This window comes from Pempheris klunzingeri, chromosome 15 (assembly GCF_042242105.1).
Source record: "Pempheris klunzingeri isolate RE-2024b chromosome 15, fPemKlu1.hap1, whole genome shotgun sequence".
NCBI lineage: Eukaryota > Metazoa > Chordata > Actinopteri > Acropomatiformes > Pempheridae > Pempheris > Pempheris klunzingeri.
Genome location: NC_092026.1, coordinates 7,246,069 through 7,483,737, shown reverse-complemented (window position 1 = coordinate 7,483,737; position 237,669 = coordinate 7,246,069). Strand labels below are relative to the sequence as shown.

At 42.2% G+C, this 237,669-nt stretch overlaps 12 protein-coding genes across 12 annotated transcripts; 8 read left to right on the top strand and 4 right to left on the bottom strand.

The window, feature by feature from the left end:
- The first annotated feature begins 16,435 nt into the window (after window positions 1-16,435).
- On the top strand, window positions 16,436-43,701 carry kcnab1b (potassium voltage-gated channel subfamily A regulatory beta subunit 1b). The gene is made up of 14 exons (XM_070844691.1): window positions 16,436-16,650; window positions 25,401-25,444; window positions 28,668-28,705; window positions 29,382-29,461; window positions 29,904-29,948; window positions 31,019-31,063; window positions 32,674-32,717; window positions 36,586-36,672; window positions 40,664-40,749; window positions 41,147-41,267; window positions 41,386-41,480; window positions 41,646-41,766; window positions 41,922-42,010; window positions 42,115-43,701. The coding sequence occupies exons 1-14, from the start codon at window positions 16,436-16,438 to the stop codon at window positions 42,202-42,204; spliced, it is 1,200 nt and encodes a 399-aa protein (XP_070700792.1). The 3' UTR covers window positions 42,205-43,701.
- Window positions 43,702-44,374: 673 nt separating this feature from the next.
- On the top strand, window positions 44,375-53,999 carry pask (PAS domain containing serine/threonine kinase). Its single transcript, XM_070845619.1, has 20 exons — window positions 44,375-44,576; window positions 44,797-45,026; window positions 45,139-45,309; window positions 45,411-45,545; window positions 45,746-45,880; window positions 46,087-46,324; window positions 47,078-47,259; window positions 47,350-47,479; window positions 48,188-48,365; window positions 48,939-49,126; window positions 49,399-49,531; window positions 50,089-50,642; window positions 50,760-50,902; window positions 50,996-51,163; window positions 51,350-51,475; window positions 51,559-51,693; window positions 51,796-51,995; window positions 52,383-52,516; window positions 52,625-52,774; window positions 53,085-53,999. The coding sequence occupies exons 1-20, from the start codon at window positions 44,375-44,377 to the stop codon at window positions 53,255-53,257; spliced, it is 3,705 nt and encodes a 1,234-aa protein (XP_070701720.1). The 3' UTR covers window positions 53,258-53,999.
- A 452-nt stretch (window positions 54,000-54,451) lies between these two features.
- On the top strand, window positions 54,452-56,937 carry mterf4 (mitochondrial transcription termination factor 4). The gene is made up of 4 exons (XM_070844863.1): window positions 54,452-54,485; window positions 54,804-55,242; window positions 55,370-55,554; window positions 56,385-56,937. Exons 1-4 carry the CDS (start codon window positions 54,459-54,461, stop codon window positions 56,775-56,777), a joined length of 1,044 nt encoding a protein of 347 aa, XP_070700964.1. The 5' UTR covers window positions 54,452-54,458; the 3' UTR covers window positions 56,778-56,937.
- Window positions 56,938-59,933: 2,996 nt separating this feature from the next.
- LOC139214785 (probable G-protein coupled receptor 148) lies at window positions 59,934-61,045 on the top strand. Its single transcript, XM_070845706.1, has one exon. The coding sequence runs from the start codon at window positions 59,934-59,936 to the stop codon at window positions 60,891-60,893; it is 960 nt and encodes a 319-aa protein (XP_070701807.1). The 3' UTR covers window positions 60,894-61,045.
- Window positions 61,046-63,141: 2,096 nt separating this feature from the next.
- klhl24a (kelch-like family member 24a) lies at window positions 63,142-80,460 on the top strand. The gene is made up of 8 exons (XM_070844861.1): window positions 63,142-63,358; window positions 64,854-64,972; window positions 65,067-65,911; window positions 67,687-67,871; window positions 71,512-71,630; window positions 77,109-77,297; window positions 79,423-79,611; window positions 79,708-80,460. The coding sequence occupies exons 2-8, from the start codon at window positions 64,898-64,900 to the stop codon at window positions 79,906-79,908; spliced, it is 1,803 nt and encodes a 600-aa protein (XP_070700962.1). The 5' UTR covers window positions 63,142-63,358; window positions 64,854-64,897; the 3' UTR covers window positions 79,909-80,460.
- Window positions 80,461-85,599: 5,139 nt separating this feature from the next.
- Window positions 85,600-107,539, top strand: yeats2 (YEATS domain containing 2). Its single transcript, XM_070845596.1, has 30 exons — window positions 85,600-85,746; window positions 86,184-86,289; window positions 86,406-86,503; window positions 86,686-86,778; window positions 86,868-87,101; window positions 87,228-87,346; window positions 88,796-88,957; window positions 90,696-90,807; window positions 91,355-91,399; window positions 91,484-91,652; window positions 91,765-92,007; window positions 92,449-92,616; window positions 93,597-93,688; window positions 94,421-94,606; window positions 94,739-94,967; window positions 95,259-95,417; window positions 96,540-96,667; window positions 97,496-97,642; window positions 98,688-98,873; window positions 100,006-100,372; window positions 100,482-100,616; window positions 101,136-101,267; window positions 101,530-101,680; window positions 102,007-102,083; window positions 102,203-102,282; window positions 103,060-103,264; window positions 103,889-104,124; window positions 104,266-104,340; window positions 104,582-104,655; window positions 105,920-107,539. Exons 2-30 carry the CDS (start codon window positions 86,190-86,192, stop codon window positions 106,026-106,028), a joined length of 4,311 nt encoding a protein of 1,436 aa, XP_070701697.1. The 5' UTR covers window positions 85,600-85,746; window positions 86,184-86,189; the 3' UTR covers window positions 106,029-107,539.
- A 1,047-nt stretch (window positions 107,540-108,586) lies between these two features.
- Window positions 108,587-115,051, bottom strand: map6d1 (MAP6 domain containing 1). The gene is made up of 3 exons (XM_070845789.1): window positions 114,528-115,051; window positions 113,287-113,641; window positions 108,587-108,834 (listed from the first exon to the last, which is right to left on the bottom strand). Exons 1-3 carry the CDS (start codon window positions 115,049-115,051, stop codon window positions 108,757-108,759), a joined length of 957 nt encoding a protein of 318 aa, XP_070701890.1. The 3' UTR covers window positions 108,587-108,756.
- A 5,202-nt stretch (window positions 115,052-120,253) lies between these two features.
- Window positions 120,254-189,049, top strand: ece2a (endothelin converting enzyme 2a). Its single transcript, XM_070845723.1, has 4 exons — window positions 120,254-120,341; window positions 121,626-121,790; window positions 153,515-153,798; window positions 188,750-189,049. Exons 2-4 carry the CDS (start codon window positions 121,631-121,633, stop codon window positions 189,038-189,040), a joined length of 735 nt encoding a protein of 244 aa, XP_070701824.1. The 5' UTR covers window positions 120,254-120,341; window positions 121,626-121,630; the 3' UTR covers window positions 189,041-189,049.
- A 7,988-nt stretch (window positions 189,050-197,037) lies between these two features.
- On the bottom strand, window positions 197,038-198,671 carry camk2n1a (calcium/calmodulin-dependent protein kinase II inhibitor 1a). The gene is made up of 2 exons (XM_070845612.1): window positions 198,308-198,671; window positions 197,038-197,623 (listed from the first exon to the last, which is right to left on the bottom strand). Exons 1-2 carry the CDS (start codon window positions 198,474-198,476, stop codon window positions 197,553-197,555), a joined length of 240 nt encoding a protein of 79 aa, XP_070701713.1. The 5' UTR covers window positions 198,477-198,671; the 3' UTR covers window positions 197,038-197,552.
- Window positions 198,672-206,095: 7,424 nt separating this feature from the next.
- On the bottom strand, window positions 206,096-210,136 carry mul2 (mitochondrial E3 ubiquitin protein ligase 2). Its single transcript, XM_070845204.1, has 6 exons — window positions 210,061-210,136; window positions 209,070-209,218; window positions 208,170-208,257; window positions 207,930-208,050; window positions 207,343-207,574; window positions 206,096-207,189 (listed from the first exon to the last, which is right to left on the bottom strand). The coding sequence occupies exons 2-6, from the start codon at window positions 209,184-209,186 to the stop codon at window positions 206,674-206,676; spliced, it is 1,074 nt and encodes a 357-aa protein (XP_070701305.1). The 5' UTR covers window positions 209,187-209,218; window positions 210,061-210,136; the 3' UTR covers window positions 206,096-206,673.
- A 1,538-nt stretch (window positions 210,137-211,674) lies between these two features.
- On the top strand, window positions 211,675-216,105 carry alg3 (ALG3 alpha-1,3- mannosyltransferase). Its single transcript, XM_070844697.1, has 9 exons — window positions 211,675-211,877; window positions 212,797-212,896; window positions 213,003-213,150; window positions 213,356-213,516; window positions 213,661-213,781; window positions 213,874-214,079; window positions 214,691-214,767; window positions 214,977-215,121; window positions 215,236-216,105. The coding sequence occupies exons 1-9, from the start codon at window positions 211,697-211,699 to the stop codon at window positions 215,414-215,416; spliced, it is 1,320 nt and encodes a 439-aa protein (XP_070700798.1). The 5' UTR covers window positions 211,675-211,696; the 3' UTR covers window positions 215,417-216,105.
- A 242-nt stretch (window positions 216,106-216,347) lies between these two features.
- vwa5b2 (von Willebrand factor A domain containing 5B2) lies at window positions 216,348-228,198 on the bottom strand. The gene is made up of 22 exons (XM_070844696.1): window positions 228,100-228,198; window positions 226,548-226,759; window positions 225,978-226,193; window positions 224,944-225,169; window positions 224,648-224,805; window positions 224,201-224,332; window positions 223,986-224,110; window positions 223,719-223,895; window positions 223,498-223,608; window positions 222,661-222,863; window positions 221,549-221,663; window positions 220,918-221,103; window positions 220,618-220,834; window positions 220,172-220,509; window positions 219,806-220,043; window positions 219,374-219,715; window positions 219,141-219,278; window positions 218,730-218,858; window positions 218,602-218,652; window positions 218,103-218,214; window positions 217,643-217,766; window positions 216,348-217,551 (listed from the first exon to the last, which is right to left on the bottom strand). The coding sequence occupies exons 2-22, from the start codon at window positions 226,684-226,686 to the stop codon at window positions 216,790-216,792; spliced, it is 4,239 nt and encodes a 1,412-aa protein (XP_070700797.1). The 5' UTR covers window positions 226,687-226,759; window positions 228,100-228,198; the 3' UTR covers window positions 216,348-216,789.
- Between the last annotated feature and the right edge of the window lie 9,471 nt (window positions 228,199-237,669).

The window sequence follows — 237,669 nt, the reverse complement described above, 5'->3', positions numbered from 1 at the left end:
GAGGCTTGTTTACAAAATGGTTTTATATGTTAGCTGGGGATGAGTAGTCCTCAAGTCCTGGTTAGTATTATTAAGTAAGTGATCGTGGCCATCATGACCTGTGAATACAAAACTGCTCAGTCCAGTTGTTTGGCTAGTGGGTAGGGTTTCCAGTAAGTGTGTTTAGCGGAGTAGAGCTCTTTCCCCTCTTCCCGCCGCATGTTTTCTAGGCTGTGGAGTGGAGGACAGAAAGGGCTTTTTGTGTCTGCAGCCAAGTTCAATCAGCCATACATACTGTAGACTGGCATTTGGTGCCTCGTTCCTCAGACCGGCCAATGAGCTGCTGCCTCAAGTGTCCCTCTATCCACAGAGATTCAAGGTCAGATTACCAAACTCAATCTAAGGACATGCTTGCATTATTCAGGTCCTATGTAAAGAAAGAGTGGCTTCAATGAGTCCAGCAATGGCGACTTTGTTTTCATAATGACTATCTTCAGTAGCTGTAGCTGTCAGCGCGTAGTGAGCTGAGCTACAAGCCCAAAGCACATTATAACTCCGACATAACTAGTTCTTTCATTAGACATTCCTGGAATTTAAAAAGAACTCCAATAGAATTTTTTTTTTTTACTGCAAATAACACCAGTTTTATTCTGGTTGTATTTAGGTCACACACATGCCCTACAACTTTGTTTTTATTATTTGTCTCATAAAAAAATATCATTTTAAATGTAAACAGAGGCACTGACTGGTTTGAAAATAATACATCCCATCTTAATGATTATTGATGAACGAATGGGTGGTCTTCACTTCTTTGTATTGGATTGTATTACCTTTTGAAATGAATGAAACTAAAGTGTGAGGTTGAGTGTAGAGTAACAGAAAGCTCGAACTAACTTTTACTATTAGGGGTCGGACATCCGCTCGTCTGAAAAGAAACGACAATCCTGCAATATTTTCAGGAAGGTTCTGTGGCGCACTTTCACTTTTGAAGATAAAAAGGGGAACAGGCAGCACGAGGAGCTGTGAGGCTGATTATTGATTTAGCCATTTGTTTAGGAACTGACTTTTGATCGTATCAGCTGGTTGAATTTGTTCACTTTGTTGGTGCCTAACTCAGTGGTTAAAATGAGCAACAGCAGGACTACTATCAGTGGAAAGTAACTAAGTAAACTTTCTCAAACTGTGGACGATTCTGAGCTACGTGTACTTTGCTTGAGTATTAATATTTCAAAGGTATTTCATACTTCTACTCCACTACATTTATTTGGCAGCTGGAGTTACAAGTTACTCTTCAGATTAAAAAACTCTGCCAGTTCATAGAATACAGTGCATTGTTAAATATTGAACCAGTGATTCTCAGCCTTTTTGGCTTGTGATGCCTTACAAAAAAGTATTGTCCATAGTTGGAGCCTCTGGTCATGTCTCAGACACCTAGGAGTTATTAGCAGTCAAACTTCTCACATGGTTTTATTCAAAATATTAGTGGTAAGATTCACCAAGACTAAACTACCTAACTCTATATAAAGTAGGTTAAACTAATTCCACCATAACTGGCTACAACAGTAAAATGCAGCTTACACATTTATCAGTTGTACCAATCAAATAAGAGTTTACATAGACACAACAAAGAAGATCCAGACAAAGTGCTGCGCTCTGTTTGCAGGACTGCAAAAGCTGGTCCGTACTGGTGTTACATCATCTAAATGCTCTTTCTCATACTCTGTCATATATAGTATGTACACGGGTTCTTAACGCCTACATAGATCACTGTAGTGTTGTGTTGGTGGTGGAACAGATACTTCACTTAACTGGAAACAGTGGTAAGACTTGGTGGCACCAAGAGCACTCAGCTTATTCTATCAGGATCAGACTGAGTGTGAATTTAATAAAAGGCAAAATGGATTTACACATGCTGCTTAAAAACATTTAAACTAACCATGTTGCTGTTATGACCCGCTGCAAACGTGATGGACAGCCGGGAACCAGGTTCTGCCAGCGTTCCTGAGGAATCTGAGCCCTTCGCTCATGGACAACAGCCTCCAGCTCTCTAATATTCTTAGATATTTTCTATGAGATTCAAGTCAGGCGACTGTGACAGCCACTTCCAGGCCTTGGTGGACTTTGTTATGTTTCGGATCATTGCCCTGTTGGAAGGTCCAGTGACGCTTCACCTTCTTCACAGACGGCCTGATGTTTTCTCCAAGGATTTCCTGATGCTTGATTGAATCCATCCATGCTTCACTGTAGGCAGGGTGTTCTTTTCAGCGTACTCCTCAGTCTTCCTCCTCCGGGCAAACACCTGATCCACAGACCCCAAAAGTTCCAGTTTTGTTTAATTGCTTCACAGAACAGAATCCCAAAACTTCTGTGGCTTATCTATATAGTTTGGAACATATTTTCTTCTGCTTTTAGGTCAGTAGTGGTGTACGTCATGGAGGCCTTCAGCATTTAGTATGCACCTTACTGTAGAAACTGAAATTGCTGGTTTTTGGCCAACTGCCTCTTCAGATATCTGGTGGCAGCTGTTGACAGCTTCCTCTTTCTGCCACGAACAGCTAGTGTAGCCAGTGTTCCTTTAGCTTTGAACTTGTGAACTACACTTCCAGCAACATCTCTAGGAACATTCAGGGCCTTTCCTATCGTTTTGTATCCTTTTCATTGTTTGTACAAGGCAATGATCTCCTCTCTTAACTTTTAGGTCAATTCTCTTGACTTACCCATATTTCTAACATGCAACCAAAAGTCACTGTGAACAAACCTGTAGCCAGTTTGATATTTGATGTGTTCTGTCTCAAGTACACCTGATGCAATTAATCTAATGCCTCATTAGCTGCAACATCTGATTTGCAAATGTGTGAGGGATTCTATTCAGGGGTTGAATAAATAAATCAGAGACTGCAGTCTTCATTAAAAGTGGCATTTTGTGTTGAATTAGGAGAAACCACCTGTAATATTAGTTGTGTCATTGAACACAGCTGAAAGTTTGTACATTTTGCCAGTGCACCTAATTTGCAATGGGGGTTGAATAATTTTGAGTGCAACTGTAGTTAATATGAATATTTTTATGTCTTTAACTGTATACAAATGCAGTTTTACAACTGCGACAACCCTGGTGCTGGAGCTTTGCCTAAAATCTTACCCCATTTTGGTACTCCAGTATTACACAAACCCTGCTGTTCATCCTGAATGTCACAAGCTGCATGGCGTAGTACAACAAGTGTGTGAACACATATGAACTAAAAGCAAATTCCTGCTTAGCTCATCTTCTGCGACATTTAACCCATTGAGTCTATAACCTCTATGGCCAGAGCCAGCGCTACATCAGCATTTCATTTCAGGCAAATTTGTCGGCCACAGCTTAGCGACTCGCTGAGCTTTTTTAGCATACGGAGGAAAGGAAGGGTGGATGACTGGGTGCTTCCTGTGTTGCGGTAACTTTACCTCAGATCTATGAAATGTTGAAACAGATCAACATTTCCTCTTAACCATTTAGAAATAAATGATGTGCATAATCACAACCTGTCCTTCCGTGACACTGGATGTAAGTAAGTAAATAAATAATGATTATTTAGTATAGCACTTTTCACAGAGCAAACCTCACACACAAAACTATCACAGTAAGAATGAAACATCTGATAGAAAATAAAGGAAGGGACAGGGGGAAAAGGGATGTATAGACTTCACTTATGCGGTTGTGGTGACTGCAATGGTTCCATGTGATCTGATTTGAAGACGCCAGCAGGATCATATGACTCTAATTAATAGATAACCACCGCTGGTTATCTATGAGCTGTTTGGTACGACAGTGTGAGGCAGAAATGGTAACATTGGAAGAGAGCGTCTAATTTCCCTCAAAACACCGACACCTTTTATCCACTGCACCGACCTCTTCCTAAAACACCTTCTCACTGCTTAATGCTTCAAATATTATCAAACCACTGAACCACATGAACTCAGGCAGCTGACAACACACACGCTCAGTCTGACCCCAGCAGCACGGATGTGTTTACCATGTGAGAAAATGTGGCAGAAAGAAAGTCTTCTTTCATCTCATGTCCTGTATGTAAAAGTTGATTAGGCTGCCGTAATAACAGTTTTAAGAGTCTGTGACAAAAACCGCATTACTTCACAGAGGGAAAAGTTGAGATGGTATACTGCCGTTTTCATGGTTAGCTTACAATGACACCATTCATTGCCACTTCTCATAGTCTAGTAGTCACAGGCAAGCAGTCACTCTAGATAGATAGAAGTTTTGGACAACACTCTTGTGCATTTACCATTTGAACTCAGATTCAAAGACTGATAGGATCTTGTCTGTACTTTGAAGCAATAGATTGCCATTTGGGGAAATACACTGCAGAAATTGACACCGTTCTCATCTCTGTCCAGTAAATATGACACTGTTATCTTAGCTTAACACAAAGATTGGAAGCAGGAGGACACAGCTCACCAGGTACTGTGAAAAAAGAAAATCACGGTCACACTCACTGGCAATTTAGAGTCATCAATAGAGATCGTGGGAGGAAGCCGGAGTACCTGGAGAAAACCTACGCAAACACTGGGAGAACATGCAAACACAGAGAGATTCAAGGCTCAAACCTGGAACTGATGCCTTGCTGTGAGGCAACAGTGCTAACTATTGCACCGCTGTGCTGCCCTTAATAGTAACTCTACAAGTCTAAAATGGAAAGAAGCAGTATACAAAAAATACTGTAAAAACATTTGCCTAAAGAAAAATTAATTATATAAAAAGAATAATAAATGCGATAGTCAGCTGATGCTGAGTTGACAGACAGGCACATTGTTACAAGACAAAAACAGCAATACAATACTAAGAGGTCGAACTAAACAGGTTTGCAATGCAGCACTGATATGAACTAAAGTGAGTAATGTAAACATTGGTTTTCCTCAGTGGCTATGGGTGCAGATAAGGGGCCAATCGTTGCGATATGTGAATGACATTGTGTTACTGTAGCACGAGTGTGTGGTGAGAGTAAGTGTCAGCCGTTCTGTGGACTGATGGCTGCTACAGACTACAGTAAAAACGGTCTCCGAACCTGCTGGTTGTGGTCTGGATGCTCCTGTACCGCCTGCCTGACGGGAGGAGCGTGAAAAATGTGTGGCTGGGATGACTGAGGTCAAAAACGGATCAGCCTACAGCTGCTCTACGAGGCCGTGATGCTGCCGGTCAGGAGACTCTCCATAGTACAACTATAGCACAGGGGAGCATTCAGGAGTCCATGCTTGAAAGTGAAAATACAAACTGGGGATTTGTATTTGAATTACAACTATTTCATAATTTTAGCTTGTGTCAAATGAAAATGAAAGGGATTCATTAATGTAAGATACATTATAAAGGCAAACATGATATCCATGAATATACATTTTTCATTGTACACAATAATGATAGGGATTCATCTCAACCTGCATTATTTTTCATATTTATATTCATTCGAATTTCAAACTGATATAATCAACACTTAAAGGCAACCATGTTCCAACATTAAAGCTCTGCACCATCTGTCAGCTAATGCAGAAAATTACAGTCAAGCATCAAGCCGCTGAAATGTTTCTCTGGGGTTGTTCCAGACCATTTGAACTGTATATCTGAGGGAATAACAAATGGGCAATGAATTTGCTGTGGGTATTGATATTATGATAAATCCAGGTATTTTCCCAGAGTCTCCTGTACACCTGGTCTCCTACTTCGAGCTGCAGTTTCATGGTGGTTTCCAGCTACATGGTTGTACTCAGTAACCATCTGTACTCCATTCTTCATTCAGTCAATATATAGACAATATTCTATGGCCAGAGAAGCTGAAGTAATAGATTCCTCTGACTGGAGTGGTGAAAATACCGGGAGATGATTAACAGAGTTACATCATAAACCAGTTTAAGTACAGTAGCTGTTTGCTCCCGTTTTGTCGAGAGGCAAAAATAGTAGAGGAGAGTGGGGTGAGCTGAGCCAGTTTTTACCTGAGGGCAGTAATGTTTCCAACTAAAACATGTACATGACATTATGGTAATTTTACCTGTTGCAGGGTTGCAGGGTCCAACGTTACAGAGAGATGCCCCAAATGCCACCTGCTTCCCTTGTGAGGTTAGATGAAAATGGAAGGTTATTATATTTTCAGCTTTGTTTAAAACAATGAAAATAGCACGCACAAAGACAGAATGAAAATTCATTTTTTAATCATGAATTAGTTCATGTATTTTCTTACCTCGGACCTCTGCCCTCACATCCTCCAATTGTTTCTCTGTGTTTTGCAATTTGAAAATTAAAGCAGGATCAGAAGATAAAAGCCTGTTTTACTTGTCAAACAACATAATAATATTAACCAAATAGCATTTCATGATAGCTTCAAGACAAGTTTGAGCAAAAAAAAAAACTACATAACGCAAAACAATAAGCAAAATTAGATCAGTATTAGCAAGATAAGACTGCACATGAGTACAGATAAATGAGTCAACAGTAACCAAGAGTCAACAGTAATAACGCCCATCTTTGAAAGTAAATCAGGGCATTTACATGTGATTGGCCAAAGCGGCCTTCCACATCGAGGGTCTGATTTTTCCAGCAGCATTGCCTTTCTGCCTACAGGAGTCAGATTGTGTTCAAGTGTGGATGAGTCACTCTGGTCTTGCAGGGAACAGTGAAGAAAAGACCTCACATATCCAGGGACTGAAATAGACTAAATGCTCTGCATCTGCCTCTCACATTGCTCACTGAGTGGGAGGACACAGCAGACACACAGAGGTGCTCTCAGCTCCCCCACATTCATCCAGCATCTTATCTCCATTTTGATCCTATATGCTCAGGCCTGTGAATGAATGATGTGTGTTCCTTTTGTTTGATGCATATGTGCTTGTGTATGTATGCATCTGCTTCCGTCTCTAGGATTGTTTCTGCAACACTGTGAGTTCCTTTTCTGGATACCCGATGTTCAAAGACTCTCCAGGCTTGATGCTGTGCGAAAATGTAAAACTTGAATTTTGACTTTAGATCTGGCTGCTGTATCCTCTCTGTTCACAAGAGGGCAGGCAGGTACAACTGAGCAGGAGAGAGGAGATGCTTTTGCCCTCTCTTACCACACTGAGGTAGTAGAGGAGTGGAGGCAGCACAGCCACCGAGGTCTTCATCTGTCTTGAACAGCTCTCCCCCTACTGCTGTGTATCAGATGGAGAAGGAAGTACTCTTAACCAGAAAGCTAAAGGACGATCAGAAGATGAAAACCTGTTTCTCCAGCACTCGCGTTTAGATTATGATCTCTTCCAAAAACAATATAAAAAGGGACTTATTTAACCTTTCACCTTTATCGCCTTTATCTTTCACCTTTACGTCTACAGTAATAATCCAAGAGTCAACAGTAGTAATGCAACTTTACATGAAAAATATACTGTATGTGCATTCCCTTTATTCGATTACCTATTGCAGCCAACCAAACAATAAGTAATGTGGTGTTACTAATGATATGATATGATTATGATATGATGTTTTAGTGTTATAGAACCTGGTCTTAGAAAGCTGTTTGCACAACTATTCAACTATTCTGTTGTTGTATTAATAATGATAAAAATACATGAAGAGCTCAGAGAAAGGCAAACAATCTTCAGATATATACTTTTATGAAAACACCAGCATAGAATAAGAGACAGCAATGTGTGACATAATCTATCAATAAGAGATACGATAAAAAATGTAGTGTAAAATATAGCAACACCCACTATTCTCATTATCCGATAGATTTAAAACTCTGCTGAACCAGTTCAGCCATATGTCTTTGTCCATTTTTAACTCTGCAAGATTTTAATAAAATTTTTTAAATAATTTATAACATGGTGCCAAATTCTTGTATGTAACTAATACGATTTCAGATTTAAAGCAAGACCATGTAACTTTTTTAATCAGTAGCTGCTGAGGACACGAGTGGCAGCTACATTACACAAATAGTCACTATGTGTTGTCACTTGTTTTACTCTTGTGATTAAACCATAGAAATGTAATATACGACATGCTAAAGCTGTAGCACAAATAAAGTTATAAAATCAGTGAACTGATCAAGTATGATTAACTATTAAGTATGTAATATTAACATTTATTAAGTATAAAGTATGATTAATGGCAGTCACATGGCAATAAGTATCTGAGGTTTGCTAACATCAGCTAAAGCTAATGGTCATACCAGACCAGTTCAGCCTGTAGCAGACAAACCTTTGAGGTCTTTTATTGCTTTTGAGTTCAACTTGTCTTTTGTAAGAGGAACATAATGCCATTTCTGCCAAATGCCAAATGCCAAATAGTCATACTTTGAAGATCCCATATTATGCAAAATGCACTTTATTTTAATGTCTTTTCAACATAAATATGTGCTCCTGGTGTGTCTACAGACCACCAACCTCTGAGTAAAGCCCTGTTCTGTTATTCTCCTGCTCCATCGTTCAGTAAATGCGTGTGAAAACACGCTGTTTAGATTTGGCTCCCCTTATGATGTCATAAGGGAATCTGTGACCTGCTCCAGCCTTTTGGCAGGCTGACTGAAAACCTCCTGAATCCTCTTCGCTTTCTGCCATTGTTTTTTCCTCACTAAAGCCACTAACACAAAGATGTAAATTGCAAAACATGTAGATTGTTCTGTTCCTCTAAACCGGAGCGTGCAGACAGAAGCTGAAAACAGCTGCAGCAGCCACGTCTGCTATGATACAGTGTGCTCTTTGACCAATAAACAGTGTAAACCTGCTCCAGTAGAACCCCCAAATACAAGTATGAACTTTAAACTGAGCACAATATGAGATGCATATGCAAAATGACATGAGTGTATTCTTGTTACTGCTTACTTGGTTCATTGTCACATTATCAGCAGTGGCTTTGTGGTGGTAGTGCACATTAACTGTCCTCTAAAAAAAAGATCCTGCTATCTGTCTATTCACGATGAATAAACATGTCTACATAGCTGCATGTCTGTTTATGTCACCATTTGCTTTAAGGAAGTATTACCAGAGCACACTTGTCGGATCAGAGTCTGTTCCCAGCTGCAGCTTGTACTTGGCTCTAGGTACATGTATCAGGAAGATATTTCTGACAAGTAGACGGAAATATCCCTCCGGCTCTGCCTCACAGACAAACAGGATTCTCTCACTGGAGCCATTGGGAGCTCACACAAAAGCTGCCATTGTCTTCTAATTTGTCAATCATCTAAGAATAAAGTTGACATCACAGGTATGGCACACAGCAATGTTTCTGTGTCTGTTTGTCCGGCTGTCTTGGCTTTGTCTATTTGCATGTGGACTAAGTTTGATGTATCTATGGAAATTGTGAGCTCTAAATAACTCTGTTGGCCCTAGGCATGACAACAACTCTTCAGCAAACAAATACGGACATCCTCTGTGATCCCACATGACCGGCATCGCATTGTATCACATGGAGATGTTTTTAGCCGAGATTCCCTCCACAGGATGACTAAATATATTGAAAAGGATTTGTTAACAAAAGAAAGTGTGCCGTCAGCCTGCGGGAGACAAGGTCGATCCAAACATGTATCTCAAGGCAGCCTGTAGTGAGATCCCCGTAACCAGGCAGAGAGGGGGGCCGAGGCTGGAGCGTTGCCCCAGTTCTATCCAGCAGAGGCAGGGGGCAGGAACCAGGGTGAACCCCTCAAGCCCCACCAGCTGCCTTCCATGGAGCTTCGAAGCCTGCAGACCTCGAGAGCAGCAGAGTTTGGAGGAGCTTCTTCATGTACACAGCCATTTTTTTCAGGCAGCACTACCTAGTGCCAGAATGGTCTACAGGTAGGATATTGTTCAGTGAAGAAGACCTTATAATTTAAGAAATAATTTTCAGGTTCTGCTACATTATCTTAAATAGACTAGTGACTGAAGGAGATTTGTGGTACACATTTTATATTACTTACATTTTGCATCATTTTGTTTTATCATGTTGATTCTGTTAAGTGAACTGGAACATTTTTTTATCTGCTCAAGGGTAAATGTGAATTTAGTCTCAGCCAAGTCAGGATAAACAGCCTCCTGTTTGTCAATTCATTTCACTTTGTATAATTCATAAACCACTGGAAGTAAGGATTAAAGTTTAACTCTGCTCAGCGGGGCCCCTGTCCTGTTAAATACCTAATGCTTTCATCATCTCCTGATAAGGAAGAGTCCTTCTTAGCACAGTGAGACCCAGCACTAATTCCCCTCCGCAATTAGACGTGACGTTTGAGGCACATGAGGCCACCTTCAGACACACTGGGTTGTCTTAAGTGGCTTCGGCAGGTTTCCGTACTGTGGAAAGACACAGGATTTGAATTAGTAATGAAGTATAGGACTGACATTTGATTGGCCATAGTGAAGCAGAAAGAGAGGAACCTGTCAGCAGCAACGATTAGATTATCGTTAAATAGGTCGACATTTTCCAGAATTGTTGTGTGTTGTTTCTGAAATGGGATTCTCATACATGAAATATATATATATGAAAATCAGAAAAGATATATGTTTTACATTATTGGCCAGAATCCAGTGATCTTTTTCTCTTTGTGGGTTCACAGTATATTGTACATGATACTAAATCCTCATTCTATCACATAATAGATATGATGTCTGTGTGTGTGAGTGTGTGTGTGTGTGTGTGGGAGTGTGTGTGTACCAAAATTGAATACTTACCCTTGCACATTTTTATGCCAACCTACAGGCAAACATAACATCCATACACTTGCATGCATAATGTGAGAATATGTGTGAATGAGTTTGAGGGTAAATGAGTGTGAGTATGTGTGTGTGTGTGCATAATTATGTACGTATGTGTGTATCTCTTGGGCACCACGCTATACTTTAACCAGAAATTTCTACCACAACATAGCACTGCAGAAATGATGACAACTCATGAAGGTGCAGACAGGTGCACAAACCTGAAGAATATGCATGTAATTCTAATTGTCTTGATTAGCTTCTGAAATGGCTACAGAGACATCAGAATGATACAGATAGCATAAAGAGAAATTTCAGATAGTTTAATAATTATGTGACGGGATGTGAGGGTAGAGAGAGCCTTGTAATTTTACAGTGGATTCACACCAAAAGTGAAACTAATTTCAGCCTTGTGCTTCTTGTGCATGTCTGACCACAGGTTTTGTCGAATGAGCAACGTAAATTCATCACTGATGTTGAATAACGCACAATGCAGAAATTTGCGTTTTTCACGTTGCATCACTTACATCACCCGGCGGAAACCTGCCTCTCACAAGTACCACCAATGTGCTCTAATGGCTTTCCAGATCGCCCACGATATGATCTCACACCTGTGCAAATTCACCACAGCACAAGTCTGCGATTGAACAGGCAAGGCACAACTGATTTTCATGGTATTTGGCTGCATGACTCTCTTCAGAGACAGCCAGTGTCTTGGTGTCTGATCTTGGGAGTATACATCTTTGTCCAATGACCAACTAACAACAGTTAGCAAACACATTTTGATGGAAGATACATTTTTGGTGTGTTAGTGTTTCTACAGAGGTTAACTACCTGCTGCATGGTACTGTGACTCTCTAGTTTTTACATTTTTGTTCATACCTCAATAAATGAGATATGCCATGTTTACACTGAGGTGCTGATTCGGTCTATCTTTTTGTTTACCCTTAGAGACAGCCAGGCTAGCTGTTTCTATTCTTTGAGTTAATCTAATGAGCACATCACTGCTCATCACTCTGAGCAGGAAAGCAAATAAGCATATTTTCCCAAAATGGTGAGGGATTTCTTTGATGGTAACCCCTTTTTTCGCACATGACTATACTAACAACAGGATGATAACAAATGATGTGAGACAGCTTTCTATTTGCATGGCACACTATTGTGAAGCGAATCCTTTCCTCAGAGCATTTTGGATGAGCTGTCAAATTTTGTCTCAATAACACCCAACACATAAAGGCCAAAGCTCCAAAGTGAGCTTGTACGTCATTTATCCTCAGGCCGAAATTCTGCAGATACATAAACATTTCATCAATACAAAATCTATGAACCGCTGAGTGCTTCACCATCAGAAATAAATAACCCTGTCATTCAGTATTCCTGCTATATGCCTGCTGGGCACACATAAGGTCACTAGGCATCTGTAGGGGTAGTCACAATAAAGACGTCGGCATTCATCAGTGTCAACATATGCAGGGTTTCAAACTGAGGTGATGTTGTGACAGAAAGGGGCCTGATAATGATGCTAATGGTGATAATGGGAAATGTGATAATGGTAGTGGTGCAAATGAAGATAATGGGATGATGATGAGGATGATGTAATAATATTAGAAGATGAAAACATTGATGGTATTGGTGCTGTTGATGAAGGATCATTTCAAATCCTTCTCATATTCCCCCCCCCTCTCTGTCAAGACAGTCAAGCTTCTTCATCAGTATTTCATGCATCTTTGCTGGCCCGGAGAGAAATCTGTTGTAATTAATACTGTGACCATCAAATCAACACAGAGCCAGCGCCACCTTATTAAGGCAGATTAAACAACCAGTTCTTCCTCTGTGGTGTTGTACGCACAGTGCATCACAATGACTTGCGCTCCCGGTCTAATCTGCAGCATAGGAGAAAACTACAGACTTAGAGTGAGGGAGAGTGTCGTGCTAAATGATGATTTAGAGAGGACAGGAGAGATGGGAGAGGGGGAGTGAGGGAAAGGAGGATGGAGACTGACAGAACATGTGAGTAAAAAGGGGAATGCAGAGGAAAATCCAGCAAGAGAGTGGGACTGCTGCAGCAGTGACGTCACAGATAGCTCAGAAAGGTTCTCCCCCTTATTATCTCTCAACAGGAGGTTAGTGCTGATAAGGAAACCTATCTATTAGATGCTGAATAGGCTTTTGAACATGACGGCAGAATGTGCAACATAAAGTCAAGCAGGAGACTGTTTGCAGGGCTGTAATTATGTGACATGGTATCTAATGTAGGATAGCAGTGGTATTTGGATAGCAGTGGCTTATATGGGCAAATTGCTGAGTTCTCTGTAAAAATAGTTGCAGGATTTCGGAACAACACAAGCAGTTTTTTATCAAGCTAGGCTGACAGATGTTCCACACTGTGGAAAATCCAGGGTTAGTGGCATTTATCATTCTCCTCATTGCTGCGTCATGCATACTCACTGTACGGAGGTTTGTGTCTCAACAAAGTTTCTGAAACTCTATTTTACTGGAGCAATTAAAGCAGAGTGGTTTGCCTCAAGGTAACAACGTGACTGCCCGTTGGGGATTCCAGCCGAAAATGTAACAGTTCTAGTTGACGCTTTTGACTGACACACTTTAAAATGGGATCGACAGGGAGGAAGTTGTAGCCTTGGAGGTGCTGGTGACATTAGAAGGATGTTTGCAACATTGTCCAACAGCGCAGTCTCCTCTCCAGAGCGTCTCAGTACAGTATGATCGAAGCACAACATGGTTTGCAAGCAAGCACGGAGACTGTAGAAGATGTAGAAAGGGCAGCACAACAGAACTCAAGTTGCTGCTTTTTTTCCAAAAGGTTGTGCGATAGCTTATAGGACTAAAGGGTCTCGCCACTGATTTTATGCACCAAGATCAGGTCTCCTTGTCAGAGGCAGCACTTCTAGGCCCATGAAAACAGTTGCATAGTTGTATGATGTCTTTTGTGGCTCTGGAGGGAGCGTTCCAAAGCCTGCAGTCTTTTATTTCAGCTTTGGCTTAGAGACATCAAATCCTCAGGGCAGGACTTCAAAAGACAGAGGCATTTACCAAGCAAGTAGAGTCTAACAAATGGCTCTATCAAGTTGCATTATGGGAAATGTAGAAATTTAGGATTCATTGTATTTAGATGTTAACCCATACGTCAGGATATCTTGGCCTAATTATTATTATAACCATTTTCCCCCTGGAAGTAGTGTTTGTCTTCTTCCAAGAATTATAAAAGCTTGAAAGGACAAAATACAAGTTATGATTTTATGTCATGTTTCTCAGAAGGTTTACGTCCCAAAAAGCAGCATTGCACTGCACTGAAGTCTTCAGAGTTCCTTTGCATAACAAGCACTCAAAAAGACATTAAAAAGGTAAAACCTCAACTCGGATACATTTCACCACACGACACACAATTGCTCCTACTGACCCAGAAGCCAACCATGGCATCAAAAATGGCAGGCCCTTGCTGAACAGATTTTGTCTTCTGTTATCAGATACAATCACAAGGATATAAATAAAACTGTGTTGGCCTCGAGGTTCGAGGATCTTCAATGAACCATGAAATCCTGCATTGTCACATTGCTGCTCAGTGGGGGAGGAAATAACACGCTGCTCTGCCTGAATGCTGGTTTGTGCTTTATTCCACTGTGCCACTTAGAGTAACATCTGCTCCGAGATGTCAGCACCAGTGTTGGTCTCCTACGGTTCTTCTTTGAGACTAAACAAAGTTGCTGGTGTGTTTGCACAGGGGTCATAGATTGGAGGTTAGAGTGTATTGCATGATAGTATTGCAGTGTAAAGAGGGCTCGCACTGTGATGGCAGAAAGAGGGGGTAGCAAGTGAAACGCCTCGTAAGTCGTCATCAGTGAAGTGAAGTGTGCCTGTGATGTTCACATGTAGGCTACTGTTATCAACCACCATATGCCGTCTTCACATCCTGCCTGAGGTGGATTTCTTTAAGTAAATGAACACACACACACACACACATCAACTCACATCAACTCAACTCTCTTCCATTCAGAATATACTCCCTCCCTCTCTCTCTCTCTCTCTCTCTCTCTCTCTCTCTCTCTCTCCCTCTCTCTCTCTCTAAGTGTGTGGCGCCATAGTGAAAAACACTGCGGTTGTTTCAGCCAGTCAGTCAGAGCCAGTAGCCTATACACACTGTCTCTCTCTCCCTCATTCAGCGCCTAGCTCACACTCTCTTCACTCAACACGCACTGCTCTTCGCCTCCTCACTGCATCTGTCCGTTTCTCCCTGAAGTGAGGTACCATGCATCCTCCTTTCTCCTCCTCTTCCTCTCCGCTTGTCCGTTACCATTCCAGGGTCCCTTTATCAAACAGAGCATTCTTGCTGCAAAGCCGGGGACCATAAAAGCTGTGTTACTTGCTCGAGGACTTTGGAGACGGGACAAGGCTGTCTGTAGGAGGACAGCTGCTGGAAACGCCGCTCCGTCTGTTGGGATGCAGATCTTTGCAGGACCTCTGCTTGCTGTGTAACACCACTTGATTCCTCTCAAAGTTGCAGGAGGGCACACATCAGTCAAGGATCTCATCCTGCTTCTTCTTTATTTCTCAGAGAACGCTGAAAACTCACTGTGTGTAAGAACGTTTGTTAAGATTTGGTTGTGTGTGTGTGCTGTAAGTAGAAGCAAATGCAGCTGTTTGCCAGAGGAGATTTGCATGTGTACATTATTTATTGGCACGCGTTTGCCTTTCTGTGAAAGCATGACCTTATTTTTAAGATGTGTGACAGGAATGAGAGGGTGCCTGTTACTATGTGTGTGTGTGCGTGTGCGTACACTGTCGGATGCAGTGTGGTGGTGCAGTGTTACTCTCCTCAATCCAGGTGTTTGACTGAAAGGCTTAACCGCTGATGGAGAGTGAAAAAAAACCAAAACTCCCCAGAAACCCACAACTTCTGGCTGCCTGACAAAACCTCTGAGACATTCTTAAGAGAAATGCATTAAAAGAGCCATTAGAGATACTCTTTGTAAGCAGATATAAGACAGCAAAAAATAAGTAGGAGACTAAATTTGAGTAGGAAAAGGACAAATGCACAATACTTTATGTAGGATGTGATGAGGAAGATAAAACAGGACAGTTAAAGAGAAAGAAATGATATAGAAAGGCAAGACAGACAGGGGACAGAACTGCTTTCATTCTTGATATTGCAATGTCAAAGTAGCTTAGAGATGTGTGCAAAAGATGTTAAACTGGAAAAAACAGCACAGAAAAAGAAAGTGTAAAGAGGTTTCACATATTTCTGTCTTTCTGGCTTAGCAGGATATTTTCCTCCTCTCCTCACACCTTTAACCCTCACTCTTCTAACCCTCTGCAACAACACATGCTCTCATGTGCTCTTCTAATCTGGGCGACTCTTTCAGCGACTCATTCAGTACCTCTTCTCCTTCATCCTTCTCCCTCCATCACCATCCTCTCTCATATATTCAGGTGGAGTCAGACCGGCAGCGGATCCCCGTCTCAACTCCTCACACACTTCCCGGGACTGCACTGCTGCAATGTCTGATCTTGACGTACCATCAGCTTGAGATTCTTCTCCCAAAAGAAACTGAACAATCTCATGCTCCCGTCTTTCCTGCCTGTGATTTCCATGTGAGATTCTGCAGCACCAGGCAGAACTGGCCTGGACCACTGACTTTCAACTTCACATAAGAACCACAAGGACAATATTTAAGCTCCATAATAGACTGTTAAGTACTTTTTTTACACAAACAAAGCCTTGTTTTTCTCGGAGCAGCTCTAGTGGCCTTTGCCAACAGCCATGCAGGTGTCTTTTGCATGTACGGACCACGGGCTGAAGGCCCCACGTAATGGTGAGCACAGCAAGCAGAACGCCACCAGCCCCAACACAGCCAGCCAGGCCCGTGCCCGCTTCCGCACTGTGGCCCTGATAGCTCGCAGCCTGGGCTCCTTCACCCACCGCTACCACCACAACCTCAAGGAGTCCACCGCCAAGCTCACCGGCATGAAGTACCGGTATGTAGACTGATGGTGGAGACTGTGTGAGAGAGTAGCGTGAGAAAGAAGGAGGAGGTGTGTTTAGTTTAATTGGTTTAGTTGTGTCTCCTTTGGTCAGCATGTGCTGTGAAAACCTGCCGTAACTCTGAATGGAAGAGAAAGAAAATGAATATAGGAATACGAATGACAACAATATATAATATGGGAGAAAATGATAGAAAAACACGATATCTGGAATGAGAGGAGAGACTACATAATGAAAGGAGTCCTGACAGAGACAATGAAGACATATGAGCAGTGACAGGTGATGAGTGGGATGGTGTGTGTGTGTGTGTGTGTGTGTGTGTGTGTGTGTGTGTGTGTTTCCACAATCAATGTGAGGATCTCAGACAGTTTAGGTTGTTTGCAGTGTTAAGAATTTCAGATATGAACATGTGAATTAATTCTCCTTGAAGAGAGAGAGACACGATATGTTGGTGTGGTAATGACTGATAAAAATACAAAAAAGTAAAAATAATGTTCTTCAGTCACACAGAAAAATTATATTACAAGCTTTTTTTGTTGGGCGAATTGGCTGGAAATGTAGAGTGATGTCGACTTCTCAGCATATTCATCAAAGCCAAAATAAAAACTTAATTACACCTGGTACTTAATATAGACAATAATCATTATTCCGTCACACGATGAAATGACCATGAAGTACAAAGAAAACGTCATGGTCTTCATGAACTTCATGAAAAATGCTCCATAATAATCATACAATCACACCACACAATTTTATGCAGTCCCATCAACACGTGCAAATAAGATAGAACAATTTGAGATTCAGACAATGAAGCTGACCTAAATATTGGTGCTGAACATCTGTGCCAGCCGTTTGTACTGATAAAATGATAAAGAGAAGGTTTTAGGAGTTTGATAGCAAATGTAGGAACCCTGGTGATGCTGCAGTACAGAACATATACCATAAGGTACCGTGTGGGAATTATGATTTTATCAATCAGGATAACCTTGAAAAGCAACATTTTGTTTTCCTTTTATCATAGGTAGGAGTAGTAGCTGTAAAACTATTTGAATGACAAATAGAAAAAACCATATGACCAATAAAATAGATTTAAAAAAAAAGAAAAATGAAATATTTAAGTGACATTATGATGAAGTGCATCCATATATTTAGATAAATCACACATCTTACATTCTGTGTATCTACAGCACCTCACCTCACAAGCTGAGTTTGATCTTTAACGTTTCTCGTGAGCTTGTTCAATACCAGACTGAGCCGCGTACAGTTTTCAATAACCGGCCTCGACAGTACGTTCTGGAAAGTGTGACAGCGAAGCCGAGCAGAGCTGTGCAGCAGAGCTCACCATGTGTGTCTGTGTGGGAGTTGTAACAAGGCTGGGCCAAGTAAACAATGCTCTCTTATCTCGGTGAGTGGGCTCTTAACCCAGACCGCAGGAGCAAAATAGTAGCTTTCACCTCACACTGTTAACTCACTGTAGAGGGTGACATCATCGCTTACAGTGTCAGGATCACGAGAGACACAGGGAGGGACTGAGAGAAAGAGGGGATGATGGGAAGTGATGAAGTTAGAAAGAAGAAACCAAAGAACAAAAATGACTCAATTAGAGATTGAATGAGAGAGAAAATTTGGGGCACGCAGGTCAGTTCACAGAAGAGAGGCAATTAGCAGAATATCGACAGATTGGATGTGGAGCAGCTGAATGTGATAAGTGTCTGCTTGTCACACAATCTCATCTCGTTTCCATAACAACATTGAAATGGCCAACTTCAATCTGTTCTCAGCACCAAACAAGGCTGGTGACTCCATTGTGCTAACTGGTTCGGCGTTTTTACAAAAGATGTTTTTTCCATTAACCAAGAAGATTAATGTGGAAATTCTGTTGCGTTATTTCAATTCCATCATGTCTACTTTAAATTCTAGAAAAGATGCTGCATTTTTCCTCATGCTTGTTTCACTGTTGCTTCTGTTTTCCTTGGAGAGGGGAATTGATAGAGAAATGTTGCAGCACTGATGCGGGAGTAGTGCAAAGTGCATGGCTTCTTAAATGTGTTGTTTATTCTGGTTTGCAACATGAGGATTTGCACATCCTTGTAGCGCCGTCTAAAAACAGGTGGAGGATATTAGCGCTAAAGCTTCCTTCAAGCCCTTTGCAAATCCCCCTTTTCACCACAGAGAAGCAAATATTGGATGAAAAATCTCATCTGCCACATCCCCTCTCTGCTCTTTGTTTGTCTGACACTTTCCGTTTCTCTCTCGCTCAGCACTGTGTCTCTCTCTTCCTTGTTTTCCAGACAGCTGGATTAAATTAGATACTCGTATTGCTTTGGACGCCATCTGAGGGGGAATCTCTTTCTCTAGAGGTGAAGCCAAGTTCACAACTAAATCAGTGTTACACAAACTCCATGATCAAATGAGACAAGAGTATGTGTGTGTTGTGTTTGTGTTTATGGGTGTGAGCAGCGGCACATTGCATTACATACATGAGTGTATGTATGTGCATTAGATGCGTATGACGTTGAGGCTGAGGCTCCACACTGGGAACATCTGAGGGCGTAGCAAGTTGAAGCAGAACATGCAGAGCGCACAGCAAGCGAGCATAAGCTAATAATACCACTATCCGCAGCATTTTGGTTGTCAAGGAGATCCAAATATAGTGTAGTTCTAATTGTGGTGTCCCCTAGTTGCAACCTTTCAAGGCTGTTTGACCTTAAAAAAAAAACACACCGATCCACAGACAAGCCAATATATATGATGTAACTACACATGCTGCTGTTGGTGGCTTCACAAAAAACATGCAGATTATTTCTGGTCTCTGGTAGGGACCCTCTGGTCGACTGGATTGAGGTTTATGACGGTCATTAGGCAGCAGAAGGCCTTTTGACAGTCCAGGAGGTTCAGGGAAGATTGCGCTTGGGTGGTTCAGAGCTGCGCTGCAGATGGGCATGCAAAAATCCCTTCTGTCGGTTCCTTCGGATGCAGGCTTATCAGTGGCCAGCAGAGAGAGAGGCTGTGTATACATCTGCGAGTCGACAGTGTGAGTAATGTATAAAGCAGCCATATAATGTGTTTTTCTGTGCATACAGAATAGCCAGAAAATGTTGTTCATTTCAAGGTGTTCCACGCTTACACACAGCTGAGCTGAATGAAAGTTTTGGAGGAAACTGTAGGAGTTTCCATGCCATTGTTTTTTCATATGTGAAGCTTCCTCAGAGCAAATGTCATTCTTGCATTCATGGATGACTCTGCTGTGCCTCTAGCTTGATCCTTTTAATTAAAAATCTTTTCGTCTTTTGAGCCCCTATATCTAATAAACCGATGGACTATCAGACCTCAAAGCAACTTACTGGTGTGAGTTTTGTTTAACAGTATCCTTTCTCCCAAGTCACCTAAGTAATGTATAGCCAAAGAAACTTGGATCTCAGGAGTTTGAAAATGAAAAAGTAGTGATGGCTGCCCTGTGATGCAGTATATGTTTATCAACTAGAAGGTATTTTGCTGTTATTGTAAATGAAGGTGTTCACTCAGCTGGATCAAGGACACCATCACTACTATACTCTGGCAGGGAATACACTACGGGTTAGTTTTGCATTTTTAGCATGAAGTCAGCAAGAAATCTACGTTTTTCTTTGTAATACAAAGACAAGGTGTATGGAGGCTCAGGTGATTGAAGATAACACAGAAGGCTACAGTTTTTAACAGCCATAGTGAGGAAAGATGCAGCCTCTGTGTGCCTGTCCACAGAAAGATAAGGATGCTGTGGCACTTAGGGTTGCATCATAAATCATCATTTGCTTTGTTATTTCTCTGTGTGTTTATATTTGGGTTTTTTTTTGGAGTGTGTGTGTGTGTGTGTGTGTGTGCAGGTGCCTGTGTGTGCATACATGCGTGTGGGTTCGCATCACTTCATGCATGTCTGCACTCGTAGAATCCATCATGCTGCTTTTGCCCAGAAAAACAGTGTTTGGCAGTGTGTATCCAGCTCTATGAGTGGGCTTTTTTGCCCACGTTTTCATCATACATCAATAGTCTCCATTACCCTTCAATAAAACAGAAGTATTTTATGTTCCAACATCATTTACTTAATTTCTTATCTTGGCCGTTCTGCTGTGATGTGTAGTTCTAATAATATGAGCCAGGGTGTTTCACAACAGGAGCTCTGTACCGTGGAGCTTCACTCTGCCTAAAGACCAAACAAGCCCCCAAGGATAAGAACCGCCCAATCTCTGAGTTAAACGGGCAGGATGTTTGCATGGACTTTGCATTTTAATTAAAGGCCACAACTTAAATGGTTTTCTGTAAGCGTAATGGTTTTTCTAATAGTGTTGCCTTGCAAATTCAGTTTTGGCTTCTTTTCCTTAGGTGGCCTCTGTAAACAGACTGTAATAACAAAGATAATTGGAAGAGATAAAACTAAAAGAAAACACTGCTGTGTATGCATAACAGTAATACTAATAGAATAAAATGACTGTAAATTGTAAAACCATGCTCCTTGGCTGGGCTGAATGAAGCAAAACAGGTATGAAATCTATCTGAGATCTATTTTATTATTATACGTTTGTCAGATATCATCAAAATCACAAAATGACCTTAAAGAAATGCTATGAGGTCAACAGAAAGCCTGTTTGCATCAGACAATAGGGGTTGGCAGGATACTGCATCAATATTAAAGGATTTACTATTGTAATCAAACCATAGGATTTTCTAATATCATAATTGCGTGGTGGTGTTACATTAACACTAAAAAGCAATCATTTTGTCTGATTTCTTCCAGAATCTTCTTTAAAATCTTTGACAAGGCAATTGAAAATTCCCAAGTTTGACTTCTTCGTTCTGAAGCATACCAGTGAACAGAAACTGCGCCTAAAAATATACTGTGACATACTTTCCATCAGTACTGTATGAAGATTTTCCAGTTATCACGATATGATTTTTTTCCCACGCTGCTAAGCTCTCCGAAATCGTTCTGAATCAACCACTTCAGATCTGCCCACATGTTTTTCAATACAGGATCAACCCACAGGCCACTAGCTTCAATCATGTGTCCCTGCCTAAAATACAGTTATTCAGTGTGAGATTCTCTACCCATCGGTGACTTGGGTTTTATCATCTGATGTTCAGAGTTTTGAAAAATAAATGAAAATAAAATAAAAATACACGTGTGCGCATGCAAAAGGGGCTTTTGTCCGAATCTGTGTGTACACATAAAAATGGAGAAAAAAAAAAAGCTGAAACAATGTGGACTTCAGCTGTGTGGAAAAACAAAGCACAAAGTCATGTCCACACTCTAAAGCACAACCAAACAAGCATGCACATTGTGCAGGGCCCTGTAGGGAGCTGGCTGTCATTTCCTATTTCCCATTCTGTGTCATATAGAATGCTTTATCTGTAGAGGGCATTTGATCTGCTTAGACTTGGGGCTTGGACTTGCAACTCTGTGAGTCTCAGTCTGTTGCTAGAGCATCTTGGTTTCTGTCTCTCTCTTGTCTCTCTCTCTGTCATTGGTGAAGATTTGACCATAAGACCTGTAGGCTTCATCTTTTTAGTTTGTTTTTCTCCCAGCATCTCTGCTGCAGCTTGTCTTTCATACTTTATGCATAAATTTTGCTCCCTCAAAGTTTTTGATTGAAATTCCCTTCTTTCTTACCACCCACAGAGGCTCTGGCTTTGATATATTTAGAATATGACCCACCTTTCTCCCCTGCACAACGTTGTGGTTGCTATCAGGAGAGTGGTGGGAACCGAGGAGGTGGGTGTTGTCTAATCCCTCCACCTTTCAAGGTTGGTTTGTGTGGGTTTGCTTGGTCTACAATAATCCCCAGCGAGTGAGGAGTTTTATTTGTTCACTCACAACCTTGACAACAGTGTTAGCTGACAAATATTGATTTGAACAATCCAATATCTGGAAATAAATAAGAAGAAATGCGGTGGTGTGACTTGAGATTTAAGCACAATAAATCGGCCAGATGTTCATTTGATATTTTTATTTCAACTGGGGATCCACTAAGAATAGAACGGGCTACAGCAGCTCACAGGATGTTCATAAGTGGTGACAGGTTTGTGTGAGGGGGCGTCTTCAAATGACTCATTTGTCATTTTACTTCAAGGCCTCTTTTGGTCACCATCCAAGCATGAGGGGCAGAGCCACACTCACTGCCTAGCAAAGTTGTTGATGTGCAACTTTGCGTAGTCAAGTTGTCCTTTCCTCAGCATGTTTATTTTACCATTTACAATAAAACCCACAAAGAACGTGTGCTTCTTTATCATGGTGGCCCTATTTTTTCTCTCTCCCCCATCACATACACACAAACACCCATTTTCTCTTAAACACATAGCTGTTTCCTCTCCTTTGTTGCAAATGACATGCTGTAATCCCCTGAATCATTAACTCCTTTAGTAATGTTCCTCTGCTGGCACCCACTTCCCAGACCTGGACAGATCTATTAATGTGTATATAGAGGCTGTGTGGTTAATTATCAGGTATGGCCGCTGCTGCTGCCTCCTGACTGTCCAGGAAACACTGGGGACCAAAATACAGCAGCGAGGCGGCTTTCTCCGCCTGCTGAATGTCAGCTTTTGTTTTTCTCTTATCATTAAGACGGCCTGTATGCATTTATAGCACAAACTTATGGAGCTTATGGAGGAGCTCCAAAAACAAAGTTAGAAATTGTCTAGGACACCCAGTTTTATTTGGCAGTGGAATGTGCATTTGTGAGCCACTGTACACATGAAAACACTGTCAATGAGCACCAGAGACAAATGTATATACAATATACATCATTTCCAAGCATTGAGCAGATGCCATACCCAGAGTGACTTTCAATAAATGCAACGGTGAGCATTCATCATCATTGTCCTCAATAACCCCCGACCGAACACACAGATTCAGTCAGTAACACAATTCTAACCTACAGTACAGCCCTTCCCCCACAGTTTTCATGGATCAGAGCTCCCACTCTATAATACATCAGAGAGACGGAGGATACAATATCCAAACTCCTCCACCATATCAGAGACAAGAACGCATCCCACGATTTGTGACGGCAAAGACATCTGTCTCCTGGCTTTCTCCTGTCATGTTATTGTCAGTGCCTTAATCACACAATTCATCTAAAAATCCATGGATGAAATCACTCAAAGCATTTGTATGTAAACAATTTCATTTATATTTTTTCTACATTCATCAGCAGCGCGGCAGAACCACTGACTCGATGACTGATGCTTCCTCATGTTGAACACCTAATTGAATTGGCTGAGGCCACAGTTAGATAGCACGGGCTCGTATTAGTCCGCCTTCATCGTGATGGGTGCAGACGATTAGTTGTCAGGCACGAGAAGACGGCTGCTGGCATTTTTTGCGGCCTCATTTGTTGTAATGAGTAAATGCCTGCAAAACCGAGCAGAAGGCACAATCCCCAGACCATAATTGGAGGTTGTTTCTGTGTCAAGAAATAAGTATTTGGACATATTCTCCCCTCAAGATGAAGTGTGTCGCCTGTGATAGCGGCTTCGCGTGTGCATGTGGCCTTGACGATCCTGCCAAGCGAATATGTCTCAATTTCACAGAGTTTGATCTGAATCATTTCCTCCATCAGATGACCATGGCTGCTTTTGCAGGGTTGTCGACCCCCTTGTCACAGTTTTCTTTCACCTACAGTGCACATACATCACGTCAGGGGAAGACACCTGTAGCGGGTGAAGGGAGAACAATCTGCCTTCGCCGCTGTTAAGTCATTAAACACTTGTACCGCACGAGTTCCCTCCCTGCAGTTGGACTTGATGTGGCACAGATTGTAAAACTAGATGTGAAATGGAGGGCTGAGAGTCTGAGTCGAGGATGGCAAGAAGTCTGACGTTTATCTTCCATGGTGTTAATGAGAGTCAGAAGTGTATTAAATTGCCAAAGATCAGTTGGATGTGAATCAACTGTTATGGAGGAGACATATATCAGGAGGTGTGCTGTTGCTCGGTTAATAGGTAGAGGAATGCATGAAGGGAGCAGAGAGAGAAAGTGTGCATGTGTGAGGGGCTGTCTTGAGAAATTCTGATATGTTACAACCTCAGTGCTTGAGAGCGAGCTTGGTTGTCTGCATTTTGTGGGGAAGACAATAACAGTAAAAAGCCTGAGGACTAAAGTGCTCCCTCCTGTAAGAGGATGTCGAATGCTTGGAGTATAAGGAGAGGTAATTGAGTGAGGACTGAGGGGGGACAAAGGGTAGCACTTGTCAAAGGGTAGCACTTGTCAACTGTTTGCACTGCTGCAAACAGTGGTTGAATTTTTTTAGTAATGAGTGGAATATTTTTCAGGGTCTTTCCTTTTCTTCCCTAGAAGGTGGGTTCCATATTAATGGAATACTTAAGATGTCCTCCCCCCTGTAATCTGTCAATTCTGATTCATGACTGTAGGTGTGAAAAAGGTGACCCTCACATTCAGTGTTTCTCCTCTTGATCAAACGTGAAAAGTTACCAGCCGCTGTTATTGTTAAACCCTGCATACTGCAATTACAATTGATTTTTTTGCCTCTATTGTAAGCTCCACAATAGCCAAATTGCTGCGTGTTATTTCATTTCAGTCTGTCAGGCTATGATGTGGAAACAAAATACATTTTTCCTTTATTTTGGCTGAAAATCTTTCTGCTCCCAGAGCAGAATACATGAGCATACTAAATGCAGTCAAATTTGGCTGATGACATCTTGAGCCTAAACAACACTGGTTTTGTTAATCATGGTCTGTTTTTCTTCATAGGAACCTGGGGAAATCTGGGTTGCGTGTCTCCTGTCTGGGGCTCGGTGAGTACATTTAATTAGCATCAAAGGCAAATGTCTGATGATTTCATAAGCATCCGAGTGCAAACTCAACTCATCTGTGTGTCTGTGTGTGTGTAGGGAGAATGTGGAGCCAGCAAAAGAGCCAAGCAGAAGGGGATAGCAGCATTATATCATTTCAGCCTATTCTAAACCTCATGCATCTTTCATGTATATGGAGAGTCATGAGAGACAACAAAAAGCTGTTTGCAGAGTGTTAATATTTTGTCTGTTAATTTTTAATCAATTGCGCCGGTTGCAGCGAATAAGTTGCCCAATTATCACACATAGCCAATGCACATCAGAGAGTAAGCACTCTCATTCGTCTTGATAGGACTGATTAAATATGTGTGTGTGGGTGTGTGTGCCACGTCGCTTGAAGAGGGGCTGTGTCTGAAGTCAAAATAACTTGACAAAGAGATGGAAAGTCCAGATACCTCGAACGATCCACTTCTACACATCTAATGATATCAAATCTGTGAAAGAGTTAGTTATTGATGTCTGTTGTGATTCTTTATTTTTTTATATATTACATATTTTGTCGCTGGGCATTCAGCAGTGGAATAATTATTTTCAGTAACCATCAACACGCTACAGGATACCAGTGCTCTGTGAAATAGTCAGTAATTATTCAATGCTAATATTAAAACATTTTTTTCTTACACAAAAACATAAACAGCATATTGCACAAGCTTTACTGAGAATTTTAAACACACACAATACTCAAAATAAGTCATTATTATATATATTTCACAAAATGCCAAACAACCTTTCAACTTGTGTAACACATAATAATGAAGATAAAGCAGATGATTCAAAATACAATATATTTTAATTGACCATTGCCAGCTTAGAAAAATCAGCCTGAGCCTACACCGATCTGCTCCCACTTCTGGTGCAGTTGGCTACAGCTTCTCCATTATTTCTTATTAGTGGAGGATGATATCAAGCAGCATGTGACATGATCAGACAATAGGAGATTGAGAGGAAAACCTGCTAGTGTACAGTCTATGCTGTTTGAAAGAGGAACACAGTTTGCAACTGGCTCTTTATATATAAAGTTTAATAATACAGAACATTATAGCACTCTGTGTATGGGCATGTATGCACACTCGTGTGTATTCACTTGTGTGTGGAGACTGTAAAAGGACCTCACATGACCCGAGACTAAATCTGACCCCTGATATAGGGTGTTTATTGATAGCTTCAGTACTCTTGTGACTTATCAAGCCTCTTTTAGCTTTTGACAGATGACAGGTGTGGTCTGTCTGTCTGCACCAACCAGTTTCAGGCTAGACGGACAGAATAAAAAGAAAGTTTAAGCCAAAGGATGGTCTTCTCTGAAGGGTATTTCTGAAATTGATCTTAAATAAAATAAAATGTCCAGAGGCAAATGAGGAAGTAAAAAATAAACATAAACCTAAATACTTGTCTTCAGAGAGCTGCAGAGACGACAATCTCTCATTTGAATCCTTCCAACACCTGTCCTTCATAGAGTGGAGCAAGGACACAAAATCAGTCTGAGCCTTTACCAATCTGCTGCAACACTACTGCAGTTGGCTACAGATTTAAAACCAGCTTCTGCATTATTTCTTATTAGTGAGAGATGGAGAAAAGCAGCGTGTGACAGGATCAGGCAACAGAAGATTGGGAGGAGAATATAAAAAAAAACAAAAACATGTTAATGTTCAGCCGATGCAGTTTGAAGGAAGAACACAGGCTGGAACTGTTTCTATCTACATGCAAGAACATCATTCCAGTCTGTGCGTGTTTATTCATTTTATTGTATGGGTGTATTGGACAAAGACAATACTCAATGTCAACAGAAACAAAACTGTATATGAGCCAGAGTGAAAGACAAATATAGATAAAATATAAATTCCTGAGCTAAGAAAACTTGATTGGATATCATTATGTAAAGCTTTCCAGGTCCAAAACTTGAGGCTCATATTATGATTTTATTATATGATTGATTATAGCATTTGTATATATGCTGTATATGTATGCAAGATCTAAAGAACAAATTACTGTTAATCCAAACCCCAACACACATTTTAAGATACATCTGGTACATGGCTGTTTTGAGAAGATTATATAATTACCTCTAACCTTAAGTTAGAGGTAATTAGTGAGATGCACTTTAGCTTTGCTTTAATACAGCTCACTGGATTGTTTTGAAGCAGCTTGATACAGTTACAGATATAGCTAGTTACATCTATCTGTAACTGTATCATCAGCATATAGCCGGATTTCTGCACGGCAACAAACTAAATAAACATGTTCCCACTATAGATCACAAGACTGGTAATAACAGAAGTAGATTAATGATCATGAATCTTTACATTTTATGCGCTGCCATTTGAATGTGAACCTAAACATTTAAGTATCAGACAAAAACTAGGGGAAACTGTTATTAATAATCCTGTGATATATGGATGCTTGTGCACAGTCAGCATTTTTTTTTTATCAAAGTGTGTTTTTGCTTGCTTGTGGCAACTGTATGACTTCAAATACCCTGAGAAATACAGCTGCTGCTAGTAGCGCTTCTTTTAATGACAGGCGCTGTGTTTCTATTTGCACCTACTCGTTTATAGAGGGAAAGAATGCAGGAGAGAAAGATTAAACCAAATAATGAAAGCAGCTTCTAAACAAAACAATATGTTTCTGTGATAAGTTCCACTGTGGAAAAACTAAGTAAAGAAGAACAATAATAATATATTATACATTATCCAGAGTTCCTTTCACCTGAGAGTACAATTCTTTACAACACACTTACATTGTTTGCTATAGATGCTAGGTCAGTAATGGATTGTTGTGATTAAGGACCCTGGGAGCATGATGGCTCTGCAAATACAAATTCACACAAACTTAATGTTAGTACATGCAAGAATTCCTTAAAGTTACTAGGTGTAGAATTTTTAAATTTCCAACATTGTAACCTGTGGTATCTAAATGGACGCTGTGGCAGACAGCAATGGTCGTCACTACTGGATCAGTCCTCTCCAATACTGTCTATTATTTCTACATGTCAACATATCAACGCTGATATTTGGCTGTGATGTCATTAGGTGGGGGCATTTTGACACGTGTCCACGCCAAAATGTCAAAGTAGTAATTAATGCACGACCAAAATGGCTTTCAAGTGTGGCTCTACATACAAAAGGCCTTGTATGTTTGTTTGCACTGACTTTGACGTTTTCTTCAACAGGCACATGGGTAACATTTGGAGGTCAGATCTCTGATGAGGTAAGACATTATGTCAAATCCATCATGCAGCCGTCACAGCTCATGAGCAGATGCTGGCTTTCATTATCTTAGATCCCGCAAATAAAACTTGTGAGCAGTTGTGACAGTTTACAACACCCAATTTCCAGTGGGAGCAATTTAGTGTAACTGGATGTAAAATGGTGTGGGGGAGAGGAATCATCCCAGTATCAATTTCCCCATATCACAGCAGGCTGTTAACTCCCTATTGGCTCCACCAAGGCCAAGTGGTCAGGTCTTATTACTCTTTGTCACAGGTTATTAAGCGGAAGACCTCCTCCACTGACTTGATCTGGCCTTGAACAGGGGAAAACACTGAACTGGGGACAGCTCATCACTGTCTGATGACCACTGGGAGTAACTGACACAAACAAACTCACCAGAACAAAACAGAGAAAATTGGCCTTCCCATGTACGGCTCTGAAAAAACGGCAGGCACAAGAACTAGGTCAAAATAGTCTGGAAAATATATTGAGCAGTAAACAAGCAGCCTGGACAGCTTTTCCTGGTGATGTGTATCTCAGCAGCAAACAGATTTACACTCCTTGAGCTCCTTTAGGGAATTTCCCTGCCCAATCTTTTTGAAGTGTAATTTTGGTAATATTTATAGCTGTGCATTATACTAAACTGAAGGGGAACCTTGTCTTGTCTGTGTCAGGTGGCAGAGCAGCTGATGACTATCGCCTATGAGAGTGGGGTCAACCTGTTTGACACGGCTGAAGTCTACTCTGGGGGGAAGTGAGTGACGTCTCTGATGAGTCATCTATCTTTTCTTTAAGGTTTATCAAGGTTTAGCCCCAGACCAGGAATTATTCACCTGAGAAGGCCACAAAGGAAAAGTAGTCGTGACTCTAAAGTGACTCACATAATCTTATTCATCACTAGAGGCTCACCATTATGTTCATAGCTTAATCTAACTTTACAGGCCTGGACATTGTCTTGATGAATAATGCGGGACACGCTGTAAGTGAATGGGGATGAATATTAATTTCAAGGTTGCTGGTTGAATTCAGGCGTACAATCCAAGAGGCGTTTATCCTTTATCTTGTTCTCTTTTTGATTTTTATCCAGGTATTCATGCTGTAGATGTGTGGCTGATAACAGTCACGCTTACATGCTCTTGAGAAAATAGTAGCCTGAGATAATCGCATCATCTACTTATGTATGTGTTTCTTTACAGAGCAGAGATAATCCTCGGAAACATCATCAAGAAAAAGTGCTGGAGGTAAAGTAGAGTCTTTTAAGATTAAAACATTTCCCAGAAACAGATTTTAGGTTGTGTGTGTGTATGTGTGTGTGTATATATGCGAGGGTACGTGGCCAAATGTGTACAGGCAAACAAAATATGAATCCATATGTTAGCATCTTAATCCAAACTGATGCCTCAGGTCTTATGGAAAGGCTGCTGCTAGGATTTGGTCCTATTCAGCTACCAGAGCTTGGAGTGGTCAAGCACTGATGTTAGGTGATAAAGCCGGGCTCACAGCTGGTGACTATTTATCCCAAAGGTGTTGAGGTCTAGGGCTCTCTGCAAGCCTGTCGAATTCTTCCACCCAGAGAAGCATTTTTATGGACCTTTGTTTGATATGTTAATGCATGTCTGCCTGCAAACATTGTACATGGTGAGCTGAGCCAGTGGAAGACGCAGAATGTGCATCCATCTCACCTCTCTTAGCTGAGTTTGTGAACAAGCACAAATTCACTGAAATCTCCTCATCTTTCCAATTATCTCATTAACTAGAAATGTAGCCATTTAAAAACATTTAAAAATCTGTGAGTGCTGGTGAGTGTAGGCTTGTACCACCAAATATATCAGTTTCTTACATCTTAAGTGCATGTATTGCTACCCTGCAGTGATGCAACTCAGTTGTGTTTCACCCTTCTCAACAGCTCATGCCAGCTCTCTGCCCGCCTTAACCTCAACTCTGGATCCGTTTAAATTATTGATCATTCAGGCAGGAGATTTTATAGTGAGGGGGCTATCTTCTTAGAGTTCAGAGAAAAGAGTCCCTCCGTGATTCTTCATACTAGATAAGTTACATGTTTGATGAAGGAGCACAGCCCATCTGCAACATTGCACTGCAGGATAGAAGGTCACTAGAGGAAATTTCGATTGATATAAACAAAGTAATTATGATTGATACACTTGCATGTACACACACACACACACACACACACACACACCATGCAGGCATGGACATGCACACACACACACACACACACACACATCTTTTTGAGAATAACTTTAAAGCCCTTTTTTATGGCCTTTTGATGTGTCTGTCTGCCACCCCTCAGGAGATCCAGCCTGGTGATCACCACAAAGCTCTACTGGGGAGGAAAGTAAGTGTGTGTGCATGCAACTCTGTGTGCGTGTGTGCGTGCGAGTGTGCGTGTGTCTGTGTGTTATGTGTCCAGCATGATATGATCAGTTTTGTCCTCAGATGTTTGGGCAATCTCACCAACAACCGTGTACACACTAACACATTCGCCTCCAGCTGCAGAGCGTGACATGGGATCAAACATTTTGGAGAACCCACCGGCACACAGACACGGAGGACACACTCAAAAAAATGACAACATGGCCATGTTTTTCTCACCCTCTCTTCCTTACCATTATAGCCTTCCTAAACTGTATTGCCAAACTGCCAAGAGTCGTATCTGCGTCTCCTGTCATGCTGAAGTACTCTGCTCTCAATCTGCATTAGTCACATTGCTTCTCTTCATAAAGGTCTTCAGGCTCGTACTGATGGAAGTACAAGCTCCTCCAGTACATCCGCCTTCATCTTCTGGTTCTCTTCTTCAGATGTAAATCAGTATAGTAGGGCCCAGGTGCGACTGTGTAAATTTTATTTAATCTCATCCTCTAAGACTATCGTTACGGTACTAAATCATGTCTCCATGTCGGATGGATTTAGAGAACAACTTCTTAACCCCCCACTGAGTGAGCTGTGAGAGTGCTTGTCAAGCATCTCATCACCCAAATATACTCTAGATATTTGCACTCTTCGCACACTATTATACTATACGCTTTTGCACCAAAGGTAAGAAGGCACGACGATATGGAGGGAGGACAGCATGTTTTTTTGTGTTTGTTATAAATAATTATAAACCAAAGCAGGCTGAAACACCGCAGGCAGGAGGGAGGCATAAAGATAAAGTGCAAAATGAAGCAAAGAAAAGACAAATAGCAGGCAAGAGAGAAACACTGGAGCAGAAGGAAAAGAAAGGACTAAAGCTGAAAAGGAAAACGGAGGCATGGGGTAAATCAGAAAGTACCTTAGTAAACACAGGTGTGGATTCTGACAAATTACTGAAGCTCCCACCTTTAAAACCACAGCATACTGCATGCTTAGCACCATGTGAAGCAACTAGCTAATAAACATAGTGGGGCATCTGGCAGCTAAAGAGTCAGATATTTACCTCAGGAGTTGGTAGAGACGAGATCTAAAAGAACAATGAATATTGGCTGTGCACTTGTTTATGGCGGTGCTACATCAAACTACTATATAAGGAAGATCTACTACATTGCTGTGCTACAATGCTATATGTTTTGGGAAGTGATGTGGGTAGCTAAGTACCTGTACATAAACACAGTACTTGAGTTAATACACTTTGTTGATATATATGTCAAAAATACTTTGATGTAATTTCACCTGCAAATCACCAAAGCCCTGCTAAATGGGAGGCCATTGACAAATAAGCAAGCAAGCCAGGCAGTGACAATAAGCTTTGTGTTTGCCCACTGCACAGACACACTGCACAGTTTGTTCTATAGCTGTGGGCACACTGCATGCGTTGAGTGGGTGTATTTCTTTTCACTGATTCGTAGGTAGTTTGTTATGCAGGCTCTTGTTTGGCGTCATGAGAGATGCGTGCATGTGCAAGAAAGCGTGTTGCATGTGCATGTGTGTGGACACCTTTGACATGCACCTCTTTCCCTCCTGTTGCAGAGCAGAGACAGAGCGAGGCCTCAACAGAAAGCACATCATTGAAGGTAACACGTCGATTCCCTCTCCCCTCCTTTGTCCTTCACATCACCCCATCACTCGGAGCCCCGCTGCACTCCTGTAATCTCCCTCTTTTATGTCTTTTCCTCCCCCTCTGTCTTCCTGTCTGCGACTTCTCTTTACTCTTTGATTTTTCTCAGCATCTCAGCACCCAGCTGAATTTGAAAGTTATAAGTATAAGCCAATGGTACATCAAACCTCGACAAATGTTTTGTCTTTTCGGTTGTGATACTTTTACAGGTGTCGTTTTAAGAAGCTGTTGCATCATAGTGTACTACAGGCTTTAAAGCATCCTCAAACGCTCCTCTCCTCGCCTCTTTTGGCCCTCTGTTAAAAGAGTCATGGCATCGCTCAGGCTTATAATAGCATACCTCTATCACACTATTGTCCTGATCCACCCCACTTCCCAAACAGCCCGCCATCCGGTCCACAGCGCAATGCACCTCCTGCAGTGACTCAGCTGTCTCTCACGTTATTAACATTCACTGCAGCCTCTGCAACTTTCCCCCCCAAACAAGAGAAGGGGAACACACTTTAGAGAGGGCTGGAGGAGAAGGGCAGAGAATGGAAAAGTAGGAGACAGTGGGAGGAAAGGTGGCACCGCCAATTAGCCACAGCCAGTTTGCCTGTGTTCAGGTGAAGTAGCATCCCTGTCTCCTCTGGTGTGGGACATGTCAGGACAGGCTAATGAACTGGCGGAATGAAACATCTGCTGACACAATCATCCTTAGTAGTGGCCCACCACAGGCCATTTAATGAATCATTTGATTGGTGACATTCAGTGGGTATGATGGGGTGTCAAACATTCCTGACCAATAGCAGGGATCAGCACTGATGGACTCTGAAGTGACAGTGCAAGAAAATATCAGCCTCTAAAGCGACGAGCACGTGTTTACCTCCCAGGACAAAGAAATTCCTTGAGGAAGTCATCCTTTCAAAGAGACTTTCGTAGAAGACATAATTAAATGCATTATTCATCATAGTCGACATTAGAATGGCTTTGTTGCTCAACATCTTTTCTCAGTTCCAAAAATAGACTCTCTTCACAGCCAGCAAACTCCAGCTAATCCACGAGACAGCGGAGACTGCTCGTGATGACGGTGCAGGCTCCGATTAGGATCCATGTAATGGGTGTTTCTGGGGTTGTGGGAGTGCAGATGACAGATGAAGGAATAAGTGGTTGGGACGGTGGTGGGGAGAGCACAACTCTCAGCTGGGATTAGCTGGCGATGATGAAGCCTCTGGCACTAATCTGCCATGCACACTCACACATACTCAAGAGTGCAAGAGTGTCTTTTGCCTTGTCTCTCTGTTACTCTGCTGTCCTCTTTTGTGACAGCCTCCTTAGTTCGCTTTTCATCTTTCATCTGGTCCTCTCTGTGTGTTAACGCGGACTGATTTGCTCACAATACTTTGTTGCCATCTCTTATACTCTCCTCAGTATAAGGTGTTTCTCTTCTAACATACTGAAAGCTGAGTGAGAGAGACAGAGATGAGAACAATCCTTTTTTCTGATCCCTCGTCTTTCTTATCATCGTTTCAGCTTTGGGTTGTTTGGTTCCTCCAACTATTCATTTATGTAACAGGGATAAAAGTGTGCACAGGTGCAAAGCTTTTTCCACATAGATCTTCTTACGAGGAGACAGTGGTGTGAACTCAGCTCGACACTGATTAATCCTGAAACTGATGGTAAATTCTCATTGTGAATCAAATATAAGTTTCCAAGTCTGCACTGAAAAAGGATGGTTTCATAGATGTGTAAAAGGGACAACTAACTGTTTTTGACAGTAGCCTGAAAAACATTAGTCAGAATTGTTCTTTTATTTTCAATGAGCAACGTGTACACAGTTTATATTGAATTTTGTATTTGAGCAGCAGATAGCTCAAAATGTCAATTTGCATTTCATATTTTGAGTCATGCCTTGTATTTATTTATCACAATGGAGTCAAATTGTTTCTTCTGCTTTTTTCAAAATAGCTTAAAGTGAGACTGTAAATTTAGATGAGCAGTGGCCACAGTAGCTATAAATGACATGATTTAGTGCTAAAAGCTAAGCTCCTACTACTATCACTACTACTACTATCACTAAACTGTTGTGCAGCTATACAGCAGTAACAGTGTAACAGTGGCGTAAGACAAGCCCCCAGAAGTGCGCCAGGTAGTTAAGTGTATAATTACAACAATAGCATCATTGGCACCGTTGGGTTCAAAAATACTTTTTACTATAGACTTACATTGTGAAAGAGATGTCTGTAAATCAGTGGATTATTTTTTTTGAGCATCACAACCTCTGCAACATGTTTCATTTAACCATAAGACTTTGATCCATTTGGTCTGATAACATTTTGAAAGTCTAGAGGAGCTGCACAATTAAATAATTTTATTCAAGTTAGCGTAATGCTAACCAGAAGTTCACCATCTCAGCCAACCCAAGACAGTAATATGCATGCTCTATGGGCAAGATAAAACTTTGTACAGACATCTCCATACTTTAAGCTGTTTGGAAATGATAGGACTGAAATGGAATCTCCTCTCAGTTAATAATTTCTTGTTCAATTAAACTGTCGAACAGAGCTTGTGACTTTCCTGTTGATCATGGGGCATTAGAGTCATATATGTGGGGACAAAGACTGAATTTCCCTTGAAATTGTAGAGCATTTTGTTGTTTGGCTTGTAGTCCCATAATCATGACCCCTTCTAAACCAGACTAGACATGACAGCCCAGATTCATGTGCAAGCTGGATCAAAATATGTTGCAGAAGGCCAGATACAGCTGGCAGGCCTTGAGTCACATGTGGTCAACTGTCACTTTGTCATGTTCATAAACACGCTGACTTTAAATCCCCCTGGATCAAGTTCACCCTGTTTTTCCTGTGAAGGAGAAAAAGAGAAAACTGTAACTCTTTGATACCTCTTGTCTTGTGTGTACATTGTTGAGCTGGGCAAAATCTCAATTTTTTGCCATCACTAAAACTTCTACAATGAATGGATTTATATTAACAATGGATCACATGACCAATTGTGTAACATGGTGAATTAACATCTGACTCAGCAGTTTTCAGTGAAAGACCTCTAAAAACATGTACACAGCAGTACCTACCCATGGCATTGTTAGAGACAGTTAAGCTGGTCCACAATTAGCTGCAAAAGAGCCAGATATATTTTTTCACAGGAGTTGGTAGAAACCAAAACAGAGGAAAGTGAAAACTGGACTTAAATTCACCTGGTGAACAGAAACACACTCCCAATACTTGTGTCATCAGTGTAACTGTAAAAGGTGTGAAAGCAATGAATATAAAAAGCATTAAAAAAAAAAAAGGTTAATATACAATCAGATAATCAGATATTGCACAGATGGTTAAATGACACTTGTGTACGTGTGTGTGTATAATTTATTAAGAAGTCAAGTCAAAAATCTGTTATTTCAGGTTTAAGCATGCTGCAAGCAATCCGATTTTAGTGTACAGTCATTTCTACAGCTTACCTACATGACAGCGTTGAATAAATAGCAAGGAGAACTGGAGGGAGTTACATGAACACGGTGATTATCACTCTTCCTCCAGATCCAGGCCAGCTTCCAAAGGCGTCAAGGGACAAAATTTTTCTACTTGCTAGCATGTCTCAATGATACTGTAATAAGTCTCCTTGGACCACTGCTATTAGCAGCAGTATTTATGAGCAGAGGGATGAGACTCAGGACTTGTGTGGACTATGCTGAGTTCTTTCCTATTGGAATTTAGAAATATTTATTGACGCTATGGTTGGTAATTACAACAAATATGCTCTTTGTTAATGTTTCCTACTGCCTCTCTTTAGCTACATCTTTCTCCACTTCTTCCCTCCTCTCTCTCCAGGTTTAAAGGGCTCCCTCCAGAGGATGCAACTTGAGTATGTGGATGTGGTTTTTGCCAACCGGCCAGACAGCAACACTCCCATGGAGGGTGAGTAATCACTGGCCAGACCCTGAGGGGCTTGGGGGGTTGAGGCAGGGACAATGCATGTTGTTCTGTAACATGAGAAGGTGAGAAATCCTGACAAGACTGCTGCCCTCGCCGAACTGGCGACCTTTGCCTTGGACCAAAGGGGTTTGTCGTTGTGGTTGAGTGTCTTCCTCTGACACACACACATACACACAAGTAATCTGACAATCTTGGCTCATCTCGCTTTCTCTATTTTAGTCTCCCACTCTCCCTCTCTTTCCCTTTCTGTCTCTGTGGGATCGCTGGTTTCCACAGGGTCTCTGAGCTGCACCCGCTCCCAGCCCTCCCTGTTCTTCAGAAGCAGGATTATCTGGCCCCCCCGGGGGAAGCTGGTGTATTTTTGGGCTGGTCTCACTAGATACAAGCCCTACTGTGCGCTCTATTCCTTCAACACTCTAGCTCTGCCTTTCCCACACAGCTACCTTATGTCACCATTTATTTCTTTTGCATACTTCCAGTTTCTTCCTCAATCACTTCCTCCGTATGATGTGGCCATTACAGATACTTGAGCCCCTCTTCTATCCCATCACTCCTCATCCACAGGTAGTATTTGGCTGAAAGCATGGAGTCTCACAGGGCTCACTAAAATATTTTCCAGTCTTTCCTCTTTGCCCCCACAATGCTTCCTGCCCTGTGAGCCAGCAGACTGTGGGAGGCCAATCTGTCATACTTATCGTTCCCGGGGCCTTGCTGTCATTGGTGGTACAGGTGACTGGCAGGCAGACCCTGCAGCCTGCTCCATCAAACCTTCTAGTAACCCATCTCTGCAGATAAAGTCACATCGCTATTGACAACTGATGTAGAGAAGTCTAATCTGATTGGTAGGCTGATTGATCAAGGGGACAAAGAGGCAAGCCAGATAAAAAAACAAAACAAATATAAAGATAGATCGGCTGAGTGTGTTTGGCTTTCAGCAGCTGTGCAACACAGTCGATCCATTAATCACTGTAAAACATTGTGCACATTTTCTTCATCCTTCATTACAGTGGAGCAAGGCTACCATCATAAATCACTGTGTAGAAGGTCAGTCAAGTTTAACAACTTGAGAGACTGCATGTACAAAACTGTATCCTCGTGCATTTTTCTTAATAGATTCTCTTTAGGACAAAGTAAGCAGTGCTAACACTAAAAAGGGAGACTTCTACACCTCTGTGTGCATTTGCAGGTCATATCACTTGTTATGCTTGTGTACACCATCAATGCAGTGCACAAAAAAACCATACGAATGGCAAATGTGTCATTAAGATAAAAATGCTGAACTAACAGGTGTTCGTGCATGCATCGATGTGGGATTTGTGTTTGTATTTTGTTTTTGTGACTTTAACTGCTTCTGACTTTGTGTGAGACAACGCGTGTCCCCTTGGGGACAAAAAAAGTGATGTCATAGCTGCAGAGTCTGCCTTTATTACCATCACCGCTTTCCCTCTCCCGTTCACTCATCCTTCTATTTTAGTTTGTTTGTTTTCCCCCCACTTGTTCATGACTTTGTCTTTTGTCTTATATCCAGTCTAACAGCAGAGACAGACCCAAGAGTCCAGATTCCTCCTTCTTTGCCAGGTGGATTTTGCTTTCTTGCTGTTGCAGCTTTTACTTATAGTGATGAGACTATGTAGAAGTTTTCCTCTGAAGGGTCACAGCCCTAGCTGGAATATCATCTTACATGTTGCCAAATAGTGCAGTTCATGAACTACTCACACTATAGCAAATATGTTGTGAAGGTGCCTCAAGGAGAAGCATCTGTGCCATTTTCAATTCATTATTTTAATAGGCATACCATAGCCTGCAGAGTAAACGGTCTAAGTCTCAACACAATGTCGTATCCAGTCACTCAGCATCATTTTTTTATTTGACAGAGCAATATGCAGCAAATTGAATCCATTCAATCAAATGAATATAAAACTCTCCCGGACGGAGTGAATAAAGAATAGGATATGCAGGCAGAGGAAAAGAGCAGACATGGCATCAATAAATAGACTTTACAACAATCCACCCTCAAGCCAAGAGTTTTTCACTGGAGACCAAATGAAATGTCGCTACCACAGCATACTGAACACAAACCCAAAGCCATCCAGTCAGGACATTTCTTCAAGTGCCAGGATATCACCTCAGTCTGCAAATGTTCAGCAATAAAGAGCAGCATGCAGGATGATCTCGCCCACTCAGTACCTCTGTACTTATCTTCCTTTTGGCTGCACATTCAGAGACCTTCTTTCCCACAATCATAGAGCTAAGAGAGGCCTTCATCAGCCATTGAAAATCGCCTGATGGTGTGACATATTGATCACTGCCCTGTGTATGCATGAGGAGGATAAACATTAGCTTCAAAATGAGCATCACCTCCCTGTAAAGACTCTCTTATGAAGGTTTCTAAACATCCACACAGACACCTGCCCAGACAAATATAGATATCATGTCAGTGTGCCTTATAAGCTTTCTTCCACACTCTGCAGAGGGGCACTGTGATACCTGCTGGCTGAAGTTGACCAAATGTCCCCGACTCAGTGGTGTGTTGCTGCTCTGAGAGGTCTCAAGGACAGGCTGATTGAGTTTGTAAATCTGCAATAGAAAACTCATGCATGTAACATACAAACAGGATTTTACCCACATTTCATGCATGTTCTCACACGTCTTGTTTCCCGTTTCCAGCCTTTAAGCTAAGCTAAGCTAACAGGCTGCTAGCTGTAGATACATGATCACTATACAAATATTAGAGTGGTAGGGACTCTCACAGAATTGAGGGCATAATAATACAGTACATGTTGTTCCTACATGCATACATCAACATGCACATCTGCCCACAGCTTCACCCACATCATCGTCCTTGAAAAATTGCAGTGGGTTTATGTGAGTGGGGTGTTGATTGTGTACGCTGGCTATCTCACCTGAGCACTACGTTCTCTGTGGCATCTGTTGTTGGAGTCGATGAGTCACTGTGGCCTTGTGGACAGAAACTTTATGTTAAAACTTGCCAGAAGGTAAACACGGATGTCCCTGTGAATAAAGTTGGCAGCCTCCCCTCCTGCCTTGGAGGTGCATTATTCATATATTCCCAAGCTCTAATGAACGGTGTGTTCCTCCAACGTTCCTACTTGGTTCACAATTTTTCCTTCTGTCCTTACATCCCTCTAAATCCCTCCCTCCCATGCGTTTGGAGCAGATGCACTGTTATTCCTCTACCCTCGCACCTGCTTCACCCACACGCACACTTGCTCTCTGTCTCTCACTGAGCTACATTTTGGTCTAGAGAGAGAACCACTGATGAAAAGGAATCGCTCTTTTTTAATCACTCTCTGCTGTGGTCTCATCTCTTCACCCTCATTTTCCGTCTCCCTACTTCACATTTTGCCTTCCAAATTTGCATTGCTCTTATGTAGCAGATGTTTCATGAACGCATTTTATGTGCAATCACAAGTAAAACAAGCAAACACAGACTAAAGACGTCACATAAATTATTTCACCACTTTGCTGTTGATGTTTTCTGCAGTAATTAGAAAGTTTGTGCACATCCCCTTCCTATTCAAGATGTTCTTGATGAAAAACACTTTCAGAAGAGGCTTCACAATAGTTTTTAGAGACAAGTATGAATGGCCTCTCTCACAAAGAGGCTGATGACATTGCAAACTTTGTTTTTACTGTCACGAAGGTGCCAGTGTTCTAAAAGGCATTTAAAAGATTCCTGTAGTCTTCTTTAAACTGCATTTAATTCTTTAATGAGAAATGTATTATTCTCTGATGAACAAAGTCAACCAAATCTAATTCTCCTGCTCAGTAGTTTTGTGTACATGATGTATTATGAAAATTACGTAAGATCAGATGTTGCAAATAACATTAATATAAGTGGAGTTTTAAAATGCTCTTCCTGCAGGTTATACAAAAGTTGCAATTGTGGCGCCATCCACTGTTTAATTATTGTCAATGTGCATATCACCTCTTTAATATTTTGTTTTTACAGAGATAGTGAGAGCAATGACACATGTGATCAACCAGGGGATGTCTATGTACTGGGGGACATCCCGGTGGTCCGCCATGGAGATCATGGTGAGTGATGGGAAAAGTCTTTGGAAAATGCAGTTTATGTCGACAGTTCCAGTTTAGATCATATCAGTGATCTGCTGAACATCACCAAGACAGCTTGACAAGGGATTTCCAATAGCTAAACAGATATTAAAATGCATGTATAATAGATTATCTGTTTATCTAGATATCCATATTGCCCTCACTACTGAAGCTGCCAGCACTGTCAATGCTTCCAGGCTTCTTCATACTGTAGAAGGCAGAAAATGAATTCCAAACTAAGCTAATTCATCGACACATAACAGTATATGTCACAAGAAAAAGAAAAAGAAAAAACTCTTTAAACATAAAGGTCAGTGTTGGAACGCATCCCAGAAACAATTCTCTCTTTTCTTTTTATTCGCTCTTTGCATTCAATTAGGAAGCATACTCTGTGGCCAGGCAGTTTAATCTGATTCCACCAGTGTGCGAGCAGGCGGAGTATCACTTCTTCCAGAGGGACAAAGTGGAAACTCAGCTGCCAGAGCTCTACCATAAGATAGGTATGTCTATAGCAAGTTTCTCCTGAAGTCGAGCTTTTTTTTAACAGATTCTGAGCTGTGACAGATAGATGTGATAGATCGTGTATCCTGTTGACGAGTGATTATTGTTCTGTCTCAGGGGTGGGTGTGGTCTCTTGGTCACCTTTGGCCTGTGGAATCATCACTGGGAAGTACGAGAACGGCGTCCCAGAAACCTCCAGGGCCTCAATGAAGGTATAGGTTAAATGTATTTTGACCACCTGTGTAGCCTCTATATGTTCCTTCTGTCACTCTAAACCAACAAGTACAAAACAAACAGTATAACATGAACTGGTTCAATTTATTTATGTTTGATTTTGAGTAATAATCCTAATGCTTATTATTTTCCTGCTCCTCCAGCCATACCAGTGGTTGAGGGAGAAAATAATGAGTGAGGATGGGAGAAAACAGCAAGCCAAGCTAAAGGAACTGGCTCATATTGCGGAGAAGCTGGGATGCACTTTGCCGCAGCTAGCCATAGGTAAGGAACAAGACGAACACCCCAAGACCATCGAGTTTCCACTCCTGTGAGAGCACATAAATAAAATGTTGCTCACAAGAAAATCTCTACATACTGTCAGACACCTTATTGTCACAATAGCAACTGTAAAGACTCCTCCTATCCCTGATCTTTAGCCTGGTGCCTGAGGAACGAAGGAGTGAGCTCAGTGCTGCTGGGATCCTCCAACCCAACCCAGCTAACAGAGAACCTGGGAGCCATTCAGGTATAAACACTCATTTTCTAAGCATGAAAAGGAGAATTATTTCAGTATGCAGCCTGGTCAAACAGCAGTGATTGTGAGCTCTTTCCTTGTTTTGTGCACCTCAGGTAATTCCAAAGATGACAGCAGGCATTGCCTCAGAAGTGGATCATATACTGGGGAATCGTCCTCATAGTAAAAAGGACTATCACCATTAGGATGGACCCTGTTTTAGTGAACTATGCTCCAAAAGCTTATCAAAGCTCACTTCTCACAGCCATGGCACCATAAGTGCGTGCCCAACTTTGCTTGTGTGCGCGTATGACCGTATGTGTGACTATGTAAAGTGCTCTGCTTGGCTCCTTGTTTGTATGAAGATCAGCCAGTACTCATTACTGTAAAGTGAGCTACTTGACAAAACATGCATGCTAAAGCTATAGCAGCCGGCCTCCGGACCGAACAACAGTTAGGAGATCCAGTGAGACGATTTCTGGAGTGAAACCGTCTTCCACTCCAATAAAACTGCATAAAACGCTGAGCCACAAATTTAAAGAAGCAAAATATTACAGAAATAGAGAAAAACATTACTGCACGATCAAACTGTAGTTAATTGACTCCAGCATGGGCCAGTTACAGAGAGCTATTGTGATTTTCTTTAAAGCTGTCATTGTATCAAGAAAAGAACACTTAAGAGGCACTAAGCGTCCACAGAGTATCACATAAGCTCAAGACTCAAACACATGAGAAAAGATGTGATGTATCAAAATGTACCCAGTGCTTCAGAAATCTACCTTACTAGATGTTTGTGATGTGAAAAAAAATCAAGGATGAGGTGTGCAATTGGGCCTGGTCTCAGCAGACTGGATGATAAATTCACACTTCCCCTTGCAGCTGGAGCTGACCTGTGATCAATTGTCTCAGAACTGGATGAACAGAAATTGTGCTCACAATATTGTTGCTAATACCAAGAGAGCTAAGTTCAACTAAAATATGTCTACAAACATCTGTACTGACTGTTATATATTTTCCTTATTAAGCAGCTATGTCAAAATGGACTTTTCATCTCCTAGTGTTGTATTTCCTTTTATTTTTCACTTATGCAAAAGTAAAGCATAGTGTACTTTCTTGTTGTGCCCCTTCAGCCCCTTTTAATTGGGACTATGCCAGACTTTCTGTCAGTAATGATAATGTCTGATTCATTTAATTTCATTCTGTGTTGTGGCTGAAGCATTTGTCTAGTCGAAGTTGGGAAGATGATCCTCCCAAAGGGGAGCTTGTGGATTTTAAAGAAAGCCATGTAGCTAATGAAGAAACTCAGTGGAAAAAAAAGAATAAAACCATATGGACCCCTGCAGTCCTTGCACAAAGAACACACTGACTTCTGATTACCCAACTTCTCCCAGATGCCAGTTTTACATAATGGGATGATCTTTGTTATGTTCTGTCTGTTCAAACATGAATTTCAGTGTTGCTCATCAGATTTGTACATAAAGATAAAGAGCTTATAATTCTCATGTGATATGTTTTAAAGAGCTACAGTAATTTTCTATCAATGTTATGGATGCCTTCTAATTTTTCGCCCCTTAGAAATTGAAATAACAAAGCTAGAGTAGACTTATTGTTTGCTGAGTTACATTGTCAACAGCAGTAAAAACCTGTGACTTGAAACACTCTAAAGTAGTTAGGCCTACTGCTGTTTGCTGTTGGGGTTCGTCTGTGTCTTCCTGTTTTATAATAAAATAAAAATAAAACTATTTCATTTCATTGTATTGTTTTTATGACGTGGTTTCCATGGAAACGAAGGCGGGCGTTTCCTGTAAATTACCCAATGAGCTGTCATTTTTCAGAGGCCTGATATGTGATTGGCTGCTGGGGACTTCCTCGAATCCACTCGGCTGGCGCTCGAAGCCCGCGACTTACAAAAGCTAACACTGCTTGACGGAGTGAAACAGTAGCAATAAAATAGTTTTTTTGTAACTAACTAACCGGCTGGAATCGTGTTTAACTTGTGCCAAGGCTACGGTAACGTCAACCCGGAATAAAGTTCAAAACTGTAGCGGCTACCCGGCTGTTTCAGGACCAAACAGAGCCCGGCAGCGTTTTGTTTGTAGTGGCAGAGACGTTAGCAGATGGCTAGTTAGCCTGATAGCACAGGGGAGGTAACGTTACCTTGTCAACTAGCTAGCGTCAGCTCCAAACTGCTGTGCCGATCAACAACTAGGAAACACAAGCTGCTCAGCTGCTGTTTTCGACTTGGGGTGAGTGTTCAAGCTGCTGTAATCTGCAAACCTGTCAGCGCACACTATTGTGACAATGCTGCGACCCATTACTTCTCTATAATGTTGTCTGGGTCAATTTTTGTCCCTTCCAGCTGGATAACCAATAACAATGTCGCTGACGACTGAGGCTCACTTCGGGCTGAGACAAGGCAGCAGAGGCAAAGGAGACACTATCTGTGTGGTGCCCGACCTCTCTGACCTCCAGGAAGATGACTTTGACCTGAACAAGTCCTACCCATGTACTCGGAGTCCGTTGTATAAGAAGAGCCTTTTGGCATTGCAACGTCGTTACCATCCTGATTCTTTGAGAGGTGGGTCTGACTGATGTGGCTGTATTTGAGAGCAGAGCTGAAGTGATTAATCAGTCGACACACAATTAATCCACAACAGTTTTGATGGTGCTTTAAACAATGTATTAAGGGAAATCTTTGAAGTAAATTGAATCTAGTTTTAGACTTTGTTTCCCTTTTTTGAGACAAAAATTGTGAGATCCCAATTTTTAAAATGTCTGTCCACAATTTTTGCTCACAGGTGAACGTTTGGATACATGCACTTCTGTCGCAGAAAGAAATTGCCAGATCTCTAGCTTACATCCTGACTCCCAAGTTTCTGCTGCTTCCCTGCGGCACCCACCCACTGTGTCGGAGACAGAAAAAAGCTTATTTAGTCAGCTAATGTCTGGAGATTTTGGCCTGTCAGGATCTCCATCTGCTCTCAACCCGAACAAAGTCATTTTAACTGTCAACCATAAAACCAGAGAGGTACTGTGTGTGTCTATGTTCAATTAATATGAGCAGTAACGGCTAAACACAATTGGTCAAACAGTACTACAACTTGAGTGTACCCTGGACATGTGTTATGTTAATTTTTCAGATTTTGTCAGCAAATGAGCAGGCCTGCAAACTGTTTGAGTGCACCAGCAATGAACTCATTGGAAAAAAACTGTCCTGTATCTTGAAGAAGACCAGTCAGGTCCTGGAAGAGGCTTTAGAAGAAGATTTTCTGCTAGTTGATGGAACTGTTGAGACTGTATCTGGAAAAGTGGTATGGAATATGCTGACTACAGTCAAATGTCTACACCACCATTGCAAGATTGTGTGTGGGTGGGTGTGTTTTGTGTGTTTAACATGCTACTTTTTCTGTAGGTGGATGCTGTGGCATTGTCAGCAGAGGTGCCAGTGTCTGTGTGTACCCAGAAATGGTCCCAAAATGAGGAGCACTGGCTTGTCATGATGGAACATGTAGAAAGGCTATCAGCCTTTCTGTCCTTTTCACAAGATGTAAGTACATCATCCATTAGCAGATAGATATGTTTCTTCTTTGCAATATTTTTAATAAAATTTCTGGCTTTCCTATCTTTTTAAAACTGTTTTCACAACTTAATTTTGTTGCTTCTTCGATTGAATGCTACAGGGTAATATATTACCATTTTTTAACCCAATGATATAAATCTTTGTTACACTATTGATGTAATCCCTAGGGCAGCATCCTAACCTGCGACTCTGCGTTTGCCCAACTCCATGGATACCACCATCCAGACGAGTTAAAAGGGGTGTCTGTTAAGGAGCTAATCCCTTCTTTACAAATCCCCCTCCACAATAATGCATTGCCCAAAGTAAGCACACTTTACAACTCAAACTGCCCCACTCAGCTAAGGAAAGAATCCATTTCTTAAGCCTTGCTTTTAAGTTTCTGTTCAACAATGTGCTTCTTGGACAGTTCAGGAACATAAAGAAAATAAATTATATCCCACAACATTTTTAGCTCAGGTATTTCTGTAAGTCTGTCATCTTTGACTTTGCTTTTCTTTCCTTCTTTCAGATGCTGAGGGTTCAGAGAGTGTGTGGTAAACGCAGAGACGGAGCATCAGTCCCACTGTGTATCAAACTTCAGGGAGCAGTGGTATGTGGGAGGCCCCAACAACAAAATAGTGGGACTGGATGCACCTTCCCAACAGAGAGCCTGGAAGGATTAGATGCACAGGACAAGCAGCTATCCAAGTCAGAAGGCCCAAAGCCTGAACACTGTGAGCAACCTCATGGAAAAGAGCCATCCTCTGGTAAGATGTTTTTCTTTTTTCAAACTAGGCAAGGACCTAGTACTAGGTCAGAGAGGGATTTAAAAAACATCCAATATTATTCTGGAGAAACTAGTGCATAATCCAGTCTTAGACAGTCTGTATATATTATGCTTCCCAAGCACTTTAAAACACCCTGCAGTGTATATGCTCTCCAGCCTTTTTAATGAGAAACATACAGAAGCGAGGTGAGATCATGTAAACCCCTGATCAAAAAGTAATGAAAAATTGTAGAAACTGTCAAGCACTGATTTTAAAAAAAGTAGTAGAAGTCGAGATGAAACCAACAGGTGAAACATGTGAAAGACATATCCATCATTATTACAGTCCAATTAAAACCATGTATCTCCAAATTTTAGTGATTTAGAATATGTGCTCCTTTGTGGGTTTAGAAAATTCTCCAATTTCTTCAGCCAAATGAATCATTTAAAAACACACTAGGTCTGACAACTGCATTGTCAGAAACCTAAAATCACCTCATAAAATGCTGACAGTTGGAGATGCATGATTTTTACCGTATGGTGACAGAGGAGTGTCATGTCTACCCGATGTAGTGTGTGTAATAGTTGAAGAGAACCCTCAAAAGAATTTGATATTCCTTGTTTAACCAATCCAGTATGCAAAATAATCACTGTAGGGTAAATCTACCAAATATACTGTATATACCCTAAATATTAATACATTTTAATCCAGTAACCAAGTGTGCATCTTCAACGTGTGTTGGGACTCTTACAGAAGTCAAAGTGGACAGCATTGTCATCTCTCCCAGCCCTGCACTGGAGTACTCGGGAACAGTTTGGGTGTTTGCTCCTCTGAGCGGTCTCCTCCTGCTCCACCCTGATGGCTCAATCTACAGCATCCACAACCACCTGGCTCTCAGTCTGTTCGGCTACAACAAGGATGAGCTGCTGAGAAAGGTCAGCCAACATGATCCACTGAACAAAGCTGTTTTTATTGACAACCATGACAACCCCTCACTTCTGTCACGGCCACTTTGTCATCTACAGAGTGTCACGTTTCTGATGCCTGGTTTCTATGGATGGATGTCTGACTTGCACAGCAAGTCCAGCCCCCTCTCCAATTCTCAAGCAAAGGCTAATAAAAGCACAACGTCATCCAAAACATCAGGGAAATCTGGTAAGACTGGTCATGCATTTGTGATGTGTCCAATGAGTGCTGTGATTTTCAAACTGTGCGTCCTGCCTCCCAGGCCATACATGAGAGAGTTTAAGGAGAGGCATGGAGGGAGAGGCAAAGAAAATGCAGGGATAGGTGCATGCCAGTGTTCTTAAAAACAACAGGAAATCTCAGTCTCAGTCAAATCTGAACACACAGATATGATCCACATCATTATCTCTGCTGTCCATCTCGAATAAATGTCAAGAAATCTACTTAGAAAGAACAGAAAATGACACTCCTTATAGCTCCTGAGAATCATCACTCTTTTAGGTTTTCTTCAGAATGAAATGAATCCAGCGATAGGTGTCTGTACATCCATTGCTGCATTGCAAACAGGAACTGCTAATAGTTCTTTCGATATACTCTGAATTATACCAATTTAACAAAATGTAAATGAATGCATGCTGAAGAATACAGGGCTTGAGTTGTAACCCTGCTACAAGCTAAGCCACTGGCAACTCCACAGCAATGCTAGGTTTCGTGTTTACAACCAACAAATCATTGAAACTGTAAACCTCTGGTCTAACCTGCTGCCTAGACATACATAGATTGCATATATTCTTAACATGCAAATGCTGCAAATGTTTCTTTTACTCTGAATTTATCCTGTTGTTTGTTTGTTTGTTTACACTGTGTGTGATTCATACATTTCCTTCTCTCTCTCAGTCCTCGACCCTTCCTCACTGGTAGCTGGTGATATGGCCATGGTGCGTCAGGCTGTTCTGGGAAGGACCTCCACAGGGAGAGGCAGGATCTTCACTGGAACCAGCACCAGGCTGGAGAAACAGGGCAGCGCTTTGTCTACCCTCTCTCCTCCTGCCATCACCTCCACACGTGTGGTTATGTAAGTAGTAATAACTAATAACTTGAGCCTCCTGAATGTTTTGTACTCAATTACCTCATATTTTCAACACATAATAATTTTTGTAAATGTGACTTTGAAAAAAGTTAAACCTGCACAGACAATTGCATGCCAGCAGACATTGGAAATAAAAGATTGACTGAATCTGTGCTCTGTATTTTCACAAATAATGGACAGACAAAAGCTGCTGTAGCAATATCCAGGCACTTAAAAGCAGCAGCAGACTGCATCTATATTTGATGTGTCTGGCAGTAAATCTGAAAACACAACATCTCAATGGTCAAGCCTCATACCCTCTCTTACCCACTCAGCCAATAGATACACTTTAACACAACTTACCACTTTTTATCTTTGTCCTTTTTTTCTGCATCAAGTTTTACAACCAAAGTCACAGTTATTTAGATGCTGCAACCTGAGACCATCATAATTTCACAAATATTGTGAAACACCTGTGAATTGCTATTAACCTTTATATTACCCTTTTATATTATGATTACGACTTTCTCATTCAATCCTGATTGGCATTTAAATTACTTCCAACCATTCCTTCCTCAGGGCTGATGACACTACAGAGCTAATGGAGGCAGCAGCCCAGATTGCTCCCTGCAGTACCGAGCTAGACAGTGCAGACACCACTCAGGCACTCCTCAAGACATTTGCTTGGGTGGAACCTCCAGAAGAAGAGACCTTCTGCCTGGTTCCCTCCGAACCATCACACCATTATCAAGAACAGCAGCTCGGCAGTAGAGTTCATACACATAATCATCTTGCCATCAAAACTGTCCAAGGTATGATGCAGCTAAACTGTTTTTCTGGTTTGGTTACAATAATTTATTTGTAGGTCTTCCTTGTAACTCAAAGACTAAACTGCAACACATATTGGAATGGGTACTGAAACTCTTACCTTGGACGAGATATTCCGCACTATATGCTATGGTTAAAGAATTCATGTTGTTTAGTGATTTCATGCTCCGACCATTTAATCAGTGTTATTTTCTTTTTTCCCCCTCTTTAGACACTCCCTCTCAAAGTGAACATGCTGTTGGCAGGGTGGGTGGCAGCACCTCTCCCAATGAAGGCAAAGACCGCCGCTCATCTGCCTCTGTCCTCCAAGACTCCAGCTTTGAGGTCATCTCACTGGAGAGCAGGTAAGGGCAGAAGCTGCAAGTCTTTGTTTTGAGAGACCATGTTATTTATCACCAAAATATACAACTACCTTTAACCTCATTTGCATGTAATCACCCTATCTGACGTCTAATTGTTAAGACAGCCCTTCTAATATATCAGTAACCAAAGCTAAAAGTCAAATGGGTCACTGCTCATAATAATAATTCACTAAAGAATGCAAAATGGTGAAAATGTTTTTCACCATCCATAGTACTTTAGTGCCAGCAAATTGTTTGGAAGAAAATATCTCTCTCCTGGCACGACAACCAAAGTAATGCCATAACATCCATTTGGACTAAACAACATTTCACTTCATTCATTTAGAGGCAAATAACCACTGAAATTAGCCTTCATTTCCAATAATGTGGTTGTGATGCAGTCCTTATTGTTAATGACATGCCATGTTGAGTTTGGACATAAAACTGCTTCAGGTGCTCCTCACCTCATTTTGATGAAATAATGGCATCTGGGTCTGTTTAATCTGAAAAGAATGGTGCCCGGTGTTTGCTCTTCAGTTCATCAAAATTCCATTTCCCAGGTCTTCCTCCGGATTCTGTGAAAAGTTTGCAGGTTATGCTGGTTCAGATCCAGGCCAGGCAGAGGACTCCTGCTCAGCACACATAGTGGACTCAGCCAGCTGTTTCCTGGACCTTAACAGTAACGGTGATCTGGTGACCCGGGCCCTGGCTGACCTACATCTGAGTGGTAGCACAGAGCTGCTCAGCGGTGGAGGGTACAATGACGATAACCAACACTCCATGACATCCTGCGATACAGCTGAACTTCTGCGTACACCTTCCCCGTGCGTGGTAGAGTCTGACCAGGAAGCAGAGCCTGTTGAGACTGGGAATGCTGGTCAAGAGGTCAGAGACGGTTCAAGAGAAGAGCAAGGAGAAAAAAAGCAGGACGAGGATCAGCCCACAGGTTTCTGCATGCAAATGAATGATGGGATTCAGTCACTGTCAGACATTCCTGCCACATCTACTCCTAAGAAACTGAAGGTGAATGGATACACCCCATCTTTAGATGGTACACAGATACTGGAGGGGCGATATGAAGTAAGCGCCTACCACAGAGATGGCACGAGAGTAGGTTTGTACTACTACAATTGTTCATCTGTTTCCCTTACAAAAAGAACATCTGTTAGTGTGTGCTTCATGTGTTACATAAAGCAATAAGGCTTCAACCAGTGCCTTATTTTCTCTCCAGATGTGCAGTGTGATGTGTGCAGGACTAACCTCCCTGACAGAGGCTCCATGTTCTGTGTGTGGATAAGTCGGTCTTGCCAGCAGGGGACACTGTTGCAAACAGATCCGTCGCTGCATAACCAGTCAGGAGCCAGTCTAGGAGAGGTCAGGGGCCCTGAACACATCAACCCATCAACACATAAAAGCTGTCGTGCTGCTTTCAACTCATCAGTCTTTACTCTTTGTTCTCCTTTTTAGCGAATAGGTGAAGGCGGTCATGGGGAGGCTTTACGCTCCACCATGGATCTAGAGCAGTCTCGAGCCTGTGACGGGCAGTTTGAAGAAGAGTACCAGCCTCTTAAAGCCGTGGGTAAAGGGGCCTTCGGTTTTGTCTGGAAGGCAATAAGACGCTGTGATGGACAAGAAGTAAGACAGAATTTGCATAAAGCAAAAACATATCCCATTCCTACATATACGGTAGACATCACTTTCTATTTAGAAGTATTTGACATCAATTGTTATCACATGAAAACTAAGATAAACCATTAGATTTTTGAGGGTAATGTGACCGTGATGATGTGGCCTCTTTTACTGTATTTTCTAAATTTGCAGGTGGTAGTGAAGTTCATTAGCAAGGCCAGGATAGTGAATGACTGCTGGGTAGATGATCCCATGCTGGGACGAGTCAGCCAGGAGATTGCCATCCTGACACGAGTACAGCACCACAATATAGTCAAGGTAACTGGGTTGTTACATCAGAATCTTTAACACACAAGGTTGAAAAATTGTTCATTTCATATGCTAAATATTTTGCTCAATAGGTGCTGGAGGTGTTTGAGAATGGGAGTTACTTCCAGATGGTGATGGAGAAACATGGAGATGGCTTGGACCTTTTTGAATTCATAGACATGCAGCCGAGGCTGGATGAGCCGCTGGCCAGCTACATCTTTAGACAGGTGCGTACAAGGCAAAGAAACTGCACGCGACAGGAGAATGGGCTCTGAAATGAGAAGGGATCATCTGTTCCTTGTTAAACTGAAGGTCTTCTCTCTTCCCAGCTTGTGGCCGCCGTCTTCTATCTGAGGACTAAGAACATCCTTCACAGGGACATTAAAGATGAGAACATCATCATCGACAAATTTTTCCACATTCGACTGATTGACTTTGGCTCTGCTACCATGATGGCTCCCAGGAAGCTCTTTTACAATTTCTGTGGCACACTTGAGTACTGCTCTCCAGAGGTGCTTCAGGGGAACCCGTACGTACACAGTATCTGAGACTGACCCGTGGAATTTGTTCTTTTTCATTCAGCATCAAATAGGACATTTTATAATGGGCTCCTTTTTATAGATGGTTTAGGTCAAGGCAGGATTAACTATCTTTGTGATTGCACAGCTCGCTCAAAACATTTAACCTGACAGCAGAATCTAGGTCACATCACTGCTTTCCAGTCCTATATGGCTCATTAACCATTACGATGTACATTTAAACTATAGGTACCTTCAAGGATGCTGATCGTAAAGTTAGAAAAGCCATACACAGACACTAATTTAGCTGATTAAAGAAATGCTGCCATGTTTTCCTTATTGCCAAGTATAAGCTCATTTTAATTGTTGTATGCTTCCTTGTCGGGGTTCTGTTGCAGCTATGAGGGTCCAGAGCTGGAGATGTGGTCTCTCGGTGTGTTGCTCTACACTCTGCTATTCAGTGAGAATCCTTTCTGTGGTGTGGGGGAGATCCTGGGCGCCAAATTAAAGCCCCCGTTCCCCCTCTCTCCAGGTATGCTGCTGGCTGCAAATAGTTTTCATTGACTGTCACACAGATAAAATCACCCTTTCAGTTTCCAAAAACATCTCTGTGCTGAAATTTGTCTATGTGGACTCTCAGACCTGCATGGTTTGTTATGTGGGCTGCTGCACCCCGATCCGACTCGGAGAATGACTCTGGACCAGCTGCTGCTGAAGCCCTGGATCAGCCAGCCCATCTCCCTGGCAGAGTACAACTGGGCAGAGGTGGTCCCTGCTACTCAGAGCTACTGTAAGTTCTTTAACACAAGGGTTAGACTGACTATGGTCAGCCATCTTTTCCTCTTCACACATGATGAGGTTCCACCTGTAATTTAGCATCACTTTCTGAGTACATTTGTTTTTTGCAATATCTGGCTGGGCTTGTGTAGTTATGTGTATTTTAGTACTTCTAAAATGAAACAAAACTCATCGGTGGAAATTTGTGATGACACCCTTTTCTTTATGTAGAAGTTACCATAGTGAATTTATCACTATTTTTAGACACTACAGATTAATCAGAGTAGAGCTCATGCACTCAGGACCCTCTCCTCTTTTAACAGGCTCACCACAGCACCAGGAGTTCAGTCCCAAAGTGTACGTAGATCAAGGCTTGTTCCCAGATCAGTGTGATGAGACACTTCCTGATGATGAAGAGGATGAGGAAGATGAGGAAAACAGGTTGTCAATGGTGGCCCTGGAAACGGAGCTCCAGAAGTACCTCCATGAGGATTAGAGACTGAATTAAAAGGGAGTGGAGCCCAACCATCCGTCCAGCATTTAGCCTGCAGCAGTGCAAAGAGGACACGAAGTGCAAAATGAGAAAAGGGAAGCTTGTTTTAATCCAAGGCTACAAGCAAACACTACTTTTAGAGACAAACCTTTGCCTTTTTTGAAGTATACACAGTGTTTTACCAAGTGTAATGAATATCCTTGTCAAGCTGCTGTGGGTCAACATGTGCTTGTTGACATGTTTGTGATTATTGAGTGCAAAACAGGAAAGCAAACACATCATGATGTACCTGCAGTTTTGTTTCCTCTTATTTAATCTACATTTTATTTATTATTTGCATTTAAGGGAAATTTAAAGCATTAGATTTTTGTCATGTTTTACAGGGATCCAGCTTTGCCACCAAAACCAACAAGTGACCAGAACAACCTGAGTTGTTTACCTCAGAGACACCATGCTGAGAACTTTGACTAAAGTTAAAGGGAATAGTTTTATTGGTCCAACTTCTGTTCAGTAATGACCAGTGTTTGATTTTAATCTTGAATGTTTTAATTAAAAATTGTAAGTATATTTACAATATTTTATCTATTTATTTTTAATAAATATTTTATCACAAACTTTAACATTTTCAGAATAAGGACCGAGGAGTTGCGTGTCAAACAAAACTGTTGGAAGTTTTTGTTTGTCATTCATTTTATTTGAATTTGATTTTTTCACATTGCAGTTTCTACTATTGTCAGAAATCTGGAAAAACCCCAGTTTTGGAAGTACTACATATCGACTTCTGTTATAGTTATTAATAGTTATGTTCTACCATATAAATTGTAGGTATAGTCCCACATAAGTGAGAGTGATTTTATAAATGTAGAATAAATATTTGGTTGTTTCCCAGCTCATGACAATAAAGGTTTAAGTTTAAAGGAAAGAAACAAGTGAAGTTATTTTCTGTTGTCGTCTGCGTCTGCAATCAGTTTGTTCAAATCACAAATCTGGATCAACAGCCATCTGTTTTATGTACTCTCAGCTCATCTCCTCTTTGATTAAACCCATCAGTAATGGTTTGTATCTGTCTATAATAGAAAACACTGAAGATGTCTAATTTCCACTTCTGCTGTTCATGCGCTCTTCGTCATATAAGCAGAGCGTAGCGGAACCTTCGTCCTCTGCTCGCTGTTCTCAGTCGGAAGTACAAGTCCGACGGACAGGCATGAGTCTCCGAGCTGCTGCGCGTCAGGTGATTCTAAGTGCTATGAAACGCGATGGTTTTTAATCATGTAACTTAATATAAAATCAATGTGTTGTTAGAGGTTAATTTTAATGAGCAACTAACACACTTGAGAATATTGGAGGAGCCAAAGACACAAACCTCTGCTCTGTAACCTTCATGTTTGCTAACTTAAGCTAATGATGTTTCTTCTAACTTCTCTTTCATTTGTGTACAGCCATAACAGTGACCACTGTCCTGTTCTGACTCTTCACCGTAGTTGAACCACAGGAATTAAACCTGAAACATAACTGCTGTGTCTTTTATGTCATCATTTGTCTTCCTCAGGTTCTCCTCTGGACTGTGAGAAATGCCACCTCTTCTGTATTCAGTCCACCTCGGTTTGGGAGATGCCACCTCCAGCCTGCATGCACGAGGTGCTCATTGTTGTGTTCCTCCAGCAGCCAGAGCCCTCTGCAGCCAGCACAACACAGCCATGAGCTCGGTCCTCTATCCAGGAAGCCAGTCCCAGAGCTGTCCCTACGCTCTTTGCTCGATATGGGATTCACAGACATGCAGGCAGAGCAGGTCTATGATGCCGTGTCCAAAGTCAGAGGAGGAAGTGCTGCCAAACATGCTCTGTCAACTCTGACAGCTCTGCTCATGTTGGGCCTCAATCCGTCCAGTGTGCTGAAGCTGCTGGAGAAATGTCCTGAACTTTACACGGCCAAGGAATCGCTGCTTCAGCAGCGCATAGGCAACCTGCGGAAACTAGGGTTAGTGGAAGGTGAGATCAGGATCAGCAGCACAGTTTATCGTAATATTGTTAAGTTTCTCATGCTCAGATTACTTGATATTAATGGGATGCTGTGTTTTATTGTCCATCTGTTATTTTTCCCCTTGTCCCCCTTTAGGCAGTCTTCAGAGAGTAGTGGCCCACTACCCCCAGATCCTGACGGTGCCTGTTAAGACAGTAAAAAGTGTGGTGGTGTTCCTCAGAGAAAAGTGCCTGTTTACCGTCCATCAGGTCACAGACATCCTCAGAGATAGTCCGTCCATAGTGCTGGAAAACATGGGTCAGCTGGATTACAAGTTTCAGGTCAGCATGTAAACAAAACAAGACAGGAATGAGAGATGGTTGGCACTAAAGGGTGTTTTATAAACTAACTTATGAGACATACAGTAGTAGTAAATTTAAATATGAAAGTCATTGGTTCCACCCTCTCGAATGTCAATTTTGGAAAATTAGAGTTAGGGGTTAGGACAAAACAAGCACATTTTAGACATAACCTTCCTATGAAATAGATAATTAACCAATGAATCGAATTTGAATTATGAAACGTCAGGTCAATAGAGTCGGCCAACAGTTCGCAGGGTAAAGTGCTCTTTGCACTGTAGACTGTAGATTTATTGACTTCCTCAAAACTTGGCCAAACATATCAAAGGCCACTATAGCTGTAAAAGACAACACACTGTTCACATAAGCTGTGTCCCAATTCAAATTGGACAGTAATTACATGCAGTATACACTATCTACTAATTTTCATAGTGTATTGACTTTTTTTTTCCCTGCTGTGAGCTGCAGCTGCAGCCTTGCAGACTTTTCAGGTACATAGTTAAAAACGACTTACTTATGTACAGTTGGGACAAAGCTGTAGCACTCCCTCTGGTGGTCATAATTTAACTCAACAGTCGACTGTCTCTACAGAATGGAACATTATTTGCCGTTAAATATCTCATATATGCTATGAATATGCCATAACAGTAAATATAGTATTTGGTGAGTTATTGTCTTGCTGTAAGTGCTTTGTATTTGCATAACATCTCGTATTGTAAGTCAATATTTGAGGTCTCCTTCTAGTATTTTTCTGGCATTCCAGACTGATAATTATTGTTTGTAACCGCATGTTTTAACCCATCTGTCCACAGTACGTCTACTTCCGAATGGGTGTCAAACAGGCGGAGATGGTGAAGTCCAGGTTGTTCCGTTTCACTTTGGACGAGGTGCGCCATCGACACTGCTTCCTGGAGCGCAGGGGTCTGTATCAAACCCCAGACAAGAAAGGACAGACGACCATCGTCAACCCCAAACTGGAGAGCATCCTTAACGCTGACCAGAAAACCTTCCTCACCCAAGTTGCCATGGCGTCAGCAGAGGAGTATGATGTATTTAAGAGACTGGTGGCAAGGGAATGGCAGAAAGAGGAGCGGCAGCAGGGCGGCTTTGAAGCCAACAGCGATGATGATGATGATGAGGAGGAGGATGAAGAAGATGCAGAGGCTGAAGGAAAAAGTGCATACAGGAAGAGGAGGAAGAAATGACAGTGGAGGGGGGGACTGAGAAAACTTAGAACAATTAAAAGAGGAACTTACATGATTAGAAAGAATTACGTGTGTGATGGTGACCAATGAAATGTTTGTTGAACTCTGACTCGTCATCATGTTCCAGAAATTCTTATCTAAAATACACATGGAAACATAATGTGGTTATTTTACCTCGCTTGTTCTCTTTTGAATGCACCCATGATGGCAACAGATTGGAGTGACGCTCCCGGTTTGAAGTTGATTTCTGTGTTTATCTAAGTGGACGCATCAGGACGTGAGATGTGATGACGTCAGTGTGACATTAGGCTGACGGATGACTTTCTGTCAGGTGTGAACATTTTCTCCCGTACATGCCACTGTCAAAAAAAGGTTTATGCCTTTCCTTTAGTGACCCCAGAGCAATTTCTGAGGCTTAATTGCCTTGACGCTCGGTGCAGTGAAATTAAGAGGGAAATATAAATCTAATCAATCAGTCAGTAAGCTAGATGGTTTTCAAATGAGCTCTTACAACCACATTGGATTTAAAACATTTTGGGTAGAAAGCACTGAAAAAGCAACAGGATGAGGAGCAGCTTAGAGGATGAAAGCTCCACCCCGTTACTATGTGTGCGGCCAAGTGGCCGTAGCTCTCTCCATGCTTATATTATCTGTAAGAGTCAACAAAGAGCATCAGATAAGTCCAGCAGGTGAGACGAGTCGTACAAAACGCCCATTGATTTATAGAAGCGTCGGGCCCTATGGATGTGCAACGCATAGAGGGTCCTCCGTTCAGGACATCAGGTAAGAAAACGTACCTTTGATCAATCAATAATTTGTTAATAGGTGTGTCAGCACAAGGTTTGAACAGAAGCAAGCGATTTTCTGCTCAAGTGTGGGCGTATTTGTAAGCATTTAGGGGAGTGGCAGCAGCATTATCATGTTTGTATTTTTCTCCTGGAAGCTTAATTTTATCCATTAAATACTGATACCCCACCAAAAAGTGTAGGTAAATTTATGTACATTAAAAATTTACAAAAACATTAAACTGCAACTTGCATCAGTTGTTTTTTTTACATTGAGTTAATTATATCTTGATTTACATAATACAAAATTATACTTAAAGGGCAGAGTTCATTTTTATATTGTGATTTTATGTTTGAATTTGGCAAAGTGCTGGCTTCTCATTTGAATAATGAGCTGAGCTGTTTGATCTGGACTGTAAAACTACTGTAAGAGGAGCATTGCAATAGTTAGATTAATGTCAATTTGAGTCAACCAAAGCAGTGCATGGAAAATGTGCATATTATAGGTTTTCCCAGCCAGATGACGGATATACACTCCCCTCCAAAAGTATTGGAACAGTGAGGCCAATTCCTTTATTTTTGCTGTAGACTGAAAACATTTGGGTTTGACATCAAAAGATGAATATGAGACAAGAGATCAACATTTCAGCTTTTATTTCCAGGTATTTACATCTGGATCTGATACACAACTTAGAAGTTAGCACCTTTTGTTTGAACCCACCCATTTTTCATGTGAGCAAAAGTATTGGAACATGTGACTGACAGGTGTGTTTTGTTGCCCTGGTGTGTCCTGTTACATTGATTATTCAAACAATAAATAGCGCTGAATGTCTACGTTCAGTTTCAGATTTGGGTTTTGCCTGTGCAGACTGCATTTATAGTTAGAGGTGTAACCAACAAGAAAACCAGAGAGCTGTCCATGGGTGAAAAACAAGCAATTGTGAAGCTGAGAGAAGATGGAAAATCAATCAGAGCCATTGCACAAACATTGGCCATAGCCAGTACAACCATTTGGAATGTCCTGGAGAAGAAAGAAACCACTGGTGTACTAAGTAACAGACGTCGAACAGGTAGACCAAGGAAAATAGCAGCAGTTGATGACAGAAACATTGTGAGAGCTGTAAAGAAAGACCCTAAAACAACTGTTGACATCAGCATCAACCTCCAGAGAGCAGGAGAGAAGGTGTCACAGTCTACTGTTCGCAGAAGACTTCATGAACAAAAGTACAGAGGCCACACCAGAAGATGCAAACCAGTCATTAGCAAGAAGAATAGGGATTTGCCAAAAAGTCCGGAGACAAGCCTAAAAATTCTGGGACAAAGTTTTATGGACTGATGAGCCAAAGATGAACCTTTACCAAAGTGATGGAAAGGCTAAAGTTTGGAGAAAGAGAGGATCTGCTCATGATCCCAAACATACAAGCTCCTCTGTGAAACACAGTGGAGGTCATGTCATGGCTTCTTCTGGGATGGGCTCATTCATCTTCATTGATGATGTAACACATGATGGCAGCAGCAAAATGAACTCAGAAGTCTACAGAGACATTTTGTCTGCCAATTTAAAGAAAGATGCAACCAAACTGATTGGGAGATCCTTCATGGTGCAGCAAGATAATGATTCAAAACACACTGCCAAAACAACAAAGGAGTTCATCAGGGGCAAGAAGTGGGAGGTCAAGTCAATCTCCAGACTTCAACCCTATAGAGCATGCATTTTACCTGCTAAAGAGCAGACTGAAGGGAGAAACCCCCCAAAACAAACCACAACTGAAAGAGGCTGCGGTGAAAGCCTGGAAAAGCATCACAAAAGCAGAATGCAAAAGTTTGGTGATGTCAGTGGGTCACAGGCTTGATACAGTTATTGCAAGCAAAGGATTTGCAACTAAATATTAAGTCTTTTCACGTTAATCTATTTTAAGTCTATCTGTTCCAATAATGCTATCTTCTAAGTTGTGTATCAGATCCAGATGTAAATACCTGGAAATAAAAGCTGAAATGTTGATCTCTTGTCTCATATTCATCTTTTGATGTCAAACCCAAATGTTTTCAGTCTACAGCAAAAATAAAGGAACTGGCCTCACTGTTCCAATACTTTTGGAGGGGAGTGTATGACCACATAGAGAGAGAAAGGACAATAAAGACTTCAAAAGTCACTGGTTTTTTTTTTGTCATTCCCTCAAGAGGATGTTTGATCTTAGATGGTATTAGGATCACAGTGTGCTTTACCAATTACAAGAAAAAAACAACAAAATGTGTGATTGTTGATATTGATGGTGTTTTCAATCACAGGAAATTGCCAGAGGAACTAATCAGCGCACCCTAAAACACACCTCAGTCAGAGCATCAGCGTCCCCATAACACAAAAGACAGAATGGCATCATCAGTGCCCATTTCAAACCTCACACAGGAGTGGGTGGAGAGCCTGCAGAGGTGGCACCTAGAACTGTTTTTCATCCCCACCATAGTCAGCACTCTGGCCACCCTGCTCGCCAACCCTGTTCTCCTGACGTGCATCTTTCTGTCCCGTGCCTTGCGCCAGGAGACGCGTTACCTGCTGGTGGCCAACACCCTGATGGCAGACATGCTCTTCCTCATCCTCAACCTGACCACGGGGATCTGTACCATCGCGGGAGCTCAGATGCAGTGGCTGGTTTGTGAGCTGGTCACAGCAGTCACTGTCACCGCCTACTGCTGTGCCATCCTCACTGTCACCCTCATGGTGGCCGACACCTACGCAGCGGTTCGCTGGCCTCTCCGTTACCATGACATTCTTCCACCCGCCCGCATCCACCGCATACTGGTGGGGGTGTGGGTGCTGGCGGCCATATATCCTTTCACCCTGGTGATCATGATGCAGGTGGAGAGGGGAAATCCCCAAGAAAAGGTGTCTGTGTGCCTGGTCATCATCTCCCTCGGCTTCCTTCAGCTCACGGACAGGGTGGGGATCCACATCTACTTCTTTGTCGCTGCACTCATCTGTTCTTTACTCATTTTTTACTGCTACATTAGGCTCTACATGATAACAAGGACCCATGGCATCTGGCAGAGCCGCTTCTCCAGGGCCCGGATCACGCTGCTGGCTCATGGGATGCTGCTCCTGCTGTACTTTGCCCCTGGCTTTGTTTTCACCCTGGAACTCTCCCTGTTCCACAGGGAAGACATAAGTTATGATGTCCGTGTGTGGGTCAGCACAGTCAATATGTGTGTTTTCATGTTGCTGCCCAGGTTGTTTGCTCCATACCTGTATGGGCTGAGGTACAGGGAGCTCTCCGATACCCTAATGCACCTGCTTCACCAGAAAAGGAGACTCAGCCAGGTCACAGTTTCATAAAGACGCCCAAAAAACAAAGTCGGGATTTTAGAAATACTGAGGTCATGAGTCCAAATTCCCCCACCAAAAGAAATCTTTATTTCTTTTACATTTTCTATCACTATTTTCTATTCACATTTCAAATAAATGGTTTGTTTGTGTGTATTGTCTAAATACTAGTTCAAAATATTCTCTGCAACACCAGGAATGTGAGTCTGGTAGAGAACCAATAAAATCCCTTTGTTTTATCTTATTTCTTTGTCCTACAGCAGTCAAATGTAAGAGTGGTGACTCTAAAACACCATGTGTAATTTGTGTGTAAATATAGGACAAAAAACTCCTCCTCAGCTTGTTAAAACCCCTAAATTCTCAGAAACAACACAGAGGACGCGTCCTTTGTGTTCTCAGTGGTAGCTTCAGCTTCAGGTTGCTGGCCCGTCCATGATTAACACCATATGGTATTTGCTACATTCAGTAATTCAGCATCCCTGCCAAGTCCAGTCTTTGCTTTTGTGTGTGTTTAAAGCATTTAAACTGTCAGAGTTTGTGCTAAGCAGGGTTTCTGGATGCTTGCGGATCTGAACTTTTTTTCCCCCCATTCATAAGAGCTCTTTGCTGCACTGCTGTGTGGATCCATGTGAGAATTGGCCCAACTCCTTTGCTTTCCAAGTTTATGCGTCAGTGTTGAGGCGTCTTTACTCCCATTTTTAAAATAAACTGTACAACAGAGATATGTATTTTATCATCATTATGTTACGTAAAAGCCACATATAACCTGACATTCAGTTTTATGACCATAGTAACAAAGCACTTAACTCTATTTGCCCTCAAAACTGTGTTTGTCTAAAAGTGGATGTCCAAGAAGATCGTTAACAAATGGCTGACTTGGCAATTGAAGGCGCAAGGTGTGGTGGATGACGATGAGACAAACATCCTGACTGCAGGGACTTATGTCAGTCACACTTCACACTGTGCCTGTATCTGTAACTGGTACAGCAACCTGACACCAGAGGGACACATCCATCTGTCCACAGGGCTGCGTCTCTGCTCTTTCCTGCAGCAAATCCAGGTATGTTTACTTTGTGCCAAGCCACTGGAGCTTCACACATGCTCTGAACGTCTGCTCCTGGTGCTCACTGCCAGCCTGTCTTCATCTGCGGGTGAATCGGATGGTACTGTAATTACACAGCTATAATGATATCTTATTAATTTCCATGGAACTGTTTGCTCTTGGTGATGCTGAGTCTATAATAATAATCCTTCAGTAATAATTTTCCTTTAAAGTGTTCTCTGATTACACGGTTTTGTTTTGATAAACTCACACAACAGCCTTCCCTGTGCTGTAATCCCGACCTGTTCCTGACCTGTGCCCATGTGGTCTTCTGTGTACTGTGGTGCTGACAAAAGCCATTTGACTGTAGCCTGCCTGTATGAGACCTGACCAGTCCTTCACCGCAGCTGAGGTCTGAAAATGCCTGTACAAGAGTGGTGTGTGTGTGTGATTATTATCTTTCCTCTTGTTTCCTCCTGAATACATTATACCCTGCACGGCCTATGGAGTAAGTACGGATGTGTGTAACTGGCACAGGCTCTAACTTAATAACACTGTGGACCCTTCCACAGAAACCTGATGGGAGCTCTGAGAAATATTTTGCAACCCTGGGAGGGAGTTATGACATCCTTTGTTCAAACTAAACTCCTCCTTCCTCCTCACCTGAAAAAAGAAGTGTAGCATGCTGCTTTTCAACCAGTTTTCACGTGTCTGTAGGATCAGGTTACAGCTACATAGTTTCGAAAGACACATATTCCTTGTATGTTTTTGTTTGTGCGTATGGCAAGTACGTGAACCCACCTTTGAAAGTCGGTATTGTATACAAATCAACAAGTGTGTTTAGTGGTGTTTTCCTTCATCGTTCACGGTTAATATTGACGAGCTAACCTCCCTCTACACGTCCGTACATGTAACGTCATATAACTGCTATTGTTTTGTTCGTATTGCTCAACAGCTGTCACTTTTTGTCCTGAACTTTTTCTCCACTAAAAAGTTGCGTTTGTTTGCAAACAAAGGACAGCCACGTGGAGAACTAGATGCGCTAGGGCATTGTAGTTTCTTCACGAGCAGAAACCAAGGTACAACGTGCCCATTTGAACTCAATTACCCATGCTGCACCGGGAGCACCAGCTGAGCGGTGCGCAGTGGGCTGGATGTTTTTTTTTTTTTCCGCCCTGACAAATATATAAATAGGTCCAGTGTTGACTGTTAGCTAGTTAGAGGTCTTTGTTTTTGTCATCACCATAAAATCAAAATGTCCCGGCTGTGTAACAGCCTGCGTTGTTCACCGTAACTTTTCGAGGGCAGATATTTTTAAAGACACCAAAAAAAGTTTGTTTTTTTTGGGATACAGATTTATTTTTGTCCAAACTTCCTATCTTTTTCTGCACTTGTAACCTGAAGAGGAAGCTTCATCTGGACACTTCTGTCCAAGGTAACGTTACTAATCTATAACTAAGGATGTTGTTTATGTCGATTGGGGCTTATTTCAGACTTCTGTATTGATTTCCGTTTAAATTTGGACCAACGGCTCAGCTGCTGTTGTCAGCGGCTAACGGTCGGCACGAGGCCAGTCTCTTTGTCTAATGGACCGACACACGTGCTGTTTACTTCACCTTCAGAAACACAGACGGACGGACAGACAGACAGACAGTGACATTTTACTGGATTGTCTATAATTAAGACTTTAGTAATGAGATGTAATTCCACATTTCGCCACTTGGTTGTTTTTTTTAAAAATGGGGGAAAAACAACAAATAATGGCTGTATTATTTTGTTACTAGCTTTTTTTTCTTTATTTAATCTGGATGATAACAAAACAGATAAAATAATTTTGAATTATTATTATTAGTTATTCGTTTTGTTTTCTGTTTATTTATTATGAATTATTATTGATATTATTATTTGTTATTGTTTATTTATATTATTATATGTGTTCCATCTCAGGTGGTATTAGTCACAAAGCAAACTTTTCATGCGTCAGACACCTGTGGCTGAACCTGTCCTCTAGTCTGCATGACTGCAGGGAGGAGCTGCTGCTGCTGCTGTTGCTGGCAAATAACTCACGTGAATTGGTTGAGTCTGCTGAGGCTCAAGTTAAAAATAACCCCAGTTAAATGACCTAGCAAGAGCAAAGGCTACATCTGCTGCTACCTTTAACAGGGTCAGAGATAAGAGAGTTTCATGTATTGATGCAATGTCTTTAAGAACTTGACTGTCTTAGATAAAGAAATGTCTGATGTGGATTTGAACAAGCATAGGCATCCTTAATGTGGCACGTTTTTCTGAAAGAGACACATGTTTGAAGTCTTCATGTTTAACTAAAACAAAAAATATGACTCAAGGTTATCAGTAGCAGTGACTTGGCACCTGTTCACCACAGAATGATTATGTTGTGTATGATAGCGTCCCTGCCCCCACTCTCTTTCAAAACAAACCTGACTAACATGTAGGTTGGCCTTTCAACCGTTGCTCAAACTCTTACCCGCCTGTGTCTCTTTGTCATCTTCCGCCTCATGCAATCCATTGTGCTGCAGGGCACAACTGTTTTGCAGCAGTGATGCACTAGAAAAAAAGCAGCACAATTTGAGTGTATCTCAAATTTAATATCTTGAAACCAGTCTTCTCAAACCGTAAAACATTGTAGCACTACCCCATGGGCTATAGAAAAAAAAAATGCTTGTGGCAGTCACGTGTTTTCTCCCACTTGTGTGCACATGCTTGTGGCTTTGCTCTGTGAGTGCTTAGTGCCTGTGGTAAATGTTCTCAATTTGTACTACGGTCATCCAGTCAGGTTGCCGTGTATGATTTCATGACCTCTCCCTGTCTGCCTCTTCCTACCACATCTGATAGGATGCGTTGATAATAGTATCTTGTTATATTTAGCGTTTTTTTGAACTAGTACTGAACTGCCTGCTCTCCATCCTCAGGGCATCTTAAAGTCAAGAGAAGGTCTACGCTGAAGGTGGCAGCCATGGTGTTGATTCTGGGCAGAAGGTTGAACAGAGAGGACTCTGGGATCAGAGACTCACCAGCTGTCAAACGCAAGGTGCTGTCAATCAAATGTTCTGTTTTCTATCTTACAGCTTTTGTCTCAACTGATTAAAGTTTACAATTTTTGATGTATGTTGTTGTCTCCTAAGGTGTTTGAGGTTGACTCCAAAACTTTAGTCAGCCAGGATGTGTTGGACTTCTGCTCTGGCGCGTCCCACTCAGAGGGCATCCTGCAAGTGTTCAATGAGTTTCGCGACTGCCGCCTGTTCACTGATGTTGTCATCAGCGTGCAGGGTCGTGAGTTCCCCTGCCATCGCGCTGTGCTTTCCGCCTGCTCTTCCTACTTCAGAGCCATGTTCTGCAACGACCACCGCGAGAGCCGCGAGATGCTGGTCGAGATCAACGGCATCCTGGCTGAGGCAATGGACTCCTTCCTCACCTACGTTTACACCGGCCGCGCCAAGATCACTACCGAGAATGTCCAGTTCCTCTTTGAGACCTCCAGCCTCTTCCAGATCACCACGCTGCGTGATGCCTGTGCCAAGTTCCTGGAGGACCAGCTGGATCCGTGCAACTGCTTGGGCATCCAGCGCTTCGCAGACGCCCATTCCCTGAAGCAGCTGGCCAGCCGCTGCCGCAGTTATGCCCTGGCCAACTTCTCAGATGTGGCTCAGCATGAGGAGTTCCTCGACCTGCACAAGGAAGAGCTGGAAGAGTACACTTGCAGTGATGAGCTGTCCATCGGTAAGGAGGAGGTGGTGTTCGAGGCGGTGATGCGATGGGTGTACCACGACATAGAGATCAGAAAGCCCATGCTGAAGGCCCTGCTGCACCATGTGCGTCTCCCCCTTTTGCACCCCAACTACTTTGTCCAGACAGTGGAGGGGGACCAGCTGATCCAGAATGCCCCCGAGTGCTACCAGCTTCTCCACGAGGCCAGACGCTACCACGTGCTCGGAAATGAAATGATGTCACCCAGAACTCGACCACGCAGGTGACTAAAAATGTTTACTTGCTAGTCTAGATTTTGTCGATAACAGGAAACAGGCACTTGTGTTCATTAATCAGTTTAACCTGTCACAACATTTCTGACTTGCGGAAGGAGTCTGATTGGCTAAATGCTCACAGTATGTGCCATGCTGGAATCGCATGAATGATGAATGGCTGCTAGCTCCTTGTGCGCCAGTTCTTTTCTATTGAAAAAGACAATAGACTTTATTTGATCTTTTCTGGCAGCTTCTTTGTCTAGTTGGGTTTAAACATCTATTCCACTGCTATGCCAGAGGTCAGAGTGAGATAAGAAAACATGTATTTTTAGATGTTAAACAACCTTTTATCCCAGATTGTGTAGCTAGAGGTCACAACTTGCACATGAACCTGGTGCTCCTGGCAGTGTTGTTGTTGCACTGTGAGAGAGAGAGAGGCAGTGTTATTGTGCTGAGCAGACAAGTGTGTCATTGACTACAGTGTTTTGAAACCCTATTTTGAAATGGAAATGATAATGAGGAAGGCAGGGCATGTTCGTACACAGACTGGTTGGCTTGAAAGAAACAAAATGGTGTGATGCAAGAAACGGCAGTCATGAAATGTTGAGTTTCATGTTCACCTTGCTGATGTGCCCCCACCTGTTCACTTTTTACCTATTCAACGGTCTCTTATTTCCAGTCTCTTTTTGTTGGAAGAGGGTCCAGATGGATGTAGAGTTTGGTTAACGACAAAGGTCGACGGTGACTGAAACCTTGCAAATGAGATACAAAACGGGCCATATTTCAACAACAGCAAACAACAGCACAGCTGCCTTGTGCTGCCTGCTGCACGGTTTAAAGTGGGAGCAGTGCCAGTGAGCAGCTGTCCGTTATTAAGGCTGTGTATTTCAGGTGTATTGTGTCAGTATCCAGGCAGATCTGTTCAGATCAGCAAGCCAATCAGGCAGTTGCAGTCCCTGCACCGTCAGCTTCATTTGCCCTGAGGGCCAAATCTGCTGCTGCTCAAAACATATGCCAGGTTCTCCCCTGTCTACACCGGGGGCTATTTTTTCTCTTTAGAAACCTCCTAAAATCTAATGAATCACATGCACACACACATAAAGCTAAAGCACTCCTATGCTAAACTATTGCCCTGATTTCCTACCTGTCTGACTTGCACTCTATCACATGCTGAGTAAACAGGCGGAGAAATGTAGGGGAAAGTGCAAAGAAACATGCTTTTGCGCCAACAACATTGCATGCATTGCATTGAATTTTTTTCTTTGACAGAAAAAACCCCACTAGTAGCCTGTATCAGACATCAGTGTTTTTCAAAAGACGAGAAGCTGTTGTTGATTAGCTCCCCTGTAGGAAATGCGGTCATATCCACCACATGTGTTGAACAGCTAAATAGGAAAGCTTTGTGATCATGGAAATTCAAAGTAAGTCTAGTCACAAGTGTGTTTTCATTGTACCCCAGATTGACACCTACATTGTAAATTAAACCTTGCCTTGAGGATAAATGGCGCTGACCCTGCGAAAACCTCCAGTCTTTTCCTGCCCGGCACACATTAATGCCTTCTGTAATTAGAAATTGCCTGAAGCGATGACAAGCATATGTTTATATGTCTTCATACCCTTTGTGTGTGCCTACAGTTATATAATTTGGTTTTAATTAGATACCATATCCGTAATCTGTACATTCTTGCAAGTAGGCTTTTAATTTGAAATTCTCTTCTTCTGTTTGTGTTTTTATAACCGCTTCATCTGTGTTGTTGTTCCTCCTCCATCTCTGCCTGCACAGGTCAACTGGCTTCTCTGAGGTGATTGTGGTGGTGGGGGGCTGTGAGAGAGTGGGAGGCTTTAACCTGCCCTACACCGAGTGCTATGATCCAGTCACAGGAGAGTGGAAATCCCTTGCCAAACTCCCTGAGTTCACCAAGTCAGAGTATGCTGTCTGTGCCCTCCGCAATGACATTCTGGTGTCAGGTAAGAACCTGCTACATTTGTTAGAAACGGGTCAATAGCATGGCCCCATCAAGGCTTCAAATTAACACCAGCCGAACTGCGATTTACAGGTGTCTATTAACTGGAGCAGACAGTGTTGTCAAGTTATCGAACACTTGGCAGGTGCTGCATTAAATTCTGAATAATGAAACATCTGCCCATCGTGTGCTTAAGCTGCGGTTTTCCCAGCATGTTGATGTTTGTTTTTACTAGTTAGAAAGTTATCAACAACAATAGGATTGTCTTTTTCAAGAAAACCATTTTGGCTGGTAAACAATACTATCACCAGCTTGTGCTGTGGTTAGACTCAGTATGGACTTGGTTGTTACAAATATAATATTTTGTCACAGCCTAAAAGAAGAATTCACTAGTGCGCTCTGTAGTCAGTGTGTGTATGTGCTCAGCTTGCCATCTAATCCCCCAGTGGAGTGGCAGGAAGGGCCGCAGTGGCTGTTTGCCCTGTGTTATTTTTACAGCCACAGCCTGCTGGAGCTGAAGGAAAATATGAGAGCAACATCTGGATGCACTCTCCAGGCTCAGCGCTGAGAGAGGCCTTCGTTGGCTACCTCAGGCCTTCTCTCTTCCTATTGCCCAATCATGGGGATCACCACCTTTCACACTGGTTGTGCAGCTTCATAGCTCTCACTGCCTCCTGCCAAGGCCGCTGCATTTTTGGAGTGTAACACAGGCCAAGTGTGGCGTAAGCCTCCTTTGGTGAAAAAGAGATCAAGATTAAACAAGACATTAGTATTACATCATTTTTTAACTGATGAAGTCAGAATGAAGGTTGTTGCTGAAGCCAGACATTGATATAAATACGTGTTGTGTACAGCAAGCTGGATTTTAGTTTTAGGGCATTGAGTTTATGCAGTGACAGAAGTTCAAATGTGCCTCGTACGACTGCTCATGCTCAAACCTGCTTTGTATGAGCTGCGAAACACCACAGGACTTAAACAGCCGTTGAAAGATACAGAGAAGCAAAAAAAAAAAAATGAAGGAGTTAAAGAGGGAAAAAAACAAACGTTCTCCCCTTCAGCAACGAGTCTTCAGTGTTTATGCTTTTTTATGCTCTCACTGTGCCAAGTCCTCACGTGTTCGCTATCAATCTACCCTCAAGTGCTGCCTGGAAAAGTCAACATACCCCTCCCCCCGTCTCTCTGTCTCACACAGACATATGCAACAGTACTTTATAGCATATCTCTGTGTTTGTCGCCATACATCTGATCCCCCTTTCTCAACTTTATTTTTGTCTTGAACTGTCTTGGTTACAAGCCCACACATACCTCCACTCTGCCTGCCTGCCCCTCTCCTCACACTGGGAACTAGTGCAAATACCTTGGAGAAGCTCCAGTCTGGAGCACAGCTGCAGTTAGCTGTGGTCTTAAATAGGATGTGGCTCATTGAGTGCACAAAACCTCTTATGTTCTGTACAGGGACAGGGCCACCGCTGGCTTTCTCACATCCATAACATTGTAATCAGCCTCTTTGTCACATCCAGAGTGAGCATGTCTGATTAACACCAAAATGCTTTGAGTTTAGGAGTGCTTAAGATTACAGTCGGAATGAGCTCAATTATGATCTGATCTCACAAGATAAATTGTTTGGTTCAGGAAATGCATGTATTTTTGCTATCTGACTCCAGTGTAGAAAATTGAATGCATTTGTAAAATGTCTTATCAGTTAATGAGCAGCAGACAGCACGCGTTTGCCTCACACATTACAGAGAGATGCATAGTCACATTAGGATCAGCGACATGCAACTCCAGCAATGCGTGACTCTCAGAAAGCTGTCACACAAATCATGTTGGTACCTCCCAATCTCGCTGCCTCTTGTTCTCTAAGAACAGTTATTATCAGCAGTGGTCCTCCCCATCTGAGCTGGAGGGAGCAGCCAAAGTTTTTGGTGAGAAAAGACCTTCTTCCGAAGGTGGTAGTTCTTTTAACTGTCTCTCTAGGCTCACAAGGCTCTCTTTGAAGTGGTGGGTCATCTGACAACATGTTTCCTTCATGCAAATCTTTCAAGACCTGAAGCCTTAAGGGCAGCAGACTGTCTGGCTCTTTCACTATCCAGCAGATTATTGAGCAGACATGTGCTGCTACTAACTTCCCTCCCTTGTCTGCTTTTGTCTGCGTGCTACAGTATAATTAAATTATTAACCTCCCCAACAAAAATGAGAAGAGTTAGACATGCGCAGCCACTTATTTATTTAACCAGATGACATTTCAAGGAGGTGATTTTTTTTTTTTTTATTAAGATGAAGCTCACATTTATTATCTATACCCACCTGTCTAGTCTGTCTGTCAGCTTGCTAACAATACAGAAAAGCTCCTCTTTGTTAACATGTGAATACAGAAGAGTCCTAGACACCTTTGTTAACATTGGCAGGTTTTATTTATGCCTTTACCGTTGCTCCATATAACCACCCACATGTGTTCTGTTCAAAGAAAACACCCAGCAGCAAATCACAGACAATACCGCAACAAAATATGGATTGAAAAATTTTATAGTTTAGTTTCAATATCATGTTTTAATACCTGCTTTTAAGTAGGAAACTGTTCTTCTGTGAAGGGCAGAAGCTTTAAAGGGAGAGGTCTGATTTGAAGGCGGGAATGCTTTTATTAATTAATCATAATCTGTGTTTTATTAGCTGATATCACCACCGTGTGATCAATTTAAGTCCCGGTGTGAAATAACACAGATTGTCACTGACCTTTCTGTTTATGTGCTTGAGTCTTGTTGGTATCCATGCTACACTCATGGTCCAAGGCATACTGCCTCTGAACTTATTGTTGGATAAAAGCCAGCAGATAACTGCTACTGGATCTAACAGCGGTACTGTGGTCGCAAAGTTCAGATAATATTTAGATTATATTTCATTTTTCTTTCACTCTAGTTCTGAGTTTTGATCGGTTCATCTACATCTTATCATGTCTTTGCCCTTCCTCCTCAAAAGATAGTATGTGCTACCCAAGATCAGTTTGCTTCCTTCTTCAGTGAGTGGAGAATCAATGGACGTGTGTTTGTGTGTGTGATTACTGAGAGGGTGAGCACACATGTCAGGGCTTGTTAAAAATGTGTCTGGGTCGCACTGTAGCCTGGCCAGGTGACTGTTATTATTCACTGCAGCCTCTCACATGGCATATTTGCCCAGAGACAACAGATGAGACTCTCAGCCACACTGTACTATCTCTGTTTCCTGAAAAAGATCCTAATTCTGTTCTGTTTGCTTTAGAAATCATTTAAAACCTGATGGTTACACAACACCTGTGTACGTGATGAACAGTATGTGGATCTTTAAATAGCCAACATGCTGTATGTTTGACTGTGCATGTATGAGGAAACCTTTTATTTGCTACGTGAACTCTCCAGATCAAGCTCAGGTCAAAGTTAGATAAGGCATTTACAACTTTACCTCAGTTAGGAGATAAAACATTACTTTGACATAAACACACCATCCAAAGCAGAGCTGATTAGTTTATTTCTAAACTTCTCATTTATATCACATCAACTGAATTAATGATCCGAGTGGTCTAGTGCTAAATTTGCTCTTCTACTGAAACTGAACCCAAAGTCCTGAATATGAACTGTTGTGTCGCATGTTTGTCTCTGTGGTGTTTTCAGGTGGTCGTATCAACAGCAGGGACGTGTGGATGTATAATTCCCAGCTCAACCTGTGGATCAGAGTGGCTTCTCTTAACAAAGGCCGCTGGAGACACAAGATGGGCGTCCTACTGGGAAAGGTAAGGAGGGAACCTCAAACTAAAATGTTTGCAGTAAGAGTGGATTTACTGGATTACAAAATACATCTAGCGTTTTCTGAAAAGGAGAAAATATTGAGCCATTCTTCAGTTTGCGTGACAATTTCAACCATTCTTTACCAAATTGGAGAAATCACAAGCAGCCCAAACTGGTCAGTTTCAATTCAGATGTTCTCCACGAGGTGTCCAGTAGCCACCATAACCCAGACACACGGTTTTTGAAGAGGTGCGAGGTGCAGCTACACTAGTACACACAATTATAAAGCCAGCACATACACTGTCAATAAAGCAACAGTTTGGTTTCTCAGGAAAATTCATGAAATGTGTGCTTGTAGAAATTAGAGTCAGGGGAGCTTCAGAGGAATAGGAAAGCAATGCAATTCATCAACATTGTCATTATTGCCTGACGTTAACATAACCTGAGGTAAAACACACTGAGGAAATACCTGTGAAATCACCTGCTGGACAGGTAGGAGCTCATTGATTGATTGCTTTCAAATCCTACTTTTCACAATCACACCTCTCATCCCACTGTTCCACATGCTGTCTGACCTGCAGGCTTGACGGAATTTGTTTTTAAGCACACCAAATGCTTTGAATACTTAAACCTGAGTCACTCATCAGAGGCAGGAAAGAGGCCACACTTAGGAATTCCAGTCACATTTAGCTATAGCCTGCTTTCTGCTTCTCAATGATCTTCCGTGTTGATCCATGAGGGCCCCTTGTGACAAGGTGCATTTACCATATTACTGTATTACTGTGCGTGACGCATCCGTTTGTTGCCCCAGGGTTTGTTAACAACGGTTGCCAGCTCATCTCACACATCCTGGATACATCAGAGCTGATTCAACAGAGAGAAGGAAGTTTGCCTTTGTTTAAAACTGGCATATAAAAGAGCGCTACTCGAACAGTGCTGCTGATTTATTCATTACATACCCCACACATGGAAAATAATTTCACTAATAATTATATTTTATATCTATTGTAGAAATGTAGAATTGTTTTTAATCCTTTTTCTATCATATTTCAGATGCATATGACCTTACCCCCTATATACACTATATGTCCACTGAAATTTGAGTAAACTTCATGTCTACACGTCTGATCATTAATCCTCGATCACTGCTTAGACTCTTCAGCTGTCACTATTTACAGTCTCTTGTACAAGTCTAGGTGGATATTCTTGTATGAGGGCATTGGGAGTTTAATGGATGTATGCCAGCAACTCACACTTCCAAGTTAAGGGCTAGCTTAGTCCACTTGCCCATATTATGTTTCATGGGACTCTGCTTTATCATATAAGCCTGGAGTGGCCATACATGGCTGTGCGAACACCTGATAAGCCTGTAAACACATATGCATACTTAGGCATAATATAGCATGCACACAAGCTCTGTAAGTATATACAGTACAAGGCTGCTCATGGCACTTGGCACATAGGGCTTGTTACATTCCATTTACAAAAGAGGAAACTCTGTCATTAGATTAAAAAACTACATCCGTAACCTGTAAAATGCTTGTAATTACATGTTGTGGTTTATATTGTTCTCAAACTAGATAGTCAAACCTGTCTTTACATTTTTAGCATTTCTGGTTGTAAAGACCATCTTAATGTAAAACACGTTCACTTAAGACAATGGCTTGTGTACACCGTGAAAAGTTACTGACCTGTAATTATCCGTCATTAGTGTTGCGTAAAGGAGAGCAGCCATTGATTGTCTCAGTTGAGGAGGCAGAGCATAAACACAGATGACTCAGGCGGACACATCACTCAGTCGTGTGTGTGTGCATTAGCCATCATGTACACAAGTGCACACGCTTGTGTACACACATAAAGAACATGGACACGAGCACAGGTATTCTTTGAAAGCTTTGGGCTAAAAGCACTTTATTTACTTTGTCAGGAGGAGCATGACTCAGGATGGGTTCTCGTCATCTGTAGAAATCATGCAAACATACTTTTTAACTTTTTTTTTTTTAAGAGTTCTCCTTGTGACCAGTCTGTATTGATTTTTCTGTGATGCCTAAACTACACCTAAAATGCTTAGTTGCCTTTCCGCAGAAACAACAAACACACATTCAAGCTACAAACTGCTGTTCCACAACAGTGAGGTAATGAGCTGGACGGTTACACTGTAGCTATAAAAGTCTGCACTTCGCTCCAAAGTGAGTCATGTATCAAGATATGGTGAAAACAAGATGGGCTGACATGGCTGCCAATTAATACACAGTTATGGAACATTAAAGGAAACCAAAACGCACCGATCTGAGACTGTCGTGCAAAATGTATTTGATGCTAAAATGAGACAACACAGTAGGAGTCAGACTTTTATTTTTTAAAACTTGCGTCTAAGGACTGTAACTTGAGTGAATCTTGCCAGGCATCACTCACAATATATAAGATGCAGTGTTTTTTTTTTTTTTTTTACCCTTTCTTGAAAAACACATTCCTTAGAGACGTTAAATCCCAGCTCTTGCAGCTCTTGTCTCACCACTTCCTGTATCTGTTACACACATGTGCTTTTGTCCTCAGCTTTTGACATTTTCTTCCTTCTGTCCTTCTGTTTATTTTACAGACTTTTGAGAGTTGAGGGTCAAGTGCTTTATTCTTTTTGATGCCTTTTAGTAAGTTGCCACCAATTGACTGACAGAAGACAAATTACACGTGCAATCTGACTTTTTGTAAATTACCTATTTTGTGCTATCTATTTATCCCATTTTGTTTCCTCACATCTTTTTTTTTTTCAGATTGCTCAGTAAGGACCTTTCCAAGGAAGGCTCTTTATGTTTCATTCCAGAGGAACATACAGATATCTCAAAAACAGTATCTGTGTGTATCTCTGTGTTGTCATTTTTCCGCAGTATTTTGTTCCCCCTCCTCGTGAGTTTGTACTCAGTCATTTCCTCATTCAGTCTGTAATTTCCCCCTTTTGATGTGCAGACTGATGCTTCAGTTGCAAGTACAGAGAAACAGTTGTAAACAAGCCTGTATAATGAGCATGTGTGCATGTTGATGCTTTTTTTCCAATATTTCTTCATTTGCACACATATTCACGCCTTCATCTGACTTACTATACTTGTGTAGACCTTCCATTTACGACGACCATTCAAGTCTAAACTTCTAAAGCTTACAGGGATAAAAGTACAAGAACACACACACACACACTCACTGCCCTGCGTTCTGTGATGTCCTGTTGAACTGGTCTTGTTTCCACAGAGTAGAAGCAAAATTAGGTCACCGCTTGTTTTCCCCTCCCTGTTATGGCTGCGCTAGGTGACGGCTGTTCTCATCCATCATAATGTTTCACTCTTTCGCTCTCTTTGTCTATCTGTCTCTGTCTCCCTCTCTCTCTCTCTCTCTTTTCTACTTTGTCGAATTCCCCCTGAAGCCGCTCAGTGTCCGTGTTTCTCTGTTGGTCACTAGCTCTCACTTCTTTCATGTTAAGGAAGCAGTTAATCTTTCAGCTATTGTCAGTGTTTGAACGTGGTCATAAAGTAAGCCGTGAATGTGCTCGTTCAGTGGGTAGTATGTGTGCTCACAGAGAGTCATGAATCATGTTTTGCTCCCGTGTTTATGTGATAGCTACATAACTCAATTCGATATAGGGTAAGTGCTACCATCATCGAGCTAATGTGGAATGTGCCAATATTGATATACAGTACTTACACTGCTTATCGAGTGAGTGCAGAGTGGTGAGGACAAGAAGAAAAGAGTGATCTAATGCGTCCCAGCCCCCCACTACTGTCTTCAAACAAGCTAGTGTCTGCATATCCTCAATGGACCATTAAAGGGTCCATTCGGCCAAATTATGAAATATTTTCTCATCTACCTTTTATTTTTGCTAGTACTCTGAGTAGTCCACAACCTGCTCAGTCAACAGTTATTATAGGGACTATTTCTTTTGGTAACAGGCAGTCCCACTGAACTGTTCACAACGAGGTCCAGGACATTGTTTTTGGAAGGAGACTTTACTGTTAAAATGTTTGATTTTCCAGTGCTTTTAGCACAACAAACAAAACTATATTTACTCCCACTGTATTATGGAGGAGGAAGAAATCTTTAAACCTGGGCAAATAAAACCTGAGTGGCTTAAAGTGATGATCAAAGTCAAAGTAGTGGGTCAACTAACCCCCTAAAGGCCAGTGGAAAAAGAAATCCTTTTAGAACCTCTTCAAATATGTTCACTCTGCGCTTGATTAACTTTATCTCTCAGTGCCACACACCACTCTTATCTCACTTTTGTTTCTCTTACACTTCTTTAATTTCAACACACAACCTGTATTTAACTTTATCAGCTGTACCAACACAGAGTATTAAAATAAACACATTTCAGTTGGTCTACATGCCCATAGTCTTATTGTGTTAATTACAGTCTGGCAGCTGTGGTCAGGGGATTGGCGTGTGGTTGTCTTTGAAAACAGATGAATGTAGACACGCAGAGACAACGGTTCTTTGAAAAAAGTTCTCAAAGGGTTTTGTTTTGTTGTTCTCTGTATCAGATTTTCAGTTAAAAAAGGCGGTAGTGCTATCAACACTCCAAAGAGTTGAATGCAAATATCCATGTGCCCAACCACTTCTGTCTCATTGTTCCCTGTTTAATTCCATCTCCCTCTCTGTCTCCCTCTCGCTCCCCTTTGTACTTGTTTATGCTTCTGACTATGTGGAGAGACAGGAACAGCCCGAAGGTTTTCTGTTGCATAAGACCTGCCTGTTGATGAGCAGTGTTGTGCTCATAACCAGTCGTGCTGCTCAGTGTGTGAGCTCCTTCCAGAATATGTTATTGAGGAAATAGAAATTTACCATAAATCGCTACCGTTCACTATTCTTTTTAAATACTCTTTTTCCCTTAATGACATATTTTTCCATTCTTCATGCCTCATGTTCCCAATTTTATTTTCTCATTTTGCCATTCTTTCCGCTCCAGGAAGGTAGTATATGTAGCCACAAAACCATTTAATTTTCCAGAAAATGGCGTGTGGCCACTGACTACTATTATGTATTTTGAATGTAAATTATATTTTAAATTAACAGATGATGACACCACAAGGCAAACATATTCACAAACGGCTGTTGTGACTGAAGGTATTGTTATGTTGTTCCTGATTGTGCCTGGAACAACTGGATCTTTGGCAGGTATAAGGACAACAAGGGCAGGGGCAATGATGCTTGTTCAGAGGCAGTACGTCATCTTTCTGCTGCACCTGATAAACTTGTTCCCAAAGTGCTGATGTAGAGCTATTGTTCGTACTCATGAACTAGTGAGCTTTAATACAAACATCTCACTTACAATGAATGTGTGTGTTTTTGTGTAAATAATGTATGTGAAAAAAAAGAATATATCACACAAGCACAACTCTTGCATTCCCTAATTCAGAATTTTGTAATCTTGCTCTGTGTAAAAAGGTTATGGAAATCTCAACCCCTCCTCAATCCAAATGTGCTTCTGTGTCTGCCCTCAGGTCTATGCTGTAGGTGGCTATGACGGGCAGAGCCGCCTGAGCAGTGTGGAGTGTTACGACTCCTTCTCCAACCGCTGGACGGAGGTGGCTCCCATGAAAGAGGCCGTCAGCTCTCCGGCGGTGGCCAGCTGTGCCGGCAAGCTCTTTGTCATAGGAGGGGGGCCCGACGACGACACTTGTTCAGACAAGGTGGGAAACAGATGTGTGCTCCCACAACCACACACTTAAGCGCATAGTGACTACAGCTGAGGCACTTATGTCTCAGATAACATGTTTTCAGTGATTACACCTTAAAGATACAAGAGATGTGCAAGACTTGTCAGTTGTCTAAACATGAATTCAACTTGTTGGTGTCAAGCTATGGGTTTAAATTAGGCTGTGCTATAAAGGCAGAGTTCTAAACAGGTTCTTCATAAAAAAGAAAGTGCAACAAAATTTAAAATACATTTCAGGAAATATGAAGTAAATATCAACAGTATTTATTTAGTTCACAGATTCTGCATAATTATATTCAGGATGAATGATGAAATATTCATAGCAACCGAAGAAACAAAGTACAAAAAGAAAATAACAATGTCTGTTGTGGCCAATCCCTCAAAGATAAGACTTTTCGGGAAAGAAATAAAGCTAACAAGAGTTAACAAGAAATGATTAATAATCATGTTTAGTTTTAGGCTGGTGAGATATGAGGTACATTACAAAAACAGAAACTGCATCTTTTCCTGGTAAACATCCCTGATCAGCGGTGCAGCTGACAACACAGCTGTGGTGGGCCTGATCACAGACAACAAAAGAAAGGCATACCTGAGGGAAGAAGAAGACCTGACCTGCTGTTGTCAGTACAACAGCCTAATCCCGAATGCCACTAAGACTAAGGAACTGGTAGTGGGCTTTGGGAAGAAGCAGGGAAGGAAATACACCCTCCTTGATATTAATGGATTCTAGTTGGAGAGGGTGGACTGCTTCAAATACTTTGGTGTCCACATCCTGACATGGACACGGCGCTACTGATTCAGTGGTGATAAATGCAAGGCAGCAGCTGCTTTACCTCACATGCTTGAGGAAATTCCAGGTATTCACTCAAATACTGTGGAATTTCTATTGCTGTACCATCAAGAGCGTCCAGTGTGTAACGTTGCTGCCTAGTAAGCAAACCAAACAGGCCTGGCAGGCCCTGCAAAGAGTGGCACCTTTTGGCTCAACATGAAAGAGGTGGTGCTCTCCCCCGCCTAAAAGAAATTTACACCAGGCGCTGCAAGGATAAGGCCAGAAGAATCATTAAGCATCCCAAACGGATAATGGCCTTTTCTCTGTGCTGCAGTTAGGAAGAGGGTACTGGTTGCTCCAGACCACCACGAAGAGGCTCAGGAAGAGCCTTTAGCCTCAAAACTCTTACATTTTGCTTTCAATGTACTTTACATGATTACATGTGCCAAATGAAACTTGTTTGTTTGTCATAACAACCATATCCTGCTCAGTCTGGTTGATCCTGATATAGCTGGTTACCACATTATCTCCATGCCCTTCTTTGAGTGAATCATTGATTACTTGATGACAGTGACGGGGTGTGACATGTTGTTAATTGAAATAGGAAAAAGAAGAAGGAAAAGATTGAAGGATAAGGTGTACAAATCAATTTTCTATGTTAATCACAGTGAAATATGAGGATGTAGTGTCAAATAAAGATTCTGGAGTGAATGCCAGATAACAATAATTATTTTAGGATTTGTCATCTGCCAGGATGTGCCAGCTTTAAAATACTGGGGTTATACTATATAACCTCAGCAATGAGGGCTTAACAATGCACTCTGAAATAGATTCATTATGTTTTGACCAACAGCCTATTGTGGTAGTAAACAGGAAGACGATGGCATTTGCAAGAACTCAAACTTCAGAAGATGCACTTTTTTTATCCTCCATGGCCTGACGGGACTAGATTTCAATCTGACTCCAATTCCTTTGGATTTCTTATCTCTGGAGTCTCCTAGCAGAGTCAAATTCATTGATGTCAGTGGCCCTTGTCTGTTGGAGTCTGATCCTGTGTTCACATTGGCTGTAGTCTGAGACGTCACTGTGATGAAGGAGACTGTTTTAAAGAAGCGTGGGTGAAAGAATGCTTAGATTGTATGCAAAACCACATGGAGTCAGACTGAAGTCAGCCCACAGACAAGTCCGTGCAACCACAGAATGCAAATGTTTTTTAGTTTAATAATCACCAAATGGTATATTTTAAAGAGATGTAGAGAGTCTGTCCTTCTTTTTCTTGCTTTCATCACAATAGAACGCAGCTAATACATGTAACTGTGTGTTACAGGTTCAGTGCTATGATCCAGAGACAAACTCTTGGTTACTAAGGGCCAACATCCCCATCGCCAAGCGCTGTATCACCGCAGTGTCCCTCAACAACCTGATCTATGTGTGCGGTGGTCTCACCAAGTCCATATTCTGCTACGACCCGGCAGAGGACTACTGGATACATGTGGTGCACACCTTTAACAAACAGGTAATAGAAGAAATGTACATTTAGAGCACTTCAACTGTTTGAATCCTGGATACTCTGAACCTGCAACCTCTGGTTTCCGTCCCTCTCTCCCTGCAGGAGAGCTGTGGCATGTCAGTGTGCAACGGTAAGATCTTCATCCTCGGTGGCAGAGGTGAGAGTGGTGAAGCAACAGACACCATCCTGTGTTACGACCCGTCAACGGGCATCATCACAGGAGTGGCAGCCATGCCACGGCCGATCTCCTACCATGGCTGCGTAACCATCCACCGCTACAATGACAAGTACCACAGGCCCTGACCATAAACAGACACACAGACCACACACAGGAGAGCACACACTAAAGAACTTAAACTCTTTGAAACACGAGCTCTTCAAGTTCACCCCATGCACAACACAAACACAATCGCACACTTCTGTAGAAGAGGCACACTGAGTAGTTCAGTCTACAGTACCGTTGAGCTAATTTATTTTCTCACAGCAACATGTAGCAGTACTCATTGTAGTGCTCTGAATCTTTTGCTGTTCTGTACCATAGTTATAGTCCTTCCGTGGAAATGATCAGAGGCTGACAATGCTGAGAGTCAGATCAACATGCGCCTTGCATTAGCAGTAACTGCACAAGCTTGAGAAGTACTAGATCATATATGACAGAATTAAAGGAAACCGATCGTTCATGGCCATCGACCTGATTGCAGATATTTGGGGGAAAACATGCGCAAGCATTTAATCAGAGCATGGAGATTAACTCTTAACCTTAGGATCACGCATCCATGGTTACATGTTCTAAACACAAAGTTCACTTACTTAGCTTTTCACAGAGCTTTCAACCATGTCCCATCAGGTGATTTCAGTGCAGTACTTATCATGTACTTATTATGGCTGAAAACTCGCGAATTAAATATTAGTTCAGAGTATTTTACCACATAAACTGCAATATTTTTACATATTTTCAAGTTCTTTTTCAAGTTTTCTACAAGACAATGAGTAAATTGTTAACTTACTTAACTATATTTTATGGATTTAATACCTAAATTAATTTGATACTAAAAAGGGCTAAAAGCCCTAATAACATGATTGTGCTTTTATGATTGATTATAAAATGATACTGATTATAAGCAGGTAATCAGTCCGAACGTGAACTTCCCAGCACTGTGCTTTTACTGCTGTGCAAAGTCACCTCACCCTGAGATGTAGGTCGCTGATGAGCTGAAATGATCACAGATTGTGCTGATGAACAAAAACAATTGAAAAATGCCCATACAAGAATGAGCTAACAATTATCTGCCAGCAGTAGAGAAACTTTTGACTGACAGATCAGCAGCCAGGTCAGATTTCTAACTGCACTCCATGCAGGTATGCACACACAGTACAATACAGCTAAATGCTGGTAAAGATCACAAAAACGTACTGTCCTCCGTTTTTTTAACTCTTTCCTTTGATACTAAAAATGACCTGATAAAGATGTGGCAAGCAGTCAGCCAGCTGCTCCCCCACAGAATCAGTGGTCATAAATACAAGTTGCCCTCGCCTGTCGACCCACAGTGGAGTTAAGAGAAGAGATAAAGAGCGGAGGCTGTATCAAAATATTGGAAGATAGCCACCATTAGCTCTGCCCTTTTGTTTCCCTTTTTCCTCACATCCTTCCACCTAGTTCTACTTCCCATGTACATTTCCCATTTCCCTGCTCCAGCTGTGTCATCACCTCACATTTTCCAATCTACTATTTCACTTTTAAGCTTTATTTTGCTTCATTAAAATTATTATTAATACACACATTACTGATATTTTATGTTTTATTTTTCTAAGTTATACCTGTTTGTCTTTTTTTATAATTGGATGTTTATTGTATTATACATAACTTTAGTGTGCTTATTTCTCATCGACGTTAGTTTATTGGCGTACTGGGCTTCTGGGTTGTTTTGACGCCTTTGTAGATCAAACTCGAAGACTGCTCTGAATAAGTGGTGTGGATGTTTGATATGTATGTATGTATGTATTCGACTTTTACGACTCGGTCTGGATGTGTTGGAGCCAAGGAGGTTTGTCAAAGAGTTCAGGTGCAAACATTGCCCGACTGCTTACTTCTGTCAGCAGAACTTTTCACACTGATGGTGGCACCTCTCACCTGTGCACTTGCGTGTAAAGATGTAACTCGGGGTAACCATAGATACCTCCAGGTGTGTACAGTATGTGTGTTTCCTGGTCAGCCAAGGTGGTGTGTGTATCAGTGCCATACCTCACACAGGGGGGTTACAAGTTCTGAATGATGAGGATTTTGGATCAGGTGGCTCATGGTCAGTGAAAGTCCCCTTTTACTACAACAGGTGTTGATAGACTAGAGCTATTGCTGTGAATATAACTTTAATATGTTTTTGTTATCTTTGTTAAACTTGTATTTAAATGTGTCTTTTTCTTGGCTGTTTTTTCTGTAACTGAGAGCCCCAATTGTGCACTTTGACAGAATCCTGTTAAATGTAGAATTATATGACAATTTTTCTTTTTTTTTTTTTTTTTTTTTTACTGTATCAGTAAATGTTCTTTGCTTTCATGTGACGTATGGAAGAGGCAGTAAAAGGGCCTGTCAGCTCCTCCTGTTGGCCGCTACCTGCTATGGCTCTTATTCTAAGAAAAACAACAAAAACTGCTACAAGAGAGCAGTCAAAAGTAAGCGAGTGAGTTTTGACTTTTCATTTTAGGATAGAGAATTGAGAATCAGTGAGACTGAATGTTTGTGACTATTAAAAAACGTGTAACCTGATAATACAAAGCATAAGAACAGCAGAGATTGTGTTTCAGGCTGTCAGTCACAATGACAAAAACAGGTGGGGGTTTTTCAGCTTAAACCATCCTCCAGGCGTTTTCTTAGAAAGATGAGTTCAGTGTCAACTGTACTAAGAGCTGAAAAGAAAACATCCTCAGGCCAACCCACTTTCCTTAAGCGCAGCATACTGAGGGTAACTCAGGAGGCCAACAAGAGGAGGCTTAGGGGCAAGAAAATGGAAACGCAAAAGAGCGGGAGTAAGATAAACAGTGCGAGAGAGAGAGAGAGAGAGAATTTGAGTGTGTGTGCGTCTGTGATTTCACTGAGTATTTACTTAAAATATTTTCTTTTTATGTTGATTAATTGATTTTTATAATAAGCTATATAGAGGCTTCATACATTGTTTACTTTGATAAGATTATTCATTGTTTTTGTTAGTTGATTTTTTCCGTGTGTGTGTGTGTGTGTGTGTGCTTGTTGTAGTGAGTTCCTAGACTGTACCAATGACATACTGGCAGCCTTAAATTACACTCCGAAGAGCTGAACGTTAAAAGGTGATTGATGGGTTTTAATATGAAAACAGATAAGCCAAAGTGGATTTGATTCAATCCCAAAAGTGACTTTGATGAAAAAATATCAGTGGGTAAATTGTGCTTGCATGCAAAATGGGGGCTTTAACCTGTTAATTGTGGAAATGCTGCCCTATGTGCCTTAATGGGAGAATAACAAGTGGGGCGTTAAATCGTAATATTTTGATATAAACTTTTATTACTGTATGTATGATGTGATATTTTAACACCACTTTCTCCTCAGATGCTCTTCGTCTAAGTGCAAGAAAGCTTTGGATTTTTGTAAACTGTAGTATGTTGACATGTAACGGTTGACTTGTGTAAGAGAAACATCAATAAAGTTTTTCTTTGTGTACCAACACTTGTGTCCCATCTCATCAGTAAAATGGGTTGAAAATAGATAATCCAAAAGATGTTTATAGGTATTTACAGAGTTTAGAGGAAAGTTGTCAAAATTTGTAGTGAATCTCACTTTTAATTATTATGACACAAGTATAGCATGGTCAATTAAAGATGTAAAGACGTCGGCGTGGATCATCTTCATTACAGCTTTGGTTATTAAACATTATTAAATTTCTTGATTTATGTTTTTTTTTTTTTTTTAACCCAAGCTTTCAATTTTGATTGGATATGAAAGACATCACAGTATCGAGATGAAAAGCAGCTGTTGTGCTGTGATAGATGGAGCTGACCCTGCCATTACTGCATATTCTCATTTACACTAGTAGTGACACATTGGTCCTCACACAAAAATCTCCACATAAAAGCAGAAGTGATTATACTGCTGTTGTCACCACAGATTTTAATACAGACACCGCAGATTTTTAGCTATTAGCTATTAACACTAAGTATTAACTAGCAACAAGAAATATAATATGAGGTCTTATTATACTTTATGCAATCTGCTCCATTTGGCTGTCAATTCTTTTATTTTATTAAGGGATCAATCAGTCATGATGGTTATGTTTTATTGAGCTATTGTGTTGAACAAGTAAACAGGATATAAAACCAGCCACACTACTTCAAGTCTGGATTGAGCAACTTGTGCAGCAGTAAACATTCATAAGGCTGTTTTCTGTTGTCGTCTTATGTTGTGATTTATTTGCTCCATATTATGGCTTGGTTTCATCAAAACCGCAGACATTCCTCTCATTCTTCAGATTCTTATGGGTACAACATCTCTGCACTGACACTAAACAATGTAGAAAGAATTTAGAGTTCATCAAGTACGCTCTCATGGACAGAAAATCAATGTTTATCAAACTTTACATCAGTGCATGAGTTAATCTTGCTTATAAGACATTTGGCACAGGCACCTTACTGTCACCTCACACCCACAAGCAGACATAAACTAATAAGGATGCCAACACTATGGTACTGCGGTACACTTTGTTGGTCTGTCCTTAATAAAAAGGATAGATTTAACAAGACTTATCAAGCTGGCCTACTTTGGAATAGTATAGAGGTGTGAAGCTTTGTATAAGGAAGCTAGACGATGGTATGACATGTGGAACTGATCCCTTTCCTGACCATCTGACAGTGACAGTGCTGTCAAGCTTAAACATGTGAGATGAATTATAGTAATACTTTTACATCTAGTGCCATAGCTGTCACAGTTCCATAGAATCAGTCATTAAGAAAAATACTACTTGTGAAATGATAACAGAGGAATAAAATACCTGAAGAATTCTTATGCATTGTAGTATCAGCTCACTGTGTCAACTTCCAGATAACAATCATCCTGACAGACAGGAGGCAGCAGGTGAGGCTTGGGAAAATCACACCCAGGACCTGGAAAATCAGCACTGGTGTCCCCCAGGGATGTGTGTTCTCCCCACTGTTCGTTTCCGTCTACGTCAACAACTGCACCGAAGCAGATCTGTCTGTTAGACCCCTGAAGTTTGCAGACAACACAACGGTCATCGCCCTCATCCAGCACAGTGAGTAGTGCACAGCTGGCCCTCTGGTGTGGTCACAACAACCCAGAGCTGAAAAATCTAAAAAAATCTAAAAAAAACTGTGGAGATGATAGTGGACTTCAGGAGGACATCTGTGTCTGCTGTGCAGACCTTCAGGTTTCTGGCATCCACAATCTCCCAGGACCTAAGGTGGATCATCATATACTGTCATATTCACCTATAGTTCCACCTTTGTTTACATTTTTCATGGTTGTTTTTTTATATACTTAATTTTTATATATACAGTATTTATGTTGGTACGAAGTAGTTGAATGTCTATGTTTACCTTTGTTCAGCTTTGTTGTCCCTATTTTTCTTTTACCATATGTCTACGTACATTTAGAGCAACAGTGAAGAGTCAAATTCCTGTACACATACACATAGACATATAAGACAAACACACACACACACACACACACACGTTATGTGTGTACACATCATTGTCAGTGGCCAACAAAGCTGACTCTGATTGATTTGCATCATCAGACCATGCAGGTTGAATGAATTGACGTATCTAATTATCATTGTCTGGGCAGTAAACACCACATGCTGTGTTAGGACATGTTTTTTGATAATCTGACCACACATAATTTTTCCAGTGAACAAAACTGGAAAAGAGCTCCTGAGTAACATCACCTATTCTGTAGAATAGTGGCCCCTGGTGGCTGTTTTGCTGATGTGAAGGGCTAACTATCCACTATTTAGCTTACTTGTCCACCTCGAGATTTAGCCATTTACTAAACACGAGTGTGTAAAATTAATATAGCGTAACGCAAAGGATATGCTCTCTCTGAATTAAAACCCACGTCTCACACAGAAACGTTGCTTCGCAGCTCAGGGCACCCCAGTAAGTTTGCATTTCAAACAGATTGACTCGGTGTCTACATGTGTGCTAACGTTAGCCAAATTAGCAAACAAGGATAGCGGTTGCTAACGTTACAGTGCTGCCGGCTGCGCGAACGACAAGCACGGATTTCTTTCCCACAGAGGGTGTGAGAGCCAGCCCGGTAGCGTAACCTTTCATGTTTTTGTTTTAATGAGCTCAATTGAAAGCGGTGGGTTTCTCAAATAGTGGGCCAACACTTTGAGACACTAGTAGGTGGAGACGGAGTGCTAAATTAGCACTAGCTAGTCAATGCTAAAGTTAGCCGTGTCTGGCTGCTTGTATGCTAGCCGGCTAATGCGATGCTAAACACCATCCCAACTGGCCACGGGGGCATGGATGAGACCAGCTAACTTTAGCTGTTTTGATTTGCATTTCTCCTAATTTATTACTCTTAACAGGTAACCATGTCAGGAATTAAAAGGAAGATAGAAGGCAACGATCCCGATTATGAAGACATTTCGCTGGTCCAAAACAGTAAGAGAAATAAAGCGGCTGAACACAGCGGTGAGTTCATGGTCTCAGCCCTGAGACATTACACCTGCTTTACATGTTGTGACAGCCAACAAGTAATTGTACTGAGGTGAGCCCATGTCTTTAATATGTTCATCTTGCTTTATCAGCCCGAGAAGCAGCTGTGCAGAAGATTGAAACCATCATCAGAGAGCAGTTTTCTTTGGAGATGAAGAACAAAGAGCATGAAATAGATGTGATAAGCCAGGTATCAGGAGGATACTGGAAAAGTGTCTTTTCTTCTTTTCATTGTTCTGTATTTCACTTGTTTTGTACCGCTAATGCAGAAAAAGACTGAACTGATACAGAAAGTGACTTGGAGATTTTTTTGTGTGAGTTTTCACCATAAATCGGAGAATTTTGATTTATTGTTTTTCCATTGTTTTGCAGCGACTCAATGAAGCCAGGAGGATGATGGACAAGCTAAGGGCGTGCATAGTGGCTAATTATTATGCCAGTGCTGGAATGACAAAGCACCCAGAGGTAAAATACCATATATTCATACCCAGACAGCTGCTCTAAGGCAGAGGTATTGGACATTAGCAGCAACCACCATTTCCTCTATGTCCCAGCATGCTGCTAAGAGTGACCCTGCCGTGCTGAACCATCCCGCCATCCGGCGGTTCTTGGAGTCCCCATCCCGTTCCTCTTCACCTCTCAACCAGGGATCTGAGACTCCTTCTCTGGCCCACTCAGAGTCCGAGTCCCTCTCACAGCAAGGAGAGGGAGCTGAGAGGGATGGAGAGGGAGCATGGAGAGAGGACAGCAGCAGGCAGGAGCACAGACCTGGACGCAATACAGGGAAGGTGAGTTCAACAGACAAAGATGACAGGGTCATTGATTATTTAGTGAATGCAAAGCGGATATGGGCATAAATCCTGCTTCTTTTCATCTTTCATCAAATCTGCTATGTTCTCTATTATTTGTCACAGGACACATTTGGTGTGTCATTGTCTACTGGAGCAGAGCAGAGGGTCACCTACCACACCACCGGAATCGAGGCCTCTAGACTCTATGCAAAGAAGACAATCGTAGTGGGGAATGTGTCCAAGTACGTTTAACTCATTCAGTCATCTTTCTGATTTACGATGTTGTAGAGCAGGTATTTAAGATTTAGAGGTTAGGAACTTCTTAGAAGTCATTAGGCTGATTGTATGACGGAAGAAAAACATCACATTTATCTACTCTTTGCCCTTTTTCTTAACCTTTTATTTTTCTTTTATATAAACTCTTGAGAAGGTTTCAGATCACAAACTAACATTCCTTAATTTGAATGGGCCACTAACCAAACTGTTTGAAAATGACCACCATGCAATCACAACATATAAAGAAAAAATATGTTGAAATATTAATTTCAACAATCTATCTGAAAACATTAGACATTGTGTTTAGTGAATCTGTTCATCCTCCAAATTTACCTTAAGATGCTGAAAACAATGAGGTGTTGTTAGTCATAGATACTAGTATCACTTGAAGTACGGAGTAGCCAGATATAGTTGAAATCTATGAATGAGTTATAATACATAAATTGGCTTCAGCTTTGGGGACATAATTACCGTAGATTTTTTTTTTTTTGGGTGAAGTTGACCAAACACAAGGGAAAACTGACTGATAAATGTGTTAAATAAATGAGAAAGTTTTCATGCAAAACATTAAATGAACTGTGCATGAGAGGGGTTGTTGTTTGGATTTAAGTTGCTGCCCCTCCAAAACAAGTATGTCACTCAACAGTTTGCCACATGTGTGTCTCGGTGTTTTTAAACCAGCCTCTAAGTTGAGTTTGCCTGGTTTTTGCATGTGCACTGAAGAGTGGAGCCATAATACGTTTTTGCTACAAGCCCAGTCTTGATGTGGTTTCAAAATGTCTTATTTTCCCCCAGGTCTTAGTTGATCCGGATAGCTGACAGTTCCCAAGACCACTTGGTTCCTTGTAATACGAAGCTCATGTTAATTCTAGGAAGCCTGATTGACAAGGCCCATGTATCTCGTGCACACTACACTACAGAGGGCTGAACGGGATAGTCATTTCCCATGGGCTATAGTGTGTAGTTGTACATAATAACAAGATATAAACCAGACACAACAGTCATAGACGGTGAATAAAAGATAAATGGTATTAAACTGACCTTGACTGTCAACTAATGTATCATTTAGTCTATTTCATTCTCTGACAGGATTTTGTAATATGTAATGTAATATGTTTGCATTACTGTTGCATGAATTATTTCTAATGATCTATCCAGTTTAAATTTAATTTTTAATTGACAGTCATGCAGCCTGTCTTCCCTTAATCATTCCCTTTCCCTTCAAGTATGTTTAAGTGAAATACAAAGAAAAGTACCAGCTCCTTTACACTCTTACCTTCCCTGCTGCTATGGCACATGTCTTTGTTTTGCTACTTTTGTAGTATTCAGATTCTCTTTGTCTTTATCCCTCAAGTCTTATGGCCCTGATTCTTATTTCCTTCTGTTTGTTTTCCCTCTGCGTCTCTCACCCTCAGGTACATTCCCCCAGATAAACGGGAAGAAAATGACCAGTCTACTCATAAGTGGATGGTGTACGTCAGAGGCTCCAGGAGGGAACCGAGCATCGACCACTTTGTGAAAAAAGTCTGGTTCTTCTTGCATCCCAGCTACAAACCCAATGACCTAGTGGAAGTCAGGTTTGTTCTAGGCTCATTTTCAACACTACTCAGACAGATAAAGTATGTGTGAACGCTAGGTGAGGCCCACCTCTTGTTATAAAAATTAGCACATGGGTGGTGTATTATGTGGTTACCTCAGGTCATAGAGACTGGGACAAACCTGTTACCAAAACAACAACTCACACAGTGTTGTGTGGCCCATAGACACAATGTTTACTTCTAACCTTATGATGTTATTCCAGTGGTTTGCCCCACCTCTTTCCACACACCACTTACCAAACTGAAAGGAGTCAGGAAACAATTTTGGATAATAACACCTGGATGCACAAGAGATTGTCTTCATCATCAGCTGACGTTTCATTTGGGACAACTTTCAGATCAGCCTCCAAGTACAAAGCAGTCTGCCTATAATCACATTCACGCAGACTCAGCAGTAACAGATGGTTATGAAAATCTTTGAATAAACAGTGCCCCCCTATGGACATTTGATGATGCAGATCATCCAGCCAAGGCCCCATCAATCATCGCTGAAAGTATAAAACAATTTTTGTCTCTCTGAGGTGATATTCCAGGTAAATCTTACCTGTGCCTAGTATTTATCAAACTAAGAAAGTACATTATATAACTGCACACACACATCAGTCAGTGTAGTCTCTGACGCCATTTAGCACAATGAGTCAGACAAGAAGTCAACATCAACATGACTAATAGTGGGCACACCTAAATCACACACATGATGTAGTCACTCAGAAAACCATGCAAGTGTTTGCTTCAGCCCAAAGAACTGAAGTGTGTTGATTGGTGTCACCCGGATGATTTAGGAATCATTTTGAAGGAGCAGAAGTTTTAAGTTCTGTGTTTTAAGTTGTGTCATTTTTAGTTTTTATCCTCCAAAAGTGATGAAGGATTTAAGTTTGCCCGTGGCCTCTGAATAAATGATTTCTTTCACCAGTCAGCAATCCTTATCTTGAGCTGTAGCCTCCTGGCTGTTTCAGCTGACAAGGCGGTCACGTTGTTGTAGCAGCAGCTCCTAAGCACCCTCCGACTGACTCAAGTCTTCATTTCCAGTGAACCCACGCAGGCCCAGCGCTCTCTGCTGACTCTTGACACAGCTTTAATGTAGATGAAGGGATGAATGAAAGTCAGATGAACTAAAATTGCATCAGTCATACTTGAATAGGCTTATAATATGCATGCACATACGCACAGTCTTGTAAATGCAGGCAGGAAGATCAGTTTTTTGTTGTGTGGGGATGAAAACCTCAAGCTTCAAAGGAGGAGATGGGAGGCCTTCAAGTCATTGATTTTAAGAGATTATTAACTCATTCTGAGTCAGAAAACAGGGAGGGAGTGTCTTTTTTTTTTTTAACAAACTCATCGTCATTCATCCTCCAAATTGTCAGCTGGTCAAAATAGCGTTTTGGGCGGGGGCCAGCTCCAAATACTCAACCCTCTTGGTTTTTGTATATATCAATACTAGAAATGCAACTCTAGCAAGTTACTCACTATCACTGTCCTCATTTATATTTTAGGAAGCTACAAATAATTTCTAGCTACAAAAGACGCCCGAAAACCCAACAGTTAGATCTGCAGTATAGAGAATTGTTGCCATGGAGACAATACACGATCTCCTCTATTCACATTAGTTTAAATTGGCAGATTTCAAGATGTTCCAGACCGGCACATTGCAAGTAGTGATAAGTTTCAACTTGTTAAACTCTGCTCAAGGCTTTTTTTTTAATGTGTCTGTTCTCAGTGAGCCTCCCTTTCATTTAACACGTCGTGGTTGGGGTGAGTTTCCTGTGAGGATCCAGATCCACTTCAAAGACCCTCGCAACAAACGTATTGACATCATCCACCAGCTAAAGGTCAGGCCACATTACGTAGACCACGTCATCACTCAGCTCACCTCTTCAGATTAAGACACACCATTTTTCCACATGCAGTTTTAACTGAGCCTCATATATCCTGTACTACCACTGGTAAATGGCAAATTGATAAAATGATAATAATCATTTATTGCCTACTTTGATCTACTTATTTGGTGTGAACACATTCCCTTACATTTAAACAATAAACATTTCAGAAAAAAATAGAACTTAGGCAGACACATGATATATAATGTCTTATAAAAGAAAGAAAATAAAATTGCAAAATTAAAGCAAAAGTAAATATCCATGGTAGAGACAGTTAGTGTCAACATTGCTGTAGGCATACTGTTAATTACAACCAGATCATAAAACCTCTTGAGAAAAGTAATTTGATTGGTCATTATGGTGAGCAAACATCTATAATTTATTGGACTTAACACCTATACATAGTAATTACAACTAAATTATCCAGTTCAGCACCTCTACTTTATTAGCTAGACTCCATAGAAGTCTTTATTTTGACCTCTCTTTTCTTTTCCTACAGCTGGACAGAACATACACTGGGCTGCAGACACTTGGGGCAGAAACTGTAAGTTATAAATGTTCGCTCTGTTTCCTGCAGTGGCTTTTTTTGTCAGAGCTTTCCTCTGACAATGAGCTATATTTGTTCCAGGTGGTTGATGTGGAGCTCCATAGGAACTCTCTTGGGGAGGACTACATCCCTCAGCCCTCCTCCTCCAAGGTGACTCACAGAGCAGCCAGCCCCATGTTAGCCACCTCTGTGGCCCAAAGTTATGGACGCCCCAGTTCTCCCATCTCACACGAGCCCAGTGCAGACAAAGGTATACACACAAAAACATTTATTTTAAACATGCATGAAAGCAGGAGATGTATTGTAACTCCAGATGAGGTTGAAAGGGAGCATGAGTAAACTTCTCTCCCATTTCCCTCTAGCTTTCATCAAAGCCGAGTCGGGGAGGTCTGGAGGTGGCCATAGCTCTGGCCTCACCGCTGGTGAACGCACACCCACCCGACCCAAAGTCAGTGACAGGGTAACTCTGGGTTCTCATGGCAACTCGGCCTTCCAGCCCATCACCGCAAGCTGCAAGATTGTCCCACAAGGACAGCCACCCAGCCCTGCTGAGTCTCCTGGGAAGTCATTCCAACCAATCACCATGAGCTGTAAAATTGTTTCAGGTAAATGTCTCCACCTGGTGGCCTTTTCACAGTTTAGTCTTTGCATGCAGCAACCTTCATACATTTTGTGTAATTGAATCCTGTCACTAAAATATCAGATTTTAGCGGTTATTAGTATACCATTCAATACACACTATTATATTTAAAATGCAGTCATTGTTAGGGTATGCTGTACTGCTCAGACAGTAGCAAGACCACTCATGACATGAAAGTATGATAGCTTGTGTGATATAGTGATACAGAAATAATACAGAATAGCAGAATCCCTAAAAATGCATGCCTTTAATTAAGTTTAAAGACACATGTTGTAGAGCTGAGAACTGAGGAGTGTCCCTCCCAAACCAACCACAAAGCATTTATGTACTTTTCCAAGTTAATTTGTTATTAACATCCCCAAGGACAATTATTCATCTAATAGCCTGTGCACTTTCTCCTCCACAGGGTCTCCCATCTCCACCCCGAGCCACTCCCCACTCCCTCGCACACCCACGTCCTCTACCCCTGTCCATAGCAAACAGAGCTCTTCATCGGTGCTCAACAACCCTTATATCATTGTCGACAAACCAGGCCAGGTGATCGGCATGACCTCCTCATCTGCCGCCTCCACAGGTACATATTTCCCACCCAGTGTCAAAGTACCACTTGAAATCGGAAGTGTACCTGCAGCGAAATCGCGAAGCAGTGTCTGAGCCGCCCACATAGAATATAAAAATGGATGTGAGGAATGTGTTCACAGAAGAACAGATGATGAACAATACCCTGTAGACTCTCTCTCTATGTTGGTACTTTTTGCTTGCTTGTCCTCCTTCTTCTTTCCACCACTTCTTTCTTATCTAACTCTTTTTACTCCCTCCTTTCTGTTGTTTTCTATGTCTCATTTGTCCCTGTTTTGCACTCATAATGTGTGACGTGTGGTGAGCCAGCAGGATGGTTGCTGGATGAAAGGTTACTATGGTGACTGAGCTGAGTTTAATAGCCAGAGTAGGAGGATGAGACCCCATGCTCACATCAAGTTTCGTATGCATTTGTGCTTGTGTTTCTCCACAAACAAGGTGTGCAATTATCTGGAAAGATCCCATCATGGCGCAGAGTCATCCTTTGTCATCAAGGCTGTTGTATTTACTTCCTCACACCAGCAGCGTCAGTTCATATTCACATTCATATTCACTTAGGAGCTCTTTCCCTTTGGTTTCTCACTCTCTCTGAGCCACCCCTACACTTCCTCCACAAATGCACATCTCAACCAGATCTGGCAGCAGGGCTGGAGTGCTATTAAGTGACGTTTTATCAAGCTGGATGAGGTTGACGTGGATGTTGTGGCTGATTCACCAATTCTAGTATAAAGCAAACTTTTAAGTGCAGTAGGTAAGGAACAAAACTTAAGCAATGCTCGGCTATGGCAGTAAATGCAACAGGCAAAGCTCGGCTTCAACGCCCACACTGAGTAACACTGGCATGAAACTGTCGCCTTCCACCACAGCGGCCTTGATGTGCGTGGAAAGGATGGCAGGAAGTGCTGTGAGCCATCACCGGCACAGTCATCTCCTTTATGACTTATTGTATGTGTGTTTGTGTAAATCACTCCACAGGAAGCCCCTCGGCCAAACAGTCTGCTGCTCAAGGCACTCGCTCTCCAGCCCCCAAAGTTCACACTGGCACCTTCCTCTCCTCGGGGGTGAAGGTGAGTTGATAGAGTCTTAATGGTGTCACCCTTTAACTAAATAATTTCTTTTCACTGATCTGTGCCCACCATTGCGAAAATAGTCTTTCCTTGTAGTATCTGTATCTTTAACAAAGCAGTGCGGTATTAATAGTAGGCCCGGGTGCTATCTTCAGCAGATGTGAGTGCCTTGGCAAGCTATTTAAATGGGACATCACTCTGAAGATGGGGGGGGGGGGGTGCTTTGAAGAGAGAATTGCATGGATCTGTTTCACTCAGTGTCAATACCCTGCTGTAAAATCCACCCACTCCCACATGCTCATCATCCACACAGAATAAAATACGATTTTCACTTAAAATTTCTGTTTTATCACAGTGGTACCCTGATTGGCTCGGAGTATTGGCTCTACAGTTGCCTCTGTTGTAGGCTGCATCTGCTGTACTATTGAAGGCCAGGGCAGACGGGGACATATGGAGAATATAAAAACATCTCCTTGATGAATAAATGATGATGCTGATTTTTCAAAAAATCTGCTTTAAGCAACAGATCTCCTCACTGCTCTGCTATCTGTAGCCTGTCGAAAAAACAAGAGAAACTTAATGTTACAGCCAAAATGTATTGTGTCAATCACTGAATTTTGTGTTCTTAATTACAATCAAATTTATGCCAATTACAACCGTTGCATTGAATACAACCTGTCATGGAGTCGGGCAGTGTGGCCTCCCTGTTACAATCCTTCTCTCCATGTACAGGTTATCATCAAGCAGGAGCCAGGGGAAGTTTCAACACAGCAACAGCAGATGGTTTCCACAGTAACCAGCCAGCAGCAACCTGCTGCTACAGCAGCACACCAGTTTGTCGCAGTAAAAGGAGGTCACATGATCTCCATGTCAGCCCAGAAACAGGCAGGAGGTGCCACAGGGGCCACAACTAGCAAGGTCAGTCTGTCACACACATGCCCACACAACCTTTACATAGAAGCTCATCAATCATGTACATCTTATTAGAAACACGAATATGTGTTGTCAAAGGATACGGTCATTCACAAATGGCATGTCTCTCATTTCTAGATGTTAGGCATTCCTGTCAGCTCAACGCTTCAGTCTGCAGTCAAACAAGTGGCTATCAGCAGTGGACAGATTCTGGTTGCTAAGGGCAACCCATCTGTCTCCAAGGTGATGGGTGGGAAGCAGGTTTTGGCTCAGGGAGTTGCTAAAGCCATCGTCAGTGGAGCCAGTGGCATCTCTGGTCAGCAGGCTGTTGCCAAAGCGGCTGGAGGTTCAGGTGGCAAGAGTGGAGGTCAGAGTTCACACACAAGACAGTGCTGCAAGAACAATTATCATAATAACAATTTTAAATTCCACAACAAATATAACAGGACATGCATATTTTAGCATATCCATTTTTTAAAGATTTTAGTATACATGAGCCTGTCTTATACATAAGCCTATACCGGGACCAGAGTGTAACTTTATACATAATCAGGTTTTGCTAAAGAAAATGTATTAATGTTATATATTGAGATTTTCCAAAATTTTCAGTACAATTTCAGGGGTGGGTCGATCATTTTTTGTATGTGTATGTCCTTAGTGATGGCTACTCTTCAGCTGCCAGCCAACAACCTGGCAAATCTGGCCAATTTGCCGCCAGGCACCAAGCTCTACCTGACAACCAACAGTAAGAACCCCTCAGGGAAGGGCAAGCTGCTTCTCATCCCACAGGGAGCCATCCTCAGAGCCTCCAGTGCAAGTGAGACATGCTACACCTTATATTAATATTTTTAAATACAGACATAGCCATTTATCCATGCCACTCACATACTCAACACACTCCTGTTAAACTTTTGGAATTTCTGGATTTTAGGTTCATGGAAAATCTCTTCCATTGTAGTCTGCAGTTCTAAGAGTCTCTTATTGGATTTGCCACCTGACACTCTGAGACATTGCATTTTTGTGGCAGCAAAAAGCACAACATGAGCCAGCTGATCGCTTCTTTGGGTTAAGTTGTGTTTCCTGGTCACTTTAAGGGCAGCATGTACTCTAGCAGACACACTGTAGACAGATGGACAAAAACTCACAAGCATAACACCATTAGGGCCGCAAACAACCTGGTAATCCTCAAATAACATACAACCTCTACTTCAAAAGTGCTTCCAGGAAATAACAAAGGAATTGTCTACAATTTGGGCTTGGATAAAGTTAACACATTACTCTTCATTGTTCATTATTCTTAGCAGACATGTAATAGCATGGATTACATGATTTCATGAATATAATTTTGTTTTTCTTGTATGTCTCTTATGTGGACATTTTACATTTCTAGCTTTGGGAATGGTTTGGGACTAACTGAAACTAATATGTGACTCAATCTGGGGTTAGTGCCTCAGGTAATGACTTTCGCCCTTATATTTTCCCCCCTGCCTCAAGCTGTAGACAGCTGCATTAAACATATTGTTGCTCCCAGCTCAATATGTTTTGAAAAGTAAGATACCCACTTCTGAAGTGACTTACACATTTTGGCTGCTAGACTACCTTCTGGACAGTGAGTCAGTCATAGTCATCTATTTCTTTTTGCAGTTTATTTAATGTGTACAGTGAGGTATTATCCCTCGCACAGCACGTCCTCTCAAATTGCAATGAGATTAAACAGATTTAGCAGCATCTCATAATTTATATGAAACACAAATTTCACACCAGTAAACAAATATTATTCTGTATATCTCTGCTTCAGGATCATTCATGTAAGAGAAATATGCCTTTTTTGAAATTACTCACATTAATTATTAGGAGCTGATTTGTAATTTTGGATAAATAATAACAGAGTTGTATATGAGATTTTAGACTGATGTGTACATGACTGTCTGTAATTTAGGTCAGCAGTCCCAGAGCAGCACGTCGGCAGGCGCCGGGGGCTCTCAGACCTCCTCCTCCTCTTCCTCTTCCAGCAGTCTGCCTTCCAACCTCTCCTACACATCTTATATCCTTAAACAGACCCCACAGGTAGGTAGAAACACAGTTACGCTATTGTATGCACCTTAGAGACATGGCTAGTGTACAATTTCTCTTTGATCTTCTCTTTAATCTTAATTGTGTCATCTTGGATTCTCATTTTTGTGTATGAGAGCATTAGTATTTATTTGCTGGTATATTTCCAGCAGTGTTTCAAGTGTTCCATCAAAGACATTATCTATTTAATTCTCATCACCGCAGTTACAAAAAAAAGTGATTTTAGGTTTTTTTTCCCCTGTACCATGACAGGACTTGCATGCACAGTCAGCAAATGGGGTTACTTTGCCTTAGTGACTCTCAGATTTTTGTATTTTAGTAGAGAGGATGAGCCTGGTGTGTTCTTAATTAGACACATTCATTATAGCAGCATTGATCCTGCAGTCAGCTTTAGAACGCTGCTGTCTGTGCATTTAGCTAACAGCATACAATGAAGATGTCTGCAGAGGTTTCCACCTACATTTAAAGTAAGGATCTGGGCTGTATTTCTCAATAATTATCAATCCTCAAGGTTAACAGTGTTCTCTGAGTGTGACAGAGTTAAGAACTATAAGGATGATGAACTGATTTCAAAGCAGGCTAACTGACTTTTAGGATATATAAACGATGAAACACATGTTACATGCTTAGAATCATCATGCCTTGCCCAGCGTGTTACTGTTACCTTTTCAAGATTGGGTTTAAAAAGGGTCTGCTCCCTTTTTTTCCACGTGTTATTGGTGTGGGGTTTACCTAGCGTGACCATGACAATTTAATTTTGTCAAAATAACGTGTGGTCAGATCTCTACCCCGTCCCTAACCCTGCTTGTTTGTTTTACCCAGGGTACGTTCCTGGTTGGCCAGCCAGCACAGGGTTCAGGGAAGCAGGGAGGTTCCAGTTCGGCAGGTCATGCAGCATCATCTCCAGCAACCATAACCCAGCAGGCCATTCGGGTGACAGCTGGACAGAAGGCGGCCATCCTGGCTCAGGTCAGTATGGGTAGCAAGACTGAGAGCAGAACTTTACTGTATCCTCTACAATGTCTGATACGAATGGAAGCTGCTCTAGTTACTACTGTCCTCTGAACTTTGAGCATATGTGTCCTCACTATACTTCCAGTTAGGGAATGAGATGTTAATAGAAAACAATTTATTTGTGGCTACAATAGTACTTTGCAATGATCGTAGGGAGCCTTATAACATAGCATTTCTTGATAACAATATTTCATTACTAAACCATTTGTATTTAAAACATGAGTCTTATTGTTATTAATAATAATTATGGCATTTTGATCTCCTCACTTAATTGCTCTTGTTGTTGCTGTGGATACATTTAATGCTGTGATTATCAAATCTCAATTCTTTCTGGAGAACAAAGCCAATTTCAGATGCTTATTCATAGCAAGCAGCATTGTGAATTGAGTGAAACTAAATGATCTTACAAGATCAGTGTCCACATTTACATGTCTAACAACATTTGTTCTAACATTATTGCTGATCCATAGACTTATGGAGTTCAGTAGTTTAGGATATAGCAGACGGTGGTTTTCCCTGGTTTGCTGCGTCAGAGTGAAATGGTCAATATTTTGTTTAAGTGCTACATGTGAGTGTAGTTGGCTTTCTTCTGGTTTCACCTAATGTACGTGAGTGGCTGTTACAGTGAAGGTGTCAGCTGGTGTTCATTCATATACTGCTGGACTGGAGGTGGACAGTTTCTCTCATGCTGTTTAAACTGCCATACTTCACATAGCAATGTCACCATTTGACATTCCTGAAAATATTCTGTGGCTGGTTAGACAATTGGTATTTCAATTACCATCGGAAAAGATTGAACTATGTGAGTTTGTTAAAGTCTAGGAAGAAAATTCAGTTTGCATTTAGTATTGATTTACCACACTAATTAATTTCCTGTCACCTCACTTGCTTCCTTCCCAGTTCGAGTCTGTTCATATAGACTGTTGTTGTGGATTGAAAGTGAATGGTTGCTCTCAGTTTCAGATCTTAAATTCAGCTTTTTGTTTTTTATGATTGACAGGTGGTGGGCAGCTCCCAGAGTGCACAGGTGAAGTTGTCTGACGGCTCTGTTAAGACAGTAACAGCGGCGGCAGCAGGACACTTGTCCAAACCGGGCACGACCACATTGAGGATGACAGGCGGAGTCATCACTGCCGCGAGCTCCACCCCCAGCTCCGTCAGCACCACAGCAGCCGCACAGCAACAGGCCAGTTTCACAATCCTCATCATTTTCTGTTTTATTGTGCCTGACAGCTGTTCCTTTTTAAAAGTAATTTCAAACCAAACAGTTATATTAAGGGATTTGAAGTATTTGTTTTATTTCTTCGGTTTGCAAGTCCTCCAGACAGCCTAACTAGTTAAGTTTATTATAGAATATTTGATTTAAAATTTCCCAGTGATAAAATTAATTGGTTTGGTTTTTGAGATTTGAGCATTATTTTCATGGTGAGGTTAGATGTTAGACAAGGAATATTCACAGTAGATGAATTTTCCCTGTTTTTACACAACTTGTATAAATGCCGCAGTAGAGATACATGGAAAGCAGACGCACTCCCATGTGAATGCAGTTGCAAGGTCAGTGTTGCATTTTTCAGAGAGAGTTTAGATGGTGTGTGAAGAGCCTTAAGCAGTCCATCAGCAGTGGTCTGGGTTTGGGTGATTACAACTTCATACTCAGTGGCTACTGGCTGGGCCTCATTAACCTGAGAAATGGAAACGCACAGAAAGACTTCCTAGAGGCTCCAACATGCAAAAATAAACATGTATACAGAATGTAACAGAAAGACACTCACTGCTCTGGAGATGATGATGCACTGCTTTTCCTGTTTTTGAAAAGCTGCCCTTTCAGGACTGTTAATTGAATTATGGGGTCTCTACATGAGAGGAATTGACTCTTTTGTCTTTGAGAATTCCATAAAACCAGTGACCTGATCTTATTGCACAGCACTGGAAAACAAATGTGACCAAAGCATCAAAAAGGAGAAGTGATCAGATGTGTTGGACCATAAAATGATGTTTCCGTACCTTTTCTTATGATGCATTTTAAAAATAAGTGAAGTAAATAGTAAAGTTATTTGTTATATTGGGACGCTTTAAATACATTTGTAAGTTGATATTCGTGATTTGCCTGTATTGTTCTATGAAAACGTGTTCTATAGCAGCCCAGTTTGTCATTAGCACAATATCAGTAAGTTAGAACACTGTCATACTCCATGAGCCTCTTTTCAGTCTTTGCTGTAGTTTGGCTTAGGTGACATACACATTACAAGAGTAAAAAAAGAGTGTTTCTGTTTATTTGCTGGTTGACAGCTGTGCATCACATCTGTGCTTCTATGCAGGCTGCAGATGTTGGGAAGTCTGCCTCTCAGCACCACTCGCTCCTGGTGGCAGCCAACCAAGCAGCAGTAATCAGTGCAGCCAAGAGCGCCAGTGCTGCTGCTGGAGGCAGCCTGTCGAAGACGGCTGTGGCCACCTTGGTCAAGGGTGCTGGCAGCTCTGCCACAACGACAAAGAGTGCAGCAACTGGAGCTGTAGTAACAGTTGCCAAAGGCATTACCAACATGCCCGTCATCAGCATGTCCAAGGGTGCAGGGGGAGGGACTGTGGTGGGTGTGCCCAAAAGCAGTGGCACGTCATTGGTGACAGCAGCCTCATTAGTCAGCGGCGTGGCAGCAGGAGGAGGGAAGACGGGCGCTACACTCTCAGGTATGCAGAGAAAAAGCATCAGGCTGCATTATCACCTGGTATGACTGTGGTTGCGAGTTAGAATATTTGAGCAGAGCTCTTCATCTGGCATGTGTTATGTTTTGTCCAGGTATGCTGAAGATCCACTCTGGAGGTTCCAGCTCTCAGCAGACAGTCTTAACCATCCCTGCCAACCAGCTCAAGCAGCTGGGGGTTGGCACTGGGTCTGGAGGGCTGCAGACCATAATCATGCCTGTTGGGAAAGGTACATATGCCTGAGACACTTCAAGCACAACAATCAGCTGCAAAATAAGCCCATATGAAGTATCTTTTATAATTAAACAAAGCAAGTCTTCCTGATAGGAAAACAGTGTATTCTTTAAAGTATTAATTATTCATATTGAAGATTGATTTTTTTATGATTTTATAGGACAGAGACAGTGAAGATAGACAGGAAACGGAGGAGAGATGCATATGACATGCAAAAAAAAGTTGTTGCCAGCACACAGGCTCTAATTACTTACATTACTTTACGTTATAGTGGCTAACAGCAGCTTTATTCTGTTTGTCTTTCTGAAGTGATTTATTCTGCCAGTACACACTGTATGACTACATAGTGTTCATTTGAAACACACACTCAAACATGCTATAGATTCTCCTCTCTCTGTAGTAAACCATCTTCCTCCCCCTCATTTTTCATCTTAGTGTTAAGCCTGTTTACCTAATGGGCCATTGATCCATCCTGTGTGTGTGTGTGTGTTTTAATGTTTCCCTCTGTGTATAGTAGTGTCTAAAGGCCCAGTCTCCAGTACTCCTTCCTCCTCCTCTTCCACCACCCCTGGAGCAGCTGGAGCTGGAGCCTCCCCTTGTCCTGCCAGCCAGGCGTCCCCCTCCCTTGCCCTGCCTCTGGCACAAGGTGAGAGGGGTCCATCCCCACTCCACCCTCCCCTCTCATTCTTTCCCCCTTTTGATCTCAACGTCCCTTTTCATCCGTTCTGTTTTATAGCATGTTTTACAGCTTTTTTTTTGGTACAGATACCTGTTGGAAACATTTTGGTGCCTTGTTTTACTGAACAATTATTCTATTTTCAGTTTTACTGGAATAAAATATATTGTTCTTCTCAAATGCATCCGTTGCATCATCCTTGATTTTCTGTCCTCGCCCTCTTCTGCCACAGTGAAGACAGAGCCCGGTGCTGGCACAGCTGTCACAGCTGGTCCATCACCCCCGGTGACCGCTCCTGTCCCCACTGCTGTCCACGTTGCCTCTGCAGCCACCACAGTCAAGCAGGAGCAAGGGGCGGATAACTCAACACACGACCTCATCAAGTAAGTGTGAGAACAAGTCAGGATGCTACTTTAGCTCACAGTACATTCATTGGTTCCTCAGATGGATTGATATTTTATTGTCCATTAAGGGGAAAGGTGCAAGTGCACAAATAGATTGTTTTCTCTATTGATTGTAAGTCATCAGAGTTTATATACATATATTTATTTATTCTACCACTTAAAGGGTAATCATCTCTGTTTTTAATTTGCTAAACTCTGTGAAGAATAGTGTAGCTGCCATTATATTAATGAAGGTCCTCTTCCTTGCAGCCATTTCAGTGAATATTTCCTGGTAGTACACCTTACACTTCTGATTCCCTTCCCAGCACTGAGCACATAGAGACCATGATGCAGCTGCTGACAGCCGTGGTGAAGAAGTTCCCTCTGATTGTGCCAGATAAGAGTGAGTAAGCCTGCCTTCCATTTGTTATGCTTAAAAACAACTCCATATATTAAAACAGAGTGAAAGATAATACAATGGGTTTTGCCAAACTGTTTAATTGTTTTGTTTTGTTTGTTTAGCCGAAGACTCCCATCCATTCTGTGCCTCTTCAACAGAACAGTATTATTCCTGGAATATTGGCAAGCGCAGAGCATCAGAGGTGACGTTGTGGGAGTTTGACTTCAAATTCATTCATTCTTAAATGCTATATTAGTACTCTGAAGGACATATAAAGAATCTATGACCTTTGCTGCATCTTTGCTGTGCTTCAAAAAGAGAACAGGTGTTATAATAGTATGATAATACTGAACACATTTCATTGCTCTACACACGGAGCAATTTCTGTCAATGAAAGTTTAATTTAACCCCATTAATATCTCAGAGTGACAGCATCCATTTGTTAGCAGTTACTCTCCAGGTCCCAGGATGAGGACTTCTGTAATGTCAGGGAGAATTTGCATTGTTTGCAGTTTTGTTGCCTGTGCAAACTGTCTTGTTGCTCAGCGCTGGGCCCCTGACTCAGCAAGCTTTCTGCTTACTTCACGTCTCTCAGTCTATCTGGTCAGATGTGCATCTCTGCCCGGTTGTCTCCTCTCATCTCTCCTTAATGGGTTCATCAATAGCTCATACAGACCAGCCCATGTCTTTGCTGTCTGTTCTCTTTCTTTACTACTATAAAAGGCTCTCAGATGAGCCCAGATGTGGATATTTATATCTACAGGTCACTAATTTACTTAAGGGACAGGAGACTCAAAGCACATCCTTCCACAGTAAGAGGACAGGCTGCAAGATAGCAGGTGCTGGACTGGAGTGATTGAATTTGCTCATATTTATGCACATCAAGTTTTTGCAGTCAGAAGATGGTAATTGATGTCAAGCTGTAGATTTTAGGGCTTTTAGGCAGTTTTGCATAATAGATTCTGGATTGTCTCTGTAGCTTCAGCGAGCGGTGGCAGTAAAGCGGGTTGTCCAGGATGTGTTGGACCGCTCCCCCCGCCTGCAGGCCCTCACACCCCCAAAGACCAGAGAGGTGGTGCAGTGGTGCCGGCAGAGGGGTTACACGCCACCTGACCTCGAACCCCATCGTAAGAATGATGACGAGTCCATCGAGGACATCCTCACGCAGATCGACAACGAGCCTGGTGAGTTTGTGTGTGTTTTTGGCGCAAGGTTTCTACACAGGTACCATTTACTTTGGCTTGTTTTTGCAGTTTCACAGTCTACTTTTTCCTGCTTTCAGCAGCCCAAACTGGATCAATAGTTTTTTCCCTTCAGCCTTGCACATGTGGGTGTAGTGCTCCTGCGGTTACCAGTTGGTCCACTGATGTGTTTGCCATCCTGTAGTGTGTGAGGGCGGCCAGTGTGCAGCCTGTTTTTGTTTAGCTGTGTTGTTTTATTCACATGGAGCTCTCATTAATTCCATCTTTTGTCTCTAAAGGGTGAGAGACGAGGCTGCTCAGCTCTGTGAGTCACACACTTGCCTGAGCCAGACAATATGATAATCTGTGTGTGCTCTCCTCCTCTCTCCTCCTTCCACAAATGTCTTGATTTATAATTGTCAGATTGTTGAACGAACAGAAATGAGCCAACATTTTACAAAAGCAAATCTCTCATTGTAAAATCTTGGCATGTCGACATGTTCTTTTAACACACAGCCACACATCAAGCCACTGAGCGAAGTACAGATGCAGTTGCTGTTTCTGCTTCACTGGGATGCTACTGCTTATGAAACGATGTGTTAAATGCACACGTGAATCTGTCTGCAGAGTGCCCGACGACCCTGAGTAGCTGTGAGGAGCTGATGCTGCGGCTGGAGCAGATGCAAGCTCTGCTGAAGACGGAACCTGAGGAGGCAGACGATGAAATAGTCGACATCATCACTGTGACTCCTCCCTGCCAGAAACTGAAGGTCAAAGAGGAAGAGCCAGAGGCGGACGCGGAGCCCAAGTTCTTCCTGGGCCCCTGTGTGTCCGCCCAGTTTGTCAGTGAAACGGCTCAGCAGGTCGGCAACCTCTCAAAAAATGTTGATACATTTAATGAATAACATCCTACCTTTGAGCTGCTTTTAGCAACTGAATTTTTAACTGGAAGAAGCTGCACTACTTTCTCCATTTTTATATTATGACTCCTCTGACTCTCACAGATCGGGGTAACCTTCCAGCCAGTCGAGGTGGAGAAGAATGTTTTCGCTCCAGTAGTCGAAGCCATGATTCTGAAGGTCGGTCACTATACAGGCCAGAACAGAAAGAAAAAAGTCGGCCGTTCACAGTAGCTCATCATTTCCTCAACATACCCTTGAGTAAAATGATGAATATACAGTATAGATGAGATGCACACCCACACCGTATTACGTGTTTCACCTTGTGCTGTACGAGAGAGTGGGTTTCTTTGTGACTAATGGTGTGTGTGTGTGTATGTGTGTGTGTGTGTGTGTGTGTGTGTGTGTTCATACACTGCAGGCTACTGAACAGTTTGCCAGTGACATCCTGAGAGAAGCTCTGGCTGGGGCCTACGCCAAATCCCCTCAGAACAGGTCAGCCTCTGTTTTTTTGTTTTTTCTCTCTAACGTGCAACCTGCTTAGTGCTCCATTTTTAACTCCATTCATTATTTCCAGGGCTTGTCCAAGCCACCACTTTGCTACTCAGATTACTCTTACCTTGTCCACAAAAAAATCAATAGTTGTTTCAGTGCTGTCAGGCTGTCTGTATGTATGTTAGTCTGTATAAGGAAAAGCCTGGCGAGATTTGATATTTTTCTTTTGTCAGCAGGTACCATGAAAACACCAAAAACAGCTGTGTGTTGCTACTAACTAGAATTTTCTGTGTATCCAAAGTTTGGTATATTTTATTCTTCTGTGCCATAGAGCTCAATTGTTGTACCCTAACCATTAAAACACACGAGCGAGTTATAACATACTCATCATCATGGTGAACATGGGTGCTGTAGTTTTATTTTGAGGCAATCCCACATTCTCTGCCCTGCTGCTGTCAGTACTTGTGTATTAATCTGCAACTGAAAATGGTCTCAATGAAATCTGCAGTTTACTCCTATTTGAGTAGCTAAAAAACAGTGCCAGCAAGCTCTAATTCTGTAGTAGACATAAATGGGTTTTGGACTGAGGTTAGGGTTCAGGCAGTCAAAGTATTGAGACAGACTCGTTATTGGTTTTAGCTTTTTTGTGTGATTTGTTGACAATAGGAAAAAATATAGAATAATACTAGCCTTATGCTTTAAAAGTTTTGTCGAGAGAAAGAGATTCAATGGCTGCATATGCTCCAATGTGATCACTTATCAAAGACAACTGTGATAACTAATTGTGATAATTCAGCTTTTATTTCTGCTGTTAGCAATAAACCAAGGGACTACTCAAAGTTAAACTAATTTACAAGCGTTTTCCTAACACAGCAGAGTGTTTTGTGCTCTGTAATAAATCTCCAACATCTGCCGTCTGTAGGACCTGCTTGCCTAAGCATTAGCATGCAGAAAAGAAGGACTTGCATGCTTTTTTCTTATTTATCCTGTTTTTTTAGAACCTGTCATTGTATGCTTGGATAAACATCAATGAATTCTACTCTGCTTTGCCACAGAGTATTTTGTTCCATTTGCATGATGTAAGACAGCAGCGCGCTGAACTGATGTAACTGACCTCAGAATATGTTGATTCAGAGTTGAATTTTCAATAAAGCAGTTAATGGCAAACAGTTATAAATAGAAGCAGCGATGTCCCAGACAGACTGAAATATACTTCCTGTGTGTTGAGCCAGGCTCAAACTCTTTGTCACATTGGGGTTTGCAGGCCTCCAAGAGAGATCACAGCCATGAACATCCACCAGGCGGTCAGCAGCATCCCCACCAGTGACTTCCTCACCAACTCACACATGGGCTACCTGTCCAAGGACAAGTGAGGCACAACAAGAATGACACTGACTGGTAACTGACACATGCAGAGATACGAGGGCTGTCTGGACCGCTGGCTGTGGCAGAGAAACTGTCCTCTGAGAATTGACAGCTCTGCTGTGTGAAGATCCACACCTGGATGTAGTCCTGTTGCCTCAGGTTGCGCAGTAATGGCTGTCGTACTGTATTCATTAACTTGATCATAGAAGGGCTCAGCTTGCTTCTCACAGCAGCGGAATAACAAACGTTTCTAATACTCCGGGCATATTGTTACATTTTAGTCCTCATTTATCAAGAGAAGCGGCACTGTGGGACTGGTGGGATTTGATTTTGAGAGGCTGTTGTGCTCTCACTTACCTCATAACTAGATTATTTTAATGATGACGTGTTTCCTGCCAGACAAGCAGCTAGTCATCAGAGAGCCTGGGTGACTTACAGGGCTAAATAATACCATCAGACAGCTGTCCCCTCCGTCATTCTTTATCCTGCTGACACGTCTCCCAAACCAGGAACAAGACTCCGTTTAAGTTGGAAACACTAATGAACATCTGAGTATTACAATTCTCTATTGGTCACACTCATTGCAGTGTCTGGTGGCAGCTCTCGGCAAAGCAAACCGAGAGATTCTTCCTAAAGTCTCATTGCCATGGCAACCAATGATCCGTCATTACGAACCTACTCTGATGTATTTTAGCGCTACCTGACAGAGGTAATTATGGCTTTTGCAATACTGCTGTTTTCCGAGGTTCTTTAGAAGAGTTAACTGATTCATGTTTCTTATTTTTAAGTTGGAGAGATTATGTCAGAGATTTTCACCGTATCTGTTGAGAAATCCCATGTCTGGGCAGCAGTCTAAGGAACAAATCATACTGTCATTATGAATTCAAGACATCACTCACAATATTTATCTTCTGTCCCTCACAAAGAACCCGTTCTGATAGCCAGTTGAAAGTGCTTTTAAGTGTTCTGTTTAACAACCATAATGTATCAATCATGTAATGTACACAGTGTATATGACCAATATGAAATAGATGGTGTTTTCAAATGCTGTTTTATTTTTTTATCTAATAACTGTAACTGCAAACAGTAAATCCCTAACAGGTGTGTGTGTGTGTGTGTGTGTGTGTGTGTGTGTGTGTGTGTGTGTGTGTGTGTGTGTGTGTGTGTGTGTGTGTGTGTGTGTGTGTGTGTGTGTGTGTGTGTGTGTGTGTGTGTGTGTGTGTGTGTGTGTGTGTGTGTGTGAGAATAGTGGACACTGTCATCAGAAAAGTTAATGAATTTGATGGGAAGTGAGTGCTCGTGTGTGTTTTTGTCGGCTGATGTGGTGTTTGGTAATTCAGTTTCACATGGAGCTTTGCGTAGTGTTAATGTGTGGACGATCGGACGAGTGCACGTGTTTGGCCTGGTGAGTGGTTGTGACGTCTCTTTAACTAAATTAGTGTAGACAATACCCAAACATTGTATTTTCATGTTTCAGTGCAAACCAAAAATATAATCAATATTCTTGTAATAAACAAAGAAAAAATCTGTAAATATGACTCGTGTTGAACATATTTGTTCAATTAGGACGGTATTGCAACATAGCTAAAGGGCCAATTCACACAAATGTACTATATCTTGAGTGGTATCTTGTTACGCAGTTGGTTTTTTGGTTTTATGTGGCCATAAGAAGTATCTGTCTCGGAGATTTCTGCTGCCACCCATAATACGTTCCCATCTTTCTTGAAACACTTTGTAATAAATCAGACCTTGACTTGAATGGTCTTCACAAGAGCTACTCTCTACCTAAGAGCCATTGACAAGGACGGTATTGATTTTCTTATCTTAACTTTGAGACAGAAAGCAAAGAAGTATATTTAAATGACCTGTTTAAACTCCTCCTTTTAAACAAAATTCCATTTACTCCCATTGTATTAGAAGCAGAAATTTCAGATTTAGCCAAATAAAACCAGAACAGTCTGCGCAGCTAACCACCACCACCAAAAATAAGAATGGACAATACAGCCACCTTCACATTAACTTCCCTTTGGCATGACAGCGAATTGATTGCAATAAGTGATCTTTTCATACAATCCTCTAAAATGACTAATGACACTCTGATACAAACATGCAGCTGAGAAAAGAGCCAGAGGACATCTGATAGAAAGTGCTAAGAACCTAATATTCTTTTATTGGAATTTCACTCACATGATATATTTGCTCTTTTTCTTTAACAATGGATTTACAAAATAATAGACTGAGCAGAGCTTTCTCAAAATAGCAAACTAATAGAATGCAGAGGAAATAAATAACGTATTTTCAAGCAGATTTCTAGCAACACCAAAGGGCAACATAGTACTCTGAGCATACACACTTAGCGACTGATCATCTCATTCATGTTTGGAGCAGACTCAACATTATTTACAATAGAAAGGACAAATCGACACACAAACTCACACACACAAACACAGGGAGCAGCCAGTTCCTTGTGCATCTACAACTGCAAAAACAAACCAAAAAAAAGCTTTTTTTAAAACTATTTAAACATGCATATTCATTTCCATAGCAACAGGGGCAGGAAGGAGTTTTAACAGGGGGGGTCATCTATCTATCGGCCTCCACTTGGGATACTGACGCTGCAGCTCCACAGGCTTCACAACATTTCATTCCCTTGCATAGATTCTTGTGTTGTGGAATGGACTGAAATCATTCCCTTGTTGATTCCTTAAGTGGAACGGGTGGAAACTGGAGAAGCTGTCAGATGTTGAAGACCCTCGATCCACTTTGAAAGACAGCGGAAGGGTTCGGGGGGAGCTTGGTCCTCACCAGATGTTCCTGAGACAAGGAAAAGAGAGAGAGGCAGGTATAACGGCAGCTTAAGGTGATCTCAGAGATGAAACCCGAGGGGGGCAGCAGCTGTGGGGCTCACGCTGGACCCATGAAATGAGAGGAGACTGGTTGGGCTGTGCTGTCAGGAAGCATCAGGTCTGCTGTCAGAGCGCTAGCAGGCCTGGACTGGATCGCTGTTTGCTGCTTAGTGCTGCTCAGTTCTGCTGATGGCAGCTGTTCTGAAGGCCGGAGCTGAAGCTGTGGGCTGTGGCGAGTAAATGATAGTCCCGTAACCCTGTGAAGTCGCCCATATACTATTCTGTCCAGCAATTATTGGATCTGTCAGTGAAAGTGGGACAGGCTATTTCAGTTTACCTGCATAGCTGTGGAGTGTGGCAGCTTTCATCAGATAATCGGAGCATAAGTCTATGGAGAGATTGACTGCTTGCTGTCCCAGCTGCGCTTTGAGTGCTGCGCTGTGGGTGGCAGGGAAGGCAGTACATGTTGTTCAGCAAGTCAGATTGGTGTGCGAGCATATTCACCCCCCCCCTCCCACACACACATACTCTGTCTCTCTCTGGCTTTTGTGCTCTGTGCTTGCATCCAGGTCTGCCTCTCTCCTAAATTAGATTGGTGCCAAAGAAGACTGCAACCCGGTGCAACATCGCACTTTAACAGATAATCCATCAAATGGTGCTCACTAACCCCTCCCCCACTTCTCGCTCACTCTGTCACACGCCTCATCTCATTCCTCTTTTTCTCCTCATCCACCCCCCCCCCATCTTTGTTTCTTTTCCATCCTTCTGCCTTTCCTCTGCTCTTAAAAACAATCCTCTTCTCCATGCCAGAGTCCTGCCAACTTGGCACAGGACTGGCCCTCTGTAGTCCCGGGCAGCGTGGGAAAAGGGAAGAGAAAAACAGGGTGAAAGCCTGGCTTGGGGGATGTAGAAAAAAGGGGGACAAAGAGAGAAACATTGGATCAAGGAATGAAGCGGGTAACTGCAGGGGCGGGTTTAGAAACTATTGAACAGAGCAGCTTAGACCTATTATAACTCATTAAATGGATTATATATATATGTATATGAATTTTTATAAATGACTCCCAAATAGAGCCATGTTTGACAGCTTATAAAACAATGGGCCCCCGGATACTCACATGCACCCCTGTGACATACAGGTATAATTAGGAGCAGGACCCCCCCCAGACTGAAAGAGACACAAGACGATTACAAATGTGTGTGTGTCGTCTTTTTCACTTTCACTATCATTCACTTCATAGAGAGGCTCTGGTTCAGGGGCCCTGGGCCTGCAAGCATTCACCTACCTATCATCTTCTGACTCTGATACGGGGGGGCACCCTCTGGTCCCGCCCCTGAGTGAACGGACAGAGAGGCGAGACAAAGACGGCGACAGGAAAGTGAATTTTTGGCTGCACTGTCAATGCAGGCTCCCTGTCCTCTTCATGCAGATTTAATCCATTGTGAGCAGCATCTCCATCCCTCTACTGTGCAGATGTCACCATACAAAAACACAGCGCTGCTACACACTGTTTTTAGCAGTTAAGCAGGGGTGCCTGTGAGCTCTGAAAGCACAATCACAAATCCTGGGGGGGGGGGGGGGGGGATGCAGCCTCTAAGCTGACTATAAAACAACCAAGAATTTGTCATAACAAGAGTTTCCTGCTGAGGCTTCCACTCTGAATGCTAAATGTGTTCCCCATTCAGCGGTTTTGTCTTGCTCATCCCTGACACACACACTCCGGATTATACGGCCCATCCTCGCAAATCTGTTCGCCTTGTGTTGTGGTTGCCAGGCCTGATTCCTAACACACATTTAGTGCTGAGGGTTCAGGGCTGCTCTCAATTAAGCCGGACAAAGCGAGTTTTAGGTTTAACAGAGGTCTACTCGCTCATCTGACAGCCTGCAACAGCCTCCCGCTGTTGGATGTTTGAAATTAGGTTCAGTGAGTTCAAGAAAACATGGGCCTCTAATCATGAAAAGCATCTGCATGTTCTAATCGGCCAGTTGTCTGATGGGCATCATGAAATTAGAGCCATCTTTTATCTGTGGAGATTGATTGGATCTGTTATAGGTGGGGGAGCACACAATTTGACAGATTGATTTGAGCAATAATGAGAATTTCATGGCTGCCCAGCTCCTTTATCGTCAAGCGCAGATTGATTGTGATTTCAGCAGCTTATTTGGGACTTAACCATTAAATCTTTTTATGAATAGACACAGTCAGTCTGTTCGGCCCCAATCTGAGGAAGATTTGTCTGCTGATGATTTAGTTTGTGTGCTTTGCAGAATGGCACCACAAACTGGGTATGCCCTGAAAGACAAAATACCAGCAGAGTGCCACGACCCAGTGTAATGCATACTGGAGTGGGATGTGTAATTCTTGGTCAGACACCTCTGCAGGGGGCTGGTGAGTCAGTAATGAGTTGGCAGTGAGTGGGCCGTCAGTGACCGGGGTGGATTATCTAAGATCAACTTGATTTGCTGCCAGGCTGGTTTTGTGTCACACGGGCAGACTCTGAACTGACAAAACCGCTTGAAAAACTGAACTGTGAACATTTGTGTGTGAGCGCAGGTATGATACTGACCGCAGCCGAACATACTTCCAGCAGCACGTCCCTTCTTAATGTGCCGTGAACTCTCGCTCCAACTGGGCCAGTGTTATTAATAGAGTCCGTGTCCTGCCGTTGACATCTCTCATTTCGACCTCCATCACCGTCACACGGGATACTTAGAGACATAAAGGCTTAATAGAGCAGTCATTACTGAGAAAATTATGCAAATAACCACAAGGTTGTTTGTCTTCCATGAATTAATCATTTTATCCCAAAGCTGTGAAGTTGCAGGACTGAGAGAAAACACGCAGGGCCGAGTTAAAGTTAAAGTTTTAAAATTGTATTTATTCAGATTTTTGTTATTAAGTTGTATTGTCTGTATTCTTTTATTACCCAACATGAATGTTTCAGCGATGTTTTAAGCTTTGGGATACTGCATTTTTCCCATAATGCACCAGGCCTTTGAATGGGTTCATTTATAGAAGAGTTTACTCAGCCCACAGAGGAACACCAAGTGAGGAATGATTAATTGTTTTCACTGGCTATTAATTCTGCACGTGCAAATGCTTGTGGAGAAATAATGACTCCTTTATTTAATAGCCTGAAAAGTCAAAATAATATATAGAGTTCAAACGATTGCTGGAATTCACCTATAAATTGTCCACTTAAGTTGAATGTGAACTTCGCCAGGTTCCTATGAACCCCAGATACAGAGGAGCTCGGTTGTAGCTGCAAGCACAGCTTTTCCAACAAAAACACATTTTCTAACCTTCGCAGATAGATTTCAGTGTGACATGTATGAGGGCAAGTGCAGCTACACAGTGAGCAAATGGACAAACCATCCTGACCAGAACACACCAGCGCCTGCTCTCCACGGGCAGATGGCACCCAGGGGATGTGGGAGGGGAAGAGGGATGGCACTAAACCTCTGGAGATTCCCAAAAACTCTCACTTACTGTCACGCAGCAGCTGACCTGAGCCACAGCACCCAGGGAGGGTGACAGAGAAAAGTGGGATGCGTCCCTTCACCCAGTTTATCCTACAATAACCTGGAACAACCTGACTGAACCGATACGTTTGCAGCTATCTGAGCAAATCCTCTCGCCTTGTTGCAGTTCGTTCTGCTTCAGTCAGACTGTACGTCTGGTTCTTTGTGTGCACGTCTTTCGGTCTCATTATGTCTCAGAGCGCAAATCTGGGACAAAAAATGCAGTTTTATGAGTGTTTGTAAGCTTTTTTCCTCGGAGATGTTCTTACATCAGTGGAGCACATGACTAAAAACATGAGAGTTTGACTGAGACAAAGACAAAAGATAGAAAAAAATATCAGGGTGAAGAAGCCTCAGTCACCATTTTATCAGCTGTAATTGCCAAGCATATATTTTTCTAAACACAATACTAACCCTAAAATAAGTGAAATATTAGATATATGTACTGTATACATGCATACATGGAGAAATCTATGTATAATCTGTGTTTTTGTTTTCCGGCCAAAATGGCCCACAGTTGGAAGAACCACTCATTTTCTTTTTTGTTCTCATCAAGCTGTCTCTATTCAGGTCAAAGTAATGAGTGTAGCACCAGCACAGTGTTACCTAACACAGTACATGGCCTGTTTTAAACAGCTGGGTCACTTTGAGCTGCTTAGGGACACGATGCTGTATCACTTTTCTGAGGCGCCCCAACAGCAAGAGGCCACCGGGGAGATGAGCGAAGATGACTTTGAGGAGTAGGGATGCTGCAATTTAAACCTGTAGCTCTTCGGCTGAACTCTCTGAACCCACAGCTGATTGATGTTCATTACATGCATTACTCCTCCAGCTGAGTGCTTGATGCTTTTGGCTTTTGGTTTAACATACACTGCTGACAGCGCCGCCTGTGCTTACCCCTCCCTTGGTCGTTCCACTGAGCTCGGCCCTCTCGGGCAGGACGCCCTGCTGGAGGCTGGAGAGGCTCGGTGAGCTGGCGGCCTGCAGGGCGATGGGGGCGGGCTGGGGGACAGCAGCGGGTTGTATGTTGGTGCTAGCAGATGGGATGATGTGCTCCCCCTGGTGCAGCCCTACGGACCTGTGGGCGTCCCCGCTGTAGGCAGCCTGGTAGCTGGTCTCACGCGGGACATGGGTGGCCTCTGTCCCTGGGCTGGAGTATTGAGCTGGAGGGTTTTTCCTCGCACTTTTGGCCGGTCTCACTCCTATCCACGGCTTGTATTCTTGCCTGGAGGAGGACAGACACATCAGTAGGCTGACAGTGGATTACTTTCACTACAGGCTAAAAGTTTGTATCAGACGATTTCAGTGGCCAGCGTGGTTATGTTAATGTGGTTATAAGAGTGGTGCTGACCTGTTGTTGACTACATCTGTGTAGACAGCATCAGCAAAAACTGACTGAGAGGGGCACTCGGCCTGTGAAAACACCTTCTGTGGTCTTGGGAGAGAGCGTCCTACCCTGATGAACTACCCTGATGATGTCATCAGGGTTATTTGGGGATTTAAGAGGTTGAATTAAATGATGCTATTATTTGAAGTGTATGATCCAGTGTTTTTTGACCCAGGACCTACAGTTTAGATTCTTCTCCTTCCGCATCACCTTTTTCCTGCTACTTTATGAATATGCAACACTAAATCACCAGAATGCTCCTTTAATTACTAGAGCTTATTATAATAACTGTATCTGAAGATCTGGAACATCCAGAGGGTCAAAAAAAAAAAAAAAAAAACTTCTCATGCACAAAAGCTCAAATTGCTTCTTTTTTTATTGTAAAACACTGGACGGTTTAACTTCTAAAATCTGTTCAAATTCATCAATCTGAGAAAAGAGCATCACTCTGTTTGCTGTGTTTGTAATTTTAAGAGTCACAAGCTACACAGGATGAGAACCACACACTTCCTGTGCCTACATGCCTGATGTAAAATGCGCAAATGAAAATCAGATTCAGTCTTACTCTGACTCCTTCATATGAATAGGAGATATGTTAGAGAATAATTGACGACCCCCCATCTCCATGCAGGCTCTGTGGGTCGACCCTGGAAGTCACTGAACTATTCATAAAAGGCCTCAGCAGCACCGGGCCAGATGGAGTGGACAGCGACAGGTGCTGAAACAAGTCAAAGAAGAAGACATGTCTTACCTGTAGGAGCTGGTTTTCCTCTCCTCCATCACCTGCTGCTCCCCCCACCTCTGCCCCCTGCCCCGCTCCTCTCTCTCCCCCGCCGGTGCCTGGTAAGTGTTCCCCGGGCTGTCCGAAACACTGTCCGCCCTGCTGCCCCCGTTACTAATCCAAGGGAAATTCTCCTTCCTGGGAATGGGCCAGGGTTTGAAATCCTGCTTGTACTGAGTAACGCTGGGGAAAGGCACTCCGGGCGGGTGGTAGTCCTCCCGGGGCTTGTAGCTGGGCTCCTTCCGCGCCCTGAAAGATCCTCGGGTGCCATCGGTGGGCGCCTGAGGGGAGCCGGCGGCACGGGGGTCCGGGGTTGAGTAGTTATTCCCGGGTGCGCGCTCCGAGGCGGAGACCTGTTTGGTGACGGACCGAACCTCCTGCTCGGCGATGTCCGAGTAGTTCTGGATGGTGAGGGGGACGGAGAGGTCCGATTTGTCGAACTGGTTCCAGAAGCGAGCCAGGCAGCACACTCTGCTGATGCACGGCCAAGCCATAACCCCCCCGACACCTCAACTGTTTGACTTGTGGAGGAGAGAAGAGGAAGAGGGAGATAGGGGGAGGAAAAAAAAAAAATCAAACAAAAAGAACAGAAAAAAAGAAGAGGAAAAGGATCAGAGGTTACATTTAGACAGAGTGCCGTGCGTCAGGGGGAAGCTGAGAAAATCCAGTGTCCAAGAGTCCATGTCAGCAGCGGAGGAGTGCCAGCAGAGATGAACCGGTCTGTCGGGGACCGTCATTGAATATTCCTCTCACGTGGTCTGTGGTAGTGCCTCCACTATGCAGAGGAATCTGTGGCAAATTATTCTCCGCATCTCCAGCCGGATCCCCAGAGTCCGCATCATCGGATCCACAATCAGAGAACAACAGCGTCTTCTTTCCCTCCTCTGCAGCTTCACGTGCGATCCACAGCTCCACTCCGGGAGGCTTTTGTTGGCTTCCACACTCGCAGCCACTGATATTATTGTTCCCAAACTGTTGCCTGTGCGCTGAGGGTTACATAATTATGATGCAGCGTCAAAGGTTCAGCACACGGTGTGGGTTTGGGGTGGTTTGGTTCAACTTCAACACCATCATCATCATCATCATCATCATCATCATCATCATCATCGTCATCATCATCACACCCCGAGCTGGAGCGTGTGTGGAGAACATTGTTGATTATGGCTCATTAAAATGTGTCACTCTTTGCCATGTGTTGCATCAACCTGCTTCATTTCCACAGAGGATCAAATAGAAAAACATGTGCTCCATGGGCTTAATGTCACTGAAGGCCCCAAAAACATGTTTGTTTTTTTCATGCACTGGTCAGTTTTGAGTTTTGGGGCTTCACTAACATGTCCTCATTCAAACTAGTGGAAAGAAAACTTCCAAAATACACATTTATTTGCTTCACTTTGTCCGGTTGCATCGGTCATTTCATATCTTTTTAGGCCATTTTCTCAAAACAGGTTTTTTCTCCTCCTCAGTTGCACCAAACCCTCCAGTTTTATTCCTGTGGACGTTGTGAAGGCCAAGGTCATACATCTTTCATAGCCTAATTAATGCAACATTTTAATCCTAAAAACAGGGCAAAAGTCGACACTATATTCTGACTTGTGGAGTGATTAAAAACAGATTTCTGCTCTGGAAATGTATAGAAATTAGTGCACCTTAGATATATATATAATTTTCATATTTAAACGTAACATTTCAGAAAGCTTGTAATGCAAACAATAATTGTCTTAATCTAAATAATCAACAGGACTCGAGATCCATGGTGATATTTTATGTAATTGCTTCTTTAAAATTAGTATGTCATGAGATGAATGATGGCTGAGTACCATGTAGCTGGTACTGTGCACGCTGGCCCTCCGTATGTCTGACCATAGACATTTAAGGACCAACAGAGTTTACTTTGTAAGTCTGTCCTGTCTAGAAAAAAGACTCTATTGTTCCTTTGTTGGAACAGATTGAAACAATGTCCATTTTTAGCAACGTTCACTTCCAGTGTAACTTTCCTCTGACACTTCTGGCTGCCTGTAAGTAAATAAACCTTAACCACAGGGGTGGCACTGGCAGGCCACAGTCGCTCGTATAGATTGCTTTTAAAGGCAGGGACAAGTGACCTACTTGGGTATGAGGACTTACTTGCTTTACCGTATAGCTAAGGAAGTAAATTATCTGTCGATAGCCCACACCACTCGGGCTTATCGCAGTGACTCCTTCTGGGTGCACTGTGTGTCAGCTCTTTCCACGATTTATGAAGAGCCACAAAAATAAAGAGTGGACTCCAAAGCTTGACCATATGAGCACATTGTAAATAATCCTCAACATTATGCTTTTAGAAACAAGTATGTTCCTCCTTTCAAGTGCTATTAGAAATGGATGAAGAGACTCTGAAGTGCTCTGGTTCTTCTGAGATAACTGATTATTCCTCATAAAAGAGAGAAGTCTTAAAAAGACTGCTGACAAGAAAGCTTTTACAAAGTTACAGTTGATTAGTGAGTGCGAAGTGGAGGGGTACGCATTAAGTCGACAGAATGGCACTTGGTGCACCGAAGGCATAAGAAGTTGTCTGAGAACTGCTCACAGAAAAGGAGGCAAGATTAGCGTCGCACAGGGAGGTAGCACAACAGTTTAACAACCACTTCGCTTCGCTTTGACACAGAAAAAGAAACTCCCGTCGATGAAGATGAGAAGGCGCCTGCAGCTCATAAATCATCTCAACTGTAAATTCAGCTCAAAGTTCAGGGTCTCTCTGCTCCGGTTCAAATCAGTGTACTTTCAGTGATGGATGGTACAGGTTTGTAGTGGGATTGCGAATGTGAGTCAAAACCCTGCTGCTGTGGACGACTTTTCAACATCAGATAATGATTTGTTAGGTCATCAGAGAATTTCTGTTAGCAGTTAATGAGCCTTACCCAGGAAGTGAAATCCTCTGAAAACAGCAGTGTGATACCACCATCTGCAGGGGAATATGTGACATTACTCTCCTGCACAGTGACACACTTTGTATGTTAAATGTAAATAAACTGTAGGTACATGAATTTTTGTTGCTTGCATCTTATGTCTAAAAGTCCAGATATGGAAGAACTGTTCAGATCTTTCAAGTACAAGTACCAATACAACACTAAACGTACTACATTACTGGTAAAAGTCCTACATCAAAAACCTGGAACATGTTGAAGTACACTAGTATTAACACCTAAATATAGCAAAAGTTTTAAGTAAAAGTACCAATCATGCAGAAAAATGCATCCTTTGACTATGTATTGTTACGGTATATATTAAATTAATATGTTGTTAATAGTGGTGCAGCAATATAAAAGAAACATTTACTGTTGTAGCTGGTCAGTTTGGTAGAAAACAAAGTTCTGCAACATATACGCATTCATTTTTCAGACTTTTCAGTGAAAAACAGTGAAAAGAAACAATTAGAAAAAGTTTAGAGCAGAAATCTACTCTGCTAACATCTCATAGTTTTTTTTTTAACTGAGGAAAGATCTGAGCCAACCTGGTACTATATTTGGAGATATTATCCTGGGAAGGGTCTTGCAATGTGAAAATACCAAATAATAAGATTTCACCCCCTCCCTCCCTCCCTATATTCATTCTGGTAGACACGTAGGAAATGGTATGAATGAGTTTGGGGAAATGGGAGTGTGCCTTGAGGGAGGGATGAGAGGCAGAATGTGACTCTGGGCTGCTGCAGGAGGGGGAGGAGAGCAGGGCCAGCCGTCCCACCTGAGAGGTCCGTTCAGCTCTAAAGAGTATCTGATGACTCCACCTGTGTTTAATCCTGTTCGATATGGAAGAATTGGGACTAAAATATGTCAGTAGAGATGGAATGAACGGTCACAGTGGAACAGATCATGTGCCTACTGTTGCGTCTGAAATGCATGAAGGACTGGTTCCCAGTGGACTACAAAAATAAAATGAAAAACTAGCAGGTCCTGTGGTAAGTATTCGATTAGATGCAACATCTGACAAACTGCATTTTGTTGTGCTATGGAGTTGTTGTTTTACTCCTCTGAAAAGTAGAAATTTTGGCTTTTCCATTTTCTGTGTCAGTTTGGTTTAACTCCCACACTGGCAAAACATTTGTTGAACATTTAATTTCCCATTTTCTCATATTGTATTAAGCATGTGCTCTTTTCCTTGATCTAAGTGGACTCAATAAGCCTTGGAGGTATCCTGGACTGTCCGTCAGCCTACTGTGTAGGATACGTCTCATTTGTAGATGATGCTTAGTGTGCAATCAGTGCGGACATGTCTGATCTTTCTGTTGTCCTAAATAGCTGCGGTGATAACTGAAATCATAATTACACCCAGGTTTAGAACAGGTTTAAAACTATTTTGAAATAAAATAGTGTAATATAATTCCATGTCCCTGCAGGTGAACAATATGTATGTGCTTTTGACATGTATTACAAACCGCTGACATGGTTGTGTATGAGCAGGCAATGGTGAGAGCTGGACTCCAGCTCACAGGAAGGAAAGAAGGCCTGCCAATGGGACAAAATGGTAAATAAATGCTCGCTCCACATTTCCTTTCCTTTGCATTCACTCCAGGAATGTATCTGTGCTAAGTATGAACGACTAACCGCTCTCCCCCCTCTGATTAGAACATGACCTTACAGCTCAGGGAGAGGCCAGCACCATTTCGTCCAGCGTCCTCGGCTGTGAGGAGTGGACCTCAGACCTGCAGGTGCTCTCCACGCGCTGTGATGAGACAGCCCATGCTGCAGTGCCACGGCCTCTGCTGGTCAGGCAGCTGGTGCTGCACCGTGGCCTGGCTGTGCTGGTCATGGTCCTTGTCCTTGCTGCTGGGATATTCATCAGCCAAATGCTCCTCAAACTGCTCAAATGACCGACGCTGTACTGAGATTCCACAAAGTCATATGTTATTTCTCTCCGTGAGCTATAAAACACCACATCTCATTGTGGAGCTGCACCTCATGTTACTGCTGGTATTTGTGTGTCTGAAAACAAAAGGTTGATTTATCAGTTCCAAAGGCTTTTTTTTATGTTTTCAAACTAATAGAACATCTTAAAAGCCCCCTGAATATATATATATATATATTTTTTAAAGGCTGATTATTATATATTTTATTTCATTAACAATATATTTTTCTTGAATACACAAATAAATAAAACATGAAATGAAATCAAAACAAAATGTGAAAATGCCCAATTGAAGCTTTTTGAACTGATTTGCCCATCAGTCCAAAACAAAAAAAGAGAAAAGCAGTAAACCCCCACATTCATACAGAAGCTGCTGCATTTTTGCTTGATAAAAGATTTAAATGCTCAACTGACTTCAGTCAGTTTCTGTAAGATATCACGCTTAATGCACATTTTCACCTCTTCATGTGGTGGCACATGTGAAAAGCAGTATAATTAGATAACAAAGCGCATCATGCAAAGTAACATTTAAAAATAAAGTCGTGTCCCCCTTTGAAATTGATTTTTTAAGGAGCTGACTTAGTCACCTGAATGCACCAAAGAGATGTGGGGTTTTTACAAGTAGTGTGTGAAAGCAGCACAAGTGTGTAGGATGCACATGCAGCGTTAGATCACGCTGCTCCGCCTTCTCTTACAAGCATCCAAGAACTAGAAGGAAAACAACAAATTTAGACTCTTCAGACTAATGAATCCTCAAAAGACTCCGATCCTTCACACCACTGTATTCTCACTGCACGGAGCAGCAGTGTGGATTTAACGCTGGAGAACTACAACACGTGGATCTGCCCACAGTGACGGTGTTTGACTGTTTACAGAGCCACTGCCCTCAACCAGGAACACGTGAGTAAATATAAGCGCGTGTAATTCAAAACCCATGTCGCGTGTGTTGTGTTGTGGTGTCAGATTAAGTTCACGAGCTGAACTGGAGGCTAATTTAGTTTAATCAAACTAGTTAAAACAGCTGCACAGCAGGCTAGCCGGCTACAGTTGTGCTCACCGCGCATGCGCAGCGCCCTCCGTGTCTGCGTGAATATTTATTTAACCAAACGCCAAAAACTCACCTCACTGTGTCCATGAGGTGTTGAATTCACAACACGAGCGATGAAATGGCCGAGGAGTGTGTCAGTCTGCTCTATCACCACCGTAGGACCACCATCACGCTCCTGCTAGCTTTAGCATTTTGTTCAAAACTCACAACTTTATTGTCACTGAAGACTCTCACAGAGAACAAAAAGTAGGTTTGCAGTCGAATCAGACGTGGAGCATTAAACATAACATGCACAAGACTAATAAAATATGCCAAACTTGCAGTAAATTAAAGTTGAACAGAGGCTGGTATAAATCAGTAAACATTAAGTGGCAGCTGTTGTTACTGTTGTCTTTAAAATGTTAGAAAATGGTGGAAAAAAAAGTAGCAGCTCATCACATTTGCTTTTTTAGTTTTGAAAATACCTTTAAAAGGATTAATCGATCACCTACATAGGCGCTGATTAATTTAAACCATATACAACCATATGCATAAAGCACCCTGTCAGCATTGGCCAGATGTCCAATAGCTGCTGGAGGTATTGTCACTATTGGCACAAATTCTTTTAATATTTTCTTTAATGTTTTAAGTAAACATGTATTTGCATATTTAATTGTTATTTGCTTCACCTATGTGTGTAGCTATAGAGCATCACAGTGGTTCTTAATATGATGGATTCATTGATTTTAATGTGATTAAAACAAGCATTGTTCCTGAGGTGAGGCTGTACACTTTGACATAGTGACTTTTGATAGGATGTAATAAGTAGCATCCTTCACAAACACTGATTTCGGACCATTACAAGGTTGTGTTAAAGTGTGTGTTGTATGCTGCAGGCAGAGCAGAGTTTTTCTCTAAACTTCTCCACTGAGAAAAGAAGTCTCAAATACTGGCAGCGCCTAAACGCCACAGTGACACCGAGCATTAAAATGGGGTTTACATGGGTTACAGTGGAAATGGGCTGCACTCCACTGGAATATGTTGTGTTTTTTGTTCTTAATACCTGCCTTACATTGAGTACATCACTAGGAGTTTACTTTTCCTCTGATTCCGCTGATAACGTCTTGGTGGCTTTTGTCCCTTTTTATATGTCACAGAGAATATGGACTATCTGCCAGATGACAACTCCAGGTACAAAGACGTTGACTACTGGGATGACAGATACAGGACAGAGCAGTGTTATGACTGGCTGGGATGTTTCTCCAAATTCAAGCACCTCCTGGAAAAACACGTCAAGACAGAAGACTCTATCCTGGTACTTGGTCAGTAGTTTAACGTCTTTGTGATCGCATCTCCATTTCAGCTGAAAGCCTCCTCTCCTCATCCTCTCACCACACAGTGCTGTATAAACAAAAACATGAGAGATAAAGTCTGTTATTCAGCGTCACTGTTTACATATTCTCACCATTTTGGGGACGTCCTGGTAAATGAGGGGCTCCCCAGTTCGAGCCCGGCCAAGGACTGCTGTCTCAATTCAGCTCCCCCCTCTCTCCCCCCTCGTCCTGTCATCTCTCTACCTTCTGGTGTCAAAGGCAAAAGGCCTGTCACCATTTGTCATTATGAGTGTCAGATACCATCATCATAGCTGTCAGCGCTGTCACGAGCATCACTTACACTGCTGCTGAACCCTGTGAGGCAGCTATTTGTATAGAATTGTCCATATTAGTGTGGTAGAGGTGGCTGAAGCACTTTTTATATTAAAAAAGTATTCATGAATAGAGATTAACTAATTGATTTGACACCTAGACGTACAGGCATTTGCTGAATAACATGCTGTTACTCTTAAGTAGAGCTGCGTATTGCCTGAAAATGTTGAATGAGTTTTGGTACCATTTTTAGAGCAGTTCTCTTCTTGCATACCTTGAGATGAAAACGTGTTTTTGTACAAAACATGTTTCATTTAACAAAAGAGTCAAAACCTCTTAAATGTTAAATGTCGTACGGCACAGGCAGTCGTGCAAAAGCTTAAAGAAGATTAAATAAAATAGTCTAAAATTGGCAAAGTGATGACATAGATTTGGAAGAAGGAATAAGTGACAAAGAATAAGCAAAGAACAATCTGACACCTGACTGATAGCTGTCAGGTTTTTTGTTAGTCTGTGCCAAGGACACATTACAGTCAGTGGTGAGATTTGATCATCCCTACTCATCTCTTTTTGCAATGTTTTGGACTGGACTCTGGAAGCTTCCCTGTGGTACAACGTGCCTTGAGGAATCCACATCATGTTACAAAGTCATACAAAACACACTGTGCTCTCTCTGTCTCTCTCTGACTCAGAAGTGTTGAGTTAGCCATTATTTTTGATAGAAGCTAGTAGAAGAGAGTTGAGTCCTTGGAGTTAAAGTTCTGCAAATGTCCACAAGATGTCCCTGTTCCATCAAAAATACAGGTTCTCTTCCTCTTCCTCTGAGCTCTACCTGCAGTACCTGTTTTTAAATGGCCCTGCAGCTCTGCAAAACATGCTGCAAAAACGTTTGAGGCATGAATGTGGTGTTTTGGCGGCCGAACATTCGACAGGTCTGTATGTGAAGAAAACATAAAGCCTGAGAGCCAATAGCTTGTGGAGGCTTTGCCACTGTTGGCACAATTCTTTTAGTGGGACCCTATTAGTTTAATATTTTGAGTAAAGATTTATTTCATCATAATTGTTGTTTGTCTACTTATGTTGATAGAGTGTGTGCAGCTATGGACCAGAGCATCACAGTGGTTCTCAATTTGATTGATTTATCTATTTCAGCGTGATTAAAACAAGCATCTTTTTCCCCTGAGGTGAGGCTGTACACTTTGATGTAGTCACTTTTGATAGGATGCAATAAGTAGCATCCTTGACAAAGACTGATTCTGGATGAGTAAAAGGATGGAAAGAAGTTTTCTACTTTACACGCTTTTTTTATTTTCTTCTTCATCATTAGGATGACTTATAGGCAGATGTCTGTATGCTGAAATACCACCTTTGTAGTTTGACTGTTATACCTCCATAGAAGCACAGAGGGCTATGGTGGTCCACTTTTTCCTGATGCGAGCCCTGTTTATGACTGCTGTGTGTGTGTGTGTGTGTGTGTGTGTGTGTGTGTGTGTGTGTGTGTGTGTGTGTGTGTGTGTGTGTGTGTGTGTGTGTGTGTGTGTGTGTGTGTGTGTGTGTGTGTGTGTGCGTGTGCGTGCGTGCGCGTGCGTGCGTGTGTGTGCGTGTGTGTGTGTGTGTGCGTGTGCACGCCAGGGGGTTTGTTAAATTTCTGTCAGAGAGTGACGGGGGCTTCTGCTGTGTGTGTGTGTGTGTGTGTGTGTGTGTACAGGGGACTGATGAGGTCGTCAGATGTTGGGTATTCTGTGCTCGACAAAAACCTGCTGCCGTCTAACTCCTGCAGGAATACAGTGCCAGTACACAGACAACTTTATTATACCTTAGTTTTTTTTTATTTGGATGACGATGGTCTTGTGCCCCGCTGGTTAAAAACACATATTTTGAAACACATTTCTAAAGTCATGACAGACAGACAGACAGACAAAGGTAGTATGCATCCTCACTTTTTCAGTGTGCGTCACAGGCACACCTACAGCAGAGGTGTGAGTGGGCTCTGGGAGTCTGATATATAGAATATTTTCTCATGCTTCTCTCCTGCGTTACACTGCAGCAGGCAACATCAGGGCAGACCACTTTCTGCGTGCTGATTTAAACCCGAACAGCCATTACACTGCTTGAGAGCTCTCATCTGGCAGAGCATCTCTCTCTCTGTCTCTCTTCTCTCACCATATCATGGAATCACACGTTTCTGTCAACAGCACGTGTGGATGTTTTCTTCTTCAGCAACACGCATGCACAGACATGGACCTATATAGAGAAGCATAAAGATGATTTACCTCACGTGTTACATAGGCATGAAGAGAAGCTCTTAAAAGCACTTAAGTATCACTACGCTTGGACGAACGCCTGCCACGTTTGCACACATTTCCCAGCTACCCTCACTTGTCAAGTCTGTAAAACCAGAGAGAGACTATTGGCTCGCATAAAATGACACAATAAATTACCGTCACTATTGCAGGGCCTGGGCATAACTTAGCTAAGGGAAGGGAAAGGAGGGAAGACGCAAAGAAAGACTTGAGGCGCCACAGTGCTCTTGGTGGGTCAGTGTAAAGGAAAGAGAGATGGAAGGGAGGTAAATAACTAATCAGGTTTGGGCCACTCAGCTGCCTCTGATGGAGGTCATTTCCATTAAGATAAGCTGTACAGCACAGAGAGAAAGATACAAGGGAGGGAGGCATGCATAGAAAAGGAGAACTAGAAAACTTAACTGCATGCTGACGATAGTTTTAATGTCTTTTTCCTTCATCAGTTTGTTCGTGTATTCTTCACTTTGTTTCAGTTTTGCCCTCTGTTAGGCTGTACAGTCTCATACATGCGTTTTGCTGACACTCTCTCAGGCCCCGTTTACTTGTTTTCTCCCCACCTGACTTCCTTCCGCCTGCTTTTCTAATATCTGGAGAGATATCACACCGTTTTTTGCTCCCCGCCTTCTTAGTAAACCACCTCTGCTTTTCTTTATTATTCTTTTTTTTTTTGTCATGAACTCCTACTCAGCAGTGTCAGTCCTCACACCTATGCTATAACCAAACACAATCCTGTGCGTATGTGATAATCTGAAATGAAACTAGATAATGTATGCATGCATGATTTAACATCTGATTGATCTCTTCTATTTTAGGATTTCACCAATAGAGATGGGTGATGCTGCTGAATTCTCTTTGATCACTGAACAAATTTATAGCGGCAGTAAGATCTTCTATTGTATTATGTGTCCAGGAAATTGGAGTCTTTCTTCTTTGTGATATTCTATATTTTTTGTCATTGGCGACAAATTCCACGCAAAGACCAAAACCAACAATGAACTGATCAAAGTGACAAGTGTCAGTGAACCACAGTGAACAGTTGTTTTAAGACCAACTTTTACTTTTCATGGGATTTGTTGTAAATAACAGAATATCTCCAGCATTTCCTTTCAAAAAATACTGTAATAAGTGGTGTTGAATCATTAAAAAAAAAAGTGCAATCATCTTCTTTGTCTTAGAAAGGCAGAGCTGTAGCCATGTTCCAACATTACTTTTTTTCATACTTGCTTAACTTAACCACTTAACTTAAGTGGTAACTGATTTTCCGTAGGATGGATTCTGAAAAGTAGATTTTCAGTATTGATCCTCTGGTCCCTGGTGGTTAACAAGGTGGTAAAATCAGTCATAATAGCATATCCTGTTTAGAGGCTGCACCGCCTGCTCAGACACCCACTTCAACCGCAGTGACATTAGGTCAGTGTTGTTTCTGCTTTAAATGATGCAGAAAGTTGCTCATTTGGAGTGCAGTAACGTGTCTTGAAGCAAAGATATGGAGAACCAGAAGTAAAAATGCGCTTGTAATAAAAATTGGCATAAATGTTCAAGTGTGATGCCTTTATGAATAAGCCTACAGTAATGAAACAGGACTGTATAAACCAAAAATACCACTGGTACATTCCAGTTTGTAAGTGGAGTGTAAAATCCAGCTTCAATAATGGAATGTTACTTTTAAAGCGCAGAGTGTGTCTGATACGGCCTCATAATGTGACATAACTATGCTCATTACTGGCAGGGCCGGCTGCGCGGTAAGCTGAAGGCCTGGGGTGGTGTGTGTCACAGCATTGCGTCAAGCAGTCCCTGACCCTCCACCTGACCTGTGTGTGTGTGTGTGTGTGTTTGTGCGCATGTGTTTGTGTGTTAGCAACATTACCGGGCATTAGCAATGATGAGCTCGCACACGGTCCACTTCCCGCCTGCCACACAGTCACAACTCCCACTTTTATGGCTTGCTCACGGCTGCTGCAGTGTAATGGGCCCTCGTCTCCCAGTAGTCAGCACTCATGCCTTTTTCACCAAGACGAGGGCTGATGATGTAATGGCTCTCTTCTCCAGCAGTGAGTGGACCTGAGATGAATGTGTATGCGAGGGGTATCCTGGGGGTATCTATCTTCCTACCATGTTCAGTGTACATGTTAACAAGGGTCACCTGGCACAGAGGGCATGACGCAGAATCTCAACAGGCAGACCAAGAACACTTAGCTCTCACGGACCACAGGGCTACTAAAACACACGTGTAGGTTTTTTTTGCATCAGTGCTGACATTTCAGCATTAGAAAAATGTTCATCTGAAGTGCATAATGACACATAATGCATTGGTATATTGAGGAGGGGAATACATAGAATCATTGACACATGCACTCACACACACACACAAAATGCTCTGAACAGTCTGCATTTTCAGATTTTCACTTTATGAGTAACTACTGATGTCAACTGATGCCTAATCTGTAGGCTTGGTGAAGTTATGGGTTTTGGCAGAAAGTTATTTTGAAAACTGAGCAAAAGTGCCCTACAAGATGGTGTTTTTTTTTTGTCCTTTTATGATAAGAAGCTGAATATTGCTCTGTGTGCTATAGTGTGAAAGTTAATTCCTTTCTGGAGCTATTGGCTAAATCTGCTGGTCTGCTGTTCTTTTTCAGCAGATGACATGTGAGCCAACTTCTGTCTGATGGTGGGTGGTTACAACGGCTACCTTTATGTAGCACTTGTGCACTCACACGCTAATAGCAGGACCTCCTGAGCCACAGTTGCCCTGTGGACTGATCTCAGATTATTTTGTCAGAACTAATATCTGTGAGTTTTTGACTTTTTGTTTTGGCAAAACAAGCAATCTAAAGATGTCATTTTGGTCATCTTGTAATGAGCATTTCCCACTGTTATCGGACATTTCATACAAACAATCTAAACCATAAGCGGCAGATTAATTGATTAATTGTTTATGAAAATCATTTCAGTTTAGCCCCATTGTGCATGTAAAGGACTAATATATTTCACTCTCCTTAAATGTCCTGCATTGCTCCCACTTTAGCCCACTGACATCATTGTCCTGCCACTTTCAGGGTTCCTTTAGCTCCCGAAGGTGATGTAAGCAGCGTTTATTGGCAAAGGAATAGTGAAAGATCACGAGCATGACTGTTCAAGTCAGCTGTTGTGTCACTATGTGTGGCCCAGTGCCTTGACTACAGTGACATTATACCTTTTCATAAAGAACATTACCACACGCTTGCAACAATGTAAAGTCTTCCCTCCATCCCTGCCTCCTGCCCGCCTGTTCCTCACACCCGTCCCCTTCTCTCCTCTCTACCACGTCCTTCTATCACCTCTTGACGCTCCCTCATTGCATTTCCTCCTCACTGTCTCACCTCTCCTTTTTCCTTCTCAACCACTGCGCTTCCCCTGCCCTGCCCCCCCCCCCAGTATTCAGTATCAAAGTCGTCCACCTGTGTGGCGGGTCCAGCTATATATAGCGGGAGCAGAGGTGTTTACAACATTGTTGAGAGCTGTGGGAGCTGCACTTTTCTCAGGAGAGTCCAGCTAACTGTTGATGGGCTATCATGTTGAGCTACAGCTCATTCAGAAATTGGCCTCCCACTAGAGATGTGCACATTTCCTGGGAATTCTGTAGTATTTCATTCAGCGTGTTTAATATGTAGCACAGAGAATTATTATTGCAGATTTAGAGAGCCGTGCTTCTGGTTCCAATCTTCCTATCCCATGCACATAAGAGTGCACGAGTTGTTGGTAAACCTATGCAGTACCTGTAGAACTGGTGGAACATATGGGCTGAGCAGGAGGATTTCATTTCAGCGTTAACAGGGAGATCTAAGGTGACAGTCCTCTCACATCCCCTTTTTCCGCAGTGTTAGAAATGCACACACATGCACAAACACACACACACTGACACAAAATGCTGATGTGATGGAAAGTCACTGGCAACACAGTGTGCATTGGGGGGGGTGAAGTTAGGAGTTATGTCTTAGCAGCTGTCAGAGGATCCAGCTGATATCAGATCTGTTGTTGCTCATGGGAACTTGAGTTTCTAAATTTTTCCATGCAACCTTTTCCTCCCCTTTTCCTCGTTGGTATTTCTCCTTTTCTTTCCATCACCCCTCTCCTCCCTCATATCTGTACTCCATTTGATCTTTTTCACATCTCACCACTTCCTTCTCTGAAATCTCTCACTCAGAGACAGAGACAAACACATGCATGCACACACCTCCTTCCCCACACGTGGAATAACAACAGCAGCGAGGCTGGGAGTGAAAAGGCAGCTTTCACAGGAATAATAGAACCAAGAGACAGGCCTCGGCCATTTCACGCTTGCCCTTCCTTTTATTGATTGCAGCCTTTCCTTCCTGTGGCGGCTGGAGGCGGAGCACGTCTGATCAGATAGGCTCGTATCAGCTCTGTCCTCCCCTGTCGCTGCCCTAGTTTGCGCTGGCAGTTGCCATCCAGCTTATTCACGGTAGCGTTCAAGGAATATATTGGTTTTATGTATTTAACAGGGGCCTGATTCTGAAGTGATTGCGTAGACTGAGAGGCTCTGACAGTCTCTATGTTTACGTGTTAATCAGAGTTGTTACATTAATGGTACAGTATGATTTGGATGTTGTGTCATAATGAGGTAATAATGGGCAGGTAGTGATATTGTGTGCATTGTTTTTGGATTGAACGAAGGTTTGTCAGGATCAAGGTAATGCAGAGATAAATGGAGCTGCTCCACAAACAAAAGCAGCAGAGGTTGTTCAGACTGCAGCGTCCTCCAGCCTCAACCAGAGGGAAATCAGCCACACATACACATGGAGGAATGAATGAATGAATCACTGTAGGGATGAATGAATGAATGAAAGAAAGACAGAGGAACAGAGGAGCTGGGGGAGAGTGTAGTTTGAAGCGGACGGATTCTTACCCCCCATCCTCTCTCTCTCTCTCTCTCTCTCTCCTCCCTATCCTCCCCCTCTTCCCAGCATCCGGATTGGCTGCTTTCAGTTTTCAGGGAGCCCTCACCATGCAGCAGTCAGTAAGTCAGTAGGGGCAACCCTCCTTCCACCCCGCCCCCCTTCCCCTTTCCTTCCTCCCTACTTTTTGCCGCTGTAAGGAGTGGTGCTGTTTATGAATGAGCCTCAGAGCCGCAGAATGTGAATGAAAAATAAGAGAGGCAGCGAGCAGATAGGGGTGCAGGCTGAATGAAATGCAGCAAAGCAAGGAAGGAAAAATGGAGGAAGGATGCTGAATGGAAATCACAAGGGTGGGATGAAGCGGAGGAGGGGAGCTGGGGGAGGGGGGGGTGGTGGATTGATGTGAGGAGAGAATGTGAAATTCTAGGTGTGCTGCCTTAAAAGCTATCATCCTGTGTGTGTGTGTGTGTGTGTGTGTGTGTGTGTGTGTGTGTGTGTGTGTGTGTGTGTGTGTGTGTGTGTGTGTGTGTGTGTGTGTGTGTGTGTGTGTGTGTGTGTGTGTGTGTGTGTGTGTGTGTGTGTGTGTGTGTGTGTGTGGTAACTCTCATAGCTATGCAGATCAGCGAGGATGCCTGAACCCGGTGGCTGTTTTGCCTATGAGCCAATGGGAATCTCCACTACCTAACAAACACACACATGCATACACGCACATATACACAGCTTTCTCTGCAAGCTGGTGCTCCGTGCTTTGAATAATAACAGGGTTACCCGGGCAACCAGGCTAGGATGATCGATGGGCCTGGCCCTGATAAACAGAGCACGGAGGGAGTGTGCTTGTGTGTGTCTGTGTGTCACAGGGTTTCTGATGTCGCAGTGGGAGTTTCTTTGTTCTGGGACAATTAGAAGATATCTTATTATCAAATCTCTACTGACCTGTGATTATTTATATATATATATATATATTTGTGTGTGTGGATTTGTAGACCACACACAGCGACAGGCTCACAGGATGCACGTGTGTGTATGTATACTAGCAGCAGTGGAGGTGTATTTGCTGTTTGTGTGTAGATGTGGGGGATTTTTTTTTTTCTAGTGAATGACTGCATTCTCAATGACACTGAACGCCCTTGGTGAAAGGGCTTATGCAGGCAGACTGTGGGGGTGACCACACACACCACGCACTCTCTCCTGACTCATTCACTTAAGGTAATAATATGGCCATTGAAAGGGGAGAGGTGTGCGGCTGTTACTCACCCTCACACAGAGTACAAATTATACATCTAGCCAATGAGTCCAACTGGCTACTTTATTTGATTAAGTGCATGCTGCATACAAGTACTTACAAGTGCTGCTGTGTGGGTAAGCTAGCATGCTGGCTAACATAAAATGGGCTTAGCGAGGGTAGAGAACAAGATGTAAAAGATGCGAGGATTTAGAGAAGTAAGTGACACCCTCAGAGCGTTACTTTGATATATAGCTTTGGTGTCACATGGAAGATAATGGTGAAATAAGAGGAGACACTTATGCAGACAGGCATAGCAAGGACAATTTAATTAAACCATAACTGCTATCCAACAAGCTGGATTATCCACCAAACACACTATCAGGAGTTTTCATAGGGACTATTTAGTTGGTGGAAAGTAATTCCAATAAATCTGGTCTGTGGATGATGTAATGGAGATGCTAATAATGGAAAGACAGTTATTGAAAATGACATTTTCAACACTGAGTAAACAAGACTCAATTTACTGCCATTGAATTGGGGTGGTGGCAGTTTCAGAGATGGATGGTGTCTCCATGGCTACACACTGTACCACTAGAGGTAAGTGAGATAATGGTTTTTGGAAGTTGAATGAATTGTAATCTTGACAGGACCTTTTTAGGTGGTTTCACTTTGACTGTTTTAAGGCCCCAGTACAAAGTGGAGTGCACAGCATCCTCCGGTCGCATTTCATTTGCAGCCCAGCTTGAGTGCCTGCAGATGTGTTTGTTGAAGTGTCGGAGAGTGTTGCTGTGGATTGTTGGTGTGTGTGTGTGTGTGTGTGTGTGTGTGTGTGTGTGTGTGTGTGAGAGAACTGAAACATGAAGCCCACCCTCTCACGTCAGCATCCCAGTATAATACACTTGGCACATTAAAACTGACACATTAAATTGCATCTGCAGTGAATCACAGTTTGTGAATGAATTATCTTAATGTCGGCTTTCATGAAACTGTGGGGAAACAGGCTCTTTGAAATTCATTGGTTTTATGTTACAAGCACAATGTTCTAACAAAACTGTGCGTGTGTCTGTTGAGGCTGGGGAATTTATTGGTGATTGGCATTCACACAGCCTCCTCTGTCTGCACTGCACACTTCTGCATCACATTACCCTCCCGCCCTCTCCTCTCTCTCACCTCTTCTCTTCCCCTCTCCCCTGTCCCCTCTCTGCTCCCCCTCCCCTGGCAGAAATGAGGAGGAGTAGGAAGGAAGAGTAGCTACTGAGAGGTGCATCTGCAGCCAAAGTCGCCTCTCAAGAGCTGAAGTGTCATCCTGGAGCTTGCTGTGCATTTCTCACAAAGACATTATGTCGACCTCAAAGGAGGGTCATGTAAGTGTGTTCAGAGTCGCTCTGCTCTTTTGTGATGAATAACAAGAGACACGCTCGCCTTGCTGTGACAATCGCTGTATGTCGCAGCACAAAAAGTCATGTCTCTGTGACCTTGTACACATAAATCTGTGATTCCAGTGAGAGGCTCTGCCCTACAAAATGAACGAGCAAGACATTAAAATAATGACTTGGACTAGGTCTAAAGACAGATGAAGCTGTGAGAGAATGACCAGATTTCATTATGCTCCTAAAGGGCTTAACAAATGACAAACTGAACAGTACAGATGTGCACGACACAGAAAAACCTGAGCATTTATGGCTCTGCTATAAAGCCAAGAGTGACGCTGCATTAAATGCCTGTTATGTTTGAGCAGGAACACAATGGTCGTCTTCAAACTTCGATCCCTCGAGTACAAAACAAGCACAACAAAGCTCACAGTCACAGTTGAATCTCCTGTGTCCAAGAACTCAGACAAGGTTTTAAAGTGTGGTCTCCAGGCGAGGGAGCAAACAGCCACTGCACTGTCAGCATCTCTTACTGTATTGCAGTTAGAAAGCTGGGCATCATAAAGGCACAAAAAGTGTGTGTACACAGGGCCAATAAGACATGCTCACATGCATACATTTAATTAAACTGTTTGCTAAAGAGTTGCAAAATTGTACAGATACAATACTATCATCTTTGTGAAAAAACAATTTTGCAACATTTGATAGAGTCGCTTGACCGAGAGAGACAGAGAAAGAGAGCTAGGCAGTGTGTTTGGAGTCACAATGGCGTCATTAACCTGTCATCGCATAGCTCTGAGCAGGGAAAGCCCTGTCACTAAGTAATGGCACTGTGTGTGCGTCATCGATGTCCCAATGCATTTAGCTCTCTGCAGTGACGCACTGTGACTGCAAGCCTGCTTTGGTAACGTAGAGTTGTACACGTCTGTCACCTGTGAATGGGTGCAGTGCCGTGCATGTTTTGGGGTCTGTGGGTGAATCTTCAGTGAGGATCCACAGCAGCAGGCTCAGCGTTGCTGCTGTCTCTGAATAAACACAGTTCACTGAGATGTTAATAGTACAGTAGTACAAACTAACACTGTCCATTACTTTCTTATTTACTAACAGGAAATGACAGAACTTACACCAAAGGTGGTCAGTCTGCTTGTGACTAAGGACTGCTACTACCGTGAAACTCTGCAACAAAAAAGAAAGTAATGTACTTAATCACAATGTTTATATTACCGTTGGATCACATGGCTTTGTGTATATGAAGGTTGTTTTCCTTGTAGTAACAAACCCTCAGGGAACTGTTACTCAGCTCTGTAGTTTCCCTCAGCTATAGGCAGCTTTTTAGCCTCTCTCAGCCCTTGTTTTTTAGTTTTACGGCCCAAAACTTTACTTCTTGATTCACTGTCATCACTCATCAACATCAAAACTCTAGAAACTCACCATATACACCACATGGTGGACACACAAAGTTGCCAACTAGCTGGTGAACATAGCAGCTAAAAAGCCAAACATTTCCGTCAGGAGTCGGTGGAGACCAAAAACTGAGCTAAGAGAAGAGAAAGAGAGTATTTTTCACCCGAACCTTTCAGTGCCATATCTTCCATATATGTCTCTAAATTCCCTCGTTCTCATCCTAGCAGCTAAGTGGTTAAATACACAGTTTTTTTGTTATTGTTTTTCGTGTGTGTGTGTGTGTGTGTGGTAAGATTTTAGGAGAGCGTTGTGTTTGTGCGAGGCGGTCCTCAGCACCCTTACATAATAGTGCTTGTAATCCTGCAGGCACAGACCAACGGACCTGCACCTCCACCTCTGCATCTTCATGTCAGCCTACATGTCCGTCTGTCTCTCCCAGCATGTGTCCGTGGATCTGTCTGTCCCTTTGCCACTCTACCCCCTTGTCTATGCTACGTGTTTAAACATCCTGAGTCTCTGTTTGTCTGTTGCTAACTCTCTGTCTGTCTCTCTCTGTCTCATCACTCAGTTTGTGGACCCGACTCAGTGGCAGTCTTCAATCTTTGCTTATTTTCTGGCTGTCTGTGCGTCTCATCTCTCTATCTCTCACTTCTGATATAGCATGCATAACAGAGTTAGTTCGGCTCGGTCGTGATGTTCTTATGTAACTCTCCATTTGCCTTTGCACTCTCCCTTGTCTGAAACACACACACACATATATACAAGAGATGTCCCATTCTGGATAAAAACAAAATCCCAGTTTTATCCACTTAGAATTAAGATTACAGTTTCTTCTCATAATTTTTAGGGAAGCCAGTTTTTAATAAACTTGCTGCTTCTGTAATCTTTGTGTGTCTCAGAGAGCTTGTCAGATATTGGGCTGCACTGTTTAAGGTTCAGGTTTCTCTGATGTTTGTGCTGATTGACTGCAGACTCTCTGGCTAATATTTTATATTTATGTCATATTTTGTGGTGATTCCTCAGGTGTAATTGTGGTGTTGCTGTAATGCAGAATTGTCATTTGTTGATAACTGCACTTAAACAGATAGTGCAGGCCAAAATTGCCCCTAAAGTAGGAATCAAAATTGTCATTTTGATGAGTTGTCTCACCGCTCCAATGTATAAATACAGTATAGACTTACTTACTATACCATCACCATAGTGATGTGGAGAGTCGGTGTCTCTCCGACATGTATGTAAAGGCTATGTTGGCTAAGTATGAGACTCAGGTATCACCTCAATGAGTCTAATGAGTCGAGATAATCTAATTAACATGTATTGAGTTTCACCAGGAATTCTCGTCAGACATGACAAAGGTCACATGGTAAGGTCACAGGTCACAGAGCAGACTCGGTTGTGATCACATACGTTTTTTTTAGATGTAACTAAAATAAGTGGCAATCAGAAGTAGTGTTTAGTGTAAATATTTGACTTGATTTTAGCCAACATAAATGAATGGATTTCCCTCAGAATGAGCCAGTCAATAATTTTACATGAGTCATTATGTACTGATTGAGCTCATATTATCAGCAGAATAAAATGCTCAGAGTAAATGCTGCCGTGCACTGGCCCGTGACTCATGCCACGCTGTATAAGAATTCCCGAACAAGTAGAAATTAAACTAATATGGATCCCTCTGAAGCTTTTCTCTCGAGGACATTTGCTCTCAGTTCTTCCCCTCTGTATTGTCTGTATACATTACTGCGGCTGTTGGTGCTTGGATGAACTGACCAGAAAGCAAATGACGGCGTTCAGTGAGACAAGTTAAAGAGTGCAGGGAGGCCGAAATGAGGTTTGTGTGTGAGAGAGATTGAATTGATTAATGGTGGAAACCACTCAGCACAGAGTCCGGCTCGCTGAAAGCCACCTGTCCCCTCAGTTCCATCACTGCACATCACTGACTTCGACGAGCCTGAACCGCCTCTGCACTCTGCGCTGCTCTGCCTACACTGTGCCATTACCATACCATTATTTTTGAACAGAAAACATGCAGTGTTTTTATCCAGATATTGAGGTATTTGTTTAAAAGTGTCACAATACTTGAATTTGACAATATCACCCAGTGATAATTAAAGTTTATCTGTGGAGTTTTTTAATTGTTTTTGTGGTATATTAGTATACCACAGTATATGATATGCTGATTGTGATATTGAAGCTGAAATTAATAGCCCATTAATAGATTAACTAATTGACAGAAATTAATCTGCAAAATTATTATAATAATTTTTCAATTCTGTCTTTTTTTTTTGTACAATGCTAAAACCACACTCATTCCAGCTTCTCAATTTTCATATTTTCTTGTCTTATAATACCTTTTGGTTTAGGACTGTTGGACAAAACAAACTCTTTAAATCTGTTAATTTAGGCGTTAGGAAATCAGGTCGGGCATTTTTTTCAATATTTTGTGACTTTGACTGTGATTTTGTAGACAAAAGGGTTCATTGATTAATCAAGGGGAAAAAACGTCCAATTTATTGAGCATTCGGATAAAATAACACAGGCTGAACATTACACAGAAGATATTTTATGGCTCACCTCTATAATTAGGTGTCGGAGAGAGACAGTCAACACATAAACAAAAGTTAACTGGAGCTAGATGTATTGACATTTCCCTGTTAGAGTGGGATATAGTACGAGAAGCAGTCAGGGAATGATGCCCACAATGATTGCTTGTCATTATCAGATTGCTCTGATTGATCTGATTTTATGTGCCATTTAGTGTGCGTCTCTCATGCATTTCAGCTGTCTCCAAAAAGTATTAACTTTGGAGCAAGAAGAAAAATTTCAGCACCATCATCATGTTTGGCTGTTGTGCTCCCTACTGACGAGCTGATGATCTAAGATTCGTGGTTTACTGTGGCTGGGTTTAAACTGGACAACCCTGGCCAGTCTTTAGTCGTGTTTTTACATTTTCCTGCTTTCCTCTTTTACTTTGTCACCAACTCTCCTGTAGCTGCAGATCCGGCTGCTCTCTCCTCCCCTTCTATCACCCGATTCCCGCCATTCGCCGCACCTGACTGACCTGCTGACCTGCCGGTAGTGGCCTCTGCTTACTTTTGTTTCTGAAGTAAACTGAACTTTTCCCTGAGCTTCTGGGTTCTGGTCTGCCTTCAATCATTCCAGGATGCTGTTTAAGGATCGTGATGCAGTGATGAGTGAAAAGATATTTTGAGGAGGAGTCTCACGTTTGGATGGAGGCTTATGTTGTCCAGTGGTGCTAGGATTAACTAGCGCCATTAGAGCATAACAAACAACTGTGTGTATGCATGGCCTATATTAGCCCGTACAGGGAATCAGAGAGCAGATGGTCTGCCACGGTTTGTAATGCTCTGTTCACTTAGGCTGAGAACAGGGGGCTCGCCTACCCACCGCTATGCTTATTCACACACACACAAATGAAAGAAAGGGAGAGAAAGGAAGGTGGTAGGACAGTTTTGGTTAGTCAACTGAGACGGGGAGCAACAACCCCATGAGGTTTGAGTCCACTGTTCTGTTTAATGCAACACACTTAATCAAGACAATCCCTCCCATCCCCACAGTATTAAATCATGTCAGAGTCTGGGTTTGTCTCTCGGTACTCTCACAAACCATTGCTCTCCCTGTTGCCATGGCTACCTACTCCCTAAGACAATATTTATTTAAAAACACATTGTAATGCATTAATTTTACTGTTGGGCCGTAATAAGGAGATGGTGATCTTGTTTCTGTGTGTGATGTTGAAGAGTGGAAGAGCCGCCATTGACCACGTCTGTGTCATACGCCGTATGCTGTGTGAGCGTTATATTCACACCACTGGGAGATGAAGGACTTTATAAAGCATTGGCATTCAGTTGACCGTTCGCTAAGCCCTGCCCGCCCTAGTTACCGTTGCTATGACTGTCAAGCTTTCCCTTCTGGCATGGCAAATAAGCAGTTTACAATAATAACATCAATTTATCAATTGAAATTCATGGTAATCTTTGAAACAACAATGGGTTCTTAATTTCACACAGGCATGCAAAAGCAGGCTCGTACTTGGCGACCTTCAATTTTGCCGGCTGAAATGACAACTGTCGCTGGCAGACTTTATTTCCTATATCTAGTCGGCTAATTAAGCAAGAGGTGGCGTCATGAGATAATTGAAAGCGCTGTTTCCATCTTTTCATTTTCATGTTTTCTGCTGAACGTGAATCTTGTGATGGGGGGGGGTCTTAAAAATGTTGACGGCTGCATACATGTGATGGTGCTAAACGACTGAGGCTGCAGCTGCACGTCTCAGGCGTTAAGTCTGCGTCCTCACCAGTGAATGATCCTTGTAGGAGACAGATCACTAAATACAGACACTGCTTTATTCCTGTATTGCAACATCGAGCTCATTATCAGTATGAGGAAAAGTGAAAAGGGAGACCATTATTTAACTCTAACATAACCTGATTTTGCTGCTGAGCTTCTATACAAATATTTTTAAACAGCAAGTTTCACGTTACAAGAGGCAAGACTTTTAATATGAGGACTAAGTCACGCTTTCTTAGGTATCGCTGTCTGGAGTTACTGGACTGTAAACCTCTGCAAATTCAATAAAGAGCAGGACAGAGATACTAATGTTACCCTAAACTCTGGTAGCACCCACGACTGGCCTCCACATAGTGGGCAAATGCCACAAGTTGAATAATGTTTCCTGAACAGGGCTTTTTAAACATGGTGCCCTGTTGCCTTTGTATGACATGCTGCTGCAACTGACACTGCTAGTAGATAAACACTGTTTAATCCATTCCTTACACTTGCTCTCTTGTTTTTTCTTTTCAGAAAGGCTAAAAAAAATTGACTTGTAAACAGTGTATTATTCTTACAGTCCCGTCGCAGCACTTCAACATGTGGAGAAATCCAAATCTTGACTGCCATGGATGTTAAACTGTGATTGGACAATCACTAATTGGGGAGACAGGTTTAGAGAATGTTCCTGTTATTGGTTAATGACAAAGAGGGAAAGAAAGACGGGAGTGAAGGAAAAACACGAGGAGAAAAGAGAGAGTTGAGCTGCAGATTTTCACAAATCCCACTGTTGGGAGTCTTTCCAGACCTCGTGTTCCCATGCAGATTAAATCCCACACACACACACACACTCACTCACACGCACACAGACACAGACAGAACGCACATATTTAAACTATGTCACTCATCACACATAAACCCAAACCGGGTTCACAGTGCTGTGCGTTGCGATGCATGCTGTCACACTCCCTTTCAGCTGGCTGTGTGTCCACACTTGTGTCCCATCTGATGAGATTTCCTCAGTCCCCGTAACAAGACATTGCTCTTAGTTTAAAGAGCCCAAGTCCCATTTGCCTGCTGTGCTGTGCATTATGCTTGGATGATAAATGCTGTTCCTGTCACAGTATGCCTCTCGTGAAGCTGCGTGACAGCTGATGAGTGCTCGGTTCATGACTCTTTGATGACAAGAGAATCTGAGAGTCTCTCTGGATTGTTTTTTCACTGTACAGCTACATTTTAAAACACTGACGTGTCATGTCTTTTTTTAAATTGATCTCATTTTCCTTTTCATTCCTTGCCCTCCTCTCGTCTCTTCTCCGATCCAGATACTCATCTGTAGGATTCTGCTCTCTTTTTTTTCTCTAAAGTGTTAGTAAAATAACCTCTGTCTCTTATTCCTGCTAACTCCCAAGTCTTTTCCTTAAACTGCTCTGTGGCTCTTTCCTTCAACTCTGTCTCTTTCTCCTTTTCACTCTCTGCTGCTGCCTCTTATTTTTTTCTTTTAAGAGGCTCCTCACGACTCATGGCAACTGCTCTCATAGCTCACATCTCTGTCTCTTTTCCTCCTCCTGTGCATGGCTCTGTGTTCTGGCCTGTTTCTATGCCTGTCTGCATGTATCTGTCTTTCTGTCTTTACCTTTGGCACACAGTCTTTTTGCTTTTTATCCCTGGCAGTCTCCTCTCCTTTGGGGTCTGTAGGACAGGTTACATAATATACATTAGAGAGAGGTGTAGGGGGGGAATGGTGGAAGTAAGGAAGTGGGGATGGGGGAGGGGAAGAAGATGCCCTGCTGCTTTGCTGAGAAACCTGATGTTCTCATCTGTCTGAGCAAATGATGCTTGACACAAAACAGTCTGGGTCTTATTTTTTATTTATTTTTTTGGCATAAGCTGATCTGTTTTTTTTGTAGGTATGTACATTGCATTTACTTACTTTTGTTTTGTTTACTTACAAATGTCCTTACAGGTTCAAATGATCCCCCCACCCTCCATAAAGCTTGTTTTTGTAAGCATGTAGCTTTGCTGCCGGTTGAGCTCATTTTCATCTTCAGGAGCTGACATCTGGTCTGCCCGTCCTCTCCTCCCTCTTTTTCCTCCTCCCTCTCTCATCCCCTCATCATCTCATCTCTATCATGATTACACTTCGCCTGACTGACCTGCGATGATGTAACTACTTTTTGGCAGCAGACTTCACCCTCACCAAGCATTATATTCTCCCATCTTCCTGAGAACTGCCCCCTCTAGGTCCCTGCCTCCCACTCTTCCCATTTGGGCAATTTTTTTAAGGTCTTAATCTTGTCCGTAATGCTTTTCCCAGCAATGGCTCAGTGGGGGTGAGGGGAGGAGTAAATGAGATTGATGGAGAGGGAGAACTTGGGAATGCTCCCAGATGATTTGGTGTATGACTATAAGGACTTTAAAAAAGAGGAAAGGAGCTCTGTACAACATGGATGTTGCTCCTGTTAAGTAATGTGTAAAAGGATGATGAATATTGGCACTTAGCAGCCTCCATCATCGGCCACTTTGGGCGTCAAACATGGTCTTTTCTCCAGGCATCATCTTCTAAGTGATTTAGGATCATTTATGAGTCTGGTTGCTTAATGTTCCTAGCCCACATTGCTGCCCACATGTTATTCTGATGTGTGCAGCTTCAAGATGTATCCCTATTATAATGTTTTTTTTGCAATAACAAGCTAAATTATTGTGGTATATTGTTTAAAAAACTATAACTTGAATTTGTTTTTGAAAGGTTGGTAGTGATAAAGTTGTCTACATTTATTTGACTGGTCTATCTGAGTGATATTAACATATTAACATAGATTACTTACAGTTTACTTGACTTGACTTCAGGAGTAATGATTCAGGAGTATTATTGAGCTATATACTGTGGTCTGGAAAACTGTGTTGGTTCACATGAATGTTGGATCTCATCATAGATGCTATATAATCCACTGAGTTTATTATTCTCTTAACTTTTCCTGGACGCTGGATAAAGAAGCTAACATTCCTTTGAGGGCACACTACCTGTTGTCTTTGTAATTCTACCCCCCAGCAGTCTAAACCTAAACCTGAAACAGTCCCTGGGCAGGTGTGTCATAGATCAGCCTCCCGGGCCAGGAAATGAGGTCCCGTGTTATCAGAGGACTCCAGGCTTGTTAACCTCCTCGCGAGGGCACAGCGGCATGACATCATCATCTGACGGCTGGCTCAGTTTACTGTTTAGCTTTGAATCTGGTTGTCATTGACTGCCAGACACCCCCTTGGTTTTTTCACACATATTCTGACTGCAGAGAGAAAGTTTCATGTCAGGGCCGTTCACTAACAGTGATTTTAGTCTGCGTCCAGTATTTCTTCTGTTGGCACATGGTGTGTGTGTGTATGTGTGTGTGTGTCTAATGTTTGTATTGCTGCTTGTTGAGGGCAGGGTAGGGCACGAGGGGAGGGGCTGCTACGCTCTGCTCTGAGGAGGATTAGTTATTATAAAGTGAAGCTGTTAAATCTACAGACTCACACTCCTCTCTGTGTGTGACAACCGTCAGAGACTTATTCTTTCCTCTGATATGGACATCTTGCTGGTCTGAGCACTCAGATTTGTAAATTCATTGAAAAGCATTTCATACACACTGATGTGCAAAATGATCAACAATGGCAGACTAAGCATGAAAAATGTACAGCTATTATTGTATTCTTTTTTTTTTGTTTGTTTGATTGTAGCCACACCAGCACTGTGGCTCTAAGGAGGAGTGTCAATCACTTTATTTGTCCACCATTTCACTCCAGACTGAAGTATCAACTGTTTGATTGATGGCCACAACAAAGGAGAATAAAGCCTACTGGCTTTGGGGACCCTGACTTTTTATGCAGAATTTGTTTGATACTTTGGTTTATGACCAAATGCCTGTAAAACTACTTACGTCTTTATCAGCCTCAGTCGTCTTTACTGCTAACTGGCAAATGTTTGCATGCAAACACGCTAAACTTACAGAGTGCAGGATGACAAATTAATTAGCAAAGGAGTTAGGAGTTATTGGCAGTACGATAAGACGTCACCGTTAGATGTTAACATGGTAAACATTTTACCTGCTAAGCTACGTTTAGCTCAAAGCACCGGTGCTAGCCTAATTGTTGGCCTCTGTGGCTTCTAGGCTCCATCAGTAACGATAGCCAAAAGTACTGGCCGCAAAAAGCTGCGTGTTATCTAGCCATCCATCTGCGTTGCCTAACAAAGGCGTTCCTGCGACATAACCCCTTGAATGCCAAGCACGTCGAATACGTGATTCCCACGTCTTAATCACAAGCTCTTGACTTTCATTTAAAGGCAGCTTTAGATGGCACTTACATGAAAGCTGTAGATGTGTATCTATATCTAATACACGTATGTATCTGTGTGTTCATATGTCTGTTGATGCATCACTTCAGTTTACTTTAGCACAATATAGACACAATATAGTTTCGTATTTTAGTGGATATGGTGTGTTTTTGTTTTTGCAATACATCTTCAATAAACAAACATTTCATAGCCTGAAAACAGGGGAACCCCTCCTGTAACCTGCTGTCTCTGGTGTGTGTGTGTGTGTGTGTGTGTGTGTGTGTGTGTGTTCAGGATTGGTGCCAGACTCGGCGCTTAGCCTGGCACTGCCTTATCAAACAGAGTGTGTGTGTATGTGTTGAGACTTGGGACCTGTGCTGGCTCTCTCATCAAGTATGCAGTTGGAGTCGGCGCTGCAGCAGAGATGCCTAATAGAGAAAGCAGGAGAGAAAAGAGAGAGTTTGAGAAAGACTCTGAATACGTCATACCACCCGCTCACTTTCAGCTTCCACTTCTCCCCTCTTTATCGTCGCACTTGCCAATTACTGCTTTTCACACTCGTCCATCTCAGCCTGCTCTTCTTCCGCATCTCTTTCCTTTCACTCTCTACCCCACCCACTAAATTCCCCCACTTGTATCCTCATTCATAGCCGCAGCCATTCACATCCCTTGCTCTCCCGTTTTCACCAAATTGAATGTCATTCATACCTCGCTCTCAATCCCATGCAGCCTGGGAAGAAGCTGTTGAGAGTTTAAGCAGCCCTCCTCACACTGCAGGTAGCCTCATAGCAACACAGATATTACTACAGTGACATTCACAGCTCCTCTTGCAGTTCCTGTTCTCATGACCATATAAGTACTTCCTCTTGGCTGAGTTGGTGACATCACACTGATGGTCTGACCTGAGCAGTTGCAGGGAGCACCAGCAAAAGGTCACAGACATTTTATACAAAAGGTGGAGATTGGATGGTGTTTAAAGGGAGCCTGTTGGGAAATACTTACCACACAACTGTGTCACACACACACACACACACACAAACATATACACACACACAGTCTTCTTCACAGACTTCTCCTCATGTCCTCCTTCTCACCTCCTCCACTTCTTGTTTCTTGCTTTTCTCATGGACGAAGAACATCCAGTTCCTGCCAAACAGGAAGTGGTCATGATTCAGCGAGAACAGACTATCTTGTGTGTTTCTGTGTGTGTGTGTGTGTGTGTGTATCTCATGTTGTGCAGTCCGGTCCGGTCCACTTCTCAGTCACGGGGGCAGCAGGTGCTTGCAGCATGACCTTCCTTTACCCACCCTCTGCCATGCGTTTGGCTTTGCAGATGGCCGAAAAAATTAAGAACTGAAAGATGAATAACAGTTTCCTCATGATGTGTCAGACAAGCAGCTGGAAGACTGGATGAAGTAAAATGTGTGTGTCTGTGATGGAGAGTAGCAATGAAGCATCGGCATATTGCATATAACATCAGACCAAAGGAGGGGATGAAGCATGCAGCATTAATCACCATCTTCATCCACCAGCCTGTCTCAGAGGCTGACTCACTCTTCATTAGCAACTTCACTGCTGTCAGCTGCTCACCGGCGGCCCAAAAGCAGACTGCAAACCTCAATATTATGTCAGTACGGACTGCAGTAACTATTTTAGGGCACCTGTTGGAAAGTCTTCAATTTTGAAAGGACTGATGCAACTCTACGCCTTTTTTTTTTATTTAATATAGGGCAATGTGGGATCTGCACAAGGCTACAATTGTGTTCTGAAGTGCTAGTTCCACCTGGTGCACAGACATCATTATGATACACATTACAAGTGTTGCTGTGTTGTATCATAAATTGTCAACACCTGCACCGTTTCAATACAGCAGCAGACAGCAGGTTTGGCAATTTAGCTAGCTGGCACACACATTAATTGTCTATCAATAAAAGGTCGTTTAACAACTTAGTTTATGCACTTGCTCACTATATAACTGAGAAAGGTGCCGTTTAATGGAGTTGGCTGTTAAAATTTCAATATCAAATGTTTTTCACAGCTCAAGTTAATATGCTCATTATAGGGAAATGGCTGGCATTGCTACCAAAGTTTTGTATTCGCCTGGTTGACCAAGAGCCCAGCACCTTCATACCTCCAGATTGTGGGAATGCATGAACACAGTGTGTGGCTCATGTCTGAAAGGACATTTTAAAGTTTGAAATTGGGATTACTTCTTTTTTTGGCACTTATTTGAGCCACAAAATCCCAACATTAGGCAAAGAGGGGTGGGCCTTGATGGAGCTGATGATGGACTTCCTTTTATCATTCGACAACCATTAATGTCACCTGGAAAAAAATTTATTTTCAAGTGTGGCTCCTTAAAATGAAAATTGCAGGAGTCTTAGTTTTGTACGGTTATTATGCTCTCTGCGTGCTTGTGTCTGTACTCTTGCCAATAAGCCAAAGAGGATTAGTTGAGAAGGAAACATTACTCTTCATATCATTTTGAGGTTTAATATGATAGAGGGTTGATTGCGTGTTTTGCTGTTCAAATAGAGCAACAGAGATATGAGGCTATGGGATCATGACAAAATAATAATTGCATTATTATAGAATAAAGTATTAAAAAATAAGTGGTCAGAGTCATCTCCTTTTTGGTACATATGTGCAGGACATACATCTAGAGGTGCTATAAGTCAGTCCAGTGCAAACTATGAATGATACTGAAGTCTCTAAGGAGCTCAGAGAGAGCTGCCGTCATGGTGCCCTGACTTTCTAGCAGCTCGCCTGATTCAGACCTCTGACTCAGATTAGACTATGACACAATGACACTGCAGAGAGACATGTTATTTCCTCCTGCAGGGATCAATATGCTTGGTCAGCCATAAAGTTCCCACAGTGGGACAGCGCTTGTCTGTAAAACCTGATCCATACTGCATAATCACACCAAGGTCAGGCAACAGAGTCATTTACATATAGACACAGGCACCTTGAACTGACAAACTCGCCTGCCAACCAGGCAGAAAATTAACCAGTCAAGTTTGAGCCTCAATGTGCATGTGTGTGTAAAGTGATTTTGTGTGTGTGTATGTGTGTGTGTACGTGTTTGCAGTGTAAGGGTGGGGAGAGGAGGGCTCGTAGTGAGTGTGTGTGTGAGTGTGTGTGTGTTTAAAACTTGAATACCTGTGCTGTTTCGGCCATTTCATTTTGTCACAGACGTGGTCTTGGTAGGTGGTTAATTGAAAATGCCTATACTGCTGTTACCTTCTCTTCCCCCTCTACACAATAAGGCGTGTGTGTGTGTCTATGTGTGTGTATTCATTTGTGTATTTGTGTTCTTGTTCACAGCATGTGTCAGACAATCCGCCGACATTACACTCAATGGGACACTGCGATTTTTCTAAGTTTTGGCCTCATTTAAATCTTACCTCAAACACAAATTTAGAAGGAACGGCTGAAGCCGACAGTTTTTTTTTTCAGGCAGTAAAAAATGCCATGGTTACATCTTTCTTGTGCTAACTGTCATGAAATCTCTGAAGAATCTTTGTCAGCTTGTCTCTGTATCTTCTGAGTCTGTTTCGCACACTTTATCTCCCTGACTTTGCCTAATCTGTACTGTTATGCTGTGCTGTGTCTGCACTGAATCCTCATTGCACACAGTAACAAGGAAGTACCTGACAGTGATGTCTCTGCATGTCTTATATCTTCATACAGCTTCATACAGTATGCTAGCGGGGGATGCTGGGGGAGTAGAACGAACTAGAGCTGCTTTTTTCTAACTTTATCTACATACAGTAGATAAATGTAGCTCTGTGTCTCTCTGCTGCATGTGTCAGTACAGGTCACAGTACAGATGAGGTGGATAAATCGCAGATTAAAGGAAGCAGAGAAATGATTCCTGTGAACTTGATTGCACGCACGCACACACACACACACACACACACACACATTTCCACACTCACGGTTTCTTGCTGAATCATGACCTTCTTCTGTGCTGCTACACCACTGACTGACTGACAGATTAAAATGCTGCCAGTCAAAGAGAACAAACAGTACAGTTTGTGGTTTCACAAAGACAGACAGACACACACACACACACATGCACGCACACATAAGCACATACTTTCTTGCAAGAATAGCCTGATGGATGGATAAATAAATATTGGTACCTCTGCATCTGACTCAGCGTGGCTATAATGAATATCAAGGGGAGTGAGGGGAAAGCTGTTGACAGACGCAGCTGTTAACACAAATGTGCAGGCAAACAGCCGTGGACAAGCTTCTCCAGTTCACTGTGAGTCCTGTAGGTTGTATGACCTGACAAAAGCTGTGACAGTATGGATATTCTTCTACTGCAGTGATGAGACTGCACACTCCGGTTATTGAAACTAATTGAGAGCTGGTGTTGCATTTACTCTTGGGGTTAAACACCAGTTTATTTTCATAACGAGAACCCTTCATGTGCCAGATTTATCATACATTTGGGGTACTTGTGCTGTAGCATGTTGTGCACAGTGCTGGTGATTTTCCATGGTGAAAGGTATTTAGTCAAACTGCGGTAAGAGACTACGGACATGCAGATGGGAGACAGATTACAGTACAGAAAAAGCTGAAAAAACAATGCAGATGCTTCCATACAGTTTTGCATAGAGTTGCAAAATATCCAATTCATTTTCCAAACAGACCATGTTAAGTTACTGTTCGTGGAGCACTTTCCAGGCTTGGAGAGCATGAGACTCTCCAGATTGAATTATTTGCATAAACAATGATCAGTTTAAATGAATTCACTTGGTAGGTTTTTGATTTATTTGGCAACTATGGCCCCTTTGTAGTATTTTGGAATGGCTACATCTGGGTACCATTTACCATGTCAAAGAATTTCTCAAAAGCAAAGTCAACGTTATTCAAACTAATGACCATAACATGAACCTAACATTACACATGTTAGCAGCTCTGCCAGGCTGTGACAGTGGTGCTTTGAGCTAAATGCTAACATTAGCATGCTAACATGTGCTAATTAGCACTAAACACACAGTACAGCTGATGGGGATATCAGTTTTAATGTCCCTGCGGGGACCATGGATGTCTGCTCAAAATGCCACAGCAATGGAACCAATAGTTGATGGTTGATTTTCGGACCAACTTTAGCCACATCGCTTTCTCACAGCAAACTGAAGTAAATACTAATAATTGGCGTCTCCTTCCACTTTGCAACTCCATGAGACATGACAGAAATGTTTCATGGGTTTTTTTTGTAACACGTGAGTCTAATGCTATTGTATTCGCCATTTACAGGTCACAGATTTTGGAACGACTATCATCACAACACCAAATGAGGGATTATCTTTTGGAAGAATGGTGTTCATCCCTGCAGTAGAGAGGCAGAGATTTTAATTTGTCACCCACTTGTATTTGTGACAAAGCATGTCACGCTGTGATCGCGATTGGTCTTTGATAAGCTGTGTGGGGTGTTGATGAATCTAATGAGAGTTTTGTGGAGCCACTTCAGGGGGATGGAAACTGGGAGGGAGAGAGAGACAGAGATGGACACAATAGAGACTAGACGTTACCGAGCTGTCATTGTAGTTACTGATCTACTTGCTTCATTATACCATTATTTAATCTTCAAATGGATCATTTGCTGTTGTTGTTTGTGGAAGCATACGGAGCCACAACATCTTTTACAAGGACCTGACCTGCAGTGACACACCTGGCTCATGGTGTGTGTGTGTGTGTGTGTGTGTGCCCCCACTGGTTCTTCAGTTACACAGCAAGGACAGATCAAATTGCATCATTTGGGCTTTCCACCACACACTGTCTCTGTCTGTGTGTCTTTCTGTCTGTCCGTCACTCTCTCACCCACTCATCGTCACCCCTGTTGCTCTCATCTCGCCCACTTTGTCTGACAGCTGCCCACCCTTCATGTTAGTGCTCTGTCCATTGTTCCTGATCTCCAGACTCTCACCGCAGCACACTTGCTGTTTTTTTTTCGGCTGTTGTTTGACAGAGAGGGCTTTAAATGCACTAGTGCTGCAGCTTCCACGGTTGAGTGTTTTTCTTTGAGCAGAGACTGAAGTGTAAAGCACTGAGGCAAAAATGTTACGTGCAACAAATACTTGACTCGTATGAATTCTGGCTGGGAAGGTAACAAAGCGTAAATAGTAATATAGAGGGAGTTTCAATAAGTGTTAGTTCTGGCTAAAAAGAGAGAAACGATGGCTCTCGCTCCTCACGTTGCCATTTACTAAGCCCCCGTTCCTGGTGTCTGTTGGTGTTTTGGATCTGAGAGAGGCTTTAGGCTCCATGCCACAGCAGAGAGGCAGATTCATACAATGGAGTCCTTCCAAAAGTCCTCCATCACTCACACACACACACACACACACACACACATCAACACACACTCACACTCCATCAAACAGCCACACTGTCACGGGCACACGCTTAATTATTCAGTCACTAATTATCTCGTATACCCGGTTACGTAACTGAGGTTGCTTTTGTGAGTGGAGGGAAGAAGAGACTTGTGAGGAGAAGTTGCCGGAAGAGCTGAGCTTTTTGAAAGAATTTCATCTGGCCCCGCTGCTGATGCAACTTCTCTGAAGCATCTGAAACTGCTTGAAAAACATGGAAATAAAGAATATCTATATCTGGTGTACATGCAAAGATGAGGATGCGTTCAGATCAGCTTGTGCATACCAAAACACACACACTGAAGCAGGCAGTCATTTGTGTATGTGTATATGTGTGTATTTGTATTTCATCTCCATAAGTAGATGCTAATTTCTGATGTATGTGCAAGTACACAATGCGCTTTAAAGACACTAAGATAGGAGAAAGAGTTTTGTGGATATGGAGTGAGAGATTCTCCATGGAGATGGGGCTGGGTAGGTAGATAGGCTCTTTTCCCTCCTCTCCTTCGCTGATCCTCTCCCTCTTTTTTTGCCATCATCTCCCCGTGTTTTGCTCTTGTCCTGCGGTAGTAGTTTGTCAACCCTGCATCCTTTCTGTCATGCTTATTTAGTAAGAGATTCCTCTTTTCTTTATTCTATTTTATTTTGACATCTTTTCTCTTCTTCCTTCCATGACCTCACTTTCTTCCCTACTGTTTCGTAATTTTCATTACTCCCTCTGTCTCCTCTCTCCTATGGGGTCTTATCTTCCTCCATTTCACCTCCACCTCCCCTCCCTCCTTCCTGAATCTTCTCCGGTCTCGCTCCTCTGCCTCAGTGTGAGGCCGAGCAAGCTGTGAGGCTGTTTCAGTCAGCACAACTCAACAACTCCTGCATTTTTAATCAGAATCTCAGCTGAAAATTTTAAGACAGATCAATAAAGGCTTCAGTGCACCTCAAACAAACAAGCAGACCCACTTATTAAGCCCTTTGTTCATTCTTCTGGCACTGTTTACAAAGGAGTGCAGCAGCATCAGTTCATCACATGTCGCCACCTTCTGTAAAACCTTACAGCCGTTCCAAACAGCTGTATATTTGTATGTTTTTATACCTTTGTCTGGTGATCGGATGTTGCTAAAATACTTCATTTCAGGACAGCCAAAAGAGTCCATATAGGTCACATAAGTAAAAGACCTGTCTGTAAATTCCTACAAAATGCTTGTCATATGAATGGTAATGCTTAATTGATAAGATGACAGTGGACTGTAACTTAGAGGAAAGATACCAAGAGACAATTGGTTAAAACAAACCCCAGTGTGACACTGCCTGCTATCATCATTGTCATGGTGCACACACACAAACAAAGACACGTGCAGGCTTCTTATGACCTCACATGATCAGTCGCAGTCAAACATCATCACTCATTATGCTTCACATCTACCTACACAATGGAAAATTCTTCTCCATTTCCATTTTTATTAAAAACAGTTTGAATAACTAAAAGTCAGATTTTCTTTTTGGCAGATAACAAGCCCAGCTACTAAGCATAGGTTTGAATGCAGCCACGTGATTTAATGTGCACACAGTCGCACACAAAAACAAACACTCCACTTGGGCACTTTTCATATGTTGACATTTACAGTTGTTGCAGCTGAACTTTGTGAAGTGTCACCATGGCATCAGTTTACCACGGGCTAGCCCAGAGCCTTCAGGGTGTGCAGGGGGGCGTTGGGGCTCAGTGTTGTTGCTAGAGCACATGTGAACTTCACCTTTCATCAGCATTGGCCACAGTCCCCATCCGTAATGTGTCTAAGCCAATCTGGGATGTGAATGAATACCCTGCATGCCTCTGATATCATGGAGTTTCCACTGCTGTGCTCGTCTCACCTCGGAGATAGCAGCTTTGATATTTCACACCGCTGGCTCACTCACAGGGGTTCCCCACCCACCTCCCCTCCTGACCATAGATGGGCTCTGGACAGTCGCTGATTATGTGGAGGGAGGTCATCTGATAGCCCAAAGGTCAAATCTCCAACAGTTCATGCTGACTTAGAGTCAAGGAGCTTGACTATAAACTAATACAATTACTATAAAGGAACCCTAAATCTTTGGCATTTTTGGTGCAGGGATGAGCTGGTTTTACTTACAAAATTGAGATTTGATTGCATAATTCTGATCATTTTTTTGAACTAAGTATTGACGTCGATGTAAAGCAGCACTTTCTAGATGGAAAGCAAGCTTTTGCAAACATTTTATGTTGTTATTTAAATACAGTTCTTTGTATTTACCATTGCACAGTCTCCTGTTACACTGTTCTGTACACTTGTGCTATAAATGAGGTGCGCGCCCATGTAGGCAGCCAGCTTGATGATTTACTGGAGCAAAGTGTTGAATGGGGTTATCCCCTGTGGAAAATCACAGAAATATCAACAGGTGTCAATTACACTTTTTAGAAACTCAGGTTTTTCTCATAGCAGTTCTGCTATTTGCAGTATCCCCACATCTATTTTGATCTTTACATGACATGGACTTTCTGGACTGATGAGCTTAACCCTTGAGTTTGGTGGAGTTATCACATTTAAATCACTGTAATTTAGGAAAATACTGCATCCTGTTTGCGTGGCCCTTTTCCTGGAGTTCAGGAGCCAACTGTGAACAAGCAGCAGAGGAATGCTGCGTGGATTACCCCCGAGGTTTCCTTTCCTGTGGTGTGTCTCCACAGCTGTGAGAGTCACATGTCAGGCCTTTTCTTGAAAATCAAAGGGTTTGTCAGGTCAGTCATGCAACCTGACACCATTGTTGGGCCGAGCATCTGTAAGTCTGCAGGAAGGAAGCCACCTCCATGTTTGGCCAGCATTCCTCTCTGTTCGAGCAGCTGGTTTACTTCTACTTTTTCTTCTAAAAAAAAACAAAAAACTTGTTACTGCAGAATTTCCTGTATAAATGGACACAGAGACTATAAAATGCTTGAGCTAACAAACAGTTTACATATGTCACAAGCTGATGACAGATGTTCACCACAGTTTGTTTTTGCCGATTTGTAATGACTGGTATGAAATGTTTTAAGACCAGGACTCAGATTTTCCATCACACACACACACACACACTCACACAGCCAGCAGAACAAGGAGATATGACACGTCTAACTTTAGTCTCCCTGTCTGCCACTCTAGATAATCCAGTTACGATGCACTCTCTGGTTATCAGGAGGTTTTAGCTTCCAGTTGGGGGGAAAAACAGAATCCAGACGCCTGGACTGGCCTGCTATCCTGATTAAACCTTTGTCACATAAACACACAGGATACATGCACTCTAGGATCCCCCCACACATGCTCTTAGTCTCTAAATGCAGTACACGCTGTCCAGTCTCTTCTCTGGCTCTGTGTGTGTGTGTGTGTGTGTGTGTGTGTGTGTGTGTGTGTGTGTGTGTGTGTGTTTGTGTTTGTGTGTGGGTCACTAGCTGATGTCACAGACCCAAAATGAGAGTAGTGTCCTTGATGACAGCCTGGCAACTATAATTGTCGTGACAACCCCTAGGAATGAGCTGTCATGTGACACCCCTTCCTCAGAGCCGAGTGCATGGAAAAAGAAAACACACACGTACACACATAGCTGTGTCAGCGGGGGGAACCCTTTGGAAACAATGTCTGGCATGCTTGGGGATTTGAGAGGGGAGCGCAGGGGTGATTTAACCCACCCTGGAGAGCACCAAATCTGGGCATGAAACAAGGCCACAGAACCACATTTTCACCATTAACACAAGAGTGGATGTGAAACGATTGTTTCCATAAAGGACGATGCCACTGTTTTTCACGGCATGTGTGACCTTTTTTGAGATGCAAAGACTCTTCAGTGTTCCTGTATCTTGTTTGTCAGATTGCTTCTCCTCCATGCAGAGTGTGTTTTCCAAAGCCGCTGCTTGTCTTTGGCACATGTAAAGTAAGATTAAAGTTAGCTAAAATAACCTGTTGAGCCTGTGTAATTCAAGCCCGACACATTCTCTCATATTCCAGCCATCCATACAGAAAGCGTTCAACTATTTGAGTGTGACAAGCAGCGCTGACATATTTCCTCCCTTGTTTTGAAGCCAACGTCACGGGGAGAGCCATCAGGGGACGGCACGGCTCCAGCCCTCTGATGTCTGGGACACACATAAACATTTGCGTGCATAAGCAGCAAACACACTCTATCACTGGTGAAGCGTCTTTGGCACTGGAGCCTCTTGCTGTAGAACATTTTAATCTGTGGCTGATGCCTCTCTATTTGTCATTTTAACACTTTTATTATAGTTCCTTTCTCACATCTGCTGCCTTTCAGTTGTCCATGTACCTCTATACATGTGAATTGAATGCCTACCATGAGTGAACAACCTAAGGTCTCTACATGCCCTGCACAAACACACCTAAATAGGTTGAAAATGTTTTTCAGCGTGTGAGGCTGCTAACAGTATCGGTCTTACACGTTCAAGCACGCACTCATACACACATTGAGCTTTGAGAGGCTGGTAATTAGTAGAAGCAGTAAGGTGATAACAAGTGCCAGCCACACGTTTGCAACGGAGGTGCCAATGCCAACGTGCTGCCGGAAGCCACAGCTCCACCTATCACACCCCCCCCCTTCCTCTTCCTCTTCCCAGGCAGATGCTCTTAAACACAGATGTACGCACGCACACAGACTTTAATAAGCATGAGATAATATGACCGTTTCCAATGATAACACACATGAACTTCACCTTTACTGAAACAGAAGATGTGCATCAAGATAGTATACATGTCTCCCCATGTCCTCCTCCTACTGCTTCTTTCCCCTTCTTTTTCTTTTGCTTGTCTTCTCCACCCACTCCTCCTCCTCCTCCTCCATCTACACGATCTATGAGTCATCTGATCCAAAAGGTGAAATGCTGCGTTCAATAGATTATTTTCATCTCGTTTCGTTACATGAGAGGCTATCTTAACTTTTCTTTTGTCCTATAATTTTCCTTTTCGTGGCTTTCAGCCATCTGTGATGTGGTGACAAGCTACAAGTCGAAATTCTGGTGCTTGTGTCTGATTTCGTGTGTCATGATAGGAATTTGCACGTTGATCGCATGTTGTTGCTATATTGATCACACTACTGTTTACTTGTACTCAAAAGCATATTGGGGATTTGAGTCCTCAGTGAGGTATTGGTTTCAGTCACCCTCTTTTCTGTTCCGTCCATGTCTCAGGGTCGCTCTCTCTCCCTTCTTTTCCTTCAGGTTGTGGAAACAGCAGTATGAGTGGTGACATGTACAGCGCCGGCTACCGCTCCATCACCAACATAGACTACTCGTCAGTGTGCATCAGCACAATGAGCGCCAGGTACAGCGACTGCCTGGGCATGACCTGGCATGAGATGGACGTGCGCCAGCTCTCCTTCCCTGATGCGTCCTTTGATGTCATTCTAGAGAAGGCCACGCTGGACGCCATCATGGTGGATGAGAAGACACCTTGGGAGGTGTCCCCACAGACCGCCAGTTTCATTCACAAGGCACTCACAGAGGTATTGTTGAAGTTCTGTGAATCCTCACTGGGATTGAATATTTCTTTAATTGAGATGAGGAGTTTTATTGAAAATTCTTCCCAAATTTCATTCCATTTTCTATGAAACATACATGGCAGGTTTTTCAGTATAAGCACGCTTTTTTGTTCTGTGTCTCCGTGTTTGTGTACTGAAACAAAGATGCTTCCGTAGACTTAGCTGAGGTCCAACCTTTAAATACAATTATTACACTAATGTACTGTAGGTGGTGAAAGCTTTATAACAAAACCTTTCCATCATTTTTTTAAAAAATAAATCTACTCCAGATATCAGTGTAAATACATGGTTAATGTAAATCCCTCATAACATCTAATCTGCACTTGGATAAAAATCCTACAGCAAAGTTTAATACATTTGTGTTATTCTTAAATCCCCTTACGAACAGTACAGAAAATAAGTGGCCCGTGGTTGGACATTATTGCCGACCCCTGAGAATTTAGCTTGAACTGACCTAAGAACGACCTGTGAATATCTTAATGAATGTCCCATCAGCTTTTAGGTCCATTCAGATTCTGATCTGTGGCTCAGTTTAGATGGTCTAAGCCAATTTGGGCCCTAACGAAACAAAGAACCTGAGGTTTTTTGCCTACAAAGCCTACTTGGAATATATCATGTAGATTGGTTCATTTTTACTGTTCTATCTGTCCTCCATCTGTCAGTATTGTACGAGCCTCAAGAGCCTTTACACACCTACTGAATGATGATGTGAATGCTCCGCCACAATACGAGTTTATCTGTAAGTGACTTCTCTCTGACAGTGTAATCGGCAATAGTGGCACTTTACATTTCCACTCCATCTCCACAGCCCATCAGTTGACTTACATGGCGTCGAGTGCCCTTCAGCTGCTCGCTGCAGCGCTAACCACCGCTGTGTCACTGTGACAATGACAATGTTTTGGCCATTAGCCATGCTTGACCTTGACACACTAAGACAAGAGAACTCTACTATCATCGGACGTAGGTGACTCCCGAACTCTGAATGGGGAAGAATTACTCATGATGCACTCACTGCTGCAATTGGAGCGTTTCTAAATGAGCTTTAATGCCAAGTATAGTTTGTAATTACAGGTGTAGTTTAGGCTCAATACACAGACTGACCTTTCCCACTGTTGCATTTACTGTAATTATATATTCACATTGTGTGAATCATTTTAATGGAGGCAGGTACAGAGGACTAAGTGCATGACTAATGTTAATGGAAATTTGAGCCGAAAAAGTGCCGGCCTTTTACCAGGTATTTTAAACTTCTACATAAATGAATATATTATGGTGCTTTCCAGTTGAATATTTCTACTAAAAACGTTGCAGTCATTGGGCTCCCAGCATGCTGTTTGTGCTGACTTGGATTTGACATTGAGTAATGTAGTGAATTACTACGGGAAAAAAAGTCATTTGATGTTGATGAGGAAACATTTGAATGCGGGGGAAAATTAAATGTTCGATCTGTGAGCATTTGTTTCATATCATGTGTCTAATAACAAGAGACCGTGTCTTGTACTCCAACGGCATTGTCTTGTTTGCTATTTATATTATTTCACCATGAGGTTATACAAACTGTCAGTGCTATAGATACATGATAAACTATTAGTATTTACTGAATGAGAGGTATGTTGTTACACCCATTAAAATGGCTTGCAATTTTATGCTTTGCAGCCATTTGCAGCCCGAAGTACGCGTTAGTTCGAATTCTTTTGAACTCGTGACCTCGAACTTTGACCTTTGAAGACATGACGGCCCTAAATGATCCAGCTCTGAGCAGTCAGTGGGTAAAATAAACGTGCTTTTGAAATAAATGCATGTGCATAATGCACAGAACACATTTATTGTTTGGTTCCTTCAGGCGGTCATCCCCGAGAGAAGATGATGCCTGAAAAATGTTATCAGACTGAAGTATTTAAAGGATTTTATGATCTCCTCAAATCAACTCTGGTTTTAATGCTACAAGCTTAACCAGGGACAAGCTTGACTCAAGAAGTAAACAAAGGCATATATTGTGCTGTATATGGGCCAAGTTTTTAAGGACAGTGTCTGACAATAGCCACACACACACACACAGGCAGAAAAAAAGTAGACAGTGTCCTGGGTGTTTTCCTCCAGCAGAAGGAAGTATTAAGGAAGGATCAGTGAGTGTGTTTGAGGGACAGATGGGAGGATTTGACTTCCCTTCAAAAGAAGTGAAGATGAACTCACGAAGCGGCCCCGTTTGAGAGCCATTACAGTCGATACAGAGAGCTGAGTTCTTCTCACTCGTCGTCACCTGCTTCCCTTCACACCATCCCTTCCTCTCACTTTTGCCTCTCACTCTGTTTTCCCCTCATTTCCACTTTTCTTTTCCTCACCTGCTCTATGCTCAGGGCTGTGTGGGGTGATGGAAATGTGTGATTGTGTTCATGTTGCCTTTCTGCTGCACTCTGAAAATACTGGTGTGTGTTTGTAATCACAGAGAAGCTGATAGTCCTCTGCATTGGTGTATTTTTGCTCTTTCACTGTGGCTTGCATGGGTACAGCAGTCACGATTCCAGCTCATGTGCATGTGTGTGTGTATTGCAGGAATGTGGGAGGTGGGTTCATAGCCTGCTTTAGTTTCTTACAAACAAAATCATTCTTACAAGACGGGAAAATAGGGGACAGACGGAGATAAGATAAGACAGGAAGGAGGTCTGAGTGATCTAAAGGGAGGAGATCCCCGAAGAATCTTCTGCTGAATTCACACACAACGAAAGAGGGATTGAAGGCGAAGGGAGAAAGAGGAGAGCGAGGAAAGGGGGAAGCTCCATGACCGCACAGGAGACAGAGAAAAAGAGGGGGAAAAGGAGAAGGAGTGGGAGACAGAAACCAAGACTGACAGAGAGCTAATGAGCAGTGCGCCAGAGTGAGACCGATGGAAAGAAGGTAGCAAAGGAGAGGGAGGGAAAATAGTGGAGGACACGCTAAACTGAAATCTGCTCTGACAGTGTTTCCTAACAAAAGAAATAACATTGAGCTAAAACACAAAGAAATATACAATTGGCAATGAACAATCAATACAACAATCAATACAACTTCTCATCAAAAGATTTAATTTCACGTCAGCATGATAACAAATACAGTTTTATTATGTTACACACACACACACACACAAACAAAATCTCACAGTAGAGGCCGTGGTGCACTGAGGTGTGAAATTTATTTCACGGCCTGACATGCTCTGTGAATCACTCTTACTGTTGCCATGGAGACTGTTTTGTTGGATATCATCTCAGACTAACACTTTTAATTGCTAACCTTTAGTCCTGTTTAAAGAGGTAAAGACTAGTCCTTGGGCTTGTTCAGAGAGGTAAGAGCTAGTTTTTAGTCATCTCAAAATGTTGACGCCCATTTTTCAGTCCTGTGTTAAAGAAGTAAATATAAATCTGTGGTTTAACGTGATACTTTATTGATGCACATGGCGATTTGATCCCTCAGTGGGCGGCCAAAGAAAGTGCACAGCCAGGTGATCAACGGTGTCCATGTAGCTGTTTTTGTTTTTCTCGGCTTTGCTCAAGGGGACTCAAGTGGAAATTGTTTAGAATATTAATTTACAAGTTCGGTCATCTGAAATAAAGCTATAAAGTTATTTTTTGTCTGCAACAGGTGAAGGAAAAACTTTAAAAGTTAGAATTTAAAACTTTGTGAAGAATAGTGAGTGAGAGTTAATGTAATGTAATGTAGTGTTAATGTAAACTAAACTGAGTCTAAGTGAATGTTTAAAAGGTTTCATTAACCCAAATGGTCACAAATCCTCCACACCACAAGACAACTACTTCAACACTATCAATTTGCACTCTTCATGGTCTAGAAAATCACTTGTCATGACCTGTTCTGGGTTAAAGTCAGGCTTTAAATAATGTAGTTTGTCCTTGGCTTAAAGGATACAACTTGCAGCTGTTAAGGCTCCACCAAAATACACAGTTTGGTGGAAATGAAAGTTATTTCTAGCAGGAAAAGACCGGATGTTATTACCTAAATGAATGATGGCTCCGTTTGTAGTTACTGTCTTTGACATGTCATACTTCCAGTAAGGGAGTTCTTTTGCATATTTTCAGAATATGGCGTCATTTTTATGTAACCTTAGCTACAGTACGACTAGGTACTTTTCAAATTTAATGTTTTTGGACAGTTTTTGCATCACACAAAACTCCCCTAAAAGGTCATTTCATTTGGGATAAAAGTACAGTGACAAAAGCCAGTAGCATTTTAGGGTTACTTCAGATTAACATGTTTACATACCAACCAATCAGAAGATGACATAAATTAACACAGAATAACTGGCAAGCTAGTGGTACTGCTGGAAAGTATATTTAACTAAAGCTCATTTTGCCAAATTGGCATTTCATATTGTCCTCTTTTCCCTGGCCACCACCCTCTTTACAACCTTTTTTGCTCCTTTTTTGAGGTTTTTGATTCAAAGAAGTGCAAAAGCTTTATGGCCCAAGCTTGTTTATTGTTCGAAATGAAAACATGAGAGCGGCGTGGATGGATGAGGGGAGTTACTGTGAAATTCCATGCAGATTGTGACTTTAGTAGGAACATCTCACGCAGTGTGACATGCGCCAGATTGTTGTTACCTCACAGTCTGCAGGCGCCTTGGTCAATCTGAAGAGTTTCGAGGCTCTAATGGTGGTCTCGCAACAACGTCACCAGAGCATCACATCAGCACGTCATGTCACACAAAAGACTGACCATAGTGTGAGTGTGTGAGTTGGAGATCCCCACCTCCTCTGGGCTAATGCACTGGAAAACATACGAGTGTGTACCCACCCACCCATCATAGTGGAGACACTCACGTCATGACATCATCCTGAAACATTCATTGGCATTGATTGGTTGTCCCTGGCTCCTGCTATGGAGCGTTCTCCCCCACCATTACCGGAAAGCTTGGACACCTGCCAGGAAGACAGCCTCATGGGAACATTCATCTTAACACACACACACAAAGCAAACACACATAGATGGCGTAAAAGTCACACACACACACACACACACACACACACACACACAAGCTCTTTTCGTATTTCTCAGAGTTAAAATATATTCTTATAGAGCTCGAATGAACACTGGTGTGAATGAGTGTGTGTGTCTGTCTTTCTGTCTGTGTCTGTGTGTTTTTATGTCAGCATGTTTTCATTGCTGTTTGAACCTTTTGTGCCAGGATAAAGTGGATTACACCAATCCACTTTATTGTCTCTCTCCTTCTCTGGCTTTTCACACTCTCGCTTTTCTATCTCACCCCGTTCCATGTTGTTAAAAAAAAAGCAAAGCATAAGAAGAGACTGGAAAATAAAGTGCAATTTGTAGACTTCCGCATCATTTCTGACATATTTAACATGGTCAGTCCAGTCTGGAGTCTGTCAAATGTATATTTTAGTAATTCTTTTGTAAATATTGGGATCCAAGTCCTATTCATATGTGACTTTTATGCTTGTATATATTTACTTTGCTACATACAGCATGGACATGAAGTTCTGAGCTTTCTTTGCATTAATGATTTAATCTTTGGTGAATTTGAAAAGGTTCCCTGATCCTCATATTTGTAGTCAAAGCATTGCCGCTACAATTGTCCACAGTAACATAAAGATTGCTGTATGGGACAGAAATTAAAAAAGCAAATGTGGCCACCAAAGTACAGGATTGTAGCACAGGTGGATTTGGCTCTTTTTATTTTTCAGCTTTGAAGGTCTTAGCAGCACGAGCACAACGCCAAAATGAGCTGGTTTAATATCAGAAACACTCCTGTACCACCTCAGCCACCGTGGTGAAAGCAGGTAATGTTTGAGCCACAAATGAGCAAATAGGCACATTACAATAAAGAATATTCTAAAGATTTGTCCCGTAATTTATCAGCCAAAAAAACTAAGGTGATACTGGTATGTCTATAATAAGCTAAAAACTGATGTGTTGGCGAGGTTGTACTTACAGTACTCTCAGTGCAGTTCAGACAACATGGAAAGACAACTGCACTCCAGTTTTTAAACTTCTGTTTTAGTGGATAAAAATGACTTTGGATTCTGTTGGTCAGTGAGGGAATAAACTTCAAATCCTGATTAGTGTTGATTGCAGCTGAAGTGTATTTTTTACAACATTGTCTGCGTGTTTATGTTCATCAATAAGCCTTGTGAGCTCTTTCCTCCACATATTTCTATGCATACGTGAATATACTTGCTGTTGTGCAAACATATGTGTGTGCATCCCAAACTGCAAATATCGAGTGTGTATGTGTGCATGTGCCATGATTTTGTATATATTTCTGCATTCTGTATGTATGGCCTGTGTCTGTGTGTGTGTGTGTGAGTGAGTGAGAGAGGGGGCTGGCCCGATGAACCCTCTCCTCTCCTCTGCAGCTCCAGCAGAGGGAAAGTAGAGCAGTGGAGCACACGTGAGGGAGAGGGAGCATGGGTGATTGCTATTCTGGTTGCGCATGTGTAGAGATGTGAGGATGGGATCAAAGACTGGGTGTGTGAGTGATTTTATGTATGCTTACAGAGCATCTTTGTACTTGTTATTTTTACTCTTTTTCTTTTCTTTTTTCTTTTTTTGTGTGTTTGTATGTTTGTCTCATGTGGTACTTGTATGTCCACACACCACGCATGCCATATTTGCATTTACAAAATTCAACATCTGCTTGTGTTCTTACGTGTGTGTGTGTGTGTGTGTGTGTGTGTGTGTGTGTGTGTGTGTGTGTGTGTGTGTGTGTGTGTGTGAGGTGGTCGACTGCTGCCGGCTCTCCAGCGATTTCACATGAGTCAGACATGATTCTCTGCACGTGCTCAGTCATACTGTACATACACACAACCCTCACATTAGCAGATGGCTTGCTCCATACACATAAACACACCAACACCACCAAAACTACACATACATGTACTGTATGATATGTTTTTTTTCTCTGCAATATATTTGTCTATACAGATATCTGCTATCCCAGGATGTTAGTGTTCTTCCAGTGGTATCTGAAAATTCAAGCCATTTGCTTCAGCCAGTCTGTCCCCCTTTTTTTTGAGTGTGTTGATTTTTAAAGGAATTTGTAAGAAATGTTCTTTTTCTGTTTGTGGAAAACGGATTTAAAAGAAAAACACAGATGCACTCTAATCATCACAATTATAGATATATTTGTTGCAAGTCATCACAGCCAATGAAGTAATTTTCTCATTTACTTCCTTCCCTTTGTACATGTTTTTTGTACATAGTCCCTCTTGTCTTCTGTCCCAGTTTCATCCCGCGTCCTTTCTGCACTGTTCACCTCGTGCTCTCCATCTGTGGATTCTTTTGTTAATCCAGCGTTAAGGTTTGTCCCAGCTGTGAATAGGGAAGCCCCCGGAGCCAGACGCAATCCCTCTGTTCCCTTTCGCACACATACTCTCCCTCCCCTTCACTCACTCAAACCCACCCCCTCAACACACACACACGCACAGAAAGGCCCTTTCAACTTTACAAGACTGTACACATGGATGTAGCGTGTAATGTGCTGACATGGGTTGGCAGATGCTACTGTGTTAAACGTGAGTCATTGCTAAATCTCATAAATGTGACTGCAAGCTTTAATGCATACATCTCATGCATTAGCACACACTTGATGCATTCACACACACACACTCACACACACACACTCACTCACACACACACACACACACACACACACACACACACACACACACACACACACACACACAGTGTCTTAATCCAGTGGTTCTTTGTCATGTCATCTGTGCAACTGATTGCAGTATTACTGAGGGAGAACTCTTTTCACAACATGTGCCATAAAATCTGTACACAGGACAGAGATTATACAGTAATGTACGAGGTATCTAGAGGTGTGTGTGTGCAGAGAGAGGGAGAATTAGAGTGTGGTGGTACATACATTATGTGCCCAGTACTGAGGGATAAAGTTTAAAGAGGAACGAGAGGGAGGAGAATTAGACACCAACAGCATGATACACACTGTAGCAGAATTGAATGGCTCTGCAGGCTTGTCCAAGTCTTTCCCTGCAACACGAAATAAAAAATTATGTTTAGTAAGGAAAACTCTGAATTTGCCCTACAGAAAGTCATAAACACACTGAACATACCTGCGCCACTCCAAGGGGTAAGCCCAAATCAAGTAAACATGTGACATGGGCACACGCTCACACACACACACTCACACAGAAAGTCCTGCCCAGCTCACCGTTGCCTAGACGACTGGTATCGACTACAGAGCACTGTTCCTATGGAAACAACGGATGCCTAAAGGAGGAAGATCATTAATTGGAATAAGAATATAGGAGAGAGGGATGAGGAAGACTAGAGATAAGGGACAGGATAATGAGGGAGCGAAAGTGTAGCTCGGCAGAGGTGTGGTCAGAAAACCTGAAAAGAAAAACCCATACAGTTGGAAAGAAATGATTACCAAAGGTGCGTTACAGTGTTTTTACTGTCAGTTCATCTTTTTAGTTTGTCTTTCTGTTGATTGTCACTGTTAACAGGACTGTGCGTGTGTTTGTTTATCCTGGTGACATGAGCACAACCTGGCAGGGAGTAAAAAGGGGGGAAATATATATTTAGAGAGGATGTGTGGAAAATCAATGCAGCCCACTGTGAAGTGGAGTGGAGTACACCCCTTGAAGGAGGTTAATAGACTACACACATCTCCCAGGAGTGTGCGTGTGATTGTGTGTGTGGAGATGATTTTATATTCCTGAGTTAGCCCGTGTGCTGCGGTGGCTCCCAGCCCCGGACATACCCCAACGGCCCCGTCAGATGAGTTCAAGACCCTCCTCATCAACACTACAGACCATCTTCTAAATGTGTCTGATTTTAAAAACTGGCTGGTTATTTGACTCTATTGATTATATGATATAACGAGACATGGTCACCCTGGAATTGTGGATTTTTCTTTCTTTTTTTCGTTGTTTTTCATCAGCTTTGGTTAAGTTTGTATTCTTACCACCAGTACCAGTCAGCTATCTTTTCAAATTTCTCTGATCAAAATACAGTGACTACTAACTGTAGTCTGCCTGGCAGACCTTTAGTTTTACACTTTGGGGACATGTCAAGCCAAAGGAAACAAAAGCCAAGTACCAGCTCACATGCTCGTGAGCTTTTGTTCCCTTTGGCTTATTATTGTGGTGCTTGTAAGGTGATTCTTAAAGTTTCACCTGTCCATTGTTGCTGCTGTCAAGCAGCCCAGTAGATTGTTCATGCTTAGTTCTGCCTTTAGTGTCGTAGACTGCAGAATCAGAAAGAAATAGGATGAATGAGTAAAGACAGTAAGATTGTTGTGAAATTATAAGATGATACAAAGAAGTGCATCTCTGTTGTTTGTTTGGCCCCTCTACAGTATTCCTTCTTCATGATTCCTGAGTACTAAAAGCAGTGGCACACATACTGTAAACATTCACACATTAGTCACAGACAGCTGTGCACGTTTTTATTTAGGCACTTGAACAAAACATGCCCACACTGTAATCCTTTAAACTAATTTTGTATTTGCACAGGGTGCACTCTGTCTCAGTTGGCTGCAGTGTCTGCAAACGTCTTCGATAAGATGCACTCTCTCGCTCTCCCATTCTGCCGTTGTCCCAATCTTTCCTCTCTTTTGTTCTTCGATCACACAGCGTTAGAATGCAGGAGAATCGATACAGACACTTTTCTCTCATTAAGGCCTTTCAAAGTCAGAGGGGAGGAGGGAGGAGGGAGAAGGAAGGGGGGGGGGGGCACGACACGAGTGAAATGCTTTGTGTTTATCTGTTACAGTTTCGTTCTCTTGCCGAGAGTTATCATGCCAGTTGGGGAGAGTTTATGAGGTCAGGACAGATTTGTCTTCATTCCAGTCGACATCCATGTCATCATCGTGTTTGTCTCTAATTGCATGTTATGCAGAATGTATTCTGTCATGCAGTACACGTTTAAAACTAAAGAACTCAAGCAAACATGCAGGCTCATGTTCATGACAGTGCTATTACTCAACAGTGGATGGGAGGTCAGGGAGAACTCCGTCATCCAATGTGAAGAAAATCATTGCTCTGACATAACAGGGTCGACCGCAGACCTTTCTTTCCCTCAACATTTGATGTGTGTTTGGATTTCTGGGGAATCCAACACGGAGAGGCATCACTGTGCATGTAGGAGAAAGCATCTATTTGTTTTCATCTATTTGTGTGTCTTTGCACTGGCATGTGTTCATGCATGTGTTTGCAGGGGCAAACATCCGTGTGTGTGTGTGTGTGTGTGTGTGTGTGTGTGTGTGAGGTGTTCCTGGATAGATGGGACCCAGCCAACTGTGAAAACAGCTTTCCTCCACACAGCAAATCAATCAAGCCTGCAGTAGGGTCATTTTCTCTCCTCTGCTTCGTTCTTCACTCTATTTTTCTCTCTCTCCTCTGCCCAAACCTTTCACTGTCCACCAAAAGCAGGCCCGGGTCGATTACTGAGCCTTGTGATCCTCTATCTTCCCGCACTCCAGTCCCACAGCGGACACACAGAAGACTCATAAGAAACAGATTTTCTCTGCTGGCAGAGGTCCACACAACATAATGGTGGTTCCATCTCAAGTGACCAAAATGACCTCCTCTCTTTTTGAGCTAATGGACCAGAGCAGGCTGCTAAGCTAACAGCTATTTGCTGCATAAAGGGGTGGTCAAAGCAGGGACAGGGCGCTGATTTGGACTTTTGAGGCTTGACCCTCTTGCCAGAAATAGACCTGTTTCCTGCAGGTACAAACAGATCATGTAACTCATCTATTGTAAGCTGTGGGGTCGTTTTGGCTCTGCTTTTGCTGAAGTAGCTTAGAGAAAGCTCCCTACAGATTATGACCATCAAGTTGTTAGATGTCCCACTGGGTTTATCTGACCTTGTAAATATTATAATTTAGTCAGTAGTTTTGCCTGGTATTGTATTATGTCATTTATACAAGGAGTTGATTTTGATAAGGATATTGCTCAAAGCTTTCAGGATCATTTTCATTTGGTTTTCCAGAATATTTTTTGGATATTTAAAAGGGTAGTCAAAAAATCTAGGATATCATGCACCCATATTCCCATAAGTCTTTTCTTTCCCGTGAGCCATGTTTTAAGAGAAGAATACTCAGCTTGCGGTAATGATTTGTGTCAGCAAGTTTCAATTACCGTAATACAATGTTTTGAGTTACACCTAATCTTTCTTCTTCATTACAAAATCCAGAATCTATGAAAATACAAATTTAACAAATTTAACATGTTCGACATAAGCATTTTCCTGCTTTCTACATCACATACTGTAGGTCTAACTTGCATATTGAACAATAAGCAAATCAATTGTTCAAATCAAATGTTTTGTGTAGAGGAGGCCTTTAAAGGACTGTACGCATACATATACATAGCCTGTAGCTGTAGCCCATCTGCTTCAAGGTTTGATGTGTTGTGCGATCAGAGATGCAGTTCTGCAGACCTCGGCTGCATAGAGAGATCACCGACAGACCTACTTGGCCCAGTCCCAGGGGTTGAAGGGGTCAGGGTGCCCCCTAGACGGAGTCTCCGTGTGAAGCGCTTCGTCATTCACGTGAATAACAGAGCCCCAACAGGCCTACTGGAAAAACTGAGGGAATAGCCAGAACATTTGTATGGAAGATGTCGCAACAGAGAAACCATCATTATCTATAGGGACTGGGGGTTAACAAGCAGATGAACAGGTGTACCAAATGAAGTGGCATATGAGTGTATGTAGCTTATAGCCCCTGTTACTTTGTTATAATAACAATATATCAAATGGCAGTGTGAAAGGCCCCTGCAGCTCCCCTCTGCTTTACAGAGCTTTATAGTGAGTTTAAGCTCATTTTCAGTTCATTTTCAGCCACAACAGGCAGCTGTTTTCGGCAAAAAAGCTCTAAATGGCACGACCTGCTCAGCACCAAATGACCGTCAATGTAAGCTAACGACTAGCTGGTGGACATAGTGGACCATTTAGCAGCTAAAGAGCCAGATAATTCAGATATTATACCAGATATTATATAGCAGAGCTAAAAGAGGGTGAATACTGGACTTTTATCAGGTGGCCAGAAACACAACGATCTTTTATCTGCTGGATGTGTAAATAACCAACTATTTGCTAGTAAGTTCATCATATCAGGTGATAATATGTCACGGTTCCTAACTTCTTTCTGCCTTCCCGTGTGGCCAGAATCTAATCCTGTATTGCAAGCTTAAGCTTTGTTATGGCTCTGATTTTATTTCATTTAAATGTGGCTGGATTTGATTTTAATGAAAATGGGGCAGCACGGCGGTGCAGTTTTTAGCACTGTTGCAAAGAAAGGTTCAAGGTTCAAACCGCAAACCACCTTTTGTCAGCTTGTCCGTTTGAACCTGGAACCTTTCTGTGTGGAGTTTGCATGTTCTCTCTGTGTTTGCCTGGGTTTTTTTTTCGGGTACTCCGGCTTCCTTCCTCAGTCCAAAGACATGTAGGTTAATAGGTGACTCTAAATTGCCCAAGACAGGTCATTGGCCCTGTGATTGACTGGCAACCAGTCCAGGGTGTACCCTGCCTCTCGCCCAAAGTCAGCTGGGAATGAGGCCAGCCCCCCCGCGACCCATAAGGATAAGTAGTATAGACAATGGATGAATGGATTTTATTGAAATGTTCAGACATGGTTGGATAGACTACATGTCTGATGCATAATCTCATAGGATCATAAATGATGACCTATTGTATACTTCCTACTGATGAATCTACAGATCAAAGACCATACAATCTGCTTCAAAACATGGGGAACACATCTGTTTGTCTGCTTTAGTATTACCTTTCCCCTCTAATAGAAGAGTAAATGGAGAGACAAATGTCATAGAGGATCATGCATTTTCACCTTTGCTGTATCTAGGCCAGATGGAAAGCTGTTTTATGTATTTTAGTGTTTTGTGTGTAGAAAGAATTCCTTGAGAGGGCGTGTTACTGATTTCTGATCTTCTGGCCCCAATCATTTGATTAATAAAGTGATAAGAGCTTTACGATGATGGTGTGTCAAAAAAAAATCACGTTAAAATATCAGCAGAATGTGAAGACATAACAGTAATGATGCTGTGTTGGAGACACAAACAGTACCTAAAAACACTCCAGATGCAGCAGCTGTGTGTCCTTCAGACGCAGCTACAATTTTGTTTTAATCTCTTATTTGTTTGGTTTCCCAGACAGTGACTCCAGGCAGGCAGACTAAAAGTTGATGGACAGTGTTTTCCAAATGAGACCTTTTAATGTGAAGATGAAGACCATTTAATCATTGCTATCCTGTTGTCTACATTTTCTCAGAAAAAGCGCACTAGAGAATAATTTCTCGGATGTATACCTGTATATATGTATGTATATAAGTAAATATACATATTGTCTTTATTTTATTGTATATTTGATCCTGTTCTACTCTAAATTTGAATATATACACTTCGTGTTCTTCGTGTGCGTAGCATGAAGGGGCTAATTTCATTGAGCAACACTGTGTGGTAAAATGACAAATGAATGAACCTTGAACCTTGAGTCACCGTTCATTTATTCATTAGGGGAGAGCGACGATGGGAGGAGGAGGTGAAATGCTGCCCCCTATTTATTTGGACCAGGTGGCCAATTCTTACAAATTGCACCTTTACAGGCACCACGTGGTTTACCTCACCACATGTTTAATGAATGATAATGAAAGATTATTTTCATATTTTTCTTTTTGGATTAAAGGAAAATAACAAGCCTACAGGAAGCCAGTGACTTGATTTTAAAGGAGCAGAGGAGCACAAGTGTATTCAACTTCTTTCCTCGTCTCATTCCCAGGTGTCTCATTCAATATCTGTTTTTTTTTCATCTCATTTAATGAAGCTAAATCCATCATCTTTTCATCTTCTTAAGCCTTCTGCCACCTCCCTTTTGTCTTCAATCTTATCTCCTCCTCTTCCCTTCCTCTTTTGTCCCATCCCCCTCATCACTGCAATATGGTAGATAACCCTCTCAACTCCAGGCCAAAGTGTTCACCAGATGTGAAGGGATCCCGCTGCTGAACAGCTGGACACTACTGCTAAAGACACACATATACACACACAAAGATATAGGCTAGTTGCAGAGACACACATAAAAGCATAATTCACCATGATACGCACACACATACACGCAGACAGACATAAATAAGCGTGTTTCAGCACACACACAGCGCAGCTCCAGATGTGCAGACAGAAGTCTTTGCTGTATGTCTTCGGATTTCTCTCCATTCTCTTTCAGTCAGCCAGCGCAGCTTCACACTAAACTGCTTCTTGACAACCTCCAGATAATTATACATTTATTTAACTGACACCTCCCTTGCTGGAAGAAGCGTGACGCTGTGACAGTGACTTATGCATCCTCAACACAGTAGCTGCCAGCGGCTGTCAGCAGGCTTTTGGCAGACACTGCTCTTCTCACAAACACACTATATTGTATGTGTGAGAAAATGCTATTATGGTAACTGTGTGCCAACATAGTGAAATGATGAAGCAATGCGTAAATCAAGTCCAAGAAATGTCCTAATGTCTGCCATTACTCAAAATAGCCTTAATTTGAACAAGTCTTAGCAAATAAATTGTGACACATCTATAATTGCCATTACATGTACCTGGGTATGAAGCCTTAAATTGCATATTTTGAATTACTTCATTTTAATGGCTCATTAACTCTAAAAGTTACTCCATGTTCTGATTGTTTCTCCCTTACAGATGGCTGACTTACATTTGTACCTCATAGCATTTCTTCGCAGTTATTGAAGACGACCTTTTTCCTCAAAATGACCACTGGCTGTAGATATAGATTAAAAAACATCACAGTCATCATATCACAAACATAGACAATCAATGAAACCTTACATATGACAAGATGGCTCAAGCTTTTGGATGCGGTCTCAGGGGGTAGTTGTGGGTTGTATGTTTTATTGGACAGAAGTGGAGTTATGTAATACTCCCAATCAGTTAATTAAATCCCCTCCTTCACTATCGTCGGACTGAAGTCATTGCAAACCTTTTATCCAGTCTTTCACAGAAAATGGTGCTGCCTGAGGCAACTGTGGCAGTTCATAGAGAACAGTTTGCCTTCGTCTTGGTTTGGCCATCAGATGTTTACCCCATCCATGTCGTGTGGCCTCATGTCTCAGTGGTTGTTGTCGGATGATGTGATATATATATATCTGTATATTTCCAGTTTGGTAAAAATGTGCAGGCAACACCTCTATTTTATAGGAAACGTTTGCCATGTTGGGAAATTCACTTTTTTATTGAAAGTTGAGAAATCTGATACCACTCTTGTGTCCCTACAGAGAACATTAAGCTACAGCCAGCAGGTAGTTAGCTTAGCATAAAGGCAGGAAACGGGGAAACCGCGAGCCTGGCTCTAACCAAAGGTAGCAGAGGTACCACTATCAACTGTAAAGCTCATTGTGATCATGTTGTATATTGTTTTGTTTGATCTAAGTAAAAACATGATTAAAATAATAGAAATGAAATTTAAAAACAACAAATCACGTTTCTCTGCGATTTATGTGCCCTGACTATTTCATAGTTGGTACCTGTTGCTAGGCAACCAGAGGAACCTCCATGAAGTTACTGGTCCCGAACTAGAGATAGTTCAGCACATAACCCCCCGAAAATTTTCCTTAAAAGTCAGATTTTTAGGTTGTATCTATTGTAGGCTACCACTAAAAAGTGTATTTTCTGCTTTCTCTTCTCAGTTTCAGTGGAAGGTTGCATGTTTTATATGAATAGAGTTAATAACGTCTTTGCAATCAGTTTTGTTTATATTCCACTCACTTGTGTTTGTGTAATAACCATAATGTAGAAAGTCCGACTGAACTCTCTGGTGCAGTTTGTCTGGGCGATTCAGTGAATAAGCCTCAGACTGTGAATAAGTGTGCATCTGAGTGTGTGTGTGTGAATGTGTGTGAATGTATGTGTGTGTGTGTGTGTGTGTGTGTGTGTGCCTTCATCCATCTGTGCTTTAGTGCTCCATGCCAGTTGCTGCCCATATTGTCTGTCACTGACTGTAGTACACAACATGCTCCAAGGCTCTCTATGTGACAGCAGTTGAATAGACTAACCCAGCAGGCTGCAGTCCAGCTTCAGCCAGGGACAGATTAGAGAGCTAGATGGAGATGAGGAGGGGGTGGTGTGTGCGCAAAAAGACGTTTTGGGAAATCAAATGCTGTCCAAAGGCTGGTCGGTCGGTAATTTCTGGGAAACAGCCTTTTATGCGGACTTCTGCAAATGGGCACGTTGGGTTTGGATTTACCTGCCGGCAGGCAGTTGTTGTTTTCTCAGTAACATACAAATTAAGCTGTTTGCCACTTTCCTCTGTTACTCATTTAAGGTGTGATTGAGTGTGTTTGTGTGTTTGTTACATGACCGTTGGCTGTTTTCTTGAGAAGGTGATTTATATAACCTCCTACAGAGAATTTATACTTGATTCACACATCCAAACAAGCATGCAGGAACATGTGCACAGACACAAACTCTTGTCCTTTTCTTATGAGGACTCTCATTTTCTGTTGGCCTTAAATCGTCAGCATGATGCGCGTAACACAAACGCTTAAGCTAAACTCATTTAAAGTCTCACCTGGACCCTCAACACTCGTATGTCCTCATTAACAAATGAGGAGAGTTCAGAATGTTCCTCCTTCTAAATGTCTAAAAGGCAAATTAGTCCTCACAAAGCTGGGAAGCGCAGAAGACGCAGAGAGAGTGTGTGTAACTCTGTGTTTGGCGTTAGTGCGAGCCATCAGCCATCACAGCGGTTATGTAATGTTTGCTGTACACGGCCAACAGACGTGTGAGATGAATGTCAATGAGGCTACTTCCTCCTGTTCTCTAATGTGGGATCATGTTCATTATCAAACACCTGAATCCTTAAAAAGTCCCGCATTTAATCCGGTGATAACCCTGCCAGCCCCGGTCACAAGACGTTGTTTAGAGTGAACTGTGGTTATGGTGACAAGCGAGATGCGTAAATGTACTTGAGGCGTGTGTGAAATTTGAACCCCTCCACTTTACTTTCTATCCTCTACTTGATGTTTTCTCCCCCTTTTTTTTTTTTGCCTCTCTCCCTTCTATCCTCACCTCCCTCTGCCTCTCCGGCAGCAAAATCTCCATCATCCGACTCCCGAGTCTGTTCCAGGGCCTGTTTCCATAGCAACAGGTTACCATGGAAACTAGGTGACAGTGCAGTGCATCCCGTCCTGCTATCGCCAGGCGAGAGGTGTTTCGGGAAAGGGAAAGTTTGTTTTGTCTGCCTTCTGTTTACTGAAATGGAGATGTGGGTTTGATTTTAACCTTTAAATATGCATTTTAAACCTACGGAGAAATTCTGAACTGCAAAGTAAAGGTTGTGTAATATGTTGGCATTTTAAACATCAAAATCCTCCATATATTAAAAAGGATGGATGAATAAATCTTAACATGTTGAAGTTTTAGCTTCAAATCAGGCTCTAACAAATCCAGTTACCTTTAAGATTCCAAAATATCAATGAATACATCTTTCTAAAGAATAAAAGCCATGTCCATTTCATTTGACTGACCTTTGAATATCAAATCTCTGAGTTTGTACTTGCAGATTATAGATGTGTCCATGTATTGTCTGTGATAGTTTCTTTTTCCCCTTCTCTCTCTTTCTCCCATCCCATGAAAATCTTCAATTTTATGCCTCTCTGAGCCTCTGCATTGTACACAGAGAGATATCCAAAGGCTTGAAATAACTGTACCACTTCCCAAATGATGCAATTATACAGAAACTGCAAAAAATGGACTCTGCTTTTATGTCGGTTCAAATTTAGAAATAGACGAGAAGAAAGAGATAACAGCAGAGCGCTCAGAAGACAAAGCTACTCACGTGTAAAGGGAGGGAGGCTATGGGGGGGTTTGTTTTGCTGTGTTACAGTTTCAGACCAGTTAGCTCTACATTGCCTCCACTTGTGTAAAAACCCTTTGGGACAACCGTATGTGGTCATTTTGCTCTGACCTGAACAATATGCGTGTGAAAATGAGGACTGTTTTGGAACAGCCCGGCAGTGTGAGCCCTCCTGTCTGTTGTGGGCTTTGTTTGTAACCAGATTGTTGCTCCAGTACTTGATTATCAAAAACAACAGCCTGGGGGCACGTTGAATTTTCACAAAACAATCACAGCTTTTTGAATCCAAGTACTCATCCGGTCCTCGATCAGATGGAGAGAGAGACAGAGGGACTGAAAAAAGACTGACAGATAAGCAGAGCACAAACAAACAGAAGGTGCGACAGAGTGATGGAGCGACCGTGTTACGCCTGCTGCTGAGGTGGTATCAGTTCCTGCTACTACCAAAATGTGATTTTTTTATGTAACCTTATTTAAATTTACTATCATGCAAAATTATGCACAGGAGCGTCATCAGCTGATAAATCAGCGCATAAACAAAGCGACTTATGACACAGCAGTAAAGCTTGTATAGCATGGAAAGTTTCATCGTCTTTTACCCAGTTAAAACAGAACTTCTTATTAGAGGATGGAGGCTTTGAGGGGACCTAAGTGGGCGAGCTTCAGCCCACTCTCTAACGCTCTAGTCGACCCTGTCTGGGGTACGTGATTAGATGCTGCTGTAGCGGTCTACAAGCTTCATATTCTGCCTGCAGGATCGACTTTTGCCACTAAAATAGCTCCCAAATAATAGCAACAGTTCACCAGCGCGAGTCAGGACACTATTGAGTGTCTGCTGAATTGGATGTGACATTTTAAGGTTGGACAAAGCAGCTCACAGCAGTGAGCATTTTATTGTTTGCTGCAGTTCCTCGTGGCTGGGCCAGAAACAGTAAAAAAGAATGACGACGTGAATGTGGATTTTAGTTTTTGAGGCATTTTTAGACGCTCAGCTCGTCAACTGTTGATTTTTTTTTTTTTTTTCTTTTTAGGCTTTGATGTGCAGTGTTACTCTCTCCAGCTTTGATGCTGGTGGCAAGATGCAAAGGGATTTGTTCAGTCCCCTTTGGGATTAGCTCTGGGAGAAGCACTCTTGATGTTGTTTGTCATTACTGTCCATAGAAATCAGGCTAACATGCAACTGTGAAAATATGTAGTCAACTCTACTAAAGGCATATTTGACAACATGCGACTTACATCAGCTGATTTTAGATGAAATTTGACATAATCCTAAAAAACTGACTGTTGTTTGTGCATGTTATTATTAACTATTAACTATGATTGATACGTTACATCACTAGTAATTACTACCCAAACTAAACCATGACTCATTTTTTGTTTTTCCTACCTTCCAGGGAGCCAATGGTTTCCATTCACTTGAGTGAAACTTAGAGTGCAGACTTTAAACTTGCTTGAGATAGATAATACATCACAGTGAACATTTAGTCTGTGATAACATCATACTGAGCGGCAAAGATTTATGTACTATTCGTAATATTTACTAGATTTTAGCATTAAGCCACACAGGGATGACAACATTAGCATCGTCATGATCATAAAGATCTCCCAACACTGTTGGATCCAGAAATCCTTATTCAGCCCCGTGACTCTGTTCTCTTTGGTTTGAGTGGTGATAATAACCAGTCACTTGTTTTACTGTTAAATTCTCAAATGAGATGTGGCAATGAAAGCTGAATATAAATGTCAATCACATCTCAGCAGTTTCTTCTTTTTAATCTCCAAACTACACACATGCACTTTCCAGCTGAGAAGTTAGGTGTCAGTGTGTTATTGTATGAACAGAAGATAATGATCGCCTCAGGTTTCTGTTTTTGTGTAGTCTTACTCAAGGATTTGCGAGACTGAACACCAAAAGCTTTTCATGATTGAGTGTTTTGACACAAGTATTACATACACTGTGGGTTGCCCTTTAAAGTGGAATTTCTGTCTTTTTTTCAACCTGGGTGTTATTCTCATAAATTTGTCCATTTTAACAAATGAGTCATGATAACTTTGTATTCACAACCTCTGTTAAAGAGACACAAGCCTTGACAAAACAACATGTTTTGGGGAACACAGCATTAGTTTCCTTGACCTTCCCAAATGGATTCAGTGTTATGGAAATCGCTTCAAATTCTTGTCTCTGGGCCCTTACCACAGTAAACATAGAAATTAGCCACATTGATTAGCTATTGTAGCTAACTGCATAGGGATCTGTCATATTAATCTGCACACTCCGGTTTGTTTAAATGTGGGTCGCTACTGATTAAGCATGTGGGGATGCTGCGTGTGTGTGTGTGTTCACTCTGTAAGCTTTGTGTTCATTCATTCATTATTTGTTCTTTCTCATCATGCAAAGCCAGTACTGCTGCTGCAGTACAACATCCAGGGAATTCCTCTGGCTGTTAAATGTGGATTAAAGCCTCATCGCCGGTGACTCAGTCCCACTTCAGTCACTTCAACATCAACTCCTACAGTGACTGCTGCTCTCCTCGCTGAGGGAGTCCAGTCCAACCAGGTGGAAGTAGGAAAACACGTCAGAGCTGCAACAGCCAGCCAGTAGTCAGACAATCTGTGCGGGGCATCCCGCCTCACTCTGCTCAATGCTTCATTCATCCATCTACTCTCGTTGGCATATATCAATAATAATCCCAGGCGTCTTTAATGACATCAACAAGGTGTCCAGACTTCTGTACTGTTGGTTTGGCATTTCCAGTAAATGTTGTTTGCCTCGGGCCGACTGTGTTCACAGACTCCCTCACTGGCCACATGCCAGGTGCAGTACATCTCAGTGCAACAGCTTTGTTGACGGAGAGTACCTTTTAATTCATTTACTATATGGGTTTGTTGGCTGCTGCAGTGCGAGTGCTCTGTGCTGTTACTTTTGTAGCTTGTAAGTCTGTGTGAAATCAAGTGTCTGTCTGTCTGTCTGTCTGTGCTGTAGGAGGAGAATCAGTGTTTTGGTCTGATATGGGGCAGATATCCACATACAGGAAACAGCCTAAAAAAAGTTTGACAAACTGCAAGAACATAATTACTATGAGGAAAATAAATATTAAAAGCCCCACATGTGTTTGTTAATTACTGGTTGGGACAAGCTGAACTGACAATTTGGGGATGTGAAAAAAGAGGAAAACACCTATGTGGGTGTAGTGTGTGATGGGCCTAAATCCCCAACTCAACACTTAACAATATCCTGTTGAGTTTTAGAAGCACCGTGGAGCAGGAATAGGATAGTATTATTAGTATTTCATCCTCAGATGACAACATAAGCCTTCCATACCTGTGCACCTGAGAAAAGTCAGCCTGCCTCTTATGAGCTGCTGCACTGCTCAACCAATATGCCAGCTAGGAGCAGATTTTCAAAAGCATAGACCCATTTCTTGATTTCTTCTTATTCCAAATTATGCAATTAAGTAGACGACATAGGCGTAATGAATCCTTGGAGTGTGGGTGTAGCTTGCCTGCTAAAGGCTCCCTTGTTAAGAAATTATTGTCACAGCCATAATGAGCAAATGGCAAAAGCAAATGTTTTTATTGCACTTCATCCATTAATGTACTTTATTTTAGTACATACTATGAAATAGGTTATTGCATGATCAGTTAACAGGTACCACAGGATGTCATTGTTGTCGACCGTTGAGCCTGTTTACCAGCACTGTAGCTTTGCGGGGTACACTGCTGGTAAACAGAGCTCTACTCCGTCGTTCCCCATGGTCTGGTTTTCTTCTGCTGTGTTTGCATTTAAGTACCAGTAGCAACCTGTATTGTATATGCACTGATTCATACAATACAATTACAATTACAATTTATAAATTGTGGGCTATGTTATAAAGTGCAATGTCTCAGCAAAGGCAGAGCAGAAGAAGCAATTTAGCAAACACGGATATTAATAATGTAGATTTCAGCTACATTTTTAACAGACAGATATGAGAGTGCTATATCAGTCCTTTCTCGAGAAAGAAGAAAGCTATTCCTAAGCATTTTTTGGAATTAAGCTAAAGGGAATGAAATGCATTAAACACATTTTTAGGCCTCAAGGATGCACACACTGTGTTTTGGTGAGAAACACTGAATTTTAACATAACATAAAACTCCACAGTCTACCCTTAAGAGGAGACAGTATACCCAACACGGCATGTCAGGCTGTGTGCAAAGACAAAAAGGAGGATTGGCTCCTACACCTGCTCTGTTAAATCTCTCCTCTTCACCCTGCAGTCCACACTTCCAACCACCATTTTCTGCCCCTCTGTCTCTCTGTAGTCATCACTGCTTTAATTTGGATCCAGTTCCTCCTCTCCCTCCCTCACATATAGTACAGTCACACAACACTGGGCTCGAACTCATCACTTGTTCCCCTGAGTGTGCAGCTCTGACTGCCTGACTGTGAAGGCTCTAACACTTGCCTGGTGTTCTTACTGTATAATGAGACAGTAGAAGCACAGTGAAAGAACAGTTTTATGATTTAGTATTTAATGAGTCCCTGGCTTTGTGTTAAGAGCAAGACTGCTTTATAATTTTGGCTTTATATAATTTTGCTATCTCATTGCACATCTGGACAGAGTTGAAAGATAACTGCAGTGTTGGCCAGATAGGGCACAACTTATCCTAGACTCCTGCACAGGGCAGGAGGTCGGGAACAAATTCTCTCATGTCTCTAAATTTCAAGAGAGTTTGCTTGACTGAGAGGTTAACCCTTTAAAGGATCCAACTTGTGACTGGTTGTTTTAGCAAATTTTGATACAAACCATGCATACTTTCAATCACTACTACTAGAGTGCTTCATAGTTTTGAGTCGACTTCCTCCCCTTGCCTGGAAACCGTTGCTCTCCATTCATTTACATGCAGCATTGATGGCAAATTTACATTATCCATTGCTGGCGGCTACTGCTGTTGTGTCTATTTTAAAGTGCTTGCTTTCACATTCGACCCAAATTACCTGCTTCTTTTACTCTGAGGCCGGCACTGCCCACATTGTATTTGAATCCTGTAAACTTAGCAATGTAGCCCTTGCAAGGGTAATAGACACCCGTCATGTAGTGGAAGATATACAGTGTGTCATCAAGCACTGCTGTACAATAACTCCAGAGGGGACCCCATGCTGACCAATGAAAAGCCTGCAGTCTTCAGCCTTTGACACTAATTGCTCCCCCTGTCTTGTTACGCCAACATACACAGCTGCTGGCCCTGACAAATACACTTCCTGATATTTGGGGCTTTCCTCAAGGCTCAATCCCCAAGAAATTACCCTGAATACTGGCCTCAGAAAAATCTGACATGGGCTGATGTGTATTGGGTAAACCACTGGGCAATAGACCATCATTCACTGGCACGCTGCCACCCAAACAGCTGGTGTTACTTCTGAATGGAGGGACTGTCAACGGGCTCATTCCTCAACTAGGACTGATGTGGCAGCAACAAATTCAAGTAGAGAAGATGTGAGGACACTGAGGAGGTATAATGGAAAGAACTAGCATCAGGTTTTGCTTTAGGAGCAACCAACTTCGGCTGCAGTTATATGTTATGTATATCAATCGCACGAATAGATGAGCAGACTTGCCTCCTTGCACCCAAACTTTAAGAATAAATTAGCTGAAGTTGTTTGGGTTTTTTATAACTTTTTTTCCCGGTTGTTATGGAAACTGGCCTGCCTATGTGTGCAGCAGTCCTGTGGTGTGCAGAAGTGTTTTCTACCTCTAATTCTCTCTGCAGTCACTCAGTAAATTAGTGTTCAGCACAACATGCATACAAACAAACTGACACAACAGAACTACCTTACTATTGTATTTAACATCCTCAATCTTAAGGATTCATTTTGTGTTCCGCAGAGCTTAAAGAGAAATCAGTGTTGTAGGACAGCATAACTGTACCAGGGTCCTCTAGCCAAACATGATAGACTGACCTGTTAGTGTTATTTCTCTGACAAGCATCATCTCAAATGTCTGTTGTTCATGGTTGAACCTTTGCTTTCCCTCCTCCTCAGAGTGAAACTGAGAAAGGTAAAAATAATTTACTTGCTGCACTCATGACTAAATGTGACTCTCCGTAATGCCAGGCTAGATTAAAAGCCTCTTGATGTTTTTTTTTTTTCGATTAGCCTAGCCAGCAAGGGAAAGCAAAGGAGATCCACCTCTGCGTTGTTGTGGGATGGGTCACTGGAAGGTCTCCAGTGGGTTGAGAACTGTGGGGGAAGAGACTTTCTGGGCTCCTGGGCCACAAGTGATGGCTGATACATTTTTTCTCTTAGTGACGCATAAGTGACTGAACTGGAACCCATAATTATTTTTTTTTTTTGCTACTCCCTTGGATTCTCTGTCATCATGTTGCCAATTTTCACCGCAGGGTCTTTTTCTCGAGGCCCAGAAACAAGTTCCTCTGCCTAGTCCCTGGTGCCAGAAAGTCCCTGCTCAGTGGGTAGTGCTTTCTAATGGCGCTGAAGAGTTTGTGGTCATGAACGTCTCTGATTGGTCAAACGCACACAACAGTGAAGGGTAATGACAGTAAAGGGTTTGAGCAAGTAAAGTAAAACAGTTGTAAGACACTATCCATGCAAGCTCCCAGTTTGTGCTTCCAGCCCTGCTGCACTATATCCCTGCCCTGCCAGCTTTCTCCTTCAGCTGAGCACTACATTTTGCCAGGCAAAATGCCATTGTGATCAATACTACAATGAAGGTCAGACATTACTTGTAATGTTTATTGACAAGTTATGTAGTTTAAAGAGAGAGAGAGAGTTACATTCACAAATAACTTCCTTCCAAGCTGCCTTGGAAGGAGCAAGTTGGTTCAGGTGCCAATTTTGTCTCAGTTTTAGAGGCTTCCCTGTGCTACTGGCCTAGTGAATCGACTGGACTGTGTTACTGTGCTGCTGGAACCTCCACCAGGCTGTCCTGTCCCCCATACCCATCCCACGGGAGACCCCTTCAGCAGCCAGACACACTGGCCCATTTTCCTTCCCTTTCTGCCTTCTCTGCCCCCTCTCTGTGTCTCTCTCCTTCTCCAGCTGCTGCCAAACTCTTTATCTCTCACTAGCCATTAAAAAAGGAGTGAGAGACTTTGAATGTGAAGACTTTATTGAAGTAGTTGTCAATGTATTGGCTCTTGATCTATCCACAATATCTGTCTCTGTTGATTTTTCATTTCTGTCCAAGCTGTTAAATATGCAGTAGCAGTTTATGGCTAAACACTAATCACATAAAGCAGTTATGTGCTATGCTGTGGAAGCTGTACACTGTAAGTGTTCCTAAAAAGAGAATGGCAACGATAAACTAATTACCCAGCCGCTGTTGACGCAAGTCTACCCACAAGAACTTAATGGATAATTACATATGAGTGCAAGCGAGGGCTTGATAAGTGTAATAAGTGTCCTGGGCTTTAAAAGGTAGCATCAGATTTACAGAGTAAGAAAACAGAGGCACAGAGAGAGTGAGCCAAAAAGAGGGGCACACACTTATTCTTTCTGTTTCTGAGCCAAACGTGTCACTGTACCAGCCGCTCACGTTTTGCTCTAGTTTCTCGGCAGCTCATATTCCTCTGAGTTTTACGAGTTTTTGAACTGTTCTGAAAGGCAGATGAGTTTATTAATTACACATTCGCTGACTCTGTGCCTTCCCATCCAGTACAAAGTTTTTCAAGTCTGCATCATTTTTTCATCACCCTACACCCAGAATAGCAAACATTGCTTGATTAATTCAACTTATTTGACTGCAGTGAAACGCTGCTTTGTATCTGTGACTGCTACAAAGTAGTGACCATGGATGAGGCAAGTATTTATAAAATTAAAAGGAAGGAAATGCTCTCACAAACACACATGCGACTGCTTGGGAATGCAGGCATGAAAGGCAATGCAAGGATGCTGGGAGCATGACAGTGGGCGGGTGTGGGTGTCTGAAGTGTGTCTCTGTCTCTCTCCGCCGGTGTGAAAAGTAGTTCAGTAATTAAAGCAAACCTCTCTCTGGTCCCCAATGGAAAGGGAAGGCAGAAAGGGTGAGGAGGCAGTACGACGGAGTGGGTGAGATAAAAAAGAAAGGGGAGATAAAAGCCAGAGACAGTTATTTTTGATGAAAAGGGAAGAAAGGGAGGTTTTAATTTTAGCTCGCCGTGCCGGATTGCCACGAGGGGAGAATGTGGCAGCTGAATCCGAAGATGCTGATCGGTTGGACAGGGTCCACGCACTCGCACGGACACACAACACACACACCAACAGTAACATTACATCCCACAGCACGGGCACGCTGTTAAAAATTTCCCTGAAGACAAGAGTTTCCCTCATTTTATGGGAAATGACCAAAGAAGAGCTTTCAGTTTTCTTCATGTCAAAGAAGCGCTTTGTAAACGCATCAGCAGTGACCCAGATCAGAGCTACATTTATTGTCCAAAAATAGTCATCCCTTGTCTTTATTGAAATCCTGCATTCACCTAAAGTCAGCTCACTAATTAGGCTGTTGTGAAAGACTTTTTTGACATACAATTGCGCTTCTCGGCAGACTGAAAAAGCCTCAAATCCCGGCGAAATGTTGGATGTTTATTTCCACTGTAAACATTCAGTGTAGTTTTGTGTTGTTTGAGCTGTTTTCTCATATCAGTGCTGCTCGTTATCCGAACTTTCTGGCATTCTCCTCGCCTAACGAAGGCGCAAGTTTCGCTGTTCTGCTGCCTGGTGTTTTTGTTTTGAGAGGTGTCCCGTTCTGACCTACATACACTGCCGTGACCAGCGCTAAACTTTCGTCTCCATGACAACGGGAGGTGTGAGGGAGGGATGCGCCTACTTGAAAGGCAGGATGTTGTTGTCTTCCTACGATAGCCCGAGCCTCCAGAAGCCCACACAAACCTGTACTCAGATTAATATCACAGCAGATATTCAAGAAGGTGTCGAGCCTAAAAACCTCCATTTTGAATCAGCGTCCTGTTTTTATTTATGTTCACCCGAGCATGTCCTGGCCATGCAAGGGTGGATAGATGTTGAGGGTGAGAAGAGAAAAGGAGAGAATGTCTCTGATGTTTAATTTATCTATGCTGTGGGTGGGCGAAGGACATGGGATATGAGCTTGGTGAGGAGAGAACAGGAAAGGGGAGGACAGGAGGGTAGGAGAGAGGAAATTCGGGGGAGGAAAGGTGGGTGGGCAGAATGGAGGAGGCAGGGAGTTGGAGGGTGGGGAGAGGGAATCCAACACTCTCACGTTTTCCCTGTTATCCATCACTGTGCCAAGCACTGTACGTCTTCCAGTGGGAATATAGGTCTGCATAAATGAATATGTGTAATCAGAATTATGTGTGTTATTTGTGTTGTTTTGGAGCACATAGGCTTAGAAAAAAAACTATTGTATAATGCGTTTTGGAAGGTCAGTTTCAATTTTTTCTTTGAAAACATGCTACATGAAGGCGCGTTGTTTGTGCAGCCCACTCGCTTAAGCAAATTTATACTTGCACATGCACAAAATGAAGCTTCTTCAGGGCAGATGGTGCCTTATAGCATTCACACATTTGGCTCTTGAAGGCAGAAGCTTGGTGAAAGAAGAGGAGACAGGGAGGGAAAAAACAGGGATGGAGGGATGGAGAAAACCAAGCAGGCTGTTGCACCCCTGGAGGGAAGAGAAGAAGAGCAGATCTGCTTTGTTAGGAGACCGCCGTCGAGACCTCGTTCTCTCATCCCACGCCCCCACTCCCCCCCACCCCCCCACCCACCCATCTTCATATTCTCACCACCCTGCCTTTTTTCAATGTTCCTCTCACCCACTCCTTCTCTGTTTCTTTTTTTTTTCCTCAAGACGTTTACACGTTTTTGCCATCCACATGCCTGGCTGCAGGCTACGGGTGAGGTGAAATGGAAAGGAAGAAAGAGACGGTTGATTTCAAATGCACATTCCTTCAGGGAGTGGGGGAGAGCTGCAGGGAGGGGGTCTGCAGAGCTACATGAGACCAGTAAACAACCACAGAGAAGATGGGAGGGAATTTATAAAGTATGATCTAAAATATGACCTAAATAAAAAGCACACCTCCTCCCCGCTTTTCTCTCTGCCCTAGTTCAAGTATGTGTTTGTTGTGCATGTCTAATGTGTGTGAGCGTGCATGCATGTGTGCTTTGTGTTTTGTATGTGTGTGTCTCTAAAGGAGACAGTAGGCTGTGGTCAGTACAAGTCTGCTGACCACAGATAGCACTCTGTTGTTGTCTCTACCCACTGATCAGCTCTGCCTCACCCACAGTGAGGTGGGCGCACGCACAAACACACACACAAATGGACACATGAATGATCCACCTCTGCTTGTCTCTCACTGATCATCCCCCACACTAAAGCCTCTGTCAATTGTTCAGAATAGACAATAACTGACTTTTTAGCAGGTAAGCCACAGTGTTCTTTTCTCCTATAGGTCAACGTCACACAACATGTGGTAGAAGTTGTCACTCTAGGTAAAAGAAGAAAAGCTCTTACATGGCAGCCTTTTGTGAGGCGTCCGAGATGCTGCACTGGTTATTTTTCATAGTGACTCCTCACAGAGGATAAAATCAAAAGCAATTGTCACAGCCAGAAGGCAGAAGGTTTTATTTGGTGTGTCCGGTTATGTTTTTTTGCGTATTTGTCAAAGTCAGTTTATCTATCCATCTAAAAATTCCAAATAGACAAATTACCAACCTAAAACATTTTTTACTCATTTTTCTCACTTGCATTACCATGCCTATCTTGTTCCATACTTAAAACAGTAATTCAAATACTTGCTGACACTGTTTTGAAATCTTTGTATCCTCTTTGGCCAGAAAAATCTTCAGTTTCACCTTCTAGCTGATTTTGTAGGTTTTAGCTTCATGTCTTCAAGAGCAGATAGAGATGATGGAAAGTTAATGTTTTTTTTGAAGGCTGTCAGATGTCAAGAGATGTCCCTCACAACCCTTGTTTACAAATTTCATCCTTTCACAGCTCATTTGTTTGTATTTTTTGTTCCTACTACAGATTTTGTTTTCTTGTGCATGGTTCTAGCTGTCACAAATGTCAACCCTGAACTGATGTAGTGAAGATGTGGACAGCTATCACAAACCATCAAATGCATCAGCGTTGATGCAGGAGAATTGGAAAGGATGACAGCGTGTGCTCTCAGTGCCTCAGGAGCCCCAAACATACCTGTTCGATCTCAGATGAACCCAGATTATGCAACGTGCAGGTCCTGTAGTGTGAAACCACAGAGTAAGATGTGACCACCTGCCACCCTGTCCTCATCTGACCACCGCAGATAATCAGTTATCTCGTGTACAGTATCTTTGCGTAAACCTGAGCTCAGAGAGCAGAGAATGGAGATAAGAGAGGATGAGTATTATTGCAGTCCAGTGAGGACAGGAGGACAAAGAAGTGAGCAGGAGAAATTGAGGATGCACACCTGGAGAAAGAGAGGCTGCAGAGTAGATGAAATGTCATTCTCTTTGGATCGACAGCTTATCTCCTCTCTGACTAATGCAGAAAGGTCAGGCAGGGACTTGGACTGACATATACAAAGTTAATATTTCAAAGGTTTATAAAAGTTCGTTTGTTTCACCCAACACAAAGACTGTCCCCAAGGCCACGTCTACCAAACTATTTCTCGATGGGGCGATTACAAAAAGGCAAGAACATTTTTCTGATTATACACCAAAAATGTTGCTGTATCTTGTTATAAAGTTGCATCATCAGTTTGGTTTGTCAGGAAGTTAAAGTAAGAATAACAGACTAAAGTCATGCTAGCCATAAGATGTATTATTCACAATGATGCTTTGAGCTAAATGCAAACAGCGGCATGCTAACATGCTGACATTGGTGCCAATTCATGTCGCACATCTTGAGATATTTCACTTGATAAATGAAAACTAAATGTAAACCCAGAGGTAGTGCTAAAAAAAAAAGTCTCACTAGAATCATTAAGTTATTCTTTGGGGATTATTGATATGTCTGCCAATAATCCAAGTGTCAAGACTAATAACCAAAAATGTCAACCTGCTGGTGGCACTAGAGGTAAGGTCACCAAAGTCATTAGGAGCCACCTTTCAGGAAACACAAATGTCTGTACGAATTTTCATGGCAATCAGTTGCATAGCCCCAAAAGGGTAGGAAGAAATTAAGAAAAGAGACATTTGTCAGCTAGGATCAATAGTATAATTCTGATTCATATACAACAAAAGGATTAATATGACAATATTGTAGAACATCCTAAATGGTAGTGGGGTTACCTGGAATTCCTCCTGGGGATTTCAACTCCAGATCTCATATTACCTCTTTGTTGAAGTACACTCAAGACAGGTCAGGTCACTGAGGCACAAGCTTCCGCCACCACCCTGAATAATTCAGGGGAGGCCATGATGATGGTGTGTGTGTGTGTGTGTGTGCGCGTGTGCGTGTGTGTCCAACCTGTGCGTGCTGAGTGTGTACGTTGAGGAATCGAATCAGTAGAGTGTGAGTGTGTGAAGATGGGCGCTAACAGAGTGGTTTCCTCTGTCTTCTCGGAGAAGCCCTGTGGCCCACTTAGGATCGGCTTACAGATGTCTGACTGAGAGTGGATGGTTGAAAACTGACTCAGTGTTTTGGGGATGCTGTTTCTTTACTCCAGTGTTTGGGTGCACGAGCCAGTGAGCCCTCATCCACCTGTTGATTCAGGTGAGAGACTCTACATTAGACACATTGTGCATGTGTCATTTTTACACACGTTAAAGCTTATCAGCACGTCCTGAATAATGAATAATGACCTCTTATCTTTTCTGTAAGTGAAACACTTGTTTATCTGTAGCATTCAGAGCACATCACAACCGAACAGACCTGCCACGGTTGATCCTTTATCATAATAATACCACCACTGTGATGTGTGGGTGGATGAGTTACATAGTGCCAGAGCTGATGTCCTGGTCTGCGTGCGGATATACATACAGAATGTGTTTAAATATGACTCACCACACTCATACACACATGCATCATTATCCTCCTCATAAGGATTTCCTGTGAACACATGCTCATGCTGAGTGTGACAATCTCGGTCAGTAACGTATCCCACAAACACATAAAGTGGAATTAGGTGATGTGATGTGTAACCTGTGTGTTTTTGTTAAAAATGGTCTAAAACATGACAGAAGTTGCTGTTGTCACACAGCCACACTGGCTGTCGAGCGGTCATGGTTATAGCTGAGCTGCTTGCTATAGTTCAGTGTCGTCTTGGGTTGCAATGACGTCGGTCGTCCGATCACCAGTGACATAAGGCTCTGGAGTTACACCGCACAGGTACAGAGGGCGCACCCATACATCTTAATGTCATGAATAATGACTGAAGGGGTGAAGTCAGGATGGTGCACTTTGTTAGCTCCCACGCAGGTTTAGTCACTGACCAAATTGTCTGAATGGCTCCACCTCTAAACTTGGAAACTGTCATAATCTAGTGAAAAATTTAATTTATACTCACCTTTTTCATTGCAAGTTATAAGCACACTAAGAAATACTTTATAATGTGTAAGGGTCACAAAGAATTGTCATGTCGAGCAGACAGTTTTTGGGTTGTTGGAAGAAATATTTTTTCACTTTGGATGGATACTAGCAGTTTACTTCTTCTACCAGCATTTGAGCTAAGCTAAAACTAAAGACATTCAGTACCCACAGCTGTACCAGACACAAAGTCTTCAACATTTTGGGAAATATGCTTGTTTGCTGTGTTTGATATGTGATATTCCTTTATAACAAACAAACCCATTTCTGCTCTCATCATTAAATAATGCTCAAGCAACGATCTGCAGAAATGTAATTAACAATACTGTTTCTCTTCAGGGCGAAATAAGGATTCAGTTTGTTAATTCTGTATTAGTTGCTTGAGAAATAGTTAAGGTGTCATTACTACATTTTAGTGAAAGCAACATTTTGAAAAAGCTCACCCATTTTTTATGGCTGTCATGGCTTCAACTCTGCCATGTTTTTGTCAGGTCCTCCCTAATGTAGATCACCCAACCCTTTCCTCTCCCATTTCTGTACATTATATTACTCATTTTATCCCATATCCAACGACCCCTCCACCCTTCCTCTCGCTTCTCCTCCATGTCACATTGGAGAGTGAATAATTCATGTCTGGGTTGCTTGCTGGTGGAGATGAATCATGTGAGAGGAGCAGGATACACGTGCTCGTCTCACAGCGACACTTCTCTCCAAAGACCCTAGAACAGCGCAGGGGGGAGTCACTGTGCTCCTCCACAGCTTACAGTACCCTACCGACCACTACTACTCCATCCTGGCTGCACGACATTACCATCCCAGCGTTCATGACAATCGCATGTGAGCTCAACAGTGGTTTCTCAAAGCTTTCCCCACAAAGCTCAGGCATGGATTCATCCACAGAGACCGTGCAGCAGCTTCTCACTGTACATCTATGTACTTTATCTCCTGCACAATGTATGGCTTCGAGCCTTATGTCTCTAGAACAGTTTTTATATGCTCATATTTAGTTAACTGATCCCTTGGAACAGTAGATGTTGCTCATGTTAACATTTCAGATTAAACAAAAAAAAAACAAAACTCAAGGTCCAAATACAAGCTATTTCCAAAGCTCAGTTGTCATGGCGACAGCTCAATTGTCATAACTTACTGTAACTCAAGTTTTTAACAAGATGTTGTTATAACTTAGCTTCCCGTTCAACATTTTAAATAGTTTTAAGTGTTCCATAATTTTACTAAGATTAGTAAAAGTAAAACTAAGTCATCATTTTGCAAGTTTGAACTGTCACAGGACTGTAAGACACCCGTCCAGTCAGAGAGAGGCTGTCAGCCAGTAGTTGTGTACAGAAGGAACGAGGCACCCAGCGATGACGGACAGTTTTCTCATCACTGTCGTGGACTAGTCCTCCAATAGGAACATTAGTCAGGCAGCAGTTTATGTGTTGTGGGGGAGGGGTGGGATATTTGCAGTGGGATACTAGCTATTTTTGCTATTTTCTTCAAAGTTGCGGACTCTGCCTTTAATACTGGTGTAAGACAAAGCTGGTCCAAGAACTGCCTTTGTGAAGCCATAAATGCTAAAAGCCATTGCATCTCCATCTGTGGTTTTTAAGCCACATGTTGGAATCCTCCCACATGTTTTTTATAGTCTTTATATCCGTCTGTGATAATCTGAGGTGTCACCTTTTGTCAAATGCCAAGCGCATCATGATTGGCTGCTGAGGTACATCCTGTGTCGGTTCATTTGCTGCACACTTACGTAAGATAATTTCTCATAGTTGGGCTTTGGGAGGGTATAAAGACATTCAAAGGCTAAAGTGAAGCCACCAGTCAGTTTCAGTCAGCCAGTTTTGTCTAGTCTGAAGTCACCAGATTCATAGCTCGAGTCCATAACTCTGAGAATGAGGTGTTACCTATTAGCAGGTTTATGCTAACTTGTTGTAATCTGCTTTATGCCCGTAACCATTCTCTAACAATGTATTGGGACAATATGTTGTTCCAGTTTGCATGTTTGCGGTATGAAATAGAAAAAGTTTCACAGCTCCATGCTCTGCATATTCTGTCCCTTCACTCCCACACACACTTCTGTCTCTTGAGAAACTCCTGGCCTAAGTCTAGTTAAATGTGTCTCTGCATGCTTGTGTTGGTATAATTATTCACAGTATGTGTGTGAAAGTGTGCCTGTTCTTGTGTGTGTATTTTTGTGTGTGTGTGTGTGTGTGTGTGTGTGTGTGTATTCGTCTATGTGTGTGTACTCTTGTTTGCCTGAGCTCTGCAGTCCTCATACGTGTGTGTCCTGATACACACATGTACCTCACACCCAGGATCAACACACTATAGTGTTGATGGGCCCAGAACAGCTATTATTCATATGGAGGGACCTTCACAGTTTTTATGCTGTCACACTGTGTTATGATACTGCATGGCTTAGCAGCCTGAACTGAAAAGTTTGCTGTTTAACATTTGCTCTGGCTTACAACGATGCAGTGCATGTGCCTGATTGGAGGGATGCCACTTTTAGGGAATTTAGTTTATGGCATAGGCAGTATTTAATCTGAAAGAATCTAAGAAACAACAAGTAGTCACAGTTTCCAGTGTCTCAGATTTGGATTTGCCTTTCCTTAAACGAAACATGCTCATTTTCCGGTTCATACTTTTATTGTGGGTCAATTAGAATATTTTTATATGATGTAATGTTAAAAAACCACATTTTTCTCATATCGTGGATAATGCATACTGCTCTCGTCAGCCTCCTCCTGTCTCTTTAAGGTCCAATCCGCTCTGATTGGTCAGATCCCACAATCCTGAGCAGGCACCGCCCACCAACTCCCGCATCAGCTCCATCGTATCCGAAGGGAAAACACATTAGACACATTAGAGTGACATGTTTAATAAAATAACATGAAACACAGCAAAACTTACAGCATCCAGGCCTGAAGTCGGGTCACCCACAGCCAGTGTCATCCATCCTTGAGCTTGTGACAATAAAGACCCACGTTAAGAACGCAGTCCTGAGTAAAACTACCTGACAGACAACAACAGTCATGTTTTGCGGTCATTAAGGGGACTTTTCCGTCACAAGTCCATCCAAAATAAATGTGTTGGGTCTTCACTTCCTCAGATGGTGGGAGGACAACAACAGAACAATTTGCTTGCTTTTTTCGTACCTCCAGCATTTAGGTTTACCAGACAGCGAAATGGACTCAGGAAGGAGTTCACATGTTCAACAAACCCTGCATGTGACATCAAAACATGGTCCAAATATGAACACAGTGTTTTCCCACACATTTCTTGAAAGTTGGAACAGGATTTGTTTACAGCCTGTATGATCATCTGACTTCTCGTGCTTGTTGCCCCGTTGGACCCTGTTTAGCCATGTCGCCATAATCCAAGATCTGAGCCATTAACTCAAAAATAAAAGCCATGTTGTAGTGGAACGTACTTTCCTTTTAAATTGCAAGTTAGTCAGTATAAAACTCCTAAAACCTTTGCTGCTGATGCATTGTCAGCTCTTCGTATTCAGTTATCAAGTGTATAAATGATCTCAGTGGTAATGTCTCCTAATGCTCTGCCTCTCCTCTTTGTTCTCCCAGATTAGTCGCTGCTTGAGGCCTGGAGGACGGTTTGTCTCTGTCACCTTTGCCGATCCCTTCTTCAGGAAATGCCTCTATGCTCACACTGAGTACAACTGGTCGATTAAAAAGTACAGTTATGGGGAAGGCTTTGAATATTTTGTGTATGTGATGACCAAAGGAGAGGAGCTTAGTCCAGAAGATGCCGCTCTGGAGAAAAAGCTGCAGGAGGACACCAAATCCCCACCTACTAGTGTCACCACAACACAAAATGAGGATGAGGAAGACTTCCTGTCTAATATTGACTTGTGAAATAACTGGGATCACCTGAAGGAATCTGACAAATACATCATCCCTGAGATTTACAATAAGGTGTATACTGTGATAGGGACCTCAAAAACCTTCCTATGTTAACTTATTGTTATTAAGTAATTTTGAAAGAATTTGTTACCATGTATTTCTAATTACGGTCAGGGTATAGATGTCCTTGTAGACATCTGTGAGGAATGATTATAGTCTACTTGTTTTATACTGAATTTAGACAACACAACGCCAGGAACACTTAATACAAATATAATCACGCTGGCATGACAGCGATATCTATCGGGCTAAATATTCTGCAAATTTTTTAAGACAAGACAACAAGAATGTTGGTTTTTGACTTTTAACAGATGGTTTTTATATATTTAAAAAATCAGGGTACTTCAGAAAAGAAAAACTCAATTGAAAGACCTAACTAACTTATTTATTTTCTTAAAAAACTTAAAAACCACTGCTATGGTGGCAGAACTAGCCACAACCTTGTGTTGTTTTTTTTTTCTTTTTACCAAAAAGAGATCTTCATGTCTGAAAATGTATAGAAAAACATATCCCCACTATTTACCTCGTAATGTAACAAATGCAGAAAAGGTCACTTGCAAAATACAGATCACCGTAATGCACATACAGCGTCAGTACTGAATACATTTTTTTTAAATATATTTTTATATGATTGTATTATTTATACAGTCATTTTCATTGTAAATGCTGCAGAGTGATTTGTAGTCATACTTAACAGTGATTCATCATTTTCCTGTGTCTTTCATAATTTTCTGCAGCAGCTACCATCAGTTGCTGTTCTAGTGCAACTCATAATAAAATTTTCCATCTTTTATGAAGCAATTTTACACCCCAGTGTCCTTCACTGTTCTGTCTGCATCTGTGTCAGAAAGATTGACCAGTCTCTGATTCTGTGTTGCGCAATTTACAAGACAAACTGGCCTGTCCAGACACAGAACATAACGGCAGCTCCAGCCCACATGTCAGTGTTAAAGTCTATTAATCAGTCAGAGTCTTCCCTTCTGTTGTTGTTGTCTGTATCTGCCCCATGCCTGCTTTAAGTCCCAGACAAAAGCTGCTAATGGAGATACTTGTACGTACAAGTAAAAGCTCAGCCTGCGTGTTATTTGTTGAGGAAACATGAGATGAGTCTCGGGTCCTGTGCTCTCTGCTGCTTAAATATAGACCAGAAAGAGAGAGAGAGCCAGGCGTGCAGACAGACAGGAAGGCTGCTGACTGGAGGGGGGACCACATTGATAAAGTAGAAATCATTTATTTTTAATTCTCCTCTGAGATCTAATTACCGCCTATTTTTAAGACTTGGGGGAAAAAAAGGTGTGTGATTTGTCAGATGGTTCTTCTTTCGTTTTATGATTTTGTACTGGGGTAACCTGGTAGTTTGTTTAACTTTAACTTTGGTGTTGACAAAACAAGGTCTATTTAGTGACTTTTCTTGAGCTTTTGGTCATATCACACGATCATCCAGCGGAGATGGAGTTTGTGCCTCTTAGTTACTGTTTTGTGTTCTCTCCATCTCTGTATTATAAGATCCTGAAGAAGGCACCTATTCAGACTTTTCTGGCCTTTTGAAAAGTTTCACAAAGATGAAACCCCCATTGCTTAGAAATGTGCAATACAAAGAGTGATAGTTGACCATGTTTATAGCCAGAGGTGTCCTGTTTTACAGACATCTCTTTTACAACGGTGGTCTATGGAGAAAATGCTCTTGGGGCAGCAGGAGACGTTTTCATTGCAATACCGTAAGTGGCCACTGGGGAAAATTGGTGTCAAGGCTCCAGAAAAGGCCCCAAAGTTCAATCTCCTCCTCTATTAGGAGAGTAAACTCACATGCTGATGTTATATTGTAGCTGATGTCATGCAGTTAACGGGCCGAGTGCTTCAAGTGATGGGTGCTCATATTCACATCACTCGTGATTGGTTTGTTTGGTAATATTTTGCACACTTCAGATTTTCATTTTTGAGTGTCTTTTATAGTGAAGGATGATGTCACATTATGCTACTGCCCTATTTCCTTTGACTGTTATTGTGGCTTTGATGTGGTGGACTGTTGTATACTTTCCTGTTATGTACACACAATGTTGGGCATATTGAAATGTATCACTAGCAGACAGGGATGTCTCAGCCTCACTTACTCTGTATATCCCCCCGGGCCCTTGCATTGTCTCTGGTTTCCATGGTGACAATTGGGTGCAATGCCTGACTACCTTAACATGGGTCTAAAAAAAAAAAGAAAAGAAAAAGAAAAAACAGCCCTGTACCTATTTGGCCTCACAGGATGGATGACAGGAGGGTGCTTATGTAAGTGCCAGTGGGTTTGATATTGACAATAGAGGCTTAGGGGTGTAGCCCGGCCCCACTGCAGCGCTGGGACATGAAAGCACCCAATGGATTCAACAATGGAGGGTGGGTATGCCCCTGCTCATGGAGAGTTAGATTTTTCTGCTTTTGTGCTCCATTTTTCCCCCAAAACATTGTCATTTCCCCTACTTTCTCCTTTTGGACTAAGTTTAGTCTCACTTCCATTTCTGCCCTGTCAATATATGGGTATATTGAAATTCAGCAGTCCTTTTCAGCTCCCTTTGTCAGACTGACTGATGTGCAATGGCAGAGACCCCGACAGTGAGATTTAACTTGACTGGACTTAAGTTATATAACCACAGAACAGGGTACAGGCCTCATGCAGGAGAGGTTTAGTCATCATTTTCTCTGAAACGCAAACCTTTTCGTCTTACGTGCAGTATTTTTGTTTCTCCTGCTGATCACCTGAGTCATCCAGGTGTCTGAGGCCATGATTTGATAGTGAGTGCTATGTATTTATGTGTGTGAGATAGTGGAGCCAGAATTTTCTCTCCTGCTGCTAATTGTCCTCCATGCTCTGTTGCCCAAGGGCAGCAACAACACTAATCTACTGCATGCTCAATGCCTTTCTCTCTGTCTCTGTCTCTCTCCCTCTGTATTTCTGTCCCTCTTTTACTCTCACAGTCACTCTTCTCACCATCAGCACCACCCTGCCCTCTCTGTCTGCATCGATTGGCCTTGAGTGCTTTGGCGTGTGGGTGTTACGTGAGGGCTCATGTTAAAAGTTAAAAGTTAAAAGGTCGACTGCATGCTTTAACCAAAAATCCCTGGGTTTTATCTGCCACATTGTATGTGTTTGTGTTCAAGCTGAATCGCGACATAGCTAGGCTGCCTGTTTGTACCCCAATGACGACTTGCTGCAGCTGCACTCAAAGTTTCCCAGTGATTCTTAAAGAGACATTCTGATTTCTTTGCAATGTAACAGTGTCCCCAGATCTCGGCAAATACTTTGATGAGTATATCTTTATTACAGATAGTAATTATGGCCAAAGCTATGAAAATAGCTGTAATGAATTAGAATCTTCCTTGAACCTACACCCCATGTCTTTAGCCATTTGCTATAGACCAGCAAAGACAGAATGGGAATCACCTCCAGTTATTCTCATCAGTGGAAACCAATTTGCATTAGATGTAGCGAGGACTAAGAGAAGGCACTGCCGCTGCTTTCAGCAGTACTGTATATCTGCCCATCTCCCTTGGGGCAGCATAATGGCATAATATACTGTATGGCAGGCTTATGTAACTGGAGGAGGAATATTAATGGACGTCCACTCAGGATGGGGCAAAAGTGGAATCAGATCAAAGCTCTCTGTCCTCAATGCACACGCTCAATCTGAACCAAGAACTGAGCGTTGCTCTTAGCTGTATGTGTGTTTGTGTTTTTGAGAGATAACGGCAGAGGGAACAGTACAATGGCACTTAACATTTACATTGGTCTATCTGTGCTGTTGCTTTAGCATTTTGTTTGTTTTGCACACAAACGGCTGCATGTCGTTCACGCCCGTATTTCCATCCAGTCTTTGCGTGTGGTTACACAGTGACCATTAGGGAGGCATCTACAGCATGTCTGTGTTGACCCCTGTGTGGCCTGCGCACACAGCCCATCTGCCAGGTCAGGAAACAGGAGCCACAAAGACCCCGGGTTACATCTACAGCTCCAGCTAACAGTCAACTGACCTCTGATCCCGAAAGCTGCAAAATGATGACTGAATTTGTGTCTCATCAGGGGGCAGTAGCTCATTAGTAGTTGCCTGAGATGTTCCTAAATCCTGCACAAGAACATCAAGGATAAATGTGGCATTATTCTATCTTTGTATTACTGTCAACAAGATAGCTCAAAAGACTAACAATGATTTTCTCAAACTAAAATGTACTGACTGGAGCTAAACCCTCATATACAGTAGCCAGGCTAGTGGATCTTTGAGTGCAATGTTGATATTTTGTTTTAAGTTTTAAAAATCTCTTTACAATATGGAAGTTTGTCACTTTTCTACATCAACACAAATGAAATATTCATTGAAGCAATAGCAACAATAGTGCTACTTTGGGAAGATGCTTACTGGCGTTCTGAGGCCAGCAGCTGCTTATCTTAGTTTATCTTTAGCTTAGCTTTTTTGAGTTCAGCTTATTTTAGCTCAGTTTAGCTCAGCATAAAAACTGACAACAGAAACCTCTAGCCTAGACCACAAGTTTGCTGTTTTTACACTTTGGCTTTTTATGAATCAGACAAACATGGTTTTGTTCATTGGTGCAATAATGATGCAATAGTCTTTATGTGATTCATTAATAGTTTGTGAACAACAAGAGTTTAATGGCACAAAGGCACTTGGCAAAGGCACAGGCTACACTTGTTTTTATGACTAATGATGAAGTCATTGCTGATTTTGATCTTTCTAGGGGATTTATTGATATTAATGAAATATTCATTTACTTAAGCTTACTGTCTCTAGACATAACATTCAGTAATCTACAGGATTCTTGAAACTGAAAAGAATGCAATACTGCAGCACTGTTGGTAGTAAGGCTTACTAATTACTGTAAAAGTACATGTCCACAGTCACACTCATGACAGGCAGAGAGGCATGGAGCAGAGCTGACACAACTCAATATTTACCCAAATATGTCAGTCCGGTCCCGGCCTTCCAGGACTGCCCATTACTGTGAAAAGTGTAATTGGCCTTAGACAGACAGACACACACACACACACACACACACACACACACACACACACGACATCTACAACAACATGATCGATAGCACTATGTGTTCATTCAGTGCAGTGCTGATGTTATCAGGACTGTCAATAATCTCACTGATGGGAATGTGGTCGCTTCACTGATTACACTTTGTTGATGTTCTGTTATCAGAGTGAAGCGCAATCCAAAGTGATATGAGCGCCGTTGTTCATGTTTTGTTGACATGTAGCTTTTTATAGACGCGTGCTGTTCCTGTGGATGTTTTTCCAAACGATAAACAAATAAGATCTGTCGTATCTGCAGTATGATTTCCAGGAAAATTCTATGGTGTGATTACAAGGAAATGAATTTTTATTGAGTTGTTATCAATGCTGTGCGGGTTTGTGTACCACATTTGGAGGAGGGGGTGATATCAGCTGACACAATTTCCTGACTGACACCGCTGGCAAACAGCATAGTACAGTATTCTTCACCTTTTCTTCCACCTGACAGTTTCACCTGATTTCACTGATCTGTTGATGTAATAAAGCAGTGATTCCCAGCCAGGGTGTTTGTACCTCACAGGCATCTTCTACAGTTACCTCAGGGTACTTGGAAAGATTATGGAGTGGTTCAGCTAATGTGAAAAAAACCCCAGATGATTTGATGAAGAAAGATGTTTCCACATATTTGTGTTTAAGAGAAAAATAAGCAAATTACAAATGGCTGTGATGCTGATCTTTAGTCTGTTTCTTGTCACAGAGATCCACTCACTTCATTTGACTGCATAGTTAGCCCGAATCAGTTTTAGCTTCTTTTTACAGTTGTTACGATTGAGAGTATGCAGAAACTAGCGAGCAGAAAGCCAACAACAAGCTAAAAGTGATGGATAAATGTCTGATTTCTGACATCAAGCTTCAACACAGAGATTTATATATATATGCCACATATCCACCAAGTAGTTTTCTCTCTTCTGTCACATGCTCTTTAAAAATTTTATGAAGACCATCCCACCTATCAAAAGGGTACAACGAAGCGGAATTTGAGCCCCTCTGATAGAGCTGTGTGGGCACCTTGGACAAACAAAGATGGGAAGCACAGTCGGAAACCACAGCATGTGCTGTTTTTTTTTTTATTGTCCAGGTGACATATGGTTTTCTTGCATCAAGGTGGGTGAGTGTTGACTTTGTGTGAGAGCTACTGTGCGAGGACACTGTACATGTAGACATTGATAGATGATTGTGTGGATGGTCATGGCTCCCCCGGGGTCTGTGGTTTAATGGATTCACTAGCGTAGGCCAGCACAGAGCTGTTAAACAGCTTAACAGATGGATCACTGTTCCTTCCCTGCTCTTTAATTAAGGATCGGTTATTTACTGTCACTGAGGTAATGGCTGCTGACTCCAAAGGCTGCAAAGAAACGAGAAGACTTTTGCTTTCTGCAACTATGTGCATGTTCTGCTTCCTACAAAGATCTCAAGTTCTACGTTTTAACTTTCACTATGCTCAAATGAGCTGTCGTCTGATCTGTGTTCACTCTTTCTTATTGACTTTCATTCAGAGAACGAGGCCTCTGTTTGCCATCTTCCATTGAGTCCTTGGTGAAAATGTCTCAGGACAAAAGCCATACCAGAGAATCACATTTACATTTTCTTTCACCATTTATTAATTCACCAAATACAGTGAAAATGGCATCATAATATACAATGACTCATTCTTAGAATGTCATGACATTTTTGTTGCTTTTTTGCTTCATAAAACGATGTTTCATTATTGAAAATATTAAGGTTTCATGCACAACAAACCATATCCAGTTTCTTTAAAATAATGGTACAAAATAAACAAAATTAAAAAACAAAAACTGTAATGTCCAAAATCGGTCAAATAACAACGTGTTATTTGAGGATACTCGTAAACAGTGCAATATACTCTAAAACTGCCATTTTCTAACAAATTCATCAACGAAGCTCAAGTCACAGTATACGATTTCTTAATAATAGTTTAACATTGATGTGTGCAAAAACCCCAGACACATTCAGTTAGTCTTTAAAAAACACCCGACCTCTGATATAGAACGAGACCAGTCCACCGAAATCTTAGATCCGCCTTTGCGAAACCTAGTCTCATTCTGTATATCCTCTCTGAAGTAGAAATATTTTTGTTGATGAATTGTAAGACGATAGACTAGCATATCATTTAAATAACAAATATTTAGATATAAAAATACAAATATGACTTTTGTTAAAAAGAAGCGTGCCAGGGTAAGAGTAGTGGCACCTGTGTTGGCACCGGAGTGAAAGTTCATGCAAATAGATGGAGAAAAACTTATAGAGGACGAAACACGAAGAACTGCTAAATTAAATTAACCAAATAAATTTTTTTCCCATCAATTTCATGACTATTTTTTTTCTCAAATATTTACTATAATCTCCCCATCTCTGCTGGCCTCTGTAGATATCTGAGCATTTGAAAATGCAGAACAAAAAAGGAAGGAGGAAAAAAAAAAAAAGATATGTGCCGGTGTAGATCAGCTACATGGAGGTGCACAGCCTGCACCTTTAACCACTGATGCAAAAAGAAGAAGAAAAAGAGGAAGAAGAGGAAGAATGTAGCATGTGGTTCAGTTTTAACTTGTGGCCTAATGCTCTTTAAGGGCCAGAAACAAACGGGGTTCTACTACAGAAAATATTAACATTGCACCATCCTCGGATATATGTTTTTACATACAATGGGTCTCCTCTATTTAGTAGACTTGAGAGTTTGGTTGGTCTGTTTTTAAAAAGCGGCAGCAGCAACAGGAATGCATTGGACCAGTGCTGAAAAGGACAGCTCCCTTGAATGCACCGTCGCTGACTGAATCAACAAAGCAAAGCCTAAAGGAGGGGGGGAGGAGGAGGAGGAGGGGGAGGAGGGGGGCGTCTGAGAGCTTAGCCTACCTACTGTACAACTTATTGAAATAGGGCTGGGATTTAGCTTCAGCCTCCGGTTGCAGTGTTTTGTTGCTTACAGCGCTTTTGGAAAGGAAAAAGAGATGGTCGTGAAGTAATGACAAGTTCATCCATCATTAAAGTCAGCAGAGGTTGAGATACAGAGCAGGGTCCGCCATCTCAACACCTTGCTGCCCAGCAGTAGTTAAAATCGGGATTCGTTTGGAGAATTGCCAGCAATCCCATGATAAATCTTGGTCTCTTCCAGAGTCTCTCTCTCTCTCTTTCTCTCTCTCTTTCTCTCTTTCTCCTGCTTTCTTCACCATCTCTTCCTTCCTCATTTCTCTTCCTTTCAAGCCTTCTCCATTTTCCCTCCTGTTGCCTTATTATTAATTTTTTCTGCCGTTTCCTTCCCGTCATCCCATCCTCGCTTCGTGCCGTCGTTTTCTCCTCGAACATGCACAGCCGACAAGTGCTTCAAATCGGTGATCAAAAATTAAAAAGTCTGCAAGGCATCGTTCATGTTTACACGCCGGGTGAAGACTTGTCTGTCATCCCCTTCAGGACCTCGTCTATTCGGTCGTCCTCGATGACCACTGTGGGGAGAGAAAAAGGGGGAGAGGATGTTCAGTGAGACACAGGATGAGCTGCCCATAAGATCCCAGGCTGCAGCTCTACCAGAGGTCACCATTTCTCTCCTTAATGCTCCTTAATGGATTCTTTATTATGGCCTGTAGTAGAGGGGGGAGGGGGGGTATGGCGCACTAACATAACCAAAGCAAGCGAGAGAGAATGTGACTGGAGTGCGGCTGCAGGTGAATAAATAAATAAATTAAAGCACTATTGCAAATCCACGACCTCGAGTACGCGCACTTGGTGAGAACAACTCATCCCCGGTAATGGCGACGAGCCAGCTTTTTTTTTTTATTTTTATTTTTTTATCCTTTCACCTTAACCCCATTGTTTGATGGCTACAGCGGGGTGTGTCCTTGCATGAACATAATTTCTCGTGCATGCATGTAAACAGTTTTGAAAGTCGTCGACATTGTGTGGTGCATTTCTCAGACATGAAGACTGTGCAGATTATTGTTACAAAGCGCACCAAGAATGGCAAGAGATCATGTGAAAGACAAAAATCTCACTATCAATCAAATGCGTTGCAATACTCGTATATTTGTGCACGTTTTCTGTCTCAATACATTTCCACGCATCACTCGCAGTGACAGCGTGCGTAAAGTGTGGATTTTATTACATCAAACTCCATCATAACCATCATTTACCTCGCTTGGCCCTGCCGATCTGACCGAGCTTTGGGGGTCTTTTCCCCTGTGACGAGGCGAAGAAGGCGCTTGTGTCCTGCAGTCCGCAGCTAAAGGACATCTGACTGACCTCGCTGTCCGCCCCGTAGCCGCTCATTTTCCCCTCGTTGTACGGCAGCACCTCGGACATTGTGGCACGACGGAGAAGGATCACCAGCGCGGATTAAAAAGTAGATAAAAGTCTTCCTCGGTGGCTATACGTTCAGTACAGCCTTAGATCCCCGGTTTGCTGTGCGCAGGCTGCGGAGGTCGGCGTCTCTCCCGCTGGGATCCTTGGTGAGCGTGTGTGGATCAGGGGTGCCAGCGGTGTGAGGTCCGGGTGCTGTTGTGGTCTCTCTGTGCTCTCCGGTCTGGACGCGCTGCAGCTGCAGGTGGAGACGCGTGTGTGAGAGGGAGAGAGAGAGAGCTGTGTTCGCCTGTGTCGCTGGCTGATGTCTGGTGAGGAAAGTGGGAGATCCCGGGATCATAAAGGAAACCCAGGCAGAGCGGTGAAGTCATCCATCCGGGTTTGAAGCGCGTGTGCGTGCCTGTGTGTGTGCGTGCCTGTGTGTGTGTGTGTGTGTGTGTGTGTGTGTGTGTGTGCCTGTGTGCGTGCCTGTGTGCGTGCCTGTGTGTGTGCCTGTGTGTGTGTGTGTGCCTGTGTGTGTGTTAGGGGACTCCGGGAGGTAGAGGAGCAAGAGTGACCTCACCAGGTGAGAGATGAAATTGCACAAGTGATGGATTGATACTAAAGCGGTTTTTCAGGGTTTTCTTTGGAAGGTGAGAGGAAAACTCAGTGTTCTGCAGAAGCTTACTGTGTGTTTGGTGAACTGAATGGAAACTTTAGCATTTTATCTCCTATTTTAACCCGTCAGAATCTGATTCCAGGGTATCATTTCCTTCCATGAAATACTAAAGGATCACTAAGATTTAAAGGTAACTTCATGAGGAATGGTTACTGGTTCTGTGCATCAAATTATGAACTCTTTGTGTTTCTTTGCATAGTAATCACTACTGGAAAGAACATACACTCAATTTCCAGGTACCTGTGCTTCGATTTCTGTTTTATGTTACTTCATACATATAATTTACTACATTTCTAAGAGAAATATTATACTCTTCACTGTATATAGTACTGTATATTGTATATGCAATAATAATAATAACAACACTTTGAAATCTATTTTTGATACAATTTTTGTACTTTTACTGTAAAAACAAGCTGGGCCATGGAGCTTGAAAGATGCAGTTGTTTACCAGACAGGAAGAATACGACAAAAAAATGCAGTTGGTTGCATTATGTGAAATGTAGGATCTAGGGATTCTGTAGCACAACCCATGTGTACTAAAACTCAGGATATCCAGAACTTCAGCTTCTTTTTTGATTTTGACCATTGTGAGTCCTCTAACTTCATGACAGTGAAACACTAAATCACTGGATTGCCCCTTTAAAGTGTCACAGCAGCAGCAAAACAGATGCATAGTTGGTTGTATGAATAAGAGAAATAACCCCCCAAAACTGGAAACATTAAATTATGATAAGGCTTATATACATTATGAGCATGACAAGCATGCCAAACAACCATTACACTCTTTACATGATGACATCATATACATTATTGACTTTCTGCAAGTAAGAAACAATAGAAACAATAAACTAGAAATACAGAAATATACAGCATGTGTTGATTTCAGCACCACGGACAGAGCCAGCATTATTTATACATTAGCTGCATTTGAAATTACGTCATTCTTCCCTGCCTTCTTTTTGTTGCAGCCTGTGTTACAACATGCTGTCCTCTCAGCATATGGTGTCTCATAAAAAGCTAAAATAATGAACTGACAGAAAGCCTATTATTGGACCGAACTTGTCTTAACAACTCGGGCCAGCTGACTTGTCTATAAACATGTAATAACCTTTCCATTGAAGCTTTGTTCCTCTGTTTTAGCAGCCAGCCTGCATAGCTGACCGGTGAAAGTGACCAGCTGACAGTCTTGACATCAGTGCTGTTGGAAAAGCTCTTGGGTTTCCTGCGGGGATGAGACGCGGGGGCGGCTGCGGAGCCAAAACGAAGCGAGCTGCTGCCTGCTTGGCTGGCTTCCCACAGAACCATGGCCCATATAACCCACTGTAAAACAAATGACTGAATCCACAGTTCTGTTAACCATCAGTTTACAAGTCTGTCATCCCAAAAATATTATTGCAATATTATTTCCATGCATGAAGAAGCCGTCTGAGCGGCTGAAGTGAGGATGTTACTTGTTGATGGATTACAGTTCAACGTAGCCAACTGCAACAAGTTATCTCCATCCAAACTTCACTTGTCTCTAAAATGGATCCACATTCAGTGTCTAAGGCTGTATAATGCGTCAGAGATCACTCTGTCTGAGTGTAACTCCCCAGGGATAACTAACAAAGCTCCTCCTGCCCAATAAACTGCAGCCTCCAGCTGTCACCAAGCGGAGCAGTTGATTCATACAGGGATTTCACATGATGTCATCAGTCAGCGACACAGTTGGAGGCTGTGGGGAAAAATCTGACCTGCTGCCCCACATGGTGCCAGGTGCTGCACCATGTCCACTATATAGGGGAGAAACATGCATGTGTTACACCAACTGGACACCCCTCTTTCTTACCTCCTCCCCTAACAATTCACCGCCTCGTACATAATGTTGAACCCTTCATGCTTAAGTGCAACGACTCCTCATTTAGACCGTCTCTGTTTAGTTCGATTGATCTTTCTCAGTCCACATGCTGGGATTTCACATCCTCTGCCCCCTTCTTACTCTTTCTCCATCTCCACCTCTTTAGCGGGCAGCACTTCTTAATGATCAGGCTCACTCAATCAGTCATTCATCTCTGACAAGGGCACTCACCCTTAAGAAATATGTGTGTGTGTGTGTGCTCTTGAAGCACTGCCTCCAATTACAAATGAATCACCTTGCTGAGTCACTCACCCCCCTCCTCATCTCTACCCTGGAGCAGGCCAAGCACTGCCGAACTTACACACACAAACAAACACACATTGTATACACACACCATGTTCCTCCTTGGGGAACACTAACTGAAGAAAAAACCCAATAACAAGCTCAGAGCTAGGAGCCAGGATCAATTCCCTGAGTATCAGCTCTTCGGATTTGTCTGTGTGTGTGTGTGTGTGTGTGCGCAGGTATATATTTCAGGGAAACTAAAAATGTAAGTGAAAGGACAAAGAGGAGAGACACACACCATCTGCAGTCATGGACCAAATGAAAGTACCGTGTATATCTGCTCTCCTCGTCATGAAGATTAATGCTGTTTGTTCTCCTGCATAAACATCCTCCAATAGATTGTGGGAACATTGGCAGAGCTCCCGTCCTTGGATCAGTGAGCACACAGCTGAGACAGAAAAGCTCACAGCTGTAGTCTGAAGCTACACCGAGGCAGCTGTACGCTCCGCCTCCCGCGCCTCATTCACCGGGGAGGCCAGAGCCGTGATCAAAGGTGAATGTTTCATGTTGTTTAGCACCATGTTGGTGAAGTGTGTGGGTGATTTTAAAAGCAATACTTGTCTCTGAATCACCTGTCACTTTTCAGACAAAACATATGATCGGTTTATAATATATGATGCATATATGCATATATACCCAAATGTATTTGAAGCAGTTAGAACTATAGCCACACTTTAATCAGCCATAATATTAAAATCAGCTTACATAATTATATAATGTTGACAGGGTCCAATGAGTACATTTTGTTTCCAAAATGTCTGGACCTTTATTACTTTTATATGTATTTTTCTGTGCAGATCACAGCTCACAGATCTTATAACAAGCAGTAACTCCCAACTTCTTTAGCATGTGACCCCTTTGAACAAAACATGGCTACCCCACCCCCATCCCACCTTTGTAGTACAACCAAAGCAGTGTTTGTTTTGTTTTAGTTGAAGGTGAAGCAATCAATAATTTTGTATTAATGAATCAAATTACCAGTGGTGTGGTGGTTAGCACTGTTACCTCACAGCAAAAAGGCTCCAGATTTAAACTAAACAGCTCCTAAAAAACAGTTTGCAGTTTGAACCTGGGGTCTTTCTGTGTGGAGTTTGCATGTTGCTTGTGTTGGTTTTCGGTACTCCAGCCCCCCTCCCCTCGTACCAAATGGATAATGAATGAACGAATGTGAAAGGTGTCACTGAGACTGACAAGCCCACAGAGAATTATGACCCGCCTCTGCAATTCCCCTCATCTCTGTGGATCATTTTAAGCATCTTTCAGCTCATTGTCTTGATTTTACAACCAACATTACAGCTTTACTGTTTTGGCTCACTCTCACTGCTCTCATCAGCAATGTTTCCAGCAGCAGCAGGCAGCTGTTTTCAGTGAAATAGATCTGATAAGCCCACTGTACACTACCTGCTCAGCACTAAAGAGCACACTGACAAAGTTAGAGGCCAGCTGGTGAACATAGTGGAGACCTAACAAGCAAAAAGCACAAAGAATATTGGACTCTAAATAGACACCTATGGCCCTTGTGTCTGTTTAAATTAGCAGCTGTTGGGTAACAGTTTCACATAATAACCTGAAGTGATAATAGTGGCCAAAACATCCGTTAGTACATCCGTTTGAATACTTTTTAGAGGGCTTAAAGGTAAAACTATCAAGTAATTATCACAAAAGAAAGAGCAGGACAAAGTCTGAAAAACTAAATGTCATCTATCCTGTTAATCGTATGGCGATCCCTCAGATTCACCTTGTGACCTCATAGGGATCTGGACCACTGCTCCAGTGGAACCTATAGCCATACAGACGGTTTTGTTTTATCAGCTCAGGGTTTGAGGTGCTGCTTCTGAGATTTCTGCTCCCGTCCAAATACAATGTAAGTGAATAAAATCTTAATTGAGGTGGTCACAGCTGTGAAAAATTGCATTTAAAAAAATCTGCAGCAATATCTCATTGCAGATTCGATGTCTTGATTGCTCTTGATAATCCACAAACCTCACCGTCAGCTGCTGCTTTTAACTGGGGGAATAGTCCAAATGAAACTGACTGTTGTTTTATAGATTATCCAGAGTAACCTGTGCACCAACTCTAGTAACATGTTTTGCTGCTGAATTTTAAAAATGTTTTTCAATGCTGTGGGCACCATTCACCAGACGGATATCTCAAAACCTGAGCAGATAAAACCAAGATTACTTGCATGACTAAATACATAAGCAAGGACATGTTTTTTGTTGTTATTTGTTTCTGAAATTTGGAGATCTGTGTCCATTTGTCTTTTGGTTTCTGATGAAAATACAGACAAGTGAAAAAAATGGAATATAGTTCAGAAATACATCCTCTCCCTGACAGGATTTGAATGTTTTTCCTTTGCTCCATTAGATTTACAGTATTTTTGCATTCAGAACTGTGGGTCAGGTGAATAAAAACAGTGCACTCTGCTCAAAGTGAAGGGCCAAATAGAAAAATGGACCAGTGTGTATTTCCCTATGATACCATCCCTGTCTGTCCCTCCTCAGGGAGGGAGCGCTTGGTTTGCTGATGAGAAGAGAGGCACTGCAGTCACACTACTGTTACAAAGTAGGTCACTTATCCCACGTTTCACTGCATGCCCAAGCAGATGGGTGACAGCGGTAATTGGCATCAGGGACTGTAGCACGCTGTGATGGCTCTCTCTCCTGAGATACCGCATCTCTACCTTTTCGTCCTGCTGTCTGTTTGAGTGTCTGCTAATGCCAAAGTTAAAAAAGCCCCCTCCACCCCACCGCTCCCTGCCAGCACAGAAGGTCATGGTGTGTCCAGATTTCAAATATTTATCCAAACTTTTTCTGCAGATCTGGAGCGATGCCAATTTCATTTTACTCTCTAACGTGTGTTAAATACTGCATTTGGCTCCATCTGCTGTGGTTTAGCAGAACTATGACACTTTTTGAATGCAGTAAAACACACAAATGTAAATCCCTGGCAATGTATTAAACAAATAAACACTCACAAAACAGGATAATACAGTAACACATTTGTACATTTTGTACCACTCAAATTACTCTCAGGAAAATGATACTATAGCTCCATCGTACTACAGAGTAAAAGCTACATTTCGTTGGTCAGATATTTAAACTAAAATATTGGCCAGTAAAATGTTTGACATGATGATGGCGCTAGATGAAAAGTCAGGGGATCATCCACTTTATAACAATTCAACCTGGGGAGGACATTTCACTCAAAACCACAAATGTGAACCTCACGGTGGCGCTAGAGGAACAGTCAAGGGGTCACCAAAATCAGTAAGATCCATCCCCTGGGGGAACACTTCATGATAATCCATCGAACAGTTGAGACATTTCAGTCTGGACCACAATGGTGGTGTGGACCCACAAATTCCCAGTATTCCCATTAGTATGACAATATTAAAAGTCATGATAATTACTAGCCAAACTAATGCTGCCATTAAATCCCTGTTTTTCAAACCGGTACTCCTAATATAACTTAACCACCACTGTCTGCACCCTCATCATCACAAACCAGGGGCTACACCCATGAAGCACAGCCAATTAGGGAATCATCATATCATCTAAATTGTTTGTCAGCTATCAGAAGGGATTAAACAGGCTATCACAGCATACATTAATTGCATGTGACTTGGAAACCATCCACTGGAGTCAGTGTCCTCCCTCACTGTCAGCAAGTGCAGCGTCTGGCTGACCCCCTCAAGTGAAGAAAGATGGACACCTAGTGGTGGAGTTTTATATCATAGTTCAGATGTAGTGAAATAGGCCTAAATTAAGTAATTGTGACTGAACACAGGGTAAACAGCTTTAATCTCTCTATATTAAACAGTACATACATTACAGCAAACGATCTTTATAGATTTTAGATACATTTTCATGGTATTCACTCTCTGATATGAGGTTATTCCACCTCTCTTTTGCTGTAATGTCTCTTTATTCTCTCAAATATTCAATTAGACTGGAGTGAACAAATCAAATGCCGCTGTTTTTTCCCATGGCCTCAGAGGTCTACGAGGGATACAGTAATAGTCTGTCCCCCCACAGCCACAGCTGTTGTTCTGCTGAGAGAGCTCATGAAGAATTTGTCAAAGTGAACCCTTACGACCGCTGAGGAAGATTTATGAGATCCTGTGTCTCCCACCTGCTCCTTATTCACCCCCACTCAGGCCATATGCCCCGCTCTTCACCTTGTGTCGCCCCCCCCCCCCCCCCCCCCCTCCTCCTCCACCTCCCCAGCCTCCCTCTCACACACGCCTATTAGTTTTTCCATTCTGTGCTACTGCTGAAAAAAAAAAATCTGGAGGTGGCTTTTCATCTATCTGCCCTTCTCCACATCTTCTCACTGCTTGTTAGAGATGACAGAAATAGTAAGCTTGGTGACTCACCACGCCAAAGTCTTTTCAGACACCAGGTGTTCTCAACAAGCTTTTGTTCCCATGGAAAAATAAAATAAATAAATAAAAAACATCATGAATTGATATCATCTTGAGAGTCCTGTGAAACACGTGTATCTATTCAGACATGAACTACTTTCCTAATGTTTAAGAGAAGCTATTTGATGCAGCAGCTGCTCACATGTCTGTGGCTCATTCAGACACCGAATCATATACGATCTGTACATACAGACATAATCAGCATAATGCAGCATTACATGTTAGCCTCACACCGCTCTGTATACCCAGACTTTTTTATTACCGCTCCATTTCTAAAACAAATTTGAAAAGTGGATGAGCCATTAAGCACCGTGTATCCATGGTGATACTGACAGCAAGCAAAGTACACGTGATTCAAAGAGTGATGCTTTATTCCGTCTCTGTCAACAAAGCAACATTTTAGACACTCTCACCAGCCTGCAGTGCGCTGAGTACACCTTAACACTATAGCTTGGCACTAAACGTACTTTGTTTCAGTAACTTCCAGTAACTCAAATGTGCATGAAAGTGGTTGAAACAAAAGCTTAGTTGCTGATGATCAGACTTCAATTAATCAGATACACATAATCACTCTAAGACAGCAGCAGCTACATAAATTATCAGTATAAGGCACAGACCAAACATGTAGGAAAATAAACATCTCAGTTGCATAAATGTACACCCCTTTTTCCAATTACTTAATTTTCCATGTACAATTACAAATAAAAGTCACTGATATTCTGTCATGGACAAAGCGTTTGCACAATATCCTTCTGATTCACATTTTATTGGTACACAAAGTATGTCCTTTATGTCTTTCTTTACAGTAATAAATTATTACCTTTTGCCCTTTTTAGGTGTGAGTGCAGCACTTTAGACCTTTGAGTTGTAAAGCTGGAGCAGTTTGTATGGTAGTGAAGTTCCACTGAGGTCATATGGTCGCACAGGTGCCTCAGACGTGGTAGAGCGGCACCACTCTGCTGATGTCCTGTCTGCATATGGGACATCTGCGGTGTGGAAGAGCCTGGTAGCATCTGTGGCAGCAGCACACATGTCCACAGTCCAACAGAATACAGTCACGTGGCTGACTGAGGCAAATCACACAGGCGTTCTCTATGTGTTCCTCCACCCCGTGTTGAGGGGCCTCGGGGCCCATCACTGCAGCACGGCTTCTCGGGGCTTCCGCCTGCAGTCTTTCAAATTCCCTTCTCTCCTGCTCCCGCTCCCACCGGACTTTTAGCTGGAGGTAGTAACGCCGCCCGACCCAGAGGAGGACCGCTGCTCCTGCCATAGCAGACACAATGGCCAGCACCTTCCACCAAACAGCCATGCTTTCTTGCTCTCCTCGCAGTGTGTCAAAGCCCGTTATGCTCAGAAAGTACCCAGAACCATTAGAAGGGGGTCGAAGATTCAGGGTGCCATCTGTGTCCAGTATTAACTCACCTACACCTGTAAGAGTTGTGCCCACCTGCAAAAAAGACAAGAATATTTGTGAAATGTATCACTGAGATTGTTTTATTTGCCCTCATGGTGACCAAAAAAAAAAGCTTTGTCAAATAAATACAAATTCATTATTGAGTTACAGAAGTTAGCAATATTTGTATGTGATCTAACAACTGACTTTGAGCATTTCCTCGGTCTCCAGTTGCCCTTTAAGCTTCTCCCCACTGAGGTACTGTCCCACGATGTCACCCAAGCCGTAATTGACCTGGTGGAACTTCTCGTGGGTGATCTCCATGTGCTCTCCAGAGGCCTGCAGAGGGCACAGGACTTTGACTGCAGTCTCATCTGATCCCACTAACACAAAGGGCACAGCATTCACTCTTTGGTGCAGGAGTCGTTCACTGTCCGTCCTGCAGCAGGCAGAGGAAGGACAAATAGACAGATATTCATCTGGTAGACAGAAGTTCCACTATCTTCCTAATGATGCCTCATCTATCATGAATACCTGAAGTTAGACAGGCAGGAATCAGATTTGTTTTCAATATATATCATATAGGGTGTCCTGATATCCAGATGGCTAAAGAGTAATATCACCTAGTCTAAAAATCTGGCTTATCAGTGACAACATGCTTTTTCCACAGCGAGTGCAGTGATGCTTTTCCTCCCTCTATTCTCTTTCTTTCCTTGTTTCCTGTCTGCCTCTAAACTGCCCACTAAATGAAAAAGATGCCAAAAAAGATTATAAACTATTATCAGCGGTCTCACCAAGTGCGTGAAAGGCCGTTCCACACCAGCCTGTGTTCTCTCAACATGAATTTCTGCATCACTCCAACAATTTCTTTTTGGAAATGACTCCTCAGAGGCTCGCCCACAGGTTGCACAGCACCTACAGTACATATATACACATAATAGGGAATAAGACGCAAGGATTATGTACCTATTTTTCAGTGGAAAGAATATACAATCAGCTGTTGTCTGTCTTAGAAACAGTGAGACCCGAATTACCTTCGATTACAGCGTACTGTAGACATGCTCCTGGAGTAACTTTCAAAATGTCTTTAAGTTTTCCATCTGTGGTGAAGTGTGGAGCATCCTGACAACACAAGACACAGACATAGCGTTGGTGAATACTCGATTCTGATCACAGAATCAATCCAATGCCAATCACAGCATTCTATGGTCTGTTATTTCTGTATAACAGACTGTTACTATGGATGCCGTTCTGATAGCGGAAGCCATAAAATCTTTTTTAAATCAATAAAATTGTTTTTAAGTCAGTATTTTGTCTCAAACTATTCATTTCTTTAGTATGAAACTATTTAATAAGCGACAAATGTGCAGTGGGCATTATTGCAAACCCCAACAGGGCGATGCAGGATGCGAAGCCGAGGGGTCTTGAATCATCCTGAAGGCGTTTGTTTTGCAATAATGACCAACTCGCTGTAAATCATACCCTACACAGTAGATAGATTTCAGATTTTACAAAATTGAACAGTGAATGGCAAAAATCTCTCGTGTTGCACTGGTTCCAAATCTTGAGGATGTGAAAGAAAAATTCTGCACAGTATTTTTGGCTGTTTCCAATTCTTGTTTCTTTTCTTCTCAGTCATTGCATAGTCTACTTCTTTAGTTCTCTAAAAAAAAATAAAACAAAACGTACTCTATGCAACTTGTGAGGAGGGGTAGCAAGTAGACACTGCTTCACTCACAAGCCTAATAGGTTGGAAACAACTGGCCAAGAAGTTTGGCCTCAAGTCAGAGGCATTATCAGAGCGTCGATCTACCTAAAAAGGATTTAACGCAGTATGTGAAAGGTGAAGATTGTTTATGTGGTTTCACAACTTATCTTTCTTCTTACTAAGGAGTGGCCAACAAAAAAAACGTAAAACATGATCAGCAACTGACATCAAGTTTATCTAGTGTTGTCCGACTCTTCTTGTAGAGATAGTAGCAGATGCCTGTGAGAGCAAGGCTGGACCCAAGACACACTGCCTCCGAAATCTTCAAAGGAAATCCATCCATCTGGGTCTCCTGTCACTGCCCCAGGAGCAGAACTGCACAAACATATGATATGCAGGAAGGTAAATATATTAAACGGTCTTGTTTCACTATAAATCCACAGGTGCAAGACAAATCGTGACTTTACTGTGACATACTTTGTTGTATTTACAGAGTGTGGAGCATTAAGTGTTGATTGATCTGAGGTTGAAGTAGAATGAATAATACAGTAACATATGATACAGCTGCCTGCTAATACATTGATTCCCCTGCCATACAATTTGCATTACATTATTTTGCAATAGCCAGACAATGCAAGATGTACACAATATGAATAATGTTTCGAATAAAGCTAGAAATGAACAGCCTAAGGAAAGTGATCGTTTATCAATCGAAAAATCGGGTGTTACGCTCTGTGGCTCAAATACAGATAAAACTCCAAAAACAAACCCCAAATGTGACGGTAAAAGTAAGACACAAGGGCCAGAGAGACAAAGGTTGCTCTTCATGACAGAAACACCAGAAACACTCAAACTTTAGCTAGCTTGTTTTTAGCGTTGTTAGTATTTGAATCCCTTGCAAAGCAGCAGTCTTATCTTAAAGTCAGCGAAACAGTCTTTCTTAATAGTGCCATTGCGAGATGTAATAACATGATGAAAGCCCATTTTCTGCACTCTGAGCGTGTTAATTGAAATTATTTTCTTTAAAATATTGGTTAGCTTGCGTTAGCTGCTAGCCAGCTACAGTTGCTAGGGTAGCAGGGGAACCTAGAGTGACCTCTAAATGTTGTTTTTTACTACCTGTCGTTCGCTAAACATGATTGCAATCACAGGTCATTAAGAAGAGTACATATGTCTTAACTATCAAGTACCATTAACAATAAATCTGTTTTCTTTACCTGCCGGAGAAAAGAAATCTCTCAGGTTGACATATCCGGATAAGGTATCGTTTGTGTCACGTGACGAAGAGCAACCTCAAACCGGAAATGCGTCATCTAGAGTAGTAGCTTCTTAAAAGGTAAAACAGTCCCTTGTCCCACACAGAAGGCAACAGCATCCTCGCTTAAACAAGCTAATTCAGATTCAAAACGCTATGATAAAGAGATGCTGTGAAGTTGGCTGCACCAAGATTTAATCCCACACCGATGATCTCTGGTTTGTTCCCCTGTCCTGTCCTGAAAACAGCAGGTTGGCTCCTTTGATACACCGAGATCGGTTAAAAATACACGTATGAAGCCTAACGTGATTTAACGCTACACGTATCAAGTGAAAGTACCAGTGAAACCGTATCAGAAGATGAACTGGTTAAAACAGTTGAACGTGGAGGGGAGACGCCGCTCGGCTCCTGCCTGCTAAGCAGACTGTGATTACTCTGGGCAGTAAGCATGTAAGACAATATAATATCTCTCAATAACGTCATATTTATCGCCTTTTCCCAGAGGATCGGGCTCTGAATAAGTCACTATGTGTATCCATCCTAGCAAACGGTTATTTTTGGCTTACCATAAGCCCACAGCATTTGAAGTTAATTTCCATGTATGTTTTGTAAATAAAGACGGTGAAACTTTCAATTGTCTCAAGAGTTTTAATTAAAAGAAAGAAAGAGGCTCCTGATTGGCCGAAAGAAAGAAACATTCTGATTAGCCGAAAGAAAGAAGCTCTCTGATTGGCCAAAAGAAAGATCCTCTCTGATTGCCAAAAGAAAGAACCATTCTGATTGGCTGAAAGAAAGAATCATTCTGATTAGCCGAAAGATAGAAGCTATCTGATTGGCCGAAAGAAGGACACTCTCTGATTGGCCGAAAGAAGGACACTCTCTGATTGGCCGAAAGAAGGACACTCTCTGATTGGTCGAAAGAAATAAGCTCTCTGATTGGCTGAGAGAAAGAACCAGTCTGATTGGTCAGAAGAAAGAAGCATTCCCATTGGCTGGAAAAAAGAAGCTTTCCAAAAGGGGCTTTCTGATTGGCCAAAGGAAAGAAGTTACACAAAGTGCTTCTTTCTTTTGGTAAATCAGAGAGCAGCATTGAGTACAAAGTTTAGCTGAAAACTAGTCTTTTGTATTCCTTCAAGCCAGCGCCTTTGAAAGAGAGTATCGACACTCCCACTGACTTCTGTTGTTGTCTAATGAATAGTCGCGAGCTAAAAGCTTGTTTGCTAAGTTTCATGCAGCAACTTATTCAGAGCCAGTCCTCAATACACCAGCCCGATGCTGGAGACTGAGGAAATGTGAAAGTGGATCAAATTAATCTTTTTCATGTATGTCGTGCTTTCTATGTCAAGTAGTGGATGTATATTTGCTGTTTTTTACGCATTTATAAAGTAAGTTTATTCAGGTGGTTTTCTATTAACCTTGTTTTGTACCACTGTTTTACTTCACTGTCGTTTGTTTTCTCCCGGAAAGTGCCGGGACGTGTCGTAAACCGAAGTTCCCGGATGTGCCGGTCTGATCTGTCAAATGAATGTTGTGTCACGTGACGACAGATCAGAGCGCATGTCCGCTGTGGCCTCCCTCCACGTCGGTACACCACGGAGATGGCAGGAGGTGTGCGGAGAAAGTCCCCCGGTCCCCCTTCCCCGCTGTGGGGGAAACTTCAAACACTGTGGCAGGACAAGCATTTGGTCCTGTTCAAGACGGAATACACGCTGCTTGTCGTTTCAGTTTTGTGGTTTCTGGAGATCGGAATCAATGTGTGGGTCATACAAAAAGTAGCATGTAAGTAGCTGCGCGGCTAGTTAGCATGCTATGGTGTTTTGTCATATCTGTGAACGTGTCTGGATGCTAAGTAGCTAGCCTTAGCACGACTAGTAACTCACACCGCCACCTGTCAGAGGGAATTTGCTGCCCTTGCATGGCCACGTACAGTCGTGTGTCTTGTTCTAGTGTTAAATGACATTCATTATTTTCAACAGTTGTTAGCCTCGAAACTCCACGCAGCTAAAAATATAATTTCTGATACCAATACTGTAAAGTTAGTACGATAGTAACTACTAACTGATAACGTAACCTATATATTATCAGGCATTAATGTTCTCTGGGTAGTTGTCTACGTACGGCTGCAATAATTAGCGTCAGAGTCCCATCAACAGCCAAAACCTAATTTGCAATGTTATAAATCATACAAAAACAGCAAATATTCACAGCAGTGAAGCTGGAGCCAGTGAATGTTTGATAACTGACTAAATATTTATGTTTGTCTAAATAGTTGTCGACTCTGTAAACGGACTAACGGAATAAAATACTCACCCTTGCAACACTAATTCGTTTTCTTGTGTCTTGTCGTGCTGCAACAGTTACCGGAATAACAGAAGATTGAGAGACAAAAGCAAATGATAGTTGAGTTTAGTTTTAATCAATTATGTACCGCACAAATGCAAATAGCGTTTTTTTTTTAAAAATTTCATACTTAAAGCTGAAAATTTTGGGTTTTGCTTGCGTTATCTTTATTTTCAGAACACTATTTGGATCCAGATTGTTGCGATGTACATTTGTCGCAATTTAAAAAATGTATAGACAAAGGAGTTCTAATTGTAATTGGTAGGAAAGAAATGATAATGTTGGTAACAGAAATAACAACAGTACTGACTGAGGTCCCTTACTGGTCATGATCACTGCTTTATGCTCTTTACTGCAGACACTGAGATTGACTGGAAGGCCTACATGGATGAAGTGGAGGGAGTCATCAATGGCACCTACGACTACACCCAGCTTCAAGGAGACACCGGCCCCCTGGTGTGAGTTTTTTTTAAAGGTTTTTAGTGATGTAGGTCTCTCCGTCCTGTAGGTGGATCTTGTGTTCAGTGCAGGAACGCAGGATAAATTAGCACCTTGTCGCTGCAGGTACCCGGCTGGCTTTGTCTACATCTTCACAGCTCTCTACTACATCACCAGCCACGGGGTGAACATCCACCTGGGCCAGTACATTTTTGCTGTTTTCTACCTCATCACACTGCTGCTTGTCTTCAGGATATACCACCGCACTAAGAAGGTCAGAAGATGAGCTGTAATACGTCACCAGTGGGGTGTTTAGTTACTAATACTCATCTCATGAAGCCATTGGAACACTAGTCTTCTGTACATTTTAGGACATGTTTGCACTTGAATGTTCTGTACAATGTACTGTACTACATATATAGTCTCATTTCTCTTTGTTGACATCATTGTTTTTATTTTTAATTTTTAAATTCTTCCAGGTTCCTCCTTATGTGTTCTTCTTTGTGTGCTGCGCTTCATATCGGATCCACTCCATCTTTGTGCTGCGTCTCTTTAATGATCCGGTGGCCATGATGCTGCTGTTTGCAGCTGTTAACCTCTTCATGGATGGACACTGGTTTCTGGGCTGTGGCCTTTACAGGCAAGTGTGGACTCTTTAACAGCACGGTAGCTTCCTGTGTCATATGTTTCTGTTTATTTATACCATGTTATTTTTTTATTTTATTTTTTTTTGCCATGTGTGACATGATGAAATTACAACTCAATCTTCCTCTCTTTCTGACAGTTTAGCAGTGTCTGTGAAAATGAATGTGCTGCTTTTTGCTCCCGGACTACTTTTCCTCCTCCTGTCTGAGTTTGGTCTAATCAGGACAATCCCAAAACTTTCTCTATGTGCGGGCATACAGGTAAAATATTCCCTATAACATAAAACGCAGGTATTAATGTTGTTTAGTGTTGCCACATATCATCTCTAAATGATTCGGTCTTGATGTTGCAGATCCTGTTGGGTCTGCCTTTCCTCCTTGAGAATCCCATCGGTTATGTGAGCCGGGCCTTTGATCTTGGCCGTCAGTTTATGTTTAAGTGGACAGTCAACTGGCGCTTCCTGCCAGAATGGCTCTTTTTGAATCGGTACTTCCACTTACTCCTGCTGGCTTCCCACCTGCTCACCCTGCTGCTCTTTGCTCTCCGCCGTTGGAAGAGGTGAGTCTGACTTGGGCTGTGCCAAGGCATCCTGGTTGGAGATGAGCTGGAGTATATAAGGGCTTAAAATTGTGTTCGTGTTTTGTTCCATAACACCACAGGCGTTTGGCTCAGTCAGTGGTTGATCTCATGGACCCTGACGCAGGGCTTTCGGCTATTTAGATGAAGTGTGAGGACTGTATGAATAAAACAAGACTGCCCGCCACTATCTTGACTCCTATGGTTGTCATTATGGCTGCAGACAATGTACAAGCTGTCATAAAGAAACACTAAGAGATCTCAACAGCAGAGAAGTCCTTGGAGGATGTGACTTTTATTTTAACATGTAATATATCGACATGTCTCTGTATTCTGCTGAAACCCCTAAGGTATATAGATATGTCGCTGTATTTTGGAATTTCATGTAAGTAGACTTAATCTCAGAGTCAGATTTAGTCATTGGTTGTCAAGCAGTAATGCCATTTTTATAAATTGCTGTCACTATCTCAGGGCACTCTCTCAGTGGATGAAGCCAGTAAAGTGTTATGTGTGTACTATATTGCTTACATTTTAGTCGTAGTGAAATTACAAACTTTCTATCTGAAAAAGAACTATTTTCTCTGTCTCATCAGGCCAGGAGAAAGCATCTTTGAACTCCTCAAAGAGCCAAGCAAGAGGAAGAACCCTCCTCAGAAAAACACTGTCGATCATATCCTTCTGTTCCATTTGAATTTACCCCTATTCAGAGATCGTACGGTTCCTTAAAGGACACCTTGGTGTTGTCAGCAACACTGTTACTTCCACTGCTAAGTGCCAGATAGAATTGGCTGAATATGCCTGCATGATATTGGTCAGTGTGTAAATGAGTGGCGTTCCACGTGTCCACTGGATTTTTGTTAAACCTTAACAGATGATCACAGATTGTGCTGATTCTGTTCACCTCGAACTTCATTGGCATGTGCTTTAGTCGGTCGTTGCACTACCAGTTCTACGTGTGGTACTTCCACACGCTGCCTTACCTGCTCTGGAGTGGAGGAGTCAAAAAGCTGGCGCACCTTCTCAGGTGAGAGTCTACATAACTAAACCACAAGCTCCGTTTTAGATTCATTTCAAACCTACAGCATGGCACATTTCCTAACACTCAATCACATTAATGCTGTGTTATTTTTTTGTCCAGGGTCCTGATCCTGGGTCTGATCGAGCTTTCCTGGAACACCTATCCCTCTACTAACAGCAGCTCAGCCGCCCTCCACGTCTGTCACTTCATCATCCTCCTCTGTCTGTGGCTGGCGCCGCCTCTGCCTTCAGCACCAGCAGAAACACAAGAAAATTCAACCATCAAGGAGAAACGCCAGTGAGCCCACAGCCTGATCGGACTGGACATCGTATTTAGTCTAATCAGCTGTCGAACAGCCTCCATCGTCCTCCTCTCTTTTGATCCTCATGACACCGGTGCGGAGGGGGGTTACTGGGGTAGACTGTTTATAAGTGGATACAAGGAGCCATTTGATGCTTCTCATCTCAGCTCACTGCTAAAAACGAAGGAAGCTAACACGTGGGTGCAGTCTGCAGACAGACACCTACATAATAAAATGGCTTCCCGTTGAAGAGATGAAGAGGTAGGAAATATGGATTCTCAGGTTTCATTTTCAGCTAAATAATAGGAAGTGTGGAGCACAGGCCTAGGAAGAAATTATGAATGTTATGCTGTTTGGAAAGAATTTGTTACATATGCTACATTTCTACTTATGTTAAAAGTACACTCTGCTACTCTTATGTCAGGCAGCCTAATCATTTTTCATTGTTTGATATTATGAAAAGCTTATTTACTGGTGCATAAATCTTTTACACCCTGTTAATAAGCCAGTATATTGAAGAATATCACTATGATACAGACTTTGAACTTAGCACACAAAGCTTTAAATAAATTGTGTCAGCAGCATTTCCATGTGCCACAGTAGTTGCAGTATTCTCCGGTACAAGTCCAAAAAAGTGTTCCAGTAGTCATGTAACTGTATACAAATGTGTAAAACTAAGCTGGAGACAATCGAGTCTGATTTGTTGTATAAGGGATTCATCTTGTGTTGAGAGGCTCACTACATTTATAAGCACATAAGTAGCTTTAATGTGAAAACATTTGCAGTAGACTGAGGCAGCAAAAGTGACATTTCATAGTAAACACAGATGCCACTTTAACTTCAAAGCTGTGTTTTTTTTTCTCTTCTTGCATGTAGGTTTTTGTCACATCACAACAAATGGCTAAATTCAATTTTCTTTATTTTCCCCAACAATGAGTTCATTATTTAAAGTGATAATTCAGTAGTTTATCAAATAATCACCCTGATAATCAAATTCATTCTCATTCAACACTGACTGACTGATTATACATTTGGTAAAATAATACACTATACTGACTACATTAAACTACAAAAAGCCCATTCAGATGGTCAAGGCATTCTTGTGATTTCATAAAGCATATTTGTAATAAAAGGCCACTTGGTCTATGTCAAGTAAAGGGTATTCTTGTCACATAAATATAAAGTCTTAAATCACTAAAATGTTTAATATTAATATAAGAATGAACTTGGCACTGGGTTCTGGAATTAGTATATCCTGCAGATAAATACAGGATTCACTTTTCCATGTAAAGGAGTTGCTTCTTAGGAGTCATCATTGGTAACAAGTGTGTGTGGTAATCAGAGCTGGGTCAGTTTCCTCAGAGATCATTGTCTCACATATTATTGGGGTTATAGCACAGCATGTTCAGCTTGATGTTCTCGTCCCAGTGGCGCAGAAGCAGGAACAGCTGTCTGGCAGCTCCTTTCAGCCCTGCCAGGTCCACTCCCTCAGGCAGCTCCTGGCAGCGCAGCCAGAAGTCTGCTTTTGCTGCCACCAGCTCCCACTCCATGAAGTAGCCGGCACAGCGGTGCTCAAGCCATGCAAGAGCTACAGCTGTGGCCCAGCTCGAGCCCTCCAGGTCCTCTACAGCCAACTGGCTGCCCCCCTGGAGGTCAGCTGGCTCTCCCGAAGAGCCTTCACACACATCCGTCTCTGATCCACGACCACTATCTGCCTGGCCGTGGTTCTGGCTCTGAGAGGGACCAACGGACAGCTCCAAGGAGCCCTCCTCAGAGCTGGGGAGGTCAGGGGGTGAGGTGACAGGGTCTCGGTCAGACAGGTGTCTTCGGCGAAGCCTTGGTTCCAGCATCAGGGGAGTGTCGTCTGGAGTGTGGTGGAAAGGAGGAGCAGTTGGTTTGGCGAGGGAGCAGGAAGAAGGAGAAAAGGTGACATGGTGACTAGTGGGAGGACCCGCAGGTTTGGTAGAGGTGGATAAAGATGGAGCACTGGGAGACGTGCAGCGGAAGGGTGGGCTGAGACTGCGACGGTGGAGGCTGTAGGGGGAGGCCCTCTTTAGGCGGTCCAAGGGGATCTGGACACAGTCAGAGTAGATCTCTGTCAGAAGAAAAGCTCCTGATGCCAGCTGCAGACGCACCTGATACGACACCATATAGACACAAATGAATAAATGTGTTTGCACACTTGTGTGTAGGAAACTATATATTACAAGTGCCTGTGGAGCTCACCAGGGGCAGGTAGTCTGGGGCATCAGTTTCAGGTTGCTTCTCAGTCTCTGCAGACAGACAGTGAGACTTAAGAGGAACCTGCTTTCCTGATGAAATAGAGGATCTGAGTCTGCCCAGAGGAAATCTGTAATATATAAAAAGGATTTTTGACAATTGAATATCCACGAATTTGAAGGTAGACATAATATACCCCTCACAGAAAGAGGCTTACTCTCCGAAGTAACTTGAGCATTGACAGAGAAAAATGCAAACATAGCATGCCAAACAGAGTGCTTTAACAAAGAGGATCAGCATCATATATTATAACTAATAATAATAACTAATTGATGGACATGTACAAATGCTGCTATTTGGCACTGCAATCAAATACTCTTTAAAGTTTCTCTCCTTTCGTTGCTGATCCCCTTTCTAGTGTTTAGGCCACATTAACAGCAGTTAGAATTAAATGTGAAAGTCTTACCTGGTGCTAAAAAAGCTCTCCATTGACTTGCTCTCTATGGATCGCTGTGACCGAGTGCATGAGGCGCCTGCTATCGCTGGGGCTGTAGCAGAGTGTGCACTGCCCCCTATGCCTGAGACAGCAGCGTGGGACAAAACATTAAACAGTATTGTTTCATCAGCACAGTGATTAAGCGATGGTCCTCGGCTGTGTTAAAACGCTCAGTTCACCATTTACAGTTTTTATCTTGCTGTGGACCATTTTCGGTGGAACTGCTTTCTGCCAAAGAAAGTGGGGAGGAGGAAATTTTTCCTTGTACATTGGGTGAAATGATCCTTTAAGAGCTACCTCAGGGGTTGCTGATGTGTATACTCAAGTCAGGGGAGAGCAGCTCTGCCTTTTCTCCCTCCATACAGACTTACCTCGAGTACTGAACTGAATTTCTGGTCAGACGCCTCTAACCTTGAGACTACACTGACATTACAATGTTTTCACTGATCGAGACGACAGCGATACTTACTAGAGTCCCAGGATGTAAGGCTACAGGGTGAGGCAGGAGTGTCATCTCTGTCTGAGGGATACAAAGATTGTTGATGGCCTACAGTCTTAACAACACAAATGGCTTATGATATAACTCGTTCTGTCTACCTGTAGAGTTCCAGGTGTCCTCGATTTCTTCACTGTCTCTACTGGTGCGCCGTCTGCCCAAACCCACAGAATAAGTCCTCTGTCTGCGACTGCCGGACTGGGAACTCCGCCTGTTCCCCAAATGCATCCCTACACACACACACACACACACACACACACACACACACACACACATCCACAACTATGAGCCATATAACAAAACACTACATTTTATATTTTCAATTATGCAACTTCATGATAGAATCTTTGAATCGACCGTCGCTTCATATTGAATGCAAACATCTTTCAAACTCCGCCTCCCCACGTTTATAACAATGACTTTGTCTGAAATTATACAGTTACATTCACAGGCTGGATAGAACTCTTGACAAGTACACTAAACTTCATGTGTGAGCTGGCAGTGAGCCACACCTGTGTTTTGGCCGTCCATGCTGTCTGGCAAGCCTTTGTTGGGGTTGTTATCAGTGGTTGTGAAGGCTGTGTACATGCAGACGATGTTACAATGCTTACTGGTCTGGATAGCCTTCGTTCGGTATCGCTTGGCTGAACCTAAGAAACAGTAAGGGGGAGACAGTTTCACTGTTTCACTTAAGATAGCTGTCAGTTGATCAGCGACATAAACATTTCAAGTACTTAAGCCTCACCCTGTCCAATATCACTCTCCTTCTCGGCCAGTTTCTCAAAATCTCTTATAACTGAGCGAGCTGTCAGTTGGTGAATCATCTCCTCCCAGGGTTCCTCTCCTCTTCCTTCTTCTTCTCCTCCTCCACATCCCTCAACCCCTGCTGTCTCCTTGCTCTCAGGGGTCCAGAGGTGCCCCAGGTCCACAGTGGCCTCCCAGGACACAGGTCGGCCGCTCAGCAGGCCGTGAATGAGCGAGCGGCACTGGCCTGGTGGGGGATCCTCAGGTGGGACAGCGGTAAAGAGGTACTCTGGATCTGTGAAGCTGTCCCAGTCAAGAGGAGAGGCGGGGAACAGGAGTCCATCTGAGGGTCCGAGGGAGAGAGAGACAGACAAAAATGTTTTAGAAGCTGAATAGGAAGGATAACCCTGTTTTTTTTAGTACTATATCTTACTGGAGTCAGTGAGGCTTCTGCGGGAGAGTGTCCCTCTTGATGGGGGCTTCGTCTCCCCATCGCTTTCATCCAACCTCCCTCCCAGAGTTTGGTCGAAGGAGACCCTCTCCAGAGCTCTCCTAAGGCGATGCATCTCCAGCTCACCCTGGGGGGACGAGAAACTCCGTGCTGCCATGGTTGAACGGGCCAGTGCTTTATATCTCCTACGAGACTCTTCGCCTCCATCCAGACGGCCATACTGCACGCAAAAGAGGGGAAATGAAGCGGGTTCAACAAGCTGGTTAGACTGATATTTCATTTCATTGCCAGTAACCTGGAGGAATACAGACAACTGTTTTAGGGTGAATCTATTACAATTAATCTGACCTTGTCTGCCCTGTTCTCTGGGGTTTCCACTGATAGGTTTTGTTGCCATGCAGAGTCAGCCCAGCGAGACAAGGATGATCTCTGTTCTGGAGGGGGCATTTTTTCAAGGCCTTGGGGTAGAGAACCTGTATCCAGCACTGAGCCAGAGGAGTGAGGATCAGGCAGAAAGACTCCGCCTGCAGAGTCGGAGTTGGATGAGGCGTGTATGTGCGAGTGGGACTGTGTTTGTAGACTCCGCTCACTACTAAGGGAGCAGCGAGTAAGGACATACTGCTCCTGGATATAAGAGCTCTCCTGGATCCTCAGCCTCACGTCACTGGACCAGTCCAGCTCCACACCTGGAGCGGATAAAAGGTAAAAGTTAGTCACTATGGCATGAGGTGACCAGTCTTTTGCATTTACATCTACTGGGTATTCACAGCAAGATCCACTGGTGAGTGACAAACCTGGGCTGGTGCCAGGGTCAGTATCTCTGGCACAGGAGAACTCAGAGGAGATTTCTCTGGAAATCTCCCTCAGTGCCTCCTCCAAGTCGGTGCCATCTGCACATGGCACCACTGGCATTAACTCGGAGGCAGGAGGAGGTGAGAGCTCATCATTTGACTGGCCAAAAACTGAACCTGTGGAGCCACGATGTACACCTTTATAGCCCCGTCCTTGAGACTATAAAATAAGACAGATTAGATATCCGTGTTGCTATGCAGACATGATGCAAAGGCACAGTTTCAAAGAAAGAAGCAATGTACCTCTGTTTTTTTTGCTTTGAAATTTGTCATATCGTAGAGAGTGCAATATCCAATCACACGGTTCCCAGGGTAGAGCGGAGGGATTTCACTGGGTGAAAGAAAAGCCTCCATGTTTTCTGGCAGGTACCAGTCAATCCTCACGTCAGTCAGCACTGGTTCAAAGGCCTTTTTCAGGGACTTTATCAACTGAGGAGAGGGACAGGTCACAATATTTCTAAATTAAAGGTTTTACTATTTATTGATTTATTATTACTCCATTTAAGTCATGCATTCAGAATCTTACTTAAGTGACAGTAAAGAAGTATTATTATAGTTAATATTGATTCATCAATGTGTTCTATAGTAGTGGTGTAGTATTTTACTGCTGAAACTTGTCAAGGTAGAACTAGTTTTAACTAGTCCTTCAGCCCAGTGGATCCCCTCTAAAAGATTGACAGGATAAATCTGTGGCTCCTGAAATGATTGATGGGGTAGAAAAAGAGACAAAAATGCTAATGGCTTGTAATATGCTGAAAGGTAAATGTGAAGTGCAAAAGCTGTGTTTATTTTTCTCACAGGGTAAGATTATACTTATCATTGTCCTGCAATCTATATTTTGTCCAATAGGTGGCAGTGCTGCAGTGCTGCTGACCTTCGGCTGGATTCTCTCCTCATCATCCAGGAACTCTGTAGTCCCTCCTGTCAGTTTGGCAACGCCCTGCAGGAGTCTCCTGCAGGCTCTGTGACCAAGGCCCAGGCCAAAGCATCTGCAGAGGTGATGCAGTATGCACAACACTTGTTATCACACCCCCTGACAAAATTAAAGTACGATACCACAATTATTAGGTGAGCCTCTGAACTGCCTGCACCACACAAACAATGTGTCACTTGGTTTGACTGTCTGAATGAATCAAGAGCCAACCTTTTGTAACAACTCAGACTTATGCAAGTATCTATTTTTGAAACCATAATGGCATACAGAGGCACCCATGTGTCTCCAGAAAGAGGAAAATTTGGAGGGATCACAAGCCATTTGGCTAATAGAGAGTTTGGAAAGAGCAGGGAACAGAATAATTGCCACCAAGAAGTCTGTCTGGTTGTCAAGATACTGTTAACACAACCTGAATAAGGAAACTGAAAACCAAATGATATAAAAAATAAGACAATAAACCATTTATTTTAGGACTATGGATACAGATTGTAGTTAGACTGAGTCAATTGAGATGTACTGAGAATAATGAAACAACAGCCAAAATACAGTGGAGAAAGTCACTCCAACAGGAGAATACTAATGAGAGATAAATGGAGTTATTGTGCATTGCTGAAGGGTCTGGGGAAAACCAGAGGGGCGTGTCTCTTACTGCAGAGGAAAGCACTTAACGGGATTACTGGGCGGGGCTGAAAAATACCTCAGCCTTTTCTTTCTTTCACCGTGCTTTGGTCTCACTTGTTCAAGATCACCCTTTGCTTGCGTCCCTTCCTTTTCTGTACTCCCCCACTGCATGTCATATTTATCACCTCAATCTGCCTGCACTCACTTCACCCCATTCGTCTCTGATTCCTTGTCACCCACAGTGATTTAATGTCCTATCACATGGCAGCCATAGCATAAATGTTTGTTAACTAGCTGTTTGACTTAACATACAGGTAACTCCTGCATTTTTGCCCCATATTGGAGATTCACCTGATACCTCTCTGTACCATTCCTCACACATGATGTCATGGGTCAAATAACTAATCAGTAGTTTAGTTTTAGCCGAGTACCTGCCAGCGCATGCGTTTCTGCGAACCAGCTCCAGCACTTTAGCCACATTGCTGATGCATCCATCTGTGATGATGAAGACTTGGCGGGGATATGAGCGCTGCATAGGCTGTTGGTACACCCAGGACAGCGCCCCCAGCAGGTTGGTGCCTCTCATGTCAGCTCTCATCCTCTGGACATACTCATAGGCCTGCAGTAGAGTGATCTGTACGCAGATGCAACGAAAAGTAACACGAGCAATGCTATCATGTCTACAGTGAAGGTGGGAGAAACAAGCATCAAACAACACCTGTTCAGCTGCGTGACGTCGCATATGCAAACATCACCTATGTTGTCAAGATAAATTCACTGTTTGATATCAGATTCCTTAATTACCCTGTGCGGGTAGCGAAGAATTGAATCAGTGCGTCTCTAATAAAGAGAGAGCAAACATACACACATTAGCACCTGCTTTAAAACTACCTCAGATCACACCGTGGACAAACATATCTGACAGGAGAGGAGATGGAAGGATTCTCCTGCCTTAGTGAAAATGCATGAAAGGTCACCATATGGTGAGGAATATGTGCAGAGACTGTTTGTCCTTGTGGCCCCTAGTCTGGATAAAACCCGATACTCTGCTACTAAGGCAACTGATCTATTGCTGGATTAGAGAGAAGACGAAATAGAACAGATAGTCCTACATGGTTGAAAAACATCTGCTTCCAGGAAATATGATCCAAATGATCCGAGTGATTTCTTTCAATGAAAAGAATTCACATGTAACTACTGAAAACCCAACGAACGAGACAGATTGAGATAATTATCTCTTGTGAGCGAGGTCAGTGTGTAAAGCTAACATCTGTGCAGAGCTTGCTGGAGGTGAACAGAGGCTTGATGGTGGTGCCGAAGCCCACAATGTTGAGCATGGTGCCAGAGGGGAGACTCTTCAAAGCCACCACCATGGCTTCCTGCAGAAACAAGGACAGAAACAGGAGAACAGGGCAGATCAATGTACACACCTAAATCTAAAAATTAGGCTCTGGTTCATTTGTATGTTTATAGCCTGCCAGTGACTTACTTTTACACGGTGGGTGTTGGTGCCACTCATGCTGCCGCTGCGATCGATAAGGAACAGCAGTTCTCTGGTGGCTTTGTGCAGCTCCAGAGGTTCACACAACAAGTCAGGACAGAAGTTGAGCATCAAGACGGGGCTGCTCAAAATGTCCTTGTGGTATCGCTTCCTCACAAACTCCAGCTATAGAGGCAGGGAGCATGGGTTGGGACACGTGTGAGATATCACAGGTAGATAAAGTGAGGTAGTGAAGCAGTGTGAGTAACTACCAACCTTCCGCTCAGGCTCTGAATCTTTGCGAGTGCAGCGAATGAAGTCACGGCGGGAACAGATCTGCTGTTCGTACTGGCTGAATGAGAGCCTGCCTCTCTCTAATATGACCAATGGACTATGGGGTTCTGAGGAACAGGTTTGTCACTTGAAATCACATTTAAAAAACACAGAGAACCTGACAACAAAAGTAAAAGGGACAGTTTTCAGTTGCTCACCACTGAGGTGCAGAATAATCTCTATGTGCCTGTCATATGGATGCTCCTGTGCCAGGGTGATGTAGGTTGCAGAGGCACTTTGGGCGCTGGGATCTGCGTCTGCCCTCAGAGCGTGAGTGGGGCTCTCCAGGCCTACAAATAAAATAAAACAAATAAAGGAAGTAAATAAAAGTTTCATAGGTTTTAATCTGGTTTTTGATAACTAACGATGCCTTATTTCATATTTAAGATGTATATGAGTACCAGTCATGCATATTACGTAGTAAAAAAAAGTGTGCTTTTTCTATTTCTACAGCAACACAAGTGGAGTGCAGATGAAGTCGTCCAGTTCCCTTCAAATTGGATTCAGGTGCCCTCTGTAAACCCATTAGTTTCATTTTCTAATGAGATTGCCCACTATTCCACAAGAACCACGCAATCAAAGATATTTGATTGGGAACACAATACCGGCCAGGAGGCAAGCCCCTCTGACCAGCAGCTGGAAGTTGAGTTCATAGGGTGCCAGGTTGGCAGCTGGACTGGTGAAGATGGCATGGGCACACTGCTGCTCAGAATCTAGGGCCCGGTCCTGTTTTCCTGAGGTGGCACCAAAACAGCTGGTTGGTCTGAGGAGGAGATGAATGTAGGAGTATTTTTGGGGAACAATATAGAGTTATGTCAATGTCTTTTTTAATTCTGATTTATCTTAAAATGTATAATGTTAAGTCAAATAGTGTTGCCACAGTTAGTTGAGACATAAATACCCAGTTTCTTCAGATTTCCCCCCATTTTCACTCTTGCTTGGCGTCATCTGGCCAGTGACGATAGGGGTAAGCAATGTGGGGTAGACGATGCGGATAGCTCCATTTTCTAATGTGGGCAGTTCTAGTGTGGTGCTTATGACAACAGAAACTATATCCATGGGACCAATGACGCCTGTGCCCACGATGAAGGTGGTTCTTTCAAGGTCTTCGTCCAGGATGAGATGTCCTAAAGCAGAAATACAGCAGTAACACATCATAAAACAATTAATCAAAAACATAAGGGACTGTATGGAAAATTAAACAACCTGAATCTTTTCTCATCTAAAACTAAAAAAACATAGCCTCCATCTAGCAAAAAAAAACCCTGATATTTTTTATAGTAAGAATTTATTCCATGTACAAGATACCTCAGTTCCCAATAAAATACTATGCTCCTCAAGTTGATATACGCATGTACTAAGTGAATGCTATTTCACCATTAGGCAGGCAGCCAAATCCTTTGCCTCCCATGTCTGTCCTTTCCATCCTGAGAGAGGCTAAAACAGGACAGAGAAGGGACTTGCTGTAGCTATATTTGTACTCATGCAGAAACCAGACCATTACAGCAGTAGACAAGAGTCTGCAAAAATTCAGCCAGTGGTTTACATCATTGGCTGTTGTACTACGTTATAGTACAAATGATAATTTCCATCTCATCATGAAGTCCTACCAGCTTTTATTTTCTGAGTGAACAGCTAATTGTGTCCTCTAATATGGGCATTTCAAATAAGCTAAAGTGTTTGTAGAACAATGACTAGTGTCTGCTGGTGATATCCATAAATAAATTAGATGGATTTCTGCCCAATGGCATTTTTAATTGTAGATTATTTAAGGAAAAACTGTAGCCCTGAAAGCAAGGGTAATGTGAATGCTCAACATCTAACCAGTCTAATATTTTATTTGTTGAAGCTTATGAAGTCACATTAGATCACTACATAGACTCCACAACATCATATTTTCCCCCTTCGCAGCATTCCTCCGTCCTCCCTCCTCACCATTGGTGCATTGCATGTCCAGGCTGGAGCTCCCACAGCAGCCCCACTCCCGGCCGTTCCCACAGTGGCCTTCAAGATCAGATCCGGGACAGCAATCCAAACAGCAGTCCTTCAGCTTCCCTCGGCTCTGGATCTGGACCCCTACCAACCGGCCCGCAATCACAGCCTCAAAGCCCACCACAACCTCCTTTTCACCGAGGGGGTACACGAACACGCCTGGATAATCGAAAATGTTCGACACGCAATACAATAATTTCAGGCTTTTGCTTCAATTAAGAAGATATTGAGTTGTCCCCAATATACTTAGAGTTTATTGTAAATAAAAAGCCATATTCAGATTTTCAGGATAACTGTGACAGCTGTGACTGCTCTCCAAACTTTGTAGCATGAACTCACAAATGTATCTTCATTAGTCTTAGTTCAGTCTGTATTTCATATATCAGACTGCTAGAAATACTGAAATTTGGTTATTTGATGCAGACACTGTTGACATATGGAGTGAAAATACAGTTCAGACTACGGTTGGCAGAATTATGACTTGTTCTAAATGTGTATCATCCCACCACTCACCTTCTACAGACTCTAAGTCAGCATTAGCATACGTAAGGTGTGCAGTGACGCCCAGGGAGCAGCCGTTGGCACAGGACTTGATGCAGGAGGCTTTGAGTAGCAATGGTTCCCATGTCGAGCAGTTTCTCAGTCCCACCATCTTTTCAGGGCAGCAACAAGCCTCTATTGTGCTGGTTGCATGAGAATGCACGTACACAAGCCAGAGTAATGGTCTAAACAGACAGGAAGAGGAATATGTGAGTGTGCATTTTAGTTCTCTCATTTTCCATTCACAGCACAATCATAGAAATCTTAGCAAATCAGGCTGGATTTTTTCTGCATTGATTAAAAGCATCTATTAAAAGCAATGAAATGCAACATTTTTATGTATACGTGCACATCAGCTTTTGGACATGTAACTAAGCTATCTGCTCTCCTCAGACTCTTAGCAACCAACTGTGATCGTTTGAGTGTACGGCTTGGTCAATCATTAACATTGCAGGTCAGCACTTACTACACTATGCATCGTGCCTAACATATGCAATCAGGGGCCAACCTGTATGCAAATCCCCACGGGCTACTGTCTCACTCTTACTTAGCAGCACTCTTGGCTAACTGGAAGGAGCTGGATGGTAAGAAATGGTAGATTACATTTAATCCCAATTTCCTCCAGAGTTTCCATTCAAGTAACCCAAGCTGTACACAATAATTCTTCATGACTGATTGCTTAATAACTTTAAGTGCAGCAGGTGCAGAGACCACTGTGCAGATTACAGCTTAGTGAATGGTAGACTGAGCAAAACTGTGTGTGTATTTATGCATGTGTGTTTGCGTGCGCACACACACGTGCACTACACGTGCACTACCGTGCGCGTGTGTGTGTGTTTGCTGTGGTCCAGGTAATGGTCTCTTCACATCTACCTTTCTAACAAGATCAACAGCCTCCATCTGGCTACCGTGCTCCTAGCTCATAACAGGCAAATAAATGCCTGGTTTGTTAAAGTGGGGCAAACTGATGCTGTCAGAATACAAACAAAAGGAAAAGTACAACATAGCACCCCTCAGTAGACTGCTGACACTCAGATCTGTGGCAAACCTGATGAATAAGCCTGACAGACTGCCTGTTCACCTTTATCAGTGAGGGGAAAAAAGGATAATAGCTTCTTTACACATCATGAGTTGGTTGTGTTTATATGCGTGTGTGGTTTTAATTACAGTATATCAACATGTGGTAGAGAATGATTGATGTAAACCATACACATGCACATACTAACCTCGTAAAGTTGACTGAAACTCAAACACAGATATTTCCAAAAATATCACAACATTTAGTTGCACATGTTGATGAATGGCAAGTTGCTCTAGCATCTGTTATCTAAAAAATAAAGCATTAACAACATAGCCAAATCTTGCAGGGTGAAAATTCTGCATATCCTCTGTGAGGCTTTATTACTCTGCTGGGTGTTTGCAGTAGCATAGCTGGCCAAGAGTTAGCTCTGGACAACACTGCAGTCCCCTGATGTCAGTTACAAGCTCCAGATAACAAGCAAAATAATCATGTAGGAACACTTACTGTACAGTTCAGTGCAGTGTCTGATAATTTGCCTCCGTGTCCAGTCTCTGCATCACTCCACTATCACAACTGCTTGCAGGTTCCCCAGTGATAGAACGGTAGGAGTTTTCCTGTTAACAGATACTGCTCTCTCTACCTCTCTGTCTGTCTCTCTCTCTCTTTCTCTCTCTCTACCTCTCTTTCTCTCTCTCCACAAATCCACCAGTTGCCCTATAAGGAAAAACACTAATTTCACAGAGTAGAAAAATATAGTTGGGGATGAGATATTAAAAATAAAGTTCAAACAGAATCTGGGATGAATATCATCTACATGCACAAAAAATTATCGCCTATAATAACCTACTATGAGACATCCAATAAAAAAAAAATCTGGAGTAACTACCTTGAATTCATCCTCTGTATATACGAAATCAAATATCACTGCTGTGATCAATCACCAGCATGCAGCTCTGAACTAACCAGCAGTTCCCGTTAAGTGAAATGTCATCTGCTTACCTGCTCTGACCTGAACCACAGAGCTGATCAAGAATTATGATCCTGAACCTGTTGTTCAGGCACAAGCTAACACACAACGGTAAGTGAGGCAGAGCCTGCTTTTCATCCAGACAATTGGCTGTGATGGTAGCAGCACCATAATTCATGGCTAATGGCTTGGCCAGAGAGAGAGGAGGGAGGGTGATGTGTTCTGCTTCTCCCAACAGGTCAGTCAGACAGCAGCAGCAGCAGCAGCAGGCGTGGGTAGGTGAGACCAAAGAGGCAGCAGCTTTTTGTCTTCTATTCTCCATTTTAATGGGTCCAAAGCTACAAACTTGGAAAGAAAAACAACAGTACAATAAATAACGACAACATATGTGTGCAAAGCAAGTAGTGAGGTGACCATGACTCAGTATTTTGTAACGTGTTGATTTTATCCATTTATTCACACTTCAGAAATGTAATGAATTACTATTTTACAATCAAAGCAGAAATAAAGTAGTTTTTCTTCTAAATATGAAAATGGAGTTAATGGAATATTACATTTAGTGAATTAAGTTTATATTATGTAATTTGCCTTTATTTTGCTGATTAAGACATGAACGTGTGGTTTACTTAAAGGTGGAAGCCACGGGATGAAGGTAACATCAACGCTATGTGGCTTCCATGTTTGTTAACACAGAGGAGATGACAGACAAGAAACAAGAAACCCTGCCTACTCCAGTGGTGCTGTATGACACATTAGAAGAGCCAGTAAGATGTTTGTTTCATTGATTTTTTTTCCCCCCCATCATTATTTGGCAGAGTGCTTGCAGGTGTGAGAGAGAGAGAGAGAGAGAGACAGGGGCAGCAAAGGTCAGATAGTGAAATGCCCCCTTTGATAGTTGAGCTAGGAACCAGATCTACCGTTTGTATGGATGTCCGTGTTATTGTATCATATGTTGGACAATATTACACATCCAACGTTCTTTGTTCGCTTTTGAAGTCAAGTCAAAATCAGGTAATCACATACATCTTAATCAAACTTATTTTAAATTCTGTATGATAACAATGAGTCTATCACTAAAATCCTGTGTCCTGTGTGTGTGTGTTTGTGTGAGAGAGACAGACAGACAGATAGATAGACAGAGTGAGAGAAGTTGGTCACTATTTCCAATCTGTGTCCCATACTGCCTCCATGTGGCCTCTTTTTTATTTATTTGTGTCATGGTGAGTTATGATCTTATCTGATAATTGAACACAAATAGTAAATACAGCCTTTATATCATCTTTTCCTGTACACTCCTGCTCAACATTTTCCATCCTAATGATTTCATCCCATTCTTCACTATCGTAAATAGTGTTTGTAAACTCTAGTGGCTATGAATAGTGGAGCACCTGACAAAATTAAGTGTGTCAAGCTCCTGTAATCACACTCAGGTAGCACATTTTGACAGTTTGATATTGTCTGTGGTTCTGCGCTGTGGTGAAGTTAGTTTTCAGTTAGATATTGGACACAGACATGAAATGTGGACCCAGTGGTGTCTACTTACTCAGGTTCATCCAGTGTTGGCAGCAGGACACTTAACTCACCTCCCAGAACAGAACCCCAGCCACTGGAGGCTGACTCAGGGACCATCAATAAGCTACTGTTTGATTGACAACTCTTTGCCATAATAATTGGAAATGCTGTATATCAGCTACAGTACAACAAATGTTGACATTTAATCACTACTGAATATTTGATGTTGAAGTTTAAATTCTCTAAATTTATGAAAAAACATTTCAGTGAAATTAATTGAACGCAATCTTTCAAAATTTTTACATTGTGAAACTTTCAATTGTCACTGAATTTTGTGATCTGATTAGAGCTAATTGGGCAACTTGAATACCGTTTTTGAATATTAGGGAGGTGAACTTTCTGAGTTTGAGAACCCTACAAATACTACATAGTGGAAATTAAGTTTTTATTTTATTTTTATAATTGAACAACTTAAAAGAGACTATTGAGAAATCCACAAAGTGAAACCCAGAGCAGTTTTCAGTCAAACATCTCAGTGCCAGTGTCCACAGAGAGCTCAGGACAGCAGCTAGCCACATGGAGCTAACTAGCTGCTAGCCAAGCTACAAACTTTTTTTCTCTCGCTCCAGACAAACTATAAAATAATAAAGTTCAACACAGCACGCTGCCAACATTATCAGTGTCTCGGTGCTCACCTTGAACCTGCATCTTTCTGCCGGCCTCTTTGCCTCTGAGTTGTAGCGGTGTAAACTCCTCCATCTCAGGAGGAATCAGCCCGGCAGGTGGCGGGGCTCTGCAGGTGACAGGTGTGCAAAAACGCCAAGATGCCTTCACGGGAAGCCCGACAGCGGACGATCCATCTGAACTGTAACGTTAGTGAAATGTTGCTACTTCTAAAGAGGGTAACTGTTGGAGGAAAACCTTGCTATAGCTAGCTATCACACAATTTATGTTAACTAAGAAAATAACGGTAAAGTTTAAAGATTTAGGATTTTATGCTTCTAAACCAAGCTTTTGTTGTGTCTGTGTTGTGTGTTTCTTGTATATTTGCCTGACACGATGTCCTCAAGTCATTTAAAAAGTAATTTCATTCAGGTGGTTCTCTGTTGGCGTTGTTTTGTTCCTCTATTTTACATTTAAATCTACGTTGAGTGTGGTTTGTTTTCCGTCAGTAAGGGACGGGGACGTGCCGCTAAAGTTTCCGGGTGTGCCGACCTGATTTATGCTAGTCTGGTTAATTAGCTAGAAATGCTAACTAAGACTAGCTAGCTACTTAGCATTAATAATCCCCAACCAACGGTAGGTGACGAATAACGTTATTCAGCTGACTTTAACCAGTACACGGAGCTAATAGAGACTTTACTGAACTAGCAGATGCAAAGCAGTCACACCCCATCACCGTCTTTATTCTGGTAAATATCCATATATTCAAGAGCTAACTAGCTAATGTGGCTTAAGTTCAACATTGCTAAACATTGCAATTATTTCAGAGGAGGATAACTCTACCAGTCTATCAAAAGGAGTTTCATTATAGTGACACTAGATGTCAGTCTTCTCAAGTCAGCTGTAGCATGTCAGCAGTGGACTATGATCCCTTTGAAGAGCTTCTTCTTTTTCTCCCTTGTCAGCTACCTGGTGGTACAAACTGGTTTTTGCTATGTTGAACTGGTAGTTTTGCCAATGGCCACACCAAGAGCAATAGAATTACTTTCATGTGCTCTCTGCTAACAATGTGCACCTCTGTTAGACCACAATCACAACTGTTTTCTGTTGTATCTGCTGCTCTCAAAGACATTTCATTGCCAACTTGGTAGAACTACATATAATTATAATGTGTAGTGTTTGTCAGTACCATATGTTATATTTATTACAAACGTTTACTCCATTGTTTTCACCTTTACAAATCTTTGCCTTTATCCTGCCAGACTTACAAATACTCCGATGGACCAGATCAGAGGGAACCCACAGGTTCACACATGATGGTGAGCACCTTTTCTTACCCACTTAAATGACAATGTTTTCTGTGCTTGTAGCATGTTTTTGATGTTTTATTTTAACAGTTTACAATTTTAGTTTGTTGCAATACAAAGTATGATTCTACATTATATATAACTGTGCAGTACAGCCCTGCTATAAAGTGCATTTGTAGATAAACAAATGGTTGTCTCATTCTGTTTCTGTTCATTGTGGCTGTAGATGCAAAGGGTATGAGGTATGTGTCTTAACCACCAGCAAGTGCACAGAGGCCAACTCAAAGGTGGTGCAGCACATTCAGAGATACATTCCAGCGTGATGTCCCTCCCTGCAGGTAAAGAACATCCGCCTGCAGATGGAAAGTAGCTCCAATATTATCTACCAACCAAAGCCTGAGAGACCAAAAGGTCGACATGGGATATGGTGAATCAGGGGATAAAGTGCAAGTTATTGCCCCTCACATGCATACAATCTTAGCTCAGAGGTCGAAGATGCAGCCTCCCAGTATCACTGAGCATCAAAGCATCAATCAGGGAGGGGGCTCACCCCATGTTAAGGCTGGGCTTAGGAGACAGAGGACTCTTTTTTTCTTTCTTTTTTTGTTCATAAAAGAACTTTCACAAACAGAACCTTATCTCTGTTACAAATTTAATTGTTTTGGAGTTTAATTCAATTCCAAAATCTAATCTATCTCATGATTGACTTTTATCAGGTGCTTTTACCCTTACTTATTTAAAATATAACATTGTACGACAAAACAAAGGGCCTGTGTAGTTTAATTATTATGAGGAAACGTAATAATCAGTGCAGTGTTTCCACATAAATGCAATCAACCACATCATCATTATCACTCCATTTAGGTAAAGTGGATATTTCATTATTGAACAGTTGGTGGTTAATGTGCATTTAATGGCAGTTAATGTGATTGTTGAGGTCATAATAGATCTAATTAACAACATGTCTAACAATGACCCAATACAGGCCTGTGCAGACGAGCTGCTTGTGCTTGACTATTGTCAAGGGGTTCAAGTGTCTGTCTGTGCTGAAATGTTGGGAACCTCTTCTCTCTTGCGTACCCCACTGACCTAGATTTCAATTGTTTTCTGCCTGAGACAATGGGAGAAATGGTTTCATAACTGAATACAATACCTGGGTGTTATTCAACACGATTGTTGTTAAGGTTCTCATTGTGGTGTGATTTTGTGCTGAGCGTTGTGTGTTTTCTTTATGTAACCTGCTCAAGCAGCCAGCCAGCGACGAGCCGGTGCACCCCGCAGTAAATCTCTTCTAGACGGTTCAACAGATGATTGTGCATTCACATTAATTTCTGCAGCCCAGCGAGTCCAATCACTGCTGTTTCAAACACAAGAGCACTTCTCACACGATCTTTTTGCATAAACAGTTATTCTCCTAAGCAATTTGATACTTAACAGTGAGATAAACGTGAGAGATGAACGTGCAGACAGTTAAATAATCAATATTTATCTGTCAACTGGGCCTAAAAAAATAATATCATCTTGTCTACGATCTACTCATTTAGCACTGTTTTAAGTCATCCCATCCACTGGGAAGGTTGTCAACTTTATCTGGGACTGAGAATGACAATATTTGTACTGTTAAGCAAAGCAGTTGCAACTGTCTTGTACAACCCCTAAAAACACGCTTGCTCCTGTTACACCTGAGGAATTCAATGTACTTACTGCTGGGTCATGCAACTTTTTAGTGTAGGCAAGGCAACTTTGTTTGTACAGCACCTTTCAAACAAGTTGCAATTTAAGGTGCTTTGATTAAGGCAAAGAAATACTTTAGAACATTATAAACACAATAAAAAGGAAAGTAAAATGATTAGAATAGAATAAAATTAGATAGAAAATGATAAAATGTGATAAAGGACCAGAAAAACGGTTACAGTGCTTTAATAAGATACCACAAATTCAGTAAAGGAAATAGAATCACACTAGAGCAATTAATTGACCAGTGGCACAGAACAGCAGAGGTTTTAAAATTTAAAAATGTCTGAAGTTGGACCCATTTAAGATCAGCACATTTGCTCCATCGGTTGTTCTGTAAAGTAGCTAAAAGCAGATTCACCCTAATTGGTTCTTCCTGAGGACCTGCTGGGTTTATATTCATTGAGCAGATCAGAAAAGTATTTTGGCCGGAGTTTATTCAGTGGTTTAAATATCTTTCTCTGGAAAACTGAGCTAGATGAGAAAGAAATACATAAACTGCTCCATTAATTAAAGAGCAGAAGCATTTTGTCTGCTGATTTTTCACGTTTCTTAATTAACTAATGCATTACAAGTTCAGATGACTTATAATAGATTTATAGTTATACTGTTCAAAATGTAGCCATATATGCTAAAATAGAAAGTATGCGCAGTCTTTGGAATTAGATGTGCTTGAACCGCTTATAGAGTTAGAGAAGAGAGGCAGAGTGCTCCATGCTCAGTGGATAGATGAAGGAAGAGTGAGCAGAAGGCAAATTAATCAAAGGACATCAAAGGCAAATGGATTGAGGGAGGGAAGGGATGAAAGACTGCCGCCCGTTTGTCCCATGCCGTTCCCGCTCCGCTCCGCCTGAGCCTGCTCTCAGATCTCAGGGCCATTGTGCCGCACGGGTGCATGGAGGGGGCTGAGGCACAATGCACACAACAAAACATACTCATACACACTGAAAGCAAGGCTTGAAAAGGAAGAAATGTACATTTTCTATCACATCTATCATTATTCTGTCTCTTAGTTTCTCATCCTTGCATTTGTACAGTTGCTTGCAGTTTGTTCACCATCAAAGCATTTGAATTCACCAGAGTTGGCCGCACAAACGTTGACTGAGACATAAACACACAGTCACACACTCTCTAACACATAGTGTATGCTGTTGTCAGTGTGAACTCTGCCGTCAGTGCTGGCTTGTGGCAGCAGTGGACGGCTCTCTTTGATAATGCCCTGCTAGATGTGGCCGCCACTCTTTTTATCGTTCAGCCAGTTAGTTGGCTCAACGTTGACTCCAATTTGTGCTTCCCGTTTGGGTTACTGGTCGGCACAGACTTTCTTCTGTGTCCATGTAGACTGTGGCCGTGGCCCTGTCTGTTGCTTGTGAATGTACAGAACATTGTGTTTATATCAGTTATATACTCAGATCACTCTCTGCAGACATTTTTCTGATCTGGTAGTAACAGTAATATGGACTGAATTCCATTGAAATTTTTAGAGCAATAATTAGAATGACAGCTGGCTTGTGTGGTGGAAGAGAAAAAAGTGCCCTGTGCAGAACAGGGTTATAGTGACAGGATCTGGACTAAGCAAATGTGCATATCTGATTTTGACTCATTATGCATTGGCATATCTTGAATTTAGAGCTGTATGTGATCTATTTCAGTGTATTTAGTATTACTCAAAGTATGAGTGACACCTTGAATGCTCATGTTTCAGCTGACAAAATGTGTTAAAACTTTGCCTCTTCTCCTAAATCTCAATTTGCCCTCAATCACGTTCAGCTTTATTAAAACAGAGGTTGTTCATAATGCTTTTACATATTCACTGTAGTGTTCTTTACAGAGGTAGATGTATCTCACATAATCTACACACCTTATAATTTTTCAGATGGAAGGATTTAGACGCATATCAGCTGTTTTCTGTGCCATTTTCACATCAAAAGATTATGCGTACTATATAAATGTTGATATTTTTTTTTCTCAGGAAGATATTCTGTGTCTCTTAAATGATAAGACCTAAACATTCTGTCTTACAGTTTTACTTTTATTTCAACAAGTGGAGGGATGAGACACATCCAACAAGTTCACGATAAATGCTGGATGGCAAAACAAAAAAGTTTTAATTTGTTCAATGAATTATTTCTTCTGGACTTTAAAAATACACCATGTTCATAAGCACATTATTACAGTATCTTTATGTAACAAAAGCAGAGTTCAGCAGAGAAAGACAAAAGTGATGTGAACTGACAATATTTTAATGGGGAGGATAAAAGACTGTAAGTGATCAATGGAGGCGGCGGCCAAGTGATGCCCGGGGGACGGCTTTGATGTGGGCATCCTCAGAGGGACGCCGGGGACAATGCCCTCTTTGAGGGGCATGCAGAATGGCAGACACTTCCCTCTCTCTCGCTCTCTCACACTCTGTCACTCATCTCCACCTCCATCTCCTGCTCGCTCTCTGCGACTCTGCGGCACAGACGCTCGTCGACGTCTGTGTCGCTCTGCATTCCTCTGCTCCAGTGTCACATCAGCCCATATCCTTATCTGCATAACTTTCTCCCTCTTCCTCTCACATTAATTAATTCAAACAACACCCCCTTCCCCGCCGCCCAGCCAATCACTCCGCCCCTCTGTTTCCCCCCCTCCCCATCTGTATCTCTCTCTCTCTCTCTCTCTCTCTCTCCCTCTCCCTCCCTCTGTCTCCTTTCATAGAACCAAACCTCTTTGTAATGTCCAGCCTTGGCAAGTTGCGCCCGATTTGCTGTCACAGTCTTAATGAATTCATCTGTTTGTGTATTGGCCATGGGAGCATTTCTCCCTCCTCCCTCCCTCTCCCTCTCTTTTCCCTATCCTCTCCCCCCTCTTGCTGGTGTTCCCCTGGGGACTCTATATATACCAGGGACCACTCCAGGCACCTATTGTTCCTCTAAGTAAACTTACAGACAGATGCCCTGCACCACAGTGTGGGAGAGAGCCCAGAGTCAGGAGGAGGGAGACAGTTAGCGATTGCAGAGAACAAGCGGACAACAGGGGTCTGGAAACACCACAGGCTAGCCACTTCTCCAGCACCTCTGCATCCTCTACGGTCGTTCCTCGTGTCTCCTGCCTGTCTGCTTGTTGTAACTGTGGACTGGGGGTCTGATGTTCTGACGCCATGCTGCTGCTGATATCACTGATGCTCATGGGACTCGACTGCTTGCTTGGAGCCCCAGCAAGTCGAGAGGTCTACAGGATGCCCCAGAGTGCGCTCAAAGGTAATTTTTCTAAATTTACAATTTTAGTAGTGACAACAGGTCTTGTCAGTTAGTATAGTTTGGAAATCTGATAACTACTATTACTATTTTAAGCATGAATGTTGCAGACATCCTCAAAAGTGGCTTACTTACTAAAAATTACTTACTTACAGTAGAACATGCTTTACCTCAGTATTTCTTATAGATACAGCTTAATCTTTTTTTATTTAATTTATCATAGTGAGAATCCATCATATCAGTGCTCTTGGTTGTGTGATGCTTCAAAATCTATGTAGGAGTTGAGTGGACAGAACATCTGGTAATACAACTGGCTAAAATGAGATTGAAATTAATAAAATATTCTAAATGATTGTGTCATGCACATATCTGATTCAAGCTGAGAGTTGTAACTACGAAATAGCTGCTGCATGTACAAATCCTATAGGCTTACTTTGTGAATCAAATTGGATGATTTCTGATATGCTTGGATACATACAGTATCTACTTTAGTGTTTTTCTGATGAGCTGCTGGTCTCTAACTTAAAAAGAAGTAATACAACACATTTTATTACACCGTGCATTTCAGCACTCATCTACATAAACTTCAAAGCAGTAAAGAATAAGGAATATTATCACTTGTGTGGTTTTGTCTTTAGCTTATATTGGTGTC

Excerpts from the sequence above, each read along its gene's own strand:
- kcnab1b (XM_070844691.1), top strand. The coding sequence starts at position 16,436 with ATGCAGGTGTCTTTTGCATGTACGGACCACGGGCTGAAGGCCCCACGT. Across the intron at positions 32,718-36,585 it reads CAGAAAGCACATCATTGAAG|GTTTAAAGGGCTCCCTCCAG; the intron begins GTAACACGTCGA and ends CTCTCTCTCCAG. Across the intron at positions 41,767-41,921 it reads TTTGCCGCAGCTAGCCATAG|CCTGGTGCCTGAGGAACGAA; the intron begins GTAAGGAACAAG and ends CCTGATCTTTAG.
- pask (XM_070845619.1), top strand. The coding sequence starts at position 44,375 with ATGTCGCTGACGACTGAGGCTCACTTCGGGCTGAGACAAGGCAGCAGA. Across the intron at positions 45,546-45,745 it reads TTCTGTCCTTTTCACAAGAT|GGCAGCATCCTAACCTGCGA; the intron begins GTAAGTACATCA and ends TGTAATCCCTAG. Across the intron at positions 51,694-51,795 it reads CCAGCTACATCTTTAGACAG|CTTGTGGCCGCCGTCTTCTA; the intron begins GTGCGTACAAGG and ends CTCTCTTCCCAG.
- mterf4 (XM_070844863.1), top strand. The coding sequence starts at position 54,459 with ATGAGTCTCCGAGCTGCTGCGCGTCAG. Across the intron at positions 54,486-54,803 it reads TCCGAGCTGCTGCGCGTCAG|GTTCTCCTCTGGACTGTGAG; the intron begins GTGATTCTAAGT and ends TGTCTTCCTCAG. Across the intron at positions 55,555-56,384 it reads AGCTGGATTACAAGTTTCAG|TACGTCTACTTCCGAATGGG; the intron begins GTCAGCATGTAA and ends ATCTGTCCACAG.
- LOC139214785 (XM_070845706.1), top strand. The coding sequence starts at position 59,934 with ATGGCATCATCAGTGCCCATTTCAAACCTCACACAGGAGTGGGTGGAG.
- klhl24a (XM_070844861.1), top strand. The coding sequence starts at position 64,898 with ATGGTGTTGATTCTGGGCAGAAGGTTGAACAGAGAGGACTCTGGGATC. Across the intron at positions 64,973-65,066 it reads CACCAGCTGTCAAACGCAAG|GTGTTTGAGGTTGACTCCAA; the intron begins GTGCTGTCAATC and ends TTGTCTCCTAAG. Across the intron at positions 65,912-67,686 it reads CCCAGAACTCGACCACGCAG|GTCAACTGGCTTCTCTGAGG; the intron begins GTGACTAAAAAT and ends CTGCCTGCACAG.
- yeats2 (XM_070845596.1), top strand. The coding sequence starts at position 86,190 with ATGTCAGGAATTAAAAGGAAGATAGAAGGCAACGATCCCGATTATGAA. Across the intron at positions 91,400-91,483 it reads AGACACTTGGGGCAGAAACT|GTGGTTGATGTGGAGCTCCA; the intron begins GTAAGTTATAAA and ends TATTTGTTCCAG. Across the intron at positions 95,418-96,539 it reads CCTCAGAGCCTCCAGTGCAA|GTCAGCAGTCCCAGAGCAGC; the intron begins GTGAGACATGCT and ends TCTGTAATTTAG.
- map6d1 (XM_070845789.1), bottom strand. The coding sequence starts at position 115,051 with ATGGCTTGGCCGTGCATCAGCAGAGTGTGCTGCCTGGCTCGCTTCTGG. Across the intron at positions 113,642-114,527 it reads AGGAAAACCAGCTCCTACAG|CCTACTGATGTGTCTGTCCT; the intron begins GTAAGACATGTC and ends ATCCACTGTCAG. Across the intron at positions 108,835-113,286 it reads GTGGAACGACCAAGGGAGGG|GAACATCTGGTGAGGACCAA; the intron begins GTAAGCACAGGC and ends TCCTTGTCTCAG.
- ece2a (XM_070845723.1), top strand. The coding sequence starts at position 121,631 with ATGGACTATCTGCCAGATGACAACTCCAGGTACAAAGACGTTGACTAC. Across the intron at positions 121,791-153,514 it reads AGACTCTATCCTGGTACTTG|GTTGTGGAAACAGCAGTATG; the intron begins GTCAGTAGTTTA and ends CTTTTCCTTCAG. Across the intron at positions 153,799-188,749 it reads TTCACAAGGCACTCACAGAG|ATTAGTCGCTGCTTGAGGCC; the intron begins GTATTGTTGAAG and ends TTGTTCTCCCAG.
- camk2n1a (XM_070845612.1), bottom strand. The coding sequence starts at position 198,476 with ATGTCCGAGGTGCTGCCGTACAACGAGGGGAAAATGAGCGGCTACGGG. Across the intron at positions 197,624-198,307 it reads GATCGGCAGGGCCAAGCGAG|TGGTCATCGAGGACGACCGA; the intron begins GTAAATGATGGT and ends CTCTCCCCACAG.
- mul2 (XM_070845204.1), bottom strand. The coding sequence starts at position 209,186 with ATGGATGGATTTCCTTTGAAGATTTCGGAGGCAGTGTGTCTTGGGTCC. Across the intron at positions 208,051-208,169 it reads ACAGTACGCTGTAATCGAAG|GTGCTGTGCAACCTGTGGGC; the intron begins GTAATTCGGGTC and ends TATGTACTGTAG. Across the intron at positions 207,190-207,342 it reads AGACCGAGGAAATGCTCAAA|GTGGGCACAACTCTTACAGG; the intron begins GTCAGTTGTTAG and ends TCTTTTTTGCAG.
- alg3 (XM_070844697.1), top strand. The coding sequence starts at position 211,697 with ATGGCAGGAGGTGTGCGGAGAAAGTCCCCCGGTCCCCCTTCCCCGCTG. Across the intron at positions 213,782-213,873 it reads CTCTATGTGCGGGCATACAG|ATCCTGTTGGGTCTGCCTTT; the intron begins GTAAAATATTCC and ends TTGATGTTGCAG. Across the intron at positions 214,080-214,690 it reads GCTCTCCGCCGTTGGAAGAG|GCCAGGAGAAAGCATCTTTG; the intron begins GTGAGTCTGACT and ends CTGTCTCATCAG.
- vwa5b2 (XM_070844696.1), bottom strand. The coding sequence starts at position 226,686 with ATGGTGGGACTGAGAAACTGCTCGACATGGGAACCATTGCTACTCAAA. Across the intron at positions 224,111-224,200 it reads GATTATTCTGCACCTCAGTG|AACCCCATAGTCCATTGGTC; the intron begins GTGAGCAACTGA and ends CCTGTTCCTCAG. Across the intron at positions 220,835-220,917 it reads TCAAAGCAAAAAAAACAGAG|TCTCAAGGACGGGGCTATAA; the intron begins GTACATTGCTTC and ends CTTATTTTATAG.